Here is a 288,126-nt window from a genome sequence, read left to right on the forward strand (position 1 = left end):
CCTGAGAGGCGATGATGATGATGATGATGATGATGATGCTGACAGTGACAACTATTATTACTCCCATTTTACAGATGGGAAAATGAGGCACAGAGAGGGTAAATAACTTGCTCAGCATCACTACTGTACAGTGCCAGAGCCGTGGTTCTATTTGTGGCACTGGCTTCCAATTTTCCCCTTTCAACCAATATTTAGCTTCTTAGCTGGTTGCCTTTGATATACAAATATAAAATATATGCTTATTGCTAATGCTTTTTTGACCCCAAGATGGCTCATCTCTCTTCAGCACAAAGATACCACTCACCAATTTCTCCGTCTTCCATTTAATATGTGGAAATATTTCCCACCTACAAGTGTACACAGGTAAAGGAAAGCCTGTCTGTATTACATGAATATGCATCAGTAAGAGCTGTTCTTACCAATGTGTACTTTAAAATCTTCCAACTACCCCTTTGTTTTCCCTACCTTTAGAAAGTCAACAAATTAAGTGAGGGGAAAATTCCAGCATCCATTAATGGAAGTCCTGAGAATTAAAAACAAACAAACAAATATGTCATTCCCCGCTTGCTTCTGCTTATCGCCCCTGCCTCTAATCTGAGGACGAGTGGATGTCTGGCTATGTCCATTAACCAAAGAACTCATGACCTGAGAGTAAAAATGGGAATGGGAAAAGACAGAGTAATTTAATTGGAACACAATGTGCTAGTTTTCCAGCCTGCTCCAAATGGAAATAGTTTGGGAAAACAATAGAAAAATGTCAATTCTGTCTCATGAACCTTTCTGGGTCAATCCAGCCGGCTGTCCCAGCAGAGTGTGGAGGTGGGGCTGAGTGATTGGGGGGCGAATAGAAGGAGGGGGAGCATCAGGAATAACCACCACCCCAAACCCAGACCCGGTGTTTAGCGGTGACTTCAACTGAACAGGGACGTTCACATTACTGCCCCGAGTTCCTTGCTGCATGACGTCAACCTTTCTGAAACCCCGTTTTGCCCCCCTATGAACTCATATCCTTCCTACTTCACCTCTCACAGGAAACAATGGCAAAGTATCAATTGTTTGCTGAGTGCATTGAACATGAAATGAAGTGTTTATAAACAGAAGACACAATTAATGCAAAATAATACCCTGGGACAGTAACACAAGTAGACTGCTTTTCTTTGTCCCCTTTTCCTCTGTTGGGTCCATAAGGACCTTGGCCTCCTGTTTGTCTTCCTGTCCTGGTCCCATTGCTTGTGAAGCTGCCCTGAGCCCATTTCATAGAAACATTCCTGTTCTGTGTTTCATCAAACATGTTTACTGACCTGTCGAAATGATGGAAACTGGTTTTGTTTCCAGGGGAAAATAGAGTTCGCTATGGCTCAGGGGCAGCCATGACCAGGCGTTCACCAGACCCACATCCTCCTCCTCCTGAGCCTACAGCCCAGATATGCTTCCCAGGCTGCTTGTGGCTAGATGCGGTAGATTCGTAAAACTCCAGCTCCCCTCCTCCTCACTCTTTCTCCTTCCCCTGACTTGATGCTAAATAGGGTAGCAATCTGGGCAGCTATGTGTGGAAGGTAGAAGGGCCCATGAATGGCGGGACCTACACACCTGTATCACCCAATGAAGGAGAGTAGCTCACCAATAGGGAACATCTATCATGGGTTTTGTATGGGCAAAAAAATAAATGTCTCTTGTATTTGAGATATTATGCATTCTGAGGTTTGTGTGCTACAGCACCTGTTTTCACCTAACAAATACAAATTTTCTGATACTAAAAAAGAGACAGATATGAAGAGGCCATGGCTAAAAATTTGGTCAGGTTGATGAAAAGGCTACAGTGTCAGCAAAACCGTGATTGTCCAGATAGCCAAGAAAACAGAGACCCCAAGGGAATAACTAAAAGGCCAAGAAATTAGATCAAAAGAATGATATATATATTGAACTACAGGTAGTTCAATATAACCAAACAAGATTTTAAAAGAGTTTTCTAGAGTAATTCAAGAGTGGCAAAGGCACTCTAAAATGCTTACATGGGTGTTGAATGAAGAGTTTGGAGACATAGAAGGAAAATACTGACGAGAGGATGAAGAGAGACAATAAAATGACATCTGTGTGAACACCCTCAGAGACATGAGCCAGTGACAGATGCTCAGTGGTCTGGCTGGCACTCGGATTTTAGGTGCATGAAAACCTCACCTTAAATTTTATATGTTAGCTTTGTTATGATGTGACATAACTCTCTTCAACTAATGCAATGCCTCGTACTGGGACACTTCAGGAAATGAAGGAAGACAGGCTGCAGGTCACATCCAGCCTACAGGAGAATAGGGCAGAGTGAAAATTAAGAATGACAGTATCTGTTCATCAAAAGCCAGCCATATGAAAAAAGAGAAACAAAAACAATCTGAAGAATAAACGAAGAGGGGAAAAAATGTAAGCCTCCAAGCATTTGGGGGGATAAGGGGAGGGTGCTGGATTTTCTAGTGCACATGAATATGTGGTGATGCAAAGTATTCTTTATTATTGACTCTGAACTTGAACTGCTTATGACCTAACTCAAGTGTTACCAGCTACATACTTGTGACAAGTTCATTGATTTACCTGGACCCTGTAAAAAGAAGATAATGTAGAACCTATCTCCTAGTGACGTTACAAGGAATAAATTAGTTAAATAATGTTAAGAGGAATAAATCGTGTTTGGCATATAGCAAGCTTTCAACAGACTTTAGTATTATTATTATTATTATTATTATTATTATTATTACTATTACTGTGAATTGCATGTGGAAGATAATGGAGTGAAGTCATGAATTGGTGGAGACTAAAGCTCTTAGAGTATGTAGTTTCATATGGTGATTTATGACATTTATGCACAATTAGTGTAAGTGAATGTAAAATTAGCTGTCAAAGCAAAAGATGAATGCCCAAAGAAACATTATTAAAATAATATTATTTTTTGCCCAAATGGCTAAAATTGAAAAGATTGCCCATTCTTGAGTCTGAACTGGAATTCCTATATATTACCAGCAAGAATACAAATGGGCACAGCTGCTTTGGAAAACAGTTTAACATTAATGTTGGACAAACACAAACCCAAGGCCCAGCCATTCCACTCCTAGGTGTATGCCCAGTAGAAACACAGTAGTTGCTCACTGAACATTCCTTAGAACGATGTTTTCCCAGCATTTTCTTGATAATCCTCAAACTGGACTCAGCCCCAATGTCCATCAGGAATAGAATGGATAAAAAAAATTCATACCACAGAGTACTACAGAGCAACAATAATAAAAAGTGAACCACTACATACAAAAACATGAGCAAATCTCATGAAAATAATGTTGAGAGAAAAAAAGCCAGACACAAAGAATGAGATACTATGTGGTTTCTTTATATATAGTGCATATGCAGAGTTATAAATATATAATGAATATACAATGTTGAATGCTATATAATGAGATGGCTGTATATTGTTACATGTCCAGGTAGTAATGACCATGGAGAGGCAGGGATAGTGACTGGGAGGAGGCATGAGCAAATTGTTTAGTAATGTTTTAAATCTTTCCCTGGGAAATGGTCACACAGGTACGTTTACTGTGATATAATTCTGTGAATTACACACTTGTAATTTGTGCCCTGTTCTACTTGAGTGAGAAGCTTTTTAAAAAGAGAAGGATGGACTCAGTGTTAACCCCAACGAGGTCCAAGGCAGTACGTGCTCTGTGCTCCCAGGATCCCAAACTTTTAGTCTCTCTCATTGTTCAGAGATGAAACCATGGAAAAGACTCTGGCCTCACCACAAAATAACCTAAAGACAGTGACATTTCTTAAAAGAATTAAGCAACTAAAGCCCATATTATGGTCAGTTCTCCACAAGCCAATAATTCCATTTAAACCTCTTCCCAGACTAGGAAAAAAAGAAAAGGCTTTTCATTTCCACTTACTGTTTCCATTGTCTTACTGTTTCCATTGCTTTGCACAGCAGGACTTGGCTTTTAAAAAAATAGCTATTTTAGATTCAATGTTGAAATGCATTTGAACAAGCTTTTGCAACAAAAAAGTGATTTTTGAGTCTTTCTGTAGAAGATACTCAAGCTCAATCACCATTTTTTTCTACATTTGGTGATGCCATTTTGCCCCCCAAAATATTTCATCTTAAATTTGCTAATTAACTCACAACAAAAAGTCTTATCTTCAACACTACTGAGACTTGTAATTTTTTATTGTGTATTTGCTTCTTTAATTTGTGTGTCACCCACAAGATGGTAAGTTTTGTGAGACTGGGGATCAAATCTTTGTTGATTGATTTGTTACAATGCATATACAGTACCTAGGAGATATACTAATAAATAAATGATATTTTTATGACTTACCAATGTCAATATGTTTCCATCATTTTTAGAGGAGCAGTAGTAAATAAAATCTTACGCAGATCCATGATCCGTCCAAGTGTATAAAAGTGAAGCTAAGGTGCAAGGTTGTCCTCGGGTGTCTCCATACAGCCCTAAGGGTCTGAGTGTGAAGGCCTGAGAACCAGGAGTACCATTGTCTGAGGGCAGGAGGAGATGCATGTTCCTGCTGAAGCAGAGAGCAAATTCACCATTCCTCCAACTTTTCGTTATTTGTAGGACCTCAACTGTTTGGGTGGTGCCTACTCACATTTATCCTGTATGCTGATCTAAATGCTAATCTCTTAAGAAATATGCTCACAGATACACTCAGAAAGAATGTTTTAACAGCTATCTAGGCATCGCTTAGCCCATCAGGTTAACACATAAAATTAACCATCGCAGTGGCATTTAAAAAGGCTTGAAAAAGTTGATGGAAGAAACCATGAATACAGCTAGGAAAAGAATGTTTCAGGCTGAGGAAACATCAAGTTCAAAAGCTTTGAAATAGAAGTGTTTGATGCTTTGGGAGATCAGGAAGAAGGTCAGCATGGATAGGGCAGAGTGAATAGAGCATAGAATTATAGGAAGTAAGTTCAGAAAAGTAATAAGGGGTCACACCATCCACTGATACTTGGCTCAGTTGGAGCAGAAATAGATTCAAGCAATTAGAACTCAGCAGTGGACATACCTAAGGCTGTTTGCTTAGATAAGTCATTAGAACATAGGAATGGATATTATTCGATTAAAATAGTAAATAATAATTTAGAAAGAGATTTCTTTGCAAAAGCATTCATGAGCCAAGAAACCTTGATGGAGGGGGTATGTTTGAAATAGTTTATGACAACAGAAAATGATGGTGAACTTAGAAAATAAATGTGAGACTTTTGATTAGACCATCCTAGATAACCCCAGAGGTATCTCTAAACAATAGAACTGAAATCTTGCTGTAAGGGTGTCTCAGGGAGTGTTCTATATTGTAGGTAACCAAAATGCAACTTAAACTGGCTTAACTAATAATGGAGATGTATTGCCTTCCATGATTAAAGGGTTCAGAGTTGGTGAAGACCTCAGACTTGGTTTGATTCAGCCAACTCAGCCATGTCATCAAGGACCATCTTTCTGTCACTCTGCTCTGCCTTCCTAGGAATTGCTTTGGGGGGTGAACACCTGTGGGAGGGAAGGAAGGGTAGGAGGTAGGGTCAACAAAAGGAGGAGTCAAGCTGCTAAACAATCTCATCGGAAGCCACAACTCATCCCTTTGGAAAGCCCTGAGGATAGGATAACCCCTTATATGTGTTTCAGGTTGCAATGAAGATGCTGGGCTTTATGTCCCAGTACTAATCAGTCATTGGATACAGGCCATCTTGGCAAGGGCTTGAGACCGTGGGTGAGGTGACCCTCAAAGGCATTCCCTGAAGGGGTCTGTCAACCACCCATGATAGGAGACTGTCAACCACATTCTCAGTGATTGATGTACTATGTCCTTCATTCCTGAAGGGGAATCTGATGAACATGTCACAGTGTTCACCACAAAGCTTCATGACAGATCCCGAAAGGGAACTGCCCAGCTGAGCCCAGTCAACCCACACATTCATGAGAGGTGACAATAAATGGTTGTTCTACACAATTTAGGGTTGAGGGAGTTTGTTAAGCATTCACAGGGAACTAGATGAGAAGATGGAATAAGGACAGAGTTTTGGAGCACCGCGACACTAAGAGGACATGGAGAAAAGTAGGAGCCAGTAGAAAGACAGGGAAGGGGTGCCCAGCACCGTGGGGGATAGAGCAAGTCCCTTGTGCCAGACTTGGTCCTGGAGGCCCTGAAGCGATCCCTCAGCCTTCCCACACTCGGGTCTGGAGTACAGTAGGAAATAGGATTGACCACTGCGGGCTGTTTTTCCAAGATCCTGACGTTAGTTGCTTTCCATTGGGATTATTTATGAAAAGCACTGATGGAAATTAGGAAGGAGGGAGAAAGAAAAGAAGCCAGGGACATTCTCTCCTTTTCTCGGGGGGTGTCTCTGGTTGCAGCCATATCTCTTCCCTGGCTCTGGCTTTTGCCAGACAAATTCTCCTCAGTTCTGGCTTCACCTGGGAACCCCCAGGCCCACGGGGACCTCCTTTCCTCCTTGCTCCCCCAGCCTAGGTTGGTACAGGGCTTCTGCTGCTGCCCATCTCTGGTTTCCTCACTCTCTCTTAATTTGCATTTTCATCTTTTTTGCCCCCTGTGTCATCATGGCCCTGGATTAAATTCCCTCTAGTCAAATAGTAAGAATAGTTTCTCTTTTCTTGATTAGATGCTGACTTGAGTAGGTCCTGAAAGCCAAGTGAAGAAAGTGTATCCAGGAGGCAGGAGTAATTGACTGTTAAATGCTGCCAAGAGGTTAAGTAAGGTGGGGGCAGGGAATTGATTATTGGATTTAACAAAACTGGGGTCATTGGTGACATGAGCAGAGCAGTTTCAATGGAGTGGCAGGCAAATGAAAGATCAATTAGGTTAAATCAGAGATGACCTCTGCAGCTGCGGTAGGGCCACTTCCCTCAAAGGATTAACATAGGGAAGAAACAGGTAGTACAAATTGGGGGAAATGAGCACAGTATCCACTTGCACCAGGAGAAAGGTGGAAGACTGAGGCCACAGAGAGAACTTGTCTAGGTGAAAAGAGCCAGCGATCACAGCCAGAGCCTTCCAGTGAATTAAGTCAAGGACTTAGGTTCATGGCGGAAATTCATGCCAAAGCAGGAAGGTAACGTCATGTAAGGGAAATTGAGAAACTCTAGTTAAAGCACCAGAAAAACTCACCATCCCTTTAAGGAACAGTGACTTTCTGTTTTCCAAAGTTTGTTTTTGCAGTTGGACAAACCAATTAACAGTGTATTGTGGGTGAATTTATTATAGGAATACATTTCTGAGTAGTGATTTCATTTGAGGGATACTGCCCCAAAGAGATAATCCTAAAATGAAAAATGTTTAGGCATAAAGATGAATCCTGAATTATTAATTATACTAGAGAAGTAGGAAACATCCTAGGTATTTAGGGACATAGGAATATGTAGTTAAAACTATAGCGTACCCACTCAGAAGACTATTATGAAAAAAATTAATCAGTTGTTTACACAAAGAAAATACAGACAATGTAATGTTCAGGATTTAAAATGAAGGATGCAGCATTTATATGCAGAACATAATTACAACCAAATAATAGTATGCCAACATTTAAGTAGCAGTGTGAAGAAGATGATATCCTAGGTAATCTTCCCATTTTTCTATGCTTTATTCATTGATTGTACACAATTTTTTAATAGTAGAAAAATAAACTTTTTAAAAGGAAGCACATTCACATATAGGAGACAGAATTATTCCCTGTTGGAGAAATTCTCTCTTTAGTAACAGGCACAATAAAGATGGTTTCTCTTATTCTTAGGATAGACTATATCATAGCTAATCAAAGTCTTAATCTAAGTTCCAATTTATTTGGTTGCTTGCGATTAACACAATATTTTAATCTTGTGTCAAAGCTGCTTCCCTTGCAGTCTTTCTTATCCCATTACTGAAGCTTTTATTCACATGTCATATCACAATGTTTCAGTGACAAAATTGCATACATACAGATGTCATGGCCAACTGTTGCAAGTTTCTGGGATCCTAATTATGTAGACGAAAGCTTGCATTACATACAAATGGATTGAACACTTCATGGAGAGAGGAATGGAAAAAAATATGCTGCATTAAAAATATCTTTAACACAGTCCTTAGGAGAAAAAAAATGAGAGATAAAGTCTCAGATGACCTTGTACCATTCAAATGTATTACAAGTTCTTAGTCTCAGATTTGAAAGATCTGTCCACACATCTCCCTATCCAGAACCAACACCCTTTTCAAATGACTGTGTTATTTCAAACCCTAAATGGATACACAAATGTTATGCTTTCTTTATATTGTTTGGGAGTGTATATATATATATATATATATATATATATATATATATATGCTAACAAAGATAAGGGAGCTCTCACACATGAAGTTAAACCCAGAAGAATGTCAAATGTCAACCAGTATAGTAATTCCAAGAGGCCGTAACAACAAAGAAATATTTGGGATTCCATTGTAAATGAGGTGAATCCAACTCTTTGCTTCTTAAGGTCAACCAAGAAGCACCAACCAACATTACCCTTTTGGCCTTGACCATAACAACAAAACATTCCAGATATCTTTTGCAGACAAGGAATTGAGGTTTAAACTTCAGTTTCTCTTACATTCCTCAGATTACTTTAAAAGATGAATAAACAGTGAGTATGTTGTCTTGGTAACCCAAGAGAGTTCTAATCAGGTATAGAAATGTTTTTTCCAAAATTTAGCATTCTTCCTTCCCTCAGGTCAGGCATTATATTTCTTCTTACAGTGGTTCAGGTTCCTTTTCAATCATTTATAGATTAATGATGAGACTAATATATTCAAGTTTTAATAGTACCTTGGGACAAAAACAGGGAATTCTATAGGATAATGGATGTGGCATGGTTTAAAAGCATAGGCCTAGGGGTCAAAGTTCCTGGATTCAGGTCCAACTTTTACCACTTGCAAGGTGACCTCAGGCAAGCCACTAACCTCTTTGACACTCACACCTTCATTAATAAAAGAAAGATAACAATAGTACCTCCCTCCAAGGAGTATTGTGCAACTAAATGAATTAATACATGGGAACCACTTAGAGAGGTGCCTGGTACTGCGCGTGTTAATCCAGTGCTGGTTGTAGCTATTATCAGCAACCTTTGTGGCGGCTCCAGGAAATTCTTAGGAGATGATTATACCCACCCTTTTAGATAATATGGTAGGACTGATAATTAATCTCTCTGGTTCGTTTAAGTGAACATCTGGTCAAGTTTTCATTCCAAACAATATCAGTTGGAATGACTCAGCCACACCATGACTAAATAAGGCAACCACTCTCTAATTCTACTGTATTGCTGACCAAAAAAATTTTTTTATCCTCTGCTAAGAGCCAGGAACAATGTTAAGGCAGGGCGGAAATTCATTTTGCTTTACAGACAAGGAAGGGTTTAAACTAAATCCATAATTCTCACTGTAAATATCTGGATAAAATATTGTTTAAAAGCAGATATTTAGCACACCATTCATATCTCCAGGAATTTAGCCACCAGATCTTGGTTATTTGTGTGATCATTTCTCCCCCCTAGACAGAATATAACTAATTTACAAACAGCAGTCTTCCTTCCCCTAAGCTCTCTGCTGCTCTGCAAAATATAAACCTACTTGTCCACAAAACCTTGATACCCCATGGATTCTAAAAATAGCACAGTCCTCTTTACTCCATGAGAATAATGGAGATAAAGATAACTTGGAGGGTGTCTCTTGTTCCACCACCACCTTTTAGGCAGGAGATAATCTAAGAGTGAAGCAGAAAAGTGACTTATTTAAGGTCATGGGACAAGTTTAGGACAAAAGCGGGACCTAAGATTAAGATTTCTAAGATTAAGTCTTTTCACACTATTTCCATGCTTCCCCAAGCTCCACTGCCTGCAATTATGAAAACAAACAAACAAACAAAAAACAAAACAAAAAAATCAAACAAAACCAAACCAGGGTCTTGGCACATTAACATCCAGAGAGATATCAGTGTCAATTTCCTTCTTCCATTGTCTATTTGCAAATTGAAACCAAAGTTATTTCCATCCTGACCATCTGGATACCATATGTAGCATATTTGGCACTTTAACAGATAAACAAGTTGCGAGAGTGCCAAAAACATTTCAGTACGTGATCAACAATAAATTGTACCTACGATGACTCTGTTGTGGAAGACTCAGGAAGAGCTGGATCCTGGGCTCATGTTTTATAGGCAATACTTCATTTACTGCTCACAAGAACCTTATGATGTAATTAATGATGATTCCACTCTAGAACAGATGAAAAATGGAGACTTAGCAAAGTTAACTCAGTAGCCTGAAGTCCCAAAGGTGAAGAGCCTCAGAGTTAGGTCATTCGTACACTTGGGTAATCTCACCCCCAAGCCTGTGTGTGAGCCTTTTCCTAACTGGGGGCCACCACAGCCATCCACAGATTGATCACTGTCTAATTGTCCTATGTCTGGCCTCCAAGTTCACATGAATGCATTCAAGGTCTGTTGACCTGATGCTGTTTTTTCCAGTATCTTATTTTATTTACTTAACAAACACTTATATAATAGTTAGGTGCCAGACATTGTTCTACACAATCTATACATATATTGCACATGCATTTATTTAAGCTTTACCACAACCCAGTGGGTTGGATAAAATTAATATCCTTACTTTATAGATAAGGAACTCAGGCATTTGTGTGACTTGCCCAAGGTCACACAGCTAGCAAATGACAGACTCTACCATAAAAGTTATATCATTTATTATATTTATTTTTTACTTCCTTCTTTTTTTTTAAGAGCATATTTAAAAGAAAATTTAAGGAAGTATTTTTATAGAAGAAAGATAGGGTCATCTGTGATTTCTCATCTGTTTAAAGATTACAATTCAAGCCAATATATTTGAAGATCTGATTGGCTTTATTAAGTGATTCATGAATCTGATAGCATCCCATCTAGCACTGAGAAATACACACCAGTGAATTGTCCAAAATGGAAGATTCAAATAAGTAGGAAGAGGGTGGGACTAGGAAGGTAAAAGCCTGCATTGTTTCAGGCCCTGCCATCTTGCCCTAAGGGCAGGCGGGGGTTTTCTCAGGCAGATTGCCTCACTAGTGCTGGTCAGGACATTCCAGGCTGGTTTACAATTTCACTCCTGGGAGAGGCTGAAACTGCAGGTAGGTTAGATATTAAGTTTTGGCTGGAGATGTGGCTTAGCAAAAGTGACTCCATTTTTGCCTGTTTTGTTTTTGTTTTTGTTTTCATTTCTAACATCTCCCATACCATGGTAACCTTTGCAATGCTAACATTACACTCTGAAAATTACTGCTTTAGAATGTGCTTAAATAATTTTTTTCTTCCTCAGTTATTTCACATAATTGTTACCTGTTCTCAACCCATAGGAATTGTGTTTCCACAAGCAATAACTTGCGGAGGATTACACAACCATTAAAAGTGGTTGTTATAAAGACTATGTAATAACATGGCACAGCAGCTATACTGTCATAAGTGGGAAAAAAAGGAACACCAAACTGTGTGCACTGCATGATTATAGCTACATAAAAGTCTATATGCCTATACTCTCTGAGTGACTGCATTGCAGAGGAGAATCATGGGTGATTATTTTTCTTTTTCAGATTTCATCTGCAGCTATTCTAGCATCTAAATTAAAAACACCCTAACAAAATACCAGAATAAAGAAATATTCCTGAGAAAGGAAAGGATGCATTCTTTAAAGGAAATACTTAACTGTAGATGAACTATCAGAATAGTGATTCTTGTCCAGATTATGTTTTGGTGCTATCTGCCTCATAATGATCTACTAGCATTTAGTTGATTATTTGAAGGGCATTACTCTTACAATTTGTCAAGAGCCTGGTAAGGTAAATCATGCTCATCCTCTTTAAATAATATAGCCATTAAAGCACTATTTATGGTAAGTGTATTATGGCAGAGGAACATGTTTATATTACATGGAATACAATATGATGTTTAAAAGGAAGGACAAATACAATGTTGCATCTATAGTATGATAACAGTTATATTATTTTAAAAAGTCAATATATAGGAATAATGCAGTAAAGAAATACACCAGAATATTAAGATGGTTGTGTTGGGGAGAAAAAAGTTAGATCATTTTTCCCCTTCTTTTATTTTTCAAATGTTTTGCAATAAACATGAATCATGTTATAATGGAAGGCTATAAACTTTAGTTTTAAAAAGAATTAGGAACTTAAAGCACAAAGGAAGAGAAGTTAGTGTTTTCGTTGAGGATTCTAAGAGTAGTGATGTGGGGGAAGAAAAAGCTTTCTTCTCCTCTTCAACGTTCTTTCAGCTGGTCTATTAATTAAGTTTACATGAGACAGATTGATGAAAGAAAATAACCAAATGTAATTACATCTACCCATATGGGAATCCCACATACATAAGAGGTTCAGAGACAGGAAGTGAAAAATGAGGTATACAGGGCATTCTGAGCCAAGGATGAGGTACCGTGCCCTGGGACTTCTGGGGGAAGGAAGTTTTTTGCAGGATGGCAAGAAGGGCAGATGTTCAGGAATTAAAAGTTTGCCTTGCCACATATTGGGTTGGCCAAAAAAAGTCCCTTTAGCTTTTTCTGCAAAATAAAAGACACATTTTTTCATTTTCACCAATAACTTTATAGACTTGTATATCTTGAGTGTGTTGGCTATTTCCCGCATGGGATAACATTGATTGTTCTCAATTAATGTCTCAATTTAATTGCTATCAATTTCAACTGGTCTACTCAACCATGGAGCGTAGTCCAGCAAGAAATCCCCAGCATGAAACTTCGCAAACCACTTTGGACAAGTTCGATCAGTCACAGCACCTTCTCCACACACTGCACAAATTTTTTCTTGTGTTTCAGTTGTATTTTTATCTGTCTTGAAGTAATAAAGCATAATATGCTGAAAATGTTGCATATTTTCTTCCATCTTCAATGTTAAAAAGGCTATACAAAAATTCATCAGTTTTGATAAGTTCTTTTTTTAAATGCACGCTGATATGACAGCTGTCACAATACAATCTAACAAAATTGTTTAAATTAAGGACAATTAAGTGCTACTAGAGCCATCTTATAGAAAACAAACTTTTTGACCAGCCCAATAAATAGATAGGTCAGAAAGACTATCTTTAAGCCCTGGCTGGCATTGCTCAGTGGACTGAGCCCTGGCCTGAGAACCAAAGGGTCATTGGTTCGATTCCCAGACAGAGCACATGCCTGGGTTGCAGGCCAGGTCCTCAGTAGGAAGTGCTCCAGAGGCAACCACACATTGATTTTTCTCTCTTCCTCTCTCCCTTCCTTCCCCTCTCTAAAAATAAAAATAAAATCTTAAAAAAAAAGCTATCTCTGATCATCTCTTATTATGGGCAAGGCCCCTAATTTACAGATTTTTCTCTTGATCCTGAAGGGTCTTGGTTGCCATTAGCTCAAAATAACTTCCACACCGCAGAGGCACATCTGGGGGTGACGCATTCAGAACCTTTACAGCAGAAATTGTTCAGAGTCCCCGTCCCCATCTCTCCCTCTATGGGTGATGTGAGACTGGAGGGAACGAAAGACCACCTGGTCTAAACACAGCCCTCACAGTTCTCAGAGCACATAGGTACTGGTGTTTCAGTCCAGGGTCTTGGACAAAAGTCAGGGTTTTTTTCTTTCTTTCTTTTCTTTTAAAAAGTTTGGGTTTTTTTTCAAAAGAGCATGCAGCTCGTTTAATTTTAGGGCTATAACAGGCTCTCTTTTCAAAGGGGACATTTGTTTTTATTTTAAAAAACAGTTCAACATGGAAGATGTTGCAAAAATGAGAAAAAGAAAATGTTCTATTGATTGCATTTTCCCTTTGAGACCAATGGAAATCATGCTACTTAGAAACTACCTGATAGTTTTTAGAAACCCCGAAAGCTGGCTGGTTATCAGAACAACCTGGGAAGCCTTTGAAAACACTAGGTGCTTGGGCTGGCAGGAGACTATGACTCAGGAGGCAAGGGATGGGGTCCTCCCTGTTTTGTGTAAGCAAAAGTCTGTAACTAGGCACAAAAGAAAAATCCTAGGGTGACCAGCTGTTCTGATTTTAGCACTAGAAGTCCTGTATTCAGGAAACTCCTCAATCCTGGGCAAGCAGGGACAGTTGGCCATCCTAAATCATCTTTGCAGACTCCTAACCAAACCTTAATACCTAACCCAACTGTTGTTCCAGCCTCTCCCAGCAGTGGAATTTTAATCCAATCAGTCTGGAATGTCCTGATCACCCCCTAGTGAGGTCATCTGCCTGCCAAGGCCCTCTGCCATCACCTATTGGTCCATGTTCTTGCCCTAAATGGTCCACTCTTTTAACTTCTTAGTCCCACTCTCCTTCTGGCTATAAAAACCTATTTTGTGTGAGTTACCTAAAGTCCTTGCTAGATGGGAAACTGCCGGATTCATGAATTGCTTAATAAAGCGAACTAGATCTTCAAATTTACTTGGTTGATTTTTGTTTTTGAACCATTTGGATCATTTTTAGCCATGGTGCAAACACAGAGAAATGAAAACCAGAAAGCGTGGCGTGAAGCCTTTGCAATGCACAAGCCATCTCTCTGCTGGAGCATCACAACCATCAAAGTGGTCAGCTTGGGAAAAAGAAAAACCACTTTGAGTTTGACTCTTCTAACTTCCCGCATATTTCTCTTTCCCAATGAGCATTTCGATACAAATTGTTAGCTGCTAGGACTCCATTCTAAAATACCTCTGGGGAAAAGGCCAAAGGAAAGACATGGGAAAAGGCCAAAGGAAAGACAATCTTATCCAACATGTAGGTCCAATCCTTAAAAATCATGGATAAACATTGTCTTTATTTTTGTTTCTCCTTTTTTCAACGTCCCAATGGTAAGATAATAAACTCAGACATTCACAAGGTTTTCCTTCAAAAACCGGACTGGAATTAAAGTGATTGTGTCCAGTGGTCCGTCTGTTGATACTGGAATGTTGTAGGGTACCATTCTCACACCGTACTACCTTCTTCACCTTTATTCACTAGCAGTACATCGGAGGTGTGGAATAACAACTCTTCAGCATTAACAATGGGAGGAGTGATGTTTGTCATTATTAGAGATTTGTTCTATTATGAGGAGCACACACTGAACCATTCAAAGTAACATAAAGCAACCCTCTTACAAATGCGGTGAAAAGGGACTTGTTGTCCTTTCTGTTTCCGATCAGAGTGTAGGGGCAAAAATTGACCAAACAATCATCTTTTAATCATTGTCCCAAACAAACCTATGTCGTTTCCCCAGGAAAAACAAGACATTGTTATTTTTACCTTTCTGAACTCTGTGTTAAGGAGAAAAAATTATATAGGAGTTCTACAAGATGGGATTTCATAACAAGTCCTTTGGACATTCATCCCTAGTGGAGAATCTTGGGTAAAGTTGGCTTATAACATTTTAATAGCTCTGGCTGTGCTTTTAAGGGTTTTATTTACTTAACAGCAGGCTTCCTAACCAGAATCACAGACTAAGTAATCTATTGTTAAAGCAACCTGTCATCATAGCTGAGGGAAAAACAAAAAACAACGAACAAACAAACAAACAAAAAACCCACAAGCAAGGGATGGTGACACTTTGAGAAGCCGGGGGACTGGTGTGCGCAGCCAGCAGGCAGTGCTGGGCAGAAGCTGGGCACGCTGGCTCTGGGGGCAAAGTGTGTTCACATCCAGGCTTTCCCTCTTCCTAGTGCTACAACCACAGGCAAGATATTGTAACTCTAAGCTTCAGTCCCCATTTGTAAAATGAAATAATAGCAGTGACCCCCTCGTGCTTTTTTTTCTGTGGCTTGAAAGAAATAAACAGAGCATCTAGCACAGTGTGAGAAGTGAGGGGTCCGTTTCATAAACGCTGGCCCCTGATGTGATTCACTCTACCTTGTTCTTCATGTTCCAACCACATGGGATACATCAGTTCCTAAAACGAGCTACATGCTCAATTTCAAGTGTAGGTCTTCACAGATGCCATGTCACCCGTAGGCAGCTCCCTTGACCTTCACTTTACTAAATCTGATCATCCTTCCAGGCCCAGTTCTTCAGGGAGGTCTTCCCCAGCCACATAATGTGAAGGACTGGTCACAGCACCTTCCTGAGCTTTCCCTTTATTTGTCAGAACCAGCATACAACAAGCACTTAACCTGACAATTGTTTACTGACACTATTCTTATATAGAAACTTAGTGTCATAAATCACATAAAGGGGGAGGGAGATAGCTTCATAAAATAGGAGTATTTATAGCCAATGGGTTCTCCCACCTCTTGTGAATAACCAGGATGCAGCAGAATGCTTCATGTAGCATTTGCCAAATCTCAGCAATTCCTGTATCTATCCGATACGTCGTATACTATTTTCCCAGAACTTTTTATATTAGTTCATTTTTGTGTTTAGATTAATTTGTTCTGAGGAAATATTAAATCACAACCCTTAATGAGGAACCAGCCTTTGGGGACCACTAATCGATTTCATCTCTTTCCTTTTCCAAATCAGGAAACTGAGGCCTAGCGAAGGGAGGGAACTTCTCTGCAGTCTATTCTAGGTATGTATCAACGGTCTATCAACGGCAGTCATTCAGAGCTCCCACGTCTTGGCCTGAATTCTTAGCCTGAATTCTTAGCCATATTTCACTTCCTCATGTGAGTTCCATCCCAGGCAGTTTTAGTTTGGTGACAGATTTGGAAGAAACTGACAGAAAAATCCATGCTTATTTTTGATAACTTATACAGCTGACTAAGGAACCACACTGGTGATAGCTGTGTCTACCGGAAAACAACACCCTAATCCAAAGGAGAAATTTACATTGCAAAAACCATGACAGATGAGTGGCCATCTTTCCTATCTCTTTAAGATCTATTCCAATAGCTTCTACCTACTTTACAAGTAACAACAATAAAGCCAATGAGAACAAACTTCATTACTGCAATTACAGCATTGCAATGGAAAAGCTGCTTCTTTCATAATAGGTTTATTGAGATTAATTCTCATACGATTAAAATGTACAACTGAATGTTTTTGGTGTATTCACAGGGTTATGCAACCATCACTGCAATATAATTTTAAAAAGTGTCTGTTTGTTTCTAGCCTTTAAAAGAAGCCAGTATCCTTCACCAGACAATGCCCATCACCCTTCCTCCCCACTCCCCAGTCCTCTCGGCACTAAGTAACCACTAATCTACTTACTGGTAACCTACTTTTTGTCTCTGTGGACTTGCCTAGCCTGGACATTTCATATAAGCAGAATCATACAATATATGTGGTCTCCAGTGGCTGAGTCTCTCACTTAGCATAAGGTTTTCAAGGTTAATCATGTTGTAGCATGCATCAATACTCCATTGTTTTTTATAGCTGAATAATATTCCATTGTATGACTATACATTTATTAGTTGATGGACATTTGGGTTGTTGCCAACTTTATGGTTATGATGAATAATGATGCTATGAATATTCATTTACAAATTCTTATGTGAATGTATGTTTTCATTTCTCTTGGGTATAATACCTAGGAGTGGAATCTCTGGGTCATATGGTGATTCAATGCAAAGCTACTGTTTTGCCTGCCTAAAATTATTAACTCCTCCTTCTAGTATTGGTCCTTCCCATCTCTCTTTTATTTTGCTGTATTATTTCTTCTACTTCGGCTACAGTCTTGGTGGAACTGTCAATCAACTCATTAGGACCTCCCCTGGCCAAGGGGTGAGCATGTGATACAAGTCCTACCAATCAGATGCCCTCTCCCTGGAATTTGATTCTTTGGCTGAGGAAAAATGAGGCAGAAAGGAGTAGGAACTCATTCATCACTGTCCACGAATTTTCTACCATATACCTCTCAGAGTTATACTTTAACTTTTATGCCATATCCTCCCAATAAATTCTCTGATTTTGTTTTTTTTTTTTCCTTAAGGAGATTAAAGGTAGCTTTGTTGCTTGCATTCACCTTTAGCAACATTTTGAATACTGTCTTTGAATAAATAAAAATGCAGGCCTTTTTTTTTTTTTTTACCCAAACCTGGTCTCCCTGTTGACATCATAATTTAGTCAACTCACATCTTCGCCCCCTCCCTCACCCCACAAACTCAGTCCCTTATCTAAGAGGGAAAGGAAAAACACCCTCCTTTATAAGCCCTGATTCCCAAAATGAGGGATTCAAGCAAGTCCCTGAATTCACCCTGTGTCTGGAAGACAAAGATGCAAATGCCAGAGCCACCAGCAATAGTTCTTCTTTCTTGGTCAAGCTACAATCTAAGGCTTTTACAGAGCATGGCCCCTGCTCTTTCATGTATATAAAAAGGACGCAGTTAAAACAAATTAAAGGCCTGCATGCCTTCATCCTGTATCAACCCACAGACCCACAGAAGGGTTCTTCAAACCCAGAAAACTCTTGTCTTTCTAACTGTGAAAGACAAAATACACAGAACAATTAAAGAGATGATTTTATTCAGGCTGTTGCAATAAGAAAAATGTTCATTAATAAAAGACCATCTTAAAGAAAAAGACGGGGACCTGTGGTTTTACAGAGGGAAGGAGACAAGGGAATCCTGAGGCAGAGTGGAGGCAGGGCTTAACCTTGTCCTGTAGGAAGTGTGGGGTTTTGTGGTTAGCTCTTTCTGGAAGCAGTAAAGCTTGGGAAGTTTCTTTTGGGGAGCAGAGTACTCAGATAAAGTTCAATCTTCTTTCCTCCCTCCCTTCCTCCCTCCCCCTTTCATTCTTCTTTCCAAACTTTTGTTCATTCAGGAAATATATATTGAGCATCTATTTTTATGCTGGGGTCAGGGCTGTGGGATTAAGGAAGGATCCTGCTGTCTAGGGTCCTTGTGAAAGGAAACAGTTTAGCAGGTGCCTTGACCTGTGCAGGCCAAGGGAGCAGCACCGGCTTTCCAGGCAGGCTCTTTTCCTCTTGCGGCCTCTTTCCCATCCCTCCCACTGCCACGCCACCTCCCCTCTTCGGTCTCTGTGCCTTGGACCAAGATGCCCTTCTGTCTGCATGGCACTTTCACATGCTCCTACTACCTCTAGGTCTATCTAACTACCTTTTCCTCCAGGGAATTTTTTTCTAGATTTCAAATGAAGTCCATGGGATGGCTGTAGGAGGCTTTAATGGGTCCTACCAAGGACATGGCATTTTTAAAATAGAGATGGTCTACTTTTCTTACTTTTATGTAAAGTGTTATCTAGAAGCATCTTCAGTTTAGCCTTCAGTCCCCTCTTCCAGTTAGATTGCCTCATACAGAAATTTTAGTAGGTTCCCAGAGCTGAAGGAACTTCTCTTTCCCTTATTTATATTCTTTAACAATCTGTCTTACTAGAGTTATTTATTAATGTCTGCTCTGGTAGTTTGTACAACACTGTTTATTCATGGCAATCTCCCCAAATGCCTTTTGTATCTATTGCGCATAAATTTTTCTGGGTTTAAGGAGCAAGGGTGAATTGTAAGTATTATAGGGAAAACTCTGTGCTTCAGTGGAAAACACCTCACTGTCTAGAGCACAGCCTTCCAGTGTTATCTTACTCTGATTCTAGGGGAGCTACTGCCCTGTAGGCTGTGAATAATTGGTAGCAATGTAAAACAATTCTTGCCTATAGATGTGTAAATTCTATCCACTGGCGGTCCAGCTGCCTTCTGTCCCCCACTGTGGAAGAGTCCAGGTTTGCCTCCATTTCACATTCATTTCAACATTGTTAATATATAAATGTGTGTGTGTGTGTGTGTGTGTGTGTGTGTTTAACACATCCATAGTTTCCTCATTAATCAGTTAATAAAATCTTTGACCCATGTTCATATTTGTACCTATAAATACGAGAGTCATGATTTTACCTATTTTTCAAAGGTATGTTTTAACAAGTTTGGATTACATTAAATTGCTCAGATCATCTAGGTCAGCTGAGGAAATCACTAGCAGGCATGGATTCAGGGGAAGTAGACTGTAGTAGAAAAGACTACAGGATTAATAGTAGACTCTGTGAGTTCAAATTCTACTCAGATCTACCACATTTTCCCCCCTAAGCTCTGTGACCTTGGGCATGCTCCTTACCCTCTCTGTGCCTCAGTGGAGATAATACTACTTATTTTATATGGCTGTTGAAAGGATGTCATGAGTTCATCAATATATGGCATATAGTAAGAGCTCAATAGATACCAGCTTTTACTATTATTACTTAATAAAGAAGCATATAAGTAAATTTTGGGTCCCATTAAATCTGAACAGGTTAGAGACAGAAAGCAGAATTTTCCCAGTCACGTGTCTCAGCACCAACAGCCACGGCTCCATTCACAGACGGACATGGTGAGAGGACGGCAAGGGGCAGAGCCGAGCTCACCTGGGATAACACTCTGCAGTCCTGTCCCACTTCGCAGAAAAAGCTTTTAAAAGGTAGCTTTGGGATGTTCAAACCAAAGCCTCTAATTGCCAGACAAGGGGGACTTCCTGTTTCTCTCTGTCACTTTTAGACACCAGCCCCCATGCCCGACTCCCGGGATTTCTTACAAATCCTCCTTCTGACTCGAAGTAGAAAGCAGGGCTGCGGCACAGCTCTCCAGGTCGTTTCTCCTGTAGGGCCCCATTTTTAAGGGGTCAGTTTAGAATCCCATCCTAGCCAATTCCTGTTGGAGTATTTTCTGAGATATTTCTTGGTCCTTCATGACCTTATGTGATACCAGATCCCTTTGTGGCCAGATGAGAGCAAAGCTCCTTCATGGGTATCTGTGATTGGATGTCTGGAAGATAAGGATAAAAAAAAAAAAAAAAGAAAGAGGATAAAAACCCCAGAATTGTTAGAGGCAGAAAATGGAAGTGTCAAACTGACCTAGGAAGCCAGAGTGAGAGAAGCAGCCTTCGTACGCACATGGCAATTTGTGAACTACACTCAGGAGGAAGAAATTATATCTCAGGGAAACAATCACAAGGCTTGTTTTTTGTTTGCTTGGGTTTTGTTTTTTTTTTTTTTGCTTTTGTTTTGTCTATATCAGAACAAAAATTTTAAAATGTTGATACATAGTTTAGCTTTGAATTGGTTTTCTGCTACAGTGCCCATCTCCCTTCCTAAAAGATGAAAACTCTATTTACTTTTTCCTGTAGTGTCAAGTTTCTTAATTATTAATTCATGGGACCCTTTAGAGATCAAGGTAGGTAAATATTTGAAGCATATATGTAACTTAACAAATCCTTCTTAAGGCCTTACTTTTATTAGTTACTTAAATGGGATCAAGATTGTGCTGGCTGGTGTGGCTCGGTTGGTTGAAGTGTTGTCCCGTACACCAAAAGGCTGCAGGTTCGATTCCTGATCAGGGCACATACCTAAGTTGTGTGTTAAGTCTCTAGTTGTAGGCAACTAATCAATTTTCCTGCTCACATCAATATTTCTGTTTCTCTTCCATTCTCTCTGAAATCAATAAGCATGTGTTGTTGTTTTTTTTTTTAAGAGATCAAGATTAACCCAAATTTAAGATTCATTGCTCTAGAGGATTTTTAAAAAGGGAATAATTTGATCATTTCTTCTAGTCAGCATGCAATGGGAACATAAGAGTGAAAGGATTTTGACTCGGCCTTTGTTCCACCTCTGCTCCGCCTCCAGCCCCGGAGGTGAGCGAGCGCGTGTAATGCAGGGAGGAGGAGAGTGGTTGCCTGAAGCCACAGAGGATGAGGTCCTTGCAGTTTCACAGAATGACAGGAGACCTGTTTTCTTCAGTGCCGCCAAAAACATAAAGAGAAATGGGCTCATCTTTTATTTGGAGAAGTAAGCCTTCAAGGTCAAGTGATGTGGATCCAGTTCACTGACGTGTTAGATGATGTTCTGATTATTTAGAACGTTGGGAGGGATTTGTTCTCTGCTGAGGCTGAAAAGTCACCACTTGAACATTTGATGGTTTGATTCATCACAAAGATCAGGAGGGAAAAACTATTCCTCCCAGGATGGCATAAATGGTTGAATTCATTCTTGCAGTTTTCAAACCTGCCTATGAAATGTACTGAACTGGAAAAAACAGAGTGGGGTGGCGGTTGGGGTGGGGGTCCATTTATTGTCCAGTTGGGGCGCTCAGTGATAGCATGATACTGTAAATTTTGAAAATCATGTATTTAGCAAAACTTAAAAAAGTTTGCTTCTGACCAAGGAATTTCATATTTAGGAATTGGTTACCCCTGAACAACTCTATAAAATGTCTAGGAGTAAACCATGACCATCAATAGTTCAAAAAAGTTCTCCAAGCTATTCTAATGTGCAACCAGAACTGGGAATTATTGGTTAGAGTCAGAAAAATCTGGACTTTAAACACCATTTTACTGTAAGTTACTTTAGATTCAAAGCCTGTTTCCTTGTATGCAACAAATATCTTGGGCTTCAATAAATATGGAAAAAAGGGCACACTCAAAATTATTTGTTAATCCTTTTCCATCCACAAAGAGTTATAAAAGTGATGAAAGCCTCATTACCATATTCAAATGTAATGAATTTCAAATAACTGTTTTTTTAAAGATGATTAATTCTGACCAAGCGTTTTCCCTCCTTGCCCAGTGAATAATAATAATTAATTTACAGTAAGCAGGTGATTCACATTCTCCTCACACTCAGAGATTTCTTGGCTCCAACCAATGCGGAGGATCAAGCCATCTTGGCTGGCTGCCTATTCATCGGATAGATTATTCTTCTTTACAAACAGTCCTGGCCACAGCAAGACCGATTCCTGCCCAGCTGAGACAATTGTCCTTATCACCATACATCTTCTGGGAACGTTCCCCCATCCCTGCCACATGTCCCGTGTCTCCTTTTGTGGTAGTAGAAGAAACATCCATTTCTGAGTGCGTTCTCTGTGCCAGTCCATTTGTGCTACATTTTACATATATTATTGCATTTTACCCTCCTAACAGCTTTGTGAATGAAGTGCACTATCTCCATTTTACAGATGAGGTAATAGGCTTATAGAGGTTTATAAACTTTGCCTGTGGACATAGAGCTGTTATTTAACTCCAGGATTTAAATTCAAGTCTGTCTGGTTCTTAACCATTACACTAGCTTCCTTCTTGACCCACTCAGCTTCTGCCCTTTGTGCTTCCTCAAATCAGAGAGCAAATACAGCACCCATCTCAGAAAAACCCAAGTTATGATTTCTATTACCATAATAACTAATATTAAGGGCTTACCAGGCACCCGATAGATATAATATAAATATGCCTTCTTCTTTCCTTTGAACTACTTCTTCTAGACTTGTCATATACGTATTTTGTTAAACTGATGAAATATTTTACATGTTGAAAATTATGTGTGTGTACTTACAAAAGTATATTATGTCTACTCCCTTTATTTCTCATACTCTTTGATCCTCCCTCTCTGCTCATAGGAAACTATGTACAGTTCTAAGAACCAGCTACGTTATCTCTTGCCCTAGTCTTTTACATATAATCTTCTTCAGCAGTGTGCTCCCTCAGTACCACTTTGCTTTTCCCCACTCACTCTTTAGAACTCGGTTTCTCTTACCCTCCAAAGGTGGCTTTCTGTGGTCCCTGTCTGAGCTGGGTTTATTTTCATTCCCAGTTTATTTGTTGGTCTTCTCTATGATGTTAGGAGCCCATATACCACAATGACTGATACATCAGCTATGTGTACCAAAGTGCTTACGTAGAGTAGACCCATGGGGATTTTTTTTTTTTAAGTAGGGGAATTAACTCATGTTTCTGTAATCCATACTAAGCCAACTGAGGCTACACCTCATGCCATATTTTCAGTCCCTGACTTGCCGACTGCTCTGAAATGGAACCAAAATCTATTTGGTACGAAATGGCAGGAACATGGAGAATTGAAACAACTTTCTCATTACTTATTCCATTATCAACTTTTCCTAGGCCATTGTCAAACTGCACCTTTGACAGACACCGAAGCATTAGCTAAATTATCAGTTTGCTTCAGATTTAGAACTAGGAATAGGGAGCAGTTTGATTCATTAATTTGCTTACTGAAGTCCAGGTTTTTGGTCCTTCTTGGCACAGGCACAAAATTTCAAATCTTTGCAATTAATGTTAAAATTTGAAAGCAGAGTTCTTTGGCTTAAAAACTACGAAGCCAAAGCAGGATGCTACACCATGGGGACTACATGTAGCATCTCTCTCTCAACTGTAACACTATAAATATTTTCTTCTGCAGACTCAAAGTACACTCTTCATAAAAGAAATCATCTAAAACCAGTTAGAGCATTCTAGTGTGTTGGGAAAAACCCAAAATTGGGGTGCCTGCAGTCAATATGAGACTATTACTGTAACGGAGTGAAATGCTGTGTCTCTCTCTGACTCCATCTTGTTCAAGCCTCCTTTGTTCTCATGGCCTTCAGGCTAATAGCTCCTTCTCAGTCTTGTATATAGACACGTGAATCATTAGAGGAATTATGCCTGCAGCTTGAGGAGATAAGGGAGGATGTATTGTTTATCAAAGATTTGCAGGAACCTCATGACCAGGCTCACGCCAACTAGCACAGTCTTCCTTAGACCCCAGCTGGTGCCCAGATGTCTGGGGTGGTCAGTCACCTCTTGCCCCTCCCATTTCCCTTTCCTTGGCATAAAAGAAGCCTGAACTCTGTACTTCCTTAAGATGGATTTGAGGTACCTCTAGGACTCCCCATCTTCTTGGTTGGCAGCTTCCTTTTTTTAAATTTTATTTATTTATTTTTAGAGAGGGAAGGGAGAGAGAAAGAGAGAGAGAGAAACATCAATGTGCGGTTGCTGGGGGCCATGGCCTGCAACCTAGGCATGTGCCCTGACTGGGAATCGAACGTGCGATGCCTGGTTCACAGCCCGCACTCAATCCACTGAGCTATGCCAGTCAGGGCGGCAGCTTCTTGATCAGTAAAAATTTCCTTGCCCCAAAATCCAACATTTTGAGTTTTGGCCTTTTGAAGCACTGGGCACATGGACTTTGATCTGGTAACATTACTGTTTAAATTAGGGAAACCCTGGCTGGTGTGGCTCAGTGGGTTGAGTGCTGACCTGTGAATGGGAAAGCTCACCGGTTTGATTCCCAGTCAGGGCATGTGCCTGGGTTGTGGGCCAGGTCCCCAGTAGGGGGAGCATGAGAGGCAACCACACATTGATGTTTCTTTCCCTCTCTTTCTCCCTCCCTACCCCCTTCTCTAAAAATAAGTAAATAAAATCTTTAAAATAGGAAATCCTGGAAATTATAAGGATTTGCTCTTTGAAGGATCCATCACTTACCGTCTGTACTCAGGTGTGTGAACTCCATTTGAGAAGACTGGTGGGTCATGGTGCTGAAAGAACAGTTCCTACAAAAGATTTTTCACCTGCATCAGGCGGAAAAGGGAGACCTGGGAATCCTCTCCCAGTCAGGAAACAACAGCATATGACAGGAAAAGAGTTTCAATAGAGATGGTCTCAGAGACACCAGAGAACATGACTTCTGAGAATGTGCCCTGGCTGAGAACCACTTGCTGCAGAAATACCTGGCAGATGTATCTTAATGGGCAGATTTCTAGAATATGTTCAGATTCGATATCTATTGTCAAACTGCCCTCCAACAGTGCTGCACTTTATACACAATGCCAGAAGTGATGAGAAGCTACCTTTTTGCATATTCACCAACCTGCACATGCTATGGATCAAGGGTTGGTGAAACTGATAGCAAATATCTTCAGTGTTTTGGATTTTGCAGTCTCTGTTGATATTACTCAGCTCTGCTTTTGGCATGTGAAATCAGCCATGGGCAATACTTAAACAAATGAGAATCTCTCTCATCCAATAAAACTTGATTTATGGGTACAGAAAATTGAGTCATAAAATTCTCACACATCATGAAATATTTTCTGATTTTTTTCAACATTTAAAAACATTAAAAAAATTCTTGCTTGAATGGCACAGAAAAATAGGCATTGTGCAGCATTTGGCCCATGAGCTACAATATGCTGATCAATAGTCTAGGTGCCACTGAGGCCGTCCAAGTGTAATTACAGAAATTACTTTTGGACTAGCACTTAACTTCTACATGTATAAAAGGTGAAACTCCTGAACATGCCCTTATGTACTTTCATCATTCCCTTTTAAAAAGATATAGAAAGAGTGGAAACTTGACTTAGCCATGTACACATACACTAAGTCTCAAGCCCCCAGCGTTAGACCACTGCTGAGCCTCGTTATGAAAACTCCTAAGGCCCCGTTGATGAAGGCTGCATAGCTGGCAGAACCATCTTACTGTGACCACGCGGGGCAAGAGTCTGCCAGTGTGCTGGCTTCTCTGCCTGAAATATTTGGAGGGAGTTTTGCCCAGTGAATAATTCATCAAGATTTTGTCTAAGAATTTCTCCCTAAATTTCAGAGAAACCCCCCCTGTGAGCTTTACAGTCATCTTGCTTGATCCTTATAGCAACTTCACAACGTAGACGTGCCTGGGAGGTGTAGTGTCCCCTGGTGCAGATTGTCAGGACTCAGAGGACTGGGGTGGCCTGCCCGGGAGCCACCTACCTGTAACTGGTGCTGCCTGAACTAGAAGTGTGATCCTCTACTGTGCCTGTTCCACAAGGGCTCTCAAAAGGTATAAACTTTAATTCAATGTATAGTTTATTATATAGTTTATTATATAGTTTATTATATAGTACCAGGCACTGGCTCCTTGCTTTATGAGTTTGTGTTGACACCTAAATATGATGTAACAAAATTCTACTAATAAAATATTTCAAATCATAGAATCATATCTATATAGTCTTCCTTGAATATATGCATAGATATTGTGATACGCTTGGTAAATCCTTAGGCACTGAGTGCTAAGCAGTGGAGGGAGTTGTTTAGATGTATAAGAGATGGCTGGGCTGGCCCACTCTTCAACAGCTTTCCCCAAGGAATAAAAACATTAACATGCAATCCTCAACCTATTAAGGATTCTGGCCTATATCTCTCTGTGATAAGCAGGATTCTAAGATTTCCCTCAACAGTCCCACTGCCTTGGCTGTATACACTATCTCCCAGTTATATACAAACAACTATTAATCTAGGTGTTGTGCTGAAATAGTGTTGCAGGTGCAATTTATGCCCTCAGTCAATTTTAAATTAGGGAGAGTATCATGCTTTTACCCAATCAGGTGAGACTTGACAGCAAAGACTAAAAGCAACAGAGCTTCTCCTGCTGATATTGAAGTAGCAAATAACCATGTTATAAACTGCTTATGCAGGAGTAGGGGTCACATGGCAATGACATGAAGGTGGCCTCTAAGAGCTCCAAGTGGCCCCTGGCTCACAGTCAGCAAGAACTGGGCTGGAAGTTTTGCTACTGGAAATAACAGAATTCTGCCACCAACCGATGACCTTGAAAGTGGACCCCAAGACTGAGGTAGGATCTCAGATTTCTCTGACACATGAGTTCCACTTGGAGAGACCTGAACCCAAATTCCTGCTCCATGGAAATTCTGAGATTGTTTTAAGATGCTCAATTTAAGATGCTCAATTGTAGTAATGTGTTGTAAAAGAACAGAAAACTTATACATTCTCATGGAGAGAATCAAAACCTTTCTTTAGGTGCCTGTATGTATTATTTGATCTTATGTTTCACACCCCACCCCGCCCTGAGAATGACGGAAATCAGTCCATCTCTTCAGTCACAGCTCTGAGCTTTCTGCTCTGCTGCGAGTCACGGGTTTTCCACCAACAATCCTCCGTCTGCTGCCTCTGACAAAAGGACATCAACTCTGGTCTCAAACACACTGAAGGCTCATTTGGAAACTTCCCATGGTAGAAACTTGCCTCTTGATTCTGAACCTTTCTCCAAACACTCCTTACACCATACCTTGAGATTTTTTAGCAAACCCACTCAGCAAGAGATGGGACATCAGAATACAATAGCTGAAGGTCACTCTCAGGAGAATTTGTATCTATGAAAGTCTTAAGGAATAGAACAAAAGTCCTTAAAGTTATTCCAGACAGCAAGATGAAGACAGGAGAAATCTGGGGGAGGGCAGATGCGGAAGTGACTGTTACATCTGAAATCAAACCTCATGGCTGCAGGTGAGGTTAGTATTGCAAAGCAGGTACGACCCAGGATATACTTCTTTTCCTAATCAAAAAGTTTCTCCCTCTCATTCATGATCCCCCCTGTTCAGACCTACTCAGCCTTCCTGACTTTATCCATTAGCACCCCGCAAGCCTCGCACTCCCCGGCCAAGCGGGATTGATCCGTGTTCTCCCGGTTTCTCATTCTACCAGGAAGGACCTCACTCAGCTTGCACTTTGAGACTTGTGGTTTCAAAGCTTTTCAGAAAACTTTCCTTTTCTTTTCCTTAGTGACCATGATCACAGCCTGAGCAGCATTATATTTGCATAGTTGTCTTATTTCCTGTATTATAAACTCCCACAACACCTTGAATAGTCCCTGACACAAAATAAATACTCAATAAATATGTAATGAATTAAACTGATTAAACAGACTTCCTTTTGTTAGCTGGGCAGAGCTGCCTTCTCCCCTGAGCTCAGTGATAGAACATTTGGCTCCGAAACTTTCTCTCCTGTGTTCGAACTGTTTGAGGGTAATAAACAAAACTGGTCTTTAGATACAACAACAACAAAAAGAATGAATAAGGCTAACTCAAAAATTCACTGTTTTTTAAATAAGAACAAATTTCAAAGTGATTTCTTAGACATTATTTAATGTTTTCAAAGGTAAAAAAAGAAAACCAAGCAAATTTGATTTTCCTATCATAAGGTATACTAAAATTTTGGAAAGACTACTCAAAGATCTACAGAAATAGTTATATTTCTAAAAAAAAATTGGATCTGCCTTCCCCATGGGAAGTTTTTATTTATGTCTTGTTCTGAATGAATTAAAGACGTCTCAGGATCCAATGCAAAAAGCACTGGGAATAACTCAAATAGTGAAATTCATCATCATTATATGATTTAAGATATTTTAATTACTGACTATTAAATTTTTAAAGAAGTGATCATGACTTGCCAGCTAATGTCAAAAATTTTATCCATAACAGTGAATTATCCAGCTAGCAAAATTATATCCTTACAAGGGCAATTCCCAAGTTCTACATTTGCCAGACTTACCACAATGCTGTTGGCATGTTATAAATCCTACCCAGGTCTTAACTCATTCAAATTTTTTTTGTTTGATAATTTTCAGTTAAGATTCAGCCATCAAATAAATTATTACGTTAAAAATAAAATACTTCACCAGATAATTCACCTATTATAACTTTTGCATGGTGTTTAACATCTTCTTTTAAAAATCCTCCTAATTTGAAAATTTCAGATTAATCCATATTGATATACTCTTAATTTTTCCTAAGAATGATCAATTTTATTGCCAAAGTCTGTACTATGTAATTTTGTAGTTATAAATTTTATAGCCAAAAATTTCTTCTGATACAACTAATGATTTTGTAGTATATTATTTGACCATATTTTAATATTGACTATTCTTTATAAGAAATAAATACTTGCCCTGGCTGGTGTAGCTCAGTGGATTGAGTGCGGGCTGGGAACCAAAGTGTCCCAGGTTCGATTCCCAGCCAGGGTACATTCCTGGGTTGCAGGCCAGAACCCCTAGCAACCGCACATTGATGTTTCTCTCTCTCTTTCTCTCTCTCTCTCTCTCTCTCTCTCTCTCCCTCCCTTCCCTCCCTAACAATAAATAAATAAAATCTTTTAAAAAAAAGAAATAAATACTTTAGCAAGTTAACATTGTACTTTCAAAGTTATAATTCCTAGTGATAGCAAACATTAAAAATAATTGAATAAGTTGTTAGATATCATGTAGTCAGCACTGAGAAAACTTGAATGAGATCTGATTTAAAATATCAATGTTTAAAAACATTCTTCTGTGTCTTTTTTGATGAATTTTTATATAGTAAGTTTCACACACACACATCTGACTATATCTCTGATCTAGGATACCTTCAGGAGACAAATGTCTGAGAGTTTCAGGATGGCAATGGCAGGTGTCTGACTTGGTTTCCCAAAATGTATTTTCACTTTGGTCATCCCTAAGACTACTTAGTAGTCATTGGCTATGTACTACATAGCGTTCTATCTACCATTGGAAAGCAAAAGTCTTGGGTAACATTAGTCATTAAAATGTGTTTTTTGCTTACCTATTATTGGGTCACATCAACTGGGGTGAAGCTCTGAAGAAATTCAGTAACATTTTAGAGAACCGTTACAACTTGGTATGCAACATCTCACCTTTATTTCTTCCAGCACCACAGCTTTTTATTCTTATTCTATTGATGAGGGAACAGAAATAGAGAGTTCATGCAATCCCTCCAAATTCACCCAGCCAGTAGGGCACCCATAATTATAGTCCAGATTTTCTCACTTCAGACCCATGTCCTTCTCAAACACATTCCACTTCATATAAATACTCTAATATTTATTTTCTCTCTTTTTTTAAGATTTTATTTGTGTATTTTTAGAGACAGGGGAAGGGAGAGAGAAAGAGAGGGAAACATCAATGTGTGGTTGCCTCTCATGCTCCCCCTACTGGGGACCTGGCCCACAACCCAGGCATGTGCCCTGACTGGGAGTTGAACCAGCAACCCTTTGCTTTGCAGGCTGGCACTAAATCCACTGAGACGCACCAGCCAGGGCAATACTCTAATATTTCTTAATGAGAAATGGAAATTGGGGCTACGTGACTAAACTAATTGTCTCTCCCTATTTTTTCTTCATGTTTCCAATTAAATTGCTGTAAGAGCTTGAAGCATTGAACAGATCCTGCTTCCTATCCATTTGTCATAATTACGCAAGATCTGGGGGAATAAGGCATGCTGGGGAGCTGCCTAAACAAAGAGTTATTTATTAACAGAAAAATGAAATCAGACAAAGTCACTGGGTAAGAAGGCATTACAAATTCATTTATATTTTCTGAATCTATACACAACTATAAAATTCTCAATGAAAGTATTCTTTGCCATGTTTCTATTTTTTTCACCCATATCTCTTAGCATCTGCCATTCATGCCCTTGCCTGGTAGCTATTAATGCTGGAGCCAGGATGTGCCCTCGTCTTGTGGAGCCAGCAAGTTTCTGTCTGGAGTGAAAGGAGCTTCTCTTTTCAGACTGTCATCTTATTTGACTACCTTCCTTTGGGTAGTACTTAGCATATTCTCAAGGGAATAATACTAAAATAAGAGCTATCTTTTTACGTGTTAAGTGTAACTTTCATGTCCAGGATCCTGGAGCCACCACAGCTATAATAATAGCAAGAATATTCCCCATCACGGCAAAGTGATTGGATTTTGAACTTGTTCCCAACAGAGTCGGTATCGTTCAATTCAGAAACCTGGAGTTCTGAAGACACACACCTTCTCTGAGAGTCTGGGTGGGCCATTGTCTGCCCTGATACATGAGTTATAATTGCCTCGATTATGTTGTTGCTGCAAGCCTTAGCTTTCTAAGAGTGGGGAGCTTCTGTATATCAAACACATGATGGTCATTCTTAAAAGCAAATAATTAAACTAGAGCAGTACTTTATTTGACATGAGAAAAGGTTTTAAAAATCCCAATGAAAGGATCGGGTTCCAACAGATAGCAGAAGAATCTCTCAGAAGAATCTGAGAGATTAATACAGGTTATTGGTTCTTTTTCAGAGGCAGGAAGAGAGCACAGAACAGGTAGGGGGCACTTGAACTCTATTATATTTTATTGCTTAAAAACATGAACAAAATGCGATGAAAAGTTAACATTTATAAATTCTAGAGACCAAGTACATGCAAGTTTTTGTTAAATTATCCTCTGCTTTTCTGTCATTTTGAAATTTTCACTAAAAAGGAAGGAAGGGAGGAAGAAATAAACAAAGGATTCATTACTGCTCTTTTTACTTCGGATGGCAAAGAAGGAGAGAATTTTTTTTATTTTAAATAACCAGAGTGAGACTTATAACAATCATGTAAAACCATGAGAATTTTTTTTGTAAATGGACAAAGAACAGGAAAAGTAATGGAAAACATAACAAATAAGCACACTTTAGAAAAGAATTTATTTATTTATTTTTAGAGAGAGGGGAAGGGAGGGAGAAACAGAGGGAGAGAAACATTGGTCTGCAACCCAGGCAGGCACCCTGACTGGGAATTGAACCCACAACCTTTTGGTTTACAGGCCAGCCCTCAATCCACTGAGCCACACCAGCCAGGGTCAAATAAGCATGTTTTTTTAAAATCTTGGAAACATACTTTGAGTCAGTGTGGCTGGTAAACAGGTTGGACTTGTTTGGTTGGTTGGTTTTTACTTTTTTTTTTACTGTTACATCCCATAACTGGATTTATTGCCTATCCTTACTCAGAGATTTTCATTTATGAGATTAAATTGCACCTGGGAGCCTGCACCAAGGAAACTAGAGCATTAGTGTATTTGAAATGAATATCTGCTTTATCATATCAGTCAGCGTTTACTGAACATTTGTCTCCTTCTCACGTAAGGCAAAAGGAAATTCCATGATTGACACTGGCCTTGGAACATTTGAAAATAGTAACATCAAAGAGATAGATGCTCAGTGGATGAACCTGGGAAGGAAAATGAGAAAAAAAGAAAAAGAAAAAAAAAGAAAGATAGTGGGAAGGAAATCCCAACTCCCCTTTAGAAAGGTGATTATGTCATGTCTCATTAAGTGACCTTTGCTGGAGAGGATTTGCCTTGGGGACATTTCTAAGCCTTCATTTCACGCGCTCACGGTAATGACCATGTTCTCACTCAGCTGTCCAACTGCCGAGGTGCTTTGCACAAGGTGACAACTTGACTCTGATGAGGGGGTCTAATTTCCTTTTATTTTTATTTTTTCATTTTAGGCAATAGATCTTCATAATAGAGTAAGGAGCAAACAGCTTGGTTCACTAATTCTCCATCAGAGATTTTTGATATGCCCAATAAATGTATTTTTATGTAAAATAACATCCTGGATGCCCATTTTAAAATAACACACTTTTTAATTCTAAAAGTAATTCATACTTACTATATTTTGGAAAATATAAAAATGCATTAAAGAAGAAAGTAAAAGTTACCCATAATCCTACAACTCAGCCCCCCATTAATTGTTTGTACATGTTCTTATAATTTTTCTCCTTATATGTATATATTTATGAAACCGTGAGGATGTTTTTTTTAGCATGCACAATTGAGATTATTAAAAATATTTTATAATTTGATTTTAATATTATAGATATATTTAAGAAATAACCTTTTTCAGGTTTCTAATGAACACTTTGTTTACCAAATTAAACTGTAACTCAGTAGTAACGTGTTAAGAAAATTCACAGGGTGTGGTGGTGTTACGCTGAAAATAGTTATTTTTAAACATATATTCCAAATATCATTATAATGTCAAATTGCTCCATAAACCCTACAAAGCTAAAGTCATGGGACATGGCCAAGCTCATTATTGCAAACTCGGTGTGATATTAATGATGTATCTAACTATATTCTGAGGAAATGGAGAACTAATATTTATTAAGCACCTACTATGTATCAGGCAGAAAGCTGAATATTTTGCAGATTGCCTCATATATGCCATCTTAAGGGTAAAAATTGAGGTTTCTGATCTCTCTGCTGATAAAGTGGGAAAGAGATAATGTAGATTCAAGTTCCATAATTCAAGGAAGAAAAAGGCAGAGGGTGGGTTTTGATCAGAAATATTTCAGTTCACTGTTGAGTCAAGGTAAAATCAGAACTCCTTTATTTTTTCTTTATTTTGAGCACGGAGACACAGCCTTAGTGAGCATTGAAATGTTATCTTCTATTGGGTAGAATTTTGCTTTATAAGACTGCAGTGCAGTTCATTTTGCATAAAAGGTATCCTATGGGCAGCTATATCGGGACTGCTGCATGCTTGTCACTGCAGTCTCTCCTTCCGCTGATCTATAGGTAATAGAGACGCCTCCGGAATACATTTTCCTAAAGTCATAACCGGATATGCTATGGGCTCACATCACAAGTCATCTCACTGCACAGCAGCAAGTCACTTACTGCAGAGTCACAGGAAATGTGAGTCTGATCCAGTGTGTGAAAAGCAGAAAGCTCTAGTTTGTAGATTATAGAAACGGCTGGCTGTTTGCACATGGGTTTGGAGAGTCCCTTCTCTGGGAAGTCTGCCTTAGGTGGCCATAGATGTAATGTTGCTCTTGTGTTTGTGACTATCATAAGAAATGCATCCTCTGCCTTATTAGGGAGAGACATGACAAAATCACCATACGTTTGTGGGCCCAGTGCCTCTGTTAGGAGGACGTTGGCTGGATATATCTTTTTGTCTTAATTAAAGTTAACTTTTGCCCAAGAACAGTTGGGCCACTCAGAATTATTCCATTTGTTAACACCTTACTTCCGGTCTTCCCATTTATTATCTCTTTAGATCCTTAAACAGAACTCGATCATGGGGTTGTTTTTGAGAGCACTGCGTCTGGAACTAGTCAGTAGAAAGCTTGAACTCCGGCTTGAAGTGCTAGCTGTGACACTGTGGGCAATAAACTTACATACGTGTCTAGGTCTTGTTTTCACCACTTGTAAAATGAGAATAACAATCACCCTGAAATTTGTGGGTTGTTAGGAAAATGAATGCAATGCACCTGAAATTCTTAGCCCAATATTTTAGTCAAGGAAATGAAGTCTTTTTAAGTGGGTGAGGCCAATCTGAAGTAGAAAGGCATCATCAAGAAGTTAACCAAGGCCACACAGTTACAGAACTGAAGTCAGATCTGCCTTTTCCATTCAGTTTTCTTTCTTTAATTAAACATGTATGTGTACACACAGCTGTTGACTCTAAATATGATGTCTCATCAACAAGTGTAATTATTGAGCATATACATTGCAACATAGTGGTGAGGCAACGTAGCTGTATCAATGGGATTGATCTCTGCTCCTGCGCCCACACTCACAGGCACATACACGCAAGCACCTACATTCAGAATGTGGCCCCCTCAAAGGAAACAGACTCTGGACATATTGCTTCCTGTTAGGATCCTGTCAAAACATGGGCATTTACTCTGAGCCTCAGCTTCCTCTGTAGTAAGAAAGGAAATGATAGCACCTGAGTTGCAGTGTTATTAAGATTAATCAAGGTACTGTATGGAAAGTCCTCAGCACTGAGCCTGGCACAGAGTCGCTTCCTGATAAATGTTAGCTAATGGCCTATTGTCCTTGCTGACGGTGTTTGTGCCAGGGGTGCTTGTTGGGTCAGGGGGTGAAGACTTAAAAGTCTTCCCTGACCAGCCCATCTAAAAGTTGGCTACCTTATTTTCTCCATAGCTCGTGTGACTATATGTCCTGATCTGTCTTATTTGCTGTCTATCCCCCCCCCCCACTAGAATTACATTCCCCAGAGAAGGGAACCCAGGACTGTGCTGGACACATAGCAAGTGTCCCCTTAAAAGTCTGTCAATGAATTAATGAGTGGAGAAGAGGCTGACAGCAAGGGGCAAGAAGGTGGAAATAACCTGCCTGAGCAAGAGGATGGGAATGACCTGTATCCCAGAAATTCATGTAATTTCATTACATGAAATTCTGGGTCCATCCAATCAGCATTTGTCAAAAAGGAGCAGCTGCCCGGAGGAAGTCACCTTAAGAAATCATGAATAATTTGAATAGAGCACAGGCAATTTAAGCAAATGCCTTTCTTCTCGCTGGGGGCAAGTTTAACTTAGTGGCCACATACCTGTCTTAGACCCAAGTTAAGGTCCACTTCCATCTTCCAAGCCTTCAAGGCTGTCACAGAGCTGCCACCATAATCCCATTTTCCAGTATCCTAATTTCCCTCCCAAAATGAAGTTCAGAGTTTCAGGCCATCAAATTTGGTGGAGGTGCCTTCCAAGATTGTGTCCCCAGAAACAAAGAAGCCTGCCATGTGCTCATGAGCAGTAAATGAGTCAATGTATACGAAACAATTACAATAGTGATTGACACATAGCAACAGCTCCATAAGTGTTCCCTATTGTTGCTGTCATCATCATCATCATCATCATCACCATTTGTTCAAAAAGGGTTTATGGACTATCTATAATGTGCCTGTAGGTGTTCTAGGTTCAAGATATTCAAAGGTAAACTAAACAAATCAGATCTCTGCCTTTTACAAAGCCTATGATGTAGTGGAGGGTACAGAAAATAAAGTCTAGTACCTTGAGCAGAATGGTGAAATACTTGGTTCCCCAGATGGGTGGCTATGGGCCACGCTCTTGGTGAGGCCAGGTCCCCATCTACCTCATTTAACACTGTCATTCCAGTGTCTTGTGAGGAGCATGGAAGGCACTCCATTCATGTTGGGTGACTACATGGATGAGTGTGTTTCTGAGAGGAGCCCCGGTTTAATGGGAGCACCACAGTTCCTGGGTTTCTGCAGATCCACACCAGCTCCACAGTTTGTGGGCCCTGTTTATGGGCAAAGTCTGGGTTAGAGTACATGTGGGCGGGCACAGGGAGGAGGGTGAGCTGGTGGGAGCATGCATATATATACATAAAATCCTTACATTGCTGACATAGCATGGAAGGCAAAGTCTTTGGTGGCACGCTTTTTGAGGTAAATCTGTACTAATGTGTGAGCCCAAATGTATGGTCCTGACTAAGGTACATCTAAGCTTGAGTCAGCATGTGAATATTAAGCAGGGTTGTATGTGGAGGGGGTATTAGGAGTATTTTACTAAGGAAAATATACCAATCACTATTGTAACTGTCTCACATATATTGACTCATGATGCATGATGCTGTGATCTCTAATGTAGTTGTCTCTGAGGCAGATAAAGGGTGAGCAAAAGCATCTCTGGGCACTGTACATGTGATAAACATAGGTTTGTCTGTGAGTCAGTTACAGGCTTTTGTGAGTGTCACTGAAGTAAGAGGGTCTCTCTCTCTCTCCTCCCCCCACCCCCAATTCAGGAGTTTTTATTTGAGGGTGCAGGTTTGTGATATTCCAGAACTGTGAGCAATTGTGAGACAATCCTAAAATTAGGATGAGACCAGTCTGGGACTATGGGAAACCAAAGTCGAGGGTCCTGAGTCTGATAAATCTGAGCGGTGTGTGTGTGGTTGTAAATCGGGGTTTGATTTTGAAATGAACACCTCTGAGCCAGCTAGGTTTAGGTGCATGAGTGGGGCACAAAGACTTGGGTTTGTGAAGCAAACTCAGGAGTTGGTGTGGCTATAGCAGCATTTGCGTGCATGTGTGAGCGAGGCAAGTTCTTGAGTGTGAAATCTGGGGCTTGCTGGGCGAGCAGGAAGTGTGTGTGCGCGCGCTTGTGTGTGCACGCGCGCAAGTTGGGATTTCTAGTTTCCTTGGGCAACCAAGGACCTGAAGCCCGGGTAGCCCCATTAGGGTCTGGGTGACCGAAGCGACGACTCAGGTCAAGGGGTCCGGTGAGCGGAGCGTGCCCTACTCGGCCCCTGCGCCGTGCTGGCTGGCTGGCTGGGGACTGGCAGGAACGGGAGCAGCACTGCCGCCTCTGGCGCGAAGGCTCAGGCGCCTCCTCCTGCTCCAGTCACTGTGGCTCGGCGCACGCTGCCGGTGGCTGCCCTTTCCGCCTCGGGGAAAGAAAACCCGCGGTTCGCTGTCTCACTAGAACCATGGCCTCCGGCCGAAGAGGCTGGGACAGCTCCCACGAAGATGATCTGCCCGTGTACCTGGCCAGGCCGGGCACCACAGACCAGGTCCCGCGGCAGAAGTACGGCGGCATGTTCTGCAACGTGGAGGGAGCCTTCGAGAGCAAGACGCTGGATTTCGATGCCCTTAGCGTGGGGCAGCGGGGCGCAAAGACTCCCCGAAGCAGTCAGGGCAGCAGCCGGGGAGCGAGGAGCCGACCCGGGCCCGAAGGGGACTCCCCGCGCAGGGGACAAGGCCGGGAGGAGAGCCGGGAGCCCACGCCCGCATCGCCTGCGCCCACCGGGGTGGAGATCCGGAGTGCCACAGGCAAGGAGGTTTTGCAGAACCTCGGCCCCAAGGACAAGGTAAGAGGTCCGGGACTCCTCTCCATCTGCCCTCCTTCCCTGTGCAGCCGGGGGCGCCATGGTCCAGGCACAACTTTCTTTTGCTCACTTTGCAGGGGGATCTGGGACTAGGAGGAGGAAAAGGGCATCCTCCACTGAGCAGAGCGTGACCTCCTAGCCTGGACCTGGATTCGCTCGTGTCCCCATTTGTGGCATCTTCCCGCGCCGGGGTTCTCCTGCCTCCCTGTCGCACCCTAGGACCATCGGTCCTGGGTGGGTGTGTCAGCCCAGCCAGCCCTGGAAGGCTGAGTGATTTCTAGTCCTCTGGTCTGAGTAACCAGACACGATTGTCTTGGCCCCCTCTCTGGCCCTTAAATCTCAACCGGGTCATCGGGGCAGAGGGCAAACTGCTTGTGGGAAAATGGGGTCATCTCCATAGTGCCCGGATGAAAGTACAGGACGGGTGGTCCCTCCTCTCACTCTTGGAACATCAGCTCTGTCCCTGAAACTTTTGGGTATAGAGCCAGTAGACTAAACAATCGAATCTCCATGCCTCACTTACGTCCTAGATGGACATTTCACATCTGTGTTTGTAAAGTGTGTTTGTGCACAAAGCTTGGCACAAGCCTGGGTACCACCGGGATCCAGCTGTCTCTGGAAGAGTATCATTGTAGTTTTGAAACTAGGCGAGAGTATCAAGGGTGCACATTAAACTAGCACAAGCTGCAAGTTCCCGGCTGCTCTTACCTGAGCCCAAGCCAGTTTCTTCTGTCTGTATTTTTGAGAAACTTATGTCACCCTGAACTGACTGAAGGCATGGCACTGAAATCCACGTTGCCCCGATTTATTGATTTTGTAGAAAACTCAGAACCATCGTTGAGAAAATTCAGAGTCCAGGCATGGCTGGGGTATTCAAAGTTCAAACTGACGCTTTTCGCTTTTCGGTTGGGGGACAATAGTAATCAGATACGTCACCCTTGTCTAGATAATGGCTGCACAATCCAGCCGCCTCTATTATTCTGCACTAATACTGTTATGAATAATAACCTGAAATGGAAATGTCTGCCTCAGAGCAATTACAGTTAATGCTTACCCAAGTTTTAGATGTTTTTCCATTCAAATGCAAAGAGCCAGGGAAAGGACAGCACATCTCTCTCCACTGTTGGATTTTTGGAAGTTTAAAAAACAAACAAACAAACCTTTAACTATTGATACCACCCTGGAAAAGTGAGTCCTGTTGGAAAGTGCCACTGGGAAATAATGTCACTGTGCCTTGGAATCCCTCAGTCTGTGATTTTGGCCTCATCCTTAGATTATGGGATCCCCTAGGCCCTACGCAAATACTCTTTTTAGGGAAAACTTCAGATCTTTTGGAAAGGCTGTGGCTGATTTGTAAACTCAAGAATGGCCCTACCAGGATGGTGATTGCCTGTCTTCTAGTCTGAGTTGATGGATGTTTCCATGTTCCCTTCCTGACTCCCAGGGGTGGGAGCAAGGATGGAAAAGGTCAGTAGCAATTGCTGTGAGTCAGGGCCATTCCCTTTGCTGGAACACCCCTGATGTAAGCCAGATCGTATGCCTGGTTTTCAGGATTTAAGAATGGTAACTAAAGAAAAGTAGAACGTTCCTCCTTTAAACCCAGCAATTCTCTCGTTTTCCTTCCTTTTGTCAACCCTATACTTTGGGCTCCTAATTGAAAAATAATAATACAACCTAAGCATCAGCAGGATTTCTAGTGCTACATGGTGATTTGTAAGTTCGGGCTTGCTGTCAGCTTCATCCAGGCCGTGTTATTATCTCTAATTCGGTAGAATCACCCTGGTAGAAGAGGCAGCATAGGTTATCTGCTTCTGTACTTGGTGTTTATGTCCTGGAGGATAGGAGGTATGTGTTTGGTTTTATCTTTGTGACTGAAATACCTGGCACATTGGAGGTGCCCTATAAATGCTTGATACATTACACCTCCTTTTTAAAGCATATATTTTGCTACCTAAAATCCAGATGACCTGTTTAAATACTGCCATTTTCAGGGTGTTCTCTGCCTCATGAAGCCACTTTTGGACAACTCACTTAAGAAACTTTAAATAAGCCTAAATCTGCCTACTGGTAGTTTCTATAAACTAGTCTTAGTTCTGATGTTTGGAAAGAGAAGAAAAAATATGTTTCCTTATTCTGAAGTATTTCAATAATTTTAAGCATCTGGGCTCATGTATCTGTCAGTAAAGGCTGGGTAATGCTACAGCAACAAGCGATCCCCCAATCTCCATGCCTTAAACAATAGCGGTTTACTTCTTACTCTTGGTAGTTGGCCAGCATGGGTCAGGAGGGCAGCTCTGTTTGTCATTGTCCCTCAGAGACCTAGGGGTGGAGGCTGCATGTCTACACAGTCATGTTGGGAAGAGCACGTGGCAAATTGCTCACAGACTCTTAAAGCCCCACACTGAGGTCAAGAACATGGCTTCTGCTCACATTTCATTGGCCAAAGCAAATCTTTAGTGCATGCCCAACTTCAAAAGAACTGGGAGAGGGAGATTTCACTGTGATCCTGTAGAAATATTTAAAAAATAGCTTTCCTACCCCTCCCAGATCTGTGGATGGACTGCTGGGATGAAACCTGGCTCAACCCTTGCACATTTCTGTAACTGTCACCATGTGCCTTGGCTTCTGTGCCTCAGTTTTCTCATCTTCAAAATGTGGATAACGTAATAAGTACTCAATACATACTAATTGCTATTACTCTTTGGTCTTTACTGCTCTTTATATGTTTGAAGGCAATGATACCGTTCTCTCTAAAACTCTCTGTTTTACTCTCATCATTTCTAGCTTATTAGCTCTTCCTTGTATGAGTCTTTCCTCATTCTGATTTCATTTTCAGTTTACACTCTATTTTGTAAATATTCTGGCCAAAATACAGTGCCTAGAACTGAACACAGTTCTCCAGATGGGATCGGACTATGGCAGAGTGCATTAGGCTGGTTAATTTCCTTGATTTATACACAACATATGCTTCTGTAGCACAAGACCCCACCTGCTAATTCAGTGGCCATGTCCTGCTATTGTCTCCAATTCCCTGTCATTCAAGCCTCCACAAACTTTTCTGCACAAGCTCTCCATTCTATGCTGGTACAACTAGACTTAAAAGCAAAAGGGAAGAAATGCTTTCTAGGATTTTGTTTGTCTCCCTGCTTTTACATTCATCACTATTTTAGCTCATCTTTCTATTATACCACAATGATTTCGAACTTTAATTCTGTGATATAGCATCCCTACTCCCAGCTTTGGATCATCTGCAGGTTTGATTGTAAGTACCTCCTTTTCATCACTTTCTATGTGCCTAGCATAAATATATATATAAACTCTCTCTCTATATATGTTACCCTTTTTTTTATAGGAATTGATTTTAAAGATAAGGAAATTGAAACTCAGGCACTCTAAATGGTTAGCCCCAAATCACAGATAACAACTGGGGAGCCAGAATTCAAACTGATTTCTCTAATTCCAGAATCCATCCTCTCCCCAGACTGGGAAGCTGTCTCTTTATTTAAAGTCAATGGCCTGACCATTGCGTCTGCTTCTGACATGTTACAGTTATGCAGGGCGAGGACCAACCTTCCTGCCACACCTCTGGAAACCTGCCTCCATCTTGCCGCCAGCCCATCACTCAGGACCCTTGGAGATCAGTTGCTCGCCCCTGAAAACAGCTGCTGCAAAATCCTTATTCTTCCAAGTTCATTGCACAGTTATCAAGAGAGATTTTTATATGTCCATAAACTCAAAATGGGCTTTGTCTCTAGCATACTTCCTCATTACTCCCACCATAAGAAAATGTGTTTAGTTAATTAATGGAAAAATGATGAAGGAATTAAATAAATAAAAGAGTTTTGGCAGAATAAAAGGTATACAAATATTTCCGAGTTACACTCCGAATGCCAAATTCCAGGTTTGAGATAGGACTGGGTGTTCCCTTTCTGGTTCTGGACCTACCTGTAAACACCTAGTTAAATTTTATAGTTAGATTCTTCTCATGATAAACATTCACATGGCCAGAGTCCTCCAGGGTTGGCTCACACAACTTTTTGTTTATGATTTTTGACAATAAGTATATAAAAGGCAATTCTATGTAAAAAGTAAATATTTTCCACCATTTATCAAGATGGTTTCCAGAATGGTTCTGGCAGTGAAGAAATTACTGGAGGGAGGAGTACTATGATGTACATGCAGCCAAGAGCAAAGGATGCTGCAGCCAAGAGCAAAGGATGCTGCAAAGGCTGTGTCATCCAGTGGAAACAGAGTAATAGCATTGTGATTCCACGTGTGTACTGATGACTGTCTATCAGGAGCCATGGCCCCCTTCTAGTTCTCTGCTTCCCACACGAGCCACTTTTGTGCAAGACGTTTCTTTCGTCATCAAAGTCAGCAGCAGTTTGGGGTGCAGGAGGAGAGAATTTAAACAAATACTATGTGGCTCTTACCTTTCTACTATTTGTCATTTGGCTTTTGGTCCTGGGCAGTAAGTTTTCAAAATGATTCAGAGACATGGGCGTTCTCTTCCTCAGTCTGCACAAGGGAAAACGGCTGGCAATAGAAGTCTAGGATTGGAAAAGCCTCTCTAGTCCTCCAAATCCAAACCCTGGAGTGTAAATTCATTTTACAAGGCTGCTCTGACACATGAGAGTTTGCACTTACTGCTAGAAAAAAAGGGCTCTTGCTTACCTGGCCCTCAGACCACACTTGAACCTGGGAGTCTGTTTATTTCCCTTAACTTGGAAGTGTTTGAAACCTTTCAGAACTTTGGGTTAGTTTGACAATAGGCATTTGAGGAACATAAACGTACGCCTTCCAAGTAATGCTGCATTTGGCAGGGTTTCCTCAAAGTATGGGCCCTGGAGACAGGGTTTTGCTGACGGCTCTTGTAAGTAAAGTTTAAGGCAGCCAGAGACAGTCTGTGATGCTTCTGTCAGCGATTTCTATGGCTATTCTCCTCATGATTCATCTCCACTGGGCCTGATCCCTTCAAGCAGTGCTCCTGTGACACAGTGGACAAAGCTTCCTGGGAATGGGAACTCTGGCTGAGGAGTTCCTGGATCTGGAAGCTCAGCCCTCTGCTTCTGAGAGGAGGAAGGAGATCCATAAAGGGGTGTAAGCACTTTTTAAAACTTAAACTTCTAGGTATGTGATGTTAAAATTTATCTGTATACCTTTAAACATTTGATTGATTTTTAGGGAGAGGGAGAGGAAAGGAGAGAGAGAAACATCGATTTGTTGTTCCATTTATTTATGCTTTCATTGGTTGATTCTTGGATGTGCCCTGACTGGGAATCGAACCCGCAACCTTGGCATATCCGGGTGATGCTCTATTCAACTGAGCTCCAGGCCAGGGTATATCTGCAATCTTAATATGAACTCACATGGCATTCAAAAACAGTTCTACTGGGTCAAGAAACAATGAGATGATGCAGAAAAAAGCCAACAAACCAGAATAACTGGATAAAGCATTAGTAGTCTCAGCTTGAAGACCCCAGCTTTAACCAGCTGTACGTCTTGGGCAAGTACCTCCCTTCTCTCTGAGCTTTAGTTTCCTCCTTTCTGAAACGAAGGGGCTGGGCCAGATGGTCACTATGGCAATGGTCTAAAATATTTTGATTGCGTACCTCTATGCCAAATTTTTTCAGCATGCTCTCTCTCTATATATATGTATAAGTACACACACGTGCATCTATATAAATTACAACCACAAATAATTCGTTAATATCTTGCGACCATTATACAATACAAATAAAAGTGTAGAAATTAAAAAGAAAGAGATATCCTAATAAATACAAATAGAAATCTTGATTTTTTTTTCTTGTACCCCAGTAGGTTATCTGGCCTATCCAATAGGGTAAGTGCCTATAAGTCTGTAATCTTTAGACCAAAGCTATAGCAGTCATGGTCCTATATCGTAGTCATTGATAGCCCTCCTAGATTGCCTTCTTTCATTCAGTAAGATGCAGGTAAACTTCCCCCATGCCTTTTCATGCTCGAGAGCTCATTTCTTTTTATTGCACAGAATGATATTCCATTGTCTTGATGTACTACAGTTTATTTATCCACTCACCTACTGAAGGACATTTTGTTTCCAAGTTTTGTCAATTAGGACTAACGGTGGTATATATATATTTGCATATAGCCTTTTGTGTGGACATGCATTTTCAGTTCATTTGAATACATACCAGGGGGTGTGATTGCTGGATCCTATCGTAAAAGTATGTTTAGTTTTTTAAGAAATCTGCAAACTGACTTCCAAAGTGGCTGTATCATTTTACATTCCCACCAGCAATGAATCAGAGTTCCTGTTGCTCCTCATTGTCACCAGCGTCTAGTGTTGTCACTGTTTTGGATTTTGATCACTCTAATAAATGTGTAGTGGTATCTCACTGTTGCTTTAATTTGCAATTCCCTAAAGACACCCAATGTGAGACATTCCTTTGCATGCTTACTCGATATCTGTTCATCTTCTTTGGTCAGGTGTTCACATCTTTTGCCCCTTTTTCAATTAGGTTGTCTATATTAATTATTTCACTCATGGATTGTGCCTTTGGTGTTGTATCTAAAAACTCATTGCCATACCCATGTTCATCTAGGTTTTCTTCTATGTTATCTTTTAGAAGTTTTATAGTTTTGTGTTTTACATTTAAGTCTGTGATCCATTTTGAGACAGTTTTTGTGAAGGATATATGACCTGTGTCTACAGTGTTTTGTTGTGTATGGATGTCCAGCTGTTCCAGCAGCATTTGTCAAAAAATTTTTTTTGCTACATTACATTGCTTTTGCCTCTTTATCAAATGTCAGTTTATTATATTTACATGGATCTATTTCTAGGCTGTGTATTTTCTACTAATCTATTTGCTATTCTTTTGCCAATGCCACATTGTCTTAATTAGCATAGCAGTATAGTAAGACTTGAACTTGATAATATCAGTTTCTTTGACTTTATTACCATTAAGTATGATGTTAGCTATAGGATTTTTGTAGATGTTCTTGATCAAATTGAGGAAGTTCCCATCTATTTTTTGTTTGCTGAGAATTTTTTAATGCATTGGTGCTGGATTTTCTCAAATGCTTTTTCCTGTGTTTATGGATACCATAATGTGATTTTTCTTCTGTAGTTTGTTGATGTGATGGATCATATTAATTTTCTAATATTGAACCAGTCTTGCACACCTCGGGTAAATCTCACTTGGTTTTGGTGTATAATTCTTTGTATACATTGCTGGATTTGATTTGCTAATTTTTTGTTGAGGATGTTTGCACCTACGTTCATGAGAGATAATGGTCTCCAGTTTTCTTGTAATGTCTGTCTCGTTTTGGTATTAAGATAATGCTGGCTTCATAGTATGTGTTAAGTAATGTTCCCTTTCCTTCTATCTTCTGGAAGAGATTGTAGAGAGTTTGTGTAATTTCTTCCTTAAATGTTGGGGAGAATTCACCAGTGGACCCATTTGGGCCTGGTGCTGTCTATTTTGGAAGGTTATTCATTATTGATTAAATTCATTTAATAGATATAGGCCTATTCAGATTGTCTATTTCTTCTTGTGTGAGTTTTGGCACATTGTGTCTTTTAAGGATTTAGTCCATTTCATCTAAGTTATCAATTTTGGGGAGTAGAGGAATATTCATAATATTCCTCTATCATCCTTAAAATATCCATGGGATCTATAGAGATGTTTCCTCTTTCATTTCTAACATAAGTAATTTGTGTCTTTTCTCTTTTTTTCTTGGTTATTCTAGTTGGAAGCTTATCAGTTATCCATCTTTTTAAAGAACTAGCTTCTGGTTTTGTTAATTTTCTTTATTGATTTCTTGTTTTCAATTTCATTGATTTATGTTCTAATTCTTATTCTTTCTTTTATTCTGCTTACCTTGGGTTTAATTCATCTTCTTTTTCTAGTGTCCTAAGATGAAAGCTTACATGGTTGATTTTAGGTCTTTCTCTCTTTTTCTAAGATATGCATTCCATGTTATAAATTTCCCTCTAAGTACTGTTTTCATTGTATTCCAGACTTTTTGACAAGCTGTATTTTTACTTTTGTTTAGCTCTCATGGATTGCACTGTCTGGCCAGGGCAGGGATGGGCAGCACTTACAGTGCTGTGAGTAGGACTTGGCCGTTTGGGGAGCTTGTGGCGTGGACTGTAGACTTCGCCACGCTTCCCGGGGTGCCCCAGTCCCCAGGGGAGACAGGATGGCTGGGCGCAGGGGTGGGGGGCGGGGCTGGGGTTGTGTATTTCCCTTCTCCCATGTGGAAGGTGAGAGGGGCTGGTTTGGATTCCACCCACCCCCCGCCCAGGTAGGTGAGACTCTGATAAAAGCCCAGCAGGTTAGGCTCTGGTAAAACAGTTCCTCCTGAGGGCAGGCCTTGTTAAGAAAAACAGAGTGCTCTGGTGTATTTGAAAATGGTTCTGTGTGTTCCCTTCCTCCGCCATGAACAAGAGATTTTTCTCTGATGTTCACCATGAGGACCTAGTAAAGCTCTTGGAGGTAATGGCCATTACACTCTGAGGACCAGCCGGTAACTGAGTCCCTCTGGAGGTTTTGGCTCTTAGAGTTGACCACACCGAGTCTCCAGCAATTGTTCAACTACAGTTCAGGTTTTCCTACCTTGTTGGTTCCCACCGAAGTGTTTGCTTCTGGGTTTCTGCTCAGGTGAATCATGATGTTTCTGCATCCTCCACTGTCTCCCATTTTTGGTGCAGTCGTTTTCCCTGTGACCTCACCTTCATGCTGGATCTCAGAAGAGCTGTGGATCTGTTAATTTGCTCAGCTTTTTTACTTGTTGTTCAGGTGGGGTGGCAACATCTAAGCTCCTTAATGCCAGACTGGAAACCCTAAATAACCATATTTAACTGTGTATAATGCACATTTTTTTGCCCAAAGTTTTGAGGGAAAAATAAGAATGTGCATTATACATGGGTATAATGATTACATACCATGGGGTATAATAATCCTGCATATATGGTGCACAAAACGTGGGTGTGCAATATACACAGCAAATATGTGGTCTATTTTAAAACTTGAGTTATTATGGCACCTTGGCAGAGAATCAATGCTTTCCTAAAGCATAATTTACAGTGGCCATATAGTACTCCATTGTGGGGTATCATGTATTTAATTACTAATTCCTTTTAATTGGATATTTATGGCTTGTTTCTGTTTTGATTTTGCTTTTACTTTTCTCTTCTTTTGCTATGGTAAATAAGGAGGTGACTGACCTCCATCTAGCTAAATCTTTGTACCTATTACCATCTGACAGCGGAAAATTCCTACAAGTGACTGCACGTGGTGTGGTCATTCTCATGCTATGGGAACCCTGGGCATGGGGGGGTTGCTTCCTACCGCAAACTCCTCAGGCGTAACTCTGGGCATTTAAAGCCAGGGAGGCCTTTTGTGTAAATTATGTAAGAAACTGGGGTGCAGCCTGGGGGACCTTGTTCAACAGCAGGTGAGATTAAAGGCCCACAAGAACCAGGTAAGTGGGAACAAAGTAAAAGACATAGGAAGAAGATGTTAAATGTTAGCTGCAGATAAAAAAATATAAAAAGGAAGAAAGTTAAAGTTATGAAAAGGAGCCCCACTAAAAGAACAGAATTTTCTGTACCAAAGTAGTTCATATTATATTCTCTTGGAATTTTACCTTTCCTTGGGTTTGGGGGCACAAACATGAGGTTCCAGTTGTGTTCCAGCAAAGAAGTTTCATTGTACTGCTGTCTCTAATCTCACCAGAATGCTACAAAGTAAGTGCTAATATCTACGTAGTCAGGAAGAGACCCAATCTCGGAAAGGCTACTGGACTTCCTATAATCATACAACTAGAAACGACGCCAGGGAATAAGGTCCAGGGCTTGTCTGAGTGCTCTGTCACACCACAGTGCTGTTCTTTTTTTTATGCGGTGGCCACTAAGCTTTGGCACTGAATCGAGGCCCAGCACCCAAATGAGCATGGCTGAGAGAATTATTCAAAATCAAATGTCTACTCGTGGGACTTTCTGGAGAGTGAGAGGATGGGGTTCACAGAAACAAAACCGAAAAGCAGAACTTGGTCAAGTCCAAAAGGTGAACGCAGTAGCTAAAGCAGAACACATCAGAAGCTATGAGGCCCTAGAAAGCAGTGAGGAGATAGAGAAAGAAAAGGAAGAAGTGGACCCCCGTTGGCATAGCTCAGTGGATTGAGCACGGGCTGCGAACCAAGATGTTGCAGGTTCGATTCCCAGCCAGGGTACATGCCAGGGTTGCAGGCCATAACCCCCAGCAACCACACATTGATGTTTCTCTCTCTCTCTCTATCTCCCTCCCTTCCCTCTCTAAAAATAAATAAATAAAATCTTAAAAAAAAAGAAAAGGAAGAAGTAGAGAGGGACAAGGGCAGTTGCCATGATAAGCCCCAAGTGCCTAGTGACCATTTGTATTGGGTGCTGTGGCTTGCTGGGGGCAGGGGAGTCTGCCTGATTTACAGGCACCGACCAAGGGCAGATAGTATTCAAAGGATGGTGTCAAAGATTGTCCCCAAATCCAGGTCTCCAAGACCCTGGATCCCACACATGGCCCATTCTGAATAGTCTCTATCAAGGGCAAAACCAAATGGCTCATTTTCAAGCAGCTAGACTATATCCAAAGAGAAAAGATGCAATGATTACTTTGAGTTGGAAATGGGTTTGGGAGGGGCTTTTCCCCTCTCATATGTCTATACCCTGTCACTTAGATAGAAATAAATGAAACCAACAAAAAGGGAAGTTGTGTGATAAATGGATACTGAGTGAAAGGGGGGAAAATACAGTTGATGAATGAAGAAGATATCTCACACAATTAGTAGGGAGGGAAAACCTTTCCAGAGATACAGTTTTCTCTTATACACCACCAAGGGAGAGTCGGGAAGCCAGCCAGGGGTACACTTAGGAGAGTTTTTAGTGAGATTGCAGGGTGAGGAGCAGGGAGTTTGAAATGGGGGTGGGGGATTTGAAATGAAGGCAGTATCTGGCAATGCACGCTATCAGCTAAGAATTTGCAATTAAAGAATGAGATGTCCCTCACTGTGTACAGGAGAGTGTGTAAGCTTTTTGTGTGAAGGTCCAGATAGTAAATGTTTCAGGCATTATAGACTGTAACATGTCTCCCCCAACTAGTAAACTGTATTGCAAAAGCATGGATAGACAATATGTAAATGAATGGGGTGGCTCTGTGCCAATCAAACTTTATTTACAAAAGCAGGTGGTGGGCTGGATCTGGCCCCAGGGTAATAGTTTGCAGGCACTGGCCCCCAATACAGGAAAAGGGACATGTGTGTGTGTGTTTGCCTGTGTGCTAGAGTGGTAGAGTCCTAGCAGCTTTTCAATGTGAAAGGATCTAGACATTTGGAGTAGAAATGGCAGCTATGCAAAAACAATCAAAAAGACTCAAACAGAAGTACTGGCTCCTCCCTTCAGGATGTCTGAGATTGGAGGAAGAAATTAAAAATATATACAGATCTGACAATGCAGAGGAAAACAATGCAAAAACAAAAACAGAGCATGCACACCTATGAAGTGAAGGCAAGTCTTTGTAAAGAACAAAGGCAGGAGAGAGGGGGAGGTTGAAGAGGATAACATGGAAATGACAGTGGGGAAGGAATAAATAAAGGAAGCCTAGCTGATGAGGAGGAAGGGAGTCAAGTTCAGAATGAGGCTTTGCTGGAGTGTAGGAAAGGCGAGGTGCGGAGGCAGCAAACAGCTTGGAGTTGCAGACAGGAGCGGGGAAGGTGGGAAAGAGCATGTCTGGAGTGCTCATGGAACGGGACAAGATGAAAGGGACAGGGAGAATGCTAGGCTCACTCACGAGTAAGACATGCCTTCAAACGTGGAGTTTGGGAGCTGAAATAATGGCTTGTCCAATAAAAGTGTGATCAGGAGTTTTCAGGGAAAGAGTGGGTGTACTGGGGAATGTATTTATTACCTTTTGGAAGGTGTGTGCTCACTGCGGGAATCTGACGTGGGGGTCAGCAATTCAGCAATTCAGCTGGGGCACGAGGCATGCACCGAGAGTCATTGGCTACGCATTAACGCATTCATTTTTTTCTTTTTTAAAATGCTTTTATTATTTTTAAATGAATTTCTATAAGCTTAAGGTATACAATTCTATAATACATCATTTGTATATTGTATGGTGTGTTTACCACCCAAGTCAAGTCTTTTTATGTCTCCATGTATCTCTGTTTTACCGTCTTCTACCTCCCCCACCCCTTTTCCCTCTGGTAATCACCATACTATTGTCTGTGTCTGTGAGGTTTGTTTTATTTATTTTTTTGCTTAACCCCTTCACCTCTTTTACACAACTGCCCAAGCCCCCTCCACTCTGACAGCTGCCAGTCTATTCTCTCTATCTATGAGTCTGCTTCCATTTTGGTTCTTAGTTTATTTTGTTCATTAGATTCCACATAAAAGACAAATCGTATGGTATTTTCTTTCTCTGACTGGCTTATTTCACTTAGCATAGTGTTCTCCAGGTCCATCCATCCTGTTGCAAAGGGTCAGATTTCCTTCTTTTTTATGGCCAAGTAGTATCATCCCATTGTGTACAGGTACCACAGCTTTTTTATCCACTCATCTACTGATGGACACTTGGGCTGCTTCCAAATCTTAAGTATTGTGAGTAATGCTGCAGTGAACATAGGGGTGCATCTATTCTTTTGAAATAGTGTTCAGTTTTCTTCAGGTATATTCATTTTTCCTTCCATCCATTCTTGGGTCCAATAGATATTTACTGAGAGTCCACCCCGAGCCTCTTCAGGGTCCCCAGTAATCAGAGGTCATCAGGCTTTTGAAGAAATCTTGTGAAAGAAGTGATGGCAGCTTCACAGTGAATGCTGAGACAGGCCCCTGGGTCTCAGTCAGGCCAGAGGGTGGAGGGGGCAGGACTTGGATATTCACGAAAAGTTCTCTCCAGCACGAGGCGGATGCACCCAACTGGACTGCAGGACCTCAGAGCTAGAAGCAATTTCAAAGATTATTTTGTCTCTTTCACTTTATGAACAGGAAAACAGAGACCTTCAGACGGCAATAAGGATAAAAAATAAGGATTGTTGTATAAAATAAAAAATTACTATATGCTAGGCATTGTTTTTATTGTTTCACTGTAAAATATATATAACAATTTACAGTTTTGACAATTTTGAAATATAATTCAGTGATATGAAATACATTTACAGTGTTACATAGTTATCACTATCTTGTTCCAGAACTTTTCCATGACCCCAAAAGAAACTGTATCCATTAAGCAGTAACTTGACATTCCACACTCCCTATAGCTCCTGGTAGCCACTAATCTGCTTTCTGTCTCTATAGATTTTCCTATTTCTGGACATTCCATATAAGTGAAATCATACCATATGTGACCTTTTTTTTAGGTCCGGCTTATTTCACTTACCATATTGTTTCAAGGTTTATCCATGTTGTAGCATGTATCAGTATTTTGTTCCCTTTTATGGCTGCATAATATTCCATTTTAGAGAGATACAACACTTAGTTTATCCATTCACAAGCTGATGTACGTTTGGGTTGTTTCTACTTTCTGGGCTATTGTGAGTAGTGCTGTGCCAGGCACTTTTTAAAGCACTTAACTTGTACATTTATTAATTTAACCTGGCCACAAAAAATCTTGGAGGAACTATTTTACAGATGAGAAAAAGGGATTAGATCACTTGCCCAGTCACGCCGTTAAAGGAAAGGAGCTGAGAAGCTGGAGCTAAGACCCCAGTTTTTTGTTTTCCAACCTAGGGCTCCTTCCACTGTCCCCACTGGCCCAGCTCTGTGAGAGCACTTGTCACTCACTCCAGTGTCCACCCCGGTCACACGTGCTCAGGCTATTTAGGGTAAATTAATGGACGTAAACCCCTTTGCTGAACTGTATATAGGAAACAAAAGGAAGGACTAGAGATTATTTATTAAAAGTCACTCTATTATTATAATAGTAAATACAGAAAACTGATCCAGTGACATGCTATTATAAATAACTTATGGCACAGTCACATAAAATAGTGTGGAGACATTAAAACCAGTACCATAGAAGAAGAATGGTTTGAGAAAGTGTTCCTGGTTTATTTCGCCTCTCAGCCCTCTGGAAGAAGGTCGTATCATCTCCTCGGGTAGGAAAACTGAGGCTAAGAGGGAGCAAATAACCTGTGTGAGCTCAAGCCCAGATTCTGTCTCCATCCCCAAACCCACGCACTCAGCCATAATCAAAAATTAAATGGAAACTGAGCAAAACTTAGCAGTGGTATATTTCTGAGCAGGAGGCTAATGGGAAACTTGTGTTTTCTTCTGTTTCTCTAGCAGCATTTCCCACATTTTTTACAAAGGACTTGCATTACTTTTGACATTGAATAAAGGTATTACGTGCTCTGTTACAACAAAGAGAATGCTGTTCAAGTTAACTTCACAGCATAGTTGCTTATACAAAGAGACTAATGCTCATGGAAGAAAGTATGGGTCACAGCACAAGTAAGGAACCGAGCTGGGGAGAAACCCTCGGTGGAGGTACAGTTCTGTGGTTACTTTCTTTACCCCCTCCGCATTTGGGAACTCTTCGTGGATGCCGACCATTCCTTTTCCCTAAACAAGCATTTCTGTTTCCCAGCTCCTTACAAAGTTCTTGTGATGAGCCGACAAACCACACCAGATCACATGCAGCTATATGCTGGTCCTGTGTGACGTGGCAGAGACGTGAAGCATCCAGTTAGTTCAGTTATACCCCTCGGTTCTCTAACCTCTCCCTAGAATTTGACCTTCCTCTCCTTAATTTAATTTTATTATTTTATTTTGCCTTATTTGTTATTGAGGTATAATTGACATAGGCCTTATGTTAGCTTCAGCTATACAGCCTAATGATTCAATATTTGTATAAATTGTGAACTGATCACCACAAGAAGTCTAGTAAACATCCATCACCATACATAGCTATAAGAATTGTTTCTTTTGATGAGAACTGTTAAGGTCTACAACCTTAGCAACTTTCAAATTTGTAATACAGTATTGTTAGCTGTAGTCGCTGTGCTATATTATCACATCCCAGGATGTACTGACTGGAAGTCAGTATGACTGGAAGTTCATACACTTTGGCCCACTTCACCTGTTTCACCCACCCCCCATCCCTCCTCCTGGCAGCCCCCGGTCTGTTTTCTGTGTCTATAAGCCTGTTGTTTGTTTGTTTTGTAGTTCCACCAATGAGTGAGACGCTCATTTCTGAATATTGCCGGGAAGCCCTTGCTTGGGGCCTGTGTCGTCTCCCAGCTTCTATTGTTAACATAAGAACAATAGCACTTTGTTACTGTGTTTGCTGTTGATGGGAACAACATTATGAAAACAAGTCGTTATCTCTAAGGACTTAAATTGTTGATATTTAATTCCAAATTTCCCTTTTCAAGTCCTGTCTCTTCATTCAATCAGCAGCGCTGCAGCTCCCCAGTAGCTGTAATATTGTCATCATTTCCATAGAAACCTTCTGTAAAGCTGCAAACACAGGATTACACCCTCCCTGCAGGCTGAGGCAGGAAGGCCAGATGGGCTCTGAAGGGGGAAAGGCCCTCAATGGGACATAAATCACTTGGTGGCGGGTGGAGGTGGGGGAATACAATGGGGGAGGGGGAGGGGAGGAAGCCACTTTAGGAGGAAGATTGGTTTGGCGCAGTCTTTGCCACAGGGTAAAATTCCCAAATGCAACAGCCAGCCCTGCCGGCTCCTTTCCAAGGCCACTGTCTGGGCTGGTTACTAGCTTGGACCCTGATGCTAATGAGGCTGGGTTGCTCACTGCATTGGTCATCAGCCACAGACAGACATAATGTCCTGGTCAGCTGCTGAGTATATGAAAATAGGGACAGAAAAAGTCACACATAATGCCATCCCTGTGTGCCAGGCTGGACACAGGAGTACAGCAGTCCCCACCTTATCTGTAGTTTCGGTTGCCACAGTTTTAGTTCAGGTCAGCTGTGGTCTGAAAGTATTAGGTGGAAAATTTCAGAAATCCACAATTCTTCCTTTTTAGATTGTATGCTATTCACAGTTGCATTGATGAAATCTCCCACCATCTCGCTTCACCCTTCCCGGGACGTGAACTGCCCCTTGTCCCGTGTGTCCACACTGAATGCACCACTCACTCATTCGGCACTTGGTGGCAGTTTGGGATATCAGCTCAATTATTAGGGAGAGTAAGAGACAATATTCACCTAACTTTTATTACAGTATATTGTTACAATTGTTCCATTTTATTTTTAGTCATTGTTTTTAACCTCTTACTGTGCCTATTTGTACAGTTTTTTATTGTTGACACTATCGCAGGTGTCCCCCATGCCCCCATCCTTTGCCCATCTCCACCCAGCCCCCGGCCCTTCCCCGGCCTTCTCCACACTACGGTCTGTGTTCATGGGCCGTGTGTGTATGTTCTTTAGCCAACTCCTTTACATTTTTATCCAGTCTCACTACCCTTTCCCTAATTTATGAATTAACTTTATCATAGGTAAGTATGTACAGGAAAGGAACATAGTATACCTAGGATCCACACTATCTATGTTTCAGGCATCCACTAGGGGACTTGGAATGTAGTCCCATGGATATAGGGGGGACCTCTGTGTCTTCAGACCTTCATAGTGTCCCTGAGAGGAAGGTACAATTATTCTCATTTTATAGAAGAGGTACCTGGCTTGCTGTCAGCCTTTTTCTGCCTCAGATCTCAGCTTCATCTTGAGAGTCCCCTGGGTTCTCAAAGTCAAGTGAGGTATGTCTTTCTGCTTTCTAGTGCACCTCTGTTTGACAGGTATTGCTCTGCAGCCTAGATTCTTGTTTACCTCTTTCCCACTAGCCTGGGAGTCTTTTGAGGGCATTTCCCTTAGTACCTAACACAGTGGTTGACTTAGAGTAGGTGTTCAATACATATTTTTGAATGAATAAAAGAATAAATAAGAAGGTTTTAGCAACTTATTCAAAATCAATCTTTTTCACAGTTGTATCGCTGGGCATTCGCACATTCCCTGGCATAGAGCTGACCCTCAATGAGGATTTGAGTGAAATAGTGAATGAATGAACATCAACCAGCTCATTACCCAGTGCATCAGGGAGCTGCGCCAAGCTTTTCTGACTTCAAGCACTGTGTTGCATTAGCTGACGGGAAAGATCATTGTCGTGTCTAGCCAGCGATTCAAAGTGCCTTGCTTCCTGATAGTGGCGTGGTGCTGTCTGCTTTGTGAAGCATATCTCATTATGTAACAGCTCCTGCACTTATCCGAGGCTGTCCCCAGCCTGGTGGAAGGAACATTTGTCTGAAAGCCAGAACAAAAGTGAGAACTGGTTCTCTTACCCATTGTGTAAATTTGGTCACATCCCTTTATCTCGGTTTCTTCATCTTTAAAACAAAGATTTTGTTGAGTTAAATCTGAGGTATTGTAGCAGCATACCTTCTCTTTTAAAAAAAAAATCCAAAATAGTCTTAGGCATAACCCCAATAAAACTGGAGTTGCTTTTATAGAGATCTTCCCCACCTTTCCCTTCACGTGCCCCACTGCACCCTGGGTGGCTTCGGAGGAAGCTCAGTGGACAAGGTCCCTGGCAAACACAGTTTGGAATCCACTAGAATAGATTATATTTAGGGTCTCTTTGGTTCTAAAGTTCAAGAATCTAGAAATAAGGACACTGAGCCATGCAAATTATGCAGCCAGTCCTGGGCTAATGGCAAGTGCCACTTATCCTTATAAGTGGGCATCTCGATGGACAGGAATGGGCATGGCACTTGGGGTCATGATTTCTGATTTTGGAACCCAGAACCACCACTTTCCCAAGGGGTATTACCATTGAGCAAGCCAGTTCACTTCTCTGAGCCAGTTCCCTCTCCTCTAATTTGGGGCAGGTATCCTTCTGTGATTGGGTTTTATGAGACTCATAGTAACTATCATTTCCTAAGCCATTTGTTGGGAGACACAACACACCCTGGGCTTTGAATATTCCTGCATGTTCTTGCTGGTTATTATCCTCCAAATACAAGGCCATGACTCCTCTTTACCTGGATTGTTTCTCATGGTTCTGTTTTCAATGAGGAAGCTTGACAGGTGAGGTAACATTTCTTACAGACAGAGGGTCAGCTTACTTCAGCATTCTCAGCATAGGGGGTAGAAATAGTGACCCCCCCATGCACCGTGTTCTCCTGTAGCACAACCCACTGTGTGTGCAGGCATCTCTGCTGGGCCCTTTGACTCGTTCCTGTGAGACTTGGGAAGCATGAGCAAGCAATGGAAACTAACATGAAACTCTGGCTCCTGATTTTGTCATGAGTAGTGAAGTCATTTGTCTCTGACCCAGGAGTCTCCTGTCTCCTGTCAGCATCTGTGAAATAGCAACAAGCTAACTTGTTAGGTTAGAAGTAGGATAAAATCTCAGACCCTACTCAGTTCTTGACACGATACATATTATATTACATTAAGTAAATGATCACAACAGCTACTTGAAGTAGGTATGTCTAATAACCAGATTTCATAGATGACAAAACTAAGTTTCAACAAGGTTCAATAATGTGCCAGAGATCACACAGCTACTTTATGGGGGAACCAAGATTAAACTAATGTCCACCTTATACCAAAGGTTATACCCTTAACTATATTTCCTTTCTGAATCAAATGAAGTAATGGCTATGAAATCCCTTCCATATGTTATTATTAGTGTAAATATAATTATATGTGATTCTTAAGAAATCAGTTCATTTCAACATGTGTGTATTGATTATCTGCTGCGGCCCTAGCCCCTGCCCCAACAGTGATAAACCTGCCTGTTTAAGCCTCAGTGGTAAACCTGGGTTTAGTCATTACCATGCTGCTTACTAGCCGTGTGACATTGGACACAATATTTAGCATCTTTGTATGAGTTCACATTCAGTCATAAAAACAGACACCATCCTAGGAACCTTATTTTGCCATGTATAATAATGCTTACTTTTTGCCCAGACTTTGTAGGGAAAAATAAGAACACACATTATACATGGTATAATGGTTGTATACCATGGGTATAATAATGGGTGTAATAACCCAGTGTATAGTGAACATAAAAACGTGGGTATGCAGTATACATGGGAGCACGTTATACATGGCAAAATACAGTACTTCAGGTAGAGGGGTTTAATACTGAGACTTGAGTATATACACTGAGAGAGCAAAATAAGGAACATAGAGGAACATCCAGAGATATTAACTAGAGGAAGCAGCAACCATCCGAGGCTGAGTAAACAAAGAGAAAGGGGTGCTGGAATGGAGGTGCCTAGAGGGGCTGCCCCGCAGGGCTGGTGCCCAGAGTTCTACCTGGCTGTCCCTGATGCTCTTGAGAAGGTGTGGCAAGACCGAGAGAGTGGAAGTGCCTGAAGCAGCTGGAGTCTGGAGACTACAGGAGGGATGCTGCAGGTACAGGGAAGCAGGAAGGAAGGCTCTCTCTTCTCCATGTTCTGCCTTCTATTTGCAGAACTTAATAGGAAACCTGCATGTAATTTGCAGAGTTCCAGCTGAGCAGAGGTTAGAGAGTATAGAATATAGGAGATGGGCTTGGAGCTGAAATAGTAGGTGAGTAACAGGAACAATTGCTGCCCCCGGGTCCCATGCCTGTAATGTGGGAATGATGTCTATCTCATTATATTCTTTTGGAGAATTAAATGAAATAACTGCTCAGTTGCTTGACACTGATTGCAAGTTTCTAATAAATGGAAGCTTTTATTATTCTTATTATGCTAAGCTTGCCTTCTGTATAATCTGCTGCCTTTGCCTGTTTTCCAGTGGGACTTGGGTGTTAATGCTTGCTTCAGGGATTATCAGGCCATCTGGGAAGCTGGTTTTGCTAAACCCCATGTGGAGAACAGGCTTCAGAACTCTGCACTTGCCCTTGTGAGTCAAGACGGGAACCCTCTCCTTGGAGATGTTTAATTAGCTGGCTGTCAGAATGATGTTGATAGATGAAATGCCTGTCTTAGATGGGGTCTTGTGGTTGCTCTGATGTGGACTCTCGGTTTCTTTCATTTGTCATCCTGCTTCCTCTCTTTCCTCAAAGAAAGACCCCCTAGCCTTTCACTTTTCTCTCCTTTCATGTCCTCATCAGACAAGATAAAATGCCCTTCCCTGAGTCAGCAAGACTTGTGCTACCTAACAGCTGTTTGGTGCTCTGAAGCTGCACGCTAAAGCACCCGCTAAGAACATGCAGCCAACCGGAGTTTCAGCAGCGCAGCCTGCTAAGGATTTAGGTTGTGGAGTAGAAACAACCAGGGTTCAAATCCCCAATCAGTGTTTTATAAGACCTTGGATGAGTAGCCTCTTTGAGCCTCCGCTTTCTCATTTGTAAAATGAGCATATTAATTGTATGTACATCGTAGGATTGTTGGAAAACTAATAGAAGATAATTCCAGGAAAGCCCTAAATCCAGCATGCTTCATACTTCATGACCATGCAATATATAATAACTGCTATTACTGCCTGTCAGCACTATGATTTTTTTAAGAACTCCTGAAATACTCAGAGTTGAATTCATTTATTTATCCCACACATGTTTATTGGTCACTCATTAGGTTCCAGATACTGTGCAAACAATTGGCAAGCCAGAAATGAGCACAGTGCAAACCTGACCTGGTGAAAATAGAATAGAGTTTCCGCCAAGGTGCTAACAGTTTGGGAAGTGGGGGGTGGAGGGCTGGAGGTCGGCCACGTTCACACACTCACAGTACAGTGTGATGGGTGTTACAGCAGGATTACAAAGAGCCACAGTGGCTAAGAGGTAGATAAAGAGCTGGACCCAGACCTGAGAGACAGGGAAGTCTTCCCAAGACCTCAGTGCACAGCTGAGTTGGGCTCTCAGAACAGGTATGGTGATGAAAACGTGTGCTCCTGTGTGTGTGTGCATGTGCGGTGGGGGGATTGGGTTTGTGGTGGTGATGGTGGCAGGTGGGTGTTTCCAGGCAAAGGATCTATAAAACAGAAAGCATGGTGTGCCTAGGAACCTGCAATCCTGTAGAGCATGAGGGCAAGAGTTGGGCAAAAGTTAAAGCTGGAGAGATCAGCCAGGGCCCGATTATGCAGAGCCTTGCAGAGCATGTGCAGGCTCACCACCCCAGGAGCCCTCCCGCATTCTATTGGCTATGTCTTTCTTTCCAAAGGCACCATCTGCTCCTCAGACCCCAACTCTTAATGTATCATGGGATTTGCCTAACCAGTAATCAATTGTCTCCTTTTTTATGAAGACAAGCCTGATTTTGTTGACAGGGGCAGTATGCCCAGATTGAAAATCTCCCTTTTGCCACCTCCCTTGCAGATAAAGTCACGTGTGGCCGAGTGACCACACTAACGGACACTGATGTCTAAGGCCTGGAGGCGCAATGAAAATAAAAATGCAGAGTGTGTGTCGAGATCTGTGAAGCCCCTCTAACAGACCCGTAAATGCAAAGGGAATGTTGAAAGCTTTGAGAGATGTGTTATCTTAGGCAGTGGATAACCCAGGATAAATCCTTTATTGAAAAGCATTTTTATAAGAGCAATAATTAGAAAGAGAGCAAAAAGTGGTAGGACACAGAGACATGAATTCTGGTGCTAGCTCTTAAAAATCTAATTGCGATTCTGCGTGAACAATTAACTATCACATAATACAGTTCCCTAGGAAAATGAAATCAAAGCCTTTAATGCAGGGTTGTGATGACGATGGAGTGAAATATGGGATGATAATAATGCTAGCTAATGTTCATTGGGTGTTTCCTATATTCCAGGCACTGTTTAAAGCCACTTACATATGTCTTTTCATCAAAACACAAAACATTGTTATAATCTGTGAGGGCTACCGTTTGATAAGTAAGTGAAATGAGAAAGAGAGGTTAAATTGCCCAAGGTCAGAAAGCCTCCAGTAGGAGGAGTCAGGGTTAGATCCTTTTCAACTGGCTCCAGAACCAGAGTCTCATCATGTGGTAGAGATTTTGAAAAAACCATGTTACATACAAAGGGAAGACTATTATCATGTCCACACGTGCCTTGCTTGGATTATTGAGAACTCGAATCAATAAAATACGCTAAACACTAACCCAGTAGTGGGAGGTGTTTCATATTTCTTTAAAGGCTCCTTCAAAATCTGATGTGGTTTCAGAATAAAGATTCCTTTGTAGGTAATCTTTTTTTCCCTTCTCTCTGCTTGCCTTTAACTTCTGTTTTAGTTGTCTTTGAGTTCTGCAATTTCAGTAAAGATTTAGGCATATGTGTTTTTCCATTTCTGAATTCAACATACTTTTTGAATCTGAGGATTCACATCTTTCAACGATTCGGGACGTGCCGTAGCCGTCATCAGTGGGGTATTGCGTCTCTCCATCCCCTCTCCTTTCCTGTCCGCAGTTCCCATTAACTTAATGGTGGGCCATCCGACTAATGTCCTGGTCTCTTCTCCTCTCTAGCACATTTTCCATTTTTCCCATTCTTTGCCACAATCAGAGTTATTTGATCCTATTTCCACTCCAGTTCACAAATTCTCTCTTCAGCAGTATTTAATCTGCTGTTTAACTGTCCATGAAGTGTTTCATTTCATTGCCCATTTTTTTCATTTCCAAAGGTATATGCCCTTCCCCTTTTTTAAGTCTGCATTTTTCTGTTTTGATAGTGACTGTCTTATTCTGTTCTTATATTTAAACCTTATTTGTACTGCAAATTTTGTCAATTTAAACATACTGATTTTTATTTTATCTCTGATTCTTTTATTATATGAAGTTTGGAGAGGACTTAGTGTACTTATTGTGTCTGCTAAATCTTGCTCAGGAAGATTATTTTCTTATGTGTTTTGTAATTTCTAATTATGAGCTCATATTAGATAATGTTGTTTTCTGAAAGAATCCAATGAGACACTCAGGTCTAGAGTGTCTCTTGTGAGTGGTTTTACTTTTGCCAGATACCCCAATGATATCTTTGACCATTTTTAATGTTGATATCTCACCTCAGGGATTCCTAGCGTTTAAAATAAAACCCAAGACCACGTGGGGGCCCTCCCATCACTAGAAACCAAGCAGACAGCCACGCTGCAGTGCCCTGTCAGGAACATGGGTCAAGGAAAACGAGTTCCGCACCATCACCCTTCATTAAAAAGATTCTCCTACTTGATTTTCTTCACAGAAGGACCAACATTTATATGGGGGAGGGGTGTCTCTGTTTCACCCCTGCCTGCTTTGGGGCGGACCATGGGGCCTCATTTCTTGTCCTCTCTAGAGCTTTAAAATCCTAACCCAAATGAGCAAATTTCCATAACAACCAAAGTTTCGGCTCTCCTGCTTGCTTCTGTTTTCAGTGCCCTTGTTTTTTCCCCTAATTATGTATTTATCTATTTTGCGTTGGAAGAGCTAAGTTATCTAATCTACCATATTGCTCATCACTCTGGATTATCAATTATTTTATAGCCATAAAAATTGTCCCTCGAGTGAAGCCTGGATAACCAAAAGTTCAGGTTAATTTAAATAAAAGCAGTTCATTGTTGTTGTGTTTGACTAGGTTATTGAAGGACTAACTGGCATTAGGGTTTAATTTCCCATGCAAAAATTACAAATTAATTCATATTCTTTCTTTAGTTTTAAATTTCAAAATAAGGTTCATGACCATGCGTAGCTACAGGATTGAATTCCAGCCCCAGCTCTACAACTTACTTGCTATGTGAGCTTGGTCAAGAAACATGAAATCTCTGTGGCTCATTTCCCTTCCTGAATAAAGCACCCCAGTAATAGTCTCAACCTCGGCAGGTTGTTACGAGAATTAAATAATACATGTATAACTTTTGAAAAAGTTCCTGAGCAGATAGCACTTCATAATTTTACTCTTGTTTTTATTTTTACTGTTATTATCTATAGAAGCCTTATAATATCACACATTCATGTCTGAGGGTGTGTTTATTGGTGCTACTTTGTATTCTTGCTCCTAACCCAAAAAAATTAACTTCAGATTTTTTCACGATAGTTTCTCCCTCTAGTCTAAACCCCTGAAGAGTGTTTTCAGGAGTCTGAGTCATCTTCCACATTATGGTAACATGTTAAGACAATTCTTTACCTGGAGCTACTCCTGTCGTTTCTAATTCCTTGGATCTGTCCCCCTTTTCTAAGGTATTTTTTACTCATTCTTTAACTTAACCTTCTATTTATAAATAGCTTTGAGGCTCTGCTTTTCTCTGTTCTGTCAAGACATTCTCTCCATTCCTTTGAATAATTTTCCATTTTGAGCAATTTGTTTTGTGGTTCCAATCTTTCTGTCAAGTCTTTAGCCGTGATGATTAAGTTGTGTCAGTCTTAAGACAGGCCTTAAAAATCTTGTGCACGCCACCTTTTGTGTCTGGTATCCTCTTCCAAGCTCCTCTCGGCTTTCTTTTGAAACGGCATTATTTTAACTTTTTGTTTTGATATGAATATAAGCTTATAAAAAGTTGCAGAAACAGTACAGAGAGTTTTTTGAATGCTTCACTCAGCTTTCATTCACGGGCACATCTGGTGTGACAATAGCACAATGTCAAAACCAGAAAGCTGACACTGGTTTCATAACGTTAGCTAGATGGCAGGGACTTACCCACGTTTCACCAATTCTTATAGTCCCTTGTGTGTGAGGGTGTGCGTGCGTGTGTATTTCTATGAAATGCCATCCCAGGCATGTTGGTCTAACCACCGTTACAACCCAAAACAGGCCTGTTTCCCCACGCTGAAGGAAGTCCCTTGAGCTCCCTTCCGTCTTGTCAGTTTGAGATGACTGTGTAAGTGGGATCATACAGTATATTGCTTCATGAGATTATTTTTGTTCACTAAACATAATCCCCTTAAGATCCATGCTACTTTTTCATCTATCAGTAGTTTGACCCTTCTTATTACTGAGCAGTGTTGCCTTGTGTGGATGCCCCGGACTAGTTATCCATTCCCCTACTGAAGCACATTTAGGTGGTTTCCACTTTGAGCTATGACGAACAGAACTGCTATGAACGTTCTTGTTTATGTTCTTTGTAGGAATGTAAGTTTTTATATCTTTGGGATAACTGCCCAAGAATGTAATTGCAAGGTTGAATAGTTAGTGTGTGTTTAGTCTTGTAGGAAACTGCCCAACTAGTTCTTGGACCTGGCTCTACCAATTTAAATTCTAACCAACAGTGTATGAAGAAATGACATTTTTGATACAATTTCTCTTTTAAGAAATCTAACATTTTAAAATTCAGATTTTAAAAAATAAAAGACTTTTCTGGTGATAAAAATATTCTACACTTAGATGTGGTGATGTTTGTACAACTCGGTGAGTATACTCAACAACATTGAATTGGAATTTTATGGTATGTGATTTATATCTCAATGAAGATGGTAACCATAACTGCAACAAGGAGGCTTCTAATTTTATTATAAAAATCTTGTTTCTTCACTAAAAATTTCTAATATTAAGAATTTAGATGGGGCAGGCATTACATATAATGCTTATCTTGATACATCTACTAATTAGCATGTCATTTAACCATTTGCAACTTCCTCATCCTTTTCTGTAAATGGGAATGTGTAGGAAAATTACCTTCCTTTGTGAGGATTGAATGGAATAATGCATATAAAGCATTTAGAATGATGCCTGCCCAGTATCATTATCTTTATTATTAAATTCATGAAAAGACATTTTCCTCTTAGTAGTTCGCAATTGCCTGGTAATAGTGTTACGAGAAAGTGAGCCCCATGTATTATTAAAAGATGACGGACTTTGCCATTGTATTCATGGACAAGAGCAGCAGCTGGCATTGATCACCTGCTATGCACCAGACACTGTATTTGTTATCTACCATTTTCCTCATTTAATCTAACAAATTTTTCCATAACAGATACAGGGCCATTCCCATTATATGGGAGAAGAAACAAAATAAAAAAGATTAAGAAAATTTCCCAGTTTCCTAAAGCAAGTATTTGATATAGCCAAGGATACAAAACCAGGTCGGTGTCCCCAGTTCTTGCTTTCGTACTTTCATGGTTGAAAGGAATGGATACAAATTAGACTTTTCTTCAAGCACCGCAACTAACTTAGGGCAGTGATTTTCAACCAGTGTGCTGCAAGAATTTTTTAAACACACAGTACCTGACTATTTATTCAGGGGCACTGACCTCTTTTCTTTTAGATTGTCAAAATTTTTAAAAATGACAGCAGCCAACAGAACAATAGCTGTCCAATGTGAATGAATCAAGATTATAACTATTTTTTGTCAGATTGGCAAAAAAAATATTGTTTTGGTGTGCCACAGAATTTTAGTAATTAGTTTATGTGTGCCATGAGAAGAAAAACGTTCCAAATCACTGACTTAGGGTATCAAGATACTTGCAACTTTTCTCTCTTCTTTATTCAGAAACTAAGATTTAGCATGTCTAAGGTTACCATATGTAAAATGTTTCAAAAATATTTTAAAAAGACACTGAAAGGTCCCTATAGTGGTTCAGAAAGAGCCCCAAGGTCGACTCATCCTGAATTTCCAACTGTTTTAGAGCTTGAACTGCAAAAGGCAAAGTCGCTCATGGACGTCCACGCCAGACGTGTTCCCTGAGAAGCGAATGGATATATTCCAGAGATTAGAAGACTGAGTACCCCATGCTGAATTCAATTAAAAAGCAAAACAAAAAGTAATTCTGAACTAAGAAGAAAAGAAAATTGTTTGCGATAATGTGTCATCAAGACGAGTTCTCAAGTTCATTCACCCGTGGATTAGTCTTGGTGCCCTTTTTCTCCTTCCAACCCCTTTCTCTTTGCAAACTGCCAAGTATAGTAATGGAAGCAAAGAAGTGACTCTGATGTCAGCCAAATTGTTGAGAAAAACAAGGGAAAGTTTTCTTTGTAGTGAGCCTCAAAGATCATGCACCCTATTCCTCAGGTTTATGGAAGAACTTGGCTGCAGGTTTTTACTGGAGAGAAACACAAGGACTTGGAACTCCACTCGGAAAACGCAGGTCCTCCTGATTTCCGGATCCACACAGACAGAATCCCAGGGAGTGCCCTCACGTTGATGTGAGGCAGGAGAAATTGGAAAGGAACCCACGGATTGAGCCTCGTGTGTTGGCATGTTATAACTTATTTTATTGTGATCAGGAGAAACAAGGTCTGCTTCCCATATGACTAAAACCAAACCAAACCTAACAGTCTTGGTTGGGTTAGGAGGTTCTCTGAATCATGAGAAATGACCTCAAACTGGCTAAAAAAAAAAAAAAAGAATGAAAAATGGCAGGCTGCAAGTCCCAGGAAGATGCTGCGGTGATCAGCTTCAGACACATTTCATTTTGCGTTGTTATTAATGGCTGGGAAAGAGGCTATAAACCTATTATGGTAATTACATCTGCAGATGAGGGTAAATAGAATGGTGCTATAGACTAGTGAGCAAGAGACACAGCACAGAGCAACCTTAGAGAGATTAGAAATATGGGCAGGAAATGAACAAATGAGATCAGCCTGGAGAAGTAGAAACGTGCATCTGGAGACATACATGATTTGAAAAGCAGAGAGGTACTTAAGGGGGGTCATGCTTGGAAACAGCGATGGTAAATAGGCCTTTGAGTGGATGTCAGTCCTGGATATGTTTGTAACACGGTGGAAAAAAATAATGCTAAGGCCTCGTGTTCAAAGAGCTGTTCTGACTACATTTTATTTTTTTTGTTTTTCAAACAGGGGCATTTCCATGATCTCATTTGATCATCAGCCCAATGGAGAATACATTATTTGCAACAATTGGAAGCAAGTAATGTATTCCCCATTGAAGATATGAGGAGGGGTTAAGTAACTTAAGGTCAAACAAACTGTTGATGATAATAGACAGGCTCAAACGTGGGTCTCTTGACTCTATTCTTTTTCTCTTTTTGCAAAACCACCTTTGAAGTATGTCTTAGATCTCAGAATAATTAGTAATTGTTTCTCATTCAGCATTTACCCATCTCCTTCTGATATGGAACACAATTTTCTCTCATTTGAGACTTAGTATCACTGTAGGTTTGAGCAGGGCGGGAACCTACCTCTGCCCCCGCCCCCAGGCCCCTTATACCTGACACAAAGTGAGGCAGCATGTCGTGGTGGTGCGTGGTCTCTGGAATAGGAGTCAGAACCCTACACGATCCTGTTACTGCCTGCCAGGTCGGAGGTAGGCAAACCCCATGCCTTCTGTAATCTCACAAGGGTCAGCTGTGGTCTCATGGACTCGATCGGACTGAAGATCTAAAAGAATATTGAAGCTAGAGCCAGTAGACCAGACAGAAACCAAGATGGCTGAGAGAGGTAGAAGGGCAGGGGGGGGCGGGAGAGAGAGACAGGGGCACCTGTAACACGTGGACTGAACAGCATTGGCCTATGGCAAGCAGGCAGATTTACATTGTCAAGACTCACACTTGCAAAATTTATATGAATCTCTCCTTTCCAGTCGTTAGACAGTTCCTACCTTAAACTTGACATTTCTTTTTCTTTTCCTTGGCAATGATGTAGGAGTGTCTGCGGACCCTCATCGCCCCCTTTGTGTGGACAGCGGATAAAAATCAGCACACCAGTCCTCTTTGGGGTTCCATCAAGATCATAACATCCCCCTTTCTCTGTGACCACCTGGGTGGGCTCCTGGCAGTCGTGTTTATGTTGTGACTCCTCCACCTCTTCCACATAGGTGATTAGATTGTAGGTTTCCAACGGACTCCAGCAGAGCCAGTCAAATTCTTTCCAACTGAGAACTGGAACCAGGAGACTCTCGTTTTATTCTCTCCGTGATTAGAGCACAGAAATATGGAACGGCCAAATGTTTAGAGAAAAAATGTAGCCAACGTAAACGGAGTTGAGTGAATGACCTTGGGGCCTCAGATGGTAAAAGAAACTGGCTGACAGGTCCTGACTGCAGCCTGGCTGGATGCTTACATGTGAGCCTTTTCAGTAAATACAGTCGCCCTCCCCCCTCTCCCCGCCCCCCTTCTTCTTCTTCAAATTGTTTTACTGAGCTTGTTATCTTTAGCTTTTCAGCAAGGTGTTTTCACTAGTAGTCTCCCTAAATGATATCCCGTTAACATGCAAATGAGTCCATCCAAACCTTTCTGCCGCCCCAACCAACCCATTAGTGCTGCAGGAGGCTGCTCTCCGGTAGGGTTTACATTTGGTCGGAGTTTGTTTATGACTGTATGTGAGTGCATGCATGCACGTCTGTAGGGTATATATGTATGTTGATATGTATTCATCCAAGGCATTCAACACATCTCATGCCTGCCTTTGTTGTATGTGCAGGGCGCCGTGCCAGCACTGGGCAGACAGTGAGGAATAAACACAGTGCCACCCCCAAGGACCCCGAGGACAATGGCCAGCCAAACATAATTATAACGCAGTCTGTAAGTGCAGGGCTGGCAGTTGGCAGAGGCTCGAGGAAGCGCAGGGCAGCGGGGGTGTGGTAAGTAGGTGTCAGGGAAAGCATTCTGGAGGAGGTACTGCCTTGAGTTTCCCAGTTAAGTAGGGGAGCCATTGTTTGAGGTATGACAGGCGAGCAGTCGCATGTGAGACAGGAACTCGTGGGTCCGAGGGTTACCGGACCAGAGGGTACAAGCAGGAGTGAGGGGAGATGAAGCCGCAGAGATGAGCAGAGGCCGTGTATTGGGAGTTTGGTATCATATTACGAATCTTAGGCCCTGGCTGTGTGGCTCAGTTGGTTGGAACGTCATCCCATGCACCAAAAGTTTGCGAGTTTGATTCTTGGTCAGGGCACATGCCTAGCTGTGTGTTCCATCCCTGGGTGGGGTGTACATGGGAGGCAGTAGATTGATGTTTCTCACATCAATGTTTCTCTTTCTTTCTCTTTTCCTCTCACTCTAAAATCAATAAATATATCCTTGGGTGAGGATTAAAAAAATAATCTTGGACTTTAACTTCAGAGTACTGGGGAATGATTGGAGACTCACAGACAAGTGAGGAGGTGGTATTTAAGATGAGACCCAAATGACAAGAAGGACCATTTTTCATTCCCTGGCTCCTTTGGGAATTTTCTGAGAGAAACTGTGACTAGACCCTCAGGCACACGTGTCTGCCATCCCCACTTCCCAGCAAAGACAGAGAGCCAGAGGCTGAGGAGGCCCTGTGGCCCTGGAGCACTTGCTACAGCTGAGCACAGGAAACAGAGGAAATAAAACAAAGGACATACAGCCAAAGTCCCTTCCTGGAGACGGATGGGAAACCTGGAAAATATAAACCGGGGTTGCAGCCTTGCACTGAGGGCTTGGCTTGCTATTCTGCGCCTCCATCCAAGAGTGAGCTGTTGTGCTCTGCAGTCTACAGGGAGAGATCTGAATCCAATCACACATGTTTCCATTCAGCCCAAGGGTGAAACTCACTGCACTTAACGGGAGATTCGGCAGCTCCAGTGCCTGTTCCCGAGCAGGCTTTTAACAGCTGGTTTGGGGGCGCCAGGATTCAATCTTGTAATCTAGGGCCCATGGGGGGGTGAAGTGGAGGGTGGGCTGCGGGGAGGTGGTTCCTTGGAGACAACTCACTGCTCTCTCACTTCTGAACTGGCACCAGACTGCTTCGGAAAAGAGCAACCCTCACCTTTGAGACACAGAGTCCCTATTCTTTAAGGCCTAAATAACTCAGGAGTCTCCAAATAGTCTGATGACATGAGATATTCGAATGAGGATAGCCAGGTAGGTGGCGTCAGTACACAGAAGCCAACCCTGTGTGAAGGGAGAGAAAGCAGCAGGCATTATGTCTAATTGGAGGGTACATGTTCTGTCCGAAAGGCAGCCAGTATTCATTTCCAGCTGATGGGCACCAATATGTGCCAATGTGCCCAGAATTGCCAGCTTTCTAATTTTTAAAGAAATCTAAATTCGAGTACAAAATGTGTGCATTTCCAAATATTGGCTAAATAAAAATGTCACACCATGTAAAAGGTCATTTAATATCAGCCTCACTGTTACAGGTTGGGTTCCCTGGAAGGCAGATTCTGAGAAGGAGACTCGGATGCAGGAAGTGTATTAGGGAGTGTCCCTGGAATCAACATTTGTGGAGCGGAAGGGAGGGGAGGGATGGGGAGAGGGCAGTGGAGGAGATGGGGAAGGGGAGGTGAGGGTTCAGCCCCGGGAGAAGCTGAGCTGTGTTGTGGTCTTTAACAAAGGCATACGCTGACCTACAGCCCTAAAATTGGAATAACCCTTCTAGTTGTTGCTCTTCTGTGGCCAGGAGGCCAGGCCTTTATAAGCTCCTGTTACCAAATGACTGGACCAGGCTGCCCCTGCAGGGGTGGGTACCTTCAACAGGGGGTCAGCCCTTTCTTACCTCCAGCCCTTTCTTACCTCCAGAAAGGGCTGACCCCTGAGGGCCGAGAGCACCTGGGGGAATGAGTCCTTCAGTCTGCAACTGGCACTGGGAGGAGCTTCACATGTCACCTGCCGACCCCTCCTTTCACTGCTCAGATTCACTTTCTTTGTGTAAGCGCCCAGTGCAACAACTCCAGGATCTGGGGTCCCTCTTCTCTTGGGGGTCTGAGCACCTCTTTTCCCACCGCTGGTGGTAGGGTTACAGTAATCTTCATGGTTGTCCTTCACTGACTGTTCTAGATTCTCCTCATTCTTAGCTGACTCCTTTACTAATCCAGGTGATTTATTGGTGTTGGGACACGGACCTGCCTCTCAGAGGGTTCAGAGCCCCTGGTCACCCTGTCTGCTCAGAGTACAGCTGATGCTCTTGTCGTTTACCAGCAACATAGGGTGAGGTCACACCTAAAAAAATTGTGTGGATCTCAAGGGGGTCATACATACTTCTTCCTGCGCCTGTTGTATAAGCAGCCCGGTCTCCCCCGATCAGGGTTGTAAAAGGAGGCTGACTCACCTGGGCACAGAGGCCAAAGTGCCCCGTAGCACTGGAACTGATAGTTCAGTGGGACCCTTGCTGTGCCCCCAGGCAGAAGCACCCCCTTGGGGGAAGAGACTAAACAACCCCGAGTTGCAGTGATGTAAAGCACATACTTCCCAGTCGTGTCCCTGGGAGTGAAGGCAAGAGGGGTCACTCCTACTGCTACTTCTGCTTGGTTCTTGGGTCCATGTATTCTTCCTTTCTGGACACAGCACTAGATAGAGGACAGATAGATGGGTACAAAATGCCCAGGGCAGCTTGGAGGATGGTGCTTTATTCTTGCAGTGAATCGTCTTGGATTTGGTGCTTCAGTTGTGCCGTCAGTAGGCCGCTCTTCCGCACTCGGGGTGGCAGCTTCAGGGTGAGGTGGTATTTGCTGTAAGTAGTAGAGTCCACAGTCGTGTGACCATTCCTGCATCTCATTCACTTTTAAACAGGCCTCCTGATCTGACTGGGTGTTATGTGGGATCCCATTCCAGTGTCTGTGCCCAGACTAGTGAATTCAATGGCAATAGAAAGGGGACTACCAGCCTTGAATCCTTCAGGTTTTAAGAGTGTCCCTAATCTCTGCTATTCCTTTAGGATGCAGATTTTTTTTTTTATTTACTATCTAGATTTTATGTCTTTGGGAAGGAGTAGGGGATCAGTTTTAGGGCCTTCTGCTTGGTCTTTCCTACTTGGTAACTGTTATTCCACAGGCTAAGAAACCAATGTGGAAGGTGTATCAATTGCCATATTTGTCTATTCTGGTTAATTGATAAAAGTCTGTGAAAATGACCACTATGTGGATCTGTGAACCCATAAGGCTGAGTGAGCCAGATCCAGACCAGGGGTCCATTTGTCACCTGCTTCAACAGGCGTCCTCTCTACCTGAGGAGCCAGGAGGATGCTTCCAGTCTCTGAGTATCAGTGTCCACTGGGAACCTGTATCCACTGGTCCTCGAGATGTTTCATTAGTCCCCTTTCCCAGTTGATGGTGGCATTAGGATATGGTGCTAGGACCCCTTGAGGAAGGAGTAGAGGAATCATTATCCTATACACTAGGCACAGCGTTGCAGGCTCCTTCCTCCTGATGACCCAGTTTCTCCTTCAGTTGACTTTTGGCAAGCCTGAAACTAGGTCACATCCAGAAACCGGGCATGGGGAATCAGCCTTCTGATCAGCAATCCTTGATTCACTTTGATTTCTACCATGTTTTAGTTTCTTATCACTGCCCTGACAAATCACCCTGCACCTACAGGCTTAGAATCACAGAGTCGTTCTCTCCCAGCTCTGGAAGTCAGAAGTCTGGCATGGGTTTTACGGGGCTAAAATCAAGGTGTCAGCCAGCTTGCAATCCTCCTGGAAGCTCCGCGTCTTGCCTTTTTCATCTGTGAGAGGTGGGCCACATTCCTTGGCTCATGGCCGCATCATTCTCACCTTTGCTTCCATCATCTCATCTCTTTCTCTCTCTGACCTTTTGCCTACCTCTTGTAAGGACCTTTGTGGTTACACTGGGCCCACCTGGATAATCCTGCCTGTGGCTTTGAGATGAGTTGCCTTTAAAGCTTATGGAGAAGACCAGAGGCCATGAGAATCATTCTCTAATAAAGAAGCGAATTTGTAGGAGAAAGTGTGCGAATTTGCATATCTAAGCAACCAGCCAAAGGCTATAGGTATGTTAAATGACCATGCCATGGATTAGCTGCAAAGCTGTTGCTGTACAAAACAGCTCTGCATGTTCTTGCTCTGTGTGCCCCTTCCCCCAACTCACACCTGTGGGGGAAGGGGTGAAGACATCTTAAAATCTCCTGGACACCTTGAGTTCTGGACCCCATTTCAAATGCCCATTTGGGGTCCCCCCTCTTGGCTACACCCTGTAACAACTCTAGTGTAAATTTGATTTTGGGGTTAGCCCATGGGAATACTACTTTGTGACTATCATTTTTTTGGCTTATGCAAATCAAGGGTAGAATTGTTTGTCAGGTTATTTCTGTGTGTTTAATATGTAAACATCTAATAAAAAACCAGGTGAATCGCCACTTTGATGTTCATTATGTGACACTGGAATTACATGACTAAGATTTTCTTTGTTTGAATTGTAGGTAAAATTATAGAACCAAATGACTGAATGGACAGTTCTGAGATTGACAATGTTTATTTATTCACACTAGAATTGCCTGTGTATTTCACAAAGGCCGTGTGTGGCTTTTGCCCCTTCAAAACTCTCGGATATTGGTTTTGGGACTGCTTTTTTTCTCTACTTGCAAATCAGGACAAGGGGGAAATGTTAATCCCCATATTAATATAAAAAAACAGAATTTTTTTTAACAAGTAGAAAATAGTTTCAATAGTGAAAACTGTGTATGTGGCTATGCACTCATTTAGGTATTTTGGTGATTCAAAGGGAGACAGAATATTCTTGACTTCCTTCCCCCGTTCAATTAAAGTTTCTATCCATTCATTCTACTCTATCCCAAGCATTATAGAAGAGGGGGGACTACAAAGACAAATAAGATATACCCCCTATCATCAACTACAGCAAATAATAGTCAGAACTTTAAAAATAATGGTAAGTCCTGAAACTAATATAAAATAATATTGAATGTCAAAATAAATAAATGTAAAATTTTATTAAAATATGCAATGCAACAGTTTTATTAACCCTTTAAAAATATTTTAGTTGTTTTTAGAGAGAGGGGGAGGGAGGGAGGAAGAGAGGGTGAGATACATCAGTGTGAGGGAGAAAATCAGTGGGCTGCCTCTTGTATGCACCCTGCCTGGGGACCAAACCTGCAGCCCAGGCAAGTGCTCCGACTGGGAATTGAACCTGTGGACTTTTGCTTTGCAGGATGATGCCCAACCAACTGAGCTACACGGGTCAGGGCAGTCTTATTAATCTTTTCAAATCACCTACCATAACTAGTATTTGGCTTTGTATATCCTCTCTATTTCCTATTCATTTTTTCTTTAATGGTCTTATTTCATAAATAATAATAATAAATAGCATTAGTTTCTATTGAAAAAACTATATCCTCTCTATTTCCTATTCATTTTTTCTTTAATGGTCTTATTTCATAAATAATAATAATAAATAGCATTAGTTTCTATTGAAAAAACTAACGGTCAGAATAGCTGCCATCTAATTAACTTACTTTGTGCTAAGACCTTTACATAAGTAATCTTATTTAATCTTCAACGTGTTCACTGTCCTTTACTCCCCATACCCTCCCTTCTTTTCTGACTGGCTCAGATCCCATGCCTCATCCTCAGTTCCCGTCTCAGCACTCATGTAGCGAAGCCCTTGCTGAACCGCACACACTCCCTACCCCACGCTCACACGTACGCAGCTCCGCGTGGCTGGAGGGATGTGCACAAACTTGCCTGTGAGTCTTTCTCCAATGTCATGGCCAGTAACTGAAGGGAATCCTTTGTGCTGCCAGATAATCACACCATGTTCCCCTGGTCCCTTTACTCTCCTGGAAAATTATTTCAGCCCAACTCCTCTGCCCTCCGACTTCCAACACCTTCCCTCCCAGACTGTCTTTGCTGATGACAGGGAAAACAGACACAATCACAAGCGCACTTCCATGAATTCCCTCCATGAAGTTTACCTAGCCTCTTGTCTCTGTGCCAATGGCCTCTTCCCATGATGTACTGTGAAGGAACCATCCTCACTCCTTGCTGAGGGGCAGGCCCTCTGTTTGAACACTAGATGTCACCTGTGTTGCCCATTCAAGAACCATAGAGCGTTTGTCCCCTTTCTCTCCTGAATCATGAAGTTTCCTCTGCTTACTGAATGAGACCCTTTGGCATACAACCATGACGTTATTTCTCTCCTATTAGATTCCACTTTGCTAGTTACTGCTCCATTTCCCTGTCCCTGTGTGCAGTACAATCCCTTGAAAGAGTTGCCTGTCTTGGATGTCTCCAATTTTCACTTTGATTTTCACCCCTACAACTTCATTAAGACTGCTCTGGCCCACATACACACATAGTAGGTACTCAGTAAATACCACTTCAATAGTTTCATATATGCTTACAAAAGAACACTGAGATATGGGTATTAAGATACTCATTTTATAGGTGCTCTTGTTCAGGTCCTCAGTGGCCTGGACGGTGTTTGCCTGCACTGGTCAGTTCTCAATTCTCATCTTCCTTACCCTTTGAGCAGCAGTTAAGGAAGTGAACACATTCTCATCTTGCAAACAATTTTATTTCTGGATCTTCAGAACGCAGCACTTGCATCGTTCCCCCTCTCTCCTGCACCACTCTCTCTCTCTCTCTCTCTCTCTCTCTCTCTCTCTCTCTCTCTGCTTCTTTTCTGGCTTGCTCATTTCCATTCGGGATGCTTCTCACCTCAGATTTCTTCTCTACCTACACTCATTTCCTTGGTCATCTCATCCAGTACTGTCACTTTAAATGCTGTCAACTCCCAAAGTTGTCTTTCTCTCCCAGCTCTTTCCTTAGGTTTCTCATCTTGAACATCCACCTGCCTGCTCAACATTTCACTTGGGTGTTTAATAGGAATGCACACAGACAAACTCTGGACCTTCCTCCCCATCCCATTCCTCCCTCAACCTTCCCTATCTCACCTTCATCTTTTGGGTTGCTCAGCCCAGCAAACAGTGTAATCCTTGATTCTTCCTCCTCTCATACCCCAGTGAAATTCTCAGCAAATACTGCTGGCTTTACCGTGAAGTTTATCCGATATCGAACCATGTCTCACTGCTTGCACTGCTGCCATTTGGTCTAAGCTGCCATCGTCTCACCTTTCTCACCTTCTGTGACCCCTGCATGTAGATCTCCAGTCTGTCCTCAAGACTCTGGAAAGACCTCCATCTTGCCATCTCTGCTTTATTTATCCCCAGCACACTGGCTATCATTTTAAAGGCGATATATTTTAGTTTTTCACTCTTGATTTGTTCCTTCTCTAGAATGGAAGCTTCAAGAGGGTCGGGATTCTGTCGATTGTAATCAAATATTCGTATCCCTAATGCCTATGGACCCATAGTGTGTACTCAATAAATATTAGTTGAATGAATTCATACATCATCACGAACCCACTATAAGGTAGGTAATAGATGCTCATTTTGAGATGATGAAACCCAGACTCAGAAAGTCATCTACTGAAGGTCATAGAAATAGGAAGTGTATGAATTGCAGGATGGACCAAGGTCCTCCTATTTCTACTCCTAAGTCCAGATCCTTAAACAGTGTACCATTCTGGGTTCAAGTCCATAGTTCTCCCACTGAACTTATCCATTTTTACCTTTAGAAATTCTTTAAATTACCACAAGGCTTTTGATTTTCTCATACATTTTGATGGCAGAGCCTTTCAAAGCCATGGCTTATAATCAGTGCTCAAGTACCAAACCTATTCTACCGAGCCATTCCTTGGCCCATGTGTTGCCTTGGAATCATGTGACAAGATCTTATTAGCAAAGTGATTCCTTACCATCTTGAATGTACCTGCTCTCAAATCTAGAATCAGGAGACTCTTAAGAGGTGTAAGAGAAGCAAAAGTATTCTTAAATCTAGATTCTTACCCTATATCCCTTAAATGCAGTTCTCACTCTATCTATTTATTCTTTCTTCAGACCGAATTTAAAACATTTTTACATCCACTCTCCCAATAATCATCGAGCAATTTCTATGGGCAAGGCCCTACTTCATGCACTCAGGACATAGCAGTGAATAAAACAGACACATTCACTGCTCCCAAAGAGCTTACATTCAGTTGGTGATGGGAAGAAAGATAGTATTCAATAATAAATTAACATGTCATGTGATGAAAAATACCACAAAGATAAATAAAACACAGAAGGGGGCTAACAAGGGCATAAAGTCAACTCTGTGAGATCTGGGAAATTATTATTATGATTCACCCTTGGAACACTAGTACCTAGAAAAATAATAGCATACTGTAAGCACAAGGTAAACATTGTGTGAAGTGGTGAGAATGAATGAAAAAGTGATGGTGAAGAAGAGAGTCCACTTAGGAGGTTGCTGCAGTAGTCCCAGCAATAGCTGATGGCAACTAGGCACAGACAGCATCTTTGTGGATGGAAATAAGAGGTTAGAGTCTGGATATATTTAGAAGGCAGAACCGATAGCATTTCTTGACAGATTGGATAGGCAGTGCACATTGGATTGGATTGAGGGAGAGAAGTCAAGGTTTGAATGATGCCAAAACTTTGGCCGGAGCCACTAGAGTAACCTAGCCTTGACTGAAGCGTGGAATTACAGGGGCGTGGTAGGCGTGGTGGCCAAATTACGTTTCTCCGAGACTAAATTAAGTCTCTCTGTGTCTCCCTCCCTCTCTCATAGTTTCCTGAGATACCAAAAGCCAAGTACTGCTGTGTATCCAAGGAAAACCATTCAGAGTCATCGTACTGTGGAAAACATCCATGCAGCTCCCACTCCCCGCTCTCTTGGCCAGACACAGAGGCATCTCATGTTGATGGTGCCCTTTCTTTTCAACCCTTGAATAAGACAGGCAAAGCCAAGGAAGGCCTTTTCCTTCACACACACCTTAGACACTTGACTTTTATTTGAAAAAAGAGAAAGGTGATTGAAGTGGATGCAAGAGGGGAAAAATCGTGTTTGTTTTACATTTCTGATGATGGCAACAGCTTGAATCGATTAGCTGGTTATTATGCATTCCTGCGCATGGCTTGTCACAGCAGTCTGATCTGGAGAAACACATCTCAGGTCCTAGTCTGCATGGCCTCTCCTCACAGGCAAACCTGACCTCAAAGAGTTTAACCAATTTTGTAATTTGAAACAACACACACACACACACACACACACACACACACACACACCAAGTAACCAAAAATGTAGTATAAATCTCATTAGTAGAGTGTGTTCTGGGTTGTAATGACTGTAACAGAGGAGATAAGTAGGATGCAGGACAGGCAAAGAAACCCAGGAAATAAAAACAGAAAAGAAAAGAAAAGATAGTAGTATTTCTTTAGGATTGTAAATGTCCCCTATATAATTTTTTTCTTTTTTAAAAGAATTTGCAAGACCCCCTCAAACAATTTAGAGGCAGTCAAATCTATGGGAAAGATTCAGAGAGACCTCTGCAGGGTCTCAAAATATGTAGTTTAATTCTCTTTTACTCTGTTCCAAATATAATCCTGCTTATTTGCATGCCAATCCCCAGAATGCTTGTAATTTCACAACTCTTGGCTAGTGGTCTCAGCACTTAAGCTTTAAGAACAAAGCAAAATGTTCAGGGCGTGCCTTTGGCTTCAGTCTTTTTCTACCGCATGCACCCCCTCCCCGTGCTTTGCAAAATTGCTCAGGGAGGTGACCTTTGTCTGGCATTCAGCGTCCCAGTTAGAGTAACAGAAATGAAGTGGAAAGTGGTGTGGGCTTTTCCTGTGAAGACCGCCTTCAGCCCAGTTACCCATGAATGAACCAGAAGCTTGGATCAACTTGAGCAGGGAATGTTTCAGGGGGCTTTAGTCTCCCCCTTGATTTTGTGACCAGGCTAGTTCATTTCAGCTTTCTGGGAAGCCCAAGCTGAGTATTCTGTACTCTCTTGCCGTAGATGCTTTTTATAGCATCTGCATTGCAAAGTACGTCTTCAGTTTAATGAGAAGATGTCCTGAAATGTGCTCAGTGTTTTGCCTAACAGGACCATGAATTCACCATCCCCAGCACAGACCTAGTTATGTTCTGTGACATCTAAAGAATTTCTATTTCGTAGAGCATTAGGATCCACAGTTGAAGAGGGGATGAGAGGAGACTTATGTTTAGAGGGTTTTATCATTTTTGCATAGCAAGCCGTTGTTGTTATTTAAATGGTATGATTGGTATTGTTTTTCAGGAGAGCTAGAAGCTCCCTAGCCAAGCACAGCCCTCAGCTCCCACTCACAGGGGCCCCTCCAAATTTGCCTCCTCTGGAAGTTTAATTTGAGCGGGCAGCTAAAGAACAATAAATTCCAGCACTGAAAGGGCATGTTTTTGCTCCTGATAGCATCGTGACTTTTGTTATCAGCCCTGTTGCCTAAAGTGAACTCGGGATGCTGAACAGCGCACATGGTTGACTCACAGAACACACGGCTGCGCGGCAGTAGCGTGCCGGGGCTCTGCGTTCCCCTACAGGTGTTTTCTACTTTTTACTCACCGAGCAACATCAGCGCTCTTTCTTCGATCCTGAGAACCGGGGAGTGGAGTTCCTTTAAAGCATATTGTTTTGATAATATTTTTAAAATCCAGAATACGTTCGATGTTAGCTGACAAGGTGCCCCCCACCCCCACCCCGTAACCGCAGTCCTCCGAGAGTGAGTGGATGGCTTTACGCTTTTTGATACCTAGCTCTTGGTCTCAGGATGACCGCAGGCCGGCCTGGCTGCACAGGGTCTGAGCAGTTTGTGGCTTTTTAAGGGTTTGCGCTAGCTGTGTACACACCCAGCGACCAGCAGAGGCGGTGCCCAGCCCTGGGCTGTAACAAAGGCGGAGGCTCCCCATCCAGCCTGAGACGGACAGCCGAGGAGGGAGGGTTCCGGGAAGGACATGTCACCTTTCTGAAATGATCGTGGTATGGGAGAAACAGGAACAGGGGCTGGGGGTGGCCTTGGCGCTTTCCGGGGCTTGGCCCTCGAGGCCTGGAGGGCGACCCCAGAGCTTCCCTTCCTGAACCGGGACTGCAGCATCCCCACCCGGAAAAGTCCCTCGCGCCCCCTGGTGGCCATGGAGCGGACTGGCTCCGTCGCACTCGCAAGTCACAAAAAAAAAAAAGCGAGGTGGGGGGGCGGGAAGAAAAAGAAAAAGTGGGTGAGGCAGATGCAAAGAGGAAAATCAATAGGGATAAGAGAGAAGAGGGAGGAGTCGCAGGCCAGCCATTCTTGTCTTACGGGGTCCCAGCTGGCACCGCAAAAGAAAAAAAAAAAAAAAAAGCCCGGGCGTGAACGCGAGTGGAGGAGGGTGTGTGTGGCGGGGGGGTCGGGGTTGAAAGGGAGACCAGGGAGATTTACTATTGTCTCTGGCAGCCGCCGCGGGAGCCCGGGAGGGGGGCGGAGGCGAGGGGAGGCGGCGGCCAGCGCACCATTCGCTCCACCTGATCTCCGGGCGCTGTGCGCTGAGGAAGGCGCGGGCAAGCCGGAGCCCAGAGAAGGAGGGAGGGACGCGGCTGCTCAGCCACCGCCACCACCATGTCCTACCAAGGCAAGAAGAACATCCCGCGGATCACGGTGAGTCCGGGAGCGGCCGCCTGCCTCCCACTCTTGCTGGGTCCCCATGCACCGTGGTGGGGCGGCTTGGATCCCTGGTCTGGTCCCCGGGGAGGCACAGGGACCCGGGTCTGGGGGGTGGAGAGCGGCGGTCAGTCCAGCCGGCTCGCCGGGCGCCACTAAGACGGAGCGACCCTGGGGCTTGGGGAAAACAAAACAAAGAGGAAACCCAAACACTGGCGGGGAGAATTTAGCATTATTTAGGCTCCTTTCCCACCACCCGGTAGTTCCCGGAGGACGCAGGCTCACGGCCCTCTCCGAACTGCCGCACCTCCTGGGGTGTCGTTGTGTGCGGCCCCAGGCTAGGGATGCTTTTTGATTAACCTTGCTTTTGGCGGGGCAGGGTGTGGAGAGATGACACCTTACCCTAGGGACACTTGGCAGTTCGACCGCGCCCCTCTCCCAGCTCCAGCTCCGGGGCTCTACCCCCCTCGCAGCTAGGATGATGGGGTGTCTGGACCTTCCGTCCTCACCCTGACCCCTTCTTGCCTGCATTCACCTGATTCGTATTTCAGTGCGTCATGTTTGGGACTGGACAGCTAATGTGGTTGTATCGGGAAAGACAACTTTAATGTTTTTTGTGGGGTTTTTTTGCCGTCGATGCATTTTGCATTTTTCGTGTCCCGTCTCCTCCTCATTCCAAGAAAAGGCTGGGCTTTTAGAGCAGATTTGAGTTTGCAGTTGCAGGCGCACACCGCGTGCATGCCTTGTCCAAGTGCCATTGTGTGCGAGACAGAGCTGCTCAGGGCCTGCAGGTGTGAGATGCGCCGGACTAGAACCTCGGTGGGGTGGGGAGGGGACGTGCCTTTATCAGGTATGGAAGCCACCGGTTACAGCAGCGCCCAGCAAGATGCTGTCGCAGCAGAGTACCGCGCCCTGAGCTGAGATTTCTCCAGAATGCCCTGAAATGATGCCCCCAAATGGAAAGGACATACTACAGGCTGGAATGGACATTAAAAGAAAGAAAGGAAAACAACAGAAACTGCCCTGGCATTTGTTAGTTTCGCACCAAGCAGTGCCGTTGTGCTTTGTCTGTGGCGAAGGAGGTGTGTGTGCAGTGTGTGGTGTGTAGTAGGGGAATGGGTGGCTACTCCATCTTTGCAAGGCGAACAAAGGAAGTGATCCGCTGGCCCCTGGGAGGCTGTGCAGCTCCCCTAGGGCAGAACCGTACCTGCTACGGTGGTTATTTGCCCCCAATTCATTAGGTTTGGCTGTGGGCATGCGTCTGTTTGCACTTGTTTGGGTATGCTTGCAACACCCTGTGCATTCGGCATGCAGGACCTTCCCCTCTACAGGCAGGAGGAAGCTGTTCTCGCCTCTGGTGCACTTTGTCAAGTGGTTTCTTTCTGTTGCAGCACCCTACCTTTCTCAAGCACCTGAGCTTCATTCCACACGTGTGCCCCACCCCCACCGGCTATTTTTCTGGTCCCAGGGAAGAAACACATCCCCCTGGGGGAAAAGTTGCGATGGGTAGGGATCATTCTGACAGGTAGAGGCCATAGGTTTTAAACCCATTCTCCTTTACCAATCATTACCTGCTATCATGGACTTTCCATTATTAAGGAAACATTGTGGGTCTTTAAGAAGGCACAGTTGTTTGCCAGTTGTCTCTGCAAAGAGCTGTGGAAGCTATAAGTAGGGAAAAAAGCTGATTAGGATAAAAGCTCAATTTTTATACTTATTTCCCTAACTCGGAGAGGTGAGCCCTATCTCTCACACTATTACACGCAGGGGAGGTAGGCTGCATATAGGCCACTTGTTCTACACCCAGGATGCCTTTGCCAATTCTCCCATTTGGGATAAGCAGAGAACAGGTTATTTTTCCTTCCTAGTCTGAAGAGTGCAGTGGTTCTTCTAATGGCACTTAGCTGGTGACAGGGCATTGAGGGCCACACCCATTCTTCTAGGCATCACTTAAGCCACCTTTAGGGAAAGATACAGAGATTTAGCTCTGGTCACTTACTTGCCTTAAAAGGCACCACATATGTGGCTGTCCCCTAATTCCAGAGCCACGTTTGCAGAGGTTCCCTTTTGTTCCTGTGTGGATGCTCTTCCCTGGGGTGCATCCTTCATCTTCAGTGCGGCTTCCATTCTTTCTCTCTACATGCGGGGCGTGGTGCTGCATAACAGCCTCTGCCTGCAGCGGGGGCTGTGTCTCCAGCAGCTGTGACGGGAATGTACCGTGGTTGTGAATTTCTTCAAGACAGGCTGCCTGATAGTCATTGTTGAAGAAGGGGTGAGGGAGAAGAAGGATAGGACTGAGTGGGGGAGGAATGCTGGTCTTTGGGAGCAAGAAATCCATTTGTAGTGTTGGGGTTTGTTTTTTTTTTTTCCATGCTTTGTGTTTGTATTTCCACGAACAAGGGTTCTGTTTCAGAATAAAATACTTTGGTGCTTTTGCATGTCTAGAGATGCTCATGGTACCCACATCCTGAAAGGGTTATGTTATCTTCCTAGATAACACAAAAACATGGACATGGATAGAAATTGATTAAAAATTTAAGTATTCTTAAAAATTTAAGACTATCCCCTACTGTGAATTCTAGTACAGTTTTAATGGTAAGGTTGCAGAATTTGAATTGAGTTTGCTATCCTCTCCCTATTTCTTCTGGGGAAGGCTGCCCCACCCAGGAGTTAAAATGTCGCTGTAGTCCGAGGACCCATGGGAGCAGCCTTTCATGACCCTGTACCCCTTACCTTCCTAGGCACCACCCTCTGCCACAGTTTTGGGGGCCACTGTAAGGTTTTGTTTGTTGTCTTTCCTTCCACCTATTTGTGCTGCCTTCCTGAGGTTAAAGCCTTCTCCCTGCGCTGTGTGTACTGGTTTCCTGGAGGCGGTAGGGGTTTCTCTGTGGCTGGTAGAATTGGCTGGGGCTTTCCTTGTATCTCAGGCCTCAGAGGTCACTGTGCCTTCTTAGGTCATCTACTTGCATGGCCTGAACCGTCTACCTCAATACTAGTCTTTGCATCTAAATATCAGGGACAGGCACTTGGGAGGTGGTCCAGGAAATCAGAACAGGGGCCTTGTATTGCCATTCACCTCTATCTCCACTCCTTAGCACAGCACCTAGTACAGAGAGACCTAGTGGTGTCCCTATAAATTGATAAATGAATGTAAAAGTGTTCCTAATAAGAATAGCTCCCACCCATTAAGTGTTTATTACATGCACAGTCTCATGGCATTATTGAATCAACACTGAGATTATACTGTAGTTATCCTAATTTACAAACCAGAAACAAACAAACAAACAAAAAAATGAAAGTCACATGCATTTGCCCCAGGTCAGAGCTATAATGTTAGAGGCAGGACACAAACCTACACACCCAGCGGAAACCGAAGTTCATGTCTCTGACTCCGCCATGACTATGTCTTAGGGCTGGTTGGGCAGGTGGTTGAGGAGGAAGACTCAGTCTCTACTCCTGGTAGGACCTGGGAAGCCACCGTCAACTAGTTCTGTGACATGGTCCTTCTTACCTATTCCATTCAGTGAATATGAATACCAGTTTCAGGAATGGTGGCTACCCCATCAATGCTACAGGTAGAAAGTCTGGATAATTACAGTCACTGTTTTCCTCTGGTAGAAGCTACAACTTGAAGCTGACCGCAGAAATGGGTAGGGACCTAACACTTAGGTTCCAGTGCTTTATTTGTGTTCTATTATTAGAGTCCCCATTCCACAGTTAAGGAAATTGAAGCACAGATAGGTGAAGTCAGGTATCTATTGCTACCCAGTGAGAATTTGGGGGTAATGCTGAAGACGAAACCCAGGTCTTGGCTGACGTCACAGCCTCCACTGCGCTGGCACCGCCACTGCCTCCCAGAGGCATGTGCAGAGGAGGTTTTGAAAGGTGTAGGTAGAGCCCTGGCTGGGGTAGCTCAATGGATTGAGCGTGGGCTGCAAACCAAAGCATCGCAGGTTCGATTCCCAGTCGGGGCACATGCCTGGGTTGCAGGCCATGGCCCCCAGCAACTGCACATTGATGTTTCTCTGTCTCTCTCTTTCTCCCTCCCTTCCCTCTCTAAAATAAATAAATAAAATCTTTAAAAAAAAGAAAAAAAGAAAGGTGTGGGTAAAGAGCTCCTGAATTCCCTCCAGGAGACCAATCACATAGAACTGGCTTTTTGCAAATACTAATTAGATTTCCATAGATACTGCTTGACAGATAGCGCATTTGTGCTGCCTTGGAGGTTGTGTCTTTTGTGTGGGATGTTTGGGAACTGCCGGAAGACATCCTCAGTCTGCAACAGGACCTGGAGAGTTTGGTCTGGGGCACCTAGACAGAGGGTGGGGTGTCATTGTGAGTGTTGTGAGCCATGGAGATTTTTTTTGGAGGGGAAGTGAGAGGGGTTTATGAACTTGGGGAACACCCAGATCTCTGCAACATGTGAGCAGGGGCAAGTGCAGCATCCCCACCCCTCGATCTCCCCAGCCTCTTGCGTCAGGAGGTGTCTCTTTGCATTGGGGAGGATGTGGAGGTCCAGAGCTTGGGAGGCGAAGAAAGAGAAGTCACCCCAAGCCAGCTCTATCCATAAGGCGTCTTGGAAGGGCAATTCCAGCGTAAAAGACAGACGAAACGATCGAAGACATAGGAATGGAAAGCATCTTAGATACCTATCATGGAAATCACAGCCCAGGCCCAGCCTGGGGTGCTTATTTGTCACTTTATATTTTGGGCAGGTATGTGTTGATTCTCAGCCAGGTTATTCCTCTTTTCCGAATGGCAGCAAAACACCTCAGGTGAATAAAGAGCTATTAGTACCTGATGGAGCCAGCTGGGTGCTTGGGGGAATTCTGGAAAAGTCGATGTCCTGAGGGAATTCAAGTCTCTGTGGTAGAACTGCCAGTTTATAAATAAAAATCTGTCCTGCTTATCTCCCTGGGCTGTTGAAAGGTTCGCATGAGGGAGTGAGCCTGGAAGTGGTCTGTGAACCCCAGATGCATTCAAGAGAGTAAACAGTGGTTTGTTTATAAAACCTCAACCTCTTTGGAATGTGGACATTAATAAAAGAAGACTTGACAAAGGTCTGGAGTAGAAAGAGACTACTTAGGAAACATTTTTTTTAAATACGAGTTTGCAGAAACAAAAAGCACAATGTTATATGAAAACCATTTTTTCCTGCTTTAGTTATGTTACAGTGTTCCTCAGAGTTATGCCTGTCGTTGGTTTGTGACCATCTAATAGGGGCCGTTAGACATAAACAAAGGACACTTTTCTTAGTTGAACTATATTGTTTTCCGTCCTAATCAGCTTCTGGCCCAGAAAGACACAGGTTATAAACACCCTCTCTGGCAATTTCTTTACAACTCCCTGTTCAGTGGCTTTTGCTCTGCCCTTTCTCCTGAGATGGAAAAAGGAAAATGAAATTGAATTTGAAAAAGAACAAAAAAATCTCTTCAGACCCTACCAGGCCCTCTGTCTTCTCTGCCATGACGTATCTCCTAGGACTCTTTATGTCTGCTATCACACTTGAAAAATCACAGAATGTTTACAGTCATAGGACTGTCTCGCTGGGATGTAGATGTGCGTCTCTTTGATTAAATCTGTGCTTCTACTAATAAGGGGACTGGAAATTGGAATATGTCACCACCTCTGGAGATGGATGTTAATAGGAAGCCGGAACTGCTCCTGGTCACTTCCCCTTCACAGCGATTCCCCCTTCCGCTTCCCTCCCACCTTCTGTGGGCCAGGGGGGCACGGATGAGAAAGACCCCGCACAGCCCAGACAAATAGGCTCCTCTGCTCTCAGACTCTTCTGCTGTGAAGTCCCTCTCTCGTCAAACCCAACATGTGTCTACTTCAATGTATGAAATGGACCAGAAAAGTGGCTTGGTGGAATAGGACTAGCCCCTCTACCTGACCTCGTCTTTTGGCCCTAGTCGAGCTGTAGGGAACTCCGCGATGAGAAAGATGGGACTAAGAATATTTTGCTTACCATTTATTTAGTGTGTTAGCACATAATAAGTGGATTATCTAATTTAACTCAGAACAACTGCTGTAGCTACAATTATTAACCATCATTTTGTGGTCTGGATAGAGCCTCGGGGAAATTAAGTAACTTGACTCAAGTCACACAGCTGAAAAAGCAAGATCTGGGGATGGATCCCTCCAGAGGTGAGTTAGTTTCACAGGCAGGAGAGCAGTCATTCCATATCCACAGGTGACTCTCCCCACCTCCCATCCCCTCCCACTGTCCACACCTGTTAGCTCACAAATGCGTTCACAGGACAGAGGGAGTGGGGATGGTCTGGCCAAACCTATCACATCACCATTGGAAGAACAACTGAGTGCACGTCTTCCTGACAGTGGTTCATGCATAGCTCTGCCAGCTGTCTGAGCTAGCTCCTGGCTTTTGCCCAGGAGCACGTATGAGTGGAAAAGGATGGAAAAGCAGATGCTGTTTTTCTGCCTTGCCTAACTGCAGATCTGGGCCCACGGCCCCTTTTCACTCTGTGTCCCTGTCCTCTTCCCGGACATAGAAGGAGCCAGGCTCCCTGTTTCCATTCAGTCAGGCAGAGAAACCCAGGACACACCCAGCACTCCACACCAGATGTGGAGCGGGACGGTGGGGCCGGGGGGGTGGTCCCCTCTACCTATCTGGGACATCTGGAATTCAAAGACACATTTCTCATGGCTTCATCAATCTTCCCCACCACCCCACCCCCCGCCCATGGGAGCACTGGACAGTGATATTTGAAGGATACAATAAGATTTTATTTTAAGAGAGGAGCTCTTTTTTAAAAATCAGATTTCTCTTTTATTTATTAAAATTTACTTACTGATTTTCGAGATAGAGGAAGGGGGAGGGGGAGAGAGAGAGAAAAAAGAAAGAAAAGAAAAGAAGACAGAGGAAGGAAGGAAGGAAGGAAGGAAGGAAGGAAGGAAGATTTGTTGCTCGACTTATTTATGCCTGATCAGTTTATTATGCCTGATCAGTTTATTCTTGCATGTGCCCTGACCGGGGATTGAATCCTCAATCTTGGCATATTGGGATGTTGCTCTAACCAACTGAGCTACCCGGCCAAGGCCAAGAGGAGCCCTCTTGTTTTCGGATGCAGGGGAAGAAAGAGAGCCCTGGATGGAGTGTCAGCACATTGTGGTTCAGGCCTGCCCTTGCCTCTAATTTATGTGTGACTTTGGGCAAACCCTTATTATCCTTCTCAGATTCTGCACCAGTCAAACGAGGGCACTGAACTGGATGATCCCTACAGTCCTTGCTAGTGCAAATGACCCCGTGAGCCTTTATTGTGTCTTCTATTTTCTCATGAGATCATGGTCAGCCCCTGCTCGCTGAGTTCCAGATTCACAGAGAGGAGTTCTAAGCCCTCCCCCGCCCCCCACCACACCCCGTGAGGGAAGGGAGAGCAGTGAGAGAATGGATGAGAGCAACAGTTGTTGGCTTCAACTCAGCGGGACCAGCCAACATCTGTGTTGTATATAAGGGTCTTCAGTTGCTTTTTACCCTTGAAATCCCAGTCTTTTTCTCATTGAGACAGTGGGCTTGGTTGATAGACTCTGTGCAGGAGAGAAATGGAATAATGATGATTGAGAGTGTCAGTATTCATTTCCTTAGCAGAGTGTTAGTATTAATTTAAATGAGTATTATTATTATTATATTATTATTATCTTTAATTCTCACCTAAGGATATGTTTTACTGATTTTAGAGAGAGAGGAAGGGTGGGAGGGAGGAAGAGAGAGAGAAACATTGAACACACCCTGACCAGGGAAGGAACAGGCAACCTTTTGGTGTATGGGATGATGCTCCAACCACATGAGCCACCGGGCCAGGGCCAAATGAGTGTTATTAAAGTGATAGCATGATCCGTTTGCTGGCACATGCAGCCTCTCCTTTGGATAACGCTACCAATGATAGAGCACAAAGGCGACAATTGCCCCAAATCTAGACCGGTCAAACAAACAGGCAGACCAACAGAAAACAACTCCTAGCCTGCCTGCATGCACCAAGCTCTATTCAGTTGTTCTTGCCACTATTTTAAATGTGATGGCTGACATCTACTAGAAATAACCCGCCCCACAGGTCAAGTAATGCCATGGATGCTCCATGAGGGAGGGATACCTTTTGTTCTGTAACCGCTGAATCTCCAGTGGTCTTTGGTTGGCACCTATCAAGCCCTCTAACTATTTGCTGAATGAATGGACATAAAACACTTTGCAAAAATAATTTCATGGGAGAAGATGATAAGAACATGCATGTGTTTTTGCTTGTACACGATCCTCCCTTTTGCTGACAACTTTCTAGAATATTAGGTTTTAAAAGGTAAGGCCCAGCTCTAAGAAACTGGCAGAGGCCAGTGGGCCAAGAGGAACATGACAGCCCTTTAGCAGGAAAAGCAGAAAAACCAGGACCCAACTTGGGCAGATGTGCCTGGGAGGCCATCCATCATTGGTGCTTGTTTCCTCTGGCTTCCATCCATGCCTGTCCTTCTTCCAGATTCCGCATCTGGCCTTGTTCTCAGCCTGTTTCAGGGGCCTACCTGGGTGCTTCTTGCTTGCAAGCAGAACCATCATTTCTCTTACTGAATTAACAGAGACCTTTATGTCTTCGTTCAAGTGGAGAAAATTGTCACCGTGACTTTTTGAACCAGGATCTGACATAGATCTTAACCGAGGCCTCTTTCTGCTTTCGCACAGAAGCCACAAGTCATTAGAGCTATCAGCTGCAGTTAGACAGGTCTGTCTGCATGTGCACAGCCAGCTCCGCCATTCAGGGGGCTTGGTCAAGGAGCCACCCAGAGTCCTCTTAGGGTTGGCCCTTTCCATGGGATGTTTTTACGCTTGTGTATTTGTTTTCTTAAAGGTTTTTAGTCCATCACCCTATACATCTGTCAACTTTCTCGGGGCTTATATTTGGAGCTTTTCCTGTTATGGGCTTATATTCTAAAATTCATTCTTTGGTTTGAGGTTTGGTTCACCTAAAATCGCACAAAACTGGTGGAACCAAACCTCGGACTGCGGAGAGCCGACATTCTTAACCCTGCTCTGTGGTGCTGCCTTAAATTCTACCTTTTCTTACCGTCTCCCACCTTCAGGGGGATGAGATGTTGGTGCAAATTGGGGTTCACTTACTTAAATCCCAGGGTTAAGTCCATCTCTGTACCTATTCCCCCTGAGGCACAAGTGAGGAGTTCTGGTTCTGCAAGTCACCAAGAACAGCCAGGGGGCGCCCTCCTCTGTATGGGGTTGGACTCAGGAGCACTGCCCGGCTCTGGAAGCCATCCTGCCTTCCCATTAGGGGCAGCCTTGCTTCCGGGCAGCTCCACATTGTTGGACTTACCCAGTCAACTAGCTAGGGACATACCCACCACTCCTAGCAATAGAGGCTCTTCTGCACTGAATTAGCAAAAATACCAATGAGGGATTCTTCTTAACATAGATAAGAATACCATCTTCTCGTCCCACACCCCCACATGGTACTCCCCAGCTTCTTTTTTTTTAAGATTTATTATTTATTTTTAGAGAAGGAAGGGAGGGAGAGAGAGAGAGAGAGAGAGAGAGAGAGAGAGAGAGAGAGAGAGAGAGAGAGAGAGAAACATCAATGTGCGGTTGCTGGGGGTTATGGCCTGCAACCCAGGCATGTGCCCTGACTGGGAATCAAACCTGCAATGCTTTGGTTCACAGCCCAAGCTCAATCCACTGAGCTACACCAGCCAGGGGCTCCCCAGCTTCTTAATAGACTCTAAGCAAGAATCTGCTGAGGTTTTGACTGAACCTGGCTCTGTGAAACTCATAGATTCAAGAACCTCCTTAGAGATGATTTTAATTCAGCCCTCTCTTACAGATGAGGAAACCGAGACCCAAGTGGGGTTGAATGAATTAAGCCTTTTTCTAGTATCTGGTTTACTGTGTGATACTGAGATTTTAAAATTGAGTTGAAAACATTCTTTTCAATTACAGAAAAACCTTGGTGGTTATAGAAATATTTGCCAAAAAACAAACAAAATGAGGACAATAAAAATAAGCTAACATGAAATTAATCAGAGACAGACATTTTAAACTTTGTGAATATACCCATCTCGGATTTTTGTATGACTATATATGTCACTTATTAAAATGGTACCATATAGTGTTCATGTTGTTTTATGTCCTGCTTTTCATTTCACAATATGTTATGACATCTTCCCATGTTTTAAATAGTCTTCCATAACATAATTCTAAATACTTACATATTATCCCTGTGCTTGGGGATCTGGTTAAATTAACATATTTTGTTTAGATTTTTTTGGTGGCTTCCAAGATCTTGGTATTAACAACAAAAATGAAATGATGGATTCATTTCCAGATGCTGTTTTTTAGTTGAAGTTAAATTAAAAGTTACCCCAGGATGAGAGGGTGAATAATGGCCAAAGTTGCCCAGCTCATGGGTATCACTCTATAGATTTGAATCCCAACTTCTTAAAAAAAATTGATGTATCAATTATGGAGAGAGAAGAGAGCGAGAAACTCAATTTTTGTTCCAAGTATTTATTTATTCATTTTTTAAAATCCTGACCTTAGAACATGTTCATTGATTACAGAGAGGGGGGAAAGGAGGAGAGAGAAGGAGAGAAACACTGATGTGAGAGAGAAACATTGATCAGTTGCCTCTCATTCATGCCTTGACCAGGACTAAACTTGCAGCCCAGGCATGTGCCCTGACTGGAAATCGAACCTGCAACCTTTCAGTTCATAGAGCGACGCTCCAACCAACTGAGCCATGCTAGCCAGGGGTACTGGTTGATTCTTTTATGTGCCCTGACTGGGGATCGAGCCCACAGCAATGCTCCAGCCAAGCAACCCAGTCAGGGCTGAATTCCCATATCTTTCATCTTAGTCTTATGTTTTCTATTGCTCCAGGTGCTTTAGCAGTTGTGCCGTTTTCCAAGGAAATCCGTTTCCCTCTCGAAGGAGCATATTTGTTTTCTCACCATCACCCTTGCTTGCTGCCCTGTCTTGCTGAGGCTGTTGACGTTTGTAGAGGTACACGGTGTTTTAGCACCTGAAGCTGCGCAGCTGCAAAGGAAACATGCCCAGTCCTTCCCTTCCGCCTCCCATTCATGGCTTAACCTATAGACTTGGGAGCTGGTTTTAATTTGACAGTTGCTGTGTATGTGTGTTTATTTTAAAACTGCCCCCACCCCTTAATTCTTTCAAGGAGACCTTTGTTTGAAATCGTACACCCTTCCCCTCAAAGCCAATCTGTGCCCCAAATCTTGATGAGATTACTTTATTTGGGGAAATTGATAAATTCAGAGTGGAGTTTCTGCTTTATCCAACCAAATTGGTTTGAATTATGGCCTTAGAGCACAGGCTTTACGCAACTTAGAGGGTTTGAAAGCAATTGAATGTGACCCTCTGCTTCTAGAGACTCCAACCTGGGTTTATTCCACAAAGAAGAAACATTTTTGTTTGTTTCAGTTTCTCATTGCGTGCTGCATTTCAGCCCCTTTTTGCTGTGAGAAATTATGGAAAAAACTTAGTTGTTTGTTTTTTTGTTTTTTTCAGTTAAGGGCAGGGAGAGGAATAAGGAACCAATTATTCTAAACCCTCTCATTTTATTGATTAAGAAAATATGGGCCAGAGAGGGGAAATAATTTGCCATAGGTCACACAGCAAAATAGACATTTAAAATTTTTTCTTCTTTTTTAATTTTACGAGGCTTAGGACTCATTTCTCTTGCTTTGGTGTAGTATTGTTCTTACACATTTTTTGAGGCAGGGAATATGAGGGACTGTTAAAGACTGGATTTGTCCCCTCAAAATTCATGTGTTAAAGTCCTAATCCCTAGTACCTCAGAACGTGACTGTATTTGGAGACAGGATCTGGGAAGAGATAGTTAAATGAAATGAGGTCATGAGGGTGGCCCCGATCCAGTAGGACTGGTGTCCTCATGAGAAGAGAGTAGTACGCAGACACACACGGGCAAGACCCTGGGAAGATGCAGAAAGGAGAGGAGGGCTGTTTACGAGCCAAGAAGAAAGGCCTCAGAAGAAACTAACTCCGCCCACACCTTGATCGTGGTCTCCTAATCTCTATCTAGAGTGTGAGAAAATAGATTTCTGATGGATAGGGTGCCCGGCCTCAGATACTTTGTTGTGGCAGTTCTAGTGAACTATTGCAGGGGGGAGTTAAGAGCAAAGACATTTAAAAACTCAACACTTCAAAGGTAGAAGGTTCTCAGTGCACATAAAAGGGAAGCCCAGGAAATTGATATTTATAAGAAATTGTGTTCGTGCTCACTGATTCTGTCATGATTTTCTATGTGTGGCATCTCATTCCGTCCTGATAACATGCCTAGATTATAGTAACTAGACCCCCTTTACAGATGCAGAAACTGAGGCTCTGAAAGTTGCCTTGTTAACTAACTGGTGGAGCTATCTCCACATTCACCCCACTGCCTAACTTTAAAACCCTCACTCAGTCCTCTGTGCCACTTCCCAATGAGGAAGGTAATGCAAGCTGTTTGGTAAACATTGCTATCAAGTTTTTAAAAGTTAGGAGAAAAAATGGACTCCACAGTCTCAGGGACTTGCAGTCCACTTAATTGATTGGACAGGAAATTTTTGGTACCTGATTTTAGAATGAAGACAGAGATCAGGGAGATTTAAAAAGATATTCAAGGTATTTGAATTTCACGACTAAGTCTTCCCAGTGGCTTATACCTTCGCATTTTGAAATGGGCAGCTACACATAATGAAGAATTAATGTTCGTTATGATAGACCCCAGGCCCCGAAGGAATTGAACCCATCAAAGGAGAATGTGACACACTGGGTCACATTTGCTAAAGCAGGAAACCAGATCCATGTGGGGGAGCTTTGCCCACAGAGTCCCCACCCCCCACCGTGGATGAGAATAAGTCTACCAAGACAAGATCTGCTTGGGGAGGAAAGGTGGCCAATTTCTCAAAGGAGAAGGGCTGGAACTGTTCCTCAGTGGGCTTTTATTGGGTTTTATTTGCATAGGAGTATAGGGTGTATATGTAAAGCTCATCAGTTATTGTCAGGCAGAAATGATTAAACAATAGGTAACATTCAAAGAACTCTGAGGGCTTATTCTGAGTCAGTGTCAGATAGTTAAAGGGCCATAAAACTTTGGGGAACAAACTCACTTAATGCTTGGACCCTTATCACTTAAATTGAGGGTATTAACAAAGTAGGTTTCATAGGATGTTATGCATTCTTTCTTAGGCCTGATCACCCCAGGGAACCCGCCCTTTCCAGCACAGGGCCACACCTACCTCCGGCATTGTTTCAGGCTTAAGTCAGGCAGGGGAAGCAAGGTCCCCAAGAGATTTGGAGACTTCTTGCAGACAGAATGAGGACTCAGGCTATGTAAAAACTGAGGGGTGAGGATCCATCACCCCCTTTTTCTGTAGCCCCCCAAGTCCTTCCCTGAGGGCCCCTTCATGACCGTGCCTGTCTTAGGTCATTCCTCCTTTGAGAAATCATAGCTATCATTGGCTAACTGGTCATCTGCCCAGGGCCAAGCAGGGTGAAGAGAAAGGGGGCAGACGGATGCCCCTACAAGGAAGATAAGCTTTGTCTCCTAAGTGGCTTATGGTCCCAAGGTCTTTTTACTCAGCCTTAGCCACCAGGGGTTACAGTTTCTGAAACTAGGCAGAACGGTTCCCAACAGATCCTTACGTCTGTAATGTGGGCAGATGTGGAAACTTATTTAAGAATAAGACCTGAGAAATATGCAATCAACCAAAGGAAAAAAATTCAAATTAACTTGAGGTGCTGGTAAACCCAGTTGTTATGATCGGAGAAATATGAGCTGCTTGAATGTCAAATATAGATCGTTCTCTTACAGCTGCGTCCTCCCTGTTTCAAGGTTGTGTGGCCTACCAGTGCCGAAATATGTAGGTTTAAACCTACTTGGACTTCATTTGTAAGGAGACACAGTCAAGTTAAGACTTCAGTGGGTTTTGTTTTCAGCATATTCTGGGGTTAAGTCCCAGCGAAGTCAGTCATAGACTAGCTCTGTGACTTTGTTGCCTCTGTCTTTGGAACAGAATATTAATTCAACCCCTTCTCACCAATTTTTCATCACTGCACCCATCACCCTAGCTCAAGCCTGTCACCTGACTGCAAGAACCCCTAATTGAATCACTACCATAGGGCTATTCTCCACACATAACCAAGGTGATCCTTGGAAACTGTAAATCAGATCCCGTCACAGCTCGGCTAAAACATCGACTGCACTGGGAATGGCTCTCGAGGTTCCACGTGTCCTGGCCATGACTTTCCTGACCCCAGTCCTGCCTCTCCCCCTCAGGGCTTGGGCATCAGCCATCCTCCCCTCTTGCTGTCCCTTGCATATGCCATGTCCACCTCCAGCTCAGAGCTCTGCACCGGCTCCTCCTCTGAGCAGGAAGCAGTCTTTTCCAGGAGCAGTTCATTACTCGACTTGCTCCCTCCAGTCCGTCAGAGCTCTGTTTGGCAGACAGCTTCTGACATGCCTCTGAAACCCTCATCGGAAGCAGACCCAGGCTCTCCTCCAAGCCTTACCCTCTTTCTGAATTTCACTTAGGACTCTGGAAATTACACTCATTTCCTAGCTTACTTGTTCTTTGCCCTTTCAACCCTACAGGCCAATGGCAGGGAATTTATTTTGTATTATTTTGTATTTATGTTGTATCCCTAGCCCTGTGAACAGGAGGCATTTTCAATTATTGAATGAAGGAATGAAAAGATAAGTAAATAAATAAATGAAAAGGCACACTGCTCCTTTAATGTAAAGTAATGTGCTTACTTTGGATAAAGGGGTTTGGGGACAAGGGTGTCAAGGAGACAGTATTATCAGAAGGCTATGAGACTGTCTGCTCCCTGGAGATAGGGACGATATGTAGGTTGTTCTCTGCTGTACTCACAAAGGCCTCGCTCAGTCCAGCCTTGAATGACTGATGAAAAGACTTGGGATAACAGCGACGTCAGTGACAAAAAACACGGATGAAAGCTGCTGTGTCTGAGGTGACTTGAAGAGACTTGCAGGTCTGTGACTCGTTTGCACAATTTAATACATGTCACAACTTGCTTTGTATGCATGGGACAACTGCCTCTGTACACTTCAGCAGTCACACTTTTGTTTTAATCCTCACCTGAGGATATATTACTGATTTTAGACAGACAGAAGGAGAGAGTGAGGGGGGGCGGAGAGAAACATTGACATGAGAGAAAAATATCAATTGGTACGTGCAACTTCATGTCTTTGCAGGAAGGGATAAAGGTGGCAGGCCTTCGAGTGCAGGGAATGTATTCCTGTAATATCAGTGTGATATTTGCAAGTAAAAGCAGTCTTCTAAAGAATTTTTTTTTATCCTCGCCCAAGGACATTCTTGTTTCATTGCTTTTAGAGAGAGGAAGGGAGAGAGAGAAACACAGATGCAAGAGAGAAGCATCGATGTGTTGCCTTTTGTACATGCCCAGACCTGGGAATGAAACCCACAACCTTTTAGTTATGAGATAACACTCCAACCAACTGAGTGGCACTGGCCAGGGCAAAGCAGTCTTGAGTACATCCCAAGAGGTGCCTGTTGTGTACAGTCTTAAATCTTTGTTGAAGGTGAAGAAACATTTCATGATGGGATTAACTGCCCACTAGTCTCATTTTTTTGAGTTCTGATCATTTTTAAGTGAGCCTCAATTGCATCTATTTCAAGGGTTCATTTCCTTCAAAGTCAGCCTGACTTCTTAAAGTCCTTGTTCTCAAACCATCTGCAGTTTTCTCTGTCAATATAACTTGGAGAAGTTTGGGACCCAAGAGTCAAAAATGGCCACTGCTTTGGTAACTAGCCATCTAACAATGAAAGCTGCGGTGTGCAGGTTTCTAGGCAGATAGATGGCTGTGAGCAAGAGAATCAGTCCTCACCGTTGTCTGCTTTTGTGTGAAGAAAGAGCCAGAAAAAAAGTGTGATATTTTCTATCCCCTTGGCCCCCGATACTCCATTTTAGGAAGCGTGTTTGGGCTCTTGTGAAAGGTATTTAAAGATAAAGAAATGAAAAGTCAAGCTGCCTTTTAGGGATAGAGGGAAGGGTGAGGAGGCATCCAGGTGAAAGGAAGTAAGCTGAGAAGATGTGGCTCCAGCTGTTTTGGGGGGAGGGGCACATGAAAATGTATTCCTGCGTTTTTGCCATCAGACCTTTGGATTTTGGTCTTCCCTCCTTGCCTATGCATAAGGCTACTTTGACAACCCCAGAGCAGACTCCGGGAATGTCACCAATGGCGTGACCTCTGCAACCAGATTTAGCAACTGGAACTTCATCACTTTCTTCAATAAAATTCAAGCAACCATCACTGGGTACAAAGGCCGTGACTGTGTTTTTTTAGACATTCTTGAGCAGCTAGACCCTGGCACACACCCTGGTGGCAGGATTTGGCTGTTTGGCTTCAACCCCTGCTTCTTCCCTTTGCACGGGAAGTGCCTCCGAGAGGGTTGGCCTTCCGGGCTGTGCCCGAATGGATTTTTTTTTGGTACTGTTTATTATGCCGCTTCTGTTTATTGTCAGTGGCTGGAGCTTCCTGGCAGTACGAAGGCTGTGACACTTTCCCATCCTGCCAGCGCCACGGGCCTGACTGAGCAAAAGAGCATTTGCATCCAACTTTTAAAGAAACGTGCATTTATTAAACAGCTACTATGCATCGAATCTGGGCTTCAGACTCATGTCAGTCCTTTGGGGCAGATGAAAGTTCTCTCATTGTACAGCCAGAACTGTGGCTCCAGAGTCCCCTCTTTTTCACCGTTTCATCAGGCTGTCTGGCATGTCAGTTTTTTGGCCACAGAGTGAGTGAGGAGGCCTGGACGGACTGGACAGTCTCCCGCACCATCCCAGTCTCTGGTGCCTAGACTCCAGAGCAGAGCAAACTGGGGAACATCTCTGGTCTTTGAAACAGTCCCTTCCTCCCACGCTGTGTCTCCAAGGCCCTTTCCATGGCAGCATGGTGTGAGTTACAACATTGCAGCTGTATGTTCTCTTAAATGCACCCACCACGGGCCAGTTTTAGGAAGTTGCATAAGCCAGTGGTTTGTGTGCTTACGACCACAATCCCCAGGCAGCCCCCACCAATTTTAAAAGTATAAGGTCAGACTTGGAGAAGAATCCCTGTGGCCACCACAAATAGATGGGGAATAATTGCCTGTCATTTGAAGGTGCCGCTCACACATTCCAAGCCCAGAGCCTGCATTCCTCCTCTGGGAATTGCATGTTGGCTGGCTTTCAGATTTAGTGAAAGAGTTTCTTGTTTCTTAGAAGCAATCGGGTGGGAATTCACTAGGCTCCCCTGTCATTCTAAAGGCCCAGTCAAAGCCAGCTGCCAGTCAGGAGTGATCAAAGAGGAGAAGCACTTCTGAAAGAGGGAAGTGGGTACCGCACACTGGCCAGCAGCCCAGAAGGGCTAAGTGCCTTGCTCAGGGTCACAGAGTTATGACCAGAATCCAGGGCTCTTCTGGGATGCTCTGTTGCCTTTCCTTTAGTGTAGTGATTTTCAGTGTGACATTAACTCAAGTTCGTCCGTGAATACCTGACTATTCTCTAAACCCCAGGCTCCCACTTCCAGCTGTCTTCTGCATGGCTGCGTGGTCTACCAATACATCTAAATTATTATTCACACTCTTGTGCCTCAACTTTGTTACTCTCCTTTCTGTTCTCCATTTTTATTATCGGGTCTTTCCCGCCATCCTGCCTCGAAATCTCAGTCAGTTTTGACACATCACTTTCCATCATTCCCTTTTTTAAAAAAAATTGAGAGAGAGAAAGAGAAACATCAATTCATTGTTCCATTTATTTATGCATTCATTAGTTGTTTCTTATATGTGCCCTGACCGGTGATCGAACCTGCAATGTTGATATATTGGGATGACGCTCTAACCAGCTGAGCCACCTGGCCAGGGCCTCCCTTCCCTTTCAGTTGCTGAGTTGCTTCCAGCCTTCTCTGCAACACACATACATTTTTCTGATCCATACTCTTGCTGTCATCCTAGATTACAGCAATCACCTTATTCTTTTTCCTTTTTATAATTTTCTTTATTAAATCTCTTTGAAAAATAATCAGATGGCATATGCATTGTGCAACGGGTGAAATGATGTAAGTAGATAGAGGAGAAAGAGGAAAAAAATTAAGTTCCTCAACCTCCTCCCCCTGCTTCCCTCCTCCTACCATGCCCAGCATTGATAATTTGGTGGGCATCCTTCCCGGTCTTTCTCTTCCTCACAAATAAACATAATAAATATATTTATATAGAGTATTTTTTGTTTGTCTTTGCAAGATTTGAAACATATTTTGCACTTATTTAGATCTTCAGTTCAAGATGCCAATTTAACCTGTTTGCAAAATAGCTGCATAATAATATATGGTGTGGCTCTATTGCAGTTTATGAAGTCATGTCCTGTGGTTGGATATTCAGGGTCTGGGCTGAATATTTCCTGCTTGCCTCTCCAGATACCCTCTGTGCCTTTCTTTGCACTGCTCCCTGCCCCGAACCTGCCTGGTCGGCATCTGTAGGTCCTTTGTCTTGGGCACCTGGTGGGACTGGAGGTTAGAGACAGGGTGAACATCGAGTCAGGGCACTTTCCCTGATTGCCCCTTGCCGGGTACCTGTGGAGAGGCTGCATGCCTTCACTGAAGGTCGCAGCTTCTGTCACAAAGACCTGTCTAGCCCTGGCTGGCGTGACCCAGTGGATTGAGCACCATAATGAGAAGCAAAATGTCACTGGTTCGATTCCCAGTAAGAGCATGTGCCTGGATTGTGGGCCAGGTCCCCAGTAGGGGGTGCAAGAGGCAGCCACATGTTGGTTTCCCTCCCTCTCTTTCTCTCTCCTTTCCCTTCTCTCTAAAAATAAGTAAGTAAGTAAGTAAGTAAATAAATAAATAAATAAATAAAATCTTTAAAAAAAAACAAAGACCTCTTTATACAGCTGCTCTCTTTGCTGCCCATAACCAGGCCTTTGCCCTTGCCTCCTTCAGGCCTGGGGATGGTAATGACTCTCAACTGTTGGTCCCCGGATGCTGCACATCCACTTAACTTTCCTGAACCCGGCCCACACTTCGCTAGATAATCCCTTTGCCACGCTCTCTCCAGGAATCCAGTTTGAGTATCCCAGGTGTTTCCTGGCGGTATCAGCGATAAAGCTTGCTTCTGTTTTTCTGCCATTTGCTGTTACTTTCTGACTAGTCCCTTCCTTAATCTCCAGCATGGCCATTCTGTCATCTTAATTTTTCTCTTTACTCTGAAATTGTATTTCACTCATTTTCTCAAAGTCCTTTCAGAGCTCCCAGGATTCAGAATAAAGGTCAGACCCCCTGGCCAAACGTCTCCTGCATCGCCCCCCCCTCCCCATTTCAGGACCCTAGGCGTGAAGGACCCTGCACGACTCCACAGTCCCCTCTGCATGAATTTCCTGCATTGGTACAATTCATTCTCCCACTGCCTGGTTAGGTGATGTTGGACCATCAGCTGAGCTCCCTGACTTTGCACGTCTTCATTAATTCAGTGGGGTGATCACAACACAGAAGTTATAGCATTTAATTGAGGGGTAATTAAACAACATGTACATAAGGCCTTTTAAGAGTCTCTGGCACATAAGGAGTTTTCAGCGAGGGCTAGTTAGGAATTACTGTTCCCCTTCTCTGATCAGAACTGCCTTTGGCTGTACCTACGTGTCCAGATCAGCTGTTTTCCCAAGATGCATCCCTTCTCTGTTATCTACCCAACAGAGGATCCCTCTCTCTCTTTCCCTCTCTCTTTCTCTCCATTTTGCTTTTCAGACCATTTTTAGGTTTACAGAAACGTTGAGTAGAAAGTACAGAGAGCTCCCATGCACCCTTCCTTACTCTCCCCACCCCAGAGGTTCCCCTGTTACTAACGTACTGCATTGGTGTGGAACATTCGTCACACACCAGTTATGAACCATTATCCATATGTTATCAACAACAGTTCACAGTTCTATGTTAAGGTTCACTCTTTGTTGCACAGTTCTGCAGGTTTTGACACATCCATACCCGTCCCGTATCCGCCATAAAGTGTCTTAGTGCGTGGTTCACCTGTCCTGAGAGTCCTCAGTGCTCCATCCGGTCCAAAGCCATCCCTCCCCCCTCTCCCCCCACCTCCCCAAACTGCTGGTCTTTTTACTGTGTCTACTGTTTCACCCTTTCTTGTTTTCTACTGGCTTATTTTATCTTGTTTTTAAAATATATTATATCGATTATGCTATTAGAGTTGTCCCAGTTTTTCCCCTTCCCCCCTCCACCTTGTACTCACATTCCCTCCAGCAATCCCCTCCCTTAGTTCAAGTCCATGGGTCGTGCATGTAAGTTCTTTGGCTCCTCCATTTCCTATACTGTTCTTAATATTCCCCTGTCTATTCTATACCTACCAATCTGTACTTCTTAATCCCCGCACCTCTTCCCCCATTCTCTCCCTTCCCCCTCCCAACTGATAACCTTCCAAATGATCTCCATATCTATAATTCTGTTTCTGTTCTGCTTATTTGCCTAGTTTGTTTTTTTAGACTTAATTGTTGATAGTTGTGAATATACTGCAATTTTAATGTTCACAGTTTTGATCTTTTTCTTAAATAAGTCTCTTTAAAATTTCATATAATAATGGCTTGGTGATGAAGAACTCCTTTAGCTTCAGCTTGTCTGGGAAGCACTTTATCTGCCCCTCCATTCTAAAGGATATCTTTGCTGCATAGAGTAATCTAGTAGCCTTTCTTTCTTTATTTCACATTATATTATTTGTGTTCATGGCTTACTTTTCTTATGAGCTCATCTTCACTTCTCCATAAAGCTAACATACAACCTCACAGCCAGTAACCACACAGGTGTTTGATTCAGGAATGAATTATTAAACCTGCTTATCTCTGGAATCAAGGCCCGGGCTGAAATTCCAGGCTCTCCTGCCTGATGACGCAGGCGTGTGGCTTCTGCACAGGCCCTGGGACTCAGACGCAGGATCCTGCTGGAACGAGGGGCAGCCCAGTTTTCTAGCCTGCTTTTGCGCAGAGAGCTTGCACCCATGGTGTGTGGATAGGGGGCTAAAACAAAACAAAAAAAAATGATAAAACACAAAACTATCACTTTAAGCCAGACCAAACATGGCCATGAATAAGTTCTTGGAAGCACTGACTTTTCTTTAGTCCGCATTCTACTCTGCACGTGGGTCTTGAGCCACACATTTCTCAGGCAGTTTAGTTATAATAGTGATAGCTAACTTGTGTTTGCACTGCAGTTTGGATTTGCCTTTAATGGTGCATGTCTGTAAGAGAGCAATCAAGCAGAGATGGCAGCATAGCAGTGGTGGTGGTGGTAGTAGTAGTAGTAACAGTAGTAGCAGTAGTGATATTTATAGTGCTTACAAGTTATGGAGCCTTTTCTAAGTGTTCAATCCTGCAGCATGACATTTGATTCTCACAATAGCCCCTTGGGGTTGGCCTCATGATCTGTACCTTATAGTTATATAAACAGGCCTCTCTAGAGAGCTACACCTTCACTCAGCAGAGGAAACTGAGGCCCAGAGACACTTCAAGTCACTTGCCTAAGATCATACAAGTAAGTGGCAGAGACACAAATGTAGCTCCAGCTTCCAGTGCCCCCTGGGCTGCTCACTGAATGCTGGGTGGCTCTGCACGCTGCTCTCAGGGCCAGTTTCCGTCCCCGGCAGCATCCTGACCACTCCCCCTCCCCAAAGCCCAGCTGAAAACATGCCACCGTTCTTTCACCCACATCTGCTTCACCCTATTTTCTGATTAGACATGTTTGCTTCCACCCTCAACCTCGCCCACCCTGCCTTCCCTCAGCACCCCTCCGCCACCACCACCACCACTGACCCAGGGATCCTTCGTGATCGCCACAGTCTCCATCTGCCATGCTGCCCAGGACCTGGCAGGTCCCTGTGGCTCTGCTTTGGACCCTGCTTTTGCTTCTGATGGGCCCACGTTACTTCGTTTTCCGGGAACAGGGGTGGTGTTTCTGCTGTTCCGTTAGATCATTTTCAGTGATTCTGGAAGAGGATATTCAATCCCGTTGACTCACGTGGGAAATTTTGTCCCCTTGTCAATTCTTTTACAGCCCTTTGGAGTAGCTCAAGGAAAAGGTCTCAGTGTAGTGGCAGTGTGTCTTAAGTACCTCCCGACGCTGGGTACGCTCCCTTTTTAACAAAGGTGGCAGATCCGAGCTCAGCTGTTAGAACCCTTTTGAAGGCAGCAAGAATATAGCCAAAATTTTGTGGCGTTTTTCTTCCTAGACTTCATGTCTATTTTTGGTAAGTGATACTGGCTTAGAATTTATGTGAGATAAAGAGTGTTTTCTTTTAAAAGACATTTATTTCCGCATGATACTAAGTCAATAATAGTACAGTTTGTACCAGGATACGTCAAATACCATGAAAATAGTGTGCAAGTGACTGAGGTGTGGGCCTCACCAGCCCAGCCACCCTTGCTGCTAGAGAACGGAAAGGCTGTGTGGCTCCTCCTGAGCTGTGTGTGCTGGGGTCTCTCCCCTCCCCACCCTCCCAGGTCCTGGCCTGGTTATCCGCTTGTGCTGATCCCTGCCTGGAGCCCTCCTAAGGGTGGAGAGACTGTTATCAGGGCCTGGGATTAAAGAGCCTTCATAGTTCATCCCCCCACTGCACTCTGGCCGAGGGCAGGCTGCAGAACTTCGCTGGCCCTTTGATAACTGCACGTCCGGCAGGGTGAAGGTGAAGTTCTGGGGAGGGAAGAACGTGCAGAGCAAACCTGGATGTTCCGGTGGAGGAGACTGAGCAGCACCCCTGTTCTGGTTCATGCTGCCCTCAGCGACTGCTTCCTTGGCCTTCCTTCTCCTCCTCCTACCCTGCCCTCTGCCCCTGCAGGACCAGACCAGACATGATGGAGTGACAAGGGCTTCTCATTTGGGGATGAATTCTGCTATGAAGGGAAGCTATGTTTTGAAGGGAGTGCCCCAGGTTAGCCTCCACCCAGCACACTGCGGTGGTTGTAGTATGCTGGATGCTTAGAGAAAGGAAGAGTGCTCCTGAGATTCGTCTGTAGCGGTTGAGAAGTTTGGAATAGCCAACCAACCCCGCAAACTGTGCCCCGTTTCAGTTAGGACTCAGAGCCAGGAAATGCACTGCTCTGCAGGATTGCTTTGTTTGCTCCAGACCTTTCTGTCTCTGTGTGTGTGTCAATGGTATGTTTGTCGTCGAAGGTCCTAGAAACAGATCCATGCCTTGTGCAGGGAGTATGGGCTTGGGGGCAGGTTTGAGACCTCTCCACCCACTCTCCATTCTGGGCCCAGAAGAGAGCAAGTAGATTGTTATCTCTCTCCTCTTGGAGGCTCATTTCTGGTGGAGGAATGACCTGGAGGGGCTCTGGGAACTTGCTGGGGCTGAGGCAGGTCAGGGAGTTAAAAGGAAAAGTCTCGGCCGACCTTGGCTGCTGGTGGCAGGAGCTGAGAACAGTTGCTGAGGGTTGGCTGGGGAGTGGCGTCTCTGGAATTCCCTTTATGGCAAGGTCTCTAGATTTTGATGAACAGAACGTTAGTTCAGTTCTTGAGTATTTGTGAGAAGGGAGATTACAGTGGCCATGTACAATGATACGGAAAAATAATAATGAGGGTAGCTCACATGTGTTAAGCATTTCTAGCACACCAAGCACAGTTCAGCCCTTTACATAGAGTACCCCCTAATCCATGCTAACCAGCACCCTAAGAGAGAGGTATCATTGTGTCCATTTCACAGACGGTGAGGCTGAAGGCCTGAGAGGTAGCGTCACTTGTCCAAACACAGGTAGTATTAGTGTTAGAATCCCATTACAATTTAAACTCACATCCATGTGTCTCATCCAAGGTGCATATGAACAGCAGAACCAGGATGAGATCTCTGGTGTCCTAAGAGGCTTTCGGTACCTTGTTCTGAGTATCATTTTGAGTCCACTGGACTATCTTAGAAAACCTGTTCTCTCTCCTCTTTAAATGAGGCTGCTTTGGGGAAGCAAAACAAGATTTCATCCGTGTAGCCTGTCCATCCCGCTGTATTTTTAAGAGTAGAAGTGTTCTCAGGGAGTCAAATCTAATCCCAGGAGGGCCTTTATTTTACATAGCCATCAGCACCTTCCTCTGGATTTAAAAGGATCTTGAGTTCCCACTGAGGGTCAGAGTCAGTATCCTGTGATCTGAGCACAAGTAACAAAATATTGGATTTTGGAAGGCTCGCTCTCCATTTTACATCCTCTTGTTTTCCTTCCTAGGATTCCAGTTTTTACTCCAAGCTGCTGGAATGTCTGCGGAGGGTGGGACGCAGCAGCCTGAAGAACTGTTCTCAGGCTGACTTGATTGACAGGGGAAAATCCACAGAGTGCGCTGGTTCTCAGGGGTCGTGTTCTCACCACCTCCGATAGATGGAGGTGAACATTTCAGTTCTTTTAAACTGAAAACGAGATGAGAAAAATGAAAATGGGAACCAACATTGCCATTAGGCTTGAGTTCAAGATTCTGTTCTTCCATTTTGTATTCTCCTTTGAATCGCAGCCATTCTTAACAACTTCCCTTGTTAACATAGTTTATTTCCTCCTACCTTCCCTCCCCTCCATTCTCCCTCCCCTCCTGTCTCCTTTGTTCTCTCTCTCTCTCTCTCTCCCCATCCCCTCCCTCTTTCTCACAAACTTCTCATTTTTTTAGAGTGGCTTGTCTTAATTATTAGTAGACCCTAGTGAAGGAAAAAAGTTGGACTTCATCGCTTCATCAGACTTCAAGGACCTGCGCTACCCGGGGTTGTAAATCAGGTGCTTTATGAGCTGCACTGACACATTGAGGCCAGGAGGGCCAGGTTTACCGCCCTGGTTTATAAGCAACGGAGGAACCGTTAGTGGATTCCTCGTTACCCACCGCAGCGCTCTGGTCAGCAGTTTCAGCGCTGGAGCAGCCAGATGCAGTGTTAAGCAGAGAAGAGGGTCCTGTCAAAAAGAGCCACTTAACAGCTCTGGCAGCTGACTTTGGTAGTGGGAGCATTGTTTCTAACACCACAAGGGTGCAGGTTCCATTCCCAGACAGGGCACTTTCCGAAGTTGCGGGTTTGACCCCTGGTCGGGGGTCAAGGCACACAACACAGGAGGGAACTGATCGGTGTTTCTCTCTCGTGTCAACCTTTCTCTCTCTCTCACTCAATCCCTCCTTTCTTCCCCCCTTCCTCTCTCTCTGAAATCAGTTTTAAAAAATCCTTGGGTGAGGATGAAAAATAATTTTAAAAAAAAAGAAAAAAGAAAGGGCCACTTGTCATAGGTTTAAGGACAGTTGGTACAGTGGCTTTGAATGGAAGTAGGTGTGGTCTCCTACGGTAGGAAACCTGGATTTGCTTCCAGCTGAAACCAATCGACTGTGTCACTCGGACAAAGTCATTCATCTCTTTGTGTTTCTCTGCCCATTTGGAATTTGGGAACAATCAACCCTTTTCAACATACTTCTTAAGGCTTTTTAAAAAAAATTTGGGGTCATGTAAATGATGTGAATGGGCTAAATATAACTAATATTTAGAGGTATTTACTTGTGTGCTTGATATTTTATACATTGTACACAGTCAGGCGGACACACACACACACTTTTCCCCTCACTTACACCTGGAAGGCCCCCTGTGTGACGAGCTAGCTATTATTTTCCACTTCTAGCTAACAAAAACCCTGAGATTCTGAGAGGTTAAGTCCTAACTCAAGATCACATGGCTAGTTAAATGGTCTGCCTGATTCTCCCAGTAGTGGGAGAACCCAGAGACACCCACACTTATCCGCTGGTGTGCCTGGTACTCCTATGGGCTGCAAGACCTGGCCACACTCAGCCCTAAGCGACAATGCAGGGTCTAAGGCAGGTAGAGTCCTTGGCTGACTACTTCGGGCTCTGAGTAGCTTCATTTTGCATTCCTGGTACCCTCCAGATTACCCCAGTGTGCTCTAGCAATACCGTCATCCTCTGTGTCTCTCATTACATGAGAAACATCGGTAGGCACCAAACTAGACCCTTTTACCTCTTTGGGCATCAGCTCATGGATGCTTGACAACGGTAGGTGCTAGGAACAGAAAGTAAAGAGCCCACAAAGCCATGTTCATCTGTCCTTCCTAACATCAACCAGGACACCTTTTCATCTTGGATGTCAGATTTGTTTGTCTTGCTGGGTTTCACCCCCAGCATGTGTTCCTCTATGAAGCTGGTCCTGGAATTCACAGACAAGCATGCTCTGTAACAGGGGAGGTTTGGTGTTAGGTGGCTTGGAAGTCGTCAGTAGTTACGTCATTCTTCAATGACAAGCCCAAGACTTGCTTTTCAGACTCTTTGGGTCTGATGGCAGTTTGCCTGGGCTGCCCTTTGTCCCACATGCATGGAAAGGGTTAAAATTTTAATACAGCAGTTTTGTTAACCCCTTTAATAAAAATTAGGGGGACAAGCCGAGGATCCCAGGGACAGCCTCTCTTGGCGTTCTGTGAGCTGAGGTCTTGGTATCTCTGTTTAGATTCCTGATGATTGAGCCAAAGATGGTTTATTTAATTATCATCTGAAGAGTTTCCAATGATTACCAACTCAATGATGTTAATTCCACTTAGATCAGCTCTTACTGATTCCCTGCACACATTGGGCCTGAGGGAGCTTTTGACCCTGGCTGACATCTGATACTTGTTGAAGGAAGCAATGGTCATTCCAGTGGCTCAGGGCTGGATGTCCCTAGGCAAAAGATGGTCACATTTCAGAGCTGGTCTCTGTTAAGGCAATCACTGGCTCCTGTCCAAACACCAGCTTACTTCAGCTCTTTACTGGAAAGATAAAAAGACCATCAGAAAAGCACTGAGCTATGAGAGGGAGCTCATAGTGGTTGGCCAAAAAGTTCATTTGGTTTGTTCTGTACGATGGCTCTAGGAGCACTTAGTTGTCTTGAACTTCATTTGAAACAATTTTGTTAGACTGTATTGTGACAGCTGTCATAACAATGTGTATTAAAAAAATCAAAATTGGTGAATTTTTGTGTAGCCATTTTAATATCGAAGATGGAAGAAAATAAGCAACATTTTCAGCATAGTATGCTTTATTATTTCAAGAAAGGTAAAAATGTAACTGAAATGCAAAAAAGGATTTGTGCAGTGTATGGAGAAGGTGCTGATACTGATCAAATGTGTCAAAAATGGTTTGTGAAGTTTTTTGCTGGAGATTTCTTGCTGAACCATGCTCCACGGATAGACCAGTTGTAGTTGATAGTCACCGAATAGAAACATTAATTGAAAACAATCAGCATTTTACCATGTGGGAGGTAGCCAACATACTCACAGTATCCAAATCAATAAAGTTACTGGGGCAAATGAAAAAGTCTTTTATTTTATGGAAAAAACTAAATAGGCTTTTTGGCCCACCCAAGATTATTATGAAGCTCCTGCTGGAGGCTCCTCTGTCATCTTGTGTCTTCCTAGACACACAGAACTGGGCCTGGGACAGTGGTTTCTGCTACTGGTCTGTGAGCTGGTCCTGAGCTGGCTGATGGCTACGTAAGAGCCGTGCATGGAGTTTACAAAATACAAGTGGCCAGAGCTGGGCCTGGGAGTCCGTTTTCCCTCACTTAGGAAGGACAGCCCTAGGACAGCCTCCTATAGATTTTCAAGTATTTTTTAAAACAGTAGATTACAATCGACTTCAAGTTTTTTTCTTAATTTTTCTTGAAGTCCAATTTTTTGGCCACTTCACATAATTTTTAACTCAGATGGTCTTCCTGTCACACCAGTATACTAGAACTTCCTGGGTCCCACCCTTCACTCATTCATTTGACCACCATTTAACAGCTATCAAGGATGGGCTGCAAGCAGTAATAAAAGAATCGAAAGACACATGGTTTCAAAGCTAAAAGAGTATTTATTTGGTCAAGTCAGAAAACAACTGAACAATAAACCAGCTCTTGTAGAACAATATAATTGTTTGAACTAAATTGCGATGGTAGCAGGTAGAATTTGCTAGAAAGTCAGGTAATGTGTCCTGGAGGAGAAACCCTTTGACTGGAGGTTGGATTACAGGGAGGACAGTTGTCCGATGCCAGGCAAACATGAGAAAGCAGAGAGAACATCTTTGCAAAGGCTCAGTGGCCCGAGAATCTAATGTGTCACAAGAACAGCACGTTTCTTAGCTTTGCCACTGTATAAAATACGAGGCAATCCGTGATAGAAAGAAGGGTGGCCATACTGACTGAGGCTAGATCACGAGGAGCTGGTAGGTCACACATGCCGGGAATTTGTGTTTGACCTCATTAGTGCATCTCCTTGCCCCACATGTAGCTTCTTTCTAAGTGCCTCATTGATCTGCATCTTTTTAAAACCCTCTCCCCTGACAATATGGCATGATGAAATTTCTTGTTCTCATGCAATACTTTGGAAGCAGGAGAAACTAAGTGGTAATTTGCTTTAGCCTTCATGGACTCCTAGTTTTAATTCTCATTTTCTGCCCCTGTTCACTTTTATTTCTGAAGCCATAAGTCAGCTTGTGGGTGGGGGGGGCTTCCTTTCTTCCCCATAAAACCTATGTTTTCTTTGAAAGCCAGTGCCTGCCTCGCTAACTTCGTTTCATGCCACTTCCCAACTTGATCTTTTTCAAGTTTTCAAAGATACAAAACGCACTCCTTCCTCGGGGCTTCTGCACATTCTGTTCCATCTGCCCGTGGTTCTCTGTCTCCACACCCACCCAAACCAATCTTCCCCAAAAGGCCTTTCCCAGCCTCTATTCACCCAAGCTTCCCTCCCCTATATTTGGGGACACTTAATATGCTTTTATATTTTTCTTGTTGACTTTCTTTTTTCTTTATTGCCAGACTTACCTTTTAAGATCCATGAAAGCTATGACCTGGTATGACGCATTCACAACTTGTACCCTCCCTACCTATTTAGTAATAAATATTAAATAATTATTTGCTAAATAAGCAGATGGATGAATAATGGATGGATGGGGTCCTTACATTGAAATCTTAAGAAAATCCAACTTGCTCTTCCTTTTTTCTTGCTCTAGTCCACTCAGTCACCCTCCTAAGAATTCTCTTCTCCACCCCAAACCTAACAAAGCTTCATCCAACCCTCAGGGTGCAGTCTAAGCTCCATTGATGTAAAGAACTCTCTGAAAGCTAATGCTGATTTGTCTCTCCTGACTTAGGTGTAAAGTATATGCTTATATTTTGTTAATAACCTTGGAGTCTATGAGCATTGTTTCCAGTCAGCTTACTTATCCAAACCGCATCTAAATTGTAATTTTTAGAGACTTTTCTTATCAGAAAAAGCAATTTTAATAATAAAAGCAATAAAAAGATTACATTTCAGAAGACGTGAGAAATACTGAGTATAAAGAAGTATGAATTCTGTGTAATTTTCACCCTGAGCTAAATACTATAGATACTTTGTCTTTTTTCCCCATTGAGTGGTTTTCTTGTACACTCCACAACTTGATGTGCAGGTGTGCATACATGTATAAGTATCCTGAATTTTAAATATAATGTGACTGCCATGTCATTTTAAAGATTTTCAAAGGCTCTTTCATGGTATGCCTGATCTAAGTTCTGTTTCTGAGAATCACTGTAGCGTGTCAACAGAATACCAGACCGGGTGCTGGGCACCGAGATATACTGAGTGCTCACTGACACAGGAAAGATCATAAAAAGAGTAGCTGTATTTCTGAGCGGCTCTGATAGTTTGCTAAAGCAAGAGATGAAACGCTGGAAAAAATCTGAATTAGAGGAAAATGAGAAAGACTGGATTCCCTAACAAACACACCCATTCAGATACTGAATGCCCGGATATCCTCAGTAAATGCGTGCTCACCGGCCTTCAGGAGCCACGAGCTGGGAAAGCCTTGCAGACCGTTCTTCCAGGGACGCTGAGATGTGAGAATGACTCAGGTTCTCTTTTTCTCCTAGAGCGACCGTCTTCTCATCAAGGGGGGCAGAATCGTCAACGATGATCAGTCCTTTTACGCCGATATCTACATGGAAGATGGCCTAATCAAGTATGTATATGGACCCCTTCTCTCCTTAAGGATGCTGAAAAATGTGTACAAATCATAGCACCCTAAAAGAGGTACCAAAGGAGCTCAAGTGAGGATAGGTAATTTAGAAGTGTCCGGAGGATGGTTTAGGGATGGAGAGGCCATTTAAACTGAACCTGGACTTACATAAGATGTAAATGGGCAGAGCACAGGCAGGGCATGTATTTCAGGCAAGATTTCCAAATGGGTCCTTCAGGAATGCATGATTACTTTACAAAATGGTTTGCTATTGGATGCGCATAAGCAGCATAGCCAGGTAACGTTTCTGTGCAGGTTCCTTATCTAGTGCCTTTTAAGAAAGGATTTTATATACACACAGCCTTTCATCACATAAAGCATGGCACATCCCTGCAGTGGTAAGACGCTGTATAAAACTGGAGTGTTCAGCTCATCCTGTTAGCCATCCCTGAACTCGTTCAGTTTTATATTTATATTATTCAATTTCACTGGCTAGTTTAAGATTCTGCTTACAGGAGCCCTCTTACTTATGTCTGAAAACTTGGCTTAGATACGACTTTTTGTAGGGACATTCCTTACCAGCCCCCAAATCTAAGTTAGCTTCCCCTTCTGTGAGCTTTCAGAGCACCTTGTGCTGTTATCAACTGTAGCAATTCTGACACTGTCGGGCCCCCTGGAGAGCAAGGACCTTACTGAGTTCCTCCCCACGCCCCTGCACTGAACCCAGCACTCAGCACAAAGGGCCTCTGGCACTCTTGGAAGAGCTGTGTTTTGCCGAGTACGTAGTACAGCTCAGGCACTGTTAAATGTTATTCCTTATCTCATGTAATCTGCCGGCAATCCTATGAAGTCACTGCCATTATTACCCTCCCCTCATATGAGGAGGAAGAAGAACAGAGAAAACAAATAACTTCCTAAACATCAACATATTAATTAGATACATTAAATGGATGAGTGAACAAGTGTAAGATATTTGTGTTTAATTGCCTTGCCAATTTCCATAAATACCTTTTCATAATAGAAATAGAAAAATGGAAATACTGGGCAAGCTAACTGATATAAAATAATAATTTTGTCAAAATATGTCATGATTGACTTTATATTTTCTATTAAAAATTATTGTATGTAGTTGGCTCTCTTTGGAGGTAGTGAATTCCCTCATTTAGAGATCAGAGATGGAAAAAAATTTAGTACCTAACATTTCTTCCTTAGCTGATACTCATGCCAAGAATCACTGATGGATCACAGAACTTTTCGCAGTTAAGTCCCAAATACAGGCTCAGTCCATTTTCACACACCGACTCAGGTATCTACTACTGGAGTTGAATATGCAGAATGAATTCTTTTTGCCATCTCTATTAGATTCGACTAGAGGCCACTTGCCAGGGATGTTATAGATACAGAGGTGGCAAACACAAGACCTGTGGGCCAAATCCAGCCCTCCACCTTCTTTTATCCGGCCTGGCACCTTGTTTCTACCCAGTGGCAGCACCAAGCTCTTGCTTAACTGTTAAGGAGGAGTTACATTGTACAGTCCTAAAATTACATTCGACCCTTTGAAGGCAACTGCAAGGCTGATGTGACCCCCAGTGAAAATGAGTTTGACACCTCTGTAAGGAATTTAACCATCAGATGTGTGAGTTGGTGGTGGAGACAAGGTTGGATAGACGTGATCTTCATCCCTTCCTGAAATTATCTCTGTCTCTAACAACATTCTTAACAGAGCATCAAATCAGAAATACAGATAGTCCTCCACGTGGGATGGTTTGACTTAGGATATTGTTACTTTACAGTGGTGTGAAATTGGTACACCTTCAGTCGAAGCCATACTTCACATTTGGAATTTTGATCTTCCCTGGGCCAGTGGTAGGAGGTGCATTATTCTCCTGTGATGCTAGGCAGCAGCAGCAGCAGCAAGATGATTTTGCCCAGCTCGGGACTAACCTGAGTGTTCCCAGCATGTTTAAGGAAGGCTAGATTAAGCTATGATGTTTGGTAGGTTAGGTGTCTTAAATGCATTTTTACCTTATGATATTTTCAATGTATGATGGTTTTATTGGGACTTAAAACCCCATCATAAGCCTGAGAACATCTGTCATTTCCTCCAGCTGCTACACAGTGGTTTGCCTGTGAATATTTGTGGGGTGCCTGCTGTGTGCGGGGGCAGTTGCCTGAGTCACTGGACACATGCTACGGGAGATGCCACTGGGACCCAACTCATCATGTCATCATGCCCTCTCCCCCTAGGGAGCTTACTGATTTTTAGAGGAACTGAATAATCTATGTGTGTGTGTGTGTGTGTATGCAAAGAACAGATGTAGCATTACCAGATATTATCAAAATAAAATATTAAATCAGTAGAATGATGAGATTCAGAAGGAGAGGGCTATATGGGGGTAGTGTGGTTATTAATTATAATAGCTGAGAGTTACTGACTTCTTATCTACCTAATAGTGCTTTTTGGCTTAACATAGTAACATTTACTCTCCACAACAACCCTATGGAGTAGGCATTTTTATTACATTTTACAGGTGAAGAAGTTGAGACCTGGTGAGATTAAGTATGGCTTGAGGTTATGGCCAAGGTCATAAAGCTAGTGACTAGCAAAGCCAGGTTTGTGCGCCTAGACACCTCATATGCAGAGCCGATCCACAGCTGTCATTAGACCGTGCTGTCCATAGAAACGTGACTAATGAGGGAGATGGAAGCCGAGCCTTCAAGGGTCACTGTGACCTTGATTAGTTGGGTGGGGGGAGAGGGAAGGCATTTCTGTTTTGGACTTGGTGCAGTACCAGTCGTCAGAATGGTGGAAACACACACACGCACACACACGCATGCACACACGCCAGGCAGCTCTTCATGCCCTTGGTTCTCAGCTTCCCCCAGAGGATAGTCGGTGAAGGAGAAAACAACAGAGACACAATGGACTGGTATGTGGACTAGACGAGGCTTACAACCAGAGCCTGCAATTTTTCCACAGTGTGTTTTGAGTGGTGGTGGCCCTGGAGTGGCCCGGTGGTGATGTGGGGAAGTTGAACTCTTAGGAGATGTCAGAACTACTTTAGAGGCAGAACTAAGATTTCGTGGGCCAGTGGTGGACTTCCAGTGCCCCAAGGGACTTTCCTTGCTTGATTGGCTAGGAGCAAAGAGGAAGCATTCGTGCTACTGGCATCGGGGCTCATGTGTCCCCAAGATGGGAGACACTTAATGACAATGTAGGGGCTTGTGAATCATAGTTCTACCTGGACTCCATTTTGGACAGGCTTAACTGGCCATGTAAGTCAAGGGTGTGGAGTCACATACAATCTGAGCAACGTGAGCTGGTCTATGAGGCGACATTGTTCCAGCAGTAGTGTTGTTTGTCCCTTGCCGTGTGTCATGTGCCTTTGGCGTACTCATCAGCTTCCATCCCACCCAAGTCCCCCTCTCTCCCTCCCTGGGACACTCTGAAGCGCGCTGGATGAAGGTGTGTTGGGTGGAGGTTGTCCGGTTGTCATAACCATCCTTTTTGGCTTGAAGCTTCTGCTGAAATTCTGACCCCACAAAAGCAGCCGCAACTGGGCATCTGCATCTGTAACTTCCTCCCTTCGAATCTGTCTTCACACGTGGTTGCCGGATGAATGGTCGGGGAAGGGAGGAACAGGGGTAGGAAATGAGGCGTGAAAGGACCCGGACAGAGTCCTCTTGTGCTAGTAGCCCAGATGAACCCACTTAGAGGACAGCTAAGTTCACATACCTGTTCTTCGAATGATTCATTACCTCCTGTAGTCTCTCCCAACGGTTCCTTATTTTATACCCTTTCAACTCCCTTTCAGATGTTATTCCTCACCCATAACTAAAACAACAAAATGAAAGGGATAAAAAAAAACAGTATATTTTCAAAAATTCATTTCATATCCTGTATTCCAGATACTCCCAGATAACCCCTGGGGTTACAGTGCTACACGTTTCCACCAGGTAGCGTGTTGGGTTGTTTTGTGTCTTTAAACACTGTGCTTTGTATCTATACCGATCTTTATTTGTTCCTAGATTGCTAAGCTTGTGAATCACTTGCAGAGACTATTTTGATAAAGAGGTGCAATGCTTAAAACCCTTAAAATACTGTTTGTCTTTGGAGTTACTCTTTTAAATTGCCAGGTGTTTCACTGTCTTCCCAGGCAAATTGGAGACAATCTGATTGTCCCTGGAGGTGTGAAGACCATCGAGGCCAATGGGAAGATGGTGATCCCCGGGGGCATCGATGTCCACACTCATTTCCAGATGCCCTACAAGGGGATGACCACTGTGGATGACTTCTTCCAAGGGACAAAGGCTGCCTTGGCCGGAGGCACCACCATGATCAGTAAGTGCCCCAGTGACCCATTCCTGGCCCCAAGTGTTAGGAATGGGATAACCACCAGGCTTGCTGACAGTGACGTGCACCCCTCCCTTGAGACAGTGTGTAGACCTGCCACCCGATGGGCCGTGGTTACAGCAGGCTGGAGTGAGGACGCTGGTGGCTCACTGTAGTCACAGAGAAGAGCTGCGTGAGGCTCAGGGCCGTGGAGGCAGCCGTCTCTGCTGTCTGCCTTAGTGCCAGCGGGCAGGCGTGCGGGTGACGGAGAATCAGAAAGGATTGCCTCTGGGCCCGTCACTGGGGAAAGTGGACCAAACAAGTTGTGGATAGTAGGCAAAACGTTATTTCAGAACTTCCAGTTTGGGTCTCAGGCAGGAGTGGGCAGAGAGCGTGGCAGAGCGTGTGGGTGGTGCTAAGAAGCATCCCTGAGAGAATGACAAAGGAGACTTGAAGTTCTGGAGAAATGAGTGGGCTTTGGTGGCGTTTATTGTTATCTGGTCTGTGCTGTATTTTGACCACTTTGTATCTTGAAGATTAGGCAAGCTGAGTGAGTCTGTGGTTTCTTTTTTTTTTGTTGTTCCTTTTTCTGGTAACTGTTGCAATTCCAAAGACACCTAGGGAGCTGCATGCCACTGCAGTACTGAAAGGAAAGTATCCCAGGATGGTCCTTCCTGCCCCAAGGGAATCCCGATGAACTGGGTCCCCTCCCAGCCCCCATCCCAACTTGATCAGCAGGAGCACTGTTTATTTTAACATCGAATACATCCACCCAAGAAAAGAGAACAGCCAAAGCCATAGAATTACTCACTTTATTTCCCTTTTGATGGGAGCTCCAGCAGGCTTCAGCTTCAGCTAGTGCAGGGTGGAAGCCCAGGAAAATTGCATCGAGGCCATAAAAGGTGCAATTTAGGGAGACCAAAGCTCTTTCCAGCCAAAGGGAGGAAGCCAGCTGACTTCTCAGCAGCCGCCTGCCCACGAAGGCCCTGGTGTGGGTCCAGACACCAGTAACACAGCTCCATGCGCTTGCTTTCCGATAAGTGCACTTAGGCGGCTGCAATAGAGGACTGAGGAAATGAGCGATCTTGGCTTGGCTTCCTGCCACCTGGGCATGGAGTTGAACTTGTCAGCATTCTGGAAACGTGTAGATTGCTAAGTCTTCTGCATTAGAGAAGGAGCAGGAGGAAAGTCAGGAGTTCCAGGTGACAAGGAAGAAAAGTGTGTGAAGAATTACACAAATGTGCATGCCCTTCGTAGATAGATCATTTTAAAACCCTAGGTATGTAAAACAAAAAGAAAACTCACAAATCTCATATCACTATTTCAGTTTGTCTATATTTTTTCCTATTTAACAAGAGAAGGATCATAATAGATACAGTGTGTTTTAGCCTCCCATTTTCTCAAAGTGACGTGTCATAGATGTCTTTCCCTTCATTCACTTTTATTTCACCCCAACATATATTATGCATGCCAGATCACCTGTTTTATGGAGGTATCACAGTTTATGAATTCAACCAAACTGACCTATTGTTAAGTATTTTGCTAGTCTCTTGTGTTCCCTTATGCATATATGTAATAATGTAGACTAACAAAGATTTTCAGATCCCAGATTTTACACACAGCATTGTTTATTTCCTTCAGAATAATTCTTAGGCACAGGACTTATCAGTGAGTCAAGGTATGAAAAAATGTTAAGGTTTTTGATATCTATTTTTATTATTGCTTTTGGGAAAGTTGTACCGATTCTCACTTTTTCTCTACTGCCCACATGAAATATGAGAGTGTCATTTTTGCCTTATCCCCAGCAGCTGTAAATGTTGTTATTTAAAAAAACATTACTCATGGTTGCAGGTACTGCACAAGCAGATTGGGCCTCAGAGGAACCAGATACTTGACAAAGATTTTACACAGACATGAGGTCTGTGGGCCCAGTGTCAAGTTCATTTAACTGACACTGGCTCTTTGCAATGCCAGTAAGCATGGAGATGTCACTCTTGTGCCCTGACATAATTTTAAAACCCCTTCTCCACCCTTACAAGGGAGCTAGACTTTCATCTCTTCTAGTAACTCCCTACAGTACTGGTAATAATGGCACATAGCATGGCCACATTGATAGCTAATGTTAATTGAGAACTTACTATGTGCCAGCCATCAGGTGAAGCACTTTAGTATATTTTTTCCCATTTCATTGTGTAACAACCTTAGGAGGAAGACACTATGACTTTCTATCTCCCACCCAATTTGGGACTCATTTTAAGGATGAGAAAATTAAGGTATAGGGAGGCTAGTATTTGGCCCAATGTCACAAGTTACATGACAATATCATCAGCAACTCTTTCCAAGGTTAAGTCCATGCTCGGGAAATAGAGGTTTTGTGGTCATGGCTAAGCGGGCAGGAGCAGGCCCCGGCGCAGGGAATGCAGGCTGTGTCAGTGAGTCACCCGTCTGGGGTCTCCGTCATTCAGTTGACCATGTGGTGCCCGAGCCCGAGTCCAGCCTGACAGAGGCCTATGAGAAGTGGCGAGAGTGGGCGGATGGGAAGAGCTGCTGCGACTATGCCTTGCACGTGGACATCACCCACTGGAGTGACAGCGTCAAACAGGAGGTGCAGAACCTCATCAAGGACAAAGGTGAGCCTGAACGTGACTTCCTCCCTTCCCCCTCTTCACCCCTGACACCCATCCTTCCCACACCATCCACGCATTGGAGTCCCTTCTCCTTGGTTGGACCCTGGAACCTCGAGCATGCATGCTGCGTGATAGGGGTACCACCATACTCCAAGCACTTTATTTATTCCATCACGGTTACTCCTTACTGGGTCTCCACAAGATGGGGGTCCTTCTCCTCACTTGGCAGATGGAGACCCTGAGGCTCAGAGTACACAGCCCAGGATCACAGAGCCAGTAAGCAGAAGATGTGCCCACAGCCTGCCCTTTACCTCCATGCAGTTCTGCCCATTTGCCAGAGGAAGACACCGAGGTCAGGAGAGGTGAACATCATACATAAGGTCACACAGCTACTCGATAAGAGATTAGGAATTTTAAAACTCCATCATTTTTACTCCAAAGATCAACCCTGTGACTATGAGATATCAACAGCATCCTCAGGAAAGCTAAGACATTTCTGGAGCAAAGATTGTTTGAACTCAGGCCAGGAGCTTAGGCGTGAACGCATGTCTGTGTGTGTGTGTGTGTGCGCGCACACGCTCAGCGAGTGCGTAATTCAGGTTCCCACTGTCTTCCGAGCCTCTTCTATTCTCTACTTTCTCCTACATTTTGATCATCAGCTACTTCACACACAGGCACCACTCCCCCGTACAGCCATGCGACATTCTCGCAGCCTTAGGGAAGCATGAGAAATGGCCTCTGCTGGGCATCCAGGGGAGAAGGCGACAGGCCAGTGAAGAGCAACAGAGTCAAGGCCACGAGACGCCGGATGGTTATCAGACAGGCAGTCTCGATGCCCAGGCCGGGCGTGCCATGGAAGAGAGTGTGTTGTGGGTCGGAGGGGAGAGGACAGGCTCCCGGAGGCCGAGTTTTCCTGTCCCTGCTCCTCCTCGCCCCCCAAGCTCTGCCCCAGTGCTTCCTGACTCAGAATGAGGGGTGAGCCCCCCCTCCTTTCTGGTTTTTCCTTTCACACGGGGCATCTGCACTGGGGTAGAAAATTGAACGGCTTTAATGCCCACTTCCCTTCCAAAGGGTCTGGGTCATTCCATGGAAGGCACAGAGGCCGGGGCAGGGCGGCGTTGGAAAAACTGCCCTTAGCTGAACCACGCGGGAGGGGGAGGCTCTCGAATTACAACCCACTGTCGTCCTTGAACACTGTGGGCTGAGGTGGCCCTCATGGTTGGAGCCCAAAATCACCCTCGTTTCTTCAAAATGACTCTCCGTTCCCCAGTCCTGCCTATTTCTGTGCATTACAATATTAGTAGTTTATTTGGGGTAAAAAATGGCTCTTTTTAAAAATAACCCTTATGATTTGGATATTCAAGCGCAAGGTGACACTTGACTTCTGCCCAGGAGCCCTGTTAGTTCTCCAAGGACAGGGCCCTTTCAGATTCAACCCTGCACAGGTTGCGTGCAGGGCAGGCACTCATTAAATAGTGAAATAGCCAACCTCAGGAGGTCCATCAATGGACCGAATGTGCGCCAGAGCTGGTGCTGAGGGCATGGTGTGTATCTCATTTAATGTTCCCATGAATCTGATAAAGCAGGGCACTGTTGCTTTCCCATTTTACAGATGAGGACCCCGAGGATAAGAGGTCAGGTGTTCCAAGCTCCCTGCACTTGTGTGTGGTGCAACCCCCTGTGTGTGAACACAACCAGTATGCTACAGCGATTCTCGATGATTCTACACTGCGTGAAGCAGTAGTGAAGCGTACTGACCCTGTGGGCTGGGGAGTGCTGGGCAGGGGTTCAAGAAAGAGGTGCAGAAGAAAAGACCATTCTCTATGACATTGCATTGGAATTGTTGCTTTTACAGAGTAGGCAGGGAATAGGAAAGTGCTTTTGGAGAATGGAAGCATCCACTTTGCGTTGGACGGGAGCCTGTAATGCACTCAGGCCCCATGAACCGTAGGAGTGGGAATACAGGATGGAGAGTGCTCGTGGTAATGCTGTCTTCTTCCTGCCCCCCCCCCGCCCCCGCCCCTTCTCTCTCTTGCAGGGGTCAACTCCTTCATGGTTTACATGGCCTATAAGGATTTGTATCAAGTGTCCAACACAGAGGTAATGACCCATTGCTGTGTGGCTTGGGGTATCTGGATGGGTTTCCATTGTTTGCTGATGACCTTGGCTCCTTGAACTTGACTCACTGTAGGCACTGTGGGAGACCATGGGGCCAGATTGCTACCTGAAGCCCCTGCTGTCCACGCTACATTTTAAATTAGGAATCCCAGCTCCCACAGCAAGGCAGACAGGGAGCTGGGATTTCTACTGCAGAGGCTTTCGGAGAAGGACAGGAGGAAGGGCATGCCTACATCTCCCTCTCCCAAACAACTCCAGACCCCCCGTGAACTCAGGGAACACGGGAGGCACCCAGCCACATAGGACTGCGGAGGGCCTTCCGCTTGCCCCAGCCTGCCTCAGACTCTCTCCTTAAGAAATTCACGAAATGTGTGTGTTTGAGACAAATCTCAAGTTTTCAGAGGAAATACAAGAACTGAATCCCCATACTTCCTGGTGAGAAGGTCAAGCAAGGGAGGTCTTTCTGGAGAAGTTGAGAGACGGGGGTGTCAGCTCTCACATTAGCTTCCAGCCAGGTTGCTGTCGCTTTCGGGAGCACGTGTTGAGAAGGATCCTGGAGCTCTGTCTCAGCTCAGTGGGAAATGATCCCGTACAAAAGTGTGCATGGGGGGAAGGGGGGCCTGGGAGCGGTTTGTTATGTGTTCGCCCTGTCTGCTTAGGTGACCCCGTAGGTTCTGTCCGCGGGCAGTTTTCTGGAGTTCTGTGGACTAGCACTGCTCTTGAGTCATGCGTGTTCCAGTCTGCATTTCTGCCCTGGTTACTTACTTCCTCTGCTGTATCCCGTCCTGGCTCTCATAACCAGTCTCTGTGTGGAGTCACTGAAAGCATCAGTGGCTTGGGAAGGGACAAAGGCTCGTTTCTGTTGCAGCTCTACGAGATCTTCACCTGCCTGGGAGAGCTGGGAGCCATCGCTCAAGTTCACGCCGAGAACGGGGACATCATCGCGCAGGTAAGGGCGGGCGGCTCCTGGGACGGGCTTTCTGCTCGGGCTTCATCACGTGTCCCACCCGTTCCCTCACCCCTTCATGTCGCTTCAGCGCCCCCAGTGCACAAGGTGCCTACCTAAGTTCTCCACGAAAGCCTGCCCCAGAGGGCCTCCCTGTAGAGGAGGAGGAACAACAGAAAATGGAGACAAGTGAGGGAGAAAGTGAAAGCCCTTGGGAAACAGGGAGAGATCTGGCCATTCTAGAGCATCAGAAAAGGCTTCCCGGAAGAGGCAGTTTTCAAATCGGCCTGTTTATGGGGGCAGCACTGCTGATTCTCTTCAAAATGAGTCCAAACTCCGTGGCATTCTCTGTGCTAAAGAGAAACCCTAAGGCAGCACTTCTGGGAAGCCAGAGAGCAGGTCCAGGGTGGTGGCAATCCCTGCCTTAGGTAATGAAGAACTGAGGCCTTGTGGGGATCAGACGTCCCATTGGTTTCCTAGAAATCACACTGAGAAACCAGAGGCAAGTGATGAAAGTGAGGGTCCCAAGGCCCAAACTGATCATTTATGAGGGAGCAGAAAGCACATCCCGCCCCATCTCCAGGGCTGCTTAATGGGCTAGATGCACAGATGTGTCTTAGCCAGGTTCTGTTTATCCCCAGGTTGGCCTCCGAGAGGCGGAGGCTGCCAGAAGAGAGTGTAAGCTGTCTCTCAGTCCATTCCTTAGCATTAATGGCAGGAGACCATTATTCATCCTTTCAAAGAGTATTTCCTGAGCGCTTTGTGCCAGGCATTAGGCTGTGGAGAAGTGAGCCAAAACAGATGTCGTCCATAGCTCAGAAGTGCTCAGGCTGTGCCTTTTTTCTAGAAGTTGCCTGGGACTGGGTGAATGTGATTGGCAGGGCGTGGGAACAGTGTTGAGGCCGGACTCATTAACTCCCAAGAGTGGGGACCATTTTGTGAGCTCTTACTACCGTGGGCCAGGTCTGATGGGGCTCTAGTCTGTTCTCATTTACTCTTCACCTGACCCTTTCAAGAGGACTGCCATCTTCCCCATCATATGAGAACGCTGAAGCACAGAGGGATTACGTCATTGGCCCAATGATCGCAGCTGGTGACTAGGAGAGTAAAATCTCAGTCCCCAAGGGGATGTGCCTCAGTGGGCACCTCACCCAGAGAGGGTGCATCCAGGGCCTTGGCCCACCCATCTGGCTGCCGGCCTCCTGGGGAGGCAGCGCCACAGCTGTGCAGGGCTCCAGCTGTTGGGGTGTTGTCTCACTAGTGGAGGAGGTGAGCTAAGTGTGCAGTTTCCCGTTGCTTGTGACTGAGGAGGTTAATTAGTCAGGCCCCTGACAGCCTTCTCCTACACCCCCACACACCCAGAGATAATGAAATCATTTTCCAAAGAGGGTCCAAATGCCTTGCTCCCAGGGGAGGTGTCTGGTGGTATTAGAGCGGTCGCTACTCCCCCTTCTCCAAGTTTTCAGTGCAGCCGCCAGAGGTCCCAGCCCTCCCTCCAGATGCCTGAGAAACCAGACTCCCTGGTTCTTCAGTCTAGAGCCTGCGGAGGCAAACAGGCTCCAACTCAAAGCCCCCCTTCCCCTGCTTCCTCTGTGACTCCTCAGCACAGAAGTACCTCTGGTCCCCTCCCCCAACCCCCTCCCCCCTTTCCCTGCGTTGGGAAGATCTGGTCTCAGTCAGGAAAAGAATAAGGGCATTTTTCCATTTGCATGAGTTTTCTGGTGTGTATTTATTAAATTCTGCTTAAGCTGAAAGATTTGATCACATTATCTAACTGAGGCAGCTGCTGTCCTCAGAGTCTTTGGCTGTACTTGATGTCAAAGTGATTAAAGAGGCAGAAATCTTCTCCCATGGGCCCCAGCAAGGAATATCATCAGGACAATCTGAGAGCACAACATCCTTAGCCTCTCATCCACCAAATGTTTACTGAGCATCTACTATGAGTAAAACATTGGAGAGGGGAGATGAAGAAGACAGGGTCCCTTTCCTCATGGAGCAAACCGAAATTGTGCCGTGACCCACAATGTGTACTTGCCTCAGTGATCACTCCCTGCACCAATGGTCCTTTACATGTCATTCTTTTTCATTTTTTTTAAGATTTTATTTATTTATTTTTAGAGAGGGAAGGGAGGGAGATAAAGAGAGAGAGAGTAACATCAATGTGTGGTTGCTGGGGGTCATGGCCTGCAACCCAGGCATATTCCCTGACTGGGAATCGAACCTGCGACACTTTGGTGTGCAGCCCTCGCTCAATCCACTGAGCTACGCCAGCCGGGGCATGTCATTCTTTTTTAAATTTTTTTTTTACTGATTGGTTTTGGAGAGAGAAGAGGGGAGAGAGACAGATAGGTAGACAAACATCAATTTGTTGTTCTACTTATTTATGCATTCATTGGTTGGTTCTTATATGTACCCTGACTGGGGATTGGACCCACAGCCTTGGTATTGGGACAGTACTCTAGCTACTGAAATACCCAGCCAGGGCTTACATGCCATTCTCCCAGCTGTAGGGGCACCCTGACTTTAGGGACAGTGCATTACAATCACCTATGGGACTTTAAGACCGACTCCTAGGATTCTCCCAGTCCTGGAGATTCTGATTGAGGTCAAGAGCAGAGTTCAGACAAGTGTATTTTGAAAGAGTTCCCCTGATGAGCTTCATCTGCCTGGTGTCCCAGAACTCTTGGACAAGATAAAGGTGAGAGTGGCCTATCAGACAGAAGATGCTTTTGTTGGGGACCTTAACCCTTGTGTGAGTGAGTTCAGGGTGCAATTCAAAGTGGAAACTCACCAGAGTTTGGAAGAAATTTTATTCAGTCCAAGTTTTGATATGTGAAGCAATAAGAATGAAACGTGGAGCTACATTGCTAGTAAAATGAGCCTCTGACCTTTTTTCAAATTCTGTAGAGCTGGGGATGGGGACCAGTTTACTCCTCATGGCTGCTTACAGCGGTATCTTCCTTTCTACTCCTCTTTTTTAAAAAACCCTTAAAAACAAACAGACAACAAAACAACCCTTTTCCAGGTAGAAGGAATCCTGCTTTCCTGCACATCTCATGGCTTCAGAGTGAGACAGGCGTGGTCCAGTCCCTCCTCTCTCTCTCTCACAGCGCCAGGGCAGAGGTTCAGAGGGACTGGCCTGCGGACTTCGAGAGTGGAGGCCGGCAGAGCTGCAGCGATGGTGGCTTGGGGTTTGCGCCAGGTCCAGTTAGCCCGTGTGTGTGTTTGTGGCCCAGCCACCTGCTTCTTCCAGAAAGCTGGCCAGAGGTCTGAGGAAGTTAGCCATCAGCCATGAGGGGCAGGCAGTTCTGCCTCATCCCAGACCTAATTCATTACAAAGTGACCAAAAGCTGAACTCAGAGAATGCTGGGTAGAGGCACTATTTTGTCTGATTAGATTCTATTCCATTCATTTAAGTCATGAAAGTGAAGCATGAAAAAGCCTGCTAGGCTTACTAAAATGCAAACTGCTAGACTTTAAGCTCAGATATTCGGATATTCGGATTTGCTAGAGCTGGACAGGGCCAGACCTCTGCATTTCCGCAGACACAACCCACTTCATTTCTGAGGTAGGTGGTGGGTTGGCCAGACTTTGGGAAACATTGGACTATACTAAGTCCCATCAAGTTAGGAGTCTCGTTGCTTTAACTCAAGTACCTCACCTAGAGCCTAGCATGAAACAGGTACTCAGTAATTGTGTTGAATGAATGGGTTTCACTGTTGTGCATAAGGAAGCTGAAAATCAGAGCAGTTAAAGCACCGTCCCATCGCATCTGAAGGATGGACAGTTGTTTGCACAGTACCAGGGTGATCTGTGCTGTTTATGACACTTTTCTCCAATTAATGAATGAATTAAAAAAACAAGTTAAGGGAGTGCACTCTCAGAGGTCAACATCTGAAAGAAATAAAGTATAAGTGATTGTGTGACTTTTGATGCGTAATGTCAAAAACAACTGGTACTGTTTAACAGACTTTCTTTTAATAAAATCAGGCCACCCTTAAATGCTTTTTCTCCTTTTAATTAAGACTCTGCCCTATTTTGCAATTCCACAGAGTTAATGAATTATTCAATATACATATTTTACTCTTTTTTCCCTTGAGCTCATCTTCAGTGTGTTTCCAAATCCTAGTTGAGCTGTCCTAAGAAATAGAGGACAGTTTTTATTACTTAAGAGTTAGTTAATAGCATCTTATATTTTTTTAAGTTAATAGCATCTTATATTTTTTTAAGTTTTAGTTTAAGTATTGATGTACTGTAAGAAATTGCCATAGTGCCTTTTTTTATTGGTCTGGATGATTTTGGGCTTTGAAATAAATCTTGACTAAGTAATATCATAAGTTTTTTAAAAAAATAAAAACTGTCCTCTATTTTTTTCTCCTTCTAGGAGCAATCCCGGATGTTGGAAATGGGGATCACTGGCCCAGAAGGCCACGTGCTGAGCAGACCAGAGGAGGTGAGTTGCATGGGGTGGTGGGTGAGGTAGGGTGAGGGATAAAGAGAAGCAATAGCACTGGGTGATTTCCTTTTCAGCTGATGTAGCACCTTCTGAGAGTCTCCCATGATCACAATGCCAATTCCAGCAACTTTCCTGATGGCCTGTCCATCATTTCAGATTTGCAGTGTTAGTGTCCAGCCTCGCTTCCTGAGGCACAAGCACACACAGTGCAGGGACAAACACAGTGAACGGTGGTGAGGCTCTAGGAATACCCGACAGCAAGATTGGACCATTTCTTCCCAAGACCATTTTAAATGACTCAACTCATGGGCCCCTGAGGAAATTAGAAAGCAGTGCTTACTCCTGACCCCTAATCTCTCCAAAGCCTATATCCATTGGAGGGTACTCTGCAGTTATTCAGTGGGAAAGGTAAATCTATAACCCCTTTCTCAGTCAATGTAAATTTTGGAGGCGTTTCTACTTATTCCCCATTCTATTTTGAGTCCTGCCAATATTGGCCATATGGATAGGAAGCTGAATGGGTCTTTAAGGGGCAATATGCCTATCGAGTTGTATTAGGGGATGTAGACGTGGAAGTTCCTCATGTGTAAAATGCATGCTGATTAGCGACTGCGTCTAGCAGCTGAAGAGCAAATAAAAGGGAAGTAGGTGCTGATTCCAAGTCTCTGGGATGTCAGCAGTCTCAGCTGCTGGCACAGGGCACAGCTGGGACTTGGCTGTCCACATGGCTGAGAGCACATTGGCTTTGGAGGACTAGCCTGGGTCTGGTACCTGGAGCCAGTTCAAGGTCTTCCGTGTCAGCGAAGTGAACGGTGTTCCTGCTTTGTCATTTCAAGCCCTGCACTCCACAGCAGGTAGAAGAAGGAGTCGGAACCGGAAATGATTGCATTCCTGTTGCCCATCTCTTTTAGAATCTTTTAAAGAGTTAAATTGTACCACACATAGAGAAAAGTGTACCTGTCATAAAGGTTAGGTGAATTTTCACAAATTGAATATACTTATAAAAGTAGTCCCCAGTTGGAGAAGAAGAAGAATGTCATCTGCTCCCCAGAAACTCCTTTGTCTGGTGCTCTTTCTGTTACCAGCTGAAATAATTTATAATTTTGACTGTTGGGAATGTAAATTGCTACACCCACAATGAACAACAGTATGGAGGTTCCTCAAAAAATTGAAAATAGAACTATCAGCAATTCCTCTTCTGGGTATTTATCTGAAGAAAATGAAAATACTAATTCCCAAAGGTATCTGTGCTCCCATGTACACACAGCATTATGTACACTAGCCAAGATATGGCAACAACTCCAACAGTCTATCAATGGATGAAATGAAGAAAATGTGGTGTGCGTGTGCGCGCACACACACACACAATGGAATATTTTTCAGCCATAACAAAGAAATTCTGCCAATTGTAGTAACATGGATGGACCTTGAGGGCATTATGCTACATGAAATAAGTCAGATAGAGAAGGATAAATACCATAGGATCTCACTTCTGTGTGGAATCTAAGAAACAAAACAACAATCATCCCCTCCCCACAAAAAAGACCCAAGCTCATTGATACAAAGACCAGATTAGTGGTTGCCAGAGGTATGGGGTAGGGAAATTGGGGGAAGATGGTCAAAAGATGAACAATCTCCCAGATATAAAATAAATAAATCAGGAGGATGTAATGTGCAGCATGGTGATTGTACTTAATACTGTATTGCATCTTTGAGAGTTGTTAAGAAAGTAGATCTTGAAAGTTCTCATTACAAGAAAAAAATTTTGCAATTGTGTGGGATGGATGTTAAACTTCTATCGTGATTATTTTGCAATAGGTACAAATATTAAGTTATTATGTAGTACACCTGTACTAATAGAGTGTTTTATGTTAATTACTCCCCACTTTAAAAAATCTGTGTTGGGGTTACAGTCACAGTGTCCCCGTAAGAGTGGCCTTAATGCCACGTCTCTTCTACAGAACGCTCGTTTATTCCCAGGTCCGTGCTAACTGTGTTGTCGCCATTGTCCTGGCTGCTGCTCTGGGTGGCTGGTGCTATTGTGCGTAATGAAGCCGAAGATCAGAGCAGTTAAGGCACCCACCCGTCGTGTCTGAAGGACTGGAAAGCTGTTTGCACGGTGCAAGCAGACCAGGACCATCAGCACTGTTTGTGACATTTTCTTAAATGCTGGTCACTGTTGAGATGTGCTGGCAAGATAGATCCTTCAGCAGCAGCCAGGGGATTTCTGAGCAAAGTCTATTTTTGTTCTTTGGTTTGTTTGTTCAACTCCCCCCCTCCCCCTCCCACCCCGCCATACTCCCCTCCTCCCTGTTTCCGTCTCCTTTTTAGTAGAAAGCCTCCGGCTGCAGATCCCAACAACCCTGGAAGCCCTTTTGGGTGAAGCTGGAGAGTGATGTAACCTTCCAAAGATAGTCATGTTGTCAAGGTGCTGAAAATCCTGCAGTGCTGTGAGGGAAGGAGATCAAAGGGGCCTGGGCAGAGGTCATGAGGCAGCTGGAGAGGTCAGCATAGGTGTGAAGAGGGAGGACCAGGCACAGGGGAAGCCAGCGTCTTTTCAGTCCACAGCACAACCAGATACCATCTTGAGTGAGGCTGTTCAGAGAGCTGAGCCCGAGGCCCAGAGATGCCACTCCAAGAGTCTGGGTACTTCCAGAAGGTGGCCGCAATTTCCCGTGGTCAGGGGCCTCCAGGGTCTGGTCCACATGGAACAGAGTGCAGCTCAGGGGACGCCAGCTGGACTGGCCAAATTCTTAGAGCCTGCCTGCCGAGCCACCCTCACCATGGGCAGGAGCTGGTTTGCCTCGGGCTTCTGCAAGCTATTTTTGGTCTTTTTTGAAGGGTTGGGCTGCACAGGCTAACCAGAATGTCATATCCATCCAAAAAGGGACTTTGGCCGATTGAAAGGAAAAATGCCAATGTCCCTGCTTTGGGCTGCACTGAACTAACTTGGGTAGTCACTCTGGGTCATAACACAGGCTCTCGCACGTACATGGTCAGGAGCTGCCACCAGCAAGAAGACCAACAGCCACCCTTCAAGGAACACTGGCCTCATCCCAGGAGTGAGCTGATTGCTTTATGTGGATGAACTTACGTAATCCTCAAAACAGCCACATGTGTCAGGTCCTATTATCCCCGCATTCCGGACCTGAGGCTTTAGGAGGTCATGTGAGGTGCCCGAGGTCACTCAGCTTCCAAGTGGCAAAACCAGAAGCCAGACCCATGCTGTTGGAGAAAGCCTAAGCTCTCCGACCCTTCTTTGTTAGCAAAATAAGGGAAAACTCCCTATTTCTTACTTAATGCATTCAACTGGGCTGGTTAGCATCTCCAAAAACATGAATTCTACATTAGGATGGAGGAAGTCGATGACAAAAGAGGTCTTTGTGTGGACAAGTCTGGGAATTATTAGGATAAGACGGGCCTGCTGGAACGAACCCATCCCCGACCACCTGTTGCTGCAGGCAAGGGCTGGAAGAAGCATGACGCCTCATTTGCTTGACTGGTTATTTCCTCCATACGGGGGTTGGGGCTGTGTTTTGCCAGAGAATCTGTCCTGGGAAGACTGGGGAGCAAAGGCTTCCACCACATGCAGCCTCTGTGATCATCAGAGGGAGGGGGGAGAGCAGGCCCAGGAGAAACTCAAGCTGTGCTGATGCAGTGGTTGCTCCGTGCCAGGCCCTGATGTCACACAGCAACCCTGTGCTGTCCTCTCCGATCTCCATGCACTTCCCAGGTGAGGGGCGGAGGCAATGAGATGCCAGGAGCATGAGCCAGCCAGGCAGTGCCGTACCCGAGACTTAGATCCAGCGCGTCCAGCTCCGGCTCCTCTGGGCTTTGGACGCCTGGCCCGCGTTCGTGTGTGGAGGCAGGGGAGCGGTGGCTTTGAGAGCCTCTGGCTCCTATTGACCCCTGGGAACTTTGGGTTGTTTTTTTGCAGCTGGAAGCAGAGGCTGTGTTCCGTGCCATCACCATCGCCAGCCAAACCAACTGCCCTCTCTACATCACGAAGGTCATGAGCAAGAGTGCGGCTGACCTCATCTCACAAGCCAGGAAAAAAGGTGATGTGTGCTCCCAAGATCTCAGGGCTCTGAGGCACCATGTCTCCTTTCTTCCCTGGACACCCAGTGTAAAGGGTGCCCTAGTTTACGCCTTGTCTGCTCTCTGGGAAGCCCCTCATCCATGGTAGCCCATTTGATCCCTTCCATATCTCGGTGGAGAACAGGATCCTGGAAGTGATCCCACTTGGAAGATGGGTAAACTGAGGCCCAGGAAGGGTTAGTGGTTTTCCTGAGATGACACGGCTTGAGTCAGTTCTTTGGAGACTTGGGTCATCTTCCTTACTCCCTTTGATCTTTTATTGTCAGTTCACATTATCTGAGCTTTATAAACGAACATGCTAGTCAAGATTGTATTGGGTACAATAAGTCAGAGATCCAACTCAAACGGACTTAGCAAACGAGTAAAATTACTGGTTGAAGGTGTTTCTGTGGGGCTGAAACAGTGGGGTTGGGGTTCTGTCACTCTCATGCCTGTCTTGGGGCTGCTGGCCTGTCTGGTGGCCTGCTGTTCAGTATGAACAGTGACAGTAAATGCCAAGTGGCACCTGTCATCCTCCACTCTTGGTGGGGGGTGTTAGGAGGAAGAGTGCATCTTTTTCAGCAGCTCAAGCCCGAGTCCCCAGGAGGACTGTGACAACCTTGGCTGGGGTCATGGGCTCACCCCTGAACCAACGTCTGTCTGCTCTGGGAAGAGCACAATTGACAGGCCGGGGCCGAGGGCAGGGGCAGGGTCCTACCTGCTGAGCCACAGGTTAGCACAAGTTGTTTTAGAAAAGGGGTTGAATGGGTCTCCAGAGCATGTCCAGTGGCATCGGCCTTCATGACCTGGGCTCTGTCCCCACTGCCTTGGCTGTGTTCCCCCGTTGCTGTTCACTTGGGCTTCGTTTGCTCACCCTGCGCTAAACTAAGGTTTACTCTCACTTCAAAGCTTTCTTTTCTGCCTTTTGTTCTCATCCCTAATGGGAGACTAATGGACTCACTTGTGAGCAATGTGGCTGAGAACCTGGAGGTGTGGGCTGCGTGTTTGGTTGTATGGTTGTGACCACTGTGTGTCCATGGCTGTTTGGATAGAGGAAGGGCCCACAGTGAATGATTCATCGACCAGACCCAGAACTGGTCTGTGCAACTCCAGATGTGTATGACTGGGGTGGCTAAAAATAGTCCCAGCTGCCTTTGCTGGCTGAGTTTCAGCTGCCTGGCCTTCTGGCAGCAAGGACCCTTTACTTACAGGAAGGGCATCGTCTTGATTGTCTGGACAATCTCCTCGCTGGCAAGTTCCAGGGCACCTTGTGCTTCATGTCACTCACTGTGAGCCTGCTGTTTTCTCTCCCAGCGTTCAGTCTCCCAGCAGGGTACGGGTGGCCGCTCTGCTGGGTGTGAGTCTCCGGCAAGAACCAGGGAAGCAGCCCCGATCCTTACCCGTTCTTGGAGGAAGGCAGAAAGAGAGAGAGAGAGAGAGAGAGAGAAAAGAGCAAAGGGACACCCCACACCTCTGTCCATGACCGCCTGCCACAGTCATCCTCTGACACCTCCCGCCCGTGGCTGCATCCTGCCAGGGCCCACTCTCAGGGCCACCTGGGGCCCGGCTCAGTGTTTCAAGATGTGTGGGGTCTTACTTCAGACTTCATGTGGCAAAATTCCTCAGCCTTAGCCTTCCAGCTCATGGTCTGATGGTGAGGATGAGCAGAGCTGTGTCAGGGCGGCATTACTGCAGGGACAAAAATCAGGCTGCTGAGATCGCAGCCAGTGAACCCCTCACAAACCTCCGTTCTCTAGGAAGGAGTCCAGGGTGTTCAGTTGGGAAGACAGAGCGTAGCAGGTTTCCTCCCCCCTCTGCGCAGGTGACCCTGCAAGTCCCCACATGTTTAATCACCAGGTGCTCTTCGGCTGCTCAGCATTGCTGCTCAGAATTAAAATGAGGAGTCTGCGGTTCGATGCAGACCACCTGTACATCCTGCACTGGGGCAAATACAGGCATATTGGAGATGCTGCAGATTTGGTTCCAGACCACCGCAATAAAGCAAATATCTCAATAAAGAGAGTTAAACATGAATTTTTCAGTTTCTCAGTTACATTTACTCTATACTGTAGCCTATGAAGTGTGAAATAGCATTATGTCTAAAAAACAATGTATATCTCTTAATCAAAAATGCTTCATTGCTAGAAAATGCTAACCATCCTCTGAGACTTGAAGTCATAATTTTTTTTTGCTAGTGCAGGGTCTCGCCTTCAATTTGTAAGAAACAATAACAGTATCTGCAGAGGGCAGTAAGATGAGGTGTGCTTGCACTTTTAACGTATCATTGTGTAGAATTCTCCTGGAACCCTGCGCAACAGGCATTAGTATCCCTGATTTCAAACGAGGACACAGCAGCACGCCTTGCCCAGGCCCCTCCCAGCTTGGAGAGCTGATACTCAAACCCAGTACAATGACAACCTTTGCTCATTCTACTCTCCCATCTAAAGGTGGTCAGTCCAAAGAGAGGGAACTCTTCCACTTTTGAAGTTGTACTTTCTCTCAATGGGACTTGAGTGCTTGCCTTGGCTTTCATTTCTTCGCTTCTCTGTGGCCCTCTCTGCTTTAGTTTGGTAATATTTTTGAAGAACCTTTGAAATTCTCATCAGTCAGGTGTGGGTCCTTTTTTTTACCATCTTTCCCCAGAGCAGGGCTGTCCCATGTGAGTCGTTGCCGTTGCTTCCTTCATTCTCCCGAGGCAGACATCACAAACCAGTCACGAGTCTTTTCTAGTGCAGCCGGAAGCATAATATAAACAAAGTCACTGAAATAGAGACCAGGCTGACAGTGACCAGAGGGGAGAAGGGAGGGAATTCAGGGGAAAAGGGGAAGGGTTTACAGGAACAAGTATAAAGGACACATGGACAATAACAAGGGTGGGCCATGGAAACAGGAGGGAGGTGGGGAGCTTTCGGGGGGTGGGGCAGGCTGGGATGGGAGTAAAAGGCAGAAAACTGTGCTTGAACAACAATTAAAATTTTTTAAAAAATTTTAAAAAGAAAAAAAATTCTTCTCTATGCAAAATTTCAGGCGAAGAAAATAATTGACAGCAGTTGGAGCAAGGTGAAACTTATTTATAACCCTGGTGGTAGAGCCTGCCTAAACTCCGACCTTGGGGGGGAATGTCACTGTGGGAGTTAAGGGACTGGAGCTAAAGAAGTGCAGTGCCTTTCGGGCTATCTGTAGCCCAGGATTCTGGTGTGGAGGATCTTGGTACAAAGCCCACCCTCTATGAGATGACACTGGCCTTCTGAATCACTGTCCCTTCTTCTTTAAGATGACTAACAAAACCTTAGATCAGTGCATTTCCCAGTATCTTCTCCTTGATTTGGGCATTTAAGTCTCTAATGCCAGACTACACAGGGTCCACGAAGTAGCCTCGTCTTTGATGTGCCCCAGGCGACTGGGTGTACTGGAGGAATAACAAACATGGTGGAAAAGAACACGAGAGCCTTTCATCCATGGGAGTGGGTTTGACTCTGTGGAGCCAGAGTGTGTCCTTGCAACAGCAGGACCTGGCCATTCCCAGTGACGTGGGCACACCCACCAGTGGGAAGGGGGAGAAGGTGTTAAGAAATCAGATTTATTGGGCATCTCCCCTGTGCCACTTTGTACACACCACGCCCTTTCATTTTCTCAGGCCTGGTTTGTTTCAGGACAAGTCTATTCCACATTTTAACATTTCTAAAATGAGGGTGAATCTGAGAATCAATGTATATACTCTTCTTTTGCTGCAAATTTGAATTTGCCTCAAAATTTGAGAATTAATACTGTATCTTGCAAGCACTGGCTTCTTGTAATGTGAAGAATACAACTTTCTTTTTTCATTTAGCAGCTAGAAAAGCAAAAGCTTGGAAAAGGTGGGAACAGGGGCTTGAACCCAGGCCTGTGATGACCGAGGCTGGGCCCCGGGCGGCAGTACGTTATGCAGACTCCATGCCTGTGTCCTACCCCTTGCAGGAAACGTGGTCTTCGGTGAGCCCATCACTGCCAGCCTCGGCACAGATGGAACCCATTACTGGAGCAAGAACTGGGCCAAGGCAGCTGCCTTTGTGACATCCCCACCTCTGAGTCCCGACCCGACCACTCCGGACTACATCAACTCCTTGCTGGCCAGGTCTGTGCAGGATGACAAGCAGCGGGCGTTGTGTGGACACATCCCGGGTCCCGTGGGTCGAGGGGTCCCAAAGCCCATCCATCAGCCAGACTAGGGTCTGCCGTGAGGGGAAGACACTGAGCAGTCCCTTGCAATCTGGAGCACAGACACCAATAATTGATACGAATACCACAGGAATCCTATTAATCATGGGAATAGCAGTGAATGTGTGTCGTGTGCCACGCACTAGGGAGAGGCTGCACACGTGATCTCGTTGCTCCTCATAACAACTCAATGAGTGAGGGACTTTCGTAACCATTTTACAGATTAAGCAGCTGAGGCCCACAGAGACTACAGTACAGGGTCTGGCACAAATAACGCCCCTGTTTCATTACAAAATCTTTTTTTACAAAATCATAAGCATGTAATTCTGTAACATAACAATATCACACTCCAGCACACCATATGACATTTTAGGTAAAATGTTCAAATGAAAAGCATAAATTATGACACCCATATTATTACCCCACCAACCACACTCACACAGGCCTGACTTCTGCCGGACCCTGTATTTCACAAATTTTGAACAGATGGCTGTGATGACCACTTAACCAAAATGAAGGAGGACTTGTTTGCTGCTGCCCTCTGGGGTCAGGCCCATCCCTCATGTGGGCCCTTTCTGCTTTGTTGCACAAGAGATCATCTAATCCCACGCCCTCGTTTTCCAAATGGGGTAACCGAGCCCCAGAGAGGGGAAGAAATTCGCCCAAGTTTGCACAGTTGGCAGAGGGGAAGGAAAGGTTCCAAACTCAAGTCGTGGCACTCCAGATGCTGACACTAGACACTCGAGTCTGGGCTCCCGAGATGCCTCGAGCCACCCCTCCCATTTACGTGGAACTTTTCTCCTTGCCAGCGGGGACCTGCAGCTCTCGGGCAGTGCCCACTGCACCTTCAGCACTGCCCAGAAAGCGATTGGGAAGGATAACTTCACAGCCATTCCTGAGGGTACCAATGGGGTGGAGGAGCGGATGTCTGTCATCTGGGACAAGGCCGTGGTAAGGATCAAGGTCAGGGGAAGGGAGGGTGGCCAGGCTATAAAAGTGATTGTCTATCAGTGTCTTCTGGCACAGGGACCTGGTTTTCTTTTCCTTGTTGAGATCACAGAAGCTGTCAAAATACATACATACATACATACATACCATGCAAATGAAGGTTCTCCCAAAGATTTAAGTAATATTAGTGATTAACTTATTAAGTTGATCATGTCCCTCTGCTTTATTTTAAAAACACTATAGACACTCATTTTAGAGGCAAATAGAATGTTTTTGATCTAATACCTCATTTAGCTACACAGTGTAATCCACAGAGTTTCCCTTTTCTTCTTGGCTGCCAGGAAACTCAAAGCTAGTTTTTAAACTAAATTGTTCTTTGCCTACCTGGGCTTTTTTTAAAAAAAGATTTATTTATTTATTTTTAGAGAGGGAAGGGAGGGAGAAAAAAGAGAGAGAGAGAGAGAAACATCAATGTGCAGTTGCTGGGGGCCATGGCCTGCAACCCAGGCATGTGCCCTGGCTGGGAATTGAACCTGCAATGCTTTGGTTCGCAGCTCTTGTTCAATCCACTGAGCTACGCCAGCCAGGGCTTTTTTTTTTTTTTTTTGAGAAGACAGAAATGATAAATATTTTTGTCTCTTTTGTTACATATTTAGATTTTTGTCTTTTTTACACTGTTATGTATTTATGAATGCATATATGTGTTTATCTTGACACTGTCTGGAATTGTTAAAAATATTTTTTTTATTACCAACATGGTACATTCTTAATAAAGAACACTTGGAAAGTACCAAAAAACACACATTTGAAAGAAAACAGAAATGACTCATAAATTCCCTACCCCAGGGATAAGCATTGTTATCATCTTGGTGAGGTTCTTCCACATTTGTCTCTGTCTATGCAGATACAAACATATATTTAATTTATTTTTTTAAAGATTTTATTTATTTTTAGAGAGGGGTGGGAAAGAGAGAGGAAGAGAGAGAAAAACATCAATGTATGGTTGCCTCTCGAGTGCCCCATACTGGGGCAACACCAGCCAGGGCAGCAAATACAAATTTTAAAAAAGGGTAAAATCTTAAAAAAATGGTACAGCTCAGTGGATTTAGCACTGGCCTGCAAACCAAAGGGTTGTCAGTTTGATTCCCAGTCGGTGCACATGCCTGGGTTGTGGGCCAGGCCCCTAGGAGGGGGTATGTAAGAGGCAACCGCACATTGATGTTTCTCTCCCTCTCTTTCACCCTTCCTTCCCCAGTCTCTGAAAATAAATAAAATCTTTTAAAAAAAATGGGTTTGTTTTTTTTCTTGTGAACTCTCTATAGTCCTTTTGGGAGTTCGAGGAGTAGAAGTAAGTACATGTCTGCATTTAACCAAGAAAAAATGCACATATTTCAGGAGCAGGAACCTCCCTCCTCAGCCACGTGTTCCGTCACTGCAGCCGACGCTGAAGCTTGCTGGGTGGGTGGGGCTCCCAGCCCATGGCCTCCGAGGCCCCTGCGTGCATCTGGGGGCCTTTGTGGACACCCTGCTCTGAGCTTAGAAGCCCTGCACTGCCAATTAAAAACATTTTTTTACTATCCGCACAGGCCACAGGGAAGATGGATGAAAACCAGTTTGTGGCCGTGACAAGCACAAACGCCGCGAAGATCTTCAACCTGTACCCCCGCAAGGGGAGAATATCCGTGGGTTCCGACAGCGACCTGGTGATCTGGGATCCGGACGCCGTGAAGATCGTCTCCGCCAAGAACCACCAGTCGGTGAGGCTGGAGCCCGTGGGCGCGGGCTGGGGTAGGGAAGGTGTGCAGGGACCTCCGTCAGGAGAGAGGAGTGTGCGCGGTGCCCCAGGGCAGTAGATGGGGTGGGTCCCAGTAACAAACCATCCCAGCTTGTCAGTGGCTTCAAACCCCAGCAGTTTATTTCTCACTCCCGCTTTCCAAATGGGTGAGCGGAAGGGCTCTGCCTCTCATAGCCACTCAGAGGTGGAGGCGGACAGAGACGTCATCTCTGCCCATGCGCCCGTGATGGTGAGCCCAGGGGCCAGGATATGGCAAAGGGTGGACTGTCTCCCACCAGTCTCCCAGGATGTCACTCCCTGTCATGCAGCATTGGCCAAAGCTAGTCCTGTGGCCACAGCTTCCTCTAGGAGGAATGGAGTGCAGTGGTACCTTGTGCCTGGGAGGACAGAGAAGGGGGAAACACTGATGACGACTTCCTCCTGCAGAGTTTCAGGTGGGAGATAATGAAAGCCCAGCAGACAAGCCCTGAACAGACAGGGGCTTATGCTTGTTAATAACAATAGTTAATATTGTTCAAGTACCTATGTTCCAGGGGCTGTGCTTGTAATTCATTCAATCTGCACAACAGTCTTCCACAGGTAGGCACTATCGTTATCCCCATTTTAGAGATAAGCAAATGGAGGTACAGAAGGGTTCGATGATGTAGGCAGCAAGGAAATGAAGCTGGAATTCAGGCCCACGCACCCTGACTCCAGGCTCATCTCCTTCGCCACTTCGCAGTGGGGCCTTGCAGTTGTTGGGTAAAACAAAGGAGGTGGGGAGCGGTCCCAGTTTTTGGTGGGAATGGCCTTTGCTCAAACACTGTGTCATATCACATTATTTAATTTCAAGCTGGGAATCTAAGGGTCACGCCACCCACCTGCCCACCCTCCCAACACCAGCCTGCCAAGTACAGCATCCCTGAGAGGTACCAGCTTCTCCTTGGACACCGACAGTGACAGAATTTACCTCGCTGTGGGGACCTTAATCAAGACTGGGTGCTTCTCTTTGCTAGGAATTCCAGGGCCTCCACCCTCTGGAACCTGGTAAATGTGTTGTAAGCTTTTCCTGGCTTACCTGGCGAGTCGCTTCTGGTGATGCTGCAGGCGGGATCCCAAGCACGTGGGAAGCACGTTCCTCTTTCTCCCCTCCCCATGCCCATACCCATGGCTTTGCCCCACCCCCCATCTCTAGGCTGCAGAGTACAACATCTTCGAAGGGATGGAGCTGCGCGGGGCACCTCTGGTGGTCATCTGCCAGGGCAAGATCATGCTGGAAGATGGCAACCTGCACGTGACCCAGGGGGCCGGCCGCTTCATCCCCTGCGGCCCCTTCTCGGACTACGTGTACAAGCGCATCAAAGCCCGGAGGAAGGTGAGAGTGCCTGGACCCTGGGGAGGGGGACGCGGACAGGGTTCGTGTCTCACTCAGTCGTGGTGACAGTGGGGTGGGGCGTTGGGTACAGGAATCTGAGTGCACATTGCAGTGTCCACTAAGGAGAGACTCACAGAAACTCAATACCCAAGTGTCTTTCCCACTCTTATGCTCCCCGTGGTCCTAATAGTGGGCCGTTCGGCCTCTGTGTGCAGCACAGAGAGGCTCCCCACCTTACAGGGCAGCTGACCACCTCCGTCTGTGACAGTGAACTTCCTTCTGCTGGGCTGAAATGGACCTCCCTCAAGCCAGCCAGCCAGTTCAGTTCTGCTCCCCGTACCTGCACAGGACACACTAAGCCCATCTCTTAGAGCATCTGTGTGTTTCCAAAGGCGTCTGTTTTTTGAGTGTCCCTGTAGCTATCCACTGTTTATTTTATGACAATGTTTTAAATCCCTTCACCATTCGTATCTCTTTATGAGTGGTCATTTTCAAGTTAAGTATTTTGGAATAAAATTGCACACTCCAATGCTGGTCTCACAGAAGAGAAGGCAACTCAAACTTCGAGTACATCAGCTCTTACTGTGACTTAGATTCTAGGCCTAAAGAAATGCCGAGGATCTGGAGTGTCGGTCAGGGATTCTTGGGGAGTACAGAGTCGTCATCCCACCTGGGGCATTAATCTGCAAACCTGATGAGCGAGGCCTCTGTGCCTACACCTGGGTCACTGACAGAGGAGGACGGCTCTGTGACAGAGAGCCTGGGAGCCTTCTGAGGGCCCAGCCAGAACTGTCAGCCTCCTGACAGCATGTCCTCCCTGAACCGGCTGGGGGGTGTGTGCCACAGGCCCGCTGCCATGGGTGGTCTTGCAGTGTCTGTGTAATAGACTGTGAGCCCCACTGGGGGACCACGCCATGTTTCATGGGTCCATAGGCCCCAGTGTGTGGCACCAGGCCTAGCACAGAACATCACTTGGGTGACATTGCTGACTGGCTCCACCGTCCCAGGGCAAGTTCACAGCCACAGCCAGAGGTCAGTGGGTCGGACCACAGGAGGCGAATTTCCAGGCCTGCCAACTCTGATCTGTGCTGAGGAGCCTGGGGGTGGAGCCCCCATGGAATCTGGGCTCTGCCAGCACTTACGACCTCATCTCACACGGCTGCCCCTTCTTACCAGCTCTGCTCCAGCCACACGGGTGGTTCTTCATTTGTGTCCACCATCAGTCTCCCCTGCTGGGAACGCTGCTGTCCATACCTGTCCTCTGCACCCTCCAGCCGCCTCCTCCCTCCACCCTGGTCCCAGTACAAGCTCCTCGGGTCCTGAAGATCAAAGGTCACCTTTAGAGACACCTTCACCTACCTCCTTCATCAGCACTCTCTCATAACATCCCCCTCTATTTTACACCCCTCTGTTCCTTACAGTAACATTACTATTCTTTTCTGGCTCCCACTACGCACACTGAATGCAATGATATGTTTATGTTACCAACAACAGACCCTAAATTGTCAAAGAACTGAAAAGAGTGACATGCTTTCTCTGCCGCAGATGGCGGACCTGCACGCGGTCCCGAGAGGCATGTACGACGGGCCGGTGTTTGACCTGACTACCACGCCCAAGGGGGGCACCCCCGCCGGCTCCACCCGGGGCTCTCCCACTCGGCCAAACCCGCCCGTGAGGAACCTCCATCAGTCGGGATTCAGCCTGTCGGGTGAGTCGGACGAGCTGACGGCAACCGGCAGTGAGAAAGTGGGGAAGGAGGGGAAAGGAGGTTCAGTGCCCCGAGCTAATGGTGATCCTGGGAGCTCCCGCAGACCGCCCTTTAGGGACCCCCTTACTGGCAAGAAGGATGGTTTGCCGAACAAAAAGTAGCCCTCTGAGAAAGCAGGGTAAGGCTCGGTGAGGTTAAAGGTCAGGCTTCCACGTCCACCAGTTCCGCCCAGAGCGCATGCCTGGCGGGGGAGGGGCGAGAGGGCTGCGGCGACCGGGGTGCTCTGCGTTGGACGGTGAGAGCTGAGCGCTGCGCTGTGTTCTGTTTGTGCTCAGATCGCTACCCAGGATTTTTATCATATTCTTCCAAGCTAACCACAGCTGCTGGTGATTGAACATTGACCTTGGGGTAGCCATATTGTGAAGCTTACCTATTCTTTAAGAACTACCTGATATCAATAGGAAATCAGTAGCCAACTGCTCCATAACCAGTAGCTTTAAATTGAGAGGACAATAAATGTAGATTTGCGTCTCTACGATGAACGATTTAAATGCAAGAGAAGCAAGATAACACGAAGGGAGAGGGATGTGCACAGAGACATGGGGGGGTAGGGGGAGGGGAGGAATAGGAGCTACAGGACATGGGGAGGGAAAGAGGTCAGGGGTCAGAGGTGGGGAGGAGTACAAAAGAAAAGGGCTACAAGCTTTGAGGTGACATGGCCAGAGGTCACAGTATGTTCTTCGCAGAAATTTTTGTCAGTGTTGTGCCATTTTCCATTGCCCTCTGATTCCCACAATCCCTAAGCTTTGTGGGGCTCCTTCTGAATGGACGGAGGGGCCCACTGATGTTTTCTTTTGGGCTGTGGCCGCGGGGCCCGGCCATCCCCTCTCCCAGCTGTGACCTTGGGCACAATGCCTCGCCCCTCACAGCCTCGGTTTCCCCCTCTTTTAATGGGATAATAACAGAACCCCCCTGAAAGGGTAGTGGGGAGGGTTGACTGAGGTAGGCTGAGGAACACTTTAAACACTGCTTGTCCCAGCGAATGGAAGCAGCTATTTTTATAACAGCCCTGTTGTTTTTTATTATCATTGTTAGGATGTGGAGGGTCTGATGAAATCTAGATATGAACCTGGCTTTTCCTGGCAGGCGGTGACTTTCTGGAGGGTGGGTGTGAAAAGTCTGGAATACCTGGCAAACAGCAATGGAAGTTTCTTGGGAGATGAAGCCAGGAAGGCATGTCATATCTTACATCCTTAAAATTAACCCAGTTTCTCTTTCGTCCCCTTCCCCCCGCCCCCCCGGAATTTATTGCAGGCACCCAAGTGGATGAAGGGGTCCGCTCGGCCAGCAAACGCATCGTGGCGCCCCCTGGAGGCCGCTCTAACATCACATCCCTGAGTTAAGCAACTCCTCCCCAAAGAGAGGGGGCAGAAGCAAGAAGAGATTTTTGGGAAGCCAAAATGGTACACCGATATTTAAGAAGGAAAGCGAATCCAAACAGTTACGATCTAAAGAATCAATAAGCCTCAAGCCTTATGTTTCTCCAATGTTACGCTCGCTTGCCTAGCTTTACGAAGATTGCTTTGTTTTCTGTTTATGCCTAGCCTCCCCCGTTTCCATGCATGCAATCAGACAGGCCACTAAGGTAAAGAGTCTGCTATATAGTGTTGAGAGCGTGTGTAGTGCTGCATCTTAAGACAAGGGGACACACAAAGCTGGATGTCAAGGGAAATGAGCAGAAGGGACACAGTTATTTGGGGTGAGTGGGTGGTGGGAGCCCAGAGCAAGGCAGGGGCTCAGAGGTTTGGGTAGGTTGTGTACGGGGGCGGGGGTGGGTGGGTGAGCATCAGGGGTCTTGTGTATTGTGTTAATGAAGTACATTTATTTCCATGGACAGTGGCCCCAGGGGGCAGCTGTCACTTCATCACACTCCCCTGGGGTCTGCGCAGAAGGCAGGCAGGAGGTCGTCGGGTTCCAGACTTTGTCATGCCCTCTCTTAGCTGATTTTATTTCTTTGAGCATTTTATTAAAACACCAAAACCCACACGTTGCTTCCACTTGGTCATGCCCGTATTTGGTGGGCCTTTTCCTCAGCATTGCCGTCAAAGTCTTCTCTTTTCCTGGTTCGAGAGGAGGAGAGGAGAGAGCAAAGACACTTCTCTCGTCTTGCCCTGGGTGCTGTTTACAGGCAACAGCTGGGAGCACAGCAGGGGCCCTGGGGGTGGGGCAGCCAGGCACCTCCCTCCACACAGTGCTGGAGCTCACCTCACTCTCCCGTCTCTGCAAAGAAATGGAGAAGGGCCGCCGGCCTCCGGCAATGGGCTTGTCTTACCAGTTCTGAGTGTTTGATTCTCTTGATCTTCTGAGGTCCGGGCACAGCCATGATTGAATACGCTTTTTGTTGTTGTTCTTGTTGAAAATTGATTTTCTTAGGCATTCCTTAACTTTTACTACTAATAGGGCATCTCAGCTTCCATGGGAGTCAAGCAGGGTTTGGGGAAAGCCAGTCTGAAGCAGAGAGATTACGTTCTGTGGCCACGGTTCTAGTTTTCAGTCCTAAGCCATCTGCACCCTTTCCATCAGCACGTCCTTTGGGGGAGCTTTTGTTCGGGCACCGACGTCTCCCAAGGTGGGTGGCAGTGGCATGCCGCCTCCCTGACAGGCACATAAAACGAGGTTGGTGAGGACCGTTGGTGCCCACCTACCTTGTCTGTCAGAGCTGAATGTCCATTCCCTGCCCTACCCCTCTAAAACTCAATTTTGGAACAAGTCCCATGGGCCAGACAAGGACCTGTAGAACTAAAAGGCCCATATGCAGCGGGGGGAAACGTATTTAACCTGGGCCCAGACCTCTGTGCTGGGGGGTCTAGCTGATGGGACTTGTAACTCTGGGTGCCAAGTACTTTGAAGGGAAGGCCTCCAACACCTTTCAGGTGCTTAGGAGAAACCATTACCTCTGACTGCAGGCTCTAAGTTGAACGCCAGAGGAAAGATAATATGGGGCTGGAGAGGCCTTTGGAAGTAGCCAAGGAAGAGGATTTTCCCTAGCACTGCCAACTTCTGTTCCAATCACGAACAAAGATGATTTCCTGTCCAAAGAAGGAATCTTGCTACTCTTAAGGCTTTTTCACGGTGCCTTTATTTTAAAGGAAACTGACGTGAAGCTGGGGATGTATCTCTTGGCTTATAACTCAATGATGTGGGAGTCTGTTCCAAATGCAAAGTGACAGTTTTGCAGGCAGGGAGCTTGTCCTAGCAGAAGCATATTCTATATACCTCATTGGCTGGGCTGGGATTTAGGATGTGTTGCAGTACCAGCCACAACCACCAGGTGGAGGAAAAGACACGTAGATAACTCCGGTACTTTCTGCTGCTGTTACCAGCTCCTGAGTCCAGCCTATCTCTCATGACCTCATGGCCAAATTGGTTGCACTTGGAACTTCTGAATGCAACATTCGACCAGACCTTTATATTATTCTACACCAGTTTCCGTGCGGTAGGAACAGCCCCTTCATGACTTGCTGCTGGGCAACCTGATCTGGGGATGGCCTTACTTTCTTCACTAATTAGTAACTTTCCCGGGATAGAAATTCCTGAGGCTTCCAAGAACTCTCCCACTATTTTATTAACTCTGATTTCTGGTTCCCTGTTACTTAAGTTAAAATTTATATTCAAATTTGTCCTGTTCCATAACAGACATCAAAAAGCCCTGTATGCAGGGTTCAGGAAGAGATCATGGCATGAGTCTGCCCTCTCCGAATTCACCAGCACCTCGTCCAGCTGTGGGACGGGGGAGTGGGGGGGGCTTTCTGGATTTCTGTCTTCCTCCTGAGCTTTCTTCTGCTGCCTCATGTCTTGGCCTGACCCCTCTATAAGGCCACCGCACCCCCTCCACCACCCCCAACCTGCTCACTGTGTCCCTAAACCCAGAGGGCAGTCAGCTAGGGTTCTGTCTGGGAGGCCCCCAATTTGGGTAGTTGAGAAGGTATTTGTGGAACTGTTAAAGCATCACCCCAACAGAAATACTTCTAAGTTTTCTAAGAATGGCAGTGTTGTAGCCATCCCAGAAATGGGTTTCCCTCAAAGTCCAGCCCATCATCCTGTGGCCCTTTCCTTTGTGACTCCGCCCAGAGAGTCACACTCTGCTCTGAAGGCCTCGAGTCTAACCCTGGACCTTCACTCGATCCAGAAGCCCTTCCCGGCAGGGGGACAAACCCTGCCCGCTCCCAGGCCTCCTCGCCGGGAAGAGTCCAGCTGCAGCCCCAGATGCACAGGCGGGCTGCCCCAGGCAGCCAGCTTGCCCGTGAGTTCCCTCCTCGGAAACCGGTGTGTGGGTGTTCAGTTCCATGTCTGGTGACTATGGACAGACAGTGACTTTCCTGTGATCTGTGGTAGCTGTGAGGCAGCTCCGGAATGTGACGAGCTGTTTGCTTTGAACCGTGAAGAAAACTGTGTTTTGCGTTTAGCTGAGATTTAAAAAAAAAAAAAAAGGAAAAAAAAGTTCATCACGTGACTGTTAATGTAAACCTGGTTATTAAAATAACTATAAAATCACAGATGTCGTGCAGTCTTTTTCTGTGTGTGACATGCTGTTTTACCAAACGTATTACAATTGGACAATAAAACTGACACAGTTAGAAAGGGGCGCAGATCTGGCGAAAACAGATATCTGGACAAGATTTGCGGGGAGTTCCTATCTTTTCACTTGAGGTTGAGATTTTGTTCGGCTATAGTTTTGAGGGCCTGCATTGAAACTTTGGGGAATGACTAAAGTGTGTTTTGTTTTTCCCTATAGATCATCAAATTCATATTAGTGTAAAAGGCATTGCCTTTTGGGGTAAATCGAGTCCAGAACAGATCCTGAAAGGTTTGGTTTGTTTGGTTTTTGTTTTTTCCTCCCTTTAAAGCTTCACTTCTTCAAAACCCTGGACTTGGAGAAAATTCAAACTGAGTACGTTTCAGAGAATTGTATCTTCTTTAGCACCTGGTCCCAGGGCATCTCATGAGTGTTAGAAAGGATTATCTGCTACATCTTCTCCTCTGAGAGATTTAACGTGCATGCTGTCAAAGCTCTGAAAAATCCCGCATCTTTCAAAATTTGTCCAACTCGAGGTTCTCAAACTATTTTTATCACTAGTAATCATCTTCTAACATTCCACCAAACTCGTTACACTAACCCCTTTTGGGGGAAACACTTCTGGGTCTAATTACAGTGTATGCAGGACACTTTTCATGGCAAATGTTAAGCTAGGATATGTGGAAAACAATTTTTTTAAAAGGATAACCAAACACATCAGGGGCTGAATTGGGCAAAGCTGTATTAGACCATCGTTTCTTTTTTCAACCACGGATCGCTGTGCGAATTTGCACGCTGTCCTCACACAGGGCCACACACACCTTCTCTGTGTCGTTCCGACTGTGGCACTTGTGCTGCCAAAGCAAGCACGGATGTTGTTTCTTTTCATGTCTTCGTCCTCTCGCCTTCAGCAGGTACTCCATTCTTACGGGAGCTCTTTGCACATGGGAGCACCACTGGCCACCAGCATCTCTTGGTTTTCATTTTACCTGCTTAGTGATTTCAGGGGAAGGAGAGAGACTCCCTCAATAGCTCCAGCCAAAGAGACTGACTCTGATTGGTCTGGTTTAGGTCATGTGTTTTCACCAGCGAACTAGGCGCTGTGGCTGGGAGACCACAGGACTGATTGGCCATACCTGGTCACATGCCCAGCCCCTGAGCCACCTGAACCGTGTGGACTCTCACTGGCTCACAGAAAATTAATTTGTGACACAGGAAGAGGGGATGGCTGCTGGGCAGGCAAACACAGCAGGCGGCCCCACCGCTGGCCTCAGGCCTGCAGGGCACAAATGCTTTGCTCAGCAAAGTGTCTGTGTTTAGGCTGGAGCAGGTGGAGAAGGGATGGCATGGTAATTTCTTCTTTTTTAAGATTTTTTAGAGAGAGGGGAAGGGAAGGAGAAAGAGGGGGAGAGCAATAATTGATCTATTGCCTCTTTTACCTGCCCCTACTGGGGACTAAACCTGCAACCTAGGCATGTGCTCTGACTGAGAATCGAACTGGCAACCTTCACTTTGCGGGATGATGCCCGACTGAGTCACACTGCTCAGGGCTGGGAGGTAATTGCTGGTGAATTGCTTTTGTGTGTGATGAAGCCCCCTTGGTTCGGTGGACTGATGCCGTCAGTACAGGAGCACAGGGCAATGATGCCTTTGAGCACAGAAGCTCAGAAACCATGTTATAAGCGGACTCTGTGCTTATAAAGAATTATTTCAGCTTGAGGTTCAAGGTCTGATGACTGACGAGCTTTGGCCCATAGTCCCATTTTCTGGCTCAAACTCAGAACTGGAGAAACGCCTCTCCCCGTTCATGACCAAAGTAGCAACTGAGCTCTGTTTAGGATGAGCTTAGGTTTAAAGGTCATGGTCAATGCCTAACATGAACTCAGGTTGCAGAGCTCTAAGCGGCATGGAGCAGTCTTTAAAAAATGTTGCTGAAATTTGCACACAGACTTTCACAGGGCTGTGGGCTGGAGGTCTTCTGGGCTGAGTCACATTGACCCAGGTGGGAAGTGAGAACACTGGGTAAGAATAACAGGATTCCCCTGGTTTCAAAGAACTTTCTGGAATCAGCTCTGCTGCCATCAAGCCATCCCAAAGGGAACATCAACCATGAAGAGGAAGTGGGGGATGACAGGGCCAAAGCAACCTGCAGAATTGACATCTCTTAGGCTGGCGCTCCAGACTCGGAAGAGGTCAGGGTGCTGCCCTGTGCTCCAGTGGCTGCTGAGCATGTGACAGGTGACTTCACACACCCTGGACAACAGGGCGCCCGGCACACAGGACTTCAGAGCCCACAAAACCTACAGGAGCCTCTGTTTCAGGACAAGCCCAGGGCACCGGCCGGCCTGGTGGCCGAGCTATGGTGGATCTGAAGCCCCCTTTATTCTCCCCTAAGGCCCAAGCTGCTCCGAGCTGCAGGTGTTCAGAGCTGCAGTCTCCTTCCTGCCCCAGAGGATGGGCCTTGGCACGTCCCCCTGCTGCTGTGGCGGATGGGATGCCGCAGAAAAGAGATGTTCAGGGGTGGGAAGGCAGAGTGCTGGGAAAAGGTGTACGGGTGGTCCGTGGACTTACGGTCACGGTGAAAAGCAAACCTGGAATCCTGGGCTGTGTACCATAGGGTGCGGATGCTAGAGGGATGAGGTGTTTTGTTTTTATACGTGGGGATTAGTTAAAGTATGTTGCATCCCGTAGTTTATAGAATACCACCTCTGTCACCAGCTCATGTGGTAACGGACATTCCTCATAGCAGGAGCATAAGTACGAACAGGTGACTTGGGGCACTGCAGCCCTTCCTCTAGGAAAAACCATCACACACACACACACACACACACACCCCTCCACACCTGACGAAGAAGGGTCAGTGTCTTACTGTGTGCAGACAACATTTTAATACACAGGCGCACTGACACTGGAGATGCTACAGTGGAACAGACTGTGAACTTCCCATCCAGCGACGGCCGCCTGTTCACAACAGCACAGAAAACAGGTTTGGAGGGTTGACATCAGTATTTACTGTCAGACACACTGAGCTCGTCAGAAGCAGTGATCACAGGCAGACAGCGTAGGAAACAGGACTTTGGGTAGACATAATGCAAGGACAGCTGGGCACTGAAACAAACCCGCTGTGCTTTTCATGCCTTTTTGTTCAGCTTTGGAAGAACTGAAGCCCTAGCATTTCTGCGTCAGCCCCAAGTGGCCACACTGCCCCCAGCTGGCTGGGTTACCGTTAGTTCTCCAGTTATTTATTCGTCCTTTCAATCTAGACAACCTATGATGATCTAAGCCTAATCATATCTGGTTAAAACTTTCCCATCAGAAGACTAACCACCAAATGAACTTAATGTAGCAAGGCTCTGGGCTGCTTGCCATTCATTCCTGCCATGGCAGTGGCCTCACTCAAACCAGTGCTTCTATCCAGGTGCGTTTGCCATTAGCAGAGCATTTTCTTCCAGAGTTAGGGCTGTGGCCAGTGTCGCCAGGCTCCACTGCCCCGCCCATCCACTAGAGGGCACCGTGAATGCAGCAGGGTGGGTGTTATAACACTAACTGCAGTGCTAGTATTATAACCAGGAGGCTTCTGGTACTCAAAACCTGCTCAGACTTTTTTGCTGCTCTACATGGATAAGGGAGGAAGCCACTTGGAGGAAAGGATTCCAGGGACACCAGACAGGAAAATGCAGCAGTCACCCTGTTCTCTGAAATTCTTAGCCCTGAGCCTTGTTTGTCTGAATCTAGATGAGACATGTTCCACATGGTAGGGTAGTAACTTTTAGCCAAAGGTTGAGGGGGAGATAATCTGTTTTCAATAAGCAGCAATTATGGTAAGGATTTAGGCATCTTTTTAGTTTTTGGAAAACTTGTTTGTCCAAATATTTAAAACGTACAGAGGTGGGAGGTGTTTATAATCAGTCGTTCTCCACTGACGGACACAAAACTTGTTTTCTCTCCCTCACTGAACACGCACTGTGGGTGTGTGACCTGCGGCGGTCGGGGAAGCCCTGTCACCTCTCTGAGGCTGTGCTGTCTAGTCGGTACACCCGTCCGCAGCTCCTGAACACCCACAGGGCTGCTGCAGGTACGCACACAGTCCCTGGAGATGCAAACCAGGGACTCAGACCACGGGGACTGCCTTGGGCTCCTGTCCCACCAGACACTGGAGACGTGAAGTGGCGTGAATAATGAGGTCCCACCCCTGTGCACAGCACATCAGGGCTTGAATCAAGACAAAGTGACAGATGGAAGTTGGCAAACACCAAGTGGCCCCTGACACCCGGGAGCAGATTCTAGTCATCTCGTCACCCCATCTCCCTCTTTGTGAAATTGAGTCTGGCAAGCACTCAGAATTTATAATGTTTGGAGAAACAACAAAATAGCATAGATAGTGTGTGGAAAATGTACAGAAAAGGAATAAACACAGAACAAAGGAGCTGGCTTTAATCCTTGACGAAAGTATGTTTGCTCCTGAAGTCGGTAGACACTTCCACAGCTCGGCCAGAAATTCTGGGCCCACCAGCCTAGTGAGGAGACTGCCGTGAATGCTGAGTTACAACTCCACACAGCTCTACCCACGCTGAGATGCCCTCCTGCAAACGTCCTCCTGGCACAGTCTGGGCAGCAGGTGGCCGCATCTGTTACTTCTGCCTACGCCCATCTGTCCAGTTTCCCAGATGGGCCAGTCTGGGCTCCCCTGTTGCCAGCGTTCCACCATCTTGCTGAGGCCCACACTCTCCACAGAGAAGGTCAAGGTTTAGGTGATCTGAGTGGCTGAGGGGTTAAACCAGCCCCCCTACCAAGACTATTCACTTCTTGACTCTCCACCCGGCGGCCCCCATAGGTGCCCCCAAATTAGTCCCTCTGCCTGCAAAGATCCTCAGGATAGTGATGTGTTACATGCACATCTCCCTTAGGTGAATCAAACTTGGTGTTTCCCAAATAAATAAAATATAAAGAAAAACGGTGAGACATCGATCATACTTCAAGTAATAGGCGATTCTGCCTGGCCATCCTTGAAGCAAGCACAAGGCAGGGAGCCAAGGCAGCGCTGTTCCCTGAGCTCGTGACTCCAGCCCCTTGCACGTGTGAATTCTGCTCTGTGAAGGCCTGTGTGCGTTGTCCGACAACTTGATCCATCTGCTATCAGCCAAAAATAAAAGTAAAAAAGTCAAAGTGAACCAAGAACAGTGACTTGTGTCATCAGTGAGACAGGTGGCTCACTGCCCTGGGCTTCATCACGACGAGATGCCCACCAGACGTCGCGGGTAATTGCAGGGACTTTTCAAGGGTCAATTGTACTCACACCCAAGTTCGCCTCGCACTCTAACTTGGCCTGCAACTCCTGTGAGAGGCACATCGATGTACAACAAGGTGGATGTGCTTTCAATGTGACAGAAGTCTTTCCTGATTCCACACGCAGGTCTCTGATCATCTTAAAAGGACAATTAGCTCTCAAGGAACATGATTGTTAGAAGAAAGCAAGTGGTGTGCCAACAAATATTTAACAGCTGGCTTCTGGGTGGGGGTGGTAAGTCCTGCTTTGTAGCATTCTGTGTAAATGCCCCATCGTCACCAATCTCCACTTCCCAACTTCACATCACTGCACAGGGCATTGGGGCAGATGCGCACAGCAGGCTGTTGCTAGCTGGGACAAGCTGGTGTGGTGTGTCGCTGGAAGGCCTGGGTGAATCTGTGTCTCTTTAATCTGCTCCCATTCGTGTCCTTCTTGACTACATTTCTTAGTCCTATTCAGTTGGGCTTAGGGGCTGTGACCTCCTTATGAAGTCCCCTGTCTCTGAAGAGCAGCCCTCTGTCACGCCCCAAACGCCTCCCTCAGTCCCCCACCCTTGTCTGTTTGTCCACCAGCACCTCTAGCAGAGTGGAAAAATAAATCTACATCCAAATATCCATTTGCAATAAAAATAAATGCAGTTCAAGATAGAGTGGCTGCAATAAAAAGGCAGAGCAGAGCTCCTCTAGTATAACCTCTCGTTTTAGAAGAAGAAACCGAAGCAGAGAGAGTGGTTAAGTGACTTGCTCGAGGTTGGTTCAGTAGTGGTGCGACGAGTTCCTGGGAGCCCAGGGACGTCTTCTGTGTATCATGTGGCCTCCTTCCAAAGGCAGGCGCTCACAATTTCCAAGGTGAGTGAGGTGCACAGCGGGGAGTCTGCCGGTCCTGCTGCGGAAGCCAGAACCTGCCGGCCGAGGTGCCAGGAAATGTCCCAAGAAGAAGATGCCGACAACTTCACAGGCTGTTATTCTGGCTGTTCTCTTCTTGGGAGTCTTTGGTTTGTTCCGAGGCTACATTTGCTTGTCTTTCATTAAAGTCCCTTTTTACTCTGAAAAAGGAAAAACGAAACAAAGAGGATTAATTCACTGAAAAGAGATTTGAGCTTTTGAAGTGATAGCATTATGTCTCACAATTTATAAAGCAGTCAGAGAAAACCTAAAAATGTCCTCAGTTTTAAATGTGTTAAGTCCCCACTCCTCTGCCCTCCCATCAACACAAACTTGGAACTCATTTACCTGGCACAACTTCTGAAATCTCTTGCAAGAAAAAGAGGTTTCTGCAATTTTCAAATGTTCTATCATGGACAGGCATCATTTTTGTAATTAGGATAAGAAAATGTTAAAAATATATTAAGACTTTGCAGTTAGAGTCTAGCAGAAACACTACCATTTGCGGAGCGGCTGTGCTCACAGGTGCTACTCACTTCTCTCTGTTGAAGATGAGGAACTCCTTCTGCACAGATTCGAGGTGCTCCTGGAGAAGGCACGTCTTTCGGGGGCACGTGGGGAAACAAGCAGAGTCAGAGTAGGCAGATCAGTCAGGATCCTCGGGAGTCTATAACCCACTGACTGTCTGAACACTGAGTGGCCCAAATCGAAGAATACATCTTCAGAACAGATGCTATCTTAGAGTTTTGGGCAGGAATGAGATGCCAACCAGAAACGGGAGCAAACAGGGAAGAAATAGCAAGAGGATATAAGACACGAGCGCTCTGCTCCCCACTAGGGAGATGTGGGGTATGGTTCAGGAGCTCAATGTCTTTCAGCCCCTCAGCCTGAGAAGACACCACGGCTCCCAGGAGGGTGGGGACAAGGGTTTATTGAGCTAGTTACTTATGTCTCATCAGCTGGCCCTCATGTGAGAGGTTTGGGGGTTCTATGGGAACACAACGAAGAGCCTGGAAATATCTCTTCGCACTGAGCTCTTATGGAACGTTCCCCTCCACACCTGTGCTGGGGTTGGTGAACTAGACTTCGGGGGTTGGGAGCAGAGCTGTCTTTATTTGCGACTTTCTCACAGACATGCACGTCATTTGCTCTGATGTTTCACTGTCTGGCTTTCAACACCTACCAATGACTTTGCCATCGTGAGAAACCTTAACCTCAAAAACATGGTGCTCAGGCCCAGGACAGTGCCCACCCTGGATCCAAGGCTTTGGAAGTTTGCAACGAAGTACTTCCAAATCACTCCAGATGAAAAACGTTCTTCTCTAAGGAAAAATCTCATTCATTCACTTTTTAAATCTACCAATTAGAAAATACTCTGTCCTTGACTACTGGAGAGTTTTCTTTCTTCCCTGAGTGGAGATTTCAGAGCAGGAGAGAGGCAGGCAAAACAGAAATGCCATGGAGGATGTCCCATGAAGGAACTTGACCTTGTAACCCTGAGAACAGCAATGCCCAGGTTCCACTGTCTGTTTATAAAGTTTTATTTCCTTCTTTTAGTGTATTAAACCACTTATTGAGATTGGGGTGCCTTGAATATAGCAGTGGGTAAGACTGAACTGGTCTTCACCCAAAAGAAGCCTTCAATTTAGTGGGACAGAAGAAAAACACACAAACATACACATAAAGTGTTTATAAATTATGTTCACGTCATGAAGAAATTAAAAATAGGAGCTAAGCAGGGCATGGTGATGGGACTCCGTCTTCGACAAGGTGGCATTAGGGTGGGAAGGATGAGACGAAGACTCCTAGGTGCAGATCCAAGAGAACATTCAGGAAAAAAGGAAGAGCCAGGATCCTGAAGAAAAATAAAACCTCTAGTGCCCGAGGGTCAGACCCTCGCAGGGCCCATGTGGTTGGAGGGCGAGGACAGCAGAGTACAGGGATGGGGTGAGAGAGTAGGGCCTGGGGAGCCCGAGAGGCGTGGTAAACTGTGATTGGCAAGTTGTTGCTGTCTCTAAAACTTTAGAGGATGTATAATAAAAATGACATTTTGTTTTTTGCTACATTTGGGGGCTTCTATCCAGTTTGAGTCATGCTGTGGAGGGACATGGAGGGGGTAGGTCTGGAGAAGCCAGCTGGTGAGGATATGAGGAAGAACGATCCTGGGGAGGGAGACGGAGGAAGTGAAAGGAAACAAGCAAGGTGGGCTTGTGGCACAGCGAGGCGTTCTTTGTAGGGCCTCAGGAAACCGTTAAGGCTGGGGATCTGGGGAGAGGCCAGCCTGTGGACAAACAGGACGTGGAGTTCGGTTGACCATCAAAGGGTATAGTGGCTCCTGAGGACTAGAGAAATGAAGGACACAGTGTGTACTTTGCAGAGTTATCTTCATCACAAGACCAGACAGTCTTTGAGAACAGGAATGGCATTGAATGCAGAAATGATATCCATAACTATCTCTGGCATTTAACACAGGACCTGGCAGATAATAGGTTCTCACTAAAACTAGCCTAAATAAATGGATGGATGGAGACGTGCATGACCATTAGTTGAATGGGTAGGTGGATGAATGGATGGATAAATGGGTGGACAGATGAGTGATCATTAGAGGTACAGTGAATGCTTATAATACATAGAATTACATGTATAAAATCCTACTGAGCCCTGCCTGGCGTAGATCAGTGGATTGAGCACAGGCTGAGAACCAAAGCATCGCAGGTTCGATTCCCAGTCAGGGCACATGCCTGGGTTGCAGGCCACGGCCCCCAGCAAGTGCACATTGTTTCTCTCTCTTTCTCTTTCTCCCTCCCTTCCCTCTCTAAAAATAAATAAGTAAAATCTTAAAAAAAATAAAATAAAATCCTACTGAGTCCCTACAAGTTACTGTATTGAGATATGAACTTGAACAATAATATTGTTACAAAATTAACTCAGCCTAAAACCCAAAATTCAAAATTAGTGCTTGATCATGTAAGAATTCCATCACTTCTGCTCTCTACTGCTGGCCCTGGCATCATGAAATTTTGCCTGTAGCAAAGAACAGACACCAACCACCTCTGGGGCCGGCCGCTCCCAGTGAGAGGGAGGCCCCAAGCAGCCATGCGTGTACAGGCGGACCTCGCGGATAGTGTGGGCTCAGATCCAGATTGCCTCGGTAAGTGAGCGCGAAAATAAGGCAAGTACTGCAATAAACTGAGTTGTGATTTTTTTTCCAGTGGAGGGTCTTGCCTTCAGTTTATAAAAAGTACAACATCAAAGCAAAGGGCAACAGAACCAGGTATGCCTGTAGTTGGAGACATGCCTACTGAGCATTGATTGGTTTCGGAGTAGTCACCCGGCCTAGGCTTGGCCAATTAGAGTCTGTCCCAGGAAACCCACGATTTTGAATTGAGAACTGGGAGAAGGTAACCATGGAATCAAGTTCATGACAGAGCTAGACAGCCCACGGTGAAATGCTGCTGCTAGGATGCCCAGGGCCGTGGAGGAGCTCGGCTCCTCGCGCGCTCATGCGGTAGCATCGGCCGGCGCTGAGACGGGCTCCTAGCAGGAGCTCCCCAAGGCCCCGCAGCGCACCTGCTCACCTGCGAGGACTCACACTTCCTCATCTCCTTCTCCTTCTTGGCCAGCCGCTTCTTTTTCTTGTGAAGAGGTTTGGACTCCAAAATCATTTCTTCGAGTTCAAAAGTGGGGTCACAATTCAGCCTGCCTTTCTGCAAGGAGGACAGGCCGGGTCAGCCCTCAGTGCCTAAGGGGGCGGCAGCCCAAGGACAGCACGCGGGGCCCTCGCTCCGGGTTCCGGGGGAGGAGCCTGCACTGCAGTCCACGTTCTTGACTTTCATACTTGGTTTATTTTTCTCAACTCCCCATGAGCCTTCCGTGAGTTGAAAGAAATCAAGTGACAATTATTTTTCTAAAGTTTGAGTTTTGGGTTCTGTGTCTCAAATTACGTTTTAACAATCACGTAGTTTGTCAGAATCACTTGGGTTGTTTGCTCAGCTTCCCGGTTCCCCATCAGGTTTCCCGAATTGGTGATTCTGAGCACGAGGCCCGGGAAACTGCACACGTGACGCGTGCTTCTCCCCAGGTGACTGCTTCACGCTGAAGTCTGAGCCACGCTAGAGCGTGTCTCGGAGCAGCACAGGGGGGATGGGGGCAGGGGGACGGGGCGTGGAAGCAGCGGGAAGCACTAGCTCTCCCCAGCGTCACACATCAACCTGGAGCAAACAGCCCCGGCTGGACCCTGCCGAGCAGCCATGCAAGTCCTGTCCCCCACCTGCCGGTCGCTCCCTACAGCAGGGCTTCTCCACCCCAGCATTCCAGCACACCGCCGCCTCGCGGTGCACTCTGATCCGGGTGCCGGCTTTTCCCAGCGATCTGCGGGGGGCCACAGCTGTCCCCTGGCCAGGGTCTCATCCAGTGGGAACTACCTCCCTCGGGGTCTCAGTCATTGCGAAGGTAAGAGGGATGAGTGGTAAAAATAAGTATCTCGTCCCCACCACAAGTTTTCAGTCGTTTGACTCCTAGAACACCAAGCGATTCAAATTCCTACATCTCTGAGATCAGAGAAAGCATTGCTCTTTCGAAAATTGGCAGATTCCTAGGTGGGACAACAGTAGGTCCTTGAGGTTTTGTTTCATGATAATGTTGAGATGTGTAGGAACTTAGTTCTTACTTACATCAATCAGCCAGGGGTAAAACTGGTTTCATTCTACGTCGTTTCTCTTGAAGTCACAGAACCTACTGACAATGTCAGGTGAAAACTATGTAATAGGGGGATTAGGGCTTCTTTCTTTAAAAAAAAATATGCTATAAAAAACGGTTAGGCCCTGGCTGGGTAGCTCAGTTGGTTGGAGCAGCCTCTTGTACACCAAAAGGTTGAGGGTTTGATTCCTGGTCGGAACACACACCTAGGTTATGGGTTCGATCGCTGGTGGGGGTGTGTATGGGAGGCAACTGATCAATGTTTCTCTCTCACATAGATGTTTCTCTCTCGCTCTCTCTCGGGTCAATGAACATATCCTCGGGTGAGGATTTTTTTTTTTAAATGGCTAGAAGTGAGAACTCTGGACACAGATAGGCCTGGATTAGAATTCTAACTCAGCTGCTTGCTAGCCATGTGACCCCCTGGTGGCCAAGTTACCTGCATGAGCCTCAGTTGTCTCATCTGTAACGTAGGAGCTTGGCTGTCTTACAGCAACGGTGTGGTTCGCTGACGAGACCAGGTGTGCACCTGGCGTGCAGGGTTGCATGCACAGAACGGGAGCTGTTATGGGTGTGTTAGCACTGACTTACACTGGGGACGAAACCCGGAAGGAGCCTTTTCTGCAGAACCGCGTCCCAGTTCACGTCGTTCATGTACGGGAAGTTCTGAACATCAGAGAGGCGAGAGAACCGTTGGTCTGGGTTGGGTTCTAGTAGCTGCCAATGGAACAGAAACATTAAGATCACAGGGAAGGTCAAAGCGAGGCAAAGAAAATCATACACATTCCCTCTATTTTCAAGTGTAGGATCGAAGGACATAAGGCCATGTTCCCCTCCCTGACCCCATAGGTGATACTACAGATGATGCCCAGTTAGAATGAATTGTAAGTTGGTTTTTGCAAGGTGGGGCGGGAAACCAGCTGTCCCATTGAGGCAACGGTATCTTGGATGGCTGCTTCCCCTCCTTGCTGACTATGGGCTTGTTTGTTCCCTACATCTCAGATTAGCCACCTGTAAAAGGGGGATAATGACCTATTTCATGAGGCTACGGCTAGGAGTGATAATGAGGCCACATAAATGAAGTGCTTAAAAGAAGGGCTGTTCTTATTAGGTGATGAGTGTGCATGCACTTTACAAATGAAATTCATCGTCCACTTAAAATTTGAGCCGTTTTTACAACTAACCAAAATATGCTGGGGCTGACACACAGAAGCCATCACTAAGGTCACTATTATAGTTCTGGGTTTTATAACAGGGATCAAAGATTTTTTCACCCCTAACCCCTCCAAGCCAAGATCAGCACATCAACCCTGTGGCTCAAATGGGAAATGTCACTTCCACTGGGGAACTGTCCTGGAGGTGAACCCCAGGACCACGAGGGTGGAATTTGGGGGTGAAGAGGGCTGTCTGGGAACTGAGGAAAATTCGTGCATGGAAGTGTGCCCTATTCATCTTTGGCATTCCCAATGGCAATGTTCCTATTCCAAACCAACAAACTCGACCCCCAAGACAAGAGACACAGGTTTGCACTTGAGAAGAATGTCTAGTCTGCTGCTTTGGAATGGAATGTTCTATAAATGTCAATTAAGTCCATCTGATCTAGTGGGTCACTGAAGGTCGCTCTTTCCTTATTTTTTTGTCTGGGCGATTATCCATGGGTGACAGTGGGGTGCTAACATCCCCATCAGGACACACACAACAGTGTGGTGATGGCCGAAGGGAAGCAGGGGCAGGGGCTGTGTGGAGGTGGGCAAAGGGGGCAGATACTATCCGTGATAATGTCAATAATAAAAATCAATGGAAAAAAAAAGACACAGGTTTGAATCCTTAACCCCAGAAGTTGTTTTCCCTGAGCAGCCACCACCTGTGCAATTTTCTCTCTTGAAAAAAGACACACCCACCCCCTTGGGATCCAGATGTTTCCTTTCTCATAATCCCTCCACGCACACTGTGGAGCCCCTGCTACAATAGTTCCTAATCGTTTTAGTGAACGTGGGCCCTTTGAAAATCTGATGAAAACAACAGAGCCTGTTAATCCAAATACCAGATTCTACCACCTGTCAGGCTCTGTGCTAGATGCTCAAGATACTCTGGTGGGTGAGTCAGACGTGGCCTCTTGTGCCACTTAGAAGGCAACGCTCATTAACCCAACATGTACTGGGGGAAACGCTATGAAGGGAAAAGGTGGTGCTGTGTGAGCCGGCCACAGAGGGAGGCCCCCCGGGGACGCACTCTCTGAGCTGAGACCGAGACCTGCCCTTCTTAAACCACGTGGAAGGGCCAGCTGTTGGTTCATTCATTTGTTTTAGTTTCCCACCCACCCAAACCAACCTGTAGTGTTCACATGCACAGCTCCCCCCACTGTGTGGAGTTTGACCTGATTCGAGTGCAACATCACCAGGGAGGCCCGTGCCCTGTTCAATGAGATGAGTCCATTGACCATGTGCTTAGAGGCATTAGCAATATCAAATCGCTGAACATTTTCCTAAATGTTTCTCTCAATTTCTGTCCTTGTCATGAATTTGGAAGAAACAATTCATGCGCTTGAACCAGTCAGTGCATCACTGAGCAGTACTGGTCTGAAGGAGGGGCTGGAAGAGTTGAGGGGACGCAGTGTTGTAGGCAGAGGGGCGAGCATGTGCAAAGGGCCTGTGGTGAGAGACTGACGTGTGAGGATGAGGAGGGGGAGGGGACACAAAAGAGAGAAAGACTAGGGCAGCTTATGTGTAATCAAAAGGCGGACAAAGGTCCAAACTTGAGAGTCAGTTAAAACATTTATATCCTACAAATTATTTTGATTTTTACACTAAGAAGAATGGGAGGACAGCAAAGTTTGCTTTGAAGAGATTGCCGTGGGGAAGTATGGAGACCAGGATGCAGTGTGTAGCGTGCACAGTGGCAAACCCATCATAAACCCGATGGCAGCAGCAAGGGGGCGACAGTAGTGGTGATGGAGAGAAGGGACAGATTCAAGGAATATTTAAAAGGTCAAACTGCAGAACCTGGTGATGGATTGGGCACAATGAACAGTTTCTGGTTTCTGGCTTGCATCAGCAAATGGATGGAGAGTCCATTTCCTGAGACAGGGGAGCTCAGAGAAAGTCTAGGCAACACAGAGAGAGCAAGAGCTCCGTATCGGGCACACACACAGCTGGGCTGGCTTTGGGACACGCAAGAGGTCATGGGCATTGCCTGAAAGAAGCCACGCACTCGAAAGCTGTAAGCTGCAAAGCCCACTTTGGAAACATACATTACCATGACTGCCTCCAATACTGCATCCCAACCTCGACCCCAAGGGCATGCTTCCTTTTCACCATTTTTCCTTTGCCACACAATCCTCCTCCTTACCTTTTTAAGCAGTGACACCATTTCCTGTGACCAGGCAGAAGGGTAAGTCACAATAGCCGTCTCAAACATGTGTGCGATTTCCTTGCTGGAAGTACTGGAGCGAATGTGATAGGGTCTCTTCAGGGGGAGAGGAAGGAAGAGGCTTCGTGTTTACAGCGCGAAAGGAAGAGAGACCGTTGCTTCGCAAATGCTTCCAAGTTCAATTTTCAGCCCATAGAGTCTCAGCGTCACTCTCTCTCCCTTCTGATATAGGCGTGAATGGTCCAGTGTTGCCAGATGTCCTACTTTATTTAAAAAACCACCAGAAAAATCTAGGGTTTCTTTTAAAATCTCAGAGTTTTTAAAAGTTGGTGACTTCCCCAGGCCAAACAAAACATTTCTGGGGGCTAAATCCCCCTCTGAGAGCTAATCTGGAACTGTTTTGTAAGGTAACTTATAGCCGTATTTTCACAACCTATTGGACACGTGTCAGTAAGTTGAAGTTTTAAACAAGCGTTACTTAGTTTGATTCTAAAGAGATCCAGAGTTTTACTACACAGCTCTTTTCACTTGTTTGAATCATCATGAATACATTCAGGCTGGAAAGTTACCCAGAAGACTTCAACCCTGTCCTGAATGTTATGAGTCCCTGGTTCTCTGGAGTGGGGAGGCAAGTTTTATGATGAGGCAAAAGTACTTTTACTTCCGCGAGAACCCAGTTCTTCTATAGTTTTGCTTTGCATGGGAGATGTTGGGGGTGAGGGGGGTTTCATTACAGTTTTAATAAATGTCCACTAGAGGGCAGCCTTTACCCATAGTAATTCTGTTATTCAGGCCTCAATGTGGGTTTTATCTTTTATGTGAACAGGAGCTAACTAATAAAAAAAGAACAAAACAAAACAGGCTTATACCATATTCACATTTTGCCAATGGCACCTAGTACCTAGTAGGTGCTCATTACCTGTTTGTAGAATGACCAGAATTGGATTAACCAGCAACAGGGCCGTTAATACGGATGTGGACATGTATTGAGCAAGCGTCGGCCCTTTGCGGATACTCGGTAAATGATGGCAGACTGATGAAATAATTGGAAGAAATGGAGGAGTGTATTTTTTTCTCTGGTATACATCCATATTAAAAGGCAATATAACTAAGTGTTCAAGGTCTGAAAGCAAAAGCACTGGAGGGCTAAACGGGGTCCCTCGATCTGAGTTCCAGGTTTTCCTTCTGTAAAATGAACTGCCTCATGAGACCACTGGGAAAATCGAACCACACACGTAGCACTCACAGCAGCATGGCTCAGGCACGTTAGCCACACTGAAGGAGAGAGACTTCTATCGTTACTGACACAGGGTGGAAAAGGTGGATGGAAAGGTGAACTGTGAACAGCAAGATGAATTGCCCGAAAGGTGAAGAAAAGCTTAACACTCCGCGCGGCACACCAATGTCAGTGACTCAGGGAACCAAGCGAGGCTAGGAGTTGACCCCCTAGAAATAAACTGGCCAAACTTAACTTTTTAAATGCGAGGTCTACAATCACCTGGCATGAATTCCCCTCCCTCCACGCTGAATGAAGGACCACCACTACTGCTGGTCTCAGTGACCCTGCAGTGCAAACATCCCGCGTAGCTCACTGTCAGAAAAGCACAGCGAGGCACCTGGTCGCTGGTACCAGTGTTTGCTGACTGGGCGCCAGCAAGGGCACTGTGGTCACTGCAGGAGACTTGTCCCAAGGGTTCCGTTAAGAGCGGGGCAGGCTGGGTGTTCTGAGTGTCCAGGGTTACCTGCATGTGCATGGACATTTTTTTCTAATTTCCTTCTTTGACTCACTGCTGCTGCTTAACCTACTCTTCCTTAATCATCTAAAAACACAAAATGATTTGATAAATGAATAATTAAGTAATGAACACCACAGGCAACTGGCTGAAGAGTGTTTTCATTTACTTAAAAGGTCATATGACTGACTTTTAATATTAAAAAAAATCCTCATGGCCTATGAACTTATTAAAAATAGTCAAACTGCCTTTGTCTTATACAATGACTTATTTCTCTTATTCCATATTAATTCATCAACTACTAGAATTATGTATTTGCTCACCAAATATTTAATAAAGGCCTACATGTCCCAGCACCTCTACCGGGCACTGGAGAACAGCCAAGGACAAGGTAGACCTGAGTTCTGTGCTGGTGACGCTCAGAGTCTCCCCAGGACAACTGCACGCAGTTACAAAGACTGCACACACACGCTTCAGTGAACGGAGTCCACGCCCCAAAGAAAAATGACAGCGACCAGGACAGGATACAGAAAACAATTCTATTAAGGGTGAAAATATAAAGAATGAACAAAGTGGAAAGGGTAAAGTGCAGATGGGAGGAAGTGATGTTTTGTGATGATATCCTCTATCAGGAGCACAAAAGCAAGAACTGCAGCCGGGAATGTGTCCTTAATGCAGGCCTCCCTGTGCACTAAGCTGACACTTATGGCTTAAGCCCTGTGTCCCTGTGACAAACTAATGACAAACTAACACTTATGGGTAACACAAAACTGGAGGGGCCATGGGCCTTGCCTCTACAAGGACAGCGGCAGCTGGGAGACAGGGATGACAAAGCAGGTCCATGGCTACGGGACCCACTCATCAAGCTGTGATCAAGGCCGGAAACCACGGGGATGTTCCCAGCACATTTGTGAATGTGCAGAAATCACTGTTGCTCCTGCTTTGTCTGTGGTGTGGTCGTGTCGATGGTCGCCATTACATGCTGTGTTTAGCTTCCTTAGATTAGCTCTATTTTGTAGCATAATGACATACACGGCCTGCTCAGTGGTTCTTCCCTGGAATATGTCAGAATTGGTGTGCAGTGACCTATTCCTCCGTTCGCTCAATAACAAATATATGCACCTAGTTAAAGCTAAATACTGTGGCTGCTATTAAAGCATGTAAGGTACATGCTTCACCTTTAATGCATTTGATTTCATCATACAGAAGGGACAAAAACATTAAAAAGGATATACCTGGAAAAATTTACAATGGGTAATACATTTACAAACTGGATTTAATCCTAAAAAAATTAAAACAGATTTTGGTGTTCTGATGTAGAATGTGCTACATCATAAGTGAAAGAAAACTCAACAGAAAGATAAACATGTTGTTGTTTTGCTAAAACAACAGCAGTAGTGTGTGTGTGAGAGAGACAGAAATTGAGAGAGAAAGGATTATCCTTACAAGAACAGGAAAGGTTTGGAATTGAGCATGGCCGGCTGTTAATTTTGAAAGGTATGATTGGAAGGTCAAAGGAGGATTTAATTTTTTAATTGGGAGTTTTCTTTGTCTATAGTTGATTTTACCTTCATTTTTATGCTTCTCTGTGTTTTCCAATAATTTTAAATTCAGAAGAGTCACAAGGGAAAAAAGTGCATAAATATTTGGAAGAGATACAGATCACTTTCATTTGAGATTGGAGAACGTTCCTTCCGAGAAGGGGCCGGGGTCAGGGGCCCCGCCTGAGGGGGGCGGGGTGGGGTCTGAGCAGGACGCCTGCGGAAGGGCCTTCCCCACCAGGAAGTCCGGGGGAGTCTGATGGCTTGTCTTTTGTCTGAAATGATCCGTATACATTGAATAGAAAGATTCTGAAAGGTCCTCGGTTAAGGCACATCCTTAACATTTTTCAAACTCATTTTAGCAATTACCAAACTAATTTGACAGTGATTTTTAAAGAAGATCAGGGTTTACCTTGGGAAATATCTTTAGAGGCAAAGGAACACAAGGTTAAAAAGAAAAGCCCAAAATACCTCAAGGGAGGAAGAAACCCAAAGAGGCCAAAGTGGCTTAAGAGCCTGGGTCGTTCAAGCTGAAGTGAAATCGGAAAAGTTACCCTGGTTCTAAAGCACAGACAATGCCAAGCAAAGACATCAGAAGATTGTCCATGTTTTGAGGGGATGGGGAGAGTCACGTGAAGGGTGTGTGTGTGTGTGTGTGTGTGTGTGTGTAAGTTCACATCTGTGCTTCAGAAGAATGAACTGCACCTCCGTGTTCATTGCAGCGTGTTCACAAAGGCCAGGACATGGAAACAAGCCAAGGACCTCAGCCAATGACTGGATGGAGAAGATGCGATACGGATGCATAAACATACATGCTGTTTGCAACAACATGGGTGGACCTGGAAGGCTTTATGCTAAGTAAAATCAGTCAGAGAAAGACAAATACTGTACGATCTCACTTATATGTGGAATCTGAAAAAAACAAAACGATCAAACTCATAAAAACAGATAAGGAAAGAGGTTGCCAGGGGTTGGGGGTGGGGAGATAGGGAGAGGTTGGAAAAGGGGTGCAAACTTTCAGCTATAAGATTAGTAAGGTCGGAGGATCCAATATAAAACGTGATGATTAAAGTTGGTAGCACTGTATTGTATCATTGAAATCTGCTAAGAGAGTAGAACTTAAATCTCTCTGCTATATATGTATTTCAGCAACCTGTCTAAACCCCGACCCCCAGAGGAATCTACCGACACATCAGACAGATAACAGGGAACTACTGTAGGCGTAAATGTACGTGTGTGTATAGATAGATATGTGTGTGTATCTATATATACATACAGGTACACATATGCACAAAAAGATACACACACATATACATATGAAGTAGGAAAAAATATTTTCTTAGGAAAATTCTTCCTAGGCATTTTCCTAGTTTAAGAAATGTTTCCCTTTAAAGGAAATGACTGCGGTTTGTCACTGAACCCAGACCCAGGAGCCCGGTGACAGGCAGGGCTCCAACAGGACGCGGCCTGGATTATGTCGTATTCATAATTCACACTCGCCGTGGGCAAGTGGGTCTGAGTGAGGGCCCCCTGCTGCGACTGCAAACTGCTTTCTTCAAACAAACGCATATATTTATACAAGATACTTAGTGAGGGGTATTTATCTCCCCTCCCCGGGAGTTTATACTCTCCACATTACTCATTGGATTTTATCTGCAAAATTTAACATGAATGCGCATGCTCGGCCCCACAGCTAGGAGGACAAACGGACGCAGAAATCGCAGAGGCTCTAGTCGCTTTCCCTCTCCAACAGACCGCTGGGTTTTCAGCAAGAAAAATAGTCCACCTCTCCCTTCTGAGGATGGACACTGCTGGAAGAGCAGGCAAAGAGAAGCGCAGTGCTACTGTACCCGGCCTCGCAGAAGCTCGTACGCCGTCACCCCCAGCGACCACCAGTCCACGGCGAAGGAGTAGCCTGCTTCTCTTCTGGAGTTGAACATCTCCGGCGCTGAAAACACAGGAAGGTTAGGCCTGTTTTGCCCCCCGAGATGATAACAGATCTGTCTTCCCAACGTGGTCCCCCAAAGGCGACACACCAGGGGAGAGGGGAGAACGCTTGCACGGATGTTTGTCATCCACGGCAGCACTGCTCGAGCAGGCGGCAGTTCTGACTTTCTGGTCTCACTCAGGGGCCTCGTTCATCAGCCGACACGACAGGCAGGCACAGGCTTTGGTGGACACATTCTTCTCTTCCCTAGAACACGTGTCTATGACAAATGAGACCCTATCAGGCCTCAAAGGTGTGGCTGGCCCTGAAGCCGAGAAGGCTGAGAAGGTGTTATGTGCCGTCCTGCTTTGGCAGGTTCAGGCAAAAGGGCTGAAATCTGTGCTCCAGCTGCTAGCAATGCTCAGAGGTTGGTGCAATGGGCATCGGATTGGCCCTCCACCTCAGCCGTCTTGAAGAAACAGGGGCAACACTTCAGTCCTGCTGTTGGGGGTGAGGGAGTGAGGGCAGAGGGAGTGGGCACTCTGAGTGATACAAGGTTTGATGTCAGATGCGGTGCACTCACGCTTTGTTACAGAGTTCTCTGAATGGACTCCAGTGGAAGGCAGGGCTACAGTTGGTTTTAAGGCCAGTGGAACCCTCCCCCCACCACTGGGCATTCTCTAAGTACGTTGACACACAGTGAACTTCTATTGTACATTCTACAGGCTCTTTCAAGAATACCCCTAACTCCCGAGGGGTGGAGGGGGGAGAGTGAAACACAAAGCAAGGACAAGTATCTTGTCTGCTTGCTCACCACTACGTTCCTACTGTCCAGCATTGAACCCGGCACTCAGAGTCACTCAAGAGATGTGCACTGAATGAATGAATGATGCTCAATCCATTAATCTAGCAACAAGTGCAATCAGAGTCAGAGCCGCACTGTCTGAGTTCAAAACTTGCCTTCATCACTTATAGTAACCTTGAACAAGTCTGTTGGCTTAGCTTGAGAACCCTCACCAGCAAAATCAGAATAATAAGATGCTCATCTTGCTAGAGGTGAGAAATTAAATGAGATAGTACATGCCAAAATCTCAGCACAGTGCTTGGCACCTGAAAAGAGCTCCAAAAATGAGGCACTTGTCTAGAGAGGCACACATCTATCCTAACAGGAATTTTACCTAGTGAAGAGCTCCACACACTTAACCCATCCCCTGGTACTGAGGTGCTGGCTCTGGACCAAAAACACTGCTGGGTCACAGAGCCTGAACACACAGGCTTGCCCTGCCCAGTGCACTCAGTTCTAAGTACAGTCCCGTGGACAGCATCCTGTCAGGGGTGGGGTGTTGACATCCCAGTGCCCAGGACCGAGCCTGACAGCCAGAGCCTGCTGTAGCAGCACCAGGCAGGCCGCACTCTCTGCTGGATTCACCTTTCATGCCTCACTGCACGCTTTCTGTAAGTCACAGGTCCCTGAGCAACTGGAGAGAGATTGGCCCTGACCCCGTGGCACCCCGCGGACTGGATGGGATCGACCGAACCCTGCTTCCCCTTCTCGGCATCTCACAGCAAGTCATCTCAGACGGGTCCCCAGGGCGACAGACAGCTCACTTAGAGAAGCTGTGGAGAACTCTGAGGGATAAACAGACCGTCGTGCTAAGGAAATACCTATGAAAAATAAACATTGCTCCGTAAAAGCTGTGAATTCTGTCATCTTGGATTGTCCTTGGAGTTTACAGGGGCCTCTCTTTTGTTTCTTTTCTACTTAACTGTTTCCAGCATGAAGGCATCTGAATCTGAGTTCATTCGTTCAACAAATATTCATCATGTGCTAGGCACTGAGGAATTTTGGTAAAACGTGGAGAAAAAACATTGTACCAACATACTAAAGCACAACAAATGAGTAACTTTCTGAGCTCTCACAGAGCTGGAAAGCCAGAGCAGAGAGGCCTCCTGTCAACTCAAGAGGCACCCCTGCCTGAGAGGGTGCAGAGAGAGGTGGAGAGGGGCTAGCTGCCTTCGAAAGGCCATTGGGTGTTTCGTTTGGTTTTTAAAGTGTTTCAGCCTATGTTCAGAAAAGGCGATACAACATGAAAGAACAATTTAGCAAGTCACTATGAGCAAATGGCCAGGGAACCATGACAGAGGTCACACGATAGACCCTCGAGCCCGACATTGTTCCTGTCATCTTCACAAACCGAGAAGCGACCACTGTCTTCAGTCTGCGTTAGCAGTTTGTTTCCTTTCCACATTGATTTGCCACCCACATGTGCCTTCCTAAGCAGCTCTTCAGTTTTGCCTATATGTTGTATACATGTGCATGCATACCTGTGGGGTGGGTAAAAGTAGGTTTACAGCTACAAGTATATGAAACACAAGAGTTTATTCTTCTATTTGTTATTATTACTAATTATTGTATTGTTTATTTGTATTACAACTGTAGGCCTACTTTTGCCCACCCTTGTATATTTAACATGTTTATGTATGTGTGTATAGTGTGTGTGTATATGTAGCGTGTGTGTGTGTATCTCATATATAGAAAATCCCACTCCTGGTTTTCTTTGCTCTTGCTTTCATTGAGATTACAGGTCAGATTTATCCAAACTGCCGCCATGGTTTCAGTTTGCACACATTCAGGGCTTGCTGAACACACTGGAATTCACCTGCCTGTCTTGCTGTTGGTAGCTGTTTGGACTGTTTTCCATTTGGGAGTCCTGTGTACCACCCTCTGTGAACATCCTGTACATCTGTGCTAGGGGACTGCTGGACACGGAATGTGCACCCTCACACCCACCAGACTGTGCCAAACTAGTTTCCAAAGGAGTTGTACACACAAACCCGATGACCAGCAACGTATCCGACTTCCTTTAGCTCGACCTCCTTATCCACACTCGGTATTAACTAGCTTTTGATTTTTGTCAGCCTTGAGACTGTGTAATTGTCTTTCGTTGAAGTTGAAACTGACATTCCCCTGATTACTACTAAACTTGGCCATATTTTCATGTGTTTATGAAATATTCGGATTTCCCCCATAGAGTTTTCAGATTTTAGAACAAGTGGAGCATACATTCTGGTCAGGATGTAAAGAAAGGGCTCCAAAGATAATCTGTAACTTTAATGCAAAAAATAATTTATGGAATTTACAAAAATGATTCTAAATTTCATCTGCAAAAAAAAGTGTGAGTAATGGTTTTCTGAAAAAGCATTAAGAGACTTGGATCCCATGTAGTAAACTGTATTATAGAGCCACAGTAGCCACAGCATATACATGCTAGTGCATAGATTACTTAGTTTATGATGACTATACTTCAAATAAGCATGGAAAAGTTCTTAATTAGTAAGTGATATTAACATAATTATTTAGTAATCCAACAAAAAATAAAGGATCCTTACCTCATATTGTCAGTCAAAATAACATATAGCTGGATTAAATAAAAAAACTATACCAATAATAAAAATATTAGGTAACCATATTGAAAATCTGGAGATAAAATATTGCTAAGGACAGCATAAAAGATAGAAACTATAAAGTAAAAAAAAGAATGATTTGATGTTATAAAAATAGTTTGTCAAAATGTGATAAGAACAATAGTAACTAAAAAGTAGGAATTATTAATAACACATATGATACACTAGAATTTAATATTCCTAATATACAAAAGGCAAGAATTCTCTATACAATCATTAAAAAAATCAGAATAGGTAAAAAAGTATTAAAATCCTAACAGAAAATTGGCGAAGAACATAAATGGGTAATTTACAAAAGAAGTCAAAGAAATGTGATCTTAATATCATAAGAAGGTACCAATTTCACTAATCTTTGTGAGCAGATTAAGATATTGATAGTGCAACCTGAAATCGATGTGACTTTTCAGGAGGGAATCCATTAACATACATACCCTCTGACAAGGAGGAATTCTTGAGGAGTTTATTACAAGGAAATACTTAAGTTGCAGGACGTATTTCTGCTAGCAGGATTTTTATCATGAGTTTGCATTTCAAAATGGGAAACAACCTAACACCCAATGAAGAAATTGGGTAAGTAGATTTTGAAGCAGCCTTCTGTTCTGTAGCATGTGACCATAAAAACAACAGTTACATGTATGGGTGTGGCAGACTAAGGAGTGTTAGCTGCCCAGACCCAGCACTGAAGTCAGGGAGGTGGGTTTCAGTATTGGCTGAGCCACCCTGAGGGACCCCACCAGGAGGTAGTCCGCCCTGCAGAGTGTGAAGTCAGGGCTTTGATGTCAGCCCCTGAGGGCTGTCCCCATAGCTCCTCTTGGGCAGGGCTTAACTTCTCAGGTCCGTAAGTCTCAAGTGGGAATAACAATAGTACCTGCCAACAGAATTGTTTTTATTTTAAATAACATAATATGCTTATGTACTTAGAAGGGTGTTGGGCACCTAAGAAGAGCTCAGTAAATGTGAGCCATTATGCCTCCATCATTGTCACCATCACCGCTGGAGACAGTTTCAGACTTGGGTTCAACCAGCCTTGGGCTCTCTACCAGTCACTTGCTGGGTGATTGGGACCAAGTCAGGTTCTCTCTAGGCTTGATTGTTTTGTTCTGTTTTTTCCTTTTTTGTAGATCTGTGAAATCAGAATAATAATGAAACCTACTGCATAGGGTTGCTTTGGGAGTTTAATGATGCAATACGTGTTAAAAACCTTGCACAGTGCTTAGGCCATAATACATGCTCACCATGTGATGTTTGTTGTTATTGTGATTGTTTTATAAAGTAAAAATTCTGGGTTACAGAATTCAGTATGATCCAACTTAAAAAAAGGGTGTGTTTGTGTGTGCAGAGACTAAAGATGTGGAAGGGAGCCATAAATATCTGTAAGTGGAGGAATTAATGTCCTCTTTGCCTATCTGCATAGTATACACTTTCCATAGTGAATTTGTTTGTTTGTTTGTTTGTTTGTTTGTTTGTTTTGGGAAGAGGAAGCATGTTTTAATTGGTGAAGCTCTAAGTGGTCTGGAGTAGAGTCGCCCAGACCGAAGAGTGGGGAGACGGAAGGACTGGAGTGATGGGAGGAAGCGTGTAATTAGAAGATTATGAATGAAAATTGGTTAAGAATTGGCAGACTGTGCATCTGCTCATTTCCAGAGCCAGGGAACTGTTTCCTAATATGTTCAGCATCTCCTATTAATAGTTACTGTATATTCCTGTAATCTTCATTCAGTATTGAATCCAAGTTTTCTTTCTTTTCAGAATTTTTTTCTTTCTGGTTAATTGTTAATTAGTATCCTATAGGAGTGTTATGAGTGCTGGTGGGGTGTCAGTTAGGTGAATTTTGCCAAATTACTGGGAATGTAATTTTTCAAAAATATGATTTCCACCCATGGTTCCTCTTAGACAGACTCCCACCCAAAAATCAAAGCCAAGGGCAACTTCAGAATAAACGGGTAAGTGATGACAGTCAGATATTCATTTTTTAGTAAACAAACATTTCTAATGGTTTGCCCTACTTAAATTGGCTTACAACCATTTAAGAACCACAAATAACATTAAAAAAATTTTCTGTTTCAGGAACAAGCTTGATTTTCTAACGTCAGAGCTTGATGTATATCTAGGCTATTTTCAATTACTAGCCATGGGATCTTGGCCAAATTACTTAGCTTCTTATTTTCCTCATTGTAAAAGAGTGATAATTATAGCCTGCCATATAGGGTTGTGGAGGAAAAACAAAGTGAATGAATAAATGAGTGCAAAATATTTAACACATTTTCTGGTCCACAGAAGGCTTTCAATAAATATTAGTAATTGCTAATTATACATGTGAAGATGGAGGGGCATAGAGAACTTTGACCACATTCCAATTTCCAAGCTTTGTGTTGTGAAAAGTCAAGAAATGCCAATTTCGAGGAGAATTAAATTATATAGATCTTGTATTTGAAATTACTGGGGAGAGAAAATAAAGGTGGCCTCCCTTTCGTCCTCTCACCATGGAAACCAGACCTAGAAAACCCAGAGGCACATTTTCTAGTTTGGCTCCAAGAAAATAGTCCTTAATATGGAAGCCCAGGAAACCCGCAGAATTAAACTCGTCAAATGAGCAGGCTTGGATGGTCCTTTATATCATTTGAGTGCCGTGGGTTTAAGGCAGAAAATAGGCTGAATTTTATGTGTCCATTATTTTAGAAGTGACAAAAGAGATTTATTCCGCCACTGATCATTGGAAGCTGGACATTTTGCCGTTGTTCAAATATCATATAAAATAAGGCTCATTTTCTGCCATAGATTTCTTTCTCTTAGAAAGCGCAGTGGCCCTGCCTGTGGGGGTTCTCTGTTCTTTCCTCCCTTCGCTTGCATGGGGAAAAGAATGGAATATTAAAAGCAAGTGGCATTGTCCTTGCCCTGGAGTTCAAGTACAAAGAGTTTGCCTGTGCATTACTCTGACCGCATCTAGCCAGGACAATTCACTGCACCCCAACTTAATTTCACATCCCACCAGTTCAACCAGAGACACCATCCACTTTCAGCACCGCAACTGATGAGGGTTGAAGCCTGTCCGTTTTATTCTTTCCTCTCCCATTCATGACTACGCAGTGCCTAGCCTTCCTTTGTTGCTGAGCGTGGGCTCCCTTGCTAGAGGCTCAGTCTGTTGCCTAACAGATTGAATCCCTTTTGCTGATTAAAACATTTACTTGAGATACTCTGAAACTCAGTCCTGCGAATTTTAAAACCAATCTCATGTCTGATTCAAAGCTCCCTGACACCGCCAGGCTGGATTCAGCCACCTTGGTATGGACGAGCACTCTGGCTGTCACATACCTTCTTTTCTCTTTTCCGAGCAAGTACCATTTGTTTAGAATGTGGGCAAAGTGCAGAGGCACAGGGATCGGAACACGAATGCCCTGCACTGCCCCGGGGTGACCTCTCTTTAGCTGCCTCTGATAGCTAACAGAGCTCAGGGGCTGCAGCAGAGGTTCTCAACTCTAAGTGCATGTTATAAGGGCTTTCACACCACTCTGTGCTCGGGTGTCACCTCCAGAGATTGACCTAGTTGGGCTCTGTTGGGACTGTTCGTGCTTCCAGGAGACCATGCTGACAGGAGCTTCCCTGCCTTGTGGGCTGCACCCTGTGGGCCCTGGAGGTGCCCCTGTGAAGCTGATTAACCCCATCCACTAGCTAATCCTCCTGCACACACCCACCCCCATACCACCACACACACACACTCTCATACACTGCTGCCTGTCTCTGTCTCCTACTGCAGTGATTCCAGAAAGACTGGACTCCAAACTCATCAACATGCCATGGCCAGTTCAGCTCTGTGAGCACAGGGACCGGTCAGAAAGTTCAGTGACTAAACAGTCATCAAACAAGAGTGAAACACCAGGCACCTTACCTCACACTCAGGCACCGACTTTACAGAAAACTCTCCTGAGATCTGACTCATCTGCCTAAGGAACAGCAGGCAGAGTGGGGGAAGACATCCCTCTTCCTGAATACTGCATGCCCCCAAAGGACAACAGACAGCCCTTTATATTCCTGGGGTGCACAGGGGTTAGGGCTACTTATGTTGGAATGGTACCTGGAGAGAGATGGCTGCTTCCAGCAACAGAATGCAAAACATGTATTAACTTGTGACTGTTAGCACAATTGAACGGGAAATCTAAGTGACAATTTCGGCACTCTTCCCCACCCTTTAGACATCCTCTGCGTAAATTTAAATCTAGAGGCAAAATCCAGTTCCTTATCTTTATAAAAGGAGTGAAAACTAAAATTATAACTGTAAAGCACTCTGTAAACTTTACAGCCTCTGCATATAACACAGTAGTATGTAAATAATGGTTATAATAACACTTGTCACTTATTAGCAGCCTACTTATTTCTGTGTCTGTCTTCTCTGTTTGATTCTACTTTTAAACTCTTCTTGCTGGGAAGGAAGCTCCACAGGCAGGAGACCTTATCTGCGTTGCTCGCTACAGGTTCACCAGCACCTGACATAGTGCCAGGAACCCAGAGGCAATTAGGAGACATTTATTGAATTAATATTCTTTGTTAGGGAATGGGTAGATGCTGTCCTAAATGAGAGCATAAAATAGTGTTTCCAAAATGTAATCAATGGCCCTCATGAATCCACATCAGATGGAGTGCTCCCTAAATGGGGAATCCTGAGGCTCACCTGAGACGCATGAAATCAGAAGTTCCCCAGGTAAAGTCAGAGGGGGGATTGTCCTTTCTAGTTCTAAGTCCCTATAGATGACTGGACCCGGTGCAAATGGTGTCTATGGCAATGAAAGACAAAAGCCTTCTTCTTAGTCGAGACAGCCACCCCAGAGCCCGTACCCATGTAAGGCTTGGTGCCGGCCACAGTGGTGATGCGAGCCTCCCTGGGCAGCACGGCAGCGATGTTGAAGTCCGTGATGTGCACGTGTCCTGGCGGGAGAGAAGCACCACAGAGAACGTTAAGTCCGGTCAACCCAGCGGCACAGCCATGCTTCTATACCAAGCTCAGTCTGTAGACTTTTCTCTGCTTTGGGGTCTAGCAGTAAAAGCTCAATTATTCTGTCCTTAAGACCACTATGTTCTGCCCTGGCCAGGTAGCTCAGTTGGTTGGAGGATCATCCTGGTGTGCCAGGGTTGCAGGTTTGATCCCTGGTTAAGGCACATGCAAGAACCAACCCATGAATGCATAAATAGGTGGCACAACAAATGGATGTTTCCCTCCCTTCCTCTTTTTCCCTCTCTCTCTCTAAAACTCAATGAAGAAAAAGTAAAAATATACCAATGTGTTCTTCAACCAGCTAATCCTCCAGATTTCAGAACATAACATGCAAAAAGTAGTGTCTGATTACAAGTCTGTAGTTCAACCTCGGGAAGTGTTAACTGTGGGGGTTAAGAGCTCCTGCTCTTTAATTCTACCTAGGCAATTTTTGTCCACACTATAAGTCGGTAACCTGTGAGTATGAACAGGGTCCCCAGAGCTATTCAAAATATCAAGTTGCCAATGGTTGCTTATGGGATTTTTTTTTAAAAGAAATGAACACTGTTACTATAAAGCAGACATGAATGTGGATACAGCAGGTCTTTGAATAGTGTTGTTCAAGGTTGTTTTGTTATCATGTTGATGGGAATGATCAAATCCCAGAAGCCACTGTTTGTGTGGAATTTGCATGTTCTCTCTCTGTCTGCACCCCAAAGATGTGCATGTGAGGTGAACTGGCATGTTTACATTGTCCCAGCGTGTGTGTGTGTGTGTGTGTGTGTGTGTGTGTGTGGCCCTGTGATGGAGGGCAGTCCTGTTCAGGGTTGGTTCCCACCTCGGCCAGAACTGCCAGGACGAGCTGTGGCCACCCAGAACCCTGAAGTGGAATAAGTGGGCTGGAAAATCATTCTCTGGCTTATTTTTATTCATCTTTCTTAAATGTATATATAACTCACACCTTACTTCAATGTTTAATATTAGAAGTGCTTTGGGACTTTATTTAGAAGTTTGGTGATGTTTTTGTGACCAGAAATATGCCATAGGAACTTAACTTGTGTTTATATCGATTCGCCTATGGTAAAAGTTAGTTTCATTATAGTATGCCATTTTGCTTAAAAGTCAGTTTCCAAGAACCCATTGAAGACATTGAGAACTTACAGAAATCTATTTCTTTTTACCAGGAAAGAGTCCTTGCTTTATCCTTGTTTTTCTGAAATAACATCAGTAGATTTGTTTGTTAAGTTGGTTGTCCCCTAATGATTCCTGACAAAAGAACTCACCAAGGAAAGCAGGGGGGGAAGTCAAGTTTTACTTAGAAAGAGGTTGTATAACATGCTCTAGACTGAGAGCCAGGAGACCTGAGTCTGACCCTGAACTCTGCCCCTAACACATTGCAGACTTTACTCCCATTTCTGTGTTGAACCTAAGTTCCCCTTCATACAAAAAAGGACTGAGTGGACCACGTGATGCCTTGGGCCTCGCCCGGCTCTCACGCCCAAGGCATTCCTGTGTGGGTATCCCCACTTAGCTGTGGTGGGAGCAGGAACCTGCACAGCGTGTTGGGGCAGCCACATCGCAGCAGGAGGGAAGAAAGAGGCCACTCCAGGAGCTCGGGCGGACCTGCTCATTGTGGTAACTGCTGGCACAAGAGTCATGTGCTTTCAGAGGATGCATTTCCTCCGAAATTTCCATGCTTCTGTGGTTGTGAGGAGCTATGGTTCTAACTGGAGGTGCTGTCATCTGATTGTTCTTCCTGGTCCCGCTGCCCATGCTCCCCTGAACAAACTTGACTATCCTCTCTACTGGCATCCAGCCTGCGGCTAAAGATAAATCCCACTGCCTTTACCACCAGGATTAGTTTTGTGCCCAAACCGTTTGTGTTTGACTGTATTAAAATGTCAGTCAATGGTTTTAATACAGTCAAAGGTCTTCTTGCTTGAATGGTGCCTATGGGTGATTCCCATAACTCATCCTACCATAGCATAGTTGGTCTCAGTTTCTTCTCTCTCTCTTTTTCCCCACGAGCCTTGCTCAGAGCACTGAGTCGCTGGTTCACGAGGTGTGGGCCGAATCAGGTGAGCCAGGAGATGCTGTGGTTAAGAGCCTGTTCTCTGAGGTCAGACTCTTTGGCCTCAGGTCCAGGTTCTATTGCTGACTGGCTGTGCCACCTTAAAAAGGTAGCTTATCCCTCTGCAAAGCTGGGAGAAGGATAAAAGTCTTCTCATTAGATTGTTGGGAAGATCAAAGAAAACAATGATTGTGGGAGACAGCTCAGCCTTTGGCAGGAAGTAAGGGTTCAATTGTTGCTATTTGTCATGATCAGAAACTCTCCAGAGTTACTGAAGGTACAGTGTGTGTGTGTGTGTGTTTGAACATGACACCCACTTGATTTTTAGGCACATTTTGGGACTCTGCAAGGGAGGAGCTGTTACAATAGAAAGCTTAGACCTTCTTCATACCCCCAGACCAAGTTTTTGCCTTTCTTTGCTCCTTGTAACTAGGGATGTTATTAGGAAACCTAAATTATAGATGTTACCACAATTGTCATTTTGTTAGATATAGTGGGCAGACAGTGTTGTTCCTCTGTATACAGCATTTATTTCCTGAATAACTTAGAAAAGACACAAGAATTTTAGACACTATGGAACTGATAGAATTAGGTGGCTACTTAAATGGGTAGGGTATGAAAATATGTATCAGAACAACTGGTATCATGCCATCCAAGATCTAATGCCTTCTTGGGCTCTGATCTAGTGAGACATTTCAGGAGAACAGTAGCAGGTGTGCTCTACATTAAAAAGCATTTTTTAAGTCAAATTCTGATGCACAAAGGAAGTTTATTCACATCATGGAAAGGTTATCCATTTTATGAAAGGACTTAGTTTTTTTTAAATTTTAGTCTTCTCTGGCGAATGTGAACCCATGTGAATCAGGAGGCATAAGACAAAGATTCTGCCTGTTGCCAAATGGTGCTAAATGAAACATGTAAACGATGCGGTACCATACACAGCTCACTTAGCGGAATGGGTACAGCAGGCAGATCAGTAACAGGCAATTACCCTTCACAGTTGCTTGGCATCCCCAGGTAAGAGGTGCGTGTGATGGCCCATCAGGGGTGAAATGTTGTAAATGTTCATGGAGCGGATGAACAGGGGTTTCAAGTAGAGAACATGGACCATCACCCCTGAAGACCCAAAGGCAGGCATTGATTTGCAGTTCAGTTAATTCTGCCAAGAGCAACTCTGTGTAATGAGCTCAGGGTAGAGGTTACTGGGAATTGATTCAGTGAAAAGCGGTTAATTATGGTCCCTGAGCAATGCCTGAAAGCCTTAGTTTTTCCAAATGTGAATAAACAGAAAGTAAATAACCTCAAAAACTGTATTCCCCAGAAAGGGATCTCGGGACAATGTTTAGAGAAGAGCGCTCAATCTTTTTGTTTGTTTGCTTGCTTTTATTCCATCCACACATCTAATCCTTCCCAAGCTAATGTTTCTCTTACTGAGTGATTCTCAACTTGACTTCAGTATGGGAACATACTACAGAAAAGCCCCATGTTAATCCCATTGTCCAGACCCAAACACTCGAGAGAGAAAAGGGGTCGCTGTATTTAGTGCACTAGGCAACAGGTGTAGTTGGCACTGCTCCCCAGGCTGACGGGGACGGCTGTTCACAGTCCCTAAGCAATGGAGCCCCAGCCCTGCCAAAAACAAAATGCCCTGAAAAGCAAGTTTAAAAGCAGAATGGACCATCCACAGGGTAGTTACCTGAGAATCAGGGTTCAACAAAACTGTTTAAACACAAGACCTAACAGACACACAGAGTCTTTGGAATCAAAATGAGCACCCAGCATTTACTATCTGACACAGAGGCGTAGCAGCATAAACCAAGATGAAGTGGTCTAAGTTTCCTTCTCTAGGGGAGAAAGCCCCTCCTAACTCATGGAATCATGCTAATATCTAATTTTTATTGAGTGATTTCCTTCTGGCAGATACTGCAGTCAAGCACTTTATGAGTAGTGTATCAGTTCATTTTTACAATGAGTCTAAGAAATAAATATGCATTTGATCCCTGGAGAAACTAAGGTAGTAGAGAAAGTTTAGGCAACTTGTTGATACTCTCAGAGCTAGTGAGTGGGCAAATTGTTTTTTTTTTTAATTTTATGAAATTTAATGGGGTAGCACTGGTTAATAAAAGCATATAGGTTTCAAGTGTACAGTGCTGTCACACATCATCTGTATATTGCATTTTGCATTCCCCACCCAAAGGCAAGTCTCCTTCCATCACCGTTTCTCCCCCCTTTACCCTTTTCTCCCTCCCCCTCCCCCTTTCCCTCTAGTAATCACCATAATGTTGTCTGTGTCTATGAGTTTTTGTGTATTTTTTTTTGTCTGGTTCGTTCATTTGTTGCTTTTAGTTTTATATCCCAGGTATGAGTGAAATCATATGGCTCTAGACTTTTGCCATCTGACTTATTTCGCTTAGCGTGATATTCTCAAGATCAATCCACATTGGCACAAACGACATTATTTCATTTTTTTATGGCTGAGTGGTATTCGATTGTACACATGTATCACGTGTTCTTTGGTCTTGAGCTCAGGCAATCTGGCTCCAGAATCCATGCTCTCAACTATACTACTACACAGTTAATCTTCCACAAGGGCGGTCTCTAAGAATGGTCAAACTTGCAGATGAACTTATGCCTGGACCATTCTCCTAATCCACAGCCACCCAGTGGGCAAGAGCATGAGGAGGTGAGAGAAGGTGCAGGAGCGAGGTCAGAGATAGAGAATGGAAGAACTGGCCATTCTGTCCTCATGGTAAAATTAAGATAAAAACATGTTTGAGATCTAAGATTAAAACACTGTTTTCTGAAATGGAAGGTAAATCTTGAACAGGTTTTGGTGGACAGGACCTACATGTTTCCATTCAGGGCCTCAGTGGATGGTAGAGCAATCTATGGTAAGCACTGGCAACCGGACCAGGTGCCGCCGAAGCCCAGCCTGGGTTCTGCTTGACCAGCCAGCCACGCACCTTTGTGAGACTGTGGTGGGCAGACGGAGCACCGTGTTCTGAGTTGTGCACAGGTGGCCTCTGTAGGCTAGGGGAGGCCCAACCCACAATGGTGGAGGGCTATAGAGTTTGTATGCGCCAGGTTGAGAAAGGATCCTGCTTCCTGTTTAAGGCAGGGCAGACTGGTGTGTCAACGAAAGTCACCTTCATGCTCAGTCTCGCCATTGCTCACATTTCTGAAATTCAGAGAATCTGTGCCCAGATGTCAGAAGCAGTAAAGGGGAGGAAGAAAGAAGGCATTGGAAGAGAGTGGGGAAAAAAAAACCTTTTTAGACAGTTTGTAAATAAATAACGACCCTGAGCTTTTAAATTAGAGGTCATAGAGGAAAGTGTTTCCTAGCCTTCTGAGCACAGGTGGGATCTGGTAAATAACATTTAAAATTCAATTAAGTAAATAAATCATGCGCAATGGGTGGTCCTTGGAGTTTCAGTCCCACTTGCGAATCCCTTCCGTTGAAGTCAAATGAGTAAGGAGCTTTGCAGATTTACCACACACCTAGCAGCTTTGTGAAAAGAATGAGGATCTTATTGCCCCTGTAACATTTGTAACTTGCAGGGTGTGTGTGCTACAGGTCTACTCTGGCAGACCAATAAATCCAAATGTACGTTCAAAGAAACGTTAGAGATTAGACACATTTAATCATTGTGGCAAAAGCCTGTTCTGCAGGATATCTTTAATCAGTGCTTCTCAAACTGCAGGCATTCACTGTTCCCCTGCACGGTTCTTCCCACGTTCCCTTATCTCATTCCCATCTGGGTTCACATATATTGTTAACTACTTTCCTTCATACTGACTGATTTTTTTAATCCTCACCCAAGAATATTTAATGATTTTAGAGGGAAAGGAGGGAAGAAAGAGAAACATGGATCAGTTGCTTCCTGAATGCTCCCCAACCAGGGATTGAACCTGAAACCTAGGTATGTGCCTTGACAGGGAATCGAACCCACAACCTTTTGGTGTATGGGATGATGCTGCAACCAACTGAGCTACCCAGCCAGGGCATAAACTGGCTGATTTTTTTAAAACTAAAAGATCTTTGAACAGAAAACTCACTATCTCCTTTACAAAAGTAAACCCAGCTTGTCCTTCTAAGAAGGAAAACGTAAAAGGAGACACAATGCCAACAAAACAGTGTCCCTAAAATCTAGGAAGACACCATTGCCTGCCAAATGCTCCAAGTTTGAGGCCTGTTCTGTCTTTTTGAAAAAAAAAAAAAAAGGAGACGACAGTTATAAAGATATTAAGGCAAACCAACACCAAAAAGCTGAGATGATTTTCCTGAAGAAATCAGTAGGGATGGAAGGACATTGGAAAGAGAATGACTTTCTCATTACGTAAATTCAATGTTATGTTTAAGGGTGTGCCGGTGGACTATGCCCCTGCTGTACATACTAATGTTTCCCCCGATTGCCTCTCCCCCTTATGAAATGGATTTTGCATATAACTCAAGTCAGTCAAGCAAGACACCTTCTCTATGTGTAATGCTCCTTCGCTAAGGGTCGTTTTTGTCCCATATACAAGTCCAGTGGGTTGCAAACCAATCATTTACTCACCATGTTCATCAAGCAAAATGTTGTCAGGCTTCATATCCCTAGGGGAATAAAAAGAAAAGAGAAAGTTGCTCACAACAAAACAAACAAACAAACAAACAAAGCCAAAGCGGAAAATGCTCGAGAATGCTAAGTAGGGTTGAAATGTGTCCTGGCCCCTCGTCACTCACAATCTTATTCAGTTTTCACTGTGAATCTACAGATGATTACCATGAACACCCCTCTTTCTAGATCCGAAAACTGAGGCCTAAAGGAGTTAAGTGACTTAGCCCACAGTCAAAGGTGGTAGATGAAAGAACTGGGCTCTGAACCTGAGTCTCTCTCATTCAAAAGCTCAGACTCTTAATCTCCATAACATATAGTATCTAAGCACATAAATATTGCTCCACAGGGTCCCATGGGGCATGCCAATTGTCATAAGGTGGGAGTACTAATTATCATTGTTTTCATCTGTGTAACTCCGGAATGAACATAAAGACTATAAAAACAGGTTTATAACATGATTTTATTTTAAACTTGCAGAGATTAGAGTCCTCTTTAGGATAATGTTATAATCTTCTGGTTACTTCATCAGTATTATTCCTGGGATGGTTAGTTACAATTTGGACCAGTCGTCTATGCTTTGTTGAGATCCTTACATTTATATGTGGGAAAAAAGACCCACCCACTTCCTGTAAAAAAAGTAGTTTCATGATAAATACTTAGAGATAAGGCCTACAGCGCGTTCAAAGTGCTCCTGAAGCAAACATTGTAAACAGGGCTCCCCAATCAGAGAACAGTGTTGCCGCTCCTAACAGCCCTCATCCTCCACTCTCGGCTTTCCTGCCCTTCCTTAATGTGCAATTAAAGCCCTTCAACCTAAATTCACAAAAGCCATTAGGGAAGAAATTCTGAAATAGGTTTTGGGAACACACATTCAGCCTCGTCAAGTGGCTTTTATGTTGCTTGAATAAGGTGACCTTGGTTTTTGACAGACCGACATTGCCAGGGTCCTCTGTTTGTGAAAATATTAATGAATAGCAAGCCCTGACCTACAAAGGGAACCAAGTTCATGCCACCCCCAACGTGCAGTCTCGTGAACTTTGAATACCTTCTCATTTGGTTTGTTAGAGACTTAAAGTTAATTCTGGATTCCTAAGTGATACTCTGTAGCTGTAGCATTTTTCTTTTATGATGCAGGGGACAATTTGCTGAAAATGTAGAGTATGGGGAGGGATTTCAATGGTGTAATTCTATAGCCTCTCTCTCTCTCTCTCTCATGCTATCTCTCTATTGCAGATTCCACACCAAATTCCTTGACGGATCCTGTTATTTTAAGCATTACCAAGTTCAAACTTGCTCATATGGAATAAAGGCTCTTTTATCGTCTGGCTCCTGTCCTGCAGCTACATGGGATCCCCTTGATGCTCCCTGCATCTGCCCACCTTCTTCTGTTCCTTCGCCAGAATCAGAGGCCCCCTCCCCACTACACCGAGACAACGCACATTCATCCCTCACCTCGTAGCTCAGATGCTGCTTCCTGCAGGGAGCTCTCCTGACTTTCTGGTTCTGAGTCAATGGCCTCTTCTATGTGCTCTGCAGAGCATGCTTTTCCCATCGTAACATTTATCATTTGTATTTACTTTATTTCCCAACTGGATTATGAGCTCCTTGATGTCAGGGGTGGTTTCTAGGTTACAGTCATACTCCATCACGTAAGCCCAGAGAGGACGGTGGGCAGTAAATGCAGTGGTACCAGGAGAAGGCCTAGTGCACTCAAGGTTGGTTGATCCTAACAGTATCTACCAGAGCGCTCTGGGGCAGCACCAAACCCTCTATGGTTGAAAACTTGAGGTAGTCCAGGTATTAGGATCCCACCGCCTCTTTCAGACCTGCACACAGTGAGCATCCATTAGCCTTGGCCAAGTGAGAAGGAGGCCCAAGCAGCCCTGCCAGGAAGAAAGGGACCTGGGTGTAGCAAGGGCAGCACACAGACGCCGTGGCCTGAATGGATGACAGCTTGCTGGAGAATTTGGATAGCTCTGCTTTTTTTTTTAATTTTAATTTTAAAGATTTTATTTATTTATTTTTTTAGAGAGGGAAGGGAGGGAAAGAGAGAGAGAGAAAGAGAGAGAAACATCAATGTGCGGTTGCTGGGGGTCATGGCCTGCAACCCAGGCATGTACCCTGACTGGGAATCGAACCTGCAACACTTTGGTTCGCAGCCCGCGCTCAATCCACTGAGCTACCCAGCCAGGTGGATAGCTCTGCTTTTGACACCTTATGAGCTTCTGTAAATCCCTCAGCATCTCTTTTATTACTTATTAAAGCTACATATCCTTCTCCTTACTGCTTCCCCCAGAAACTAACGATAATGCTTAAAGAATAACACAGAGATCAGAGAACTAACAACTGGTTTAATGTGACACTTTAACGTCAATCTCATATTCATTTATTCATCAAATATTTATCTATTTTGGTAAGTCACTATGCTAGGGCTTCGGAAATGCAAAGACAACTGAGACGTAGTTCCTTCAGGGATGGAAAGGGTACAAAAGACTCATAAGGGACCATGCCAAAAAGGCTTGAAGTGGTGAAAAGGTGTGTTTACTACTAAATTCAGAGGAAGAATATGAGGAAAATCTAAGAAAGTTATAAAAGAAAAATTGGACTTTAACATAAAAATAAGGTGTATAAGCATAGATTCTAAGTATATAGTTTTTCCAAAATGTTGATGAGGTCACTGCTAAGTCACTGCAGGGTGAACCACAGACCGATAGCATTGTTTACTCATACACCAGGAGAAAGAACATGAAAATAAGCCCAGTGTGCTACATAAAAATTCCTGCTAGAGCAACCTGAGATGTTTCTAGTTGTGGAATTTAGCGCCTCTTTCTTACCTTTTCAAATAAATCCTAAATATGAAATAACTTTTGCCGAAACATTTCTCCCTGTAAGGCAATCTGTAACATGGCTTCATGCAAAGTGATCTATAATATGATTTGACTCGGTGGTTACTGAACCTGGATACGTTGAGCATCACCAGGCGGACTTTAAAAATCACCGACTCTGTGACCTGCCTCGCTCAGTCCTGTGATAATTAGACTATCTGTGCAAACACAGCCTCTTCTAAGAACGTCTTATGCACAGTCAGGCTCAGAAATACCATCCAAGCGTGGCTCAAATCCAAAAACATTAATCTGATTTTCAAATGTGGACCTTTATATTCTGGACAAATTCTTTGGTCAAAATATACGTGGAGTGTACAGCTCATGAGTTCCCTCTCACTGTTATTTATCATTGTCAGTGATGACAATGTCTGTGCGGACATTCCATCTACTATCTTAACCCCTCACTTCCCCGGCTTTCCTCCAAGGATCTTCTCACTCTCCCACCCAGCTGTTCCCTCGTCCCTATTTCCTCCATCACTCCTCTGTCTTTACCCCAGCCTACCAGCTGACCAGCATGACTCTCTACCCAATACGATTCCCAAACCGGTGTGTAACACCCTGAGACCATCAGGTTCTCAGAAAAAGGTCATCTTCTCTGTAGTGTTCAGTGCTGTAGCTCCCAGGCTCCTCAAAGTGTCCAGAACAAAGGAAGCATTTAAGTAAACATTTGTCATAAAAATGAGTGAATCTAGTTCCTTGGTTCTCACACTTCTGAAATAATAAGTCATGTGTTCTTTTTCCCTAAAGATAAGAAAAAAACAAAAAAAACAAAGGACGACACCCCCCCCCAAAAAAAACCCATAAACCATTCTACCTACACCAGATGCACTGTATTTAGCATTGGCCAACTAAAATATCAATCGTTTTAGTAAGTGGATGAGTGTGTGTCAGAGTAAGTGATAAAGAAGTGATTTCTGCAGTCTGAGCCCACAATTTCAGAGGGCAGGCTATCAGATTCGGGGGGCAGTAATGTACAGTTCAAGGCTCGCTCACACGAGCTGTAGAAACGCAGAAGGCCATGTCCTGTTGAGTCAGCAGGTTCCCACAGTGGGAACTAGAAACAGCATGGACATGCAGTGCTCCTGCAGCTCAGACCAAGGCGGAACTGATACCTCCCCGTTCTCACTTGAATGACTTCTCAGCACATTAGCAGCACTTAATAGGCTAATTACATCCCTTGGCTGGGCCTGCCATGGGATCAAGTCGCTAGCCCCACAATCTGATACGGGGTGTTGTGAGAACAGGGAACAAGAAAGTCAGTGTATCCAAACCAAAACCCACTCCATTGGTGTCCCATGGCTTTCTGACAGGGCCACAGTTCGGGTTTAACTCTGTGTCATGTACTGTTGTCCTAGGTTGGGTCCTCTGCAAGTTCTTGAGAGGAGAAAAGATAGCATACATATAATTCTATAGCACATTATTTAGGGTGTCACACAAAGGCCATTGGTCACATAAACAGGTCTATGGTAAGAAACGAGTTGGGTGGGGTGGGAGATTGTGAGTGGGGAATTGTAAGCAAACCCACATGGTTTGGTATAGGAGGTAGAAGTATATGCTGCCAGGATTGGATTATTACCTCCTGGGCCTCCTCTTCCACCTCTTTCTTACCCAGCGGATGCTTTTTTTGTTTTAATTGGTTTAAATTGGTCTGCAGCACGTTTAATTTTTCTTTTTCATAGTTTCTATTGCATATTTGAAACTCATGTAGATTTTGTACCCTATTCTATAATATTTGCATGTCTCTTAACATAAAAGTCCCCAACCCCTGGCTGTGGAGTAGATCTGTTGCCCCAGGAAAGTGAAGCATGCGCATCCCACAGGACAGCAGCACATGAACCGCAGCTTGAGAAGCAGGACTGCAGACCATGACCTGTAGCCTGAGATTGCTAACCGTCCTGCAGCCTCTGGAAGCAGAATATTTGGATGACAAGGTTTCCTGCTTTACAGTGTAGAAATAGTCGATGCCCACTCATTCCCATTGTTCCCTTTCATCTGGACTCACACAGATCGAATCCCCAGTTGAAGGTATGCATTCTGTCACCAGGCAGGCAAGGACACAGAGCACTGGGGACCTGAACATCACTCAGCTGCAAAGACCAGCCAGCACGCAGGTCTCCTGAGTCTCTCCCTCTACCCCGCAAGGTTTTAAGTAAAGAAATGAACCAGTGAGAGGAAGGCAAAGGGTCTGCAAGGTAAGGGGAACCGAAAAGGAACAAGATCAGTGTGGTTGCTGGTGGTAACAGACAACACTGTCATGAGGGGGGGTTTGCTTTTTAAAATTAAGCAAAGGAGAAGGCCATTCAATCTGAGGTGAAAAGTAATTTGCTCCATTTCAACTCCAGGACTGATAGTATCTTCTCTAGCAGTGGGGAAAAAATAAACTTGTCACTTGAAAATGAAACAAATGAACTCTCCTAAGCACCAAGAGAATTAAAAACAAATGAACATCCAAGTCTTTACAGAGCCACGAACCCACTGGCGTCTAGAAGGTCTCAGGCACTGTGCTTGGCCAAAAAATGTCACAGAATGGAACCAACTGGCACATACACGAAGATGAGTTGCCTTAATATCTTACCTGGAATAAAAAGTTATAATAAAGTACCAACCCTGGTGTATCATATGCCAGAAGCCATGAAAATAATTTTGACTCATTCATAGCAGATGGCTATTATCGTGTTGGCTGTTGTAATTTTTTAAAAATTTGACAGTCTAAAGGAAAAGAGGTCAGTGCCCCTGACTAAATAGTCCGGTATTGCATGTTTTAAAAATTCTTGTGACACACCAGTTAAAATTACTGTTCTAGAAAGATCTGGTGACTTTCTAAGTCACCAGACTCAGTGACTTAGTCTTAGTGACAAAGCCTAAGTCACGTATGCCGCTCCTGACTGGTGGCCCCAGGACTCGAGCACAGGCTGTATGAATGCAGACCCCAGCTCTGTGCCAGAGAAGGAGGCACAGTGATAGGACTGCAGGTGGATAAGTATGTGGCCATAGGTCTAAAGCAAACAGACAAAGGGGAGCAGAAGTGGGAGACCTTAGGTCAAGGGCAATAACCCTGTTGAAAGAAACAGAAGCTAGGCATGGGGCAAAGCAATTAAAATCAGCATAAGTTTTCTCAGCAGATGCTGTGGCCAAAGAGGGCTTGGGGAGGAATGCGTATCTATCTATCTATCTATCTATCCACTTTTTTTGAGAGAGGAAGGGAGAGAGGAAGAGAGAGCAAGAGACAGAGGCATTGATTTGCTGTTCCACTTATTGATGCCTTCATTGGTTGATCCTTGTACAATGCTCTAACCAACTGAGGTAGCTGGCCAGGGCCAGGCATGTGCTACTATAAATTGCTTAAATGAGCAAAAGTATAGCATGGGGATGATTAGTTGGCGTTGGTATTAATTAGTGTGCTAAATAGAAATGGGTCTTGTTACAAGTGACGGAAAACCTGACTTCCATTGGCTGAAGCAGAGAGTATGCGAATGCACAAGCAGCCTCTGCCAGCTGTCAGCTGGGAGCTGCTGTGTTGCAAAGATCTGGGCTTTGCTGACGACCAGCACTGGACAAGGTCACTCTGTGATTGTGACTGAGAGGACAAAACAATCACGTGATCATGGAATCATGTCTAAGCACAAAAGCAAGAGCATTGTGCAAAGTATAAAACTGACCATACACCCCTACCCCCCACCCCTGACCTGCCCAACAGGAATGATGCTGTGTCTTGACCAGTGACTGCACTGGCCTGCTCCATTCCTCCTGCCTCCCAGATAAAAATTATTAAGATGCTCAGTTATAGAATCACCCCTTTCTCTGACAGCACGCAAACCTGGGGAAAATTATGATGCCTCAAACCTTCCCCAAATCACCTAACGGAGCCCCAGTCCTATCGAAGCCCTTCCTAACATGCTCTTCTGAGATGCCTCACTGTTCGTCACATGTGCAGTCTTTCTTTGGGAACAAACACCAGCAAGCTCAACTTTGCTGGATGGCAGGTATATTCCCGGTGGTCTCTGCCAGGTGGACATCAACAAGCAGTGCTTTTCCCATGAACAGTCTGGGAGAACGAGGCAGTCCAGGTCTGTGCAGTGGTTCCAACTACCATCAAAGACCCAGACCCTTTCTGTCTTTCCACCCAGCCACCTTGACAAGTTGGCTTGTTGCCTCATGGCCTCAGAGTGGTTGCTCCAGTTCCAGACATCACATAGGCCTTTAGGGCGGGAAGAAGCTAAAATGAGCAGCAACAGTTGGGATTATAGTCTTTTATTCAGGAAGCAAATGTTTCTCCAAAGGCCCTTACAGTAGAGTCCCCCATAGGTCCCACTGGCCACACTGGTTCATACTCTACATTAAAGGAGGCCTTGATGGGGGTGGGGGGACAGGGCTTCCATGACTGATGAAGCCAATCATCCCCCAACCTGGGACTGGGCACCCTGCTGCCAAATGGGGGTTTGGTTACCAAGGAAGAATGCAAGGTCAATTTCAGCATCTCCTATAGCTTGACAGTCAGGGAGCATAAATAAAGAGCAGAGATGCTGGCACCAGATGGCATAGCTTTGAACTCCATCCTGGCCTTATTTGACCTTGGCTAGTTTGTAAGAGGGGGTCGATTTTATTGTCACTTATCTCACAGGGTTGCTGTGAGAATTAAGTATGGGTCACTTGCAAAGTACTTAGACCAGTGACTAGTGTACACTAACACATCAGTGAGTGAGAGTTCTTACTAGTAAGAGTAAACTATACATATGATACAGTACACTACATTTTAAGTATAGTTGGCATTATAGTAGATAGATAGATAGATAGTCAGGGGTGATGTTCATTTAACGGCCAGAATACCACAGCCATCGACCAATTAGAATGGACAATGGTAGAGGCATAGAAGCAGTCCCTGAGGGACCCCTTCTGGGCCAGGAGGTAACACTTTGGCTGCTGCACCAAGGGAGGTGGGGATGAGATGGGAGAGGAGAAGACAGGGGATGAGGGAGGCAGGAACGGGATTTGGGAAGCAGCTGGGCTCAGGCAGCAGCTCTTTATTAACCAATGCAATGAAATACAAGGATTTCAATATTTTTGCAACTGGTATGGCCACACCAGCATATGGACCAAACATGAGCCTTATGTATGCTCTACTGTATTATACTACGTAGTATGTGTGTATGCCTCTATGTGCATATATGCACACCATATACATGTATATATACAAATATAATGAATTTTAGGTTACATGAATATATTAGTACATGAAATAATGTTGGTCATAGTCTCAACCACAAATGGTCCTATCTAACCCCAGGAGTTACTAGACTTATTTGGGAAGCAGTAGATCCTAGATGTTAAGTATGAGGGCTTTTGAATCAGACAACCCAGGTTCAAATCTCAGCTCAGCACTTATTAGTTCTGTGATCTTGAGCAAGTTACAACCTTGTATAATGTGCACTGAGATTGCCCTCCAAACATAACATGCTTCATTCCCTTAATAATCATTCTAATTTTCATTTAGGTCTCTAACATTCTCTCTCTCTCTCTCTCTCTCTCTCTCTCTCACACACACACACACACACACACACACACACACCCCCCACCAGTCCATGTGCTTTGGGGAAGCCTACTCCACACCTGACTTTAGGGGAAGGTTCTGTGACTCAGGCCTAAGCTACAAAAAGTTGTCCCATCCCACAGTCCTAGTTATCGGTTCAGGGATGAGCCAAAGACCCAAATTAAGCCCCTGATTAAAAAAAGAGTCATGCGCGTAGCTCAGTGGATTGAGCGTGGGCTGGGAACCAAAGTGTCCCAGGTTCGATTCCCAGCCAGGGTACATGCCTGGGTTGCAGGCCATAACCCCCAGCAACCGCACATTGAAGTTTCTCTGTCTCTCTCTATCTCCCTCCCTTCCCTCTCTCTAAATAAATAATTAATTTTTAAAAAATGAAAGAGTTATGCTGTGGGCTCCTGAGAAAGAAGTTTCTTTGTTGTCCTGGGCAAAGCTTCCAGAAGAAATGTGTACCTCGCATATCAATAAGTTATCAATACTATGTTCATTGCAGCATTATTATAATAGCCAAAAGGGAAGCAAACTGTGTGCCCATCAATAGACAGCTGGATGCAGGAGATGTGGTGTATACATACAGTGGACTATGACTCGGCCATAAAAAAGGAGGAAACCTCACCATTTGTGACAGCATGGATGGACTAGAGGGTATTATGTCTGAAAGAAATCAGACAAAGAAAGACAAACACCATGTGTTTTCACTTACATATGGACATTTAAAGAATAAACAAAACAGAAACAAACTTATGAGAACATTTTCATTGCTCCAGATGGATGGTAGGAGGATTGGAGGGATGGGTGCAAAAGGGGAAGGGATCAAGATGTGCAAACTGGTGGGTACAAAATAGTCAAGGGGATGTAAAGTACAGCATAGGAAATGTAGCCAATACTATTGTAATAACTATATAACGTGCCAGCTGGGTAACAGACTTATTGGGGAGAATACTTTGTAAAGCATTCAAAAGTCTAACCACTATACTGTACACTTAAAACTAATATAATATTGAATGTCAACTGTAATTGAAAAAAATATGTGTTAAATGACTAAATCTGAAAGGATGACATTTGAACTTTGTACTAAGATGTGTGCTAGGAAACGTGAAGTTTAATTTGAACCAAGTCACAGGTTGCATATTAATGAAACCCTTAACCTTATAGAAATTGTCAAAAGCTCAGCACAGGCTAGTTAAATGTTAACCTAGAAACGAGCAGTTCTTTGCTGTTTTCATCTGGGTTTTTACAAATGGATGGCCTCGTGTGAAAAGCACAGTTCCAAATGGCCTGATGCATAATACAGAGAAGGCAGAGTCTCCTGTGTTCACAATGTGTAATTCATGCTCATTCATTATTCGGTAGCTTGGGAGCAGGTGCTGAATGGAACATATCAACCTAATACCCTCATTACCACAGAGCCGTTTTGTTTTTGAGGCTCAGTTGCCCTTCTGCTGAGGGAGTTAGGAACAGGGAACACGTGCAAGGGCTTGGGAGCTACTGAGGAGAAGATTTATCAAGCCAAAGAGAAGGGGTGTTTTCTTAAACACTCCATAGAAGAGATGGCCTAAAACCAACATCCACTGCCCCACTGCAATAAACAGAGAACGTTGTCAATATACTGCAAGGAAGAAAGCTGGCACCAAGTGACATGTGCATAATATGAGTAATCAGATAATCTAGAACTATTTTGGACTTTTAATTTTCTCCTACTGGATTTACAGCTTTGATCATTTGGAAAAGGTTTAAATTCCCTTCTAGATATTTAAAAGCAAAATAAAACACCGGGGACCAAAGAAATTTTCTTTTTAAAAAAGCAACAAATAGCTGAAATACCTCACCAAATCTGAAATACAAAATTAAGCAAAGGCAATCTCTGGACAACATAAAATAGGTTACCATATACTAAAGCTAATGAACTGGACTACCATGATTTTACAAACAATTCTAAGAGGTTTTGTTACCTGGTCTCCCATCCCATAATATATTTGAAGACAGAGCTGATCTGAGTAGCACTCTCTAAAGAAGCAAAGATCGAAATCGTAGCCATTAAGAAAACTATTAAAACATACTGTATTAGTTTGCTACAGCTGCTATAACAAGGTACCACAAACTAAGTGGCTTTAAAACTGAACAAGAAATATATTGTCTCATGGTTCTGGAGGCCAGAAGTTCAAAATCAGGGTGTCAGCAGGACTCTGCTGCACCTCCCTTCCCCCCACCCCCCCCACCCCCTGCCCCTGGAACCTACAGCAGGGGACCCTTCCTTGCTTCTTCCTAGCTTCTGTTAGTTTTCTGGCAATCTATGGCTTTCCTCTCAACCCTCCATCTTCACATAGAGTTTTTCTTGTGTCTCTGCATATCACCTCCACCCTGAGGATGTCTATCTCTGTGTCTGAATTCCCTGCTTTGATAAGAATACCAGTTACATTGGACTAGGGCTCACCCTAATTAACTAATTTTTACTTGATAACCTCTATGAAGATCCTATTTCCTAACAAGGCCACATTCTGAGATACTAGGGATTAGGACTACAACACATCTTTTATTGGGGGGAACACAATATCACCCACAACACTAACCAGCTGAAAATATGTATCTAAACTAATATCTGTTGCTATTGGGTAAATATCACTAGAGACCTTATCTGACCTTGAGGATGCCTATTATTTCATAAGGGGAAAACTAAAGGAGCCTAATATGAAGGGTGGGGTCTTTGAATCAGATAATCCTACTTTTGAATCTGGCCATAGTATACTAACTGTATGGTATAGGGCCAGTTACATAATCCCATTGTGTTGACTATCAAAACAGGCAGTATGTGCAAAATGCTTACTAGCTCAGTGCTGAGTTCCTGGTATGTGCTTAATGAATCAATTACAGCTCTCCTTACGTCATTAAGAAAATGATATTATGTACTTTGTGGTATAAATGAAATTGTTCAAATGTTGGTGAGCAGAAAGGATAAACGCCTTCAGGAATTAGCAAAACGTCTCTCCAAATGACTCATTCCCCTGTGCTTCAAAAGCTGTGGTGTCCCTGTGTTGGCAACTTCCTCTTTCAGGAGCTCATCTGTCATTTAATGGTCATTGACAAAAACGATTAGTTGCAGAAAGATCTTATTTTTTTCCCTCTGAATTATCATCTCAGGAAGATAAAATGTGACTTCCAAGATACAGTGTGGATGAGTCAGACAAAAAGGTGAAATTCAGCCTCGAAGATCTTTGCCTGTAACAAAGACCTTGGTTCAAACAAAAAAATTTGGTTCACAACTGAATTGCCAATAAGACGTTGATTAGTCAATGTGCTAAAAGCTTTTTATCACACCTCACTGTCACATGCTCTGTTAATTTCCGTCATACAGTCTTTTGGGTGAAAGTGGATACGGGGTAGAGAGCAGAGAAAAAATGAGATCACACTTTGAAGAACATCTTACCAGGACTGAGAAGAGATTGTTACCACCAGTATTTGGCTAGAAAGGTAGAGCAGAGAGACTTAGATACTAAGCTTAATAAACTGGGGAGCTTAAGCCTGTTTGCTTCCCCAGGAAGCTACAGCTTTTCACAGTCCAGGGGACCACAGAATTGTGCTCCACCAAGAGATTGACACTACTCCTTCCCGCTTCTGGCACCAGATTTTTGGGCGCATAACGGGGGGTGCTGGACCATAGAGGCCTATCAGTCTAACTAGGGGGTGTAAACCTATCCAAAGCCTGTGAAAGTCTGGGAAGTTGGTTCTTTTGAAAAAGCACCTGCTCGAGCCCAAGCCCGAGCTAATATAATCCCAGGGGAACAAAGAAGCGTGTTGTCTGTCTGTCTGTCTGTCTCTCTCTCTCCCCAGCCCACCCCCATCAATGACCCACACTTGCACAAAGCATGCACCTATTCTCTCCCTTGCTGTGAGGACTCCACATGCAGGTTCCAGGAGGGAGCCTGATACCGCAGCACAGCAGTAGACTGCAGCTGGAAACACGTGCTAGGCTAGCCAGATGCTGCACTAGACTCTCCTGTAATGTGGAGCAGAAACTCTGGGAACTGCCCTTTGTCTTGGCCCTGCTGAGGACAAGGCTGGACCTGTTCCATGGCAGGGCGAACAGAGATGGGACATTAGGAAGTCAGGAGGGGAACCCCCTCCATTTTATATCATCAGTAAAGCTCACCATGGACCCATCCACATAGGTCTCAGAAAACCCTTTTCCTTGCAATACCAGAAGAACTCATTTTCCACCAATAACAATGTCACTCTTGTCTCTTAGGTATAAAAAAAAATTCTTGATTATTTGACCTTTTTCTTAACAGGCAAGTTCAAAGCTATGTTTAAGGTCACAGAGAAAACTGGTGTCCCAGTCTGGTGTACTTCTTTAGAGAAAGTATGGCAGACAGACTTCCTGGTGACCCCATGACCCCTACCCCCTGGTGTTCATGTCTTGTATAATCTCCAGCCCCTGAGTGTGGACTGGTTGCATGGCTTCTAACCCACATTATATGGCAAAGGTTGGTAAGAGGTCACTTGCATGATGGCGGTATATTACATGATGTTATTCAATGACATGTACTCTGTCTTGCTAGCTGACTGGCTTGGAGTTTTGCTCTCCTCACTGAATTTGAAAAAAAAATTGAATTCTATAGCCACAGGGAAATGAATTCTGCCAGCATCCTGAATGAACATGGAATTGAACTCTTGTCCAGCCCAGCCTCCAGAAGAGAACCCAGTTCTGGCCAACATCTTGATTGCAGCCTTGCAAATAACCCAGCTAAGATGTGCCCAGACTCCTGAAGCAAAGAAACTATGACATAATCAATGTGTATTATATCATTACAATTACATTCACTTGTTACACAGCATAAAATCCTAGCATAGCACGGAGAAAAGTCCCATATACCATTGATGTGCCATAGGAACATTGGGAATGCATGGAAAATTTCAGAAACAACATTTTCCGCTACAACCTTTACCATCTACGTTCATCCAAGGATTACTTGTATATAAGGCCTTCATTCATTCATTCAGTCACGGATTCATTCAGCAACTGCTCTGGATTACAGTATGTGCTGGGGATTAGAACGTGAGTGAGGGGTCGTCTTCACCCATAAGGGCTTATGTTTAGGAAGGAGAGACAGCTTTTTATTTAAAAAAATTGTCATCGAGGGGCTGCAGATAGAAAGAAGTATGACCACGACCCTCGTGAAGATGCAACTGAGTGTGAGAGACGTGTGTGTGTGCAGCCCACAGCATACACGCAGCTGCATGTTTTCTTTATAGTGCACAGCCAAATGCTATGCTGTGCCTTTCTGAGGTCAGTGGTGAGGTGTTTTCTCCACTCCCTTCCACACTAATATCATCAGTCCAGGTGACAGGGGCGTTGTCTGTCCTTTCACCACCGCGGGTCAGCGCTGAGAACGTTGTTTGGCAAAGGAGCTCAAGAATCAGTTTTTGAATGGGTGTTTATGATAGAAGCATTATTCCTGAGTTTTTTCTTTCACTATCAAGATGATGATCTCTAGAAAAATGACAGGAACATAAGTAGCTACTGCAGATCCAGAGGGGACGTGCAAAGACTGATTCCTACGTGTCTCTTTCAGAAGCTCTGAGAGGAACCTGGGGGTTGTTTACTGGTTTCTATGATTATAGCACAGCCGACAAAGGTGGCAAATAAAAGTTCCAGCTGTCTGGTTTTTGACAATCATAAATTTTCTTATTCCCACTTCAAAATATCTGTAATCAACTAGAAGCAAAATTGTGGCAAGTCTCTCTCTGCTATGCTGTAATTATTTATACACATTTCCCAATTAGATTTTTATCCCATTCCTATGGGAATTTAGAAAGCAGTGAGTTATAACTCCATGAGAGTGGTGGTAATTTTTGGAAAGAGGGGGGAACAACCACACATTTATTCAACTGGTCTTTTGATCTAAGATGACTTACTATTTAACTGTTCCGTACCATTCCTCTCATTGGCTTAAATTCATAATTGGGTCTTCTTGGACACTGAACAAGGGAGTGAATACAAATGGATCTTTGGACTGTAATAATTACTTTCCATCCCATCATTCACTGGAGAGCTGTGGCAACCAACAAATCAAACAGTATTATCCCATAGGAAGGACTGTCATGAGTTTTATTTTCCTTAATTTTTTAACAAAAGCAAATAATCACTTTGTCCATATTTTAAACTCTTCATTCACTGATTTAATGTAGGTAAAATAATATTGAATTAGAAACTGGCCAAAATGTAGAAACTAAAGCTGATTTTTGAAAGCTGTCCTCATAGACAAATGTTTGACATTTTGACTAAAAACTGTCTAATTGTAAATTGCAAATTAATGTTTATTATGCCATGCTGTGTCTTTCACAAGCATAGAAAGGAAAAATTCTAAAATTGAGGGAAATTAGCTAAATATTCTCCATACTTGGGAAAGTAAGTAAGTAAAAATTTCAAGTCCGTGGAGTTTTAAAAGCTCCACTAACAAACTAAAATCCCATTCATGTCTCACTTGGAATCTATGGCAGAAACAGGACCTACAGTGCTTTAAAAATGGTTAGACACTGCTGGCAGGAAAGTCAATGTGGACAGAACATTAAAATAGCCCACCCAAGGTTACCATAGAGAAACCAATAAGTACTTTCACTCATTTAGCTGCCCTTACAAGACTAGATGTTTCTTCCTGCTTTGACTATTAAAATCCTTTTTAAACCCTCTGAGCTTTCAAGAAACTTTGTTTTGTTACCACAAACCATTTTCTTCTCTAAAGTATTTTGGTCTTTTGTTGCACAACTTAGCTTCTAGCTGGAGACCATTCTGTCATCTGTTGGTTCCATGTGTAACACCTTCATGGTACAGCCAGACCATGGGAGCCTGAGGCCAGTGGTCCTGCCTTACAAACCACATCCTTGATTCTGTGTTCAGCATCTCCAGTGCGGGCAGTGGCTGGGGCCTCTCCACGCCCATCAAGTGATGCTTCATGGACTTGTTAGCTAAGTTACTTCCTGAGCCAGAGTTTCATCAACTATAAAATAGGGACAATAACACCATCAACCTCCTGGGTTGTGGGCAGATTGAGTGAAGGAATTCACAATTGCTTAGTGGAGTGCCTGGTGCCCAAGAAGCTCCCAGAAAACACCAGCCTTCTGCTGCACATATTTGCTGACTGCTATGGATAGTTCCGAATCTTCTACCACGTCCAGAGACAAAATGTTTCCAATCTAAATTTAGGAAGCCACATGCTGGGCAGCTGCAGGTTTCCATAGATGGTCTTTCCCTGTCTGTGGAATCTACTGTATGTCATAGATTCTTTACTTTTCACTTACACTTTAGTGTCTTGGAACTCAGGAGGTGTCTTACGATCCAGTCTTTCAAGTGGCTGAGAGAAGTTTTGTTTTGTTATTTTAGAGGTAATCGAATCCAGCATGAACTGGTTGATTCTTATTTTTTCCCCTCCTCATCCAAGAACATCCTTATTGATTTTATCTTATTATTTTTAAAAAATAAATTTATATTCTATTTTAATAGTTTATTTTTATTATTTTTTTTATTTCCATTACCATTTATCCCCCTTACACTCTCTCCCACCTCCCCCTCCAAACCCACTTCTCTAGCAATCACCACACTGTTGTCTGTGCCCCTGGGTTCTTTTTGCTTGATTCCTCCACTCCACAACCCCTAACCCCACCCTGAGCTCCCTGGTTGATTCTTTTGAAGAAAATGATTTTAGAAAGAGAATTACATCCTCAGAAGCCTCTCTCTCCTCGCTGTTGTTCTTCATGCTTTTAACCGCCCCACCCTCAGAGTGCCGCCATCATCACCCTTTAAATGTCACAGACAAGAGGCACTGCTAACGTTACCATGTACATGTTTTTTTTTTAAGCTATTTGATACCATTTCAAACTGATAGCACTTCACACTGGTACCCATTACACCGAGGGCAGAAAGTTATGGCTGATAGAGCTCTCTCACAATTAAAATACCTATTTGGTCACTACTGGCTTGGGAAGCCTTAATGGTATTGACATGTGTCCAGATTTTCCCAGAATATTTTTGAGGTTTGCCTGTTGTCCCAGGATAATTAATAACAACTCCTTTCATCCCCAGGAGTACTCTGGTTTGGATGATGGATGATACGATTACCCAATGTGAAGACCAAGGTAGGTCTAAAAATGTTTGGTTTTCATGTCCTGTATTTTCATTTTGTCTTTGTGATTTGTAACTTTGGTCATCTGTGTGGTTCAGGCAGAGTCAATTCCCTCATAATTCTTGCTGCATGTTGATTATACAATGAAAAGCAAAACACACGTGGCCCTAACTCGTGGAGTTCACAGCTTGGTAGAGCAAACGGACATTACTTAATTACACACCACAGACGTCACAGCTCCTCAGGAGAGGTACAAGACGCTCTGATTGCTCTGCCCCTGAGGAGGGAGGGCAGCCTTGCAGGCACGAGAAATTCACCTGAACTGTTTTGTGACCCCAGAAGGATGCCACTCATTTAACACAGTGTTCAAAATGTCATTGCGTTTGCCTTCCACTCATCTGCCCCGGTAAGGAGACATTTCAGTTTATAAAGAGGCCTTTCTGAGCACAGGCACAAAGTAATAACTGGGTATGTGAAGGGCAAGGAACAGAAAGTTAATCCTTAGTTTCTTATTAAAGTGGCAAAATGATGATGGGAGAAACAAAGAGGAAGAGAAGATAAGAACAATGATATTTGGGATTAGTAAGCTCCTTAAGAATACCCATCACATCCATTTTTCGGTATTGTTTTGGCTTGGGTTTTCTTCCTCTGGAATTCCTTTAGGGACACAGTTCTGATCATACAGCAGAAACGCTCAGGGCATCTTGACTTGTGAGGACAGGGAAAATGAACCCCAGAGAAAGAAGACACAGGACCCAGATTCAAACAGAGAAAGGAGGAGGTTAAAGGCTTGGTTTCTCATAGTTCCTGTCCCCTTTCTGAGATCTGTAATGTCAGCAACCAGAACAGACTGTGGGTGGTGGTCTGGGGTAGGATGCGTGAGCATAGAGGCTCTGGGTGGGACTCCGCAGGACGGAAACATGAAATGGTCTCGGAATGCACTGGGGGAGACCAGGCACCAGCATGGGAGTGGGGCTGAGAGAAAGATGGCTGGTGAACAGGACTCCAGTTATTGACAAAACAACAGGTGAGTAAATTTACTTCTGAGAGCCTACACCGTGATTCACTGGTCTGCTTTCCCTTTATCTGTTTTTCTGAAGAGTACATTTCCAATACAAATAGGCTCTTCTAAAAACAGGAAATTAAATAATAACTATGTAAGTGTACAGAGCCAAGGCCAAAAAAAAAATTGACCCATGGTGCCTGTGCAGAAAACCTATCAGTGATTATGTTACCTCTTCATCCACAGACTCTGCATCCATGCAGGTAAATTCCACATAAATGTTAACTCCTGTTGGGCAAAATTTTTACCTAGCCAAATTTTTACTAAATGAGACATAATTGTATTGATACTTTAATCTGAACAAATTCTTCAAGGATTAGAGATGACCGTGGCAGTCACACATGGTGATTTTTCACTTAATGATGTATAATTAATTAACGCATACATTTCATGTGTGTCATTAATGCAAGTGGGGCTGCAGACAGAGCTCTGACTCTAGGACCAGAAATAGCTGAGTTTAAATCCCGGCAGTGCCACTTGCCAGAGGTTTGTCCTTGGCAAAGCTTTGAGCCACAGTGTCCTCCTCTGCATAGTGGGGATGCTGTCATGACGTGCGGAATCCTCCTTTGATTTTGAAAATTTAATATGAGGACATATGAAAGCACTTAGCAGTGCCTGGCATGTCATCAGGAAACAGTCACTGCTTTGATGGTGATTAGGTTCAAACTTCCTATCAGTAACCTGGATGAGAACTTAAGGTCCCCCAATTGTGGTTTTCTTGCATTTAGTACTGGTCTAACTGTATGTGTTCTAAACACATCACGTGAGATCAAGTGAGATATACATCATTAAAATTGCCAATTGCTTTACAAGTGTAAAGTATTACTATCTTTTCCCCCCTCTTTGGGTTTATGGCTGCTTTGTTACAGTTGCCTCTTAAACAGCATTGAACTGCACAGGTCCACTTCCATGTGGATTTTTTCCAGCAAATACTCAGTCTGCCATTCTTATACCCACAGTCTGGCACCTGTGGATTCAACCAACCATGGAACAAATACAGTATTTTCTGTCCATGGTCAGGAATTCTCGGATACAGAGAGCAGACTGTATGCATTGTGCTGCCCCATTGTATTTAAGGGACCTGAGCATCTGTGAATTTCGGTATCCACAGTGGGTGGGTGGGGGGGGCGGTGGGCTAGAGACAGTCCTCGCTCCCTCATGCCAGAAACTGGGGACACTGAAGGGTGACTGTTAAGTTTGGGGGGGAGTCAAAGTTATATGCAAATTTTCAATTTAAAGGGAGTCAGCACCCTTAACCCCCTCCACTGTTCAAGGCTCAACTGTATTTGTTTGTCTTTATTCAACACAAATGTCCGCAGTGAATGAGACATGTCCCCCCTGCTGATGTCTTTGCAAGACACACAGTAGGGACTCAACATAGCCTGGAGGACAGGCATATGTTAGGGCTCTAATTTTCTTCCCAGAGAATTTTCTTCCTTCCCTTGAATTTCCTTCATTTGTATTTCAATTCATGCATTTAATATTTGCTAAGTTCCTGTATGTCACCTCTCTCCTCTTTGTCTAAGCTTAGTTATAAGACAGCACCAATACTCATTGATTCTGGTCTTGGACACAATGTGCTTAGCTGTTTTGTTTTTTTAATCTGTTTAATAAGGACCAAAACCTACCTCAAGGGGCTGTTGTAAGAATTAGGAGAGGGTTCAATGTCATGTTCAAGTACTTTGTGCATTCTCTCCTGTGCACTCGGCCCAAGGCCGTCTGTCCCCTTGACTTGACTGACCTGTGGATGATGCGCTGGCTCTGCAGGTAGTCCAGGGCCATGGCCAGCTCACAGATGAACAGCTTCACGGTGTCTTCCTGGAAGCGGACATTTTGCTGCAGGTGATAACGTAGGTCCCCGCCCAGCAGGAGGTCCACTACCATGAACATGTCTTCCTCATCTTGGAAGGAGTACCTGGAATAGAATTAGAAATGAAAATGTATACAATACAGCTGCCTGCTGAAGAGCCCCAGGGGCCAACGACCCCCTACAGATCAGAGCACAGTGCTGTCGAGCTAAGAGGTCAGGCTTTGGGAGTAGTGGCCCATCACTCACTCTATTACCCTAGGCCCTTAGTTTCCACATGCATAAGATCAGACTAATAAGAATATCTAGCACATTTGATCATAGTAAAGAATAAAGTATAACATCTAAGTCATACCTGGCATATAGTATGTACTCATTAACAGTTAGCCAACAAGCTATTAAGCCAAGGCAATAAAGAAAACCCACTTATTCGCTTGTCATTAACAACATATCCTAACCACACTGTTGCAGGAGGTCCATAAAATGTGGATTATGAGGGCTCCTTAAAGCATTCTCATGCCTATTTTCCAGGCTAACAACTTCATTGCCCAGCAACATTATGAGAAATCATGTACGCACACTAATGATGAGAAAACGATATAAAGGGGGCAATAAAGAAGAAAGTACACAGTACAAGGAAGCAATTCACCCAGTCTGGGATGGGGAGGTAAGGGAAAGCTTCTCAGCAGAGGTAAAACCTGAGCTAAATCCTGAAGGACTGTGACAATAATCATAACGAAAAAATAAAGCTAATGTCGCTGAAGCACTCAACATTGTTACCCCTTCGGTCCCACAAGGTTGCTCTCGTGCTCCCATTTTACAAATGCAGAAATCAAGGCTTGCTGAAGGTTAAGTAACTTGCTCAAGGTCAAGTACCCAATAGACGGTTGAGCTGAAGTGTTCTCCAGGTCCAAAAGTCAGATTTGAAAGAGAAAAGTCGCACATATTGAGCACAGACATGGGAAATAGCAGAGTGTGAATGGGGAAAGGAAACAGCTTGGTTTTTCTGGAATAACAGGTATGATGGGGGGAGCTTGAGCCCAGAGAAGGAGGGCAGAGGGCAGGTCCCAGGAAAGGAGTTCATTCAGAGTCTACAGGTGTCCTGGAGACACCGAAGGGCTTTATGCAGGATGTAGGATCAGACAAAGGAGCACAGTCAGGCAGGAGGGATCGGAAGCAGAAATGAGCCACGGGGGAGCAGATCTGGCCTCTGCTGTTTGCAAAGAACCTCCTGTAAAGATGCATTCCTGCTGCTTTGATTCGTTTTGTTTCTCTCAAAGCAGAGACATGAGCGCTCATCACAATAGAGCTCTCAGTAGCTACACTGTTTTGACACGTTTCTTTTGACATCATATCACACTTTCAAGTTGTTCTTGAACTAGGAATTAAGTGCCTGCCAGCAGAGTCCAGAGATGCAAACCAATTCCTAGTGACAGATTCTTTGCTTGGGAAACAAATGTAGACTATCAGCGGTGGGAAGATGGTACTTAGTACTTTTCTTCTTTATAATGATCATCATGCTGAAGGATAAGGAAGGGACTCCACTGAAAACAAATGAAAAAAGAGAGGTTCTATGGAGCATTAATCCGTGGCGGTAACGTTCTAGCAAGGAATAACTGTCTTGATGTTTACTTGTTCAATAGATAAAATCGTGATTCCCACAGAAGACTGAGACACACAGATGTCAGAAAGTAAGCCCTTGGGCGCAATTTAGACAGAAACACAGGAAGTGCTATGTAAAAATCCGAGAAACACATCTTTGGCATTGCCTTTTAGGCAATGATATTCTTCACCTCGATGCAATGACTGGCTGGTCATCTCTGCCTTTGGTTTAACAGGCACCAGGAAAGGTGCCTAGGCTGTGTGGTTCACAATCTTTCAAGCTGTACCACTAAACATTGTATTGGTTGTGTTTTACAGTTCTTTCAGCAAGCAACAAGGTGCTAATTAATACGCAATCATGGGTGGGACCTGTTGTACCTTAGGGTCTACTTGGCTAATATAATAGAAACCGAGATTGCTCCTGGGCTGTGTGAGCAGTCGTTGAGGATGGCCAGTGAATGGGGTAGGGATGGTGAGGTGGATGAGGACTAGGTACCAAAAGAAGGAATAAAAGAGTGCCAACTACGAACATATCTAGATGCCCATGGAGACAGCCTATGCAGACAGGGTTGGGATTCAGAGAGCGGTGGCTGCCTGCAGCTCCCCACTGGAGGCAGGTGGAGGGCAGAAATCAGGTGACAAATCAGAGGATTCTCTCCCATGATGCCATTTAATTCAAAGGGGGACAATGGTTTTATCAAACTCAATGAACAAACTTTTTAATTGGGACTTCGGTTAAGCTATTTTTACTCAAAGAACAGACTAAAAGAGATGTCCATTGTGGCAAGATAAAGGAAAAAGAAGCCAAGGCAAGGGGCAACATGCTTCCCTTGCCCAGTGTGAATATAAATTTATTTAATCATGGTTTGACCATTAAAATCATCTTTCTCCTTCAGCACATCAGATCTGAAATGCTTTATCTCAGATCTGAAACTCTCAGAGGGACGAAAGGTAAGTATTTTATTTTCCAGAACTGTCCCTGGGAAAATATGTGGGTCTAACACAGTTTGGTGATAACTAGAATATGCAAGTTCATATCATACTCCGATTTTTTTTAAAGAAAAAAGAAAGAGGGTTTTTTTTTGTATCTCTACTATTCATCACATAGACTCACTGTTGTGTTTCCATAACTTCTTTTCTTTTTGGTATGCTATATCATGGCTTATTTATTTCTTAGTTGCCAGCTCCAAAATGACCAACTCTGGTCCTAATACATGTGAAAGGCATTGCAAACTGTGCTCAGTAAGACAAAGGAAGTAACAAAAGCCCACCGCCTACCACACCCTCCTCTGCCACATCTGACCCAGGCCACTGCAATAGGCTATCCTTAGCTCTCTCCAACCCACTCTACACACCACAGTTAAACGTTTAAATGTGAGTCTCATGTTATTCAGCCTTGTAAACCGTTCCACCTCCTTCCATGGTCTGCAAAACCCTGTATGGTCTATGGTCTGGCCCTATTTACTTTTCCAGACTTACTTTTAAGGTCTTTTCTTTTCATTTATCAATTACTGGTTCATGCCTTCCTCTAGCCTTAGAAGCCTATGATGGGGTGTGACCCAATGCTGTCTACCACCTAGTTATTTTCTACCGATCTTTCAGTTTCTGCCCAAGGGTCACTTCCCACAGAGACATTTCTCACCATCCATGTTAAATCCTGGCTCACAGATAATGCTATAGTCTTGCTCACAGAACTTATTGTAATTTACATTTTTCCTTTTTTTTATTGTTCAAATACAGTTGTCTCCATTTCCCTCTCCCTCCCCACCATCCTCAACAAAATATTGGCAAACCGCATCCAACAATACATTAAAAAGATCATACACCATGACCAAGTGAGATTCATCCCAGGGATGCAAGGATGGTACAATATTCGCAAATCAATAAACATAATACATCACATAAACAAAAGGAAAAATCATATGATAATACTAACAGATGCAGGAAAAGCATTTGATAAGGTACAGCACCCATTTATGATAAAAATGCTCAGCAAAGTGGGAATAGAGGGAGCATTCCTCAACATAATAACGGCCATATATGAGAGACCTACAGCCAACATCATACTCAATGGGTACGAACTAAAAGCTTTCCAACTAACATCAGGAATAAGACAATGATGTCTGCTTTCACCACTCCTATTCAATGTAATTTAAAAATATTTATCTGTGTGCTTTCGGATGAACTGCCTTCCTTCCCACCGTGATATGAAAATGCATGCCTGCTTTTACTCATCCTTGAGTCCTCAGTACCTGTACAAGGTCTGAAGTGTATACTCTACAAATAGTTGTAGAAAAAAAAATAAATGAACTAAAGGGAAAGAGAAAAGCAAGGTTAACACACAAGTTTTAAAATGTTTATAAAAATATATGTACTGATTTTAGAGAGAGCAACATTGATGTGAGAGAGAAATATCAGTGGGTTGACTCCCATACGTGCCCCCACCAGGGATTGAACCTGCAACTTAAGCAAGTACTCTGACTGGGAATCAAACCCCCAACCTTTTGGTTCATGGGTCAGTGTTCCAACCAGGTGATTTATACACACAAGTTTTGGGTGGATCTGTGATCAGAACATTCCCTAGCTTCTATTTTTAAAACGTAGCATGTTTACCCAATTAAGTTAAAAGAAATCGCATGCCTGAAGCTGTCTTGCAGAGGCCATCTCGAGATTAACCTGAACCTGAATATGGAAAGAGACTGAGAGTATTATTCAACTGTTTTTCAAATTGTGAATCATCACCCATAATGGGTTGTAAAATCAGTTTGGCTGTTCATTGAAGAAATAAAATAGACTGAATAACAGAATAAATGTTATTAACATGTAAGGCTAAACGTTGTTTATGAAACTTTGCTCTTGTGAATACAATGTGTGTCTCTGTGAGTGTATCTACAGGGTTGTGGTGGAAAATATCTTACTTCCTATGTGTTGCCATAAAAAAAAAACCCATGACCCAAGGGAAGCTGCTGCCTATTGCAGAACTATTGTGCCAAATCCTAACTTAAACTCTGCCGAAGCAAGGGTCTGTTTATACATCTCCATCTAGCAAAGCAAGGGGAACACATGACTGATACTAATTATTGCTTCTCAAAGCTATTGGATATTGGAGAAGAAGAAACTGATTGATTTCAAAGACTGAATCGGTTTAGAAACACGCCGAAGGAAAACACAAACGGAAAATACACAGGCTTCCAGCAGGCTTGCGATAAATATCACATGTGAATTTAGAGCAAGTCCTACAATCTATGAGAAAATGCCAAACACCTGGAGTAGCCAAAATAATTTTAAAGAAGAAGAAAATGGGAAGACTTTCACTTCCCAATTTCTAAATGTCTTACACCGTCTTGAACAAACAGTGAACATTCTACTGCTCATGGAGCACCGTTCAGCACTAGGAAGGAAGAAGCGACTAACACACACTGCAACATTGATGAACCCTGTCAACACTGGGCTGTAAGTGAAAGAAGCCAGACAAAAGACATCACGTGTCTATAATTCCATTTATATAAAACTGCCAGAAAAGGCAGATTTGTAGATACAGAACACTGGTTGTCTGGGGCTCAGGGTGGGAATAGGAATTAACTCCAAAGGGGCATGAGGGATTGTAGTGAAAGGAAGCAAAAGCTCTAAAGTTGATCTATAGTGATGGCTGCACCACTCAGGAAATTACTAAAGATCAATTGGGAATGGGTCAACTGCATGATGTTCAAAAATACCTCAATAAAATTTTCATTAAAAAAAAGAGGATATATTGAGTAGAGAAACAACTCTAGTGTAGAGAGAGGTTAAATACGTATTCGCTCTAGAATCACAAGTTAGGAAATTGTGGAGGCCGGATTGTGTCTAACCCCATGCAGTTTACAAACACACCGTGTACACAAAGCCCAGCCAAGTTTATGAGAGAAAAAACATTCGGGGCCTATTATAAAATCCATCCAGGATAATGATTTAAATGCTCTTCAAGTCAACTCTCACAATTCAATTTGCAGGCTTCCTGGATAGTCTCATGCCAATGCCGGGGCATTTCCACCTTCAGCCAGGAACCTTCGTAGAAATTTTAAGAACCTGTGTGCTAAAGCGATACAGCAATTATCTGTGATTTTCGGACTCTGAACAGCGGTGCTCACGGCAGGTTTTTCCATTTAGGAAAGGCATTAGCCCTTGCGAGGAGAGTCCCCTGAAGAATGGACAAAGAGGAGGTTAGGGTACAGCGTCTTGAACAAACAGTGAACATTCCTTAAAACCATCCTTTGGCACAACTGCCCACCCTATGTCTCCTTTTGTGGCTCTGGAGTAAGTTTCCAAAGTGTTCCTGGTGTGAAATTTGTAAAGAAGTAAAGCCAAACTAGTATTATTCCCCCCCGCTAATTTACCATGACAACATTTAAAAACCAAGGTTTGTAAAAGTTTGATTTCAACAGTTTATCAAACTATACCCAATTGTGTGTGTGTGTGTGTGTGTGTGTGTGTGTGTGTGTGTGTAGCTGATATGCCCCAGCCTGCATGACAAGCTGAGGAAAAAGCAAGGTAACTGGCTTGAATGACACAGAAAACCGAGCTGAGACAGCAGCTCTTTGCTACTATGGATGTAGAGGGAGGGATTTTACATCTAAATGAGTATGTCATGCCTTCTCCTCATTCAAGTGCCAGAGTGGAGCATTCGCACCGGGGCTTGTCGAGAGCTGCCGTGGGCGAGGACATGCAGACACAGGAGCTCTCCTGTGCTCTGGACGGCGGTTCATTTGGAGAAACCTCTGATGAAGACAAGTGGGAAATCCCTCTTGAAAGAAATGCAGGGTTTCTGAGCCTGTAATTTCACTGAGCCTGAACTTTCACTATGGATACACTTGAAAAACTATACTAAGACGTACTTATTAGGACACTCGTTACATTATATAAAATCAAATACGATGTTCATGTCCATCAGTAGGAAGACATGCAAATAAACTATGGTAAATTCATGTTACAGATTACACAGCATGTTTAAAAATGAGGCAGGTCTATATTCTGATAGGAAAAGATTTTTAAGATATGAAGAAAAAGTGAGGGAAAAACAGTGTTTATATTATAATATGCATTATAGTATGTAATATGCATTACAGTATATAGATGCAATGTTTATACTATAATATGCATTGCAGTATATATATAGATGGTTAGAATGTATTTTAAAAGAATACACATGCAAGCATAAAAGAAAAATAAACATATTACATACATATGCCAATATATGCATAAAATATTTCTGAAAATAAGGTAGCCAGTTATCTAAATGGTAAAATTATAAGTAACTTTTATTTATATTTTTGTATTTTAAAAGCTTTACAAATATAAAATATTTCTTTTGACTGATATATCTATGTTGTCTCCTTTGCCATGAATAGTAAACAGTTTAGTGAAGATAGACAATATTGCACTATAATCATCAAACTTGCTAAGAGACTAGGGCGTAAGGATTCTAAGCACTAAAAAGAAAAGATGATTCTGTAACATGATAGAGTTGCTCATTATCACTACAATGGCAACCATCTTACTGTGTGTGTGTATCAAGTTAACATACTGTACACCTTACATTTGCACAATGTTATGTGTCAAATGTATTTTAATAAAGGAATAAGAATAATACATGTTGTCTCATCAGAAAAGGAATTAACACAGATAAATTAGCTTCTAATCTATATACATTATCTAGTACTTTTCATCAAATACACAATGTTCACATTTCCATGATTGTTCTTTAAATCTTCCTTTAAAAAATTTATAGGATATTTGGGTCATCTAAATGAATTCAAATAAGATTCATATATTACTTTTAGTTTATGTGCCTCTAAAATCTTTTTTAAAAAAATTCTATAGCTTACCTGACCAACTCTTCTTTCATTCCTAGTAATTTTTTGTTGAAGAAACCAAATCATTTTTTTCTGTACCATTTCTACAATCTGAATTTCACTGATTGCATTCATGCCATGTCTTTCTGTGGGTTCCACAACTCCATATTTCGTGAAAATTAGATCTTGAGACTTGTTCAGATGCAGGTTTGATTTTTTGGTAGAATAACTACTTCATAGATGTATACATAGTGTGCATTCTTTCATCAGGAGGCATAGAATTAATAAGGGTATCTTTTCATGGTATTATCAGCCATAACCATTTGAATGCCTAGATGCAAAAATTCCTTAAGGGTTGTGATATTTCAGTTCTATCATTTCTCCTTTGTATTTTAGCTGGAAGACTTTTATAAAGAAAAGTTGGAGCCCTGGCTGGTGTAGCTCAGTGGATTGAGCGCGGGCTGGGAACCAAAATGTCCCACGTTCAATTCCTAGCCAGGGTACATTCCTGGGTTGCAGGCCATAACCCCCAGCAACCGCACATTGATGTCTCTCTCTCTCTCTCTCTCTCTCTCTCTCTCTCTCTCCCCCTCCCTTCCCTCTCTAAAAAAATAAATAAAATAAATAAATAAATAAAATCTTTAAAAAAAAAAGAAAGGAAAAAAAGAAAAGTTGGGCCTGGCTGGTATAGCTCAGTGGACTGAGTGCTGGGCTATGAACCAAAGGATCGCTGGTTCAATTCCCAGTCAGGGCACATGCCTGGGTTGCAGACCAGGTCCCCAGTGAGGGATGTGTGAGAGGCAACCACACATTGATGTTTCTCTCCCTCTCTTTCTCCTTTCCTTCTCTTCTCTCTAAAAATAAATGAATAATTTAAAAATTAAAAAAGAAAAATTGGCCTTGATCAATCATTTGGTTACTCTCAGGTACAGTTCCTATTAGGAAAGGTAAAACAATTTGAAGTCTTTATTTGCCACTTTCAAAATGATGTGTTGGTTTCCTAGAGTCCTCCCAAAAATTCAGCAAGTTTTTTTCAAATAATAAAATCATGGGTTTGATATTATTACCCTTATTGACATTCAGTTCATGTCTGTTCTTTGGCCAATAGAAACATAGTTAAGTGGGATCATATGTTACTTTGAAATGACCGTAGGAGGTTTTGATAACTCTGACTTTCTGATATGAAAAGACAACCCTGCCTATCTTGTATACATCCTCTACTAGACTACCTGGGAGGCTGGCGTGTTTGCTGCAACCTGGTTCTTATTCTTACTAGGATTTTTCCGTGAACAGATAGAAATAAATAAAGATATTTGTCATAGGTAAAGGTAAGCTAAGAGGAACACATGCTAAGTTCATAATGACGCTCAACCTGTTTTCCACTGAGAGATGTTCAGGTTGTTTCTAGTCTTTTGCTGTTTGTTACTGATGGTATAATAGTGACAATCTTGAAGCAAATGTCTTTTTGTATTCTGACCAGGAAAACTTAGTGTAGATTCCTAGAAGTGCATTCACTAGGATAAAGAGTTGTTAAAACAAGAGGTAAAACCACATCCAATTCTTGCTCAGTATTGCCAAATTAATCTCCATAGAAGGTGTATCACTTTGGATTCTCAACAGCAATATACAAGAGCTCCTGTTTCCCCACATCCTCTCTCTGGAGTTTGTTGCCCCATTTCCAGAAGGTTTTAACTTCAGAAAAACCCAGTAGTAGAGCAAGAACATTTGAAACTTACGTAGCACTTAGTCTCGTAAGTAGCCCTATGAAGTCCTCCAAGAAAAAAGCACACCTTCAATGCCACCATGAAAACCCACAGATGACTTCCTCCACTCTTGCACATCATGAGTGTATGTACAGGTTAAATGCTCATATACCTAAAATCCATGAAAATTGATAATTTAGAGTTTACGTAGATCATTTTGACAGTGAGTAGAATGGATGAGGGAATTGCCACATAAGAGTTATAATAAATTGTTCATTAAAACTTTCTGTATAAGAAGAAAATTCTGAGTTAATTTTAAACAAAAGAAATTTTTTGTACATTAATACCATTGGTCTGAGTTCATCTTTCCTGTGTTTCAGTCATTCCTGACCTATTCTTTTAATTTACTAATTTTTTAAAGAGACATGAAAGGAGAGCAAATGAGAGAGAAACGTCAATTTGTTGTTCCACTTATTTCTTCAGTCATGGTTGATTCTTGTATGTGCCCTGACTGGGGATCAAGCCCGAGACCTTCGTGTATCAGGATGACACTCTAACCAACTGACCTACCAGGCCAGGGCTTTCCTGGCCTATCCTTGTCAAACACAAATTACATGTGACCCCTCTGCGCTTCTCTCTCTGTACTTCCACAGCACCAGCCATGTCTCTGTTACAAAACACCCCAGAAACCTAGCTGTATAGATGGCTACATTATGTTATATTGCATCGTGACCATTAATATTTTTGCCTGAATTCCTCATTTGATGAACAGTGTGAGGAATTTGTGTTTTGCTCATCTCTGTATCCATCAGCAACGCCCACCCTTGTGGGTGGTCCACAATGAGCACTTGTTTATTCAATGACCATTTGACAAATATTTATCGCATATTTGTTTACTTGTACATGGTGCTGGAGTAAAGGAATAAACCCAAGAGTGTGGTTCCCCTCTTCCTGAAACTAATCATCTGTAATTGATAAAACACATATTTACGTAAGCAAATATGCAGTTATAACACATGCTAAGGACTGTAAGACAGAGGTGCAAGAGTCCATGATACAGACTCATAGAAGAACCTATTTTTTTTCAGTTTTGCTCATTTTTAATTTTTTTTTTACTTTTGGAAAGACCTAATTTTGATTGTAGGGGGTCATGAAAGCCTCAGAGAAAGTATTACACATACCACCTGATTTGGACCATAAACTATAGCCTCAAATAAAATGAAAAAATCCATGATTTACATGATGAAAAAATTTGTGGGTGATTCTTTTTTTTGAAAAAACATATAACAGATTACCAATTTTTTTTCTGATGTTCTGATGTAGTCATTGGTTTTCCTTCAGCCCTGACCTTCCTCTGGCCAGAGCGCTGAAGGGTATTTTGCGACCTGTCAGCTCATCTGTACCGGCTCTGGACATGTTAGCACATGCCTGGGTTGCGGGCCAGGTCCCCAGTGGGCGGCGTGTGAGAGGCAACCTATCCATGTATCTCTCACTCATCGATGTTTTTCTACCTCTCTTTCTCCCTCCGTTCCCCTCTCTCATTTATGAAGCCTCTCAGGGGAAAATTTGGCTGTGATTGTTTTCTGCAGAATCTCTCGAGACTGTTATCTCACTGTTATCTCGGAGAATAGAAAAGCCAGTTAACAGGCCAAGGGGAATAAAAGATATCGATACCCATATGAAAGGGAAAGCCAAGACTCAAGCTCAGATGATAATGAGGAACAATGAAATCACACTCTGACCCACAGTGTTTACCAGGAGTTCAGAAAAGTCCATTTTAGAAATTAACACTTTCTGTGCTTCCTAAGACTCACAGGCTGATTGCGGAGAGACAGTCCATGTGGGGAGAGTTCGGGTTGTCGATGGGATGACAAACGGCCACTTGCAGTTCTGAGAGTGTCTGGGCAGCACCACCTAGGCTGAGAGAGGTCAAGTATGTGCTGACTCACACATTTTGACTCGCCACGTCTCCAGAGTGGATGAAGGCAAAAGGCAAGATGTTCATCTGGCCCCAGCTGTGGTCCGCCTGCGGCCTCTGTGGGCAGAGGCAGTTTACTCACTGACCAGGCTGCCACCCCAGTCTCAGAATTTCAGGGCAGAGAGAGGATTTCCCAGCATTGCTACCAACTACAGAAATTCTTATTTCATCCTTCATGCCCTCCCTCTTGCCTCTTCATTTCTAATGCACCCACTTCCCTTCACCTGATTAGTGTTTATAGCCAAACTAGACCAATTGCTTCTTCAGGAAGGTTTTGATCACTCCTGCCTCTGCTCTCATCTCATGTGGTTCTTCCACCCATCACTGTTCCTGATATCCAGTGGATAGAACGCTACCAGTGAGGCAGGAATAGGCGGAATGGTTTTTCTCAAACTGGAATATATTAAGTTATAAGTGGTGATTTTGTTTCACTAAAGCATTGTCACGTATCAGCTTTTTTCAAATAGCTCTTAATTTTTTAAAATTGACTTTGCACTTGAATTTAATTTTTAAAAGTTTGGTTTTAGCGATTTGGAAGTACGGATTCCTATGTAAGTTAATAAAATAAAATATCAGTTAACACTAAGGATCTTAGGGAATTTGGAGGGTGGGATTTGGAATCCAGATTTGCTATCACTTTCTGGTTTTGTGATTTGGTTAAGGAATAAAACCTCTCATCTTTAGCTACTCATCTTTGTAAGGGGACATATGATATCTGCAGATACATGAGATAAATATTAATATATGGAGATATATGAGGCAAGTATATGAAGACACATAAGATAATGCAGGTAATATCTTAGCATAGTAACTCAAAAATATGAGCTGTCTTAAAGAGTGGCTACATATGTGTGATTTCCTTAAGTTTCCCCCAACAATCTACTTCTTTAGCCTGCTTCCTAAAAATGTACTTTTCAACTCATTAAACTTTGTCATAATGAGGATTTCTTCCCCAATTAATCCCCAATTGTGACTAAACCCACCTATATTCTTTAAAGTGCAACAAAAATAGCATCTATTAAGTGCATTTAAAGGAGAAAAACATGAAACAGCGCTTATTGGATTCACTTGAAATTCATAACCACAAGTCTCAAGTAGATACCTAGATAATCCCATTCTAATTATTAACGTCATGCTTTCAATCACCTAGCACTTCTCTCCTTAAAATTTCACATCCTGCACGCACTCCTCATTCTCAGCTGATGAATTCGTGTGTCACAGAGGCAATGGCATGAGAACTACTTCACTTGCCCACCAACAAATCTACCAACTCACGAATACATGCCTTCTCTGTCTTCCTTCCCAGTACGGTGAAAGGAGCGCCCCCACGTCCACTGAAGGCAGCTTGTTTACCTTCAGCTGCCTGTGCTCTGAGTCACGTCCTTCTAATCAGCTTCAGGACCTCACCCCAGCCATCTCCTTTCTGCCCTACATTCCCAATTCCATCCTCTCAACTGGGCTCATACCCTCTGCACTCAACCTATAAATACTTATAAATAAAATAATTTAATATATACATAAAAAGATAAATATATATTATAGTATTCAGTGACACATATATACAAAAGGGTAACAGGACATAACCAACTAGAATTTATTTTCATAGATCACAACCAGCTAGAGTTTAAAAAATCAAGGTTGTTTTAAGACCTGCAAATCAATGAATCTACTACTTCATGCAATAGAAATTATATCAATATAAAAGAAAATGCATTTGATAAAATTTAATACCCCTTCCAAATTCAAAAAAAAGTCTAGCAAACTAGGACTTAAAGGGAACTTCCTTATTGTGATAAAGGATGTCTACAAAGAGCCTACAGCAGACCTGGCTGGTGTGGCTCTGTGGACTGAGTGCCAGCCTAGGAACCAGAAGGTTGCTTGTTTGCTTCCTACTCAGGGCACATACCTGGGCTGCAGGCCAGGTCCCTAGTCAGGGGGTATGAGAGGCAACTACACATTGATGTTTCTCTCCCTCCTTTCCCCTTTCTCTAAAAATAAATAAAATCTTTTTTTTTAAATTTTTTTTAGAAAGAATTTTTTTTAAAGATTTTATTTATTTTTAGAGAGGGAAGGGAGGGAGATAGAGAGAAACATCAATGTGCAGTTGCTGGGGGTTATGGCCTGCAACCCAGGCATGTACCCTGGCTTGGAATCGAACCTGGGACACTTTGGTTCCCAGCCCACGCTCAATCCACTGAGCTATGCCAGCCAGGGATAAAATCTTTAATAAATAAACTTTTCTTAAACAGAGCCTACAGCAAATATCAGATGAAATCTTGAAATTCTGGAAACCTTCCCTGTAAAATACAGACAGACAAGGATATCCACTGTACATTTACTCAACATTGTTCTCAATGCAAGTGCAATAGACGTGAAAATAAAAAAAAAGACAATTGGAAAGGAAGAACTAAAACTGGCATAAATAGTTAATGACATAACTGTAAATGTTGAAAATCCAAAAGAATCTACAGGCCAACTAGCAGAATTAAGAAGAGAATTTGAACAAGGTCGCTGGACACAAAGGCGATGCAGGGTGGGGTAAAAGCAGGTTCGCAGTTGTTTGTGTGGCAAATCACACAATAATTGATAAATACAAGAATAAACTCTGTTTTACATACAACTGTGAATTTACTTTTGCCCCATCATGTATTAAAAAACAATTGTATTTTGGTATATAAGCAACAAACTACTAGAGATAAAATTTTGATAAATAATTACTATTTGTAATCATATCAAAACCACTAAATACAATGAAAAAATCTAAGGAAAGATATGTTACATTTCCACACTAAACACTGAAACCAAAGAAACTAAAGAATGTCTAAATATACAAGGAGATAGATATCTATATATCATTTATAAATTGGAAGAAATAATTTTAACAATAAAATAATTATCCTTGAATTAATGTATATTTTCAATATAACCCAATATACATACTAGCAGCTTTAAAATATATATTAACAAGTTGACTGTGAAATTTATATGGAACTACAAAGGGCCAATTATAATTAACTCAGAAGGAAGACAGGTATGTGACTGAATTCTTTACCAGAATAAAGTGATAGTAGTTAAATATGGGTGATAAACATACAGTAGATCCTGAGAACACAACCTAGAAACCCACACATTTATCATGATTTGACTAATAACAAATGTAATATTGGGTGCAGTAAGAAAAGGACAAACTCTTCAATGCATGTTTTAGGGTTAATTAGATAAATGGGGAAAAAATGAATCTTATCCCTGAATTATAGATCCAAGTGTGTAAGTTAAAACAGCAAACAGAATAGAATAATTTTACATAGACAAACATTTCCTAAACAGGAACACAGAAAGCACTACACATAAAGGAAAAGTTGATAAATTATACTACATTTGAATACAAGCTATTTGATTTTTTTAAAGTACTATTATGGATTAAAAAGGAAAGTCACAGATGGAACAAATAATTTATATCCAGAAAAGGGCTGCACACAGAATATAGTGTAAAGAACTCTTATATGTCAATGAGAATAAGAGGCAACTAATAGGAAGATGGACAAAAGACTCAGGCACTTCTCAAAGGAGGATTCTAAATGGCCAATAAACATAAAAATGTGCCAGAACTCACAAGTCACCGGAAATACAAACTAAAGCAACAATGAGAAACCATTACACATTGGTTGGAATGCCTATCTGTGAAGAAATTGACAGTACCAAGTGTTGGTGAGATTTTAGAGCAATTTGAATTCTCATACATTGCTGATGTATGTGTAAAATAGTACAGTTCATTTGGAAACTAATTTTCCCACTAACCCTAAGATCCAGTGATTTATTCCTAGGTTTACACCCCCAAATATGTGGCCTTTTGTCTACCAAAAGACACAAACAAGAACACCAATAGCAAAACAATTTGCAAAAGTCTCAAACTAGAAACACCCTAATTACAAAGAGTGACATGTGTGTCAACAAAAAAACATCCAGTCTAAGAAATAAAGCCTTGTAAGAGTTTATGTCAGCCAAACTGATGAAAATTGCCAGGAAGCAAAATCTCAATGGACTAAGAAAATACTCTGGAGAATGGCAGTTGTACAGATTATTTTATACATTAGGATCCAAGGAGGAGATGCGAGGAGGGTCACACGGAATCTGTGGATGGCAGATCAGGGAGGCAGGACAAAGCAAAGGGGGACGTCTCTAAGACTGGAGACAGAGCACTAAGTGGTAGAGCAGGGACTCAAACTCAGGCCTCTCTGGCCTCAGGGCCTGCAAAGATCTTGGAGTGGGAGTGACTAAATGAAGGGGTATTTGTGAGTGTGCACCAGGTGACAGTGGCATGGTGAGAAAAGAGCAAAAAAACCAGGAGCTAGAAGCCTCATCCCACCACTAACTCACTCCATTCATTCATTCATCATTCATTCATTCAGCAGATAAGTAGCGAGCACTTACTATTATAGGAGCTAGGGAATGAGGCAGTGAACAAAGCACAACCATACCTGCCTCATGGATTTTGTATTCCTGTGGTGTGAAAGACAATCAATTTGCTTTCCTCCCACAAGATTTGGAAGGGAGTCTCACAAGATGTCTAGAGAGGATGGTATAGCATAGTCAGAAGAGCAGAGGCTTTGATGTCAGAATTGCCGGGTCTAAGTCCTGGCTCTGCCAATTCCTAGCTGTGTGACTCTGGAAAAATTAATCAACCTCTCTGAGCTTCTGTTTCTTCAAGTAGGAATAATAATCCCTATCAACCAAGACTGTTAGGATGAATATACTATCGTTATCACTGATGCTGTGCCTCTGAGTCTACCCTGAGTTCTCCTGGCCTGTGATTCCCTGCAGAAACCCTGGTTTCTGAGTCACAGCTGATGGAGGCATCTGCCAGGGAGCCCACTTAGTCAGCTCTGTTCAGCCATCAGGCAGGACCCCCTTTTCACACTCCCAGTAGAAGTGGTCCTTTCCCCTGAAAACCAGCCACCTCATCTCCTAATTCCCTGAAACAACACGTGGACCCTTTCTGTTCACAGGAACAAGGGAAGCAGGTAAGGAGAGAGCTGGGCTCAGAAGAAAGCAGAGCCCGAAGGAGCTGTGTGCAGCTGCAGGCTTAATCTCCATTAACAAAGGCCACCTGGGGAACCTGCTGTGCTGGGCATGGCTATGGCCCATTTGTTTGCAGGCTGTGGGTTGCCAGAGCTTTGTTAGCAGCCTCCAGTGAGGCACCCGCAGGAAGATTTTATTTGCTTTTCCTGGATGCCAGCCCTGACAGGCAGCCTTCACTTTATAACCTGGCCTACATCTGAGGACTGTGTTCCGAAGAGGTCAGGTTCAGAGAGTCTGGGAGGTTGATCAGAATGTTCTTTCACCCTGAACACTGTCGCTCTCAGACTGATGGATGGATTTACTTCCCTGAAACCCCTTAAAACACACACACACTCCTCTGGGTGCTTAGTCCCTTCATGCACTTCTCACAGTTCATATAGTCATGTGCCGTTTGACTAAGTCAACCGCTCGTGGGTAATGGAAATGTAAGGCAGATCAGGAGCTCCGTTCGCCCCTGCTGACCACTGCCTCCCCACTGTGCGGGCCCCTGTGAAAATTTGGTTGCCAGATGCAGCGAATAAAAACACGAGATGCCTCCTTAAATTAGAAATTCAAACAACGAGTGATTTTCAGTTAAAACATATCCCGAGTGATGCTTGGGACATATACTAAAAATTACTGCTTATTTATCTGAAGTTCAAATGGAATTGTGCATCCTGTATTTTACCTGACAACCCTAAGTACAACTTGTCCGTGATGCTCAGTAAATACAGACATGAATGAGGGAATGAACAAGCCTAATGCATGATGAAAAACAGAAAGCCAAGTGCAGATATTTTACTGGAAAGTACACGCCAACATCTTAGGGGTGATAATTTCATTTTTCTGTGCAGTTTTCTATGTTTTTCAGTTTGCTGTAATGACCAGAAAATTTTTCAAATATCATACAGGCATGCATTTATACCTATATTTATACACACCAACTTAAAAGAAAATAAGCCTGCTTCAAAGAGAAACAATTTGTGTTTTCCCTCAACCTGAAACCCGGAGTTTCCTGAGCACAGCCCCCGCGGTAAGGGACACTTGGAGCATCCCTGGGAAGATTATTAAAAACAATATTGAGAGGCCTACATGGGAGATCAGTAAACTAAAGTACACAAAGGGGTACAAAGGAATTCAAAAATATTACTGCTATTTTATTTATAACTTAAGAAAATTGGCTCCTGAAGCTTTGGGGATGAAAGACAAATCTATTAAACCCAAGACACAAATATTAAGTCACACGTAATATACTAGGGATTATTTGATCTTTTTTTCTTTGATTTGCAGAATGAGGGTGGAAGACAAAACAAGACAGAACATAAGCTTTTACTGGAAATGAGTTGAAGACCTCCCCCTACCCCACCACACAACTTCCCATTGTCCCATGGGGCCAAGCACCACCCAAATCTGTCTTTTGGGTGTTCAGTGATAGGCACACACATTAACCCTGTCTTAGAACACTGCGACTTAACAATGATAAAGATTGCTTATAAACACACCTCCATAAGTACTGCAAGATGCTTACTAGTTGTGGGAAGAGTCACTTACATGTACTATGCTGTACTTACTAGGACAGAAAGCATTTATCAGAAGGAATTAATGTGCAATCTGAAGGTCTTCAGCTCAGGGTTTGAAAGACAGAAGGGTTTTCTCCTGCACTTTTAGGAACAGTACGTCTCCCAGTGTTCGGTTCTGAATGCGGTGCTGGAATCATGGGGTGAGAGGTGGAGTATCTCTTCTCTCTCCTCTGTCAGTATTAATGGTGCCCAATGTTCCACTGTGGAATGCAGTATAAGAAGATGGGAAGGACAGGACAAACATTGTATGGTCACCAAGTGGGCAGACACGGAGGACAAAATGTCATCTAGAATGACACCGTGTAGCAAACAGCAAAGTCTACAAACTTGGGTCAGCTTAAAGTCTCATAAGACCCACGTTGTAGGGGGAAAATGGGACTCGAATGAAGTCACTCTTGCCTGCTCAGCGATGAGGGGCAGGCAGAAAGGGTAAAATGCTAAGTCTGTCTTTATGAATGATTCCTGATCTTAAAAAGAGAAAATGAGCTGGTTGAACTTTTCAAGAAGGAAAATGTGACTTTGAACAAAAAGCCTGTACAGTGAGAGCACTTCCTCATTTGCAGGGTGGAGAGAGAGGGTGGAAAAGGCAATCTGATGATTGCTAAGGATGGGGAAGAAAGAGCTGCCTCTGTTCCATTCTTTACATGGCCGCATTTTGAATAGGCCACTCTAAAATACTGATTAAATCCACTGAGCCTGAGCCAAAATTAGACTCTACCATGTCTCAGTAGTACATAACGGTAACAGACCCGCTTCCAAGTCACACAGAGCCATCTTCTTTTCAACAGTGGCGCAGCATTTGAGCAAATTGTCTATTAAGTGAAGTGTGTTAATTAAAAATGGAGGGAGACAGGTTTAATGCACTGATTCCTCCAGAGGAATGTCCCTAAACACACAGTGACATTTCAATTATTCTTCCATTAGTATTCTCTGAATAAAGACCTTTTTTCTTGCCTTGGCTAGTAAGCACTGCTTGGTATGCATATTTAAATAACAGTCATACTGAATTAGCTTTAAGAATCGGCTTTTAACATAATGGCTACATTAAAATGGAGAGCAAAATGAGACAGAAAGACCTCCACACAGAACAAAAGAATAGGAAGTAATAGATAATGTAAACTTCATCTTCTAAGCCTTGGATTATGATCATGGCCTTGAGAACAGATCACATAGTTAGCTCCAGCTCTATTAAAACTTGTTTGGTGCCCTGGCTGGTGTGGCTCAGTGGATTGAGCACTGGCCTGAGAACCAAGAAGTCACCAGTTTGATTCCCACTCGGGGCACATGCCTGGGTTGTAGGCTGGGTTCCCAGTTGGGGGCTGTGCAAGAGACAACTTATTCATGTGTCCCTTGCACAATTAATGTTTCTTCCCCTCCCTTTCCCTCTCTCTAAAAGTAAATAAATAAAATTTTTAAAAAGCTGTTTGGTGAGAAAGACAGCACCCGTCTTTTTCCAACCCTCAGGAAGATCACTGGCTGCTTAAGAAGCTTGCTACAAGGAAACCCATTTTGGTGCCAATCATTTAAAGGAGAAAGAGCTTTGTGCAAATTCTGAAAATCAACGTCATGTTAGCCAGTGACACCATTCTTTTTCCCCAAAGTCTCTGACCCACAGTTAATGGGGAAAAGGTATCTAATGAGTAAGAAGACATCTGAATTCATTCCTTCAACCAATTTAATTACAATGCTTTACAAAATAAAAATTGGCTCTGACCAGGGTGGTTCAATTGGTTGAGCATCGTCTTGCAAAGCAAAAAGTCACCAGTTGGATTCCCAGAGCACATGCCTAGGTTGTAGGTTTGATCCCTGGTTGGGATGCATACAAGAGGCAACTGATCAATGTTTTTCACATTGATGTCTCTCTCCTTCCCTTCCTCTCTCTCTAAAAAATAAATAAATATTTTTAAAAATGAAATAAAATAAAATTTTACCTCAAGGGCAAGGGAAACTGTGACAACCGGACCAAGCAGTAGTTATTGGTGACAACAGAACAACTATAAAGACACTAAGGAGAACAAAAGTCCTTGAGGAAGATACTAATAAAGACTTTGCAAACACACACCTAGAAATCAAGACAGGTTGTTTATGTCACAGTATTGGGTGGGTAGAGGGGGGACTGTCTCCATTCAGAGAAGCAGTAAATCTACCTACCACAAATTAACCAGGAAAGGATGCTCCAGGCCCTGCATGATCTGGAGTTCCTTGAAGACATTTCTCACTTCGTTGCGCTCAACACACTTCTGTTTGTTCATGTATTTCATCGCATACATCTTCTTGGTATCATTCTTCTGAACGATGCAGACCTAACGGGGCAAATTAGAGTGAGAAAGTGCTTAAGGAGAGGACAGATCACAGTCATGAGCGACAGTGCAAGACTCGTTCTTCAGCGGGGCTTGGAGGCCTTGTCTCTTGCAAATTCTCCGATGTCAAAGTTAGTTCTAATTGCAGACTGAAAAACTTCATTTCCTTCTGCTGCACCAGGTCAGTCCCTACATCTCTGCTTTCTCAAACAAGTTTGCCTAGTTTTGCTTCAGGGATTTTATTTTTTAAACAGCATTTTAGAGAAAATAGCTGCCTCTTTGTTAGGAATCTTCCCCTAGCAAATGACATCTTTATTCTGCTTCGAGTGACTTAAATGAATGGACTAAATTGTCAAGCTGAGTGACATTGTGCAAAGAATTCTTATTTACGACCATAAGTGATGTTACTAGCTAGCACTGGGATAACATGAAACAAAATGTCCATATTTTTGAAAATTGTTTAGAGGTTTATATAATGTCTGAGATTGCAGACAGAAAATAATTTTAAAACACAAACTCATTTTTCTCACAAAATATGAAATACTAAATATTCTCAAGATACATCTCCACTAAGAAACTAATAATCAGGATTTGAATCTAGTTTTTTATGAAAAGTTAAAGTGGATATGTATCTTTTTCATGGTAAGTTTTTTTTTAATAAAAACATGATCCAACTTGGGAAAAACAGAAATCAGGTGACATCTTTCCCACATGAAAAGACTGAATGCTTACATTGACCAGATACCTGTTACTGAGTGTACTGGTAACAATTTGAACATGATTCTGAAAACTTTCCCTCTCCATTAGAATAAAGAAGAAGTCTTAAATTCCAGTGAGAGTAAACAGACTTGACTGGGCCACATTTCTGGCCCAAACTTTGAGGAAAAAAGTTTTGTTTTAATTTTTTAATTCAATCATTTTATTTATTTATTTATATTGAAATATTTCTGTATTGTAAAGGAATTTTAGCATTTTTAACATATTATGGCACAAGAAATTTTATGTAACAAATAATTACAAAACACAAGAATAGATACGAGGTATTTCAGGTATTACCCATGTATAATGCTCATCCTTACTTTTCCCTCAAAAACTTGAGCAAAAATAGTGTGCCTTGTACGTGGCAAAATGCGGTAGCTGCCTGTCTCATGTCTTCCTCAAATTGTGGTGATGATTTTATAAAAATCCATAATACAAACATCCCTGAATTATCATTCCTTGCGGGCCAGGCAACTGAGGAACCCAAACACTGGAGTCTCTGTTCCCTAAGCTGCCTGACCCTGCTGGTGGCTAATCATCTGCATTCTCACCTTCCCAAAACTGCCTTTCCCGATGGCTCGCAGAATTTCAAAGTGGTCAAAGTTGACTGTAAGACAAACAGAAGAACGTTGTGAGTGATTATCAGTTGTCCTTTAGCAGCTAATAAACAGTAAAGATTGGATTAAACCGAAGGACCCGGTTTAAAACAATATTCCAGATAACCGTAAAACACCCATTCATTCATCCAATAAATGCTTCTTGAACCTGATATTATATTGTGGCTTAATCACAGTGCTTAGCACTGGAGGGTGTAGTAATAATAGAGTAGGAGTCTCATCTCTGCCTGTATGGAGCCTGTAGTCTAGGGAGCTCTGCATCTGGAAAGAAACCCGTAAAGATTAAACAGTCACAAAAGTGAGTAGACAATTAAAACTCCTGATGAATGTTAAGGATAAAGCTGTGAGGCTCTAAGAGCATGTGAGGGGATTTCACGTAGGTGGCAAGATCAGGGCAGTGTCTCTGAACACAGACGATTACAGGGAGTTCTGGTCCTCTGTGGATCTGCCTGTGCTAAGGATCAGCACTTTACATGTCTTCCCCCTACACCCACTCTTTTGTATCTTAATAATTCAGTTTCCTCAAGCAAGACACTATGACACTTGTAAGTTCATAGAATGAGCTAACCCCCGAGGTCCTATCTAAGAGATTAGCACGAACGTGTGTGCAGAGGTCTCCTGAAGGGTATATGAAGTCGAGACGGTCTTTCCCATCTGCCATTCTAACACTTCAGCTGCGAGGAGGCAGGAGCAGTAGGTGTTTGTAGGTGGCCCGGGTCAGTGATCATGAAGTGCTTGGTTATGAGAAGTGTGAAATATAGATTCTCTTAGGTGACAGTCTTCAGTTTCTTGCCTCAGTGATTTTGAGAAAATCTTCCATTTGTTTCCTGGTTTTTGAAATAAGGACTTAGACAGTAAAACTCCAAATGAGTTCTTATAAGAGTTTATTCAGAAAAGGCTAGGAAACATTGAATGGTACCACTCTTGTCTTTAAAAGGTATATTTTGTGTCTCTCTTTTTAAAAAAGAATAATTAGATTAGCTCTTCCTGAAGAAAAGAGAAATGAGTAAAGGGACCTCTAAGGTTTTTCCAAGCTCTCTGAGGGTCAAAGTATTTTTGTAACATGACTTGTGAATGAAAAGAGGGCCACACCCTAAACCCGACCAGCTCAGGGGAGGCCTGTGTGGCGGCCATGCAGACTCAGAGACCTAACATAACCACGTAGGCTGGTGTGAAATCAAAACCGTGTAACTAAAAGTGAGTCACGTCCTCTGCTAGAATGGCTAGAATCTTCCCTGACAAGGGTCAGTCTTTACCTTAACTGAGCCTGTCCATGGTGTTTTTGCGTCTATGACAACATAGCTTTGGAATGTCAGAGTCATCCCCTTTTCCAGACCCCTCCGGCACAGTCACTGCACCGGCGCACAGAGCCCCTCATTGTCATCCTCTTCGCCCACGTGCCATCTCTGTGGGCTGCACATATTAATTGTTAACTATCCTCTACCCACTTCATAAAAGAAGATCTTGTCTCTCCGTTTCAACCTCACAGATTTCCCCGCTTTGCTTTCTCCCCCCTCCCTAATCTGCCGCCAGTGGATTTCATGTAACTCCTTTATGTCTTCTCCTTTGATTGTAATATACAAAGTGCTTGGTAAAACTGCCACTTTCTGGAGCATTCTCTCAATCCGTTGAGATTTTGCTTCCCGGCAACTGTCGTCCGTTTGGCTCAAATAAACTCATAAAAATTCTCTACAGGTTTGGACATTTCTTATATTGACAGACTTAGTCATCGCTTCCTTCTCGGAACTCCCAAATCATTGTAGGTCTAGCACAAATGCCGTTTAATCATGTGAGGCAGCAGGTATATTACAAATAATCCTGGATTTAGACTCAGAATAATGCTGTGACTTGCGGTAATGACAGAGACTCTCTCAGTTTCCATTTTCTCAGCAGTAAAAATGGGAATGATCTTCCTAGATAAAACTCTTTTACTCAGAAAGTGCTAATAAAATTGTTTTCTTATTTAACATAGTCAAGTGAATGGCTTATCTTCCAAACTCCTTGAGTTCTGAGTTTCTTTCATCAACTAGAGCCTAAGTTCTATGAGGGCAGAAATAACATGTCATTTTGCTCATCCTGGTTTCCCTGGCAACTCAGACAATTCCTCTTTGTATTTATTTTCCATAGAGCATAGCTCAGGATTTACATGTGGTTGGTTCCCAGCGAATAAATCAGACTAAGCTGTCCGATGCACAAGAACCCCCAAACAATTGCATTTTATACATATAAGCAGTGCGAGCATTTGAGTTTTCTGAGGAATTGTTTTTCAAACTGATTCAAGAACCACTAATGAGTTAGAAAATAAATTAGCAGTAATGAGAGGCCTTAAAAATTTAAATAGAATAGAATACATTGAAAATATCAGAATACTTCAAATAGTATATCTGTATGTAGTAGATAGGTATGGACTGGATTATGATATAATTTCAGGGGTATATTTCCTACTGTGGGTTACGGTCAAAATAATTTTAAAACACCTTTGTAAGTTTTCTCTAGAGTTTCAAACTGGCATACCCAAATAATTATTTTCTCACACTCATTCCATGAGCCGAAATTACATATTATGTATCATGCAAGTGTTGAAAACAACTGACCAGGATTTATTTGCAAATCCAACATTTTATCTTGAGTAAATCCAATAACGCATTGTGATATCTCCACTAGCCACCGAGCCCTAGAACCTCTATGCCTACATAGAGATTCCCAGATTCCTACAGCAGATACCTAGAAAGCATGGAGTTCCAGTGTGATATTACCATATTTTGCTGTGTATAATGTGCACTTTTTGCCCAAATTTTTGAGGGAAAAATAAGGATGTGCATTATATGCATGGGCAGTACTAATTCTGTATCTATATAAATGTTTTTAATTTTTAATTTATGCATATACATGAAAAGTGTAACTCTAGAAAGCAATAATGATATCCACATGCAAAATAATACCAAGGGATACAATAATCAGCTTTGTCTCTAAATATAAATAAGTTAAAAATTGAATTAAAAATTAAAATGGAAGATTTTTCTCCTGAAAGTTTGGGCCAAACATGTGGGTGCACATTATATATGGAAGCATTTTATATAATGGCAAAATATGGTAATCCATTTCATGAACCACATGTCTTTTGAAGCCTGTTTATGCTTGGGTGAAAAGGATAAAGGTTAGATGCCACGTCACTGATACATTTCTACCAACAGAGCCGCCTTACTTAGCTGCCCTTTTCTGAGCTCAGACGCGTGGAGAACTGCCATTCTCCACCCCATCAGCTTCACGACGACCAACTGTCCTAAGTGAGGACGTAGATGAAAACTGCCAGGAACTGCAGGATGGTTAACAACAGGAGTCAGAGGGCATTTGCTCTGTCAGCACTGCATCATCTTTGAACAGAAATCAGTGTATCACACTATGCAACAAAAAGGAACCAACATCAAAGGACAATCTTCCATATACCTCATCGGAATGAAGACAGAATCGTGCCTCTTCTATCGTGTCACTTGGCCCACTTGTAAGAATGGACACTGCATGATTTGCCAAGTGTCTGCCTTTGGCGGGGGGTGATAGTCTTGGCAATGTGTCCTGTGTAAAGTCCTAACATCATTGTGCCGAGTGTTTAGCCAAATGACATTCTGGGCTGATGACTCACATAGTAACAAAAACAAAAAAAAAATAGCATTTTTAAGGGAGTGTAAAAAATTAATAATAAAGAATACACAACAAAGACCAAAATATTTACTAGCTGGACCCTTATAGAAAAGTTTGCTAAAAAAGGGAGAAAAAGAACAGGAAAAAAATGAACTTTAATTAAAAATACAGTTCTTCTGGTGAATTTTACAGTTTTCCATTAATGAAATGAATGTTTGGTCATTGTTGCGGACCCTGGCTCATGGGGTCTGAGTCATTATGGATGAAAATGAGCCATTCACACGGATTACTGAATCTGGTGGAGGAAAAGGGACGGCATTGCTTTCCTCTTGAGGGGAGCAAAAGCCTCTGCTCTTGCTCCAATGAGCTTTTATTGTCTTACTGGACACATTACAAGGTCCTCATTAACTATGCACAGGCTTGCTTTAGGTGGTTACCTTTTACAGATGACAAAGGAGCCAATGCTGCTAATCACATCACAGAAGAGGGATATTTGCAAATGAAAAGGCAAAAATAGTTGGACTGGTTACACTCCTCCTTGGAAGGTTTAGCATGGATTTTAGGAAGTTGCTTTGCACTAAATATCCTCAAATCAGGGTGAGGGAGTTTTAGCAAAAAGCAAGACTCATAGCGGCCTAGGTACATTGCAGGCCTGATTCCCCACAAGAGAACCTATCCGTGGGCATGGGTCCTGTGCATCTCCGAGTGGGAGCTGGGCCCACACCACGCAAAGTGGCCTTACACAGGTCATCATACTACACTCCCAAATGGAGGCCATTACAAAGAAAGGCTTGCTTATACCCTTTTAAGACAGTCACAGTAAGAGAGGAAAGAAGCTAACACTACTTCTGCAGAAGCCATATGTTTGCTAGCAAGTTGAGCCAACAAATATTTATTGAACAACTGTGTGCCCAGGACTCTCCCGGGCACTGATGAGAAAACAAAAGGAGCTTGGGACTAAGTCACATCCTCAGAAAACTGAGTGTGACTCATTCCGCAGTGTTCGTGAGAACATGAAGCTTGGGTAATCAAATACGCCGTACCTCATTTTTATTAGTTCTATTTTCTATAGTGTATAGCCTTGGAATCCAGTCTTTGCATTTTCTGGAATGATATGAGTATAAATAAATAGGTATATAGCAAATAAGTAGACAAAAGTAATAGAGTGTTAATATTTGGTGTAGTAAGGTTCTCTGGACCTTCAGAGAAGGGAAAAAATATTGTGGCATGAAAATTTTGGTTCTTGGTTTTTAACTAAGGTAAAATGCTTTGGTGAAAGATAAAAATTATTTGGGCCAGGCAGAATTGCATTAGAATCCTAGCTCTACTATTTACAAAATAAATAAAATTAGGAAATTTATCTGGCCGTTCTGAGCTTCCATTTCTTGTTCAAACTAAGATTATTTTTATATAGAACTAATATACTTTTGGTATACAAAAAAATACAAAAGTGTAAAAACAAAATCACTGAAAGATAATCATGATTAATATTTTGATTAATTTTGTCATTTTAATGTTATTTTTATAAAGTTATATATCTATATATTTATATACAGTTTTAAAAGTCAAATGATTCTAAAGGGTTTATTATAAAGCATTGATATTAGTTCTGTGACCCATCTGTCTCACCTTCCAATCTCTCCAAGTCAAGAAACTAACACTTTAACCTCTTTTAGCTAACAGATTTGGTAGTTTCCACCATATCTTCTAAATAATATAAGCGTGTTGTTGTTTCTTTTCAGTTTTAGGTATTACTTATTGAACTGCCAAGATGGCAGGAGAGGATTTAGCTCACTTTCCTGGTCATTTGTTCTTACCCCAATATAGCTTATCTGACACACTAATTTCAGTTAGATGAGTATGGAAATAGTGTATGCACCTGAGGGGTTCACTGTGATTAGTTTCTTTTTCATGCATAATATTTTAGTTTTCCGGTTGTTGATAACTGTTTTGTTCATACATGAGCTTCTTTTTCTATGCCCTTGTTCCTAATTCAATCTCATATTTTCTCTAGTTGTCTAAATTCCCTTTCAACATGTCCAAACACATCAGTCACATTGTCATCTTCTTGAATATTTCTGTGCCAGAGCCCTCCGACCTAATCCAATCTGGACCTTTTATCTTTCTTGCTTTACAGCTGTCATCCTGGGGCTCCCTTAACCATCATTCTGGGAATTTCCTTCACTCCTTTTTCATCCTGGATTCCCTGCTGATTGCATACACTGGCTCCTTCTTTCTTGTTTTCCTCCCTTGTTTTCGTGGAGTACATCCTGCAACAGCTATGTAAGAAAGATTGCCCAGGAGATAAGTTTTAGAAGCCTTGCAATTATGAACAATGTTTTTATTTGCTCATATTCACTTGAGAGTTTGGCCATTGGATTCCAGGTTGGAAATTATTTTCCTTCATGATTTTGAGGCACTGGTCTCCTTTCATTTCTAGCTTTTTGTGTTGCTGTGAAGAAGTCTAAAGCTACTTAAGTGCTAGACCCTTTGATGTAACAGTTTTCTTCTCTGGAACCTTGCAGGATTGTATATTTGTGTTGAACATTTTGAAATGTCACAACAATATGGGCTTTTTTATTCATTGTACTGGGTCTGAATAGGCTCACTTAGTCTGAAAACCCATGTCCTTAAATTCTGGGCTTTTCATTTTCCTTTAAACTATGTAGTGATGGTTTCCTCCTTTTTATTTTCTCTTTCTCTATTTCTGCACTGCCTAGTATTTAGAATTAGAACTCTTAGGCTGGCCCTTAAATTTTCTTGTATTTACCCTCCTATTTTCTACCTATGTCTGTTTGCTGATTATTCTGGGAAACTTCCTTAAATTTATCTTCTACACCGTTGAAACTTTCCATTCATACTACGATTTTTCCCTCATGCTGATTTTTGCCCTTTGAATGTTGCTTTCTTTGTTTCCTATATTTTTGTATTTTTTTAAGTTTGTTTTTTGCTTGTACACCTAAACCCCCATTTGGAAGTTCTGAACATGTGGGTGCATCTTGTCAACAGTAAGCTTCACTCTAGAGAGCTATACCTAGGGTGTTGGGTTTAAAACTCTGATGTTAATAACTTCAGATCTTCCTTATTGGTTTGGTCAAAATCTACAGAAAAAACTCTGTCACCCTGTCTGGAGGGTGAGGCCCCAGCTGTCAGTGTCAATGGAGCCAACTGGGAAAAGAGGGCCGACCACCCCATGTGATTTCACTCACTTGGTTGTCCCCATTTTCCATCAGGCACCTCTGCCCTCGGGTGTGTCAGGTCTGCCTGGTTAAGGGACCCTTGTTCTGGAGTATAAACCACAGCATGGGGTAAAGATAGCTTTTTTTTTCTTTTGAGAAAGTGGTAGAAGGAGCATGACTAGTTGTACTACTTTTGTGATTAAAAACTTGCTTTAAAATATATATTTAAATGTACATTTCTTAAGAACAACTACAATAAAGTTCATCTACCTTTATGTGAGATAACCCCCAAAAAGCAAATATTAAGACCATAGTCTTTAGTGGAAAGCAAACAAACCAATTCTAGTTACCAATTACGAGCATAACATTTAAGCAAAAATTCTTTTTAATGCTTCAATAAAGTCTTAGTTTAGAACATTTTTCCTGGTACAGTATACCCTGGACAGAAAATGAAGCTATCAAAGTGGCAATAATTTCAATATTTTATAAAAGTAAATTAAAATTCCCGCATAAGGTATCATACAAATTAGATTGATCTAAAAATAGTCAAGGAATGAGTGATGATGATGATGATGATGATGATGGTAAAATGAATTGTGAAAGACATGAACGAAGGTCACTGAAATTGCCCTTGAAATCAAAATGAACAGAGGAAGCCAAGCAAAGCTCAGGAGTAGTGATGAACTGTGTTTCTTCCAGGGAAGAAAAAGGTGTTATACAGCAAACCCCTAACACTTCAGTAACACACGGTCTAAGGGACATGCCTGTGAGTTACATCACAAGTGGAGATGAACATCCCTGTGAAATGAAATGAGTCAGCTTTCTGAGAGTGGAATTCAAAGGTAGGCACATAATGAGTGTTTGATGTATTCTTACTGAGAAGCAATCCCTTCCATGTATTCAATTTTATAAATCCATTCCAGTTGGCCATCCTGGGAGAATATCTGTAACTGGCAAAAAGGAGATTCATTTTATATAACAAGATTCAGGATCTACCATGTGGCTATCTGATTTCAGGTCAGTGGCTTAATTGTCCTAAGCCTCAGCCCTTCCATGTTTAAATCGTAGACTGATCGGAAGATAAAATGCATTATGGTTGTTGGACATCTCTGTCACCATCCCTAACTAGAATGTTACTTGGTGGTGAGAACACCTCCACATCATTTGCTTCAAAATGGAACTCCATGACATATTCAGTATCTACATGGGAAGGTGGGAACCCAAAAGATAGTTGCTATCTAGCCATCCACCAAACTGCCATCCTGGGGCAATGACGGCTACCACCATGCCCCATCTGGGGTTGTCACAAGGGTGCTCACTCCCAGCCATCCCTGCATCAGCACCCAGACCCTTGCCACAGACAGAGGGTAGGATGGGCCAGGGTGGCACCAGATACAACCAACTTAGACCCCTTCCTGGGGAGGCGGCAATGTGTGAGCCCAGGCTCCAGCCTCTGGGGCATGAGCCACTGTCCCATTATACCTCACTTACAAACAAATTCAAAGCTAAAGTTAGAATTTAGAGACAGCAACTGCAGGTCATCGAAGCCAGACCAGAGGGGCCCTTCTGGACATACTGCACCGTGAGTATGCATTGGGTCCAGCCCTGGTTCCTGTTCACCCGATATATTAGTTTCTCCCTTTAAAAGTGGTTAATTCCCATCAGCATAGACTTTCTCTAGTATCTGCTCTTTAGAAAAAGAAAAAAGAAAAGAAAAATTTCTCCCTTAACATCATATTCAGCTTTAGCTACTGACTCATTTCTCTGCTTCTCTTTATTAATTTTTTGGTACATTATGTTTTAATTTATTTTGTTATTATTGTTCAAGTACAGTTGTCTCCATTTTCCCACCACCACTTTCCCCACCACACCCACCCCCATCTCCCACCCTCAGTCCTACCCTTCTTTGGCTTTGTTCATGGGTCCTTTACACATGTTCCTTGACAACCCTTCCCTCGTTCCCCTGTTATTACCCTCCCCTCCCCTCTGGTTACTGTCAGTTTGTTCTTTTTTAAAAAATATATTTTATTGATTATGTTATTACAGTTGTCCCATTTCCCCCCCTTCACTCCCCTCCAACTTGCACACCCCTCCCACCCACATTCCCCCCTTTAGTTCATGTCCATGTGTCACACATATAAGTTCTTGGCTTCTACATTTCCCATACTGTTCTTAACCTCCCCGTCTATTTTCTACCTACCATCTATGCTACTTATTCTCTGTACCTTTTCCCCCTCTCTCCTCCTCCCACTCCCCTGTTGATAACCCTCCCTGTGTTCTCCATTTCTGTGGTTCTGTTCCTCTTCTAGTTGTTTGCTTAGTTTGTTTTTTGTTTTAGGTGTGCTTGTTAATAATTGTGAGTTTGCTGTCATTTTACTGTTCTTTTTTTAATCTTCTTTTTCCTAGATAAGTCCCTTTAATATTTCATATAATAAGGGCTTGGTGATGATGAACTCCTTTAACTTGACCTTATCTGAGAAGCACTTTAGCTGCCCTTCCATTCTAAATGAAAGGTTTGCTGGATAGAGCCATCTTGGATGTAGGTCCTTGCCTTTCATGACTTGGAATACATCTTCCCAGCCCCTTCTTGCCTGTAATGTCTCTTTTGAGAAACCAGCTGACAGTCTGATGGGCACCCCTTTGTAGGTAACTCTCTCATTTTGTCTTGCTGCTTTTAAGATTCTCTCCTTATCTTTAATCTTGGCTAAGGTAATTAATTCTGATGTGCCTTGGTGTGTTCCCTCTTGGGTCCAACTTCTTTTGGATTCTCTGAGCTTCCTGGACTTCCTGGGAGTCTATTTTCTTAGCCAGAATGGGGAAGTTCTACTTTATTATTTGTTCAAATAACTTTTCCATTTATTGCTCTTCCTCTTCCCCTTCTGGTACCCCTATAATTCAGATGTTGGAATGTTTAAAGATGTCCTCTTTAAAGAGGTTCCTAAGCCTCTCCTCATTTTTTTGAATTCTTGTTTCTTCATTCTTTTCTGATTGGATGTTTCTTTCTTCCTTCTGGTCCACTCCATGGATTTGAGTTCCAGTTTCCTTCCCATCACTATTGGTTCCCTGTACATTTTCCTTTATTTCACTTAGCATAGCCTTCATTTTTTCATCTCATTTACGACCAAATTTAACCAATTCTGTGAGCATCCTGATTACCAATGTTTTGAACTGTGCTTCTGATAGGTTGGCTAACTCTTCATTGTATAGTTGTATTTTTTCTGGGGCTTTGATCTGTTCTTTTGTTTGGGCCTTTTTTTTTTTTTTTTGTCTTGATGCCCCTGTTACTTAGTAAGGGATGGAGCCTTAGGTGTTCACCAGGGTGGGGCAACCCAGTTGCTGGGTTGTGATGCTATATGTGGGGGCGGGGTCTGAGAGGGAACAATGGCTTTTGCTTTGCTCTCTGCTGGATTTCAGTCACTTCCCCTGCTTCCCACAAGCAAACTGGACCCTTCTGGTGCTGATTCCTGTGTGGGTGGGTTTGTGTACATCCTGGGACCTTGTGGGTCTCTCCAACAAACTCTCCCGTGAGGTTGGGAGTCTCTCCCGGCACCTCAACCCCCACAGGTATTTTCAATCAGTGTTTTGAGGCTTAATTTCCCTGCGCTGGGACCCTGGGTTGAGCGGTCTGTCCTGCTCCCCAGTTTCACATAGTTTATCTGCACACAAATCTGGGACACCCAGCCTGCCAGCCACCTTGTGCGCCACCCCCCTCCACAACCTGCTGCCTCACTGGGCCCACCAGCTGCCCTGCTGCAAGCCCTCTCCATCAGGCTCCCCGACCCCATCCCTCCTACTGGTCTGGATGAATGTGTCTGCTTTAACTCCTTGGTTGTCAGACTTCCATACAGTTCAATTTTCTGTCAGTTCTGGTTGTTTTTTTGTTTTTAAATTTCTGTTGTCCTTATTTTGTTTGAGGAGGCACAGTGTATCTACTTATGCCTCCATCTTGGCCAGAAATCCCCTGTTCTTTTTGTTTGTTTGTTTGTTTGTTTGTTTCTCTTTAAACTTCTTGGAAGAGTTGACTACACTTGCTGTGTCCACATCCTCAGCTCCCAGACAATCCTCACTCCCTGAATCTGTCTCTTGCCTCTCCAACCCTAGAGCTGCTTTTGTCCACATCACCACACCACCCTCTGGGTTTCATAATCCTGTAGATAGTTCTCACTTTAGGCTACCACAGAGGACATTCAACATTAGGGACTGCCCCCTCTTTGTTAAAGCACCCTTCTCTTTAATTTCAGGACACATATTTCTTCATCTTCACTGGCTATTCCTTCTCAATTTCCTTAGATGAATTGTTTTGCTCTGCCCAACTTCTAAACATTAAGGTTCCTTTCCTCTTTCATTTCCACATTCTTTCCCAAGGAAGACTCACCAATCCCCATGTCTTTAAATCTCCAGCTCAGACTTTCCATTCATCTCTGGCTACTCAATCCCAGCCTCCCACTTGACATCACCATTTAGGTGTCTCACAGTCATTTTGTGAATCCAAACTAGCACTCTTGACAACATCCAAATGCATCCCCAAACCTTCAGTGCCCCCTATTCTCCATCTCAGAAAATATCATAGCCATCTGTCTGCCTGACTACTGAAGCGAAAATCTATGGTTCATTCTTGATTTTGTTCTTTCCCTCTTACCCCACAATCAAACCATTAGTAAGTTCCAATTATTTTATATTAAAAATAAGTGTTGCATAAACTCTCAGCTTTCCATCTGCATTAGCTCACGCATCATCATCTCTCATAGAAATGAATAGCTGTCCTAGTTAAAATAGGTCATCTTCGGCCTTTCCCCCCATTTCAGCTACTTCAGTAAGTTATCTATATAACACTTACTGAAAATTATGATTACTGCTCTATATTTCACCAATCAGAAAATCCCATCCCCCTGAAAATGAAACTGGAAGAGAGAAGGAAAACCCACACTGGGTAGCTTTTATTTTTCACTTGCCACATAAGGGTGTTAAAAACTATGATTATGATAATGGTAGTAATAACAGCTAACATTTACTGAGCAATTTCTATGTGCTAAATGCTTTGCTAAACACCTTTTTTCTGGATAATCTTTTTATTCCCACGAAAACGTATGTGAGACAGATACTGTTATGAGTTCCCTTGTTACAGATAAGAAAACTGGGAATCAGAGAAACTTGGACGCAAGTTACATGTCTTTCTCATGATGAAAAAAACTTCTACTTCCATAATCCTTAAATACTAAATACACACACCAGGAAAGGATGTAATCTTAGAATTAAAACCTTTAATAGTTTTAGCTTTATGAAAAGCTGATTACATTGTCCTGCCTTTTCTCTTTTTACCACAGACTAAGTGAAACATAGCCCGTTTGGCATTTGTCTGCAGAGGGTGTCTGGGAACCACTGGTTTAAGCTCGCCAACACCATGGTACTGGTTAAAGCTGGCAGTCAGCTCAAGAGCATATATCATTTATGATCTCCCAGTGCAAAAATTATTTAGCTGGCTCACTAGCCCTTTATTATCCCAAATGATTGGTAGCAAATGATTGCCCATAATACATGTGGGCTTGGCAGGTCTTTTAAGAATATATTTGGAAATTCTCCAGAGAAGCAGCCTCCAGAGCCAACTGGTGGCATCAGTTTGCAGAGTCAGCACTTCTTTTTATGAAACACGGTGCCCCAGGGAGTCTGGGATTTATTGACATCCATACTTGTGCCAAGACCAAGCAACAGGCACCAACAGCTTCTTTTCTTGCTGCCGGGACCCCAATTCATGAATTTGCCTGGAAGTCAGAAAGACACTGGCTATTTTTTTAGAACAAATAATAAAGCAGAACAGTGAGGCAGGATGGGAGAATCAACACCCCAAAGTGCTGGATGTCCCGAAGTTGAATAAATGCCCCTGTAGGAAATGAATTCTGCCCAGTGATGTTTCAGATGAATTACAGGTTCTACCTGCTTAATGAAACCCAGTTTGTATGGCTATCAAATAACATATACACACACACGTGTATATATAACATGTGTGTTATATATAACATATATAAATAATTTATATATATCAAACAAAAATAATACATTTTATCCTCTAAAACGCTAGATTTATTGGTCGAAGTATTTCCACTGGTTCACAACGATCAACTAAAAGAGGGTCAGTGAGGAGTAAGTGTGTAGTATTGTGATGGCCGTGTAAGGCGCCGGGTGGGTACTGGAATGGTCTGGGGTAATCACTTCTTAGACTGTGTACCTGTCTCGCCACTATGCTATGCACCTGAAACTGATGTGGAATGGTGTTGAATGTCAACTGTAACTGAAATTTTTTTTAAGATTTTATTTTAATTTATTTTTAGAGAGGGAAGAGAGGGAGATAGAGAGAGAGAGAGAGACATCAATGTGCAGTCGCTGGGGGTCACGGCCTGCAACCCAGGCATGTACCCTGACTGGGAAGCGAACCTGTGACACTTTGGTTTGCAGCCCGCACTCAATCCACTGAGCTACGCCAGCTGGGGGAAATATATTTTTTTTAAGTTCATGATAGAAAAAGATTTGAACACCAAAAGAAAAAAAGAGTGAACTTGTTAAGCATCTGGAGAGAAGAGTCAGGCCCCTTGCCCAGTCTCTCAGTGAAGGCTAGAAGGTTATGGGTGGGTACAAGAGAGGCCCCGGCACAGGGAAATAAATGTGTGCAAGATGCTTTACAGCAGGGGCTGGCAAGATAGGGCTCTCGGGTGAATTCCAGCCCACCATCTATTTTTACATGGCTCGTAAGCTAAGAATAGCTTTTATATTTTTTAAATGCTGAGAAAGAAATAAAAAGAGTATTTTGTGACAAGGGAAAATGATGGGCCTTCAAATGTCTATGTCTATAACTTAAGTGTTACTGGCACATGGCCGCATTCATCTGTCCCCTCACCGTCTATGCTGGTTTTCACTCTACAGTGGCAGCTGAGTAGTTGTGACAGAGACTGCATAAGCTGCAAAGCATAAAATATTTATTATCTGAGCCAGTACAGAAAAAGTGTGCCAACCCTGCTTTAAATCATTCTCAAAATAACAAAAATATAAGCTACTGAAGTATGAAACAAGATTAATATTACTTATTTTACTATAAAAATACCTCCAGAAATGAGAGAAGAAATCATTCAGGAGGAAAAAGTACAGCCAGTGCCACTCTTGAATTTTCAAAATCTATAATCCTAAATTGTACAGTCCCTTCACTGTATAAACTGTGCTCAGTGTCCTATTTTGACTAGAATATTATTCCATCACTGGCTTCCTGTGTGTGTGTTTCCAAAGGAACTTCCATTAGTGGTCACATAGCAACGCTTGGTTGAAATCACTGTATATATATTTCATAAGACTTCAACTGGTGAAATGATGGCTAACCGGGGTTCCTTTAATAAAGTTTACCCCCAAAAGGCCCTACAATAGAAGCCGGATCCCCTGAAGACCTTCCCTCCCATTCCCATTGGAGACAGTAGGCTTGGAATACCAGTCACATTGCCTGGAGCTGAAACTGGTTTTCTTTTTTTCTTTTCAAGATGATTGATTGATTGATTGATTGATTTTAGAAAGGGAAGAGAGGGAGAAAGAAAGAGAGAAACATCAATGTTCAGTTGCTGAGGGTCATGGCCTGCAACCCACGCATGCACCCTGACTGGGAATCGAACCTGTGACACTTTGGTTCACAGCCCACGCTCAATCCACTGAGCTACGCCAACCAGGGCTGAAACTGGTTTTCAGACTTAGGTTCTTAACCTAGGGAGTTTAGCAAATTTCCCAACTTAAGATCCACCGAATAGCTAGTTATGTGCTATAAGGTATTAAAAGTCTGTCCATAAAAAAATGTTTTCATTTTGAAATAAGTTTGAAAAATATCAGAATACTGAGATTTTACTACTGTAGGACATCTCAGAGCCTTGAATATGCTAAGGGGCACTGTGAATCTCCAAAGGCAAGATGTAAATTTTTTATTTTTCTTTTTTATTGCATTTTTTACTTTACCATTTATCCCCCTTATGCCCTCCTCCACTTCTACCACCCCCCGAAACCCCTGCAAATCGCTACACTGTTGTCCAAGTCCATGAGTGCTTCTTTTTTGCACTATCTCCCCACCCCCTCCCTACCCCCCTCCAAAGCTGTCAGCCTGCTCCCTATCTCTGAGTCTGTCTCTATTTGGCTTGTTAGTTCAGTTTGTTCATTAGATTCCACATATGAGTGAAATCCTATGGTATTTGTCTTTCTCTGACTGCCTTATTTCACTAAGCATAATGTTCTCCAGGTCCACCCATATCGTTACAAGGGTAAAATCTTCTTTTGTATGGCTGAGTCGTATTCCATCGTGTAAATGTACCATAGTTGTTTTAGCCACTCATAATATGCTTGAGTAGATTCTCCTAAAGGGGTGCTAAGAACTCATTGCTTAAGGAACCTGCAAGTCAGAAGCACTAGCTCAACCTTGGAGGCTGTTTTCTTAGCTGTCTAGTTTTTCTTTCTGAGTCGTCCAAACCCCTGGGATGGGGGACAAATAAAGCCCTAACAAGTTCAAAAAGTTTGTTGCTATCAACTGTCAGATCTGAAGTTACTTATGATAAATGTCATAACTAAATGTTAGACCACTCAAGATGACTTCATTTCTTAAGAAGCTAATTCTTGCTAGAAACTTTTCCTTTCACTCTTTCATTTTAATGCAACATAGTAAATAATATAAGACAACATTATTCAAGTTTAAAAGGACAAAGTCTGAAATTTGCCTACCCAAGTGGGTACAAATATTCAATGCAAAGATATTAAAACAACAAACAAGATTTTCAAAGTCCTTCCTTGCTGGAATCAATTCAATAACCTCCCATTTCTTTTGGATTGCAAATCTGTGGCCAATTTCCTTGGCCCATCATTTTGAAGGACCCATTGCTTCTATCACCAAAGATGGAAAGAAACTGCAAACAGTCACATATCCTAGGAGACGAGTGTTGCCAAATGAAAACAGAACATTGAGTTTTAAGCAAGTCCAAACACTAACGTAATAATTGGGCTCTCTCTGCACACTCAGGGCCTGGATGAACTCTTTGTAGCAGCTTTTAAACCTGGGGCCAATTGTCTTAGCTACAGCACAGAAGTTGCCTCTTGCTTGAACTACACCAAGCCACCTCTACAATTTTTTTGTACATCCTTGGAAACACATGTGGCTTATGATCACAAGACCCTCTTCTGCTGTCTAGAGCCTGAATTATTAACAGGTATACTTTCTGCTGTTATTAAATATTTTTTTCTAAATTAGCAGGAAGACCTCAGTGATTGGACTTGGAAAATGTTGATTTATTTAGAAAAAAATAAAACTAACAAACCAAAAAAAAAAAAAACCCCACCAAAAGTAGGCCCAAACCACACAGAACAAACAAAACCACTGCATTTAGATAAAGGAAATAAAACAGATGAAAGGAAAACAGTTATAAACATTAACAACATTACATTCCTTTTATTGCAGAAAACTTAAAAAAAAACTGTCTTTCTGCATCATTTATTGTTTCTCCGAGTATCCATATGGTTGTCAAGTACAGGGAACAATTGTCACCGTGTCTGTTGATCCAATGGGATTACTTAAATAAGCAGCTTTGGGTAGAAATCTGAAAAAGTGAAGTTTATTGATTTTCAGCCCAATGAGTTCTTGATTTTGCCTTAAGGAAAAACACAATCACCTAGGGAGATTAGAGGAAAACCAGGTGAGGCTGTGTGTGTGTGTGTGTGTGCAGTCAATAACTTGGCTTCTTTTCATAGGGCTTTCATATAGGTTTTCTGCCATTCTGTTCATCCAGTCCCATTGACAGAAGTGTGAATAGGTCATATTGACTACAGCATCCACAGAGCTGCATTTAATCAATTTTGTTTCTTTCAGAAGGTGAAGTAGTTCAAAGAGTTCATGCTAAGAGACTCTGATGCTAATAAATAATACTAGCATTACCATTAATTGCATTGGGTGATTATGTGAGACACCTTGCTAAGTGTTTTACTTGCATTATTTTATTTAATCTTCACAATGACCCAGTGAAGTGTACCCAATTATTACTTGCTTACTTATGAGGAAACTGAGGAGGTTTAATATATTGCACAACAGGAAAACATATTTTTCAAATGAATTCACTAGTCATTGTTTAGGCTCGGGGACTTTTTTCAGGTGTGGAAGAAAAGGGGCACAGCTAAACCTGACAAGCTCAGGGGAGGCCTGCATGACAGTCAAACAGACTTAGAGACCTATAGTAACCACAAAGGACAGTCAGAAATTGAAAACTTTCTAACTAAAAGCAGGTCATGGTAGATAGTCATGTCCTAGGCTGGTATCTTCCCTGACAAAGGTCAGTCTTTACCTTAACTGAGCCTGTCTGTTATCTTTTTTGCATCTATGATAACATTCCTTTGGAATGTCAAAATTTCTTTTTCTAGACCCCTCAAGGCACAGGCACCACACCAGGAGGAGACCATGGAATCCCTCATTGTTGTCATGTTAACTGTTGACTATTAACTATCCTGTACTCACCTGTGCACACGTAAAAGTGTCTATCATTTTTTTATCCAATCCCAGAGGTTTCCCTACTTTGCCTTCTCTAGCCTCCCTAATCTAGCACCAGTGGATTACATGTAGCCCCCTTACGCCTCCTCTTTTGATTGCAATGTCTAAAACAAGGAGCAAAACTGCCATTCTCTGGAGCGTGTTCTCAACTTGTTGAGGTTTTGCTTCCCAGCAATTGTCGTCAGTTTGGCTCAAATAAACTCACAAAAATTCTTACAACTTTGGGTGTTTCTTATGACACATGATATTGCAAGTCTTTCTAGAACACTTTATACTTAGTCAAACTGACTGTAGAGTTTTATAATGATTGATCAGGCTATGTATGACCCCTTTGATTTTTCACGTTGCCAGACTGTGGCACAGGTGAGACTTGAACCTGTGCACGTCCTCCCGATACCAGAGCCCGCACTTTCAGCCCCTTTTTGTAGGTGGTTTCCCATCACTAAAACACTAAACACAATTAGGTGGAAGACAGTCTGGTAGTTCCTCAAAAAATGACATGTAATTACAGTACATACAATTAAAATAACCGAGAACAGGGACTCCAACAAGTATTCATTCACCAGCATTGACAGAAGTATTGTTCACAATAGTCAGAAGAGGGAAACCATCAAATGTCCATCAGTGGACGAAAGAATAAACAAAATGTTGTCTCTACAGACAATGGAATAGTATTCAGCCTTACGAAGGAATTAAATTCTGATATATGCTGCAACATGAATGAACCTTTAAAACATTAGACTAAGTGAAACAAACCAGATAATAAATATTATCAAGTACCTAGAATAGCCAAATTCATAGAGACAAAGTAGAATGGTGGTTGCCAGGGCTTGGGAGAGGGAGGGGATGGGGAGATATTGTTAGTGGGGACAGGGTTTGAATTCAGGAAGATGAAAAAGCCCTAGATGACAGTAATGGTTGCTCCCACATGTGAATACACTGAATGCCACTGAACTGTACATTCAAAAATGGTTAAAATGGCGCATTTTGTTATAATTATTTTACTACAAAAAAAAAGGAATTAGGACTTAGGTTTGCACTAAAATATAAAAGTTAGAGCCACAGAACAAAATAATAGTATAATTTGGGATCTCCTTTGTAAACATTAACATGAATCAAATAAGCAACTTTCATTGGGTCCGACAGTACTATAAACCTTATAGTACTTATAACTTATACTTTGTTTACACTAAATAAATATCAACATCAGTGAGGAAGAGGAAAATTATTTCCGTGTCATTATCAGATAAACAACAGGAAATACAAGGTGTCAGGATGAATTCTAGCAAGAACAGCTTATCTCAAGGGACAGCCAATAACATCTTATCTGATTCCATAATTACCTTCAAAATGAACCAAAACACTTTCCATGAGAAAGAAGTCTGAAAATATTACTCGGAAAATTGGTTCAAATTTTCTTCAAACCTATACTGGGAACAGTAAACACTTTGAAGGAAATATTAAATACTTTTCCATCGCACATTGGGATTCTCTTCGGCAATATTTTTAAAATAATTAAATTGGCTCATTTTGGTGTCCTAGATTCTGGCCTGGTTTGATTATTTATATTAAAATATGGAGATCAAAATGATAGAGGTATTAATGTTAATTGATTAGTCAGTGCTTTCTTCTTTGTGTTTTTGTTTCTTGGTCGGAAGCTTCACAGCAATCAAATGAAATTTTGCCTTGTGCTCAACCCAGAGCTGTCAAAGGAACCAAATCAACTTTATTCTCAAATTTACTGATTTTTTAAAAAATTACAGTTTTAGAATATACAAACCCATAGTCATCAGATTATTATGCTATAGGCAACTATTCCTTCCCAGCTTTGTCATTGTTTGCACTCCGGATTTGCTTTATTCCTGTGCTTGAACTTCTCATAGTATTGCTTCTTGTCAACTCTCAGACTCTAACCCAAACCTCACCTTCTCAGAGAGGCCGACCCGGGCCAGACCCTATCAGACGTGGTCTCCATCATCACCCTGCCACACGTCTGAAGATCGCCCGGAGTGACTTCCTTGGTGGCACTTGAACATAATCGGAAGTTACCTGGATTTGTTTACTTGTCTATTGTTTGCCTTCCACCATCAGAACAGGAGCTCCCCAGGGGCAGGGCAGGGCCATCTTGTTTTCTACCACACTCCTCACGTCTAGCAGAGGGGCAGGTTCATAATAAGTGGATCTGCCCTTCTGTTTCTGCCTTGCAATTGTGTATGTAAGTGGACTCAGAGCTCCCCCCCGCCCCGCCCCACCGACCCCCGGAAGCACAGACGGACTGCTCTGCTCAGCTCTTCTCTCTATGGGTGCTACACGGGGATCATTTCCCTGGGCTGGGCAGTTGGACAACAAAAAAGCAGCAACCTAGAAGGTGCTGGGAAAGACCTGCTTGCTCCTTAAACCTAACTGTACCCAGTGCTAGTTCTTCCAGAGTTTCTTGAAGGTACTTATGAAGTGGTACCTTATTTCTCATTGGCCACACTTCCGCAGCTCTGTAACTTTCTTGGGCACCCCATGAGAGAAGGGCAGGCTGAATGAAGGAGGACTTAGACATTTCTGTGTTTTCTTTTTCGAATGCTATCTCCTAATCCCTTAACATGACACATATCCTTAGCAGGTTATAAACATGAAGCTGGCCTCTCTTGCCTACTCTGTTCTCCGAGGACACAATCTTACAGGAACACAGGCTGTGTTCTCCATGCACAACCTTAGCTCTGAATCCACAGGGAGCATTGTCAACCAAACAAATGAAATCTAAGCCTACTTGTCTTCTCGTTTTTAGAGATGGTGCAATCCAGTAACATCACTGGTCCTTAGATCCTTGCTTTTACTATTTGGTAAAGCAAAGCAAGGCAATAGAATTTAGAGTGGAAAAAGGTTTCCTTAAGACTGTTTTCTAACTATATATTTTCAGGGTTCCTATGCAATATTTTATTCAGCTAGTAATGATGTTCCTGTAAATCAATAGTGAATAACTGGGAACAAGGCATACTGATCAGTCAGCTACTTTGTCTTTAAAAGGGTCCAACCAAAGTCTCAAAAACTAAGCGTGTAGTAGGCTTCTAGTTGGCCCCGTAACCATGGCAAACAGCTGATTCTTCTCTGATAACAAAACAGAACTCCTTATCTTTAGCAGGCTCATGGCCGCACAAGATTACAAACTAATTCCCTGCGTCTCTTGTATATGCACGTGAATGAAAGAGATAAGCTATAACCAGATCATGTGTTTAAAAGGAGTGGGCATTTGGCTGTACTGAGGCCCCTTCCGCTAGTGGGAATTTGGCTGTACTGAGGCCCAAGGGGGAAATAACGCTCTAGAGCAGGAGAGAAGCCAGCTTGTCAGAGCAGAGTCCCTAACCTTTCGGAGCCAAGTATTGCCTGCTCCTGATACCTAGTTGTTACGTGAGAAAGAAAAACGCATCCATGCTGTCTGAGTCACTGGTACTTCAGTTTCTACTCCAGCAATCAAATGCACATTCCAACACAATCAGCCTTCCTTGATGATTTTGACGATGCTTCATCATTTTTGCCAAGTGGCTTTAGGATCTCAAAGTGATAAACCTTCTGAGTTAAAAAAATCTTCCAGGTTAGCCTATCTTTTACTTTACTGATGAAGAAATTGAAGAGAGGGGGCATAAATAAACTTCTCGAGCCACACATGTAGCTGATAGTAGACCTGGTGCACAGATCTCCTGAATTTTAGTTCATTGTTCTTTTCCTTTAAGGTCCAACTAGCAGAACTCCCATAAAATAGCTCTGTGGGCTCCCTCTGGGAGGCCTGGATGACTACCTGGCTGAGATCTGGGGCCCTCTTTTTCCCAGACAACCCGTAAACACAGCTGCTACCCTGCGTGGACTGACCAGACTCCAACTTCTGCCATGGGAAGGAAGAGTGACCGGGGAGGCCGTGCTGGTTCCGGCACACCTAGCTGTGGGATGACGGGGGAATCAGGACCAATGCCTCTGTGTCCTTTCTTTCTGAGCCTGTCCTGGAAAGTTTCCCACTGATTCTTTTTCCTATGGCCTAGCATGTGGACTTTATCTAGGATGGTGGATCTTGGCAGTCAGAGGCCCAGAGACCACCTACTTAATGACTTCATTCTGTAATACTATGAGTATCCTTTATCATTTACATGCCATTTGATAATGCAAGACATTTTCTATAACAACAAGCAACAGGTAGTGGTAAAAGGGATAAAGGAACGGCACAAAGAACAAACAAATAATTTAATTTCAAGGTCTTCCACTGACCAGGTGGCCCAAAAACAGCTCCCTTTGTACAAAGGGCATTGGTACTGTCATGGCTCAGACAGCTGCCCAAAGTCCCATGGAAAGTGGAAGGTAACATCCAACTATTAGCATCCAAGGTCTTCCTTCAGACTTACCCTTGCAGTGCATTGCAATATACTTCAGAAACTAAGAGCTTATATTTGAATCTGCAAAATTCTGTATTTTATGCACAACTCTCAAACATCTCTTACCATCCTCATTTTCATCAAAGACGGGAGGTTTGCTTGAAGTGTTGGCTCCCATGGTTGACTGTCCAGACCGGGCTTCTCCGGTTGGTTACACAATCCTGGCAGAGAGGTCCGTCTTCGTCCACAGGAGGGCTGGAAGCCTTAGTTAAATATCAGGGAGAGAAAAAGAGATGTTAACCTCACAATACCTGACAAAGGGCCCATTCAAGGGACCCTGAGTACAGACTGTGGCCGAAATGTTAACTTGTACCATTGTGGCAGAACTCTTTTGTACTAGAAAATGATCATTTCAGCAGTAACAGAACATCAAGTATCTTGGAGAACCCATTTCATGGCCTCGTTATGGACCTAGACTTACAAAGAAGGAGAAGAGCAAAATATTTCTAAGTATGACGACAAGTTTAGAATGAGGTCAGCAATACTTGAACAACTATAAAATAAAAAAAAATGTTAAACTGTTTTTGATGTGTGATCAATTTTCATGTCTTTTTTTTTTAATTATAAAAATACTTTCCCCATCTCTTTTTCCCTGCCCTGGAAAGTACTACAGTACAAAAGGAACAAGGCTGGAGTTTGGGCTTTACCACGGCAGCAAGTTCCTAAATTTTGCTAAGCGTGTTTCTTTTTCTTCCTTCCCCTGAACTTGATAATGGTCCTTACTGCAAAGACAGATTAAATGTTATTTCATGAGATTACATGTAAAGTATTTTCACTGCATCACTGCTCAATAACTGGGAGCTGTTTTGAAGCTCAAATTAAATGACGTAAGTGAGAGCTAAAAAGCACAGCAGAAAAATGTACGTGGATGGCTTTTTTTTTTCCATTTTTAAATCCAATCATGAAGAATTTTACTTTCCCTGAAGTTGGTGAGAAGAGGCAGCCCCCTTCTTCTAAAACTGACGCTGGTAAGTGGCTTTGGGCTGGTGACTTCCCCCCTCACCTGGACAGTGGGGGAAACCACAGTGTCTTCCCCAGGAACCACCAGCCCAGATGTCCACAAGAGCCAGGCAGAAATGCAAACGTGCAAACCAGACCAGTGCCTGCTGGGGACATCGGTGACCTGGAGAATGCAGGCTCCATCCGAAAGGGGTCACTGCTTTCAAATCTAAGAGACTGCTCCCATCAGCCCAGGAGCTGGACCTTCAGATCTACCAAAAATGGGTAAAGATCAAGATTCGGTAGCCTATTTTAAAATTCATTTTTAGCTATGTGGCCTGAGCTATTCTCATGCATAGGACACACGTGGTTCATGGGGTAGATGTAGTTCATGAGACAACATATGGAAGGCAACTAGCACAATTGCTGGCACATAACATGCAAAGAATAAATGTTAGCTACTGCTGGTTTTAATAGTAGCAGTATTTTCTTATCGTATTTTTTTTTTAGTTTTTACGTATTGATTTCTAGAGAGCAGAAGAGAGATACATCAATTTGTTGTTCTACTTATTTATGCATCCACTTAGTTGGACACCTATTGACTGATTTCCTCTTGGACTTTTTTCACACATGGGAACTACAGATTAGAGGCATCACTGAAGAAAGGGTCCCAAGGGAACCTGGCCTAAGGATGTTATTGAAAAAGGACTTGAGATGCCCCTAAACAAACCGAGAAGAAAAGCTTATTTTCCTGTTAGGAAAATGTAAGTAAAGCCTTCATTTGGAACACAGACTCATTAATGAAATGCTACTTTTCATACTAAAAGCCCAACTGCTGGCAAAGTGCCTTAAAGCTTTAAAAAGAAGCATTAAACAGTGAGCAAGAGAGTCAGCAATTAGGAAGCAGCCAATTAAAAGGCATGGGAGAGGGGCGGGGAGGGGCAGGTGGTAACAGGTGGCAGGAGGAAACCCAGGGGCACTATTGAGATCGGGAAGATAGAACTCAGCTGTCTCTCTAGGCTCAAGAAACAAAGGGCTTTTAATTCCAGCGGAAAAGAGGGTAGGAAGAAGGCAGTGGGATGCCTTAGTGTTTCATCGTGGGCCAGGAGGAAGCGATCAGGGTACCCTGTGTGTTCTGTTATTGCATTTACAGTCCAGAATAAGTGGGGACCAGTGTAAAGGCTGAGCCACAGACATCATTAGGGGCGAGTGGTCCTAAAGAGAACATTGATTTTAAAGAATTGTGATTGTTAACACAGCAGCTGGGGGTTGGCGGGGGTGGCTCCATTCTCTTTTTATTTTGTATGTACAGTTTTCACACCACACCCCAATCCTGTCATTCTTATATGCTTTCTTCACACCTCACACTTCTCTCAGGTAGCCCATCTTCCTGCAACCCAGCATTGACCTTGCAAGTTGTCAAATCCGAAGGAGAACGAGAGAGGAGTATTACCGCAATTTGCTGCATTTCAGAATTTCCTTTTGATGTGCAGACAATTTTGTTCACCAAAGATCCAGTGATTTTTTAGCAGGAAGAAACTATGTGAACAGGGGAGGGAAAGTGGACAGAATTATCGAGGTGGTGACTTCTCCATTGCAGTCAACACACCAAATCCAGTTTAGACTGTTTTTCTCTCCTTCTCCCCATGTGGATAACCAAATTAGACAACTTCCCTCATATGCAGAAAGAAATCAACCTTCCTTTGCTAGGAAAGTGGAGACACATACTTTTCATTCTGCTGAATAGGGTCCAGAAGAGCTATAGGACTCTCTTCTGCCAAACCTAACAGCCTCCTGCCCTGCTGGTACTAAGTCTGCCATGTAACATAAGCATCATTGCAAAATGTCAAGAGGACAGTCACCACCCATGGCAATGAATCTCCTAAACATAGAAAATATAAGAGAAAGAACAATGTGTCTTACATGAACACAGAAAATTTTCCAATTCTACCTTGACCCTGTCAATTATCAGATTAACTGCAGACCCCTTCTCTAATGCAACATTTGACCTTTAGCTTGCACTTCGGGGGGGCTTTCAACCCATGAGCTTTTCTAAGCAGCTGAGGCTCCCCAGGTGAAGTCATGGCATCTTTAGGAACTGAAGAACCTAAGTCATGACGCAAGAAAGTTGCCACTTTTGACAAAACTGTTTACGTTTCATTGCAACAGCGTGTGCCCAGGTATCATGTATTTTGTTGGCATTTGAAAAACAGATCTTCTTAAACTGGGAAATATTTAGAACCATAGGGAACAAAGAAAATATCATTTAAAAAATCCCAGTTAATACTACTCTTGGTTGTATTCTTAATATTTCATCAACTTTTCTTCCTCATTTTTATGTCTTCAAAAGCACAGGTAAACACTATCTCCACCTTACCCCTCACGCCAGCTTCAGTCCCTTTCCTACTGATAGTTCCCGAACACAGCCACAGGCATGAATTAGGGCACATTACAGAGTCCACTTTCTACAACTTTACGACGTGAGGTGTTTTAAAGCAAACACCTAAATGACATTTAAACCTAAATGACATCCTAGAGTAGGTATATTTGGCATCTTATGATCATTTACCAATACACCTCTGCCATCTAAGCAAGCTGGTCTCCACAGCTATGATTTCTGCTTGTTAAGTGCTGTATAGCAAACCATCGTGTGAATACGCCACATTTTATTTATCTGTGTACAAATCCTTCAGCTCTGGGGGGAAAAGTCCTCGTGGAGATGAAGCCAACCATCAAAAAGTCAGTGTTTGCTTGTTTAGAAACTGACTAGGAGAAACAAGCATTGATACCTCCAGCACTCAATTCCACCCAACAAGTATCTGTTGAAGTCTGCGTGTGTCTGGACCTGAGTCAGTGGGAGGCTGGGGGACCAGGTGGGGTACAAGCTGAGGTTTGTCCCAGCCCTCTCTGGTTGTGGTAGGTTCTCTGGACCGCTGCCTTTGTCTTATTTCTCTTCCCTTTCAACTTTCTAGCTTCCCAACAGTGCCCTTAGTATGCAGGTTCTTTAAGAAGAAAAAGAAAATCTAGGCCACCACTCACCTAGTTCTTGGTTCTCCCTTCACGCCTTCCGAGAAGCTCCGACGGGTGCTTCCTCCCAGGGACGGGAGCCCAGGCTCACAAGCGAACTCCCAGAAATGTGGAGAGAGCAAGGAAAGGCACCCGCTTGCCTGGGTGCAGTGGCAGCAGCGAGGGCGGGGCTGGGCTGAGCAGCGGCGGCGGCGGCAGCAGGCGGGCACCTGAGGCTGCGGCTATCCGAGGGGTCCGAGTGCCCTCTGAGTGCGCAGCTGGGCTCCGGGGTCTGGCATGGGGGATGGGACTGGGGAGTAGAGAGGAGAGCGGCTGGCCAGCGGGCGTCAGGAGCCCTCTCCAGAAACGGCAACCAGTCACGCTTGGGGTCCGTGCCGTTGGACAGTGATGCGGGCGGGGCTCAGAGCTGGTGGCGTGGATCCCACAGCGCCTTGGCACCTTCCAGAGCTGCCTGCATGCAGAGCGCGCCCCAACTGCCCGGACCAAGACCCTGTTTCCCTGAAGTGACCCCTTCCCTTCCAAAATCTCCGGGGCGGTGCCACTGAGTTTGGTGCCTACTGGGGTGGTGGATATGAATGAGGCCTGCAGAGCTGAGACGGAGAAAGGCAAGATTTCCTTCAAGACTTCTTCATGGTATTAAGGGAGATGCACGACAGGGTTGAGAACTGTACAGGTCCCAACAAGAAGGATCTCTGAACGATTATGATACAGGGACTTCCTTTTACTGCTGGGGAGAGTGAGGCACAGAGAAGAGAACTGCTTGCCCAGTGCGGCAGAGCAATAGTGAAGAGACCTTGTATGAACCTAGGTCTCCAGGCCCCCAGCCCCCGTTTCCCCATGCATCTTAGCCGCCCATGTGCTCTGCTGCGGAGGAGAGGGCAGGGCGCAGTGGCTCAGGGATGAAGGCAACCCCACAGGAAGTTTCTGGGTTCCCTTCTGCGGCAGCTCTCTGTCCTTCCCCTTTGCAGCGACAAATGCGGTTGAAATGACTTCTTACAGTCTTCTCTCTATCTCAAGCCACACACACAAGCCGCCAGAGAACTAGCACACAGGTTGCTTACTGAACTGGCTTCCACTGGTGTGATGGGGGGCTGTGTGTGGGTGGAGTGGGGTGGGGGCAGCTTCTGTTCAACTCTGCATTTCCCTGTCATGTGGAAAGGTCAGCTCAGCATTGCCAAATATTCAGACTTTAAAAGGGAACTGGAAACCAGAATGTCTGTATGAAATCTTCCATCATTTTAAAACATTGGCAACTTTTAAACGTGTTAAAAACTGCAGGACCAGAGGTGTCTGTGGCTGAACTGCCTTTTCAGGCCCCCCACTCTTTGATCTGTCTAGGCGTAGAGTTCCTCAGCGTGCAGGAGGCAGACTGCCCTGCTCCCCATCTTCTGTGCCAGCTGGAAGGGTGGTGTGTGGTGCATCTCCAACTTCTGCAGAGTCAGTGGTCACCTAAGGGTCAAAAGCCCTATACTTGACTCACAAAGTATGTCAGAGGAACACTCCTGCTACATTATGACCTGGCCCCTTTCCTCTTCTTTCCCTTACCTCAGCCATGGCAGCATTCTACCCTAGCACTTTATACCTGGAATAACCTTGAACTTCAATGAATCCTCTCTCTCCTTTTGCCCTGGGGGTCCTGGGGAAGGGGCCTCTCAGGATCCTACCCAGGGAGTGAGGGGCGGAACTCAGTAGAAATGTACCTTATGTTGCTAATTCCTTTCTGAGAGAGGGTCAGATGATATAAATGAACATTTAATGTGAAATTTGGATCAAATACCAAAAGAAGGCAACCGAGTTCAGGGGAAAAAAAGGCATTTTTAAGAAATTCATTTTGAGAAATGGGTATTCTTTTCAAGAGAAAAAAATCAGGCACTGGGCTGAAAATACCTTGCTTTTGTGTACTGTCTGGCAGTCTACAGAGCACTTGGGTTGCCTCCGTGGCGTTGGGGATGCGCTCCGGTCGGCGGGGCGTGTGCTGTCTCCCACCCCTCCCCTCAGGAAATGATGGTGTCCGCTTTATTGCCGAGAAAACTAAAATGACGAGAAAGTGGGCTGGGACTAGAGTGGAAGTCTCTGGAATACCCTTTATTTTAGCAGCCTGGTTAGCACAAAGGGCACTGGAGTCAGGCTGTTTTCCACCCAAATGCCCACTCCACCACTTAACCCCGCAGAGACATTGACCAAGTCACCCTGAGGGCCCCAGTCTTCCAACTTCGGTGAAGGGGGTGGTGTCATTCCCACCAACTCTGATGGATGGAGGGCTCGATAAGATAATGTTTGTAATAATGCATCAGCACGGCGCTAGGCAGCACAGAGTAAACACTCAGAAACTGTCAACGGTTAAGGCTGTCGATTTGCAGGTTACCTGGCTCTGCCCCTGTAATTCTCCAATCTGTTCTGTAAACCTTCCCTCTGTTTGTACAACCACTTTCACTTAAAATGACACTACTAACCAGTCCTAGTGTAGTTAGTCGTGGAAAGGCTGGGCATCCCTTAGGGTTTATGGAGAAATAGTGATTCTCATTACTGTATCATATGCAGTTTATAAGAAGCAGACATGCTTCAAAGAGCTGGGTATGTTGCAATCTTTTATTTGTTCAGTTGTTCTTACTCTCTTGTCAGTATTCCTATCTTAAACATGCCTTTTGGGGGAACCCTGAGGAGACTGTCACTAAGAAGTTACTTGGGAGACAAACCAGGCTGGATACTTAGGACAATCTCTGGAGCCCCCCAGTGGAGTGGAGAAGGAAATGAAAAGAAAACTAGTGAAAAAATTTTGTCCAGATACCCAGATTTTTAAAAAATCCAATAAAAATTGTCTTATAGCATTAACATCAATGTCATACCAATCCAGCCATACCCACTCACAGCTTGGCGTTGTCCACTGGGTCCCGCTGTGTACAGAGTGAACGACACTCTTCCCTCCAGCCGACAAGGCCTTATACTGTCTATTCCCTGCCAATCTGTCCACCTCCATCTACAGTCAGGGCTCCCCGGCTCTCTCCCCTCAAGCCACACTGGCTCTCTGCTCTTTGCAGATCACGCTGGCCTTGTGCCCACCCCAGGACATTTGAATGACTCTTCTTTGTGGATGGACAAGGTTCTGGACCCCTCATCATTTAGCTGTCAGCTCACATTTCTCCAGCTCAGACAGACCTTCCCTCAGCTCCTCACATGAAGCAGCTGCCCCGCCACTTCCTCCAGGCTCCACGACACACTCTCTGTTCTTCCATCTGACCGCTCATCATAAACTGTTATTACTTTGCTCGAGTTTCCTTCCATTGAATGCAGGCCTCATGAGGGCAGGAGTGACCCCTCTGTGTATCCGGTGCTGAGCCAGTGTTTGGGACACAGACAGTGCTCAGTGAGATGAAAAAATATCTACTATTTCCATCATTCTTATCATGTCTTCATCCAGAAGGAAGTTACAAAGAAGACACCTCACACCTCGAAGCTGTAACCATTCTGATGACATAAATGAACCTTTACTGGGCTATGTTTAAAGGGGGCACAGGCAAGTAAATGATCGTTGGACATTAGGATTTTGTGCTTCGGGTAAAAGTGGTCATTGCAGACTGAGATTGGTAGATGCCCCACTGGGGGCCCCTAGAGAGCACTTGCTGACTCAGTTCACTCTGCCCGAAGGAGCCAGAAGCTTTAGGAACAGTTGCTCAGTGTGTTGAAGGATGAGTGGAAGGGCACCGGACAGAGAGCAGGACATCCCAGGTCTGGAGACAGGAGGCATACAGAAGTGTAAACTTTGGGGAGAAATATATAAAGTTTAGTGTAACTAGAGTATAAGGAGCATAGTGTGAGCAAGAGAGGATGAAGGAAGATTGAAGAACCAAATATATGCCATGGGAAACAGCTTAAGGTACAAACTTAACAGCAAGAGGAAGCCCCGAGATGTGTGAAGCAGGAAAATGGACCTCGTTAGAGTGGGGGTGCAGTAAGATCCCCCTGCCCTCCCCACATGAGACAAAGCCCCTGTTCTCTTGGTCTGATATGCAAATTATTCTCAGCTACTAAAATGACTCCTCTCTTGTGAAATAAGAAAATTCTCCTTAGTTGTAAAATAACCAGATCCTAGCACAATGTTTCATGTTTAGCAAGTTTTCACGTATTTGTTGAATTCAAGTTCATGTTCAGTTTTACCTGGTTGCCCACTCCTTCTACCAATGCAATCACTTTTAGAAACTGCATGCCATGACCTCCTGAAGTTTTCTTTTAGATATTACCTTTGCAAAGACCCTCCGTTTTCTTTTCCAATTTCATCGAGTAATTGCTGTTTAGAGTTTCTAAACTGCCTTTACACATTCTGGAACCTCAGGTTCATGATTTCTCTGATAACCAAGTCCCACAGTGTTTTACCATTTGTCTGTGGTGGGGACCGTACCATGAGAGGAGCCAGAGACACAAAGATAAATAACCCAATCCCCAACCCTGACGAGAAAGCATTCCCTCATACATGCTTTCTAAAATAAACACTTGGATAAGAGAGACAGAGGAAAAACTGGTACGAGTTAAAGCACAGGTGAAATGAACCTTTATGGTACCTCCTGTGTATTCACATCCACGGGCTCATTTATTCCATGGCATTCATTGAGGTGCGAGTTATTTAATTGCTCTTCTGAAAACTTGCACAGTAGAGCAGTGTTGTTAAGAAAAACATTGTTAGCATCACAAAGACCTGAGTTTGTTTCCTCATCCCACCACCTAAAGTTCACGCCCTTGTGCATGCCTTTTTGACTCTTTATGTCTGTCTTTGAGTCTTTATTTCTTGCCTGCACAATGTGGGTACTAGTTGTACATACTCCCAAGGTGTGTTGTGAGGACTCAATGAAATAATGCATGGAAGCACTTTGTGTAATGCCAGGTGCAGAGGGATTACCTAATAATCACATTATTATTATTATTATTATTGCTATTATTAAACCAAATTTCTCTCTTTGGTACCAAAAGTGTGAAGAAACACCCACTTCACTGCATCCTCAACAGCACTGACTCTTTCCAAAGACAATTGCCAGGAGATCTGGCTACAATCCTGAACAGGATAGATACTTTATTAAGGAGCTCTTCATCCACTGAAAATTCAGGCAAGGTAGCTGGCAACCTCAGTACAGGGTGACAGGGCCCTCATAGCAGAAGTTAGGGTGCTTTATGAGCACGTAAAGGAAGTACAGTCTTGTCTAGGGATGTCAGCCAAGGTGTCACAGGAGAATAGTATCCAAGCTCAGTCCTGAAGGAAGAATACAAGTTGGTTGTGCAGAGGGAAGGAAGTAGGAGTATTCCAGCATGGGGAATGGTGTGTAGTCAACAGAGAGCAGGTTGTGTTCAAGGAAGCCCTGGGACTTGAGTGTGGCTGGGTTGTGGAGGAGGAAGGCACCATACCTGGAGAAAACAACACACGCAACATCCTGGATGTGACAGAGGTAATGTGCACTCATGTCGCTTTATCTAATCTGCACAACAAACCCATAAACTATGTGGCACTATCTTCTGTTTCCAGAACAGAAAATAGAAACTCATACAGTATAGGTAAATTTCCCCAACTCCCAGGTCTGGCTTACCTCGAAGTCATATCCTTTTCATTATACTGTATAGGTAGGTTTCCTCTCTGTGCAGGATGTGTGTGTGTGGGTGTGTAAGTGGGTGTGATGTACTTTTAATCCCTTATTCTATATCATAAATATAACGGTTAAAAATACAAAATTTATGTTTAATGTTTCCTTAAAAAAAGGAAACATTCCCATGAAGTTGTTTTGAAGCCAGAGGATTTAAACCTTGTTTACCCAATGTCAGCTGCTCATCTTATTTGACCAAATGATCTATGAATGACAGCTGAAAAGATGCAATTTAATTTCCTAAACATTTGCTGTGTATCATGAAGAGAGAAAGTGCCTACTCGCATCCTGTTTTGAATGTCACTTGTTTACATCCCATTCTCAAGAGATCAACTAGAGAGAGGCGTGGTTCTGTTCACCTATAAACAATTCAACCTGACTATTGCAGCCACTTGCTCCCTCCCCGGCACTTTGCTCTCAACACACAGAGACATACACATGGTCATATATCAGCATACCCAGGACCAGGTAGAGGGAACAGGCAGTAGACTTGATGTTTACCTGGATAGCATAACACACTAGAACGTATTCATCTACCATTTCCCCTCTCCTTCCTTTCTCTTAGTGTTTTTTTCTTTTAAACCTCACCTAAGGTCACGTTCATTGAGTTTTAGAAGATGGGAGAAAGAGTGACAGAGAGAGGTGGGGAGAGAGAGAGACAGATGTGGTAGAAAAACACTGATCAGTGGCCTCCTGGATGTACCACAACCGGGGATCAAACTCGCAACCTAGGTATGTGCCCTGATCAGGAATCAAACCCACAGCCTTTTGGTGTGCGGGATGATGCTTCAACCAATGGAGCCTCCCAGCCGGGGCTCTCTCAGTGTTGCTTTTTTAAATAGGTATGTCTTTGCAACACACTGACCTTACACGTGACCCAGAAGTGAAGGGAATCACATGGAGCTGCGCTCTGACCATGGAAAATACATCTGATAAAATTATATTTTTATTTGCTTAGGGAGATATTCAAAAAATAGATATGTATATTTCATGTGCAGGATGAGTATTAAGGGCAGAGGGATTAATGTATGTATTTTTGAATTAATGAATGCATTTCATTGAATTAATGTATGTATTTTTGTCCTGGCATCCAGTTCATAAACTTGTGACATCCTTGGGACAATGTTTTTTTTTCCCTAAGAAAATTACATTGGTCTGTTTAGAATCAAATTATATTCTCACTCTAGCCTAGCCATGCTGTAATTAGAAATATTTTTCCTAGACAAATTTTTCTGGTTTTGGAGGATGTTTTATTGAAAAATCTAGAAAAGGCAAATGGGAAATAATCCAGGGTGCCAGTGAAACCAGGAAGTTGTGAGATACCTTCACGTGCCCATGAAGTCAGGGAGCAAGGCTGCCCTTCGCTCCTGTCACAGCACGTCCCCGTCGGATGCTCGTCCAAGTGATCCAAGGGGCTGTGGTCCCCAGAGGACCTGTCCTGGTCCCTACAAGTCTGTGTAATCCATCGTTGTGTACATCACTGGGTATGGAAGCAACTTACACTTTAACAGATTCCAATACCCGACACTAAAAGAGGAATAAAAGAGGGGAGAAATTGTGCATTTTGCTTTTCTATATCCCAAAGTAGGCCAAATCTTCTGAATACTAGTTCAATTCATGAAGCATTACTTCTAAATCAAAATCCTCTTCTGCAAACCCCGTTGCGGTGTTACTGGTTTTGAAGTCATTTCAAATATACTTTATTTTGGGGTGCCCATCCTTTGGTGAGTGCTTTTAATAATTTAGCTTCTATAGAAAGTGGCTCAAGACCAAGAGGATGGTGGTCAAGATCCAGATTTTGAAAGGAGCCTTTTAGAAGAACCAAATTAAGTACCTTGAAACTGAATTACCTAAGTAATTGAGTATGCATTTTGTAGTCCAAAAGGCAGTTTTTCAAAAAGTGTCTGTAAAATTGTTCAGATCAGCATGACACAGTTCACAGTGACTTATTTCAGAAGATTCCACTGTCAGACACTGTCCTTCAGCGTACTTAATGTCCATGTGATTTTAATGACAATCCAAGAAAGCATCTTATTATCCTCTGGGGTGCCTCCCTTTCTCTAAGTAGCAAATCATAATTGTAATCATAATCATAATAGAAAGAAAGGAAATAAATTAATCCCCCAAAATAATAACAACAAATTATCTAGTGCTTTTTATGTGCCAGGGACTGAGGCCGATACTTCATTCACACCTTCTGGTTCAATGCTACCAACACCAATTTTCAGTCAAAAGTATTGGGGCTTAAAGAGGTCAGATAGTTTTCTCAGAGACACAAAAGAGAAGCTCCAAGTCCGGGTTCAAGGTCAGCCTTTTCGCCATTGCAAAATTCTTCCTTCAGTTATGACGTGCACAGATCTATAATTACAATAGTGGGGTTCACCTGCCATCTGAAACGTTCTGTGGGTTTAGCTCTGCACCTGTGGCAATGCCATTAGCTCACTCCTGGGATAGGACTTGCCATCTGTTAAACACAGGGGTTGGACTGGGTGGTTTCCTTGGTCCCCCCTCGTGCTGCTGTTCTCTGACTGTGGAACACGTCCTATGACCTAAGGTTAAGATGACCAACCATCTCAGTTTGCCTGAGTGTGCAACTTTCAGGGCTAACATCAGGATAGTCTGGGACAAACCTGGGCGGTCGGTCACCAACCACGATCCCCCTCATATATCCACCCCTTTATTCTGGGCACAACTGTTCATTGGACAGTTCTTGGAACTCCCTCGATTGGGACTGCAGTTTCTTGGATAAACTCTTGAAGAACTGGAGTGTGACATAGATTATCTGAAGGGATCTGGCATGTGCTTCTCCCTACCTTACATGTTATGCTCTAGTTGTTGGGATAGTTTCACCCTCATTCCTTTCCCTTCAAAAGAGTGAAATGGGTTGTTCTTCAAATTTGCCTTGGCCCTGATACTTGAGAAATACACACTGGCAGTACCATGGCCGTTGTAGTGCATTTCAAATGATGTCTGCTGATGAAAAGGAATGGTTACATAGTAATAATAATTTCATTTTACTGAACACCTACTCTTTAAAAGGCACTTTACATACACTAACTAAATTTTAACAGAAGTGATTCCAGGTAGCAGTTATTGTCCACACCTTAAGAATAAAGAAACTGAGACTCAGATAAGGTAAGTAATTTATTGAATCCCCTAAACTGGAATTCAAACCCTGGTGCCCCTAAATTCAGTCCCTACTTTTCCCATAGAAATGGTGACTTCACAGTTCAAAATAGCTATAATTCCTAGGTTAAGTAGGGGGGCTGTTTATGTTCTCTAAGATTTCACTGAAAGTACATTTAGATGTTTGGCTTTTGCTTCCAAATCCTTTCTTCCCATGAAGAATAATGGGATCATTTCAGATATGAAGCAAGTGTCCTATGTATCGCTGTGTATTTTTCCCTACTTTGTAAGTTCTCTGCTTCATTAGAACAGAGTTGTATTTCCAGTTCTTTTAGAGTAAGTAAACATGTATTTTTATCACTAGAATAAACAGAAAGTGTCAGTAGGAAGTTTTTTCAACTATTTCCATGGACTTGGGTAGTTTCAGGCAACAAGAAATGAATCTCAGGGTTGAACAGGAAGTATGCTTTACCCCTCTGATAACTTTACTGGATGATCAAACTGTTTGCTTACCTTAGTCATGAAAATGTCTGTTTTGGGTGTTCACCTGTGTAGCAGCCCTGCAGAAGTGGGGTCAGACACACAGGCCTTCAGCCAGTCATCCTGAACTCCAGCAGTATAAACTCAAGCCCTTGCCCAGGACCACCCTCCATCTGCATCTTGTGATCAGCCTGTGGCCCTGATGATCACAGCTTGCGAGATCGTGAGTTGTACCTGCCATCTTTCTAGGTTCAGCACTGCTTCTGTCCAAGGAAGTTGTTCCCAAGCAGAGACAGAACACATACGAAGGCAGAGGAAGAATTCTAAATGGCATCCCCTTCTTTGTTCCCAATTTTAGATATTTCTGTAAAGCCCTTGAAAAGCATGCAAGTGGCATATAAAAGTAAAAGGTGGAGTATTAATCAGGGATTCAAGAGACCTGGTTTTCATTCAGGCTCTGCCTTGTGTGCTGGTTATAATCAACATCTCATTCTATCGGGGGTATAAAGAAAGTATTCTTTCTGTCTCTTTTGGTACCAGAGAGCCACAAGATTAAATCATATACTGTGCTTCAGTATAACTCCTTAGTTAATAGCAATATATATATAAATTATGATAATAAACATTACTGGTCAGTCATAATTATTATTTGTGTTTCGTGGCAGATAGGCTTATTCTCCCCAATTAGTTCTAATGTACCAACAGATACCCTTTTCTTCTTACAGCCCATAATTATCTGCTAATTACATTCTTCCAAATTATTGGCTGGGCAAGAACAAAACATCCATTGCCTTTGCTGTATATTAACTTGATAATATGGCACAAATAATCTTTGTGCTATAAATAGTTCCCTTTCATCCCAGATGCAACCAGAAAGTCAAGGGAAAGGACGCTATAAATGAAGAGAAGCATTCTTTCCATTTTCTGTACAAACACAGTGCTGCCAGTGTGCAGTTCTCTTCCCCTCGCGAGCCCCTCCCCTGACCCTGCCTCCTTGTGCAGCCCTGACGGTTTCCCGCAGAGGCTTGCTCACATGGGAAGGGTGCTATTTCTGGTGATAAAGAGACTCACCAGCTCTCTTTACAAACCTAATAATTCAATAATTCCTGGTTCTGTGCTTTGGAAAGTTACTTCTGTAGGTGAAGGTAAATGTCTTTTGGAAATCTTAGTTTTAAGTTGTGTCTTAAAATTGTGGTAAAAATAGTTTTAAGTTAGTTTTTTTTTAACTTGTTAAGAGAGCTCTACCCTCTTAACAAATGTTTAAGTGTGCAGTACAGTATCTAAAGCTATGTGCACAATGCTGTACCTCAGAATTCGAGAGCTTTTTCATCTTGCATGACTGAGACATTGAACAGTAGTCCCCCATTTCCTTGTCTCACCACATGGTGACCATCATTTTGCTTCCTGTTTCCATGAGTCTAACTACTTTAGATACATTATAAGTGTCCTTATTTCACTTAACATAATGTTCTCAAAGTTCACCCTTGAGGTAGCATATGACAGGATTTCCTTTTTATTGCTAAGTAACATTTGATTATATGTATATACAACGTTTTCTTCATCCATTCATCTGTTGGTGGATATTTAGGTTGCATTCATGTCTTGCCTGTTGTGAATAAGGCCGCTGTGAACATAGAGGAACAAATAGCTCTTTAAATCCTGATTTCAATGGGAATTGTTGAGTCACGTGGTGGCTCTATATCTAGTTTTTTTTTTAGGAAATGCCATATTGTTTTCCATTTGGCTGTTCTGTATTAACATTCCCACCAATAAAGCACCAGAATTCTGATTTTTCCCTGTCTTCACCAATACTTGTTATTTTCGGGGGTGATTGGTTGGTTGGTGTTTTCTGTGTTGATAATGGCCATTCCAGCAGATGTGAGATGATATCTCATTGTGGTTTTGATTTTCATTTTCTTGATGATTAGTGATGTTGAGAATCTTCTCATATACCTATTGGCCATTTATGTCTTTTTGGAAAAATGTATACTTAAGTCCTTTGCCATTTTTTAAAACTCAGGTTGTTATTTTCACTATTAAGTTATAGAAGTTTCTTACATATTTTGGATATTAACCCTTTATCAGATAAATGATTTGCAAATATTTTCTCCCCTTCCATAGGTGGACTTGGCACTCTGTTAGTTATTTCTGTTGTTATGCAGAAATGTTTTCAATGTGATGCCATCCCACTAGTCTATGTTTGCTTTTGTTGCTTGTCATAAGCAAGAAATAATTGCCAAGACCAGTGTTATGTAGCTTTGCCCCTGTTTACCTCTAGGAGTTTTATAGTTTCAAGTCTCACATTAATTCTTTAAGTTTGTGTTGATTTTTGTGTATGATGTAAGACAGCAGTCCAGTTTCATTTGTTTACCTACACCATTGTTTGAAGAGACCGTTCTTTCCCCATTCTGTAGTCTTGGCACCATTGTTGAAGATCATTTGCAAGGGTTTATTTCTAGGCTGTCTATTTTCTCCCCCATTAGTCTGCATGTCTGTCTTTATGCCAGTACCATACATTTTAGATTACTGTAGCTTTGTTATGTTTTGAAATCAGGACATGTAAGGTCTCCAGCTTTACTCTTTCTCAAGATTTTTTGGCATCCAGTGTACATTAGGGTTTAATATAACTTTCAGGATTATTTTTTCTATTTCTGTAAAAAAAAAAGCATTGGGGTTTTGATAGGGATTGCACTGAATCCATAGGCCACTTTGGGTACTGTGGCCATTTTAACAATATTGTCTTACAATCACTGAATATGAGATATTATTTTCCTTTGTGTCTTCCTTAATTTCTTTTAGCAATGTTTTCTAGCTTTCAGTGTATAAGTCTTTTGCCACTTTGATTCAGTTTATTCCTAAATATTTCATTCTCTCTGATGATAGCATAAATGGGATTGCTTTTTCTTAATTTCCTTTTCAGATTGTTTGGTGCTAGTGTATAGAAATGCAACTGATTTTTGTAAATTGATTTTTATCTTACAACTCTGCTGCATTCATTTATTATTCTTAACAGGCTTTTTTGTGGAAACTTTAGGGTTTTGTACATATAAGATCATGTCTTCTGTGAACAGAAATAATTTTACTTCTTTCTTCCTGATTTGGATGTCTTTTATTTCTTTTTCTTGCTTCAGTGCTCTAATTAGTACTTTTAGTACCATATTGAATAGAAATTGTGGGAATGGGCATTCTTGTGTAATTCCTGATCTTAAAGGAAAAGGTTTCCACTTTTCATCATTGAATATGATATTAGCTGTGGGACTTTCATAGACTGACTTTATCATATTGACATAAATTACTTCTATACTTACTTTCTTGAATATTTTTTTATCGTGTAAGGGTGCTGAGTTTTGTGAAATGCCTTTTCTGAATCTATTGAGACAATCATGTGATTTTTATCCTTCTGTTAATGTCGTATTTTATACTGATCGCTTTGCAAGTATTGAACCATCCTTGCATCCCAGGGGGAAAATTCCACTTGATTGTGGTGTATGATCATTTTAATGTGCTGTTAAATTCTGTTTGCTAGTATTTTGTTGAGAACTTTTTGCATCTATATTCATCAGGGATGCTGGCTTGTAATTTTCTTATAATTTTCTTATACTTAAGTATACTTTTCTGGTTTGGTATCAGGGTAATATTGGCCTCATTGAATGAGTTTGGAAGTATTTGACAAGGATTTGACATTCATTCTTCTTCAATTTTTGAAAAAAAATGAGAATGATTGCTGTGATTCTTTAAATGTTTGATAAAATCCTCCCAGTCAACTCACATGGTCCTGGGCTTTTCTTTGTTGGGAGATTTTGATTACTGATTCAATCTTTTTGCTAGTTATATGCCTGTTCCATTTTCTATTTATTCATGATTTAGTCTTTTTTCCTCTTAAATATTTTATTGTTTATGTTGTTACAGTTGTCCCAATTTTCCCCTTTGTCCCCTGCCACTCATCCCTCCCCCCATTCCCACACTCAGTCCACTGTGATTCAGTCTTGAGAGGTTGTGTGTTTGTAGAAAGTTATCCATTTCTTCTAGGTTATCCAACTTGTTAGTATGTAATTATTCATAGTAGTCTCATAATTTTTTTAATTTCAGCTATAATATCTTCTTTTTATTTCTGATTACATTTGTTTGAGTCTTCTCCCTTTTTCTATGTCTGACTAAGGGTTTGTCAATTTTGCTGATCTTTTCAAACACCAACTACCAGTTTTGCTGATTTTTTCATTCTCTGTTTTGTTTATTTATGCTCTGATCTGAATTATTTCCCTCCTGCTAACTTTGGGCTTAGTGTATTTTGTTTTCTAGTTCCTTGCGGGTGTAAAGTTAGAGTATTTATTTGAGAGCTGTTTTTTTAAAAACATAGAAGTCTATTACTATACATTTTTTTCTTGGTGCTGACTTTCACAGTATTGCTTGATTTGCTGGTTGGTTAGCCCGAGACTCTCAATTTTTTTCAAAGCTTCTAAAGGTTCTAACAGAAAGTAGCTAGCTCCATGATTCTTTTAATGACCATTCTTATATTATTCACCTACACTGCTGCCACATGAGCCCATGCTTTCCTCCCTACTTCCACGTTATCCTTGTCTACTAGAGGGGAGAATCCCAGGGATTTGGAGATAGGCCCTGCCAGGGGTTCCCTCCACCCACTCACCAGCAGCAAAGAGATCCTGATTGCTGTTCAACAGGTGGGTAATCCAGTTCTATACTATCATGAGAGGCTGATTTGTAGGCCCATTTTTAATACCAAATGCCTAGCCTGGATTCCGTGCAAAAGCAGAATCTAAGACAAGAGTTTGTTTGTGGGCAGTTCACTTGCGGGGAGTGACCCCAGGGAAGAGGTAAAGGGAAGAGGAAGACTGAGAAGACTGAAGCAGGGAAAGGGGGGCGGCAATCAAAGAGAGAAGTTACTGAGGGATTCAACGGAGTTTGGGTCTTGCAGAAGCCCTCTGAGGGTCTGTAGAATATTCCTCGGAAACGTCTACCTGAGGACCGAAGAGGGCAGCATTTATTGCTACATGTTACTTCGGGGTTTTATAATCCCCACGAATTTAATTCCCTTGTTTGAACAATCCTCAGGAGCATGGTCCAAGCCTTAGATCCCCTGGGCCTACTACAGTACTTTGAACAGAAAAGGTACTTAATAGTAATTGTGTATTGAATGAAACAATCAATGAATGTGCTCTGCTCAGTAGTTATTCTGAGCAGTGAAGAGGGTTACGGAAGTCCGCAGTGTGCATCGAACCTTTCCCGTAGGCAAAACCATTAACTGTCATAGCTCATTTGGGCTATAATAAAATACCACCGACTGTGTAATGGAAAAGCAGCGGAAATGTATTGATCACAGTACTGGATGCTGGGCTGTTCAAAATCGAGGTGCCAGTATGGTCATCTTCTGGTGGGGGTCCTCTTCCCACTTCAAAGCCCTCCCCTTCATGCTTTGTCCTCACAGTTCATTTGGTGGAAGCGGGTAGGTGGCTTCCTGGAACCTCTCTTATAAGGCACTAATCCATTCATGGGTGTTCCCCTCTCGTGACTTAAGCTCCTCCCAAAGCCCCACCTGCTATTACCATCACACGGGGCATTAGAATTTCTATATACGTGGGGAGAGGACACAAACATTCAGACCATAGCATTAACCTATGTCTTGAAAAAAGTGTTCAACGTCCTCTCAACCTCTTGACCAGGGCCACCACTGGTTAGGTGGGAGTTTCAATGTCTTCCATAGTTTCTTTTTTGATGCATGAATACATAACTTTGTTATATAGTTCCTTGTTTCCTTTAAACACACACAACACAATCCATGAACACACACACACCTTTCTTTCTCTGGAGTTAGACTGCCTGGGTTTGAGCCCTGGTATCTCCACTGATTCTCTGCGTGACCTTTGGAAATTTGCTTAACCACTCTGCTTCTCAGTTTCTGCACCTACAAAATGACAGTAATTCTACTAATACCCACCTCATGGGACTACTCTGAAAATTACAGGTGATAAATCATGCAACATATTTTATGAATAGATACAAGCCCTCACTCCTGAGAAATTTTATTGAGAGTGTATAGTAATAAAGGAACTTCAGGGCACTCTTTGGACAAGAAATAATATCTTCTGTGTATCTCACAGCCCCTGGCATCATCTGAGTACATCATCAGAAGCAATGCTAAAATATTTAACAATTGTCTGGCCTGTGCACTAACCAATGTGGCCACTGGTCATTAGCAATCATTATGGCCATACTGGTGTGTACAGGCTGAGTATGAGCATGCAGCCCCTTCAGGACTTTCCCAAAGTAGAGGAGTCCTCTGGTATTCTCCTGGGTGCACTCCTCATTTGTAGATTGGTGGGGTGGTCCAGGAGTGTGCCTAACTCTATGAAGGCAGATTCAGATGGGAGGCAGGTGGCTGAGAGGCCAGTGCCAGGTGAGGGATGGTTGCTTCTGGGCAACAGCATTGACTGGGGTGGGGAGGAACCATCACATGCCACTCTTAGACCTCCCTCCTGTGGTTTTGGGGCATCAGGTGCGCTCCGCTGTTGAGAGGACCTGGGTCTCTTTGCCCATGCACAACACCAGAGCTACATGGAATCAACTGGCCAGCTCCACTCTCTCAGCTCTCTGTAGGGCACCCACGAGCCCAGGAATTTCTACTCCTGGCTGTATAAGGGCCAGGTATGCAAGGAAGTAACAGGCTACTGCTATGACAGTCTGCCTTTGAATGGCTGTCAGCCAAAAAAGAAAATTTTATATTTCTTAACCAAAGCAGTGACTACCATGGAAAGCTTAAGGACTTATGGCCTCTGCATAGGAGCAAACTTTAATCCACTGCCTCAGCTTAGAAAACCAAGAGCTAAAATTTAACGAATCCTTGCTCCATCACTTCAGGGTAAATGGGTGCTTTTTAAAAAGGGAAGAAGCAAACTGTTTTGCATAATCTTTTTGCAAAACATAACCTTAAGAGTGCTCATGCATCATGGAAAAGCCTTATAGACGTGAATCGCCAAGGACCACTCAGAATCTGTGTTGCTGGATTTTCTAATTCTCCTTGCATAAAGCTTATTGCATCGAGAGGGAATGAGATGTAGTGGGAAGAATATGCAATTACAAGAACTGATTTTGTCTCTGACCTGCTGTGTTCTGACCATGAGGACATCAGCCAGGCACATCACCATTCTGAGAGCATCTTCCTCTTCATCTGTATCAAGATCTTCCTTATACAGTTTTTGGCCCCATATCCCAATCGATTCACTGTGACAATCTTGAACATGGCCACAAAGATTTTGGGGATACATCAAGATGTAGCCCTATCCCCAGCCCCCCACCCCCGACTCAAGGCAGCTGAGTGAACTCTGGAGTGGATGAAACCTTAACACTTGTTGCCTCTGGATGCCAGCTGTCTTTGCTGGGCACAACTTCCTGTTGTGGACGAAGAGCAAATGGGGGAGCTTGTGTTTCAGTTGTCCAAAGAGCATGCCCCAAGGCCCCAAATGTGGGCAGTGGGGGTGGGGGACTAGAAAGCTGGACAGGGGACCAAGGAAGCTGGGTACCATGTTTTCTGTCCTCCTACACATGGGGTATGTCTACGCTTCTGCAGTAGAGTGTGCCCCATTAGTGTTATTGAAACTGCCTTCAAAACATCTCTAGCCAGACATGTGAGTTCTACAGATGGAAATTCTTAAAGCATTTGATATGAAAAACTGATAAGCTTAAAAAATCTGTTTTCATTATCATGCTGTTTGTCAACAAAAGATAGAGGGACTATTACTAGTGCCTTTTTCACAAAATCAAGTTTTTGCAGCTGGTTGAATACTGAAAATTATGTTTGTTTTTAAACCACATACTTGAGCAAATAGGTATTTTATGGGTAAAGTCTAACCTGAATTTGAAGAGCTCACCATCCAAAAATATTTTTGTCATGAATTATTGTGTCAAGTTATTATTTAAAAGTTATACAAATTCTATATTTAGGATAATCTCTAACACTCTGTATTTTAGTTTTATAATCATACAAATCAGATGTAATAAAATTTCCCAAGCCCATATAGATACTCTCAAACCTCTGTCAGTTTGCTCCGGCATTCTGTATAAGTGTCTTAATTTTTCTGTTTTCAATAATAGGGCAAGTTTGAGGTCCTTTTGAGAAAATGAATAAGAATAATATAGCATCATAGTTCTGTTCATTCTGCTCCTAAAACATCTGCTGAATTTCCCTCTACTTCCATTCTCTCCATCTTCTCTCGAGTCACCTCATTCTAAGCCATCGCCTTCTGTCACCTGGACTACAATAAGGGTCTCCTAACTGGTCTCTTGTCTTTTGACTCCTTACCATGTACTCCCCACACAGCAACCAGATGCTATCACTGCCCTGGTTAGGATCTTTCAATGGTGTCCTACCTCACAGTTGGAATGAAATTTGAACTCTTACCCATGGTTTGCTAGAACCTGCGTGATCTGGCTCATCGATGTCATCTCCTGCGTGCGTCCCTGTGCTTCTTGTGCTTCTGTCACACTGGTCTGTTTATTTTTTTAAATTCTTACTATTTTTCTATTACAGTTTACATTCAATATTATTTTGTTTTAGTTGTAGGTGTACCACATAGTAGTTGGACAATCATATACTTTACAAAGTGTCTCCCTGGCATTTCCAGTGACCACCTGGCATTATACTGAGTTATTACCAACATTATTGCTTACATTTCCTATGCTGTACTTTACATCCTTGGGACTCTTTCGAAACTACCAATCTGTACTTGATTCTTGGGTCTATCCAAGCCCATTTATCCCTCCCAGCTTTTGAATTTGCATTTCTCTCTGCCTAGGCTCTCTTCCCTCAGATTCTCACGCAGTTGCCTGCTTCTCATTCTTTGGCTCTTGACGCCCCTGATTAGAAAGAGCTTTCACGGCCATCCCGATGAATGCAGCTGTCCAGCACAGGCCACTTTCACTATCCACGGGCTCGCCTTCTTTCTGTCATGGCACCATTTTTAGCATGAATTTAAATGTGGGGCCACCTTGCTTAATCATTTGTTTCTGCATTTATTTTAAATCTTCTTCAATGAAAGATAAACTCCCTGAGAGCAGACAACTTGTCTCCTTTTTTCACCACTGAATCACCAGTAGCTGGTAGAGTATGTAGCAAACAGTGCTCCCTCAGTAATTATTTGCTGAATGAAGGAATAAATGAATGAATGGACTCTGCTATCCCAAGCACTCTAAAGTAGTTGTAACAAGTTATAGGGTTGGAAGATCCTGCCAGAAAGGTAGAAGGAAAAGTAGAAATTTCTAAAATTCATTCATTCAAAATGACAATTCTTTGTCAGTTGGAGGAAGAGGCTATCCAGGGAAAAGGAGGTAAAGGCAGAATTCAAATCTAAAAGTCTCTCATTGTAAAATGCATGGTCTTTTTAGTGCACAGCACTGGCCACGGGTGGCCAGGTCCCTTCCACTGATGACATTGTCTAATGGCAGAGCGATCAACATTATTACAAAATTATTTAAAATGTCATCAAGCCTCCGTGGAACATTCAGGGTGTTTGGGAGCCACATTCTTTCTCATAAATATTACCTCTCTTCCTCTAAAATATTCCAAGTGACTTGCTAAAACACGGGTCAGCAGGTGGCTTACTCCCTAACGAGGCAAAGCAATGTCAGCAGTAAATTTCCTGTATTCTGGGTCACAAAGATATGCAAGAAGATGGGCAAAAAAAATGCGTATGGTTGGAAATAAACTAATTCTGGGAAACCGATCTAATTGCTTCATTGGACACTATCCCGGAGTTCTGGAAGTTCCTCTTTACAATAAAAGGAAGATACTGTAAGAAATTAAGTGGCTGTATAGAAACCACAAGAGCTGTGCCTGCCATCTCAGGAAGGACAGGCTCTGCTGTGCAAGAGGTCAGTTCTCTCGCTCCCTCTAGTAAATTCTCAGTTCAGAATCACAGCCAGGCAGGCCATGCATCAAAGTCTACAAATAAGCCCATTTATTCACAGGGCAGGAATTGTCTTCATATATTCTGTTTTTCATATTATCAGGCCTAGTGCTATAAATAGCACAATAGATACTATAATACTTAAGATACTTAGATACTATAGATACTTAAATACTATAACTTCATTTAGTTCCCACAGCCACCATATTTCTCCTATTTAATTAATCCTGAAATTGAACCTGAGAGTGGAGAAGTGGCTTGCCCAGGCCATACAGCTCATAGATGCTAGGGTTGAGGCTCAGCGCCCTATTCTGTAACTTTGGAAACCAGACCACTCCATCCCATTCCCGACTCTGGAGGACCACTGTCATGCAATACGTCTCCTCACAGTTGAGAAAGAAAGTGTAGACTCTTTTCAAATGAAAAAAAAAATGTATATGACAGTCCGCTAGTTTACTTAATCTATTTTTTATTATAATAGTGCTTATTGTAAGTAAAGATGTAAATCTAGGTATATATTTCTTATACTTACTTGCAGTTCATATTAAACTGTAAAACCAAAATATATTCCTCTATTAAATATCAGCAAAGAACAAGCCAACAAAATTCAAATTAGCACAGTTTAATGTGGGAAAGGAATCTTGCTTTACTGAAGCTAAACTGCCACTCTCAGCAGGGACGTGGGCGTGGCCCTGTGGTGGGAATTCTTTTTAATTCGGCATGCCTCTAGTGCTCAATTCTGCCACCACTTTCCCCGTGAAAAATGCCACGGCACCATTGTCTGTGATGATCATTTGGCCTTCACATGGCTTGAGCACAACATTGACCTACTGGCTCTTCCTCTGTTCTTTTCTCACTAGCCTGTGACAATTGAAACAATGCCACCATGGGCCCATGTGAACGTAAGTACAGATGTGAATACAGGCACTGAACTCACTCAGCAGTACTTGCTAACCTAAAAATAGAAAGGCCTTTCAAAGTGAGAGGCAACAAGCATTTATTTGAGATTAAATAAGAGCGACACAAGAATCATTAATTCAGGCAGAAGCCCACATCGTGTTCCCATTAGGAGACAAAGGTGGTGGGTGCTTGGGAGACAGGAAAAGGGAACAACTACATCAACAGAAGAAGCATGTTTCTATTGGTGCAGATAACAGCATAGTAATGTTCAGTCTAAATAATGTTTTCAGTTTTCAGTTCAGTAGCCACAGTGACTGCTTCCTTGTTATTGTTGTGAACAGTTTATTGAGAAACAAGGTTGCTTGGGCCCACCCAAAGTTATTTGGCCTGTTTCTAACATGCAAGTTTGAGATGTAATGCATGCAAGGTGCGCTCTGGCTCCGTTTGTTGTTATTATTTATGGTGTTCATCCAGATAGTGTTAAAATGCTGACAATAAGTGTTTAGGACAGCAAACTGGGCACAAAAGTTAAAATGTTTAGAGAACTTGAAGACCTCAAAAGGGCCCACACACCCCAGGTGAGTAGATCAGTCTGCAGATCAGTCTATTTGAGGTCAAATAATGACACTCACCAGTTTACTGATTATAAACTCGGCGCAAGTTACTGCGTCCTCTGGGCTGTTTCTCCACCTATATAAAAGGAATAAAAAGAATGTTGGTCTCCTTGAGTTGTTGTGGGTGTTAAGTGACACAATGCATGCATATTGTCAAACTCATAAAGAGCAAGATAGAAACTCTATGAATATTTTCTAGTATTGTTAATATTATTACGTTATCGGGGCATGTTGAGGGCAGATGTGCATATAATTAGTATAACCCAGGGAAAAATTGTCTGGTAGTTTGATACACAAAGGGCTCTTTGGGCACAGAGAAGGCAGTGACAAGAGCAAAGTCCATGGCTGATAAATGGTGAAGATCAAATTCAAACCTCAACAGTCTGGCTCCATGGATTGTGCTTTTCAGGCCTTGAAAGAGATTCCAAGTTAAGAGGTAAATGAGAAATGTTGGGAATCAGCAGCGCTGGTCCATCCAACCCTGAAACCCACGCAACAAGCCCCATTCACTCTTGGGGCACTTTTCCCCTCTCCCCGCAAACGCAGCTGTCGCTCTGGGGCTCCCCCCACTTCATGTGTCACACGTGTTAACATAAAGAGAGTGCTCTTCAAGCCCCCATCGACACAAACCACTTAGTTCCAGCACCAGGGAGCTTGAGCACTCAGACTAGTCTTCCACTGCCCCCGGGAAGGGTTTGCTTGCCTTGCACCGCTTGAGAAATGTAGTTGCCAGCACTTAAATACCAGGAGGTTTTATATAATAATCCAGGCTTCTGCCATCTCATGAGAAATCGGAGTATCCAGAAACACTGAGCCTGTATTCCCAGTGAGGACAACTGAGTGGAGCCTGGCAGTGAAATGGGCATGAGAGCACCATATCCCCAATAGTCCTCCCCCCACTAAAATCATCTCTTGCCATCAGTAGTCGCCTGGTTCCCATAGGGCATTGAAATGTGACATCGAAAGCCCTCAATATGTTTCAGTTACTCTTTTGAGGCTGTTTGGTTGTTGTTGACTGGCGTAGATTCCCCAGCATGTTTTGAGACTCAGGAGGTGTGGGAGATGGCAAAACAACAGCCACTAGTTTTCCAGAAGCTCGTGTGCACATCCCTCTGCCGGAGGGCTCTGCTGCTCCCCTGAGCAAGAGCAGGAGCCCATCTCTCTGCCCCGTGAGAGCTGGGCTTGGCCCATAGGACTTGCTTTGGCTCGTGGGCCTCGGCGAATGTGTTGAACAGAAACAGAGGCTTAAAAAGTGCGTGTGCATTGGGGTCCCTCCCCTCTTGCTGCCAGGAACCCTTGGCCACCGTGTAACAAGCCCAGTGGTAGCCCATTGGAGGACGCGGGACCATGTGGAGGGAGGTCCCCAGCCATGGGAGGTTCCCAGCCATGGGAGCACAGTCAGGTGGATAAATGAACAGGTTGCTCAGCTAACCCCAAATCAGGAGAAGTTATTATTTAGGCCACTAAATTATGGATTGGCTTTTACACACAACAGCTAGCTAAGAGGGAAACAAAGGCTTAGAATGCCCACGATGCTGCACAATAGATTTTGCAGTGATTTTCCCAAGGAGAGGAGTCTTCAAATTCAGCATCCCCTCCCCACAAATAAGGCCTAAAGCAAGTGACTCCCCCGCTTTAGTTTACATTCAACGGTCACTGAATAAAAAAGGACAGAGCAGAAAGTCAATAGTGAGAGCATATTTAGGGTGTTTTTAGAATTGTGGAATGGACATTAAGGTAAATATGCAGAAAACCAAAGTAAAGGCAATTTAACCAGTTTACAGAAGTCACAGAACATATTTAAAAATGCATATAATGAAACCAGTCTAAGATAGTACTTTGATAATTTTTCCTAATTGTCAAGATTTTAGTCATGGGCATATGACTTTATTTTTTCATAGTTATCAAGGTGGTAATAATAAAAGTAGCAGTAAGAAGAAAAATAAGACTAACTTCTATACAGGGTAGGGCAAAAGTAGACTTACAGTTGTGAGTCCATGAAACACAGAGTGTATTCTTATGTTCTTATTAATTAATTCATTACTGTATTATTTTCCATACAGACCATTGTAAACCTACTTTTGCCCCGCCCTATATCGAACTCTTACATATCCAGCATTTTTCCAAGGACTATTACAAAGATTTTCTTCTTTAATACTCACAGTACCCTGTAGGGGGCATCCTTTTACCATGTCTGTTTTACAGGTGAGCAAAATGAGTCAGAGAGACTAATTTCTCCAGAGTTCCCCAGCTGGGACTTTAACCTTCAGTTTTGCAATATGCATATGTTATTAATGTCTACGCTTTACTATTTTCCTTGAGACAATACTCACAGTAATCCAAGGATTCATGACTATAGAGCTGCTCACAGATGACCTGAATTTGAACAGGAGTTTTTCTCCCCCTATTTTAAAACATCTGTTTCAAGTTCACTTTAAACTTGCCTGCCTGGCATGCTCACAGGGACATTTTTATTGCAGGCCACTTGAGGGCAGTGTGAGGCAGCGTTTGCTGCTGAAGTCAACTTTGTCAGGTCTCCACCTTCATGTCTATGGTTTTTTGTGTTGTTTATTTTAACATGCTTAGAGACGCTCCAGATTTTCAGAGCACTGTTCTCTTCCCACCAAGCAGCGTGGTGCTGTGGGTAAAACGCTGGGTGCTTGTTAACTTGTGGTCCTGCGTCTGTGACTCCCTGATCTTTGGAAGTCACTTGGCTCCCTGGATTAGATTCATTTACATAATGAGATGATGAGGTTGGATGAGTTTTAGGGATCACTCTAACTTTCACATTCTTCTGTTCCTAATGTAGGAAGTGATATGAGTCTTATTTAACACTGTACAAACACCAGTATGAAAGAAATGTCACATGTGTTATTATGGTGAATAAATAAAATTAAATATGAATGAGTCCCCACCCTACCAGACTGATGAGAAATGTACTAGGTCATTATTGGGGCTCTGCCCCCAACTCTTAATGCCCCCAACTGCCTAACAGCCCCATGAGCCTCACAGAGTGTCAAGGCCTCCTGGCAAATACCACTTGTGTTTTGCTTGGAGGACCCGTGTCCAGGTTGGGAACCTGGCACCCACTTCCCTGCGCAGGTCTCAGGGAAGGCTGTGACTAGCAACAGGAAAGCTGTGTTGGAGGTGAAAGCTTTTCTCTAGCTGCACAAAGGTACCCTCCTTGCTCCCCCATCCCTATCATGGTTGCTTTCATGAGCTCAGATTTTCACTCACAGGAGAGAGCAGGAGAAAGGGAGAGAGGAGAGGGACAGAGAAGTGAGCAGCCATCTTCCATGGGCCTCTCCTTTACCCCTGCCAGAAGTCCTAGGAAGAGGAAATACGAAGGTCCTGGCTATCGCCATGGTAAGGGGTGGGACCCCACAAGTTCCTGTTTAAATAGTGCCATGCCATTCCACAGGATCAGAGCCTTGCGGGTAAGAGGGACGGTGCCTTGAGCTAGATTGTATTCTCTACAGTGTCAGAAGTACAAAGTCATTCAATGAAGATCGGGTGGTTAATTTTCTTCTTCAGACTGGAAGAGAAAAGGAAAAAGGAGCAAGGTTAGTTTTTGAAACAAAATGATGAGTATTTAACCCAGGATCTAGGCATGGCTGTGGGACCTTGGAAAATATTGATTCTTCCTCCTCTGACATGGAGGTGTACGAATTGTGCACCCAGCTGAAAGAAATTTTCAAATTGCTTTCATTGGTTTCCTATCCCCCACCGCTGGGAGAGGCTACAGACACTTTCATGGAGTCCTATAGCCACGCTGGAGAGAACCTTGGGAATCCCCTTCTCCTTTGGGAGGAACCTTTTGCTCTGTCCTTCTGCTCACCTGTCTAGACCTCTTGGCCTATTGCTGGTCCTCAGCCCTCTGCAGAGTCCTGGGGATTGATGGTCTCCTCAACAGTCATTTCCCTGGACCCCCCCTTTACCTCTGGATACAGCTGTTTCTATCTCATATGTTGCTCACTTTATAAATGGAGATCTTGCTCTAGATTCAAAAACCCTAAACCAGATTCACAGCCCTAAACCAGAAATGGTCCATTAATCCCATAAAGGTCTTCGGTACCAAAGCACATTCCCGTGGGCAGTGCATGAGGGTTTCCACGGCCCGTCCTCACCGACACTGCGGTTGGTGTCCACAGACTTACGTTATTTGCCATTTGCTGGGCGTGATGCTGCTTTTCATTTTGTCATTAATTTTGGTTTAAGAAAAAGCCTAACATGAAATCTACCCTCTTACAAATGTTTCAATGTGCAGTATACTTTTATTGTGTTTTTATCATGCATATCCTGATTACTAAGAAAAATTAGTGTTTTTAGACAGGTTTATTAGATTTCCTCTTCTCTGGGTGGCCTATTCAAACATTTTTGCCCACATTTATGGGCTTTTCTCTCTTTTTATTGATTCATGCATTCTTTACATATCATAGATGTTAACCCTTTACATCTGTAGTCAAGTACATGTGTGATAAATGCTTCCAGTCTCCAACTGATGTTTTCATTCTGTTTATAGGACCAATTAATGAAGCCTAATATGTTACATCTATCATTCTTTTCGAATTGTGCTCTTTGTGTCTTGTTTAACAAATCCTTTTTACACTGGAAAATTTCATGGGGTCAAATTTTAAAGAGTTTTTGCATGCCTCCCCCCAAAAATACTTCTAAGATTTCTTTTAGGTATAAAATTTCAAAAATTGTCAATGCCCACTTTAAGGCTATTAATTGGTTATAGACCATTGGTATATGGTAGATGATTCATTATTCATATAAACAACAATAAAGTTAAAGATTTCTACTACACACAGAAATCAATGCTAGGGACTTTTGTTTAAAAAGGACTTTTATTCATCTTCAGAGAGGGGAAGTAAGGGAGAAAGAGAAGGAGAGAAACAGCAATGTGTGGTTGCCTCTTGTGCACCCTGGAGAGATCTGGTCTGCAACCCAGGCATGTGCCCTGACTGGGAATCAAGTCAGCAACTCTTTGGGTCACAGGCCAATGCTCAGTCCACTGAGCCACACCAGTCAGGGCAATGCCAGGGACTTTAAAACCGTGTATGTGAAGAGGAAACCTTTCTGAAAAATATACAGCAAATATATGTCATTGAAAAGTTGTTTTTTTTTTAAATTTGGTCCCACTCTAGTTTGCCAGAGATCCAAAGTTGTAACCACAGTGCATGCGTGTGGTGCAGCAGAGATGCGTGACAGCAGGGGCCAGATGTGGCTGCCCACGTGTCCAGGCCAGATCCTAAACGGTCTTAAACACTAGGTAATGAAGTTGGAATTTTATCATGAGGATAATGGACTGCCTTTGAGAGGCTTTACATAGGAGAGTGATGCAATGACCACATTTGCCTTCAGATGGATAGCTTGGGCAGCAAAATGGTCTGGAAACTGGTAGGAGGAGAAATAGGACAGAGGGGTAAAACGGTGAGAATGCTGTCACAGTAATCCAGGTGACGGGGTGGAGGTTTGACCTGGGACTGTGGCTGCTGTGATGAGAGAGTGGATTTGAGAGCACGTAAGGACACATTTTTGGGGATCAAGTTAACGTAAATTAGCTTTTTCCTGGTTACAAGAAATCGGCCACCTGGAAATACAAAATTGCATGGTGGGCGAGGTGGCAGGGGGGTGGGCACATGGAGAAACCCAACACCCTTGCAGGAGATGGAGTAGACCACTCCTGGTCATCCATTCTCCATCTCATAACTCCTCTTTTCAGAGGAAAATCGGTGCACAATTCTTTGACAACAGCATTTTAATACTACAAAACAAATTGTCTGATTTTGGTATTTCATATTTTACATGGAAAAATAGAGGCTTAAACAGTCACTGGCACCTCCCAGTGAAAAAAAAGATACTTTGAACATACAAAGTCAGATGAAACTTAGAACAATCAAACTTCAGGGAAGTATGTGTAACCAATAGTAATCTGTGAAATTCACCTTAGTTCTTCACCTGCAGTCCAGGCGACTTTTCAAAGAGAAAAGAGAAGTAGGAGCTCATTGCCCGTGCCAGGAAATGTTCCCCCCAACCCCCCACAGGCATAAGGGTCGATTACTGCATTATTTATTTCTGACTGGTTCTTTTTTATGATTTTTATCTTTATTTTTATGTTCCCTATCTCTGTCTTAAAGTTCTCACCGAGTTCGTCTACTTCTCCCCTAGGTTCATTGAGCATCCTTATAACCAGTGTTTTGAACTCTTGAGTCTCGTGTAGATTGCTTGTCTCCATTTGATTAGCTCTTTAACTGGAATTTTGTTCCATTTTTTTCAGTGGGGACATGTTTCTTTGTCTCCTCATTTGGTGGCCTCCCTATGTTTGCTTCTGTGTATTAGGTAGATTTGCTATGTCTCTCAGTCTTGGCAAAGTGGCCTTATGTATTCACTGTCCTGTGGGGCCTAGTGGCACGGTCTCCCGGGTCACCTGAGCTGGGTGCTCCAGGTGTGCCCCAGTTGTGAGTTGTGTGTGTCCACCTTTTGTAATTAAGCCTTTGTTGCTATTGCACCTCACGCTACATGGCCGTGAGGACTGGCTGTAACTATGCTAAAGGAGCTGTTTTGCAGGGGTGATCCCATGGAGCAAGATTTGCTCTAGTGGGACTTTGGTGCCTACCAAGTCTGCCCTTTGAATGTGTCATTTGTGGAGTTGGTTGGGTGATTCTCTGGTGTGGTCTGAAGCTGGCCACAGGGTGTGTTGGTTCTGAGGCCTCTTGGGAGGGGCTCTGTTGCAGAAGAAAGTCAGACACTGTCTGGACTTAGCCTGGGACCACCTGGTATAAGCTACCAATGATCTGCAGATGGCTGCCATTTGTGCTGGGCTTGGAGGTACCTGAGAGAAGCTAAGCTGCTAACCAAGGTCAGCTGCCCCTAGTGCTGGGTGTGGGACTGCTTAGCAAGAGGTACAGGGCATGCCAAGGCCAGATGCTGCTTATTTGGGGTCTGTGAACCTTTGAAAGATTTTAGGAAAGTCCTCAGCACCTGCCAAGGCCACCATTTTGGCAGAACTGCTGCTGAAAGAGGTTCCGGCTGGAGTGGGATTTCAGGGAATTAGGTGTTATCCAGGTTGACAGAGACTGAGGTAGAGCATCCACCTGCCAGCTCTGTCGGGGAAAGGGCTCAGCACAGGAGCATTGGCTTCTGCCAGTACCTTTATCTGGTGGAAGCGGTCCCTCCAGCCTTCGCCCTAATGCCAGGTGATTCATTTCCTCTCCATGTGTCAGGGCTGGAGAGCCCATCAGCATGTAAATCAGTGTGTGGGCCCTGTAAAAGGAGCACAGGGTCTCCAGAGGCCCTCCATCTCACTCAGCCACAATCCCCGCTGGTTTTCACAGCCAGAAGTTATGGGACTTCTCTTCCTGGCACTAACACCCTGGGCTGGGAAGCCTGGTGTGGGACCGGGACCCCTCGCTCCTCAGGGGAGACCTCCGCAGCTGAGATGCCTCTTCCAGTTTTTAGGCACTGCAAGGTGGGTTTTGGGCCTGCATGGTCAGTGCCTTTGCCCCTCTTGCTGGTCTTGATGAGGCTTTTTCTTTAAATCCTTGACTGGAAGACCTGTTCTGCTAGATCTCCAGTGGTTCTGAATGATGGTGTTTCTGTAGTTTAGTTGTAATTGTGATATGGGCATGGGAGGAGGCAAGAACAGTGTTTGCTTACTCCACCATCTGGGGAAATGTGTTCTCACTCATACCATTATAAACACAAATGGGAGAGATTTGTGGCCTTTTCTAATAGTAGATTCCTGAGAAGGAAACTTGGCTGAAATATTGGTGCAAATGTGAATTCCTTGTCTTTTACTTTTCAAAGTTCTTTTATGCTGAATCAAAGAACTTTTAAAAGTTCGTAAAAACCTTAGATGCTTTCGAGGGAGATAACATGACTCCATTTTATTTTGCAGATGGAGAAACAGACTCGGGCAGAGGGACTTGGTTGAGGAACTGTATCTTAGTTGTGAATCTCGGAAGGAGAACGTGACCCAGAGTTAAAGCTCCAGATGTGGAAGTTAGATAGGTTTAGCCGTTTGGGCAAGTTACTTGACCTCTCAGAGACTCAGTTACTTCATTAGTAAATGGGATTAAAATATCCAGCATTGATGGCTACTGGAGAATTAAAATGGGTACTGATTCACGGAATGATTCTGAAGGCAGGTGTATAGAGGTAAAGAGTCTGGGCACCCAGTAGGCTACTTGGGTTCAAATGCCGTCACTTACTAGTTCCATGGCCGTGGCAAGCCATTAAACTGCTCTCTGAGCATCAGATTCTCCTCTATAACCTGTGGCTCATAAGATGGAATCAACCTGGGAGAGCTGCCTGCCAGGAGAACTCACTGAGATAATGAATGTAAAACATTTAACACAGTATTGGGCCCAGGTGAACACCAAATAAGATTTAGGTGTTGGATGTTGGTCATGTGTTAACAAGGACCCCCAAACTTTGTGGCATGGGTTATGTGATAGTAAATGCCCCCTACTGTTTGTAAAATGAACAGTCAGACCAACAACTGTTCCTATACTTCCAGGACCTCTTCCTTTATATAAGGTGGGATACCCTTTAAAATGCTTTTCATCACGAGGAGTTAAATCCTGCAGGAAAACATGCAACATTTTCTTTATTGCGGTGTGATCACAGGCTGGGTTGGACGGCAATTTATGGAAGCCCCGCACGCCCACGTGAGCCAGCTGCTCCGAGGAGAGGAGGCGTCTTCACCGAGGAGGTGAGTTAAAAACAAAACTCCAACACAAATCCTGCTTTAATTATACCCATCTCCACAGTCAGGAAAAGGTTGCGGCGCTATCTTTTCCTTGTTTGAGAAAAGCAAGCAGAATGCTGGAGTGAGAAAGGCAAAGGCTAAAAAGACGTGTTTGGCCGCGATTTCACACGCTTGTCCAAGGCACTCCCTCTGCGCCAGAGCCCGGAACACGGAGCAGAGGCCATCCGTCCGCCTCCCAGTTCAGGGAGCGCTGCAAGTCAAAGTCAGGCTTCAGGTGCTCCCCTTATAGGCCCATGTCATGCTTTTGTCATCTGGTTTTAATCGGTAAGCTCATGAAGGACTGAAGTATTGGCCTATTTTATTTTCTCAGCTATGGCAAATAAAATATTGTACGTGTCAGTGCAGCTCTGAAGCATTTTTCTGGTGCCTTTGCTTCTTAAAGATGTATCAGACATGTCAGCATGCTGATTGTCACTATTCATCACAACTGTGACATTAAAAACTGTTTATTCAACAGATTAGTTAAGAGCTAATTGTGTTTGCTGGAAACAATCAAGGAGAATACACAGATAAACTAAAAACAATCATAATCCTAGCACAAAGCACTAATTACTGTTAGCATTGTAGTATATAGATCTTTCCGCTCTTTGTTTTCGTGAAGATTGTTTTTTTAAAAAGGCTGGTGTGTAAATGTAGGTATTTACATATATTTGCTGTTTACTTATGAGATATTCTAAATATCTTTCCATGATTCTGTGAGATTTTTCTTTATTTAAAAATTATTAATTATAAAATATTTTGGATATCCAAAAAATATAAGGAATAGTATAACAAACACTAAGTATCTACTACCACCTAAGTTGTCCTAACCAATCTGACTGAATGCCCTCATCCCTGCAAAAGTAACTAGAAATCTAATTTTGGGATTTATCATTTTTATTTCTTTACTTGCTGTGGCCCTTCAGTAGTTTTGGGGCTGAACTATAACAACTTAGCAGCTCCATGGGAAAGAAAGTTTCTTCTTTTCAAATTTTCTGTGAATCACAGGATTTATTCTCATTGAACCAGGTTGAACTACTTGATCACCCATGAACCAATCCGGGGCGTGTGCTTAGTCCTGCACTGTTTAGTATGGACAGGGCTGACCTGCGTTCTAACTGGTCAGACCAAAGTCACGTGCTCACAAATGGAGCAACGTATGGGAGCTGTGGTCCTCAAGAAAGAAGGAAAGAGAAGTGGTCTCTTACTGGTAAAAATGGCAAAGATGCTCGCTGGTCAAAAGTAACCACTCTCCACAAAAGGAACTCCTGGATATACCATCGTTTGTGATCTCCCCAGAAACTCCCTGAGACAGCAGAGATATGCACTCTTGCTTAATAGATAAAAATCTATGAATAAATTGTTCCCCAAGTTTCCCAGGTGGTAAAAGGCGGAGCTTGGACTAGAATTTTTTTAAAGCATCTAATTCCATTTGGCTTAGGTCAACAACTGCATTTTTTTTTAATTCCCTCAAGTTTCATTTTCCACAATCGTTTCCTTACCTCTTCAGGTTAAGTCCTAGCTTCCCAGTTGGTCAGAGATTTCTAGAGACCCTAACAACTCTAACCAAGACAGTGTCCACAACTCGGTTGGTAAGGACATTTTCTGTTTCGTGAAACTGTTTGTTGGTCTTCCACACATCTGCTCTTTCTATCTCATCCTTCGCCCAGGATGTTCTCTCTCATTGTGGTGTCGCCTTCTTTTCTAGTCCAGCTACTATTCATTCTTGCAGATGGGTTGCTGACTCTCTAAGAGTCTTTCTTGTTCACCCCAGACAGGATGTAGGCACCCACCCACAATCCTCCCTGCAGGCCTTTGCCTTAATGTCTGTTACATTTTGTTGACATTTTCCTTGTCCAGCAGGTATTGAGTTTCTTGTTAGATACAAGGGACGGCCACTTGTTTTTCACTGAAATCTCCAGGGTCCATCCCAATACCTGATACATAAGGGGCCCTCATATCCCCCCAAAATGCTTATTGAATAAATAAAAGACTGAAGATGAATAAAGTGTGGCAGAAGAATGAGATGATAAATTAGGTGCAAAACTTTAAAGCGTGTAGAGAAGGATTGGCTTAATGAAATGGGTTTCACGGAATAGTGACCTGTTGATAAAATCTGGGGAATGGTGATCCAACTAGCAGATAAAATATAAAGAACGAACATCTAGATATCACTAGCTAGAGATAAAAAAGAAAGAAAGTTTTAAATTTGGGGGCAATCAAATGAATTATTCATTTATAATTTATCAGGCAGAAAGCTATCACCAGAAGCTTTTCATTGTCTTTGATAAAAAAAAAACCTAAAAAAAAACCCCTCACTTATCTTATAAATAATACAAGACAGCCCTGTTTAAGTAGCAGTGTAACATTTGAAAAGCTCTTTGGCTCTATAGTCTATCACTTAGCAAACACATACTGAGGGCCTATGAGAGACAATATATGAAGTACAAAGGCAAATAAGACTGTCTCATAGCCTAGTGATGGAGACAGAAGTAAGGAGTTACAATATATCAAGGGGAAAAAATGTTATTGAAACAGCCATGTGCTCAGAATGTGGCCCAAAGGAAGTAGCCAGTGCCACTATGCAGAGAGGAGAGCAGAAGCTGCACAGTGGGGGTGTCAGTCTTGTAGGGATTGTAGAGCTTGCTATAGAGAAGAGGAAAAGGATATTCTAGACAAAGAAATGCATCCATAAGTGCAAAAACTGTTGAAATGGTGAGAATGTATTCCTGTTACAGAACAGCAAGTGGGGATCTAGAGGCGATATACCATTACCGAAAGGAACCCCCCAGGTTCGTTATGTCCACCGCCAGAGGAAATAATCTCTCAATGCCAGAGATTCGTGAAAAGGAAAGGAAATGTTTATTTAACACTATACAGACTTGAGGTAGTGACCTAATGTCTTCATCAAAATCCCAAAGTCCCTTAAAACATCCACAAACACACACAGTCCTTCCTTCCCCCTTTGCCCCATCTGGGGTACCATATCTCAGGAAAAGAAATAGAAGTCCATGGCTCAGGCAGCCCCCGGTTCTCCCCAGTAATCCTTCTTGGCTGGTAGGCCTCCCTCAGTTCTTGGCACCACCAGCTGCGTCACTGGGATCTCTGCTAAAGCCGTGGTGATTCCCCCTTCTAAAGCTGTGGGGGACCCCACTCTGGCAAAGCTGCATGATTCTCTCCCCAAATGGCTGCCGCATCTGGGTTTCAATCCCCGCGCCAATGTTCCTCTGCAGGCCCATTTCTGACTTCTCCCACACTCAGCTACACGTGCCATCAGTCTCACATCCTTCAGCTTTACTGGGCTGCCATCATGAATCTGGGCGGGTGTGGCCCCTTGGCCTGGAGCCAATCTTCTCCGAGCTCCCATGCAGGCTCTGTAACTCAGAGGACCTGGCCCCCAGTTACATCTTGGTGGGGAAGTTACTTCCATCCCCCTGGCTCAGAGCATGGCCACAGCTATTTAACATATCTATGTAACCAGTTACAGGCTATAGATATGTTAAATGACCACACCAGAGGTTAGCTGCAAGGCTGTTGCTATGGGAAACAGCTCTCAATGGCCCGGCTCCATGTGTCCCCTCCCCCAACCCACACCTGTGGGGGGTGGGGGGGTGAGGACATCCTAATATTTCCTGAACACCTTGAGTTCTGGACCCCATTCAAATCCCTATTTGCCAACCTCCCCGCCCCCCAACCCCCCGCGCTCTTGGCTGCACCCTGTTACATTCCCAGAACAGTAGAAAATGATTGTGGCTACAAATCCGATACTCCTCTTGTCCAAGGTGCCCCCTCCTCTTGAGCCTGGGTAGCGTTGTAATCAATAAAATGCCAAAACGTGACACTCTGTGACTTCTAAGGCCAGCTGAGGAAAAGGGATGTGGCTTCTTCCTTTCCACTGGAATGCCAGGGCACGGAGCCCTGAGCCCTGTGGAGTTCATCTGTTTGGAGACTCTTTGCTGAAGAAGCCATGTGTAGGCATTTAGTTGACAGCCCAGCTGAACTTCTAACAGACAGCCCTCTCATTGGGTGGCAACCTGGGACACCCAGCCCTGTCGGGCCTTCTGAGGTCCACAGCCCCAGCCAACATCTCACCGCAGCCACAGGAGAGACGCCCAAGCGGGAGCAGCCCAGCCGAGCCCTCCCTGATTTCCTGACCTGCACAAGATCATGAACAGAACACAATGACAGTTTTGCCTCACTAAATTTTGGAGCTTGGAGTAGGAGACATGCTCTTGATTGTAAGGGTTATAAAATAGATGGATGTTGTTTATGACAGCCTAATATTTATTTCCTCTTGTTTTGGTGATAACAATCTGAATTTTTTGTGTGGGTAACACTAATCTTAAGCCACGTCATTCAGGTGGGGCCAGCCCTACCCCCAGCCTCCGGGACGTGCCCACCTCATCACTGTACCCCTCCCCCTCCTAGCTCTGTGTTCAGTAAACGGTTGGGCAGATGACCCAAAGCAGACCACTGTGGCTTTGCCTGCTGACTTTTGTTGAAAATAGTGAGAAAAAACACTCTCTCCTCAGGGGGTTGCTAAGTAAGTACTAGGTAAGCATGAAACTTGTAGGGGCAAATTTGTTATTGAGTGGGGAGAGCCTAACCAAGAATAAAGTCACTGGAGAGCAAAGCCAAGCCAAGGATGGAGAGAAGCAGCTTCCTAATGAGGCTGCTGGAGCCCTTGGGCTCAGGCGGACTTGGTCTGCCCCAGGCTCTTTTGGTTTTATAAGCCAGTGAGCTCTCCTGTGAAATCAAGCTTCTTGGAGAGGTATTTCATTTCTTTTCTTTTCTTTTTAAGATTTTATTTATTTGTTTGTTTATTTTTAGAGAGAGGGGAAATGAAGGAGATAAAGAGAGAGAAACATCAGTTTGTGGTTTCCTCTCACATCCCCCCCCACCCCCGCCCCAGCACTGGGGACCTGGCCCAAAACCCAGGCATGTGCCTTGACTGGGAATCAAACTGGCAACCCTTTGGTTCGCAGGCCAGCACTCAGTGCTTTGAGCCATGCCAGCCAGGGTTTGGAAAGGGTTTCTGTCACTTGTACCTGAAAGACCCCTAACTGTTGGGAGTAGAGTAGATCAAAGTCATGGAGGACTTTGGATCCTGGGCTGGCAAACATGTACTTTATAATGATGGAGAGTCATATAATCCTTTTAATCAGGATCAAGATGGTAAGATGTGCACTTTAATAAGCTAACCCGCCACCCTGAGGAGAAAGGATTGGTGGTGGTACTAGACTAGGAACGGGCCATGGGCCAGGGGGACTTAGCATTAGTGTGGCAGCACATCATGACACCTGAACTAACATAGTTGGGGGGAGTGGAGACCAGGAGATTGGAGACAGAATTCAGAGGCAGACTGGCTGTGAGGGGGGTAAGGAAGGGGGAAGCAACGAGGATGATGAGGATGATGTTGACACTTCTTGCTCATACACAGGCTGAATGGTGCACCATTAAGGTAAGAACATTATTTCCACTTTGTGCCTGGGGACACCAGGACTGCGGGGAAGTTAAATGACCTGCCCGAGGCTGTGTACCTAGTAAGAGACACGGCCAAGCAGCCTTCAGGCTCCCAGACTGCTGCTCTGTCTGTTGGACCAGGCCATTTCCCTTGCATTCCTGGGAAATAAACAAAGCCCCTGGGGCTGCTGGTGTTTCAGCACATCAGGAGGAAGGTGACTTTGTTAATGGATTATTTGGCGCCCATTGCAGGGTCTGTGTTGCCACCAAACAAAACCTCCACAGCAGGGCCCTCCCCGCACTCAGGCTGCGGTGGCTGACTGAGCGCTGTGTGAAAGGAAGGTCCAGGCGATTCTGGTTCCATCCTGTCCATGTTCGGGCTCCTGAAGCTGAACACAGACATGGGAGCGTGAACAGAGAAAACAGCTATTCCCCAACACGGGCTACTGATCTGTACTAATGACCAAAAGAGTGTGACTTTCTAATAGTCCAGTAGAGGAGGAGGAAGGCAAGGAGTGAGGGGGAGGTCGAGTGGGAGTAGAGACCTTGCTAAGAAGAGAAAATTGGAAGATTTGGTTTAAGGACAGATATGAAAAGGAGGTTTTGAACTTTATGAAGAGGGCATTAGAGAAGTGGGGACGCAAGCTGAGTGTGGGTACTCATTCTCATGCTTTTCTTCTTTGCTCCCGGGGATGGAGCTCAGGTCCACGTGCCTTGAGCTGGCTTCACAGCTGAGTGGGAAGCTGGGTAGTGCATGGTGGTTGCAGATTGGACGTTAATTCACATTTGGACCTGCAATTTACTGGATGTGTAAACTTAGGCAAATGGCTTCATTTCTTTAAGGCTCACTTTCCTCATCTAGAACATATAGATAATAATAGTCCTGTGGTCCCCGTTATCCATAAGGGATATGTTCTAAGACCCCCAGTGGAGGCCTGAAACCATGGTTCATACTAAACACTATATATACTATGCTTTTTACTATATATCCCTACCATGATAAAGTTTCATTTAGAACTGTAGGCATAGTAAGAGATCAACAACATTAATGATAAAATGGAACAACTGTAACAACATATTGTAACGGAAGTTACGTGAATGTGGTCTCTTTCTTAAAATATTGGATTGCCTGTATTCATCCTTGTGCTGATGTGAGGTGATGCGATTCCTCTACACAGTAAGAGGAAGCGAGGTGAAGGGCGTAGGCGTTGTGACATAGCATTTGGCTACTGCTGTCCTTCTGAGAATAAGGGTGACTTGAACACGAGCACTCTGATACCCTGGCAGTCAATCTGGTGGTGGAGATGGTTGCTAAGTAACTAAAGGGTGGTTAGCATCTACCTACAGTGTGGTCTGCGGGACAAACGGACAAGTCCAAGGGATGGTTCATGCCCAGGTAGTCCTGGGCAGTGTGGCACAAGATGGCATCACACTACTCAGAACAGCACACAATTTAAAAGTTATGAATTATTTATTTCTGGAATTGCCCATTTGATAAGTCTGGCCCACCCGTAATGGAAGCCATGGAAAATAAGCTCACAGATAATGGGGGGCTACTGTATGAACCTCAAGTGATCTGCCCAGTAGGGATGCCCTTAGCCAGACGTTATCACCCCCTTAGGACCAGAGGAGGGGAAAATACTTGGCATAATTCTTTGGCTAATAAATGGTAGCTGTTCATGTTGTATTTAGCATCTTCATTCTTATCAGTTATCTTAATAAATAACTCATGACTTCCAAGAATATAATTTCACTTTTATTGCATCAATACTGATGGGAATAACAACATAAGTCATATCCATATCATCCTCCCCTGAGAGCAGTCACATGCGTCCTCCATGCTGGAGACGTTTTTGTGTCTGTAAAGTGGAATGGCTGAAATTTTAATCACTAAACCATCTTTCCCCTTGCCCAGGAAAATTCCATTTGGTTCCATTCATGTCTACGCAGTTCAATGCGGGCACAACGTTAGGTGCTAGGTAGAGAAGGAACCGGCTCTGCATTTTATCATGTCGAAGCTCAGAATCCCAGATCTCTAAGTAATAAGGAGGTGTAATCGTATGCTGTCATCCTGTGCTGAAGGCTACCTGTGCCACTCTGAAGAATAGCATGCTATTTTTATGTACCTGTCTAGCGTAACATTTGATTCTTAATTTTGGGGGGGGGGGGATTTATGAATCTGAGGGCTACCCAATGGTGTACAACTTCTGAAATGCATCCACACATTCATGATTAGATTTCTTGGTCACATTCTTCACAATTTCAAAAACACTTTAACATATGTATATACATTTAAGAAATACCTGCTCCTTTTTAGTTATGCCCTGTGTTTTAAGTCCTTCACCATCTCTGAGCCACAGTGATCTCATCAGTAACACTTTGCCCTGTAGGATTGCTCTGAGTGTTAAACTATGACATGGAAGTGCTTAGCCAATAGTACTTGTTATACAGAATCTCCGCAGTAGATGCTTGTTGACTATAGGCCTTCCTGACCTCTTCAGTGAGTTCTTATTTTAAAATGAAATCAGGAATGGGAAACTTCTGCCAAAATAATCAGTGCGGATTTCATAGATGTTAGGGAGACAGGGCAGCGAACATTACGTTCATTTGGAGAAGCGATACCTGAGGCTCTCGGAGGTTCAGTGGCCTGCTACAGGTTGCTCAGCGATCAAAGGCCGGGAGGTGGGGGTTTCCCCAGAGGGCCCCAGGTGAGATGCGCAGTGTTACCTGGAGGCTCCCCTCTGGGCTTCTTCACTTTCCATAGTGATTTTGTAAAATAATTAAAAATTTTTTCAACTACACTTGATATACAATATTATGTTAGTTTCAGGTGTACAGCATAGTGATTAAATATTTATATACCTTGTGAAGCCAGGTACCCATCTGACACCATACACAGACACTACAATGTTATTGACTATATTCCCTATGCTGTACTTTACATCCCTGTGACTGTTCTGACAATTGGCACATGTTAATCCCTTCCCCTTTTTCATGCACCCCCCCTCCTATCTGGCAAGCATCAAAATATTCTCTGTACCTATGACTTTGTTTCTGTTTTGTTTGTTTATTTTTTAGGTTTCACATATAAGTGAAATCATCTGGTATTTGTCTTTCTCTGGCTTACCTCCCTTAGCATAATGCCCTCTCAGTCCATCCATGTTATTGCGAATGGCAAGTTTCATTCTTTTCTCTGGCTGAGTAATATTCCATTATACATACGTACCACATCTTCTTCATCCATTCGTCTGTTGATGGACACTTCGGTTGCTTCCATATCTTGGCTGTTGTAAATAAAGCTGCAGTGAACATGGAGGTGCATACGTCTTTTTGATTGGTGTTTTGGGTTTCTTCAGATAAATAAATACAAGCAGTGACTTTTATCAGATGAGAAAGCTGATTCCCTGGACATAAGAGAATAGCATACAGGATGGGGCCATGTCAGGTAGGGAGGGAGGAGTCCCTGTATGAGGCTGGGAGGACTTAAGCACAACTGTGAGGTCATGGGGTCGCGGGAAAAGATCAGAAGAACTTCTGCTGTGCTATTCACTCCACTTAGTCCACTTAGTACCTGCGTGACTTTCTGCAAGTTGCTTAACCTCTCAAAGCCTGTTCCTCCAGCTCTCAAGTGGAGATAATAAGGCCTTATTTGATCATCATTGTTAGTATAAAATATGATACGTTCTTAGAGCACCCGTCCCATCCAGTTCGTTGGGGGATACTCAGCACATTACTTATGGTTGTCAATGTTGATTTCATTTCAAAGCAAGCCTTGAGTAGACATTTCCCTTGTGAAATAAGACTCCATGGCTGGGCATTACCCAATCTGAAGGAGTTCCTAACATGGCTAAAAGGCTGTGCTGCAAATAGGAACAATTTGAAAAAGTCTGAAAATCAATCCATTAAACATTCAGCTATTTTGAAAGAGAAGGTCACGCACGTGGCAGGAACTGGCTGCCCAGTCGCCCCTCTTATTTCAGTCCTGAGCTGAGGCTTCGGCTTCAAGTGAGAAGAAGTAGAAATAGGGCAGGGCAGTTGGTAACTATGATCCAGAGCTGGGGTAGAGGTCAGAAATATCTGTTGTACGATGAGTTTGAAAATGAGCAGTTAATAAAGGTGTGTTTTTCCCTGTGGAATCGGCGGCACCTGATTTGTCTAGAAGGCTCTAAATTAAGAACCACACATCAGTGGCAAAGAGACAGCTGATTGGAGACTATTCATTCTGTCCTCACTGAATTTCATGTCTAACTTCTTTGTGTGTACAGAGAAGGAGAGAACGTTTGCAAAATTTTATTCTTATTGGGTGCTGGGTATATAACAGCTTGGGTTCGAGTTGGCCATTATTAGTATGTGACCCTGTGCAAGTCACATAAATTATCCATGAGTGTTTGGCATTGAATGTGTGCGTGCTCAGTAAAGATTAGGTCAGCTGTAAAATTACTCTCTCAGAAAAAGAATTGAGCTTTAGCACAAGCCCGTGTGAAATCCACTCTTGATTGTTTTGATTACCTGCTTTCTGCTTCCCTGCTGAACATTTGAAAGGGAAAGATGTGAGTTATGGACTCTTGTCTTCAGAGCAGCAAAGAGGGGAAAGCCGACATCAGGAGGATAACTTTGGGGGAAAGACCCTACAGAAGAACGGGTAGGACAGCAGCCATTGAGAAAATCATCTTGGGTGAAAGAAATGGGTCTGGGGGCTCCTCTGGTGGAAAAGTGACCCCACACTAATTCAGTGTCCATTTCAGACACAGTGAAGTCTACTCTCTGCCCCCTCTCACTCCTGATGTGTAAAGAGTCACTTGAAACATCCCTTACTTTGCTGGCATTTCAGTTTCTTTTATTTGTTTAAAGAAATCGTTTTACAGAAAAGTTGCAAAGATGGTAGAGTTTCTGTATACCTTGTACTCAGCTTCCCCTACTGTTCATGTTTTACTTTAGCAAGATACCTCAAACCAATATCAATATGTTATTGCTAATTGATTGATTGTGTTTCACTAGTTTCTTTGTAATGTCCTTTTTCTGCCCCAGGATCCCATCCAGAAGACTATGTTACACTTAGTTGTCGTGTCGCTGTAGGTTTCTCTGGCCTGCAACTATTTCTCAGACTGTTGTTTTTTGATAAATTGACAGTTTGGGGGAAGTGTTTGTCTGGTATTTTGTGGAATGTCCCCCGTACTGGGGTCTGTCTGATGTTTTACTTCTTGTTATACTGGAGTCATGGATTTCTTGGAGGAATGCTCCAGAAAGAAGGCCATTTCCATCACATAATATTGAAGGTACTTTCAGTACATACTTTCAGTGGTACTTACTGAAAAGTATGTACCACTATTGATGTTGACCTTGATCACCTGGCTTAGATAATGTTTGTTAAGTTCTCCATTGTGAGGCTGCTTCCCCCCAGCCCCACCATTTCATAATGTCTTCTTTGGAAGGGAGTCGCAAAGTGGAGCTCACTCCTAAGGAGTGGGAAGTACAGCTTTTGCAAATAAGACTGCAATAATATCATTCAACAACAAAGCTATTAATATTTGTGAAACATATTAAGGACTTATTATATGCCAATAGCTATGTTAAACCCTTGTTACATATTAACTCATTTTATCCTCACAACAGTCATGAGGAGAAGCCAAGGCTCAGAGAAGTGACCTGCCCAGTGTCAGCCAATGTCACCCAGCTAACAGTTGCAAGAGCTTAGTCTAAAATGCAGGTCTCCTTGGTTAGCTGTCTGCTGCCCATCAGTGGGATTTCTAAATGCTTTACTTGGGTCTGTATAGTCTGCTAGGTTTTTTTACCTGATGAATTAAAGAATCTGATATGGTCTCAATAACCAGGTATTATTCTTGCTGGGTTTATCTGTGAGTTTAGTGTGTCCTTGTCTGCTGTCCAGGCCCATAGTGTTTATGACGCAGCATCTCAGATATGAGAGAGTGAGCTTTGCTCCTCCCCTCCTCCCCTCCTCCCCTCCTCATGGGCCCCTCAACATGGCTTGAAATGACCTTGGCCTTGCCTTTCAGCCAGGCTGTTTACAAAGGCCCAACCCAGCCTTCCATAAGCATGCAATTAATTTGTAGCGCTATCTTTTGTCAGCTTTTATCTTTCTTATATCTCTGGTGTTCTTTTGCAGTAAGGAATATTTGGCAGCTCTCCTTAAAAAAAAAAAAAAGACTAGCTTCCTTTCACCAAGAATGTTTATTCTATTTAGTTGTGAAATCCCTTGAGGGAAAAGCGATCAGGTTTTTTTTCCCCCCTGTGAAAATGCTACAGTGAACATCCTTGGAGACAAATCTTTGCGCACTATTAATGACTGATTATCTTGTGTTTTTACTTTCTGTTCCTCTCAGTTTACATGGGTACTTGAGAAGTGACAGCAGCCTTAACTGAGGCAGACAGTCTGTTGCTGAAAAATAGTGATTCCACCTGTCCCAGGTTATCTGTGGCGGGTTTGTCATCTTCCAGAGTCTTAGGTGACACATAAAGCAAAACCCCTTAGTGTATTTTCATTATAAAACATAAGTTGGTGATGATCACAGAGATCACCAGGCGAGCAGTGAATTTAAAAAAATAGCTTGGGCTCCGGGACTAGACTCCTGTGTTCCTCATGTAGGCCCCAGCTCACCCTGCGACTTCTGTGAAGTCACCTCTCTGTCTCTGCACCCATCTGGTGGGATCCCTTCCTGGGAGACTGAAGGCCGCTGCGAATGAAATCACCCTTTCAAGGCACTGGCGGGGAGGGGGCTTTTGAGTATTAACATCACAGAGATGGAAGTATCTATTGCTGCTGTGTTCTACACCTTCAGTGACAGTGCAGATGTTAAACAAACAAACAAACCCCACATCAAATGGGAGATAATGAGATTCCCCCCCCTTGGGGACAAAAAGGGGAGTTTAATCAACAGCTATAGCTTCCTCTTAGCAATCATAGTTCGTTTGTCACAAGAATTGTGTTTATAGATCTGACCTGGGTTATTGCACTGGGGCAGGGTTCAGATTGCATTTCTCAGAAAAAAATAGCAAGGCTTATAAATGAGTGAGGGAGCTTCCTGAGGAGGACAGGCCACAGAGCTGCCAGGGTCACGCCGGGATGCCAGCACACCCGGCCCAACCTGCCCTTGATTGCTACATATACAGGAAGTAAAAGCTCCAGTTTCCAGGGAGAGTAATGTTTGATGATATGCAAGTGCTTGGAAGAGCAGTCCAGGACGCGCCAAACACCTCACGGAGGCATGCTCCCTCCCCCTCCTGTGTTTCCGTTTATTTCAGAGAGATCTGTTGTAGCCAGATGAACGGTCTCCCTCCTCCCCTCCCCAGGCCTCTTTCATTTCTGAATTTTGCAACCATTACTTGAATGAAATATTCTGACTTTGGGTCGCTCCGTTGGTTATTCTATGGTTTCAGCTCTGGCTAACTCATGCATTCCAGGTGTGTGAATATGCTGCTTACGGACTACTCATCTGTAATGATGCTGCCCAATGCAGTGATGATGTCACACTTGGACAGCTCACAGGCTGCACACGACTTAATTGTTATTTCCTAAGCAACCAAAAGCCTCGAGAGAAAAAGCAGAGAATAAGGGGGTGGAGGTGGGGAGGTAGGAAAGAAAGGAAACACTGCTTTGTTATTTATGTAGGGATCAGGTTTTCAATCATAACCCCTGAGGGTTTTAAAACACATGCTTTGATTTTGTTGTTCTGCACAGCCTACATTTTAACCATTGACTAGTGCATCTCAAACGCTCATGCAAAGTCCAGTTCTTGTAGATGGGAAACTCAGAGGAAAAATGACTTGCGCAAGGTCTGACAAGAAAATCATGGTGTCCACAGAGAGTGGTGCTGAGTAAGGTGTGTCTCCCAGGAGGCAGTGCAGCCTCAGGCAGTGAAACCGTCTCCTTGCTGACTCTGGGACAGGGAGGCCCCCTGGAGGGCATGCCCGGTGCACGGAGCCTGGGCTTTCAAGGTGAGAAGATGTGTGCGCGGACCCTCACTCTCTCATATCCTAGCAGCAGCCCTGATGGGTTGCCAAAGTTCTCAGGACTTCTGGTGGATAGTAAGGCCCACCTTGCAGGGACCCTGTAAGTGGCTACAATTAATGGTGATTTTAAAGGAAAACTACATGGATTTGCCCTAGCTGAGTAGCTCATTTGGTTAGATTGTTGTCCCAATATGCCAAGGTTGTGGGTTCAATCCCCACTCAGGACACATACAAGAGTCAGCCAATGAATACATAAATAAATGGACCAACAACTTAACAAATTGATATTTCTCTCTCTCTGTCTCTCTCTTTTTCTCTCATTCTTCCCCCTCCCTCTATCTCTACCTCTCCCTTCCCTCTCTTCCTTGTTCTCTCAAATCAGTCAATCAATAAGTAATTAAAAAACAAAAAGAAAATCATATAGATTCACTATTGGGTTTTTGTTTGGTTGATGAGGTATGAAATCTAAAGGACAGACCTGGGTTGCTGGACATTTCAAAGGACAATTTAGAGGTTATGGAGAGAGCATAAGAGGAGAGAACAGCCACAAGGCAGGCAAGCAGAAAAAATTTGGAGGAAGAACTGAAAAGTTTAATAGCAGATTTAATTTCAATTTTGCTGCATGGAACAGGATGTAGCACTCTTCTCTGTCCTGTGTCAAACCTTCAGTAAAAAACTCATTAACTACTAATTCTTTTATAATTGTGTGTGTGCGTGTGTGTGTGTGTGTGTGTGTGTGTGTAATAGTAAGGGAAGCACAGTGATGTTCCAAGACAGCCCAGGGCTCCAGGCAGGCATGAGGAGGGAGGAGTCAGGATACAGGAAATCTGTCCATGTATGCATAACATGCATGATGGCCCCCACAGGAAGTATTGGTCAACATTACTATCATACTCAATGTATGGTCCTGAATTGGGAACTATTCATTGGCTGCAGAAATTCCATGGCGATCTCTTTTATAGATTTGGACAACAGTATGTATCAAGTTTACAATGTACCTGGTACTTTGTTACGTACCATAGTGGATACAAATCCACATCTGCTTCTGCATCTGTCTGTCTCTGTGGCCATACCCTTACACACAAACCCAAATCACCTTTAAAAACTTGACAGCCTCACTATACAGAGACTTATGCAGCAAAGGGAGGCAATGAGCATCACATGAGGGATGTTAATAGCTATTGTGTCTCAGACAAAGAAAGACTCTCCAGTGGCTATCACCCTCGGTCATGTTGGGCGCTCATCTTCCGAGGCTCCTCATTTCACCTGGTAAAGCCAAGTCCTTTCCATTCAGCCCAGGTCTGTATGCCCTGGCCCTTGGTGGCCTTCAAGATGTCATCTCCTACCCATGCCTTCCTTACTCCCTCCATTTCAGCCACCCTGGCCTCCTTCCTGTTCTGTTTTCATAATGGGAACAGAGTCATCCCGTATTACCTCTGCCTCAGGGCCTTTGCACTTGCTGCCCCTTGCATGGAATGCCTTTCCCCCCATATCTAAACAATTCACTCTCTCTTCCTTCAAAATCTGCTCTGATGTCTTCTTACCAGAGAGCCCTTCCTTGACCAGTGTGTGAAACAGCAGCCCTGAGCCTTATCACTCTTACCTTAACCTGCAAATTTCCACATGAAATTCCTATATGGACAGGTAGCCTTTCTTTTACTGCTGAATTACTAGCTTCCAAAACAATGCCGCTTAAATGTTTTGACCACGTGCCACAGCAACGCTGTGAACCTGCAATCAAAGACTTATATAAAACTGAGAAATATTTCATAGAACAATACTCTTACTACCTGTGAGGCGCTGTGACATTTTCTATTCTATTTAATTCTAGTTCTTTTCAGAAAGTCTTGTCCGTGACCCACTAATGGGTTACAAACCACAGGCCTAAGACAATTCCTGGAATATATTAGGCACTCAAATAATAGAAGCTTTGTAAATAATAGAAGTTTTGTAAAAAGGACTGTGTACTAGTAGTTCTGAGTAGAGAAGCCATTCTTCAGTGAAGAGGGAAGGCATGGCTGTGTTT

The 288,126-nt window shown here is 43.5% G+C and overlaps 2 protein-coding genes across 6 annotated transcripts; one reads left to right on the forward strand and one right to left on the reverse strand.

Annotated features, from left to right (window-relative positions):
• The first annotated feature begins 37,280 nt into the window (after positions 1-37,280).
• DPYSL3 (dihydropyrimidinase like 3) lies at positions 37,281-142,116 on the forward strand. 2 transcript variants are annotated; one of them, XM_045821770.1, is made up of 15 exons: positions 78,247-78,332; positions 78,784-78,984; positions 108,916-109,004; positions 113,159-113,343; positions 115,800-115,964; positions 118,000-118,061; positions 118,948-119,028; positions 123,410-123,478; positions 127,419-127,539; positions 131,516-131,672; positions 132,565-132,706; positions 134,290-134,460; positions 135,673-135,852; positions 137,398-137,560; positions 138,875-142,116. In XM_045821770.1, the coding sequence occupies exons 2-15, from the start codon at positions 78,946-78,948 to the stop codon at positions 138,961-138,963; spliced, it is 1,713 nt and encodes a 570-aa protein (XP_045677726.1). In that variant the 5' UTR covers positions 78,247-78,332; positions 78,784-78,945; the 3' UTR covers positions 138,964-142,116. The 2 variants fall into 2 exon arrangements, with proteins under 2 accessions (XP_045677720.1, XP_045677726.1); XM_045821764.1 differs by lacking the exons at positions 78,247-78,332; positions 78,784-78,984 and adding an exon at positions 37,281-37,945.
• Positions 142,117-145,018: 2,902 nt separating this feature from the next.
• On the reverse strand, positions 145,019-243,527 carry STK32A (serine/threonine kinase 32A). 4 transcript variants are annotated; one of them, XM_045830205.1, is made up of 13 exons: positions 243,266-243,527; positions 239,354-239,490; positions 217,449-217,504; positions 215,990-216,141; positions 196,024-196,197; positions 176,634-176,671; positions 169,871-169,960; positions 161,499-161,596; positions 156,354-156,470; positions 153,597-153,722; positions 151,878-152,014; positions 148,844-148,908; positions 145,019-148,468 (listed from the first exon to the last, which is right to left on the reverse strand). In XM_045830205.1, exons 2-13 carry the CDS (start codon positions 239,403-239,405, stop codon positions 148,464-148,466), a joined length of 1,110 nt encoding a protein of 369 aa, XP_045686161.1. In that variant the 5' UTR covers positions 239,406-239,490; positions 243,266-243,527; the 3' UTR covers positions 145,019-148,463. The 4 variants fall into 4 exon arrangements, with proteins under 4 accessions (XP_045686161.1, XP_045686160.1, XP_045686163.1 ...); XM_045830204.1 differs by having other exon boundaries at positions 151,886-152,014; positions 243,266-243,526; XM_045830207.1 differs by lacking the exon at positions 148,844-148,908 and having other exon boundaries at positions 151,886-152,014; positions 243,266-243,526.
• Positions 243,528-288,126: the final 44,599 nt, after the last annotated feature.

This window comes from Phyllostomus hastatus, unplaced genomic scaffold (genome assembly GCF_019186645.2).
Source record: "Phyllostomus hastatus isolate PE091 unplaced genomic scaffold, TTU_PhHast_1.1 phas_contig_150, whole genome shotgun sequence".
Lineage (NCBI taxonomy): Eukaryota > Metazoa > Chordata > Mammalia > Chiroptera > Phyllostomidae > Phyllostomus > Phyllostomus hastatus.

What these genes read in the sequence shown, in the direction of transcription:
- DPYSL3 (XM_045821764.1), top strand. Translation starts at nt 37,565, where the DNA reads ATGGCCTCCGGCCGAAGAGGCTGGGACAGCTCCCACGAAGATGATCTG. An exon ending in ATCAACTCCTTGCTGGCCAG is followed by an intron (nt 131,673 to 132,564) that starts GTCTGTGCAGGA and finishes TCTCCTTGCCAG; the next exon opens with CGGGGACCTGCAGCTCTCGG. An exon ending in CCGCCAAGAACCACCAGTCG is followed by an intron (nt 134,461 to 135,672) that starts GTGAGGCTGGAG and finishes CCCCATCTCTAG; the next exon opens with GCTGCAGAGTACAACATCTT.
- STK32A (XM_045830204.1), bottom strand. Translation starts at nt 239,405, where the DNA reads ATGGGAGCCAACACTTCAAGCAAACCTCCCGTCTTTGATGAAAATGAG. An exon ending in AGCCAGCGCATCATCCACAG is followed by an intron (nt 176,672 to 196,023) that starts GTCAGTCAAGTC and finishes TTATTCCCCTAG; the next exon opens with GGATATGAAGCCTGACAACA. An exon ending in ACGAGCTTCTGCGAGGCCGG is followed by an intron (nt 156,471 to 161,498) that starts GTACAGTAGCAC and finishes CTCCCCCTGAAG; the next exon opens with AGACCCTATCACATTCGCTC.